Here is a 288,358-nt window from a genome sequence, read left to right on the forward strand (position 1 = left end):
TTTTAAAAACACTCAGGTACTATATCAAAAGTCAACCAAGTGAGTGAATCATTTCATAGAAGAAAGGCAACAAAGAACAAATAAAAATTTGAAAAGAACAGGGCTTTGTCCGGGAAAGAAAAAAATTGCCAGTCTTTCTAGATAATCAGAAGGATTGGTGGTGCCCAGACATAGGTTTTGTGTGGCTATTTAATTTGTCTAATTAAGGTTGCTAGAATTCATTAAACTTCTTCCATGGAAACAGTATCTCAGGCATACAATTGTTTTGAGCTCGTTTTGAGCACAGAACAGGAAGCAAGCTTCAGGATAGAACTGAGAGGCCAAAAGACATCTCTAATGTTTGAAGTAGAGAGCGTTCTTGAATTAAAGTGCATTTGATTTATGCATATTCAACCACTCTGTGGGAGTGGGAGGCTGGGAAATAAAATGTTATCAAATGTTACTTTGTATTTATTATATATTGAATAAACATGTGCACTTACATATTACATATTTTACATAATTATGCAGATTCACAAGTTATATTATATAAACTGTACACTCAAAACCCTGAAATCAGACTTTATGAGCAGCTCAAGGGATTTCCAAGGGTAATTTTAGCATTACTTGCTGTTTATCTTGAGCACAGTTCTAGAAGTCCAACCAGCCTGTGACTCCTCTGTGAATTAAATGGGCCTTAAGAGGATAAGAAGGCCAATGGGATGGATGTCTCTTGGACCCAAGAACTAATCTAAGTCTGATTATTACTAAGGTGGGGTCTCTACCTGTCAAGAGCCTGGAATTCCCCCCGGAATACAAAAGGAAAAGGTTCAAGTGATTCAGGACTGTGTTTGATCAGTCTGTTAGGTTTTATCCAGGTCATGTCCCAAAGTCAATGAGAGCATGTTTTTTGGGCTGCTGTATTAAAAGTGTGTTGTGTTGAGTTAGAAATGGTTTTCTTGCCCATGAGCTTGCTTCCGTAGCTACAAAAGACATTCAGAGAGGACAGTTCACCAAACTTAGCCCAAAAAATCCTCTGCACCTATTTCTATTCTTAGAGGCCGTGTGTGTGATAATTATACAGAGACCAACTCCAGTCTTATGGAAGGGGGTATATGTTTACAAGGACTAAAATAGTAGCACATTAAAATCAGGCAGGTGCTTGACTGGGGAATGTAAAACCATCTTCTCAAAGAGGCTCTGGAAGTTTTTATTTAAATGTTTTCAGCAAAATAAACTGTTACTAGGAAAACATGTTGTTATAAATATAAGAAGGGTCCGCGGGTTTGAAATGTATCTGGCTGATTTCTCCTTCCTTGTAGTTCCACTAAGCCTACATGCTCAGCAGTGAAAGTCAGATCTCTTGATACCCTTGATCACCCCTGGCAGCGGGCAGAAAATGGTCGGCTTTCTGAGCTTACAACAGACAATCTTTCTTGATTGATGACCCCTGACCTTTTAAAGATTATGTATTCAGAGATCTCATTTGACCCAGGGTCTCTCGTATGGTAGAATGGGCCAGTCTACAGATACCTTACATTCTCCATGTGAGGAAAAAAACACAGGAAAATGAGAGTAAACAGCAAAAGAAGAAACAATGCATTAGTTCAGAGAGTTCATAATTTCTGTGGGTACTGAGAGTAAGGGTCACTTTGTGACGGTGATGGTAGCCAAAGGACCAGAGATAGGGGGCTGGAGCAGAGAGTTCAGAGGAATCGTGAGACCTCTGAAACAGGATGGTTCGTACATATTTATTTCCAGGAGAATCATCAAATTGAAATTGTCAGATTCTCAAAGGGTTTTGGGAATTAAAAAGGATTAGAAGCTTGTCATAGGAGATCACTTTAATCAGTCTTACAAGATTCGTGAAGTTACAGAAGGTATAGAGGAGGCCATCTCAGGAAGTGGGGAGAATGCAAGACCTAAGCAAAGAAACACTCTGAGAGACGAAAGTGCAAGGCATACTGGAAATGGTTTTAGATTTGTGTGATTGGGACAGGGAATTCATATGGAACAGCTAGGAAAGTAAACCTGGAGAATAGGTAGGAACTGAAATGGGGGGCAACTTTAAATGAAACCGAAGGAGGGACACCTGGGTGGCTCAGTGATTGAGCATCTGCCTTTGGCTCAGGGCATGATCCCAGGGTTCTGGGATTGAGTCCCACATCAGACTCCCCGCAGGAAGCCTGCTTCTCCCTTTGCCTATGTCTCTGCCTCTCTCTCTGTTATCTCTCATGAATAAATGAATAAAATAATAAATAAATAAATAAATAAATAAATAAATAAATAAATAAATAAATAAAAACCGAACAAGATTGCGTTTCCTTCTATAGACCATGGGGAATCACTGGTTCCACTTCAACTGAAAAAATATTGTGTGTCTGATACCTACAAAGCAATGTGCGGTGTCCTAGCTTGCCGGTGGGGATGGGAGGCTCATGTGTAAGGGAGAAGGGTTAAAATTTGCTCGAAGTATAACAGTAATTAGCAACCATTAACATTTACTCCCGTGCTTACTGTGGGCCAGTCCTTGGACTAAGTGCTTTAAATGGATTATCTGATTTAATCCTCACACCGCTGTTGAGGTGTACCCTATTGGAGTAAAAGGAAATTACATTACTTGTCCTTAGTTATACAGCCAGGAAAGGTGGAGTCATTATTCAAATTCAGGCAGTTGTAATTCCACTGCCTAAGCTCTGGAAGGCTCTTCCATTCACTGTTTCGGAATATCCCGACCTACTGCTGCAGCCAGAGATGGCCATGATCCCATGATTCTCATCAATACCAGGGTATTGACATGTCTAGAGGCTCCCAAAGTTTACTGATTGCTACTGATGTGGCAAAATGAATATTGCATGTTTCTATAAACAATCAACTTTATCTCAAGACTTGAAAAAAAATATATGACAACAGATATGAGAATATTATGCATGTAAAAATCACATTGATTAATTTAATTTTTAATGAACATAGCATACATGCAGAAAAGTAAACAATCACAAGCATACAGCTTGTTATACTTTCACACAGCAGATGCAATCATGCAACCAACACCCAGATGAGGCAATGGAGCTCTTCCAAAGCTCCCATCTGCCCTTTCTCTGACATCATCACCAGCAGTAGCCATCATGTAGTATGTTTTCTTTGCAGCTGGCTTCTTTTCCTAACTTTGCATTTATCAGATTTATCTATATTGCTGCCTGTAGCAGTAGACTATATAAGTGACGTTAGCTTTTAGGATAAAACCTGATGCCACAATGAAGTTATTTGCTTTTAAGGGAATATTTTCCTATTTTTTTGAGAATGAAGTTGAGTCTCCTGTTTGGTCACTTTGATGACCAGGTTTGAGCAATATAGGAGAAAGCACTCAATTTGGCATCAGAAGAAAGGATTCTAGTCTTCCTCCACTACTCATAGCTGTGTGACCTTGGGCAAGTTACTTAAATTCTCTGAACTTCTTACCCTATTAATAAAATAAGGAAGTGGGAGTGGGGGAAGGCGGTGGGGGGGGGGGGCAATGTCTAGGAGACCATTGAGAGAGGAGGGCAGAAGGCGTGAATGTCTCTTGTTCTACCCCTGTATGAGTTGTCTTTGCTTCAATTCTAAGCTGAATGGGCTTAACTTAAAGAAAGTTGATAGAAAAATAAAATTTTTCTAAAATAAAATTGTGTTTTCTATTACAAAAGAAAAGCATATTTGTTGTAATAGTTCAAACAACACCAAGCTGCATAAAAGAAAATTTGATAGTAATTGTTCAATCTTACCTTCCCAGTACACAAAAACAGTTAGTTTGGTGTTTATGCAACTATACATTTTCTATTGGCTCAACTATACTTTCCCTTAATGAGTTTTATTACTGTTATTTTTGAAATGGAATCATACTAATACATTTTCGTCTGTAATTTTCTTTTTGTGGAAATTCTTTCAAGACCGAAGCATATGTTCCTATTCATTTAATGTCTGCAGAATTAATGTCTGCACAATGTGCCATAGCATGCATGCACTTTAATCAATCAACCATTCCTTTACTGATGGATATTTAGGTTGTTTTCCAATTTCTTACTATCACAACATGTTGCAATAAACATCCCTGTACATACCTTATTTAACCCTAACATTCTTATTCTACATGATAGATAGGAACTGTCAGGTTGTTTTCCAAAAAGTTGCTTAATTTGCATCTTGACACTTGAGTTTTGAGCAGATTGGAATGTGAGATTTGAAGCAAGGAAAGAAACAAGATCTTAAACAATTCTCATAATATTTCAAATAGTCCTAGAAAATAAAAAGCTGAAAAATAAAATATTAAGTGCATCTTCAGAGGCTCCCGTTTGAAATTGCTGAAGGCTGAAATCAGAAATGTGAGAAAGGGAAATATTTCCCTAAGGAACACAAAACAGAAATGTGATTTCAGCCCCCAAAATGCAATATGAAGAATTAAAAGACAAAAAAATTCCTGTCTAAAATCACAGAAATGCCATTCGTGTTATTCTGTAGACAGGCAGCTGAGTTGACTGGTAATTTAAAGTGTGTTTTAACACCAACCTGGAAAAACTTCCAGTAACTTTTAAAGCCTAATGATGCATCTTTGTGGACCTGCTGTCCCAGACCCTTAGCAATTCCCCCCTGGAGGACCCTGCTTCCTTCGGGCTGGGATAACCCAGAGGCGAGTCAGGAGAAACGGACAGAGTAAGGCTATTTCACACAGAGGAAGGTTTATTTGTCTCGTCAGGGTTTCACTTTGAGGCTGGTCTGGGAAGGATAATTTTCTTTTATCACAGTAAGATCTGAAACACCAAAATCTCCACTACTCCCTCAAGAGAGAACCAGATGGAAGCTTTTGTCAGGAGCCAAGGGGAAGAAGGGAAAAGGAGGGCAGGGTCTAGGAGACCACTGAGAGAGGAGAGGGGGAATTGGGTGGGAGACCAGAGAGGAGCCAGTCCTTGATACCCATCCTGACTGGAGGGGAAAAAAAGTGAGGAATCTTTTTTGCACCACCTCCGCTCTCTGTGCGCAGGCTTGAGTGTCAAAGTTTTATTTCTGGTGGTGAAGTGTTTCTTCCTGTCCTCCCAAGTTTTAAGGGCATAGCCGAGGGGTGGCATCTACAATGCACATGGCACGATGCTACAACGTGCTCTTCTTTGCCCAAGTAGATTGTGCTACTTATTCATCCTCAGGGTACATGCTGTTTTTTTATTCACAGGGATAGTTTTACACTAATCCTGCCACTCCGTTTCCTTGGACTCTGTGGTGACCAGCTGGTCCCATGCACAGGCAGCTGGTTGAGGCCGTGGCATGGCTAACTGGCCAGCAGTGGCAATACGCCTGCGTGACCTCCACCTCACAGCCCCAGTGCTCAATCACCAACCGAGCGCGGTGGGCTTGAGTCACTCAGACCTGGGCAGTCAGTGCTCTAGCACTGTTAGTTGTGGCAAGGTCACACAGCTACACATCTTCACTAACCTACATTTTTTCTCTATAAAATGGGAATAATCATTGCTCTCTCGTGGTGTTCCTGAGAGGATTAAACAAGCCAGAGCATATATGTACCTCAGTAACTACATACATAACCTCAGTAACAACATAACTAAACACTTTTTGGCACACCCAGCCAAAAAACAAATTAAAATAAAATAAAAAATAATGTGATGACTTCCCTTCAGATGTAATTCTTAGGTGTGCCCACCTGGGCCAGGAGGTGAAACAGCTGGCCACACTCCGTCATTAAGCAGCGTCCAACAGAAAAGCCTCCCTCACATCAGTGTTTGAGGATAAATGTGCAGGTATATTATGGAAACCCTTACACAGAATTCAAAGTAATCAGAAAATCTCTCCCTCTTATTGCAATCCAGAGAAGCGTGAGAATGTCTGTGGTTAGTAAATCTTTTGTCTGACGTCTGGTTCGAGTCCAAGTTTAAACCTATCTCTTTATTTCTGGTCTAGGAGTCTATATCTGCTAAAGTGCTCTTCCTTTTGAATGATATATTTACCTATTGTATTATGCCACTGTCAGAGACCTGGAATATAACCATATCCTTTTTTTCCAAATGGTGGATAGCTTGGCCTTCATTCTCAATTTCTTTAATCATGTTAAAGTTTCTCATACTGTGATACATTTCACAAGACTTTCAGGGAATGCTAAGAACTTTCTCTGCAGAGATAAAAATAATGACACTGAGTCATTTCCTTTGTTGCTCTTTGAAATCCCATATAAAGTTATCTAACAAGTATACCTTGCCTGGTCTAGCAAGTATGCTTGCTTAACACGGGTTAACGCTGGCAATATTAGTCACTGTCAATTGCTCAAGAGTTGAGATCAGATAGGCAATCACTGAGTTCATCTGTAAAAAAAAAAAAAATGACTATAGTCATATTAAGGAATAAAAGGCTCTATGGCTACCAAATGAGTATTTCAAAGTAATATATACTGACAGAGAACTCTGGAAATGCAGGGACAGGCAGGTTGGGGTTCTTAATTGGGTTGACTTTACCTTACAATCGGTTATTGTTTTTCCATTTATGAGTTTCTTTCTTCTTTGTCTCCTTTTTTTTTTTCAATCTTTTAATAGAGTCTGTCCTATTCTGAATTCTCTGCTTGTCTAAATTTTAAATAGAACTCATGATTTGGATTAAACCTTACCTTTTGGAAATTGACTGTATTTGAGAAAGATTTTCTTACAAGTTCTTCCTAATTCATTTAGTTAGAGAAGAGAAAAACTGCTGCGCAGAGAATGTGAAGGTAAGTACCTCTTTTAGGATAACCCTCTCTTTTTGTCTCTTGGGGAGCTTTGGCTAGGGCTGTGCTCTCTGGAGGAAGCAAGACTCTGGAAGCAGGTTTTCATAATTTCAGGCATTAAGCAATTATACTTTAACCTACACCCGGGACATCTGACCTTCCAATTTTGTACTTTGCCAACTGCAAGGAGAAACTGCTGAAATACATCGAGTTATCATGACAGACAGGGCCATATGGAAAGTGCTGGAAAATTCCTCCTTAGGCGCGAATTGCCTTGACGGGCAGAAATGTTGCCTTGTATTCCTCTTTGGAGTGTGTATGGCCCATAGTGCTTGAGGTAGTGCTCTGGATTTACGGTCCAAGGCCTCAAAGCAAGATTAAAACGAGGCATTGAAATTACTTTGCTTGTCTGAAGCAACCAATTATGTTTTATTTCATTTTATTTATAAGGTCATGTTCCTTAATCCCTGAGTATATAATGCATACATATACGTTGATAATATTTTTTAAAAAAAGAGAAAAACAAACCCAGAAACAGTTACATGCTTTGTTTGTGGTCATGTAGATGGAATTGCCTAATGGATGCATTGCTCCCTCCTAATTGTGCATTTGGTGCCACGGAGAGCATTTGGGCAGAGTAGCCAGCAAGCTTCTGCAGCATAATGGTTCAGGTTCAAGCTCTGGAGCCAGACTGCCTGGGTGTGAGTCCTGCTCCGTAATTTCTTAACATCTCTGTGCTTCAGCTTTTCTAACTATAAAAACTCTACCTAACTCGTCAGGTTGTTATAAGGATTAAAGAAATTAATACATACACATCTAAAAGTGCTTCAAATCGTGTCTATTCCCTACACACAGTAAGCACCGTATAACTCTTAGTTGTGATTATTATTTTTAAGTTTTTATTATCATTAAAAATCTAGGATTCTGTGCCATTAAGTCTGGTTCTCCCTAACCCAAAAGCTGGTCGCAAATTTAGCAAATTCTCTCTTTGCTTCTTGTTCTTTCATCCCATTGCTTTCCCTCTATCTGTTTCTTTCTGTTTCCTTTTTGCTTTTACTCTCCACCTAGCGCTCTGGCTTTATACACATACTATGATACTTGATATTTCCAGTCTTTCCTTATGCCATGTTTTTAAAGGCGATGATGCGGGCAGAAGCAAATTGTCATGCGGAGAATGGCAGGCCTGTACTCTCTGTATCTTGAGTAGGGGAAGGTAAACTCTTCAGTCGTTAGGGGCTCCCACTCCATACCTACCCCACGCCTATCCAGAGGAAGGAACATTTTTCTGTGCGGGGGTGGCATTCATGTTGGAAGGGGATGGGTGATGATGTTATTTTTGTTCCCCACAAATGTGGATGTTTAAAATAGTGCTTTATTCAGTCGGCATAAGTGACACATAGACTATGTATAGTGGTGAAACTGGGCCTGGCAGGTGGTGAGGGCCAGATCTCACCAAAACCAAGTGTCGTGGTTCTCCACTGATAGCACCCAAGGACCTGTTCTGAGGGTGGCCAGCACAGAACCCCCATCGTGGGGTGCCTGGCAAGTTCACTTGCGTAACTACTAAATTATCTGAAATGGATGTACCTCGGAGCCAGTGAACTAGGACTTTGGCTTCGTGTCCATGGGGCATGCCAGCGGGTCACATTTCCTCTCTGAACCTCCCTCCAAGCTGCACTGTACTCATGAAGGGTAAGTGTATTCGTTGTTCTTTTGTGCCTTTTGACTCCACGCCCTGCAGGTCTGGAACTCAGCCAGCGAAACCGAATCATGAGGCTGCAGCTCAGGCTATATTTAATTGAAGGTTTATGGTCTTGCCACAGTTTTAGAAGTTTAAGGAACTTTTCTTCTTCTTCTTTTTTTGAGATCGATTGGATACTGTAGGGATTTGAAGTAGTGTTCATTTTGACCCCATGTGCTCCTTTTTAGTGACTCTATGTAAAAGTTTATTTAAAGTGTTACGTCTGAAGTCTTTGAAAATTGCCCCTTCATACTTCCAGTCAATACGGTAAGGATCCTAGAAGGGATTCTATTTTGAGACAGATTACCTTTTATAGAGTGTAACTTTGGAGAAAAGGGGATGGAATATTTTATTCCTCCGAAAAGTTTTATTACCAGATCTCATCTGATTTGAGATGAAGGAAAAAGAAAATGCAGAGATTTTTGAGGCAAGCGTAAAGCCTACCATATGCCCAGGAGAGATTTTGAAATCTTTCTGGATTGTCCTGAATTCGTTTGAAACGCACTGCAGAATTTGGATTTTATTTAAGAACAAGGGGGAGAACCCATTCGATCAGACGTGGCAGTGAATGATGGCAGCGAGTAAAGAAACCTTTCATACCTGCTCGACCTCTCTCTACGAGATTCCGCAGGGCATGTGGTTGATTTGAGTGAGAACCCCCATGCCCCCCTCCACCCTCCACCCTCCACCCTCCACCCTCCACCTTGTCTGTTCAGAGCCTCTTCTCTCTACCCTCAAGTGCGGTTTCAGTATGACTAGGGAATAGACACTAAAAATATTTCTGGAATGACGTGACCCACTCTCGCCCCATCCAGGAAAGGGACGACAGGCTTCACAAGAAACAGCACATGCTTTCCTTTCATTTCTGGAAGTCCCTGGGTCGACCTGCAGATGCTGCTCCTTCCGTGGCCGATGGCATTCAGACTCCTCGCGGCCGCCGACGGTGCCAGGCAGACAACTGCACGGAGCAGCTCAGCCGCGGGAAGCTGGCCACGGTCTCGGCCCGAGCAGCAGCCCCCGGGCCCCCGGCCACCTCTGCCACTGCATCCGGGAGCCTTCCCACCTCCCTCAGGCTCGTCCCGGCCCCGCCACCGCCACCGGGGCTGAAGAGCTGGCAGGTGGTGGCCGCGCGCGCCGCGGTGCCTCCAGCCCTGGGCGCAGTCGGGGCACGTGGGGGCCTGCCTAGGGCCACTCTGCAGCCCCTCGGGCCCGGCCCCGCCGCCTCCCGCTGCCTCTTCCTGTCGCTGCACCTCAGGCGCGGGCCCAGGATGGAAGCCGCCACCCCTGAGCGGGGTCCCCGGGCCCGACTGAGCGAGGGGGGCGGCCGGGTGAGCGCGGCTCGGGACAGCCAGGAGCCGCGGCGGCAGCAGCTGCGGCCACCACCCGGCCGCGGGCCAGCGGCCTCCTCCCAGCCAGAAGCCAAATACGTGGAGATGTGCGCTTCCGCCGCGGCCCGGGGGCACAGTCCCCGCACCCCGAGACCCGCCCCGGAGCACCGCCCCGGGGAGCAGGGCGCCCCGGGGGGTCGCAGGGAGGAAGTCCAGGATGAACCCAGCGGTCAAGAGAGCCGGGCTCCGGCCCCCCCGAAGAAGCCTGCCTCCTCGGAACTCTCCAGATGCCAGCTCCCCGGCACGGCCGGCGGCCGCAACTTCTCCTCGTCCTCCTCCTCCTCCTCTTCCCCAGTGGACAAAGCAGAAGGTGGCCTTTCCAAGACGGATGACACCACCACGTCCACAGGGGGCCTGGCCACCTCGTCTTCGTCTTTAGGCTTTGAGAGTGACAGTGGTGAGAGCGCAGTGAGCTGCCAGCCCAGGGGAGGAGGAGGAGGGGGAGGAGGAGGAGGGGCAGGAAGACGGGGGGGAGGAGGGGGAGATGGCACAGAGTGTAGGGACATTATCGCCAAGTCGCAGGGCAGCAGGGACCCCCCCAGGAATGAGGAGGCTCACTACATCACCACCCACGAGATCCAGCTGAGTGAGGTGGAGCAGGACATGGATTTTGATGTGGGACTGGCCTCCCGCTGGGACTTCGAGGACAACAACGTGATCTACTCATTCGTGGACTACGCTTCCTTTGGTGGCAGCGACGAGACCCCAGGGGACGTCACCACCCCGACGGAGGAGGAGGAGGAGGACGACGACAACAGCTGCTACCTCAGCACCACTCCCAGCACCAATGCCACCCAGACTCCGAGCCCCACCAGCAGTGACCCCGCCCGCCCCGGCGCGGACAGCAGCGGTCGCCACACCAGCAGCACGGAAGTGGGCAGCGGCCCCTCTGACAGTGACCCCACGCCCCCACCCGCTGGGCCTGGCACTGCCAGTCCGAGTGAGCCCTTGCTGGAGCCCCCGGAGGCAGCTTCCCGGGCAGCCGCCGCCACCGCCGCAAGCAGCTGTGGGAGTGCAGCAAGCCAGATCCTCCTATCAATCAAACCGACTTCCCGGGCTATAAATGAGCCTAGCAACGTGCGTGCAAAGCAAAACATTATTTATGCTGCCAAGCATGAAGGCGACATGAGCCTCCGCGTCTCTACAGCTGCTGAACACAATTCAAGTTCACTGAAGCAAGACCCGGCTGCAGCCGTGGCTCAGGACCATGCAAAGAAATTCATCGCTGTCCCTGCTCGCCTGCAAACCCGGTGCGGGGCCATCCGGGCGAAGGAGCTGGTGGACTACTCCAGCGGGGCCTCCAGTGCCGTAAGTGAACTGGACGATGCGGACAAGGAGGTGCGCAACCTGACCTCCCGGGCCTTCCGGAGCCTTGCCTACCCCTACTTTGAGGCCCTGAACATCAGCTCCCGGGAGTCCTCCACACTCTCCGAAGTCGGCTTCGGGCGGTGGTCGACCTTCCTGGACTTGAAATGCGGAGGTGTTGGAGCCCGGGTGGAGCAGAGCCTCCTCCGGAGCAGTGCGGCCTCGGTGGCCGCAGGTCTGAGGAAGGGCGGCGGGGCCAGGACCGCCGCAGACCAGCTCTACATCCAGGCCAAGAAGTCCCAGACCAAAGCCTTGGAGTTCGTGGTCAGCAAAGTCGAGGGGGAGATCAAACACGTGGAGACGCCCCTGTGCTTCCAGAAGCAGGTCCAGACGGGCTCCCGCGTGGTCACCCTCCTCGAGCCCCTGAATTTTCGCAGCGAGAGCAAAGCCAGCTCGGCCACGGGGCCCTGCAGGACCGCCAGAGTCTCCGGCAAGGGCCCCGGCTCGGTGTACACGGACGATGGCTCCGAGGCCTCTGAGAGCAGCAAGCCTGCCTCCCGCGCCGACGGCCCCCAGAAGAAGTCCAAGTTTGCTTCCAGTCTGCTCAAGAATGTCATCTCCAAGAAGATGCAGCGGGAACACGAGTTCAAGATGGAGAGGGGGGAAGTCACGGACACATCCCAGCATAACCTCTCCGGCACCTGCAAGGAGCCGGAGGGCCCGGCGCGGGGGGACAGGCAGCAGCGGGAGCGGGGCCTGCAGAGGCAGAGTTCCCGCCACTCCGAGGCGGGCTCCGAGTACACGGTGGTCAGCGCGTCCGATGCAGGCGCGGAGGGCCCCGCGGCCGAGCCCAAATCGCCCGTGTTCAAAGCCAGCGCTCCGCGGGAGAGCCATGCGGTCTCCTGCCGAAATTTCGCGGACGGACACACCGAAGAAGTCTGTGAGATTAAAAAGAGTGCATCAGAGACGGTCAAAGGCATCTTCCTCCGTAGTCAGAACAGCGCATTCCGGTCCTGGAAGGAGAAGGAGGCCGAGAAGAGGGAAGAGAAAGCCCCCGTCGGGAAGCTGAAGCTTCCCAAAGGGGGCGACTGGAGGGCGGATCTCGGAGAGATCTCTGCCAGCAAGTCCACCATCATGTCGCGCCTCTTCGTCCCCAACATCCAGCAGACCCCCAAGGACAAGCAGCCGGGGAAGCAGGCTACCAAGTACCCCGCTGCCCAAGCCGCCTCCACCGCGGTGATCCGGCCCAAGGCTCCCGAAATCAAGATCCGCCTGGGGAGTGTGCAGCAGCCAAGCTCCGACTTCAACATTGCCAAATTGCTCACGCCCAAGCTGGCCGGTGGCAGCGCCTCTAACCTCTTCAAGACCGTCGAGGACAACAGCAGGGCGCAGCAGCAGAAGCTCTTCCGGGGAGACAACCTGGAAAAAGTGCCCCAGTTCCAGGTGAGAGACGTCAGAGACAAGTCCAAGGCCCAAGGCCCCCTCCACCAGGTGAGAGATGTCAGGAAGCTAATCAAAGGGTCGGGGGACAGCAGCGACAAGGGCAGTGTCACCCCAGAGCAGGGGCTGACCGGGCCCAAACCCAGGCAGCTGGCTGCTGCGGGGGGCGGATCCAGATCCCTTTCCCCCATAGTGATTACGTGCCAGGCGGTGGTGAACCAGAGAGAAGATAGCAAAGATAGCATGGACCGAGAGCCGAGGGAGAACGTGGGCAGAGGTGGCAGCGGCAGGTTCTTGAATTCGTCCTCACCCGAAGGGACAGTCTTGGTTCACAGGGCGTCGGGCAGACTGCCCGTGGCCACCATCGCCCCCAATAAGCCTGAGCAGGGCTCCTACCTGCCTGTGCTCAAGATCGTCTCTAAGGCTTCTGCCCAGAAGACCCCAGAGAAGGCCAAGGAGGAGGAGGTCAAGGAGGAAGGGAAAGCCTCCAAGCCATCTCGGAATGCCCTGGAGAAGCTGACTGCCGCCGTGAGGTCCATGGAAGAGCTGTACAGCTTCAACAGGAATGAGTGGAAGCGCAAAAGTGACCCCTTGCCCATGATGATGGACAGCCATGTCCTGTCGCTCATTGCCAGCGAGGAGAGGGAAGGGGCTTCGGGTGCTGAGGGGGACCCAGACAAGCTGGCCAGACGACTGGGTGAGCCAGAGGAGCGGGGCCCGGGAAACAAGGGCGGTGTGGTGCTGCGCGGGGGCCCCGGGGAACGTCTGCAGCGGAGAAACTCCAACCCGAGCGCGGACAGCGTGTCTGCCCGGGCGGCTGCCTTTGAGAACCTGGCCAGGGAAAGGCCTCGATCCCTCTATATCCCCCCCGTCCACAAGGATGTGGAGAGAACCCAGCCCCTGCAGCCCCTCCCACCACTCCCCAGTAACCGCAGCGTGTTCACAGTGAGTGCCAGCAGCACCCAGAAAACTGGGGGTGTCGCTGGCAAGTTCCCCCAAGGGCCTTCTCCAGAGAGTCCTTCAGCAGCCAAGGGCATCAAATCACAGGGACTCCGGTCCCTCAAGATCTCTCCGGCCACGCGGCCACCTCCCGAGGAGGTGACCAATAGGAAAAACGGCAGCAATTTGGAAAAGAACAATAGTGACTGTGAGAATTACCTGTCCATCCCTCTCAAAGGAAGCTCTGCAGCCGGAGAGCTTCCTGGCAGGCCCGGGGCTGGGAGGGAGGGGCCCCCAGCCTCCTCAGGGGCCACTCTCTGCAGCTTGCCCCCTCTGAGTGCCCGCAGTCAGGTCCCCAGCAGTCCCAAAGGTTCTCAGGTCAGTGGAGCCAGCCGGCCAGCTTGGCGTACCAAACCGGACAACCCCAGGGAGACAGTAGCTGCCCCCGCAGGGCCACAGAGCCCTGAGCATCTGCCCACTGCCATCTACCATCAGCAGCCACTGCCGTTCACCCTGCAGGGAGCTCAGCCCCAGGTCCTCTGCTTCTCCCCACCCAGCATGCCTGCCCCAGCACCGGCAGCCCCAGCCCCCGTCCCTGCAGACCCCTTCCAGCAGCCGCAGCCCCAGCAGACCCAGCGCAAGATGCTCCTGGATGTGACGACCGGCCAGTACTATCTGGTGGACACGCCAGTACAGCCCATGACCCGAAGACTTTTTGACCCTGAGACAGGGCAGTATGTGGACGTGCCCATGACCTCCCAGCAGCAGGCTGTGGCTCCCATGTCCCTCCCTGTGCCTCCCTTGGCCCTGAGTCCTGGGGCCTATGGACCCACCTACATGATCTACCCTGGGTTTCTGCCCACGGTGCTGCCCACCAGTGCCCTGCAGCCCACGCCAATTGCTCACACTCCAGGGGCTGGCGAGCTCTCCTCCATGGCGGCAGAGCCCCCCAGCAAAGAGGCAGCTGCGACATTCACTGAGGCCCCATACTTCATGGCCTCTGGTCAGTCTCCTGCCTCCTCTTCCTCCTCGGCCCCAGCAGCCACATCCCAGCTCGTGGGGGCCAAAGGCTTCGCCCAGCTGCACGGCAAGCCTGTCATCAGCATCACTTCGCAACCCCTGGGGCCAAGGATCATAGCCCCCCCCTCCTTTGACGGCACCACCATGAGCTTTGTGGTAGAACACAGATGATGAGCAGTCACCAGAAAGCAGAATGGAGCAGCTGCTGGTGAGTGAATTTTACTTTGATAATCAGTTTCAAGGGATTAAGAGCAATCCTATTGCTTTGTGTTTGCAGTGGCGGAAGAGACTGTCTGTAGAAAGGGGCATTTTGGAAGAACAGAACAAAACCCCATCCCAATGATTAAGGAGCTAATTTTCTTACCAAGTTTCCTCTTCTTCCCACTCCTCAGCCTTTCCCCCATTGACCTTTTCAAACTGCCTGAGTATTTTTTTCTCACCAGCCAGCAAGTAGGAGGGAAGTGAACCTTGGATTCCTCAGGTTAGCCTTTGGTGAAGGTTGGCAGGGAATGAGCTGAAAACCCGGTCTGGATTTGGTGCAGTGAGCTTCACTCTACTCCTGGCAGCCCCAGTGACAGAAGGCCTGAATATCCCGAGGGATCACTGGGAACACCGTTAATCTAATTCCACCTCACAAGGAGGGAGAATCACGCTGGCATTTTCTTGTTAGGAGGTTTTCTAAAATTTTGTAGAAAGCCTTCTCTCCCTCGGCCACTTCTTCTGTCTTTTGACATTTCTTACACAAAGGGACTATGTTTTTTTAAGTTCTTGTTTTTCTGTTTCTGGATAATTAGAGTACTTTTTCCTAGGGCGAGTTCAATATAGTTTAATATACCTTACACACACACACACATACACACACACTTACACGCACACACACACACACACACTGAAAAGGGGGCGGTCCTCCAGCTGCAATGGCTCCTTGGATGGGCTGCTGAGCAGACCATGTCCACTGTGTTCGGCTGCTGATCCCTGTTTAAGACACTCCTTTTCATATCTGCATTCTCACCCTTTGGAAAATAATCAACCTACACTTGGCCCCTTTGAACGAAATCAAATAAAATAGATTCTTAACACCCTAATTAATCCACATTCACAGACCAGAATCCTTGCTGTAAATACAGTCCATGGAACATGAAAAGAAGTGAGTTTGGCTTGTCTGAACCAGGAAACTTCAGGTCAAATACACAATAAGACAGGGGGGCCTTCAGATAGGATCACAAAGGTGCCCGCAGCGTACGGACAAATTTGCCCTCTCATTTCCCCCCCTGTTCTCTTCAGCTTAGATAGAATATGTTGGCACCATGGACGCTTCTAGGACTTTCACTTTTTGGCAAGATCGTGCTGAACCAAGAAGGGAGATGGAGAGGAAAGAAACCCTTTCTCTGCCTGTATGAAAGGAATAAACCATTTTTCTCTTTTCTGAACTGAAAAGGAACAGAAGAACATCGTTTCTTTGTGCAATGGCAGAGCCTTAAATTAGGGAAGTGGGAGCTTTGAATTAGAAACACAGCCTGCTCTCCTCACCAGCCATGTGTTCTTGGACATGCAAACTCTCTAGCACTCATGACACTCATGTGTCAATAATATCCACTCCTCACAATTTACCTGAATGTCAGATGACATAATAGTATATTGCAAAGTAGAGAACCTTTTTCAATTTCAGGGACTGTTACTATGCACTGTGTTTATTAGACTTCTAGACTTTCGGCCACTGTTCAAAAATCCTTGGGTCTTTCTCTAAAAGTCCAGGTGAGAGCACAAGCCTCATTTTCCTTGCACTCTAGAAATAGATAATTGGAATTCTTCCTTTCTAAGAGATTGCAACAGACAGTGTATGATAATCACAAAGAGGGAGTGTGGGGATTAAAGGCAAATTTATTACATCTTTTATTCAATGTAAAAAATCCAGTATGCATATGGAAGAGGCTCAGAATTAGACACTTAGTTCTGCAGAAAGAAAAGAGTAGCCTCTAAGCAAAAATGTTTTAATCTTCTGGACAGGTGGTATGTTTACCTAAAGCTATTTTGGGGCAGCTAATCCTGTGAGGCCTTTGTGTGAGCCCTGGAGGTGCAGAAGCAAGGGGAAGAGAGGACAGGGCACAGAGGAGGGAGCAACCGGGCACACGCTTGCCTGGTGTCCCTCTAGCAGCTGCGTTTGGCTTTTCTCCCATCTGCTGAGTCTGGAGAGATTAGGCATGGAGTTGTTTCCATCAGACACAGATATAAATCCAAATTTTTAGTGTTCGAGATTTGAACGGTAATTTTTTTTAAGTTTTTCCCTTTTGAAAGTACACTCTTTTATTTTAGTCCACAGCCCTAAAGATAGAAGTGCAGAAGCTGGCTTCTCAAGTGAAGAAGACTAGTTAGGAACTAACAATTAGCATTTTGTATACAGACAAAACTCTAATATCCAAACTCAGATAACTAACTAGAATCCTTCAAAACTTACCTTCCTGAAAGTTCTATGCTGCTTTCCAGAGAAAGTGAGATACATAAAAAAGAAGTGTGCGGTTCTTTGTCCTATATGACAAAAATTGTAAATATTGCACAGATATGTTTTAAAAAATTACACTAAACACACTCATTGATCAATGGATGCTCATATGGATGGTTGGGATGAGAAGTCTTGGAAGCTGGCTTCAGTTCAAGATTTCCTATAAAACCCAAACTGACTTCAAAGATTTTCCTTGAGATAGAGTAGGAGTTTGTGTGCCCTTTTCAACTAAGAAGTCACACCAGTGATTTGATCCAATCACAATATTTCACAGAGAAGAAAACTACGGCTTAGAATGGAATGGCTTTGCCGAGATCCCAGGGAATGAGATAAGCCAGGACCTGCAGAAGGGGCTCTTTGTGCCCCTCACACTGTGCCCTCATAGGTCGGAGGCCTAGAACAAAGGAAGGATGGCAAAGAAACATAATGAGCTTGGTATTGGCAGCCAGGACACCTGGACTCTACTCTGTGCCTCTCCGGACATTTGTATAAAATGAATGTTTGAACAGAACACACTCATTCCCTCATTCATCCAAAGAACATGAATTACCTGTTTACGCTCCACCAGCCACAGTGTACTCTGCCGTGAGGCTGTCAACACCCATGTGACTTGGTATGGTCCCACAGGCCGAGAGCCTGCACTCCAGCTGGAGGACAGACCCGTTCACGCAGAACTGCGAGACCAGGATTCAAGTCCTGTCTTAACCTTTAAGATTCCTTCCAGCTCAAATAATAATTTCATTGTCTATTTTTAGCTACACATTGTAACAGGGAGCTTTGCTTTCTCCCCCTGTGTATATCTGAGCAGAATCAGCTGCCATGATCTCTCTCTGATTATTAGGTTATGAATTTCCCTTTGGTTCTGCTTTCACAGGTGGGTCTTTCTTGCTTCTCGCCTTCCTCTGGTCAATGTGGCAGCATTTCTCACTTTGTCATGTCACAGCCTAGCTAAGAAGATAACTAGCAATATTATTTACTTTATCCTTTCCTAGTAATGATGTCACACATTGTGGTAAATGGAGGAGGCAGTTCACCCAGTGGCCGAGTGGCCAGTGGTCACAAGGGGAGCCTACTCGAGAAACACCACTGTGCCTAGGCACACCAGTTGCAAAACTCCACATATTCTCCTTTTCTGTCACAACTTTTCTATTCTAGGCTTTTGTTGTTTGTTGACTTTTGGTTTGAACGTTACAGAATCTTTGATGCTTTTCCTGATGAGATTATTTTGGGTTCAGTTTTCTATCGTCCGACACACAGAGCTGTTATTTTTCCCTCCCTGACATATTCACGCTCATGCTTTCTCCTGCCTATCCTCTTAGAAAGCCATATTTTTGCTTTAAAACTTCTATTGAGACTTGATCACAAATGCCATTCATGGGGGCATAAAGATAAAAGAAATAGGTAATGAAAATAAAAGAAAACTTTAATTGGCAACCACACTTATGTCACAAAAAGTCATGCAATTGTTTTGTTTCATTGGATGTCTGTTGTTTTTTTTTCCCCTAGAGGACTTGATCCATTTGTCTTTTCATTTCTGAGTGCACTTTACGTGGCTCCTACACTTTGGTCTCTCTTTTCTTCTTGCTTCCACATCCTCCGGCTTCTTTCCACCCCCTCAATGGAGCCACACACAGCAGAAGCTGAAGTGGAGAGAGAGGGGGGTTGGAAACAGGGGCAGCTACTTTTGTAGAGCTCTAAGGAGGCCCTTGAGGGCTCCTCAGATCATCACACCCTGTCCCTTGGGTTAAAATTGCAGGAGGAGGGGCACCTGGGTGGCTCAGTGGTTGAGTGTCTGCCTCTGGCTCAGGTTGTGATCCTGGGGTCCTGGGATCAAGTCCCACACAGGGCTCCCTGCAGAGAGCCTGCTTCTCCCTCAGCCTATGGCTGTGATTCTCAAGAATAAATAAATACAACCTTTAAAAAAAAAATTGGAGGAGGAAATTGGGAATCAGAGAGAGGTTAAGTGATCCTTAAGTGTCACAGTGTCCCTGAGGGCAGAGTTGGGACTAAAAACCAGAATGATCCTAAACTACAATCTCTTCCCCATTGGTTTCTCACCTGCTCTTCCTATCGCCTTCTCTTTTTCTCCCTCAGGCAATTCTTCTTTGGTGGCCCTCCTTCCTGGTGTCTGTCCTACTCACTCATTCCCCACCCCTTTCTTCCCTTACCGTTGGTTTGAGAATTTAATTTTTACCATTTTCTGCATTTTTGGTTTTTGTTTGGTGATTTCATTCCCTTTTAAGGTCTCTCTTTTCCCATTTTCCCATTCGATTTTGGTGGACTTAGTGTGATGCTCCACTTTGCTTCTTCCCCCATCCTCATCTTTTTTTTTTTTTTTTTGTCACCCACTGGTCAGCCTAAAGGACAGGTGCTCCCTCACCTGCACATTCTTTGTACCTTTGTGCAGAGACCTGGTGGCAGGACTTGGGGCTGCAAGTGCCACATTTCATTTGTAGTTCATTCTATAATTACATTCCTGAATCAATTTGCTTATTTCTGTTTTTTTCCCCTAACTCAGTTGTGGCTTCCTCTCTCCATTATTGTCTCTAGCTGCTCTTTTATTTTACTATCTTCCTGATGTCTTTTTCATCTTTCCTTCCTTTTTTTAAAAATGATTTTATTCATTTATTCATGAAAGACACAGAGAGAGAGAGAAAGAGGCAGAGACACAGGCAGAGGGCGAAGCAGGCTCCATGCAGGGAGCCCAACGTGGGACTCAATCCCGGGTCTCCAGGATCACACCCTGGGCTGAAGGCGGCACTAAACTGCTGAGCCACCCGGGCTGCCCCTTTTTCTTGAGACTGTGGCTTCCCTCCAGCTTATTCTTGAGTGCCTTTCTCCATGATTGGATAGCCTTTGTATTTTCTTCTCTACCTTCTACAAACTTAACAATAAATGAAAAATAATAGCTAATGTGTATTCATAATTTATTATATTTCAAGACTTAATACCATGCCATTTGATTCTTAAAGTAAGTAGGTACTGTTTTTCATTCATCTTTGACAAATGGAAAGATCACTTGTCCCAGACAATCAGATCACCTGCAATCCAGGCCCTCAAGCTCTGTGGCCATGCTCTCACAGGAGACCCCTGTACGCATGCTTCTTTTCTTTCTGGCCTCCAAGCCTTGGTTTCCTGTTGCGAATTGTCCCTCTTACCTTACCTAGGCAAAGGGGGAAGAGAATCAGGTGACAAACTAACCCTGAATCTGGCAACATCTAGCATATACTAAGTCTCCATGTGTGTTTTGCTCTTGATTATAAAAGTTAGCTGTCCTTGGTTATTAGAACATCTTATGCCTTGAAGAGAATAAAAGGCAGTTCAGAACTTCTCAGGGTGGCTGTGGCTCTCCATTGGCGGGGGGCGGGGGTGGGAGGGCTGGGGATGGGGTTCATACACTGTAGTTGAAGGACTAAAGGCCAAGTATGTGCACCCTTGCAGTCGGGCAGCCCTGGCTCAAATTCAAATGCTTGTATTACTTTGGACAACCGACGTATCTTCTCTGGGCCTTGGTCTCTTCAACTGTAAAATGGAAATACCTGGTAGGAGTGTTGTGAAGACTGACTTATAAAACCATTACAGGGATGCCTGAGTGACTCAGTGGTTGAGTGTCTGCCTTCAGCTCAGGTTGTGATCCTGGGGTCCTGGGATCGAGTCCCACATCAGGCTCCCCGCAGGGAGCCTGCTTCTCCCTCTGCCTATGTCTCTGCCTTTCTCTGTGTCGTTCATGAATAAATAAATAAAATCTTAAAAAAAAAAAACATTAAAAAAAGACATAACAGCTCATGGCACATAGAGTTCAATCTCCCTTGGAGACTAGAACCTCTTCCTGCATGCCTCAGAACAGGGGCATGAAGGGGCCCCTCCCAGAGCAGAAGAGTGGCCCTTATCTATGCAGATTTCCAGGGCAGCATCAGGGAGTGCTTTATATTTCCCCAAACTGAAGGCAATACCCAGAGCCCTGTGGCCCCTTCAAGCTGGCTTATCTCTTGGGGCAGGCCAGTTGGCCATAGGTCAGGATACTCTAGTACCAAGGCCTTCCAGAATGTCATACAACTCTGGATATAGCTTTCCAGCTGCATGTAGTGATTTTCCTCTCTGTCTGGGCACAGGTCTGTGTGGAGCAAGGGAAAATCTGACCAAGCATCCCTGCTGAACTCTGTCATGTGTTCTGATCCTATAATCATGGGAAGTCATGCAGGCAAACTGCCTGGTGACGTAGTATAGTCATCCCTCTCATCTTTACTGACTTCTTCATGATCCTCTGATAGGCAAAACTGGTGGGTTTTGTTATTTTCTCCTTAATAGGAGTCAGAGCAACTTCATGACTTTCAAAATTTCAAGTCAAATTCCTCTGAAGTTAATGTAAGCAGAACCAGTGTCCTGTGAATGAATGAAAAGGTGATATCCAGTTCATGGATCCCTAAAAATGTTCCCAATAGATTGTATAAATAGATTTCTCCTTCATTTCTCAGACTGTTCTCACTGTCTTATAGTAGGCTTCCCACTGCTCCCCACCACTGTCTGCACCCTCCCCGCCCCCACTACCACCCTGTATCCTTCTCATCTGCTCAGGGCATCTTTGCAAAATCTTGCCTTATAATGGAGTCAGCCTGACTTGTTGTCAGATCCTTGGGTCCCTGAATCTGAAATAACTCTTCTAAGTCTTCTATTTTCTTCTCCTCCCCTTCTAATTCTATTTTCTTTTCCTGTTGATGCTTTATATGTCTTAAGGTTCAAAAACTTAAATTTAGCAAATGAGAAGTCTCCAAACCTACCACAGCCCCTTTCATCTTGAAGGTCATTCCTCAATATAAAATACAAAAGAATAAAACAAACAAACAAACAAAACCATGAGATATATACCTATGAAATCATAATTATTCTTTTTTTTTAAGATTTTATTTATTTATTTGAGAGAAAGAGTGTGCATACCTGAAAGAGAGCATGGTGGGGAGGGGGAGAGGGAGAGGGAGAAGTAGGCTCCCACTGAGCAAGGAGCCCCACATGGGGCTGGAGGCTCAATCCCACTGCCCTGGGATCATGAACTCAACCAAAGGCAGATACTAAATGGACTGAGCCACCCAGGTGTCCCAATAATCATAATTATCCTTACAGACTTTTTTTTCTTACATGTTTAATGCAGGCCAATTTTTAGATGACAGGATTAAAATATCCCTTGCCGAGCTACTCTGATTGCATATAATTGATTAGATAGCTGTTATTTGATACTTCCCAGAGGTTATTTTTCACATGACAGAGTCTTCTTAATCCCTAACAAATTTTACCTGTAGGCCACTCTATTTCTGTCTTCATAATATTGTGTTCAAATATCAACTCCCAAATGTTAAAAAAAAATGTTTTTTTAGGCAAAGTTTTAGTAGATATCCTGTATATATATAGAAAGATTGGCAGAAAGGGCTCATTTTCAGTAGGCTTTTGAATTTGTCAATGCTTGTGATAGAATGGATTTAACTAAGTTAAAGGCTCTAATCAATGTATCTCATTTTAGTCAAAATGCACTGTATGAAATTCTTTGTAACTTAAGTAGTGCTCATTCACTTATAAGAATTCTCAGTATAGAGTTTAGTTCTTCAATGAGATCACTAACTCATGGTAAATTTCAAATATTTCTCTTTAGCTTAAATATCATTTTTGCATGATGTTTTAGGAACATATCTATTACACTTTTATCTCTGCTACGGATGATTTCAATGAACCTAAACATTTAACTCTAAAGTCATTTTTGAGGGGATCCCTGGGTGGCGCAGCGGTTTAGCGCCTGCCTTTGGATAAGGGCGCGATCCTGGAGACCTGAGATCGAGTCCCATGTCGGGCTCCCGGTGCATGGAGCCTGTTTCTCCCTCTGCCTATGTCTCTGCCTCTCTCTCTCTCTCTCTGTGACTATCATAAATTAAAAAAAAAAAAGAAAAAAAAGACAACCAAAAAAAATGTCACATTTTAAAAAAATAAATAAATAAATAAAAAATAAAATCATTTTTGAACAGTTGATTGGATTTAATTCAAGTCTCAAAGAAAGGTTCCACTCTGGGCACTTTCTTGAAGTCAGTATAATGTCTAAGTACGTTTAGAAACACATTTCCCAAACACATTTCGAGATGGGAACTTCCTCATTATCAATGTTGAAATTAGCCAAATAGTCAAATAAAATGTATCTTGACATTTTCCTTGCTTCTTGAAAAGTGAAATTTACTTTTAGAACTAATGATCTTTTCCTTGACTATGTTTGTTTATAGGAGCAAGACAGAAGATGGACTATTCTGTAATCTGAAGGTTGCGTTGTAACAGCACTAAGAATTCAGCTGAAAAACTTCCTCTACATGTGTTATTCTTAGTTTTTGCTTCTTATAAACCAAGTGTGTAAGTTTCTATATTTTCCTGAACAACCCTGTTAAAGACAGTTTGTGTTATTTTAGTGTTACTAAGCTGAGTGAATGGTTGCAGTTTTCCCCTGTAAAGCGGGTTCTTTTTATACTTTAAAACAGAATATAAGCTTTCTCTTCATCTTTCCCTCCTGTCCCTGTGACTAGGCAAGCCATCCCTTAAGGGTTTTCAAAGCTCAATCAAAACATACGGCAGAATGAGGTTGGTTCTGTTGTAAACCACACCGGCAGATCAATAATCTGGATCACAGATCTCCTTGGAGGTTCTCAGAATACGTGAGGATTAGCTTCCAGAGCTGTAACACATGTTCGATTTTAAATATGGTGGGTCTACATTTTGAATTATATACCAGCCAAGCCTGGTCATTCCCTTGGTTCCGTTCTACATGTTTTATTGGGTTTAGCATGATTTCAAATGGGATTGTGAAAGATAGTGGCTTTGACTCTTGGGCTTTGTTTTGATTTTCCCATTTGTACAATGCCGTGACACTATCTGTTGCCTTAAGATAGAATGGCTTGAAATAGCAAAGAGCCAGCGATTGCGTTTAAAGTTAAGTTCTTAGTCTCAGAAAGGTATAACATGCCTATTTTCCTCCAGGAATCTGATCTTTATGATGAGTGGATAGCCTTTTTTTGGTCTTCTTTAGTGATTCCCTTCCTGCATAGTTGCATGCTCCTCTCTCACAGATTGTTTGGAGTTTGAGGAGTGGCCTGTATGGGGCAGTAGAGTGGAATGTAAACTGATTCCGTGGCTCTGATGCTCTCCAGCCCAGCCATACTTGCTCCTTATGGGCTTAAGAGATGTCAAGAATCCAAATCACAGAATGTTTCAGCGACTTTCAATATTGCCTCAGTCGTAACTCAATTCTGAAGGTTATTTTAGTGAGTGTTCACAGTGAATCTTGAAGAGCTGATTGAACAGATAAATATTTAGATTGTCATCATTAATAAGTGTGTTGACATATATCCAACAAACGATACTTTGGAATAGATAGTCCTTACTTTTAAAAGAAAATAACTTGAAGGTTCTCCCAGGCTTTCTTTAAGGAATCTCCTCTTATCTATTGACTTGTTCAAAGATAAGGCATCCTGGTAAATTTTTTTAGATCCTTAATTTAGATTTTGATGATCATTGGTCTTGGTTTCTATTTAAAATTTTTTCTTGAAGCCATAGCATTTTATGCTATTCATAACTGAAGATATGAGTAAAAACCTGAGACTAATTTTTATATGATTTATATAATCTCATTACTTTGTACTTAGGCTTCCTATCTCAGACTCCTTTAGGAAAAATAATTCAATTTCACTTTTAGCATCTTCCTTAAAGGGATCTTGCTCTAAAAAGAAATACTGTTAGGTAGAAGAAAAGGTTTGAGGGAGGAATAGCCAGCCCTGGTCACAATTCAATCAATGCACTGATAAGGGATGAAATGAAGCATAAAATATAAAACAGTCCCTGGCCATAGACACGATGCTCTTGTACCATATTGGGAAAAGCGTAATTCCTTGGCCACAGAGGTCTTCTTACCCAGGTACAGCAGCAGCTCTGCCCTAGAATTGACTTAATTTTTCACCACTGGAGAGCTTCTCTTACAGCACCAGTTGCTCCTCATTATCCAGAGATTGGCTGGGCATGAGGTCATTGAATATTGAAAAAAGAAGGTAAAGTCAATTTCAAAGATCTCAAACCTGTAATACTCAAAGCAGCACCATGAATTCTCAAGTGTTTGAACACATCTGGCAAAACTGATCTAGGATTTGGGTGGAGATAGTACCAGAATCGACAAAGACTATTTTAAAACCATGTGTGACTTTTAGGAAAAGGCTAATCATGCCCATATTGAGTGATCATAATCAGTGATCATATTGAGTAGTCAACTGCTTGCAAGGTCTTTAAAAAGAGAGATATCTCCTTCCCTAGAAAATGTGGTAGAGTTCTTAGCTACCAAGGACCTGGGGACCCCATAAGCTATTTATCACTATTTATCACCAGCAGATCTGAGCCTTAAGTTCTCAAACTTAGGTAAACTAGTACAGAAACTAGGAAAGAAAAGAGAACTTTTCACTTGTTGGTTCCACCAGAGAGGCCACATCCTCTAAGAAGTTATCAAGTACATAGTAAATGTCCAAGGGATTAAAAAAATAACTTTAAAAATAATATTCTATGAATACCAGTGTTTATTGACAATTTTATGGTTCTTTATCTCATCAAACCAAAAAAACCAAACCAATGCTGCTGGCCATTTACTACTTCAAGTGATAGGAACATTTTTAAAGACATGAGGTCAATCTAAATCCTCATTTTCAGTGTTTTATTATTTCTTGAGATTGCCTTGCTATTTGAATGAAGTGGTTATGTCCTTCCTGTTTCAACCAAAGATAGGTGGAATAAAACAAGAATCTATGAAGCCTTCTTATCCATAAAACTATCACCCAACACTGTCCCTTTAGCTACTGAACTACATTTTTATAAAGTTTTATGTACATAAAACTGTTGATAAAGCATGAGGCATTTCCTAAACAGTGCCTCAAGCTGGAATCGAACTAGAATTGTAGAGTCTGGTTTTTGCCATTTCTTTTCAGGGTTACATGTGTGAATCAGTTTTCCAGAGGAACCATGGGGCATTGTCTGTAGAAACCTTGACCCATTTCCTCTTTCTCCGTTGGTTAAATGGTAAGGTTGACATACTCTTTATTTGCATTGTTTCTGAAAAACTGAACACATTTGTAACCAGTATGAAAACTTCAATCTCCCAGAATATATTTTCTTAAAAGCACTCACTGAAATTGCCCTCAGGGTTGAATGAAGCCCAAATATGCAGTTAGTGACTTAATATATGGGCTCTCTGTATGTCTGTATATGTCTTTATACGTTTGCGTGTATGTGGCTCTCTATATACCATTGAGGAAATAAGCTAAACCAAATTACACTTTGACAGCTTTATGACAAATCTCAAATGTTAACACACATTTCAAACTTAGCCTTATAACACTAGGAAATATCTAGTGATATAAATTTCTTAATTTCAGATTTGACTTCATCATTCTTGCCTCTTAAAGAGACTTCATGCATTTTAATTATTTTCATACTTCATAGAAATGAAAGTCTGTGTTTGCTACAAATTGAATGCTCATGCTACCTGAAATAATACTTTGGACTGCAGGACAGTATTGATTCTTAAGTAGATTGACTATAATTTCATAAGTATATATATATGTGCACAAGAAAACGCAGTCAGTAATAGTCTCTGTGTTTAAAAACCATCATGGTATATACATTTTCCTACGTGGTGCTTGAGGAGTTTCATTCTACAGTTTACAAGGTGTCGGTTTGCACCCCAAATTCTCAGGGTATGCTATTTTACCCAAATACTTGAAAGAAAAAGGTGCCCTGTATTTTATCAGTACTGTTGATGGGGAAAAATTTTGTGTAGGCTTGTTTTAGAAAACTACTTATAAAAATCAAATTCATAAACTACGTTAGGCTTTTTCATAATTTCTAAGATATATAGATAGATATGAGATATATTTTCCAGAGACTGTTTCTATATCCTTAACCACTTCTGGGTCCTGAGTAGACCTCACAGGTGCATAAAATCATTAATAAAGCATGAAGCATTTGCTAAACTGTTACCTTGAGCTTGAATCTAATCAGAATTGCAGACTCTGATTCTCTGGAAAGAAAACATATCCATCTGTGGCACGTGTGACTACAAGGCCGAGAGAATGATTCTGAAAATTGAACTCATTTGTATGCCCCATGTCTCAGAAGAGAACTGAACGTTCACAGCAGTGTTTGTAAGCTGTTAACATTCTTGTTTCGTGTTGCAACTAGAGCGTATTATTAGATTTATTCCTATTGAATTCAAAATGGTGCAGAATAACACACACACACACTACACATTTGATTTGATTTTTTTTTAAAGGTTCATAATTGCTTTTTACAAGCTAGTGTTACTGGCAGAGTCCTTGTCGGGGCTCCCTGAAATTACCTATCCTACCCGGATCTGTTTTCTAGCAGGTGGTCCTTTTTCTCCCTCTTTAAGAATGTAGTTTTCTATATTTACGTGTAAGTCATATTATCGTATAGTGAAGACAGTGGTGGTTGAAAAGAATGTGAAGACTGTGGAAGTTATGTCCCAAGCAGAGGAGAGGAAATCGTGTGGTAAATGGAGAAAGACATTGGGTAATGCCGAATTGTACCCCTGACTAGGAAAAAAGCCAGAGGTAAATGGAAGAATGTGAACATTAAAACTGCTCTCAAGACAGAAATCTTGGTGGAAAAGTTCCTACCTGAGGTCTGATTCAATTACAAGACACAGTGAGCTTGGCCAGCGGGACTGTGAAATCAGCTCAGCAGCTCTGAGAATTACGTTATCGATGTATTGCAGATGGAGAAAACCACTTAGACAAGGACTCTGTGAGACTGGCCTACTTACCTTTAACTGCGGCATTCGTAAGTGATTGTGCAATCTTGTGTAATGGTCTTTTATTTTGACTCTTTTGAAAAAAAAAAAAAAGTTTTGTTGTTGTTTTTCCAGTAAAAATAACTGCGAAGAAAACATGCATTGTTTGTCTCTATTTTAACTCAAAAAACAAACTGTGGACATGTTCATTTTCTTCTTTATTCTAATTGAAATCCCTCACTTTACTAAAATCCTCTATCATAATGGTTCATGTCCAGGTTGTATTAATTTCTGATTGCTGCGGTCACCACAAACGTCGTGGCTTACGACAACACAAATTTGTTATCTTTCAGTTCTAGGGATTGAAGGCTGGCCTGGCTCTTTCCCTGTACCAGAGTATTTCCCCTGACAACAAAAGGACTCTAACTGCCTGCATCACTAGGTAGCATTGTGAGGTGCACCTACCAAAGTGTGTGATGCTCCAGTGACACCAAAGAGCAGCCTAGATGAGTATCCCCAAGGGTTCACACGGACTCCTGGGAAAGTAATTGTGCTAATCCCCTTTAAAGCACAAATATGAGAGGTGTACATTTGGGAGATTTAGTGCACGATGAGAATCAATGCTGTAACGTGTCCCTTAAGTCAACCACCAGTCAACTGAAGTCCCTATAATCCTTGAGATCAAAGCCCCAAAAAGATTTGAGCCCACATCCCACAAAGAGAGATACCCAGGATCCCTCACATGTGTCTAGGGGTTAGAGTTATGGGGAGAGAAAGAGTTGAAAACAGATACAAACCTTATATTTCCCCGAGTCATCTCTGGCTTCCAGCTCCTGTTTCCAGTGAATTCTCAAATTGCAGAGTCTCCATTTTGCTTCAAATGTTCATTGTGTTACTCTGTATGGCATAGCTCCACAAACTTTGAGGCAGTACACCCATCAAAACCTGAGTATTCCAGACTCGAAACTATATGTACAGCAGGATTTACGGAGAAGTTTAGGGTGCATGGGATGGAGATCAGCAGGTGCTTCATCACATGGCATCCAGCTGCCTTAGCAGACACCTTAGACTTGAACCCCTGATATCCCTGCTCTAGATCATCTCTGGTATCTCTGGCATCAGGTAATTTCACAGGCTGTTGAGTTCATTTGTGCTTCAGCCACGCCCCGTATTGCCACAACCCTCTCCCTTCCTTCAGCCTTTGCTTCCTCTGTTCCTCAGCTTGCTGGCTTAGAATCCTCCAGTATCCTTATCCTGTTATTTCTTACAGAGAGCCAATTAGCCACCTAATGGAGCCCTGCTAATGCGGTCCCACTATGATATGTGCAGAAGACCTCATCTCATTACCAAGTATGCCCCTTGTTCTAGTTGGGTATTGCTAGGTAACAATCCATCCACAAACAGTGGCTTAAAAGTCATGAACACCTTTTGCTTAGCTCATGCATCTGTCGAGCAGGGCTCAGCATGGAAGGTCTGGGTCTGCTTCACACAACAGCTCAACTAGGGACTGGAGGATCTACTTCCCAGATGGCTTACTCATATGACTGGAAAGCTGATGCTATCAGCTTGGTGTTCAGCTGGGGCCTTGGTTCCTCTTCAGCTGGGCCTCTCCATGGGCTGCTTGGGCTTCCTCAAAACATGGTGGCTGACTTCCAGAAATGAATATGCCAACACACAGTATCAGATGCTTCCAGTTCTCAAGGCCAAAATTTATAAAGTGACATGGCATCACTTTCTCCATACTTTATTTGACAAACACAGAATCCAGATTCAATGGGCTGGAACATAGATCCCACCTTTCTTGACAGAGACATGTTTTAAAGGCAGCATCCTCATTAAAGTGAATTTTTAAACAGATGCTTTCTTTTAAAGAATTCTAAAGTTGGTTCTCAGGTTAGAATAAGCTCAGTTGAAGATTCTAGAAAAAATCTAGAGTGAGGATAGTCTGTACAAAAAGCATGCTTTCTTGTGTGTGTTGGGTAGATGTTGGAGTCTCCTAGGGCAGAAATCACTGTTGCATTTCTAGTGTGGAGGGGATCGATGTCCTTTAGGAATGAATGAATGCCTACTCTATGCCAGGTGCTGTGATTCCTGAAGAGGTTAGGGTTTCAGGAAGCCTTTAAATATGGTGAGAATGCCTGATATGCTGATGAAGCTCTCTATCTAAGCCTTGTCAAAGGCATGGAGAATGAAAGAGGAAACTGGCTAACAGCCACAAAGAAGAGATCCATGTCAACGACCCAGCGTGGGGCAGGCAAGGAGCAGAGGGCTAGGTGTGAAGAAAATCAGGAAAACCAGAGCAGTAGCAGGAGACCAAAAGTGAAGAAAGTGCACAGTTGTGCAGGGGGTATAGCTACACTAGAGGGTAGAGAGAGAAGCAGCCTGGCCAAAGCCCTTCAAGAGGAAGTTTATCCAACAGAAGTGGTGTGACACAGCCAAAACTGATATTTCTTTTTGCCCCTTGAAGTTACAACCTCAATCCACAGATTGTTCCTTGGGTGTATTCCTCTCTGAAGGCTTATGTACTTCAGTGCTACCAGATACAGAATAATAACAGGTTTTATTATACACATATATATATACACATGCAAACACAGCAGAAATACAGTATTGCAGAATAACATTATTGGATTATACATATTATTATAATGTGAGAATTATATAGAGGTAGTATATATCACCTCTAGCCTGAGGTCAGCATTCAAGAAATAATCTACTACAATATGCATCTTCATTGCAGCATTTCTGCTTCTGAAAAATTCAACCTCACCGCTCTACAGGTTGCTTAAAAATTCTCAAACCCTTCACTGGGACATGTACTATTTATAAAAATAAAGCATGTTCTTTGAAGGAAATTTAGAAAATGTTAGAATATTCTAGAAACTGAACAGTTGGGAAAATTTGTAATCACTCAGAGGTACCTGCTACACAAATTGCCCTCTAGAAATAAATACTCGTAAGTATGCTTGGTACTTTGCATGCTATTTTATAGTCTCCTTTTTTGCTTCATAAAATTATAAACCTACCTCCTTATCTTCCCATATTCTTAGAGGGCTAATTTTTTTTAGAGGGCTAATTTTTAACAGCTGTATCTTCCTGTTATGGCTATATCAAAAGTTAATCTCATATTTTAAGTATTTCGTTTTTATAGTTTTAGGCTATAAAAATGATGCTTCAATGAACATCTTTGAACACAAATTTTTCCAAGCATCTCTGATTATTTCCTTGAGATTAAACCCAAGCCCTCTAAGTGGAATTACTGAATAAAAAGGCCAAGAACACTCCTAAAACTTGTGACATGTGCTATTTTATATCCCCCAACTCTGCTACCTCCAAACATGCAAACATGCCATCTAGAAACTTCACATTTTAGTACATGTTTAAAATTATCCTAAAGATGGAGAGGGGAGAGGGGCTTAATGATTTGCTGAAACATATTTCATTGTAGAAACTACAAACTTTTGTACTTTTACAGACACACACACACACATTCACACACGCAGAGTTTATAAACATTAGGAGAGATCAATGTTTTAACTGATTTTAAGTCTCTTCTTCCTTCTCTTGAGTGAGGATCTCAAAGTGTAGCCTCCACATCAACAGTATCGGCAAATGTCACCTCTTTTCAATGCAAATCCTCTGCTTACCTCAGGTCAATCTGAAATGGGCAGGTGTGGGTGGCATGTGTTTTACAAGCCTGCCCAGTGACACTCATGCACACAATTTTGGGAACCACTGCTCTGGACTACAGTTCACTGACAACCACAGTATGACCACTTGGAAAGAAGCAAGAAGGTTGATGTCCCTAAGTAGAGAACTCTACTCTTGAGCCATCAAGTTAGCATACCAGTCCCCAGTAACTTATTCCCTTTGAGATCCTCATTTTCCTCAATGATTATTTTTTCTAACAGAGAAAACCCTTCCATGTCAGGGTTTTTGCAAACATTTAAAAAAGATAGTGCTTAAAAAATATTACTTTTCTTCCTTTGTGGCAAAGTCAATCTAGCCTTTATTTTTTGCCCCTTTATTTTTGTTTTGTTTTGCTTTGGAGGGAAGAATAAAAGCATCGGGCCATGAAGGGGGAGTAAACGGATTTGTTCCTCAGGATCTGACTGAAATCTACTTCAAATGGCTCTTTGGCCATCCTGAAAGCAATTTGAACATCCAGAAAGTTACAAATGCACTGACATCCATAGGGAACAGCTCAGTAGTTACTGAACATCACGCCTGCATGGAGGATACATAGTGCTGAGCTTGAGAAGCTCACACTATTTGGGAAAATAAGATATTTACATAATGAAAGTAATTTTTTAAAATAACATGAGACAATGGAGAAAGGCGGTCCCTTAAGTTGGTATGATTAAATCCCAAGTGGGTGGTATGGTAAAAAGTGTGCTTGGGAAGCAGGTGTCTCAGCAGCTGGCAGCTTCCATACACAGGAAATGTGTTGGGAGCTGGGCTTGCTATGATTCCTTTGGACAGAAGGCAGAGGGAAGAATGAGAGCAGAGGAACTGAAAGAGTTGAATGTTGGTGTGTTCAGAGTGTGCACGCTATAGGAACAGGAAGGGTATTGTTCTGAAGAGTAGTGTATATGAGGCTGCAATGAAATGTTGAACCCGAGTGTGTAGGGGGAATGCATTTCCAGGATTAGAGACTCAGACTGGACCCCAGGTAGCTAGCAGAGTACAGGGTAGGTACACACTTGAACTCTAGAGGGAGACTCCTGGGTTAAATCACAGTTCTGCTCTTTACCAGCTGTGAGGTCTTGGACAAGTAACTGAATCTCTCTGTGCTCCATATGCCAATGGTGTATAATAATAGTTCCTATCTTATAGGGCTGTTATAAGAACAAAATGATTGTATACCTGTGAAGCCTGGAACCATCCCTGGTACCTAACAAGTGCACCTAACCTAAAATGTTTGCTGAGTCATATACGGAGAAGCAAACTTTGGTAGGGTATAAATAATTTTAATTTTTAGAAATTATCTACTCATCCAATAAATACTTTGCATTTATGTTCCCCTTGGATTTCATTAAAGAACTAATGTCTTCTTTCCTGAGAAATGCATTAGAACATCACTGCTAGACACCTCTTCATATCTCAATAATTGGAAAGATTCATCTCTTACTCCATGACTCTGGTTACATGGCTAATCTTCAGGCAAACTGAATGGAAGAAATATAAAAAAAGTGGGGCTAGGTACCCCAAGATGGAATGGAAGTGACTCACTTTCACTAACAAAAGGAATAATTTATTTTTTTAAATTTTCATTAAAATTTCAGTTAGTTAACATACAGTTATGTTAGTTTCAGGTATACGATATAGTGATTCAACACTTCCATGTATCCCGGCGCTCATCACAAGAAGTACACTCTTTAATCTCCATCACTTATTTCCCCCCACTCCCTCCCTTCCAGTAAACATCAAAGGTCTGTTTCTTAGTTTGGTTCTCTTTATCTCTCTTTTTTCCCCGTTGCTCATTTGTTTTGTTTCTTATATTCCACATATGACTAAAATCATATGGTATTTTTGTTTCTCTGACTAACTTATTTTGCTTAGCAGGACACTCTCCAGCTCCATCCACATCATTACAAATGGCAAGATTTCATTCTTTTTTATGGCCGAGTAATGTTCCCCTCTCTCTCTCTCTCTCTCTCTCTCTGCGTGTGTGTGTGTGTACCACTTTTTTTGTCCATTCATCAATCAGTGGACACTTGACTTGGCTATTTCCATAATTTGGCTATTGTAAATAATGCTTCTACTAACATCAGGGTGCACACATCCCTTTGAATAGGTATTTTTGTGTCCTTTGGGTAAATACCTAGTAGGGTGATTGCTGGATGGTAGAGTAGTTCTATTTTTTTTTAAAGATCTTTTTTTTTTTAATTTTTATTTATTTATGATAGTCACACAGAGAGAGAGAGAGAGAGAGAGAGAGAGAGGCAGAGACACAGGCAGAGGGAGAAGCAGGCTCCATGCACCGGGAGCCCAATGTGGGACTCGATCCCGGGTCTCCAGGATCGCGCCCTGGGCCAAAGGCAGGCGCCAAACCGCTGCGCCACCCAGGGATCCCTATTTTTAACTTTTTGAAGAAACTTCATACTGTTTTCCAGAGTGGCTGCACCAGTTTGTGTTCCCACCAACAGTGTAAGAGAGTTCCCCTTTCTCCACATCTTTTCCAACACCTGTTGTTTCTTGTGTTGTTGATTTTAGCCATTTTGACAAGTGTGAGGTAACATGTCACTGTAATTTTGATTTGCATTTCCTTGATGATAAGTTACGTTGAGCATCTTTCCATGTGTCTGTTGGTCATCTGTACGTCTTCTTTGGGAAAATGTCTATGTATGTCTTTTGCCTATTTTTAATTGGATTATTCATTTTTGGAGTGTTGGGTTTTATTAATTTTTTAGTGTATTTTGGATACTAATCCTTTATCAGATACATCATTTGCAAATATTTTCTCTCATTCCATAGGTCGCCCTTAAGTTTTGTTGATTGTTCCCTTCATTGAGAAGAAGCTTTTTTACTTTGAGGTAGTCCTAATATTTATTTTTGCTTTTGTTTTTTGTTTCCCTTGCCTCAGGAGACATATCTAGAAAGAAGTTGCTATGGCTGATGTCAAAGAAGTTACTATCAGGAATCAGGTAATTTCAACCTAAAATCTATTCTGGAGAGAACACATCCAGATTTTTTTTTATTGACGTATAGTTAACATACAGTGTCATATCAATTTCAGGTGTACAATATAGTGATTCAACAATTCTATACGTCACTCAGTGCTCATCACACAGGTGAACTCTCAATCGCCTTCAGCTATTTCACTCATCCCCTCATCCAGCACCCTTATGATAAGGACCAGTTTATTCTCTGTATTTAAAAGTCTCTTTTTTTGGTTGTCTCTTTTTTCCCTTGTTCATTTGTTTTGTCTCTTAAATTCCATATATGGGTGAAATCACATGGTACTTGTCTTTCTCTGACTTATTTCACTTAGCATTATACTCTCTTGGTCCACCCATGTTGTTGCAAATGGCAAGATTCTTTTTTATGGCCAAGTAATATTCCATTTTATGTCTCACATCTCCTTTATCCATTCATCTATCCATCTTTTATAACTTGGCTATTGTAAATAAAGCTACAGTAAACACAGAGGTGCATGTATCTTTTTAAATGTATGCTTTCATTTTCTTTGGGTAGATACCCAGTAGTGGAATTACTGGATTGTGTGGTAGTTCTATTTTTAGTTGTTTGAAGAAGTTCTATTCTGTTTTCCATGGTAGCTGTGCCAATTTGCATTCACACCAACAGTGCTGGAGGGTTCCTTTTTCTTCACATCCTCACCAATACTTCTAACTTCTATTCAAGCCGTTCTGACAGGTATTAAGTGATATCTCAATGTGGTTTTGATTTGCATTTCCCTGATGATTAGTGATGTTAAGTATCTTTTCATTTGCACAGTGAAGGAAACTATCAACAGAATGATAAGGTAACTTGCTGAATTGGAGAAGATATTTGCAAATGACATATCTAATAAGGAGTTAATATCCAAAATATAGAAATAACTTATACAACTCAACACCAAAAAACCCCAAGTAATCCAATTTAAAAATGGGGAGATGACCTAAATAGAGATTTTTCCAATGAAGACAAACACATGGCCAATAGAGAACACACTTTTACATGTAATCCTAGAAGATTATGGCAGGAATCTTTCTAGTAAAAATAGAAGGATGAAAATAGCTTACAGGTTTATGTGATGTTCCAAGTCAACTGTGAATAAATTAAACTTTTATTAATAGGAGGATAGCAAGTGATTACAAATTTATTCTAGATTAACTGTAATCCTGTGATAGGAGGTAAATGACAAATTAATGTACACCAATTATGGACTTTTATTGATCTAAATTTTTATATTCTTCTATAATCTCACCAAATAGATTATGTAATTGCACAATAGACTCTCCGAGAGTGAGAATTGTTTATCTGCACATTCAAGCTGAAGGTACACGGAACACACTTCACTTTGGAGCTTCAGATATCTTGGATAGTAAAGGAATCTGATACACAACCAAAGGAAGAGGCCAATTCAGGTTGACTAGTTGCTGGGAGGCCCTAGCTCAAATTTTACCTCCTTGATCTTTCTTTACCTCCTTTTTCTTCTTTATGCTCTCTTAGGATTTTGAACATATTTTTTTCACATCATTTGTACTATTGTGCTAAAATTATTTGTAACTGTATTAATTCCCTCACCTCACTGGTTTTCTTGAGGTGAGGCAACCTATTTTACTTTTTTTAACCTAGTACATTCTCTGATTCTAATAGACCCACCATGTTGTATAAGATGACAAATTAAATCGATTAGTAAATTATATGGAAGGACTTATCATACAAACTTGGGCTGGATTGTTTCCATTTTCCCTTCCAAACCCCTATTTACTCTTTCCACCTTTAAAGATAGTTTGGATCAATAGGCACTCTTGCTTCTGGCTTCTGGTTGGTTTCAGCCAGTGGGTATCCCAGAGATCGGGGGGAGGAAAGAAAATGAGGTCATAGTGTTGGTTTCCCCGGTTTCCTCTGAGGGGATGTGGTGAGGGATGTTTGTGTCAAAAGCCATAGCTCCATTCAGTTTATGTTCTCTGGGTTCCAGTGATTACTCTCTCCCTTGACCTTTCAGGCTCCCTGTTGTTATGAGTCTCAGTACTGCACCATCTGTTGTGGCTTCCCTTTACCCTTCTCATATCTTTATGATATTTATTGAGCTCTTCCCAAATTACCCAGTTTGGATGTGCCGTCCATTTCACACAGCAACTCTGGGCCTGCAGGGTCCCTGACAGAGAAAGAGAACCTGCCAGTGAGAGGGGTTGGTGAGTAAGAATAGGTGGAAGTTTAAATACAGGTCATTCTGTTCAAGTTCTGAAGGATAAAGTCTGGGCTGAGATGCAGTCTTCTTCCAGTGTCTTCTTCCCTCTCAAAATGCTATCCATTTCATTTATGATGTGGATTCCTCTTACTATTTTCTCTAAGAACTGTACTGGAACTTGCTTTTTTATGGCTAAATTTTAGATTCATTCTATGCTTTCTCATAAAAATACTCTTTCCTCTTGGTAATTATCACAGTCACAGAGAACAAAAGTGAAGTAATTTGGTAAAGAAAGAATCAATGAAATCTGAAGTCAACTTGGGCATGCTGAAAAGTCACGTTGTTACAAAATGTGAAAATGATTTTTATAATGTGAAACTAGTGTTTTCATGATAATCTTCCTAAAATCCATGATGCTCAGGGGTGAAAATACAGAAACTAGATTCGCTTTATGGAGTCAGAATATAAAATGTTATTCAGGAGTTCTATAGGACTACATATTAAAAGTTAATATCAGGGAATATTTACTAAGTGCATTCTATGTCTCAGACACTAGCGCATTACCTTACTTCATTCTTACAACAACCTATATGAGGAGCTGCTCATTTTACACAAAAAGAAGCTGAGAGGCTGGGAGGTTTATATAGCAGGAGTGTGTGGAAAAGGTGAGATGCAGGAGTATCTTAGTCCAAATCACCCTCACTGCTGTACTGTCCTGCTTCTTACCTTTCTGCATGCTGCATACAAGAGGTTTAGATATCCAAGCCATACTGCACTAAGCCCCGAGAGTTAAAGGACTACTGTGCTCTAACTAGTTGCAAGGTAAAGGTAAAATAAAGTGCAAACAAACCCCCTTGCTAATAATAAGATTAAAGCTGATTTTTTAAAAGATTTTATTTATTTATTCATGAGAAACACAGAGTCAGAGGCAGAGACACAGGCAGAGGGAGAAGCAGACTCCCTGCAAGGAGCCTGATGAGGGACTCAGGACCAAGGACCCCAGGATCACAACCTGAGCCAAAGGCAGACACTCAACCACTGAGCCACCCAGACATCCCATTAGTAGAAAACATTTATCAAATGTTCCTGTATGCGTGGCACTATACTTTACATGCATTGTCTCAACTTAAAATAACCCAGTGAAGCAGAAATAATCATACCCATGTTAGAGATGACAATTGAGTCATATGCCCAAGATCATTCAACCAGTAGGTAGTGGAACTAGAATTCCAAACCAGGCCTCCCTCTCTCTCTCTCTCTCTCCCTGCAACCCCCACTGCTTTTTAGTTAACAGCTAAACTGATAAAGAGTAGTGAAGCTTCAGTTGATCTGAATCTGGAAGATTCTTTATGCCAAGATAGATACCTCAAGTTCTGCTTTCCCCCTCCCTGTATTTATGGAGGGTATTTAAACTACTTAAATGTTTTAAGCTTTCAAATAAGATTTTATTAATTTTCAAGCATATCACTTAGTGAAAATAGAACTTGAGCCATTCCCATATAATTTGAGCCTTGCTTTTATGTTCTGTGACCATGACTGTGTCACTGTTATTACTCCCCATCACCATCTTCACCAGCACTGTCATCTTGGCTATGACTTTTCTCACCACTCCTACTCAGCAGTATCCTAGAGATTCTAGCCAGGACAGCCTACCAATAAAATGAAATTAAAGAAATTCAGGTTGGAAAGGTAGAAGTAAAATAATCTCTGTTTACAGATGGCATGATCTTTTACACAGGAAGTCCTTTTTTTTTTTAAATTATTTATTTATTTATTTATTTATTTATTTATTTATTTATTTATTTATGATAGTCACAGAGAGAGAGAGAGAGGCAGAGACACAGGCAGAGGGAGAAGCAGGCTCCATGCACCGGGAGCCCGATGTGGGATTCGATCCTGGGTCTCCAGGATCGCACCCTGGGTCAAAGGCAGGCGCCAAACCGCTGCGCCACCCAGGGATCCCCAGGAAGTCCTAAGTACCTACCAAAACTAATAAGTTCAGCAGGATTCGTGATCAATATATAAAAATCAACTGCATTTATGTACACTTGCAATGAACAATTCAAATTTGAAAGTAATAAAATAGTTTCATTTACAATAGCATCAAAAAGAATAAAACACATGGAATAAGGTTAACAAAGGAGGTGTAAAATTTGTACCCTGTTGAAAGAAATTAAAGAAGATTTAAGTAAGTAGAAAGATGACCCATGTTCATGATTTAAGATTAAAACAGCAATATTCCTAAAACTGATACATAGGTTCAACACAATCCCTATCAGATTCCTCGCTAGCTTTGTAGAAATTGACAAGCTGATCCTAAAATCCATATGGAAACTCAAAGGACTCACAATACCCAAAACAATCTTGAAAAAGAACGAAGTAAGTGAACGCACACTTTTCAAATTCAAAACTTACTACGAAGTAACAGTAATTAAGACAGTGATGTATTGGCATAAAGATAGACATATAGATCAATGGACTAAAACTGACATCCGGAAATGATTGTTTATAGTTAGTTGATTTTAAGCAAGGGTGTTAGAACAATCCAATGGGAAAGAATCATCTTCCAATAAATGCTGCTGGGACAATTGGATATCCATATACAAAGGAATAAATTTGGACCCCCTACTACACACAATAAACACAAATTAACTCAAAACTGATCAAATACCTAAATTTAAAGCTAAAACTTGGAGGGAGCATTACTTGGCATAGAATAGAAATAAAGGTCTCTGAGTGGGTAAGGACTTCTGCTACTATCAGAGAAAGAGACATAAGAGCCCCAGAGAAAGGACACTGGCTCTGGAACTTTGTAATAAGGCTTAAAGCCTGATAGATGCTGTCCCATGTTTGCCATTTTCCTAACTACTGTCTGGATTCTTCTAGCAGCAAATTTTTTTAAACCAAAAGACTCCGGAAAATATAGTATAGTGAATTCAGAGAGCAGGTTCTGGGAAAGGCCACTTATATTTGAATCCTAGTTTCACCATTGTCTAACTGAGAAAATGTCTTCTGTGGGGTAAATTAAATGTCTTCTATGCCCCAGTTTCTCCATCTATAATTGTCCTGTCCAATTCAGTAACCACTAACCACATATGGTTATTGACTACTTGAAACGTGGCTAATCCAAATTGAGATGTGCTATACAGCATATACAAATTATATATCACGTTTCAAAGATCTAAGCCTCCCCCCCAAACTATTTAATACTTTTTATATATATTACATGTTGATATAATACTTTGCACATATTGGATTAAAAATATACTATTAAAATTCATTTCACTTGTTTCTGCTTATTTTTTTAAAGTCACTACTATAAATTTAAAATTACTTATGTGGCTCACATTACAGTTCTTATTGGACAGTGCTGATCTTTAACATGTAAATAATGATGCTATCTTTTAGATGTAGTTATTGTGAGAATTAAATAATTTGATACGTATACAATGCTTAAAATGCCTGCTATATAACAAGTACTGAATAAGGTATTTTTGAAGGTGGTCAGGTTCAGTGAGGCAGGGAGCAACTTGTCATGGGCAGAAATCTAATGAGATACAGGAAATGCCAGGAGCACTTCACAGAAGAAAAGCAGCCAGGCTAAATCTTTAAGGTTTGCAGGAAGGGCAGAGGACTCATGTCTGAGGGCTGAGCACTTCTCCAGCAGACATGTTTTCAGAGGACAAAGCTGTCTGAACACTGATGTTTGATGTTTGAAACAGTGAAGTGGTGAGAATTAGAGATTGAAAGATTATATATATATATATATATAGTTGTATATATATATATACACAACTATATACTAGTACTATATATATATATATATATATATATATACTAGTACATATACTATATGTACTATATATATATATATAGTTGTATTTCTGGCTCCAACACGTCAGAAATAGTGCTTCAAAACATGGACTATCACTCCAGCCCTCTTACATTTCTACCTTGTTCATCCAGAGAGAAGTCCGTGCTTGTCCTATGTTTCAGGTTTCTTGTTTCTTTGGAGGAAGTGAGAGTTGCTAAGTACGATCTATTCTCCAAATGGGTGGCAGTGTTTGACTTGGCCAGGCAGACACGCAGTTGGGAAGTAGCATAACACTCATGTCCAGGACACCACAGTCATCACTCCTGAGTAAATTATTTTGTACTTTCCAGAAGCAGTTGTGATTTGTTAAGCATCACATGGCTGAGCTTCCTTGGCCCATGACATATTTGGCTTAGGCCCTACATCAACTTACTTTCGCTGTAGCATGAGTAACTTTACAGAGTGCTTCTTCCAAGGTCAATGCTACCACCCATGACACACCACCCCCTTCTAGTTTTTGATTCCCGTCTCTCTTCCTGGTAACATAACAATAAAGGCGCCAGTCCAAAGCCTTATGAAAACTGGAATTAGAACTCATTTTCAAGTTTACAGGTCCTGAAGAGGTTCTGACTGCTGGTATTCTGTGGCTCATATTTCCAAGGGCTCTGACCTCTTATTAGAGAATCTGGCTTATTCTATTCTATTCAGATAGAGGATTAGTTGTATATGTATCTGGGCTCCGAAAGTGGCAGAAACAGAGAAATATGGTGTTTGAAGTAATAGAAGACAAAGGCAACTCAATAGGATGTCCATATATTTATTCCATCACACATTATTTAAAATTTACAACCAGTGGTGGGCTAGCTGAACTTCCATTGTTCACCCGTGCACATGTGCGTGTGTGTGTTCAATGGACAAAAGAGTACCTATTATCTGTTTTGAGTTTATCACTGTCAACACATACATCTGGTTTATTAATGAATATTTTAAAATGTTTAACATAGCTCTTTTACTTTGTACAAATAAAGACCATCTTTTCTTGATTTCTTATTTTAGAAGTTCAAATCCATCAGTATGAAATTCTCTTGGCCATTCTGGTTTTTGTACAGACTGTAGTCAAACAGACTAGATCCCCCACCACAAAACACTTGAATGAAAGAAAAAATAATGAATATATGAAGATGTCCCTTATAAAGGACAGTGTTCCACATTATAGTCTCAAAGAGACACAGCACAAGTAAAATCAAATGGAGTTTCTGAAGTTCATATTTCTAACTCTTACATGCTAAGTACAATATTCTTGCAGAGCAGAAGGCAGAGGGCAAAATGGCTTTCTTCTAGCAATCTGACCACATGGTCAACAGAAAGATGATGCTGTTTTAATTCTTCATGCCTTCTACCTCAATGCTTAGTAAAACAAATGAAAAAAGAGATAAATATTCCCTCTTGAAGCTGTGACAAAAGTCTTTAAAAAGTCTTATTCCCTCCCCCCACATCCTCTCAAAATAAAACAGTCTGGGTTTTTTTTCCTGATTGGGCAATATATTTGGTAGAAACAAGCCATGCAGAAAGTCTTCAAACATACTGATTGAAAATCGTTGAAACAAAATTGGGTTCTCCTGAGTGTACATGTATTTTGTATTGTATTTTATAAACAATTGTCTCTTCTAAGAACAATACTCTTCTCACTGTACCAAATGGGATTTGATAGAGGTACCAGAACACCAGGAATGTTTCTGGAAGTGTCACATATGTTGGCTCAAAATGACACTAAAGGTAGTATACTGAATAGGCCCAAATTTAATCATTTGAGGTTTTTTTCAGAGCTTTTTACAAAAATCTTAAATACGGGTAAATATGTAAACACTGTGCTCTCAGAGAGCAAGTACATAGGCATGTCACATCATATCCCTTCTGGGAAGACAGATTCAAGTGAAACCCCACCAATAAGTTTCAAAACCAACCACTAGAAGCACTCTCTGGTTCAGGGGCAAACACCACGTTGCACATCTCAGAGTTCTCTTGGTGGAGCGGGAATTCAGATCCTGCTATGAGACTTTCTTTTCTTCTCCGAGAGATGTAACCTCTGCCTGTGGACAGCCTTTCATACTTGGTCTCAAATTGCCTACATAACAACAGCAACAATAACAAAATTACACACATAATTAAAGTTACCCCACACCCCTTAGAGCCAAGCTACTGAATGTAGTACACTTGAAGCTTCTGTTTCAAAGCAATTTGAGAAAGGATGAGAGTGCCAAATACTACCGGTTTCCATTCCCATGAATGGGCTGATTGTTTTCTTCCCATTTCTTTCTACACCAACAGATATACTTCGAATGCCTGGAATATAGGAGTCCTGCCATACATTTTTCTAGAATGAAGGACCAAATTCCTCTCAGCTTTTTGGAGATGCTGTTAAGCTTTCCAGGCTTTGCTATGTCTCCCACCCCTCATTCCAGGAGCCCCACCTTGGGAGCACTCCCCTCTTGAGTAAGTAGTAGGTCCAACTGGATTTAGGCTGAGAATGCTGACAGGCAAACATTCCTAGAGCTCTGGGCCAAATGGAATGTGGAACCATTCCAGTTAGCCTGGTGAGCCTGGCGAGCCTGGCTTGGTGGTCACTGCATTTTGACCATTGGAAAGTTGATTTTTTTTTAAATTCATTAATCGAGGTTTAATTCTAAACTAAGTTAATATAAATTGAGAATGGCTTAATATTCTGATTATAATCCACTTTTATTCTTTAAAAATATAACATACTCATATTTGTACTTATATCATCATTTATACATTTCTTATATGGATCATGAAATGTCAGTACAATAAAGAAAGTGCTCAACTTTGGTCTACTTATCAAAGGAGATAATGTAAGATATGCTTGCCATTTTAAATATATAAGTCACCTTCATGGTTAATAATGTGTGTCAGGGAGACCCCCTACAACTAATAGAAGAATCAGTGCTAGTTAGCATTCTACTTCCATGTGGTAGTATTGTTATAAATCACCATTATAAGATTCAAAGGACACAGGGTAAATGAGAAGCTGTAAGGTAGAAGAGGTGCTAGGATGCTTACTTGAACATATATTTGGCATTTGAGACACTAAGAATTCTACTGAAAGCGTTTTTTTTTAAATTCTAAATCCCAAACTCTCAAGCTTGAGCCAAAACTTAAACATGAACAAGTTGCCGTTGTAGGATTACCTAAAAATTGTGAATTAATTGGAGCTCTTAAACCATGGTAAATGATTGTCGGGTGTTTTGTTTTGAATGTTCTGTCCAGGAGACAGTTGTGAAGTTAACTGATAGCAAGCACACACCCACTATTTTTGCTGAAACTACATGGCAACTCTAACAGCAAATCAAATCCCTTTGTTACTTTGATAAATTCTTTCTGGACTAGAATATAATATTATCCCCAGAATCAAATGAACTAGTCCTCATATTTTCTTGGTATCCTAAAAACTGACTTTTTTTTTTAGCCTTATCAATTATTCTCCTATTTAAAGGAAATTTACGTTTCACTCTATTCTTACCATTTCTTTTTAAATTTCTGAAACTAAATGCTCAAAACTGAGTGTAAGCTCCTGGAGAACTGGGGACTACCCAGGAACAGGTCATGAGGACTGCTTCTTACCTGAATGGAACTCCATCCTTGTCCATCTGCATGCAAACCAAGAAGGGGTACTGCGAAAACTGTACCGTGGAGATAAACTCCAGACCTGTTTCTGTTTCTGCACTGATTTCCAGGCCAGCTTTCACAAAAGAGGAGTCCACAGTCATGCTGCCAATTATTGCCAGAGCCACCCTAAAGATTTAGGCAAAAAAAAAAACAAAACAAAAAACAAACAAACAAAAAAAACGGTTAATATCACATTTAACTAATCTGGATCAATAGCTATAATTTCACAGGGTCTGAATTCATGAATGGAAAGAAATGTGTAAAAGACTACTATATGACCTAAATGCACATGGAGTTCTGTTGGTCACCAGGGGTTGGTTAGTCCCAGGGATGAGATAGTGAAGGTCTGCCCTTGTCCCGGGCCCTCCCATAGCCTTCAATCTAGATGAGGGAATGTAGAGTCTATCAGGTACTACTGTTTGATAGGGGCATACCAAGAGCTGAGGGGAAAATGTGCCTAGAACCCAATCCTTTCAGGGAGCTGGAAATACATGAGCTAGCTTAAAACAATGTCTAAACTCACAAAGACAGCTAGCTGATATTCATAACAATTTTCTTGGTAAATATCTCTCCGTGGGCTTCTGCATTGCTATTTTAATTCCATTTCATTACTTTCTCCAAAAGGTCTCCAGAGACATAAGTCTATGGTTGCCAAGATATTTGAAAAAATACTGTGCCCACCAAAAGCTATTCCTACAGTGGGGCACGTACCATGCATGCCCAGAAGGGACAAATATGGTGGGTTCTCCAACAGTCGCCTAGAGAAATTAGGCAGATTGGGTTGACTAGAGAACATGGCTTGGATGATTATGAGGAGCATAAACAATCCCAGTAGAAGGCTTACCTCTAGGATCACTCTAATTTAATTGTAGACTTTAAATGAAACTGTGGGAAATTACTCCCCCAATTAAGCCCGAGTTCTATGCCCAGGCTTTTCTGATAAAAGGATACTATCAAAGTTTGCTGTGCAAATTAAAGTCCCTGCTGTTGTTGTCAGTATAAAAGTAGGTCAGAGGTGATATCATGTAGATCCTTGAATCCCTTACATACCTTCTAATATCTTACACTCAACAAAGGCTTAAGAGATATTTTTTAAATGAACAAATGAAAAATTGAAGATAGATTGGCTACAATGTGGATACCAGTAGATTCTTAGGGATACTGTGTCCTTTTTAAAAATCCAGATAATTTTTGATGCGGCTCTAAATGATTTCTTTCTGAAAAGAATTCATTTCCATTTAATTTGAGGAAATGTCTATCTAGAAAATACTTCAGAAAAAGGAAAAAGAAGACCAGTTCACCGGGAAACCCTAAATTATACTCCTGATCTCTCTGATGGCCTATCCTATTTCTCATTCTTTGGTTCCTTTTAGTAACACTGTGAGTCACCTTTCACATTAAAATGATGTGTTTAAATTCTGATTTCTCAATTCCTTTGCCACAGGTTAATAGAAATCAAAACTTTAATTTTATCACTCCAATCTCACTTCTGTCCCACCATAGTTTTAAATATCAAAAGGTAAAAATTCATTGCACTTCCATTTCCTTTTCTTCGATTCCATGACAAACAGAAGAATAATTCTTTTGATTATCACACTGGTTCAGAAACATTGTCTTATGCTCAAAATAAAACACTCCATTTGATTGGACATGAACATTACAAAAACTAAAGGAGAAAATTTTGTTTAGAAAAATGAACGCTAATGAAAAAACTTAAGGACTCCTAATGTTTAAGACTACGATTCTTCACAAAAGTGACCACTTTTTTATTTTTCTCCACTGAAGACAGCAAAGGAGGAAAGATTTAAAATCTCAACAAGAGTGATAAACTAAAAAGTTTACTTTGGAGTCATATTTTCTGACAGTATTGTCAACTACTGAAGTGGAATACCAAGAAAGGATGAATTTCTCTTCCACAGGGCATGCTGGCTGTGGATGTCTTTAAAAGCGTGATAATTCTTAGCTGAGTTGATCAGATAACTGGCCCGCTCAAGAGAAGCTATGGAAAGAATGACTTCCCATGGTTTCTTCCTACTCTGTGATTTAATGATTACAAATAGAAAACATAGGTTTTGAAAAGTCAGAGAGCTAAACAATTCCAGAAGCATCTCTGCAGTTCATTGCATAGAATATTATACACATGCTTACCGATTTTTCACCCGGGTTTTAGACTCACGATACCAGAGGCTAAACTCCATTGCACCTGAAATGTCAATAGCTAGACCACCCTGGACATCCATATTGGCCTTTAGTCCAGATTGCAACTGAAGCTCCTAGAAGCAAAAATACATAACAGTAGTAATAATAAAAATAAATAAATTTAGCCAACTCCTTTCCAAAGGCACATTCAATCTCCTGCTATAGATAATACCATTTGAGTTGTGCTAATGTTGGAGTCTTCCTCTAGGCTTGGAAACACATTGTTCTAACCTTGATTACTGGAAGTAAACTGTTGATTCGCTCAAGTATTTAGTCAATTAAAATACGAGAAAAGCGAAGTGCCAGTTGAGATGGGTGAGATTTTTTTTCCAATCATTGCCTCTCTTTGAGAGAGGCAAAGGTTTTCAGAGTATAGTCCCCTTTGGAACAACATCAACATACTAGGAACTTGTTAGAAATTCAAGTCTCCTACCTACTGCATTACAAACTCAGAGAATGGGGCCCAGCAATCTGTGTTTTAACAAGCCCTCATGTGATTCCGATGTACCTAAATTTGAGAACCACCTGACTGGGGAAAGTGAAGGCATCTTCACCAGAAATCCAGCTGTGGCTCTGGGATGGGGGGGAGGAGTTGGGCTGGATGATCTCTCGTGTCCTTCAGCACTTCTCTGGTTATGTGCTGTGTCAAATATAGACAACTGCATCCTGCTGGCAAATGAAAGGCAGAATAAAAACTGCCGGTGCACTGTACAAGTTCTAGGGATTGCCTAGATAAAACTAGGAAAGGAAGGTACAACAATTTAACTCAGCCTTTACACCTTGCTGTTTGACATTTGGAATGACATCAAATAAACAAACAAGTCCAACATGAACTCAACAGTATTTTCCAGAGGGACTCATTTACAAACATAGTCTATCCTGAGCCATTTTGCAATTATCCAAAACCCATTGTTTTGTGTTGTCTGTCAGCAGTTAGCCTTTAAGTCTTGCATTTTCTGAGTGCATTAGCTGGGGTGATGTTGGCTGAAAAGTTCTTCAGTTGGATTGCAATCAGATTACCTGGGGACAGTGTTGGAAATGATAATGGCTCTGGGAAAAAAAAAAAAAAAAAAAAGGCTTTCTATCCTTAATTTTGATATCCCTCCAAAGATCTTAGGTTCATGATAAGTGGCAGCATGACTAAATCCCTTATATAACTGCCCTACTCAGACCAAACAAGCCATGCTTTCACCAACTATAAATGCCATGATTTTGCTTTCTAGAAAGGATCATATTGATCTCCCTGAATTCTCTCCACTTTCCAAAATATGTGGCAAGAAATCTCAGTCAAAGGCCTTGGTTTATCACCAAGTATACCAAAAAAGTCTCACTGTGGCATAAAGCTACTTTCAGTCAATTTTGTACCATAATTGTGATTTTTCCTAAATGAATCCTACTGTGTACCTTATCGCAGAGGTATTTCCTTCTGGGGCACCTGGGTGGCCCAGTCAGTCAAGCATCCAACTCTGGATTTCAGCTCATGATCTCAGTGTCATGAGCTTGAGCTCTGCACTGAGTGTGGAGCCTGCTTAAGATCCTCTCTCTCCCTCTCCCCCTCTGCCCCCTCAACCTCACACATTCTCACTCACATGTGCATGTGTACACTTGTATCTCTCTCTCTCCCTCCCTCTCTAAAAAAAAAAAAAAATGAAGTATTCCTTTCTTTGGAATTTCTCCTCTCTTCTCAATTTGAAAACTATAACCCCATTAGTCTACCCAACCAAAAAAAGGTCTTTGATGTAAACTTTGGCTTTCCCACTGGCCGTACTAGGTAGAAGTCAAAACACACCAGGTGCCATGAAAAAAAGTTATTTCACAGTTTTTAGATAATGCCTTTTGTGGGGAGAGAGCATTTTCATCGCAGTCTGGGTTTTAAGGAGTGCCTTGGTTTTCTGGGAAGATTCCATTTCTGTCATGCAAAGGGACCATGGAAGAACTCTTATGTATAATCACAGAGGAATTTTCTTGAGCTCCCATAGAAGGACAGAACACTGACCCTTGTAAGAGGACAGACCACTCTTCCTTGTGAAAGGGACTAAGCAAGGGATGCTTGGGTGGCTCAGCAGTTGACCATCTGCCTTCAGCACAGAGCGCGTGATCCTTGGGTTCCAGGTACAAGTCCCACATTGGGCTCCCCTCTAGGAGCCTGCTTCACCCTCTCTCTGTGTGTCCCTCATGAACAAATAAATAAAATCTTAAATAAAAAAAAAAAAACAAGAAAGGGACTAAGCCACATAGTGCAGTGGTTCTAATTTTTAAGGGTATAAAATAAGTGGAACTAAGAGTTTGAGTACCTACTGTGTCTCCAAAGCTTGACATTTGGTATCTCTTTCAATTCCCATACTAAATCTTCCATGGTAAACATTATATCTGAAGATTGAAAAGGAAATCAGGCCTGGTAGCCACACATGGAGACAGAATGAATACCCAGCTGTCTCTAGGGAGGATACTTTTCTATTACCACACATGACTATCACAAATCAGAACTGTCTTTTGTCTCCTGGTGTGCAAGAAAGCATGTTCTGAGAAATATCATAAAAAAGATCATAGGCTTATGTCCTTGTTTGACCCAGATGCATATTTATTTAAACTATTACCTATGACCTACAGGAACAAGATACTAAAGCTTTACATTTGTAGCTAGTGTGACCTCTTGATCTTGTACCTTTGATCCCAAAGGTGTCTCTTATAGTTCAAACACGGATATTTTGACAAATTATCCCATTGCTTCCATTCAGGAGAATATGTTCTTTGCTGGCTAAAGAGGATCTCCCTTTTAAGCTGACTTTATCAAACATCCTTCTCTGAAGAGTAATCCAATTAGCCGAAAAGAGAGAGCGAGAGTAGGCACCGAGTAATTCCATCTGCCTTGGTGGCTGTGACAGGCTATCCACTGCCAAAATTTCCTTCAATGTCAGCACTTGACCTAGAGTGGTATGTGCCTCTGAAGCTGGGATGGCATTACTGGGTTGCTCTGCAGAACCAGGGAGCCTCAAACAGCTTATTTGTATAGTAACCCCTGATCTGCCAAATGTTCCAATAGGAAACACACAAACTTCGGGTTAAATTTTAATAGCCATGGGGTGATCTTTGCCTTAGAATACATCTTAGATGCCCTCTCTTAATGAAAAGAAGAACTTTACAAGATAATCTAGATCAGGGGTTGGCAAACTATGAGCCTTCAGGCTAATCTAACCTGCTTGCTGGACAGAGTAGGAGAGAGCCCTAAGAATAAAATGTTGGAGAACGGCCACATTCATTTGCTAATATACTGCTGAGAGCTGTTTTCACTCTATAGTGGCAGAGTTGAGTAGTTGCAATAGAGACCATATGTCCCACAAAACCTAAAATATTTGCTTTCTGCCCTTTACGTAAAAAGTCTGAAGAGCCTGATCTAGATTACTGTGTTTTCATGAAGTTTTACAGCCCAATTCTGACCATCAGAGATTGCTCATAGGTAGCTGAGCACACACAGGTGGAGTTGAACCATCATTATTCCCATGTCTTAAAATGTAGATCACTTCCTCAGCACTCTATGGCTTCTTCAGAGATGTTTTTCATTAAGAATTCATCTCCCCTTAGGGGTGCCAGAGTGGGCTCAGTCTATTAAGAGCCCAACTCTTGATTTCAGCTCAGGTCATGATCTCAGGGTTGTGGGATTGAGCCCACATCAGCTTCTATGCTGGGCATGGAGCCTGCTTAGGCTTCTTTCTCCCTCTCCCTCTGCGCCAACCCCACACCACATGCACACATGGACTCTCTCTCTCTCAAAAAAAAAATTCATCTCCTTAAAGTTAATACTGCAATGGATATATGCAATGCAAAATTCTTATATAATTTACTATTTTTTCATATGTGACTTTGAGGATTAAGGGATACGACACGTACAACTGGTTGTCCTTGTCTTCATTCATACTAACTGAAACACAGGCTTATTCAGGGTGACACGGCACCCATTGAAAAACTACGTTTACCAGTTTTCCTTGCACCTAGAGATATCCATATGACACAGTTTTGATGAACAACAAAAGGGCTTAGGTTATTGTCTCCATAATTTCTTGTTTCTGTTAGCATTAGTCCTCTTCTCTTCTCTTCTCTTCTCTTCTCTTCTCTTCTCTTCTCTTCTCTTCTCTTCTCTTCTTTCTCTTCTCTTCTCTTCTCTTCTCTTCTCTCTTCTCTCAGTTTTATTGAAATACATATAATCTTATTACTCATATTATATTGACTATTTTCTCTTTTGCCTCAATGTGAGGAGGTGACTTCACCAGCTAACAAAGATGAAAGAAAACTCTGCTTGCCTATAACAAAGGAGAGAAGGAGAAAGGCCAGCAATACCAACTGGGCGAGTGCTTAGAATGTGACCTGTAGATGGGTGGAACCTTGTCCTGTATCCTCCAAGCATTGAGCACATTTCAAATGTGCCTGGAACACGTTAGGGATTCAATAAATACCTGCAGAATGAATAGATTACCTGAGAATGATCTGTCAGCAGAATGAGTCCCTTCACCACACTAACAGGGTCACCAGAGGCTGACAGCATTTTGGACATCAAATCACTGTATCCGTTGAAAAAAGTGACAGGTCTGAGCTGAACATCAAAGAGGATGGCTGACATGCCAGCATAGGAGTCAAGGTTCTCCTCCCCCTCATCAGGAGTAGCTGCAATCAAGCCCTCCAGACCTTGTGCTTCAATGACCACCTGTGAAAAAATGGAGATGACAGTCATGACAGAAGCTCCCTGCCTGTTCTGTCAGTGATGGTGAGGCTTCTGAACTATTGCTAGAACTTTCCTCAGGGTCAAAAAGTCAGATATCTGCAGCAGCTAGGCAAACAAAAACAAAACAAAAATAGGAAACCAACTCTATGCCTGAACAGAAGGTGAATTTATTTTCTTCATTTAATCCTTAAAACCTTTTATCCATTTTGTAGGTGAGGCAAAACCAAAAACCAAAAAACTCAAATGGCCGAGGCAGAACTCAAGCCCCTTCTGTCTGACTACCATGGCCAAGAGCTTTCCATTGTATGATGTCACTCTCGAGACCCTTAATCCCTCTAGGACTGTCACACATAATGAATCAGCTGTCCTTCAGAGCCCCTAAAAGGAGATGGAGAAATATTGGGATAGTGGCCATAAGGCGGCTGCTACAAGAAGGCGTGGAACATGCTAAGCCATGACTCAACACCTTTCCTGTCAAACTTTTCTCTCAAGCTGAAAGAAGAGATGATGGGGGCTCATATCAAGATCTCTCCCATAAATAGGAATCCTATATATTCTCTGTCCTCCATACCCAGCCCTGTAACCACTGGGTGTTTGACATTTCCGAGTGCATATCAGCAAACAGATGGTGATTCCTCAGGCAGAAGGACATAGTATTCTGACTGGAGTCTCATCATAGGGAATAGTAATATGATATTGATAAGAACTCAAGTTTGTGTAGTATTGGATCATTTTTAAAGCTAAATGAGCTTAATGAGAAGGTTATAATTTGAAATGCATAAAAACTAAAAATAAAGTATGTTTTGTAATTAGGAAGTCTTTATAGACTGTAATGAAATTTTGGATAAAAATAAAGAGATGGAATTCAGCCAGTTGTCAAATGCCTCCACTTTATTCTTTTCTCTCCTAGTGGTACTTAAAAATGTAGATGGACTCTTTAGAGAGTCAAAGTTTTTATTATGAGGAATCAACCCCCCTTTCCTAGAAACATCTAGAGAAGGAAAATATATTCCAGGGTTAGGTAAGTGGAGCCTGAAGGAATATATCTATGAATAAAAATAAAATATTTTTTAAAGCATAAGTAAAATATATTAGCACAATTTCAATTTTGTGAATAGGTTTGCCTTTGAAATGACAAATGGATATTTGGCAAGTCCACTAAATCAAGTCACTTAGGTTTCAAGTACATACTTGAAACTCTCTGGGGTTATAAACCATATATAGCACCCTGCAGATGATGGAATCATGAGCAACTTAAAATAGAAGCCACCATTAGCTTACACATTCTATAGTGTTACCATCAGTATGTATTTTATTCTCTTTGGACTAATTTTTTATATACTTCATTAGGCAAAACTAATGGAAAATGAGTTACCTGGCTACTGTGAAGATGAGACTTCCCAATGTACTGAAAGATGTTCAGGTTACTTCTCCTTAGAATGCCAGAACCAGAGTAAAGAATGTCAAGGCTGTAAGTAGATGCCAAATGGGGAGCACCTAATGACAAAGCAAAACAAAATAAAACAAACCCCCCTGTGATTTAGTAACAGTTCTAGCAATACCAACTTGGGGAAGGGCAGAGTCCAGGGAGAACCCCTTTCTGGGTGACATACGTGTTATGTAGCCAGTATAGGCAGAAGAGGATCCACTCTTGGAGAAACGGTCATAATTATGAGCAAGCATATCCTTCAGAACTCGACGGACCATTTTGCTGTAACACAGAAAAGGAAAAAGCTGCACATTCATTGTAATGGCTGCTTCCCATATCAGATTTGGAAAAAAAACAAATCCTCACTGGAAAAAAGAGGGGGCCAAATTTTCCTCATGCCGCTCCAAGACCGGGGAGGTGCCAGCTGGAGTACCAGCATTAGGATTAGGGCTTTCCCTTTCATTCCTCAGATATTTGAAATTCGGGTTGGTATCAAAATGACAGCAAGGCGAGGACACCCAGCTATGAATGGCTTAAACCAACTGATGACACACCTCAGGAGTGGAAAACACATGTTCTATGAATCATCATGGTTCTATTGTTAAATAGTATATACTTTCAAGGAAAACTGTACCAAACTGGGGGGGAGGAGTTGCCCAATGTTTCTTTAAACATTTTCCTATGCCTTCTGATGTTATCATTGGCTGATGATATGTTACAGTTCATTTCCAGGAATTTTTTCTACTTATGGAGTTTTTAATTAAAGAGATATCTCAGTAAAACACATATATGAAAGATTATCTCCTCTAAAGTAAGTCCTCAACCTTACCCCATGCCTCTGTCTTGCCTACCATCTAAGGAGTGTTGTGATCTTTCCAATCTTAACTATTTAACACTAGTCATATCAGTAATAATAACATTATGATAATACCACAAAACATATCAAAATAATCAACTAAAGAAATCTGGATCTAAATCTGAGGTAGAAAATTATTGAGGGGAGGGAATGGTTACCCTATTGGTACCCCCCAACACAATATGACTAAGTTATATTAGCCTGAAGAAAAAAGGATAAGGAGGTCATGATCGCTATCTTCAAATATTCAAAGGGCCTGCATATGGATGAATGATTAGACCTGCTCAGTCTGCTCCAGAGATTGGGGCAAATAGGGCCAAAAGGAAGTTTTCAGTTACACAAAGAAGAACTAAGTGATAGTCTCTGAATAATGATACAAGTTCCCTCAGAAGAGGTGAACCCCCCACCCCTGGACAGGTGGAAGCAAAAATTAGACTCCACCTGCCAGAAGACTAGACCCCCCCCCCCCCCGACACTGAAGAGAGATACCAAGCAAAGTGGCCTGTAATGTCCTTTCCAACTCTAACCATTCTGGCCCTGAGACTCTGACTTGCAGTGTTTGTGACAAACAAAAAGATAGAAGTCAAATCCATTCTACTTGGAATACACATCTACTGGCAGACTTTGCTTCTTCCTCCCTCACTCATCTGTTCCTTCTTCCTTATCTGTCCTGCTCTTTTCTACCTGTCTCAGTCTTCCCACACCCTCTTCTTCTACTGCCTTTAATTTTTTTCCCCTTTCTCTTCATCTATTTTCCAACCTCCCCCATGTCTGTTTTCCTTTTCAACTAGAAACACTCAAATTGGACCTTTCCTGGGGATCCTGCTGTGCAAGGATCAGTAACTTGACTGATAACTCAGAGAGGGGGGGGTAGAAATTTCTTTTCCAGCCCTCTCATTTAGGTGAGAAAGTACAGAGAGCTCTGGGGAAACCTCCCTTTGAAGGGAGACATCAGTGAATTCAGAAGAAGAAACCTGGGGACTGGAAGGAAGATGAATCCAGTAAGAGTTCTGAGAGCGATGAAGTCTGCTGATCCCGCTCTTCATACCTTGCATAGTCCCAAAATGTGAGCCATGCCTGAGGTTTTTAACTTAAATGGTAGATTCATTTGATCTGTGATAGACAAGGCTTCAATGTTAGATCACTAACATTTGAAAAGCTAACAGTGAAGACCATTTGGTGAGAATTTATATCACTTTGTTGTGCTATTGATAAAAATCATCCTATTAAAAATGTAGTTGGGTTCTGGGACACTACAAACTAAATATACATTGGCAATATATATTTATCAGACTAAATAGGAGACCTAAAGTAAAAATCATACCCTGGGTTTCAAATCATAGTGCCAAAATGAAGTATCTGGCCTGCTAAATAGTTCTCATGGGAGATTTGGCAAACTCTGGTTTTATGTAACATAACCTAGCATAATGACCACATCATTATTATTAGCTACATGTGTGCTACACCAATATACAAACAAGCTTGAGCAAATAAAATAAAAAAGCTTGCTTAAATAAACAGAGAGGCAGGTGCACTCTATCATACCTTGCAGGAGTTTCAAAACGTAGGATGTCCTGAACAACAGCGAGCATGTATTTATTCATTTCTTTGGGAAGCTCCCCAATAGAGAGCAGAATGTTTTTGACTTCCATGTAGGACGGATTGTTATTTAAAATGATAGTGGCTGCAGTCGTGCGTACAGTCTTTTCATGAACTTTACGATTCTGGTGGTATATCCTGTTCAAAGTCTTCTTTACCTGTTCAAAAGATGTCCAAAATAGTGCACATCTAGATGTTTTAAATTGGTATTGTGAGGACTAGTTTGTGCTCTAAAAAAATATGTGTGTATTCTTATATTTTCCAAGGTTCTTTACAATTAGTTTGGGGCCAAAATTCTGGCCAATGGGCCATGAACAGAATTGCTGTGGGTAACTTCTTGTGGGACCAAGACACTTAAGAGCTGCTTCTCCCTCTCTTTTTACTGCAACGGTAGTAAACTTAGAGCCACATTTCCCATTACCTACATGAGGCATGGCATGAATGGGAAACAAATTTCTAATAAGCTGAGATTTTTTTTAAGCTCACTTGTTATTGCAGCATATCATGATGTTACCTAACTAATAATGATTTTTAAAGAGAATACTGCCACATGTCAATGGGGCTCTGGGGAGAGTAGGCTATATTAAGTGATATTTCCTTCCATGAAGTCCTTCATGGTCTTCCTTTACCCTTTTTTTTTTTAATTAATAAACCTGATTTTTTTAGAGCACTTTTAGGCTCACAGCAAAACTGAGCTGAAAGTACAGAGAGTTCCTATATGTCCCTTGCTTCCAGACTCCCCCCTGCCCAACACACATGCAACCTCCCCCTCTAGCAACATCCTGCAGCACAGTGGTACATTTGTTACATTTGATAAACCTATACTGACACACCATTGTCACCCAAAGTCCACAGGCTACATTGGGGAATGCTTTTAACAAAATATTGACACCAAAGAAAATCTGCCAAAATAATTTCTGGGGACTGGAAGGACTGGAATTTTGTTGTCTACTAGCCTCGCCTAACAATATGTGGTATGGGGGGTTCTGACCTAGGCATTTATAAGCAGTCATTTCAATTCCACTTCCCTCTTCTCTTTCCTATCTCCCCCAAATGTTGGCCTTGTTCTCAAGTATATAGAAGTTAAATAACTCACCTGAGCACAAACAACTGGGAAAAAAATAGACAGAATTTATATGTAGGTCTGTCTGTCTCAAAAGCCCTGACCCTCGCCATGATGCTTTGCAGCCCACCAACTTTGACACAAAAGTAGTGGGAAGGTGCTCAGCTGCAAACTGGAAATATTCTCAGCAGGCAGCTTATCTTGAGATTTATAAACTTTTCTGCTCTAACAGAAGTTTAACTTAGATGGCTTCCTGAAAATGTGGCTATAGGAAACAACACACATAATACTTAAGCCAGGATATTTCAGTGTTAAAAAATTTAAGAGCATCTTAAAGCTTACGGAAGTAAAGGTATTTCTGGAAAGAATTTGTTTCTTAAAATAAGAGGATGTGCTTCAATATTTTGCTTCGGGATATAGGACATTATCTATTCAAATGTAAGGCTGCTTCAGAATAGCCTTAAATTCAATTTAATAGTTATTTCTAAACAGGAAAGAGATGGTTCATTTGGGGAAGAAAATAGGGTGACTTCAGAGAACTTTGCATTTGACTCAAGTTTAGACATGCTTCTTTTCCTTTTGTGAATGTTGCAAATACTCTTGGGGCACTTACCTCATCAGTTATGAAATGCACATCGTATCTCTGGAGAGTGGTGGTAGCGAGGTGGCTGACAGGCCCTTCTGCCTCTGCATATTTCAGAAGGAGTGGGATGCCTTCCGGAAGCAGAGCATTCTTCAGTGCCAGCAGGTACATCATGGTGTCCTCTTTTTTCTCTGTTCTTTCAAGTCCTCCCAGGATTAACTTCTTGGCTTCTATCACTGCCTAAAAGAATCACACACTACCTCAGACATACATATAATAATACATTAAATAAGGCTTGGACAATACTGGCTTCACTGTTGGGGCCAAGAAAACAACCTAAATTGTTAGAAAGTTTTGCAGTGGTTGACTGAGATATACAATGAAAATGAACAAGTATACTTGATAAAGGTGTGTTTTTTCAAAAATCCATATATAAACATATTCTTAAGGAACAATGAGTGCAATTAATAAGATACATTTTCTTTTGAACACATTCTGAATGTATAAAATTATTTTTAAAATTCTCTTGTAATTGATTACTCATTGAACTGCCCACTCATTGAATTTCTAAAGCAAAAATTAGATGGCACCTTTGTGACACCACACAATTTTTCTTAAGTAACAATTTGATGAAAGTACTTAGACCTTGACCATACGGTCTTGTTCTAAATGTTTAAATTTGGAATCAAGTGCTTGTTTCCGCTTAAATCCAAATTTGATTAATGCTGCCATACAGTTCAGGAAATATTTCTTAAATGCCTTCTATGTGACAGATATTTTGATAGGTACTTTTCAAATATGCTCTTTAATCAAAAAGGCCCCCTTTTCTGGCCTAGAATAAAAAAAGAATTGAGTATAAGTTAACAGTTTAATGGAAAAGCAAATTATAAAATAGGGACACCTGGTTTCTGGTCTTTGCTACTACATTTTTTTAGGGGCTTCAGTTTCATCTTTAAAGATTCCTAAGATCTGATTCATTTATAGGATTTGCAAATTCTGAAATTAGGCAGCAGGTATACACACACACACACATATACACATAGTAGAGGGGAGAGAGAGAGAGAGAGAGGGAGAAAGATAGGGGTGGGGGAAGATATAAAGGTCTCCAATAGAAGGAAAGATACTAAATTTCATGTGTAACCAGAGAAATGCCATTTTACAACTATCAGACTGATTAAAAGATACAGAAGTTTGATAATATACTTTCCCACTGAGGCTATGGGGAAATAGGTATTCTCGTGCATTATTGGTGAAAACATAAAATGGTACAATTCCTAAAGAAGATAATTTGGCAAAAGCTAACATATCTGCATTTTGTTCCAGCAACCCTAGCCCTGAGGCTCCATCTCCAACAATAAGAAAAAATATGCCTAAGATTATTCATCTCAGCATTATTTGTAATTGTAAAATGGCAGAAATCACCTCGTGACCATATGCAAGAGATGCTTGAATACATGGTATATAGTACCAGTATATATATAGTGTATATAGAATGCTGTATTTTTATGAAAGAAAAAAAATATGTGTGTACATCTGCTTACTGTCACAAGAAGAAACACAGGAAGAGAAACCAACAACTAAGGACATCAAGTATGTGGAGGAGGCAGGTGAGAATGGGTAGAAGGGCTAGGAAAGGAAATAGGATCCCTTTGAGAATGCTTTTAAAAGGTAGTTTTGACTTTTGAACCATGTTATTATTTCACATATTCAAGAAATAAAATTAAATCAACAAGGATGGAAGATCGCCAAAATTGAATTCAAACAGAAACAAACATAAGTGTATATCAAACTGCTAACATCATTAAACAGAAGAGAATAACAAAGACTTGATGCAAGAGACTTCTGAATATAGAGCTCTGGCTGTACCCATTTAGTGGATTATATTCTAAGAACAAAAAGAACTGTGATGGTCTTAAACTTTATTTAGTCTGACTTTTGTAGCAATACTGGTATAGCAATTCCCAAACTATTTCATGTGTGTTATAGGAATGAGCAAATGAATCAATATATTGATGTTCTTGAACATCAAGATTCTCGCTGTAGAAGGAAGACAAACACATGGAATGGGAGGAAAGAAGCTTGTCGCATTGGGTTGGAATTAAAGATAGCAGTATGAGCTCGCCACATAATAAATATAGATATATATATTTTGTCCACCATAAGGGCCTAGATGTAATAGCACTCAAGTAATGTGAAGTAAAAGGGATTAAGGGATAAAATGCCAGATGTCTCCAACCCACTCTCACCTGGTTCAGTCAAAATACAAATAAAATGAGATAAATCAGAATGAGATACTAGAAATATGCAAGATGTTAAAAATTGGCAAACCTAGGTGAAGGATACATAGAGTTTCAAGGAATTATGCTATTCTCACCACTTTTCTGTAGGTTTGAATTTTTTCAAATACAAATTTGAGGAGAAATGAAATTAAGGTGGAAGGAGGTCAAAATGTAGGCAAAAAAACTAATAAGAAAAAGAAATAGGAGGCTTTGTATTCAGTGAGTAAACTTGTCTGGCTGTCACAGGGCAGGTGAGAGTTTTCATATTAGTAAATGCTGAAAAACTTCAGCAATCGACAGGATAGCAGATAACTTCAGGGCAGTAAAAGTATTGTATGTCCTGTAGATACCCTAAATTTTTCCTGAGAGGCTAGAGGTAGATAGATATTCCATCACAGAAGGTTGAAAAGCAAACGTCAACATTTACAACAGTCCATCACGTGGCTAATTATCTTCAAAGATACATTTTTTAAAAAGTTGCCCCAAAACATTAACAAATTGAATGACAGTGGTAGTGGATAGTTTTAAGCTACCTATAAGATAACTTTTACGATTTGATGAGAATTTGGCTATCCCATTTTCAGCAAAACTTTACCCTTAATCCTTTGTTTGGTTTCCTTCTCATGCTACATTCTATTCTCTCCCAAGGTTGCAGCCACTCTGTTCCTGGCCCTAACTCCTCTTCTGGGCTGCAGGGCGCTATGGCCATCTGTCTTTTGGACATCTCAACTTGGCAGCCCAGAGGATTTCAAACTTAACATGGCCAAATCCATAGTTCCACCTTCCTCCCACCCCCAAACTAAGTTCTATAAACTGTTTAAGTGGATAACATCACCACACCTAGTATCCTACCCTGGAAGCATATTAGTCACCCAACTTCTTAGCCTCTTTCATACTCCCCCACTCCCTAGCCCATCAGTCACTGTGTAGTATTAACTCTACCTCCTTAATGACGCTTGAATCTGTCTCATTCTCTCAACCCTACTGCTTCTCTGTTAATTCAGACCTTTACTAATTCTTGCCCAGTTGTTGCAAATGTTTCCAATCAGTTCTCACTGGCTCTAATCTGGTCAACTGCCAGTCCATACACTGTTTCTTTACAAATAAAAAAATATCTGAGCATCTCATTCATCTGCCTAAAAACTAACTGTTTTCCCCTCCTTCTACGGAATGAAGGCCAGACTTGCGAGCTTCTCATTAATAAAGATCCAACTTCTTTTCTCTTTTCTCTCTTCCCTTCTTTCTTGCAGCTATACTCTCACCTGACTCACAAATATGAATACATTGTGCTCCAGCTCCACAGAATTTCTCACTGCTTTCAGCATACCAGACCTATTTTGACTTTGGACCTTTTCATGCATTGTTGTATTTCTCCTACAATGTCCTTCATTCCATACTATCATCTCTTTACCTAAAAAATTCTTTTAGACTAAGCTCAAATATCCCTATTTTGGTGAAACCTTCCCCAGTACCTCCAAACAGAATAGTTTGCTATATGTCCTGTATTCTCAGAGCACTTTGCTTATATTTCAATATGATTTTTGCTTGTATTTGATACATGGACTGGGAGTTCTTTGAGGATGGTTTTTTAATGCATCTTTATCTTATGCATTTTATGCATCTTTATATTAAAGGATTAATATCATACCTAGCACAAAGTAGATGCTCATTAAATATTGCTGAATGGATATTTTCATATATGAGTTTTGTCTTTAGCCAAAATATTTGACATATGATTACTGAAATAAATTGGCTACTCAAATAATTATGGAAATTGAAAAATTTGAGAAGTCATATGACTTTGATGTCATAGAAATAGTACAAATTTGATCTCTGCCAGAACTCACTAGGATGATATTCAAACATTTTCATTGCCATTTCTTTTTTTAGTATTCTTTTTCATACTTAGTTTACATTCTAGTTATGGGTTGCCTCTTTCAGCACTATTTCAAGAATGTTCTCCCTGTTATTTTTAAGGGCAAGCACTCAGCAGGAAAAATAATATAGTGGTGTCCTTTTTGAGAGAGAAGAAAAATGCTGACTAGAAGCTGGCTGTGTAATAAATGTGGGCCAGAAAAAAAAGACTTTTTATATATTTAGTATCTTTAACTTATTTGCATTATAGAAAGATAGGCTTTGTTGGATATTAATCCATTTGGGTTTCCTATATCTAGTTAAGCCTACAAAGTGAGTTTTTGGTTTTTTATGAGAAAAAATGTTAAAATTGATAGTCCACTCAAGCAAATGGAGAAGCTTCGAGCAAATGAAATTAAAAACAAAATGTAAAGTTCTGGGTAATCAGAAGTAACTAAATTCCTTCCATCAAAACTCAAAACTGCAAACCACACTTCTTATAAAGTTCTTCTCAGGGCGCCTCAGTTGGTTAAATACCTGACTCTTGGTCTGCTCAGTTCATGATCTCAGGGTTGGGAGATCTAGCCTTGCATAGGAAACTGAGCTCGGTGAAGAGTCTGCTTGGGATTCTCTCTCCTCCCTTTGCACCTCCTGCTCATGCTCTCTTTCTCTCTAAAATAAATAAATAAACCTTAAAAAAATCTTCTCCTCTAGGAGATAGTCCTAGAGTCTAATATTTTTTTTTAAAAAAATGAAATAGAAGGAAAAATGAATAACTGAATTATAAAGTATGTTAGATGACAATAATTACTAGGAAATAGGGAAAGTGGAGTAGGGTAAGAGAGATTAGGAGTGCCAATGATAGGCAGCTCAGTGTGTATGACATAAAATGATCTGGAACTATATAATACATGAGATTGGATTTGCACTTACTTTGAGTTTGCAACCTTCATTCTGACACAGCTTCCTGACGAGGGCCCCAATGATGATCATAACAGTTTCTCTGATGTCATTGCTCCCAAAGGAACCTTTGAACTTACTCTATTAGCCAAACAGAGATAAAATAGATTATCAAAACATTTAAACATTTCCAATGGACATTTTAAGAAATGTTTTTTTAAGAAACAAAATAACCAATGTCTAAGAAAAATGTTTTTATGTTCCTAGATAGCAAATTCAAAATTTTGATTTGGGGACACTTAAAAATTCACTTTCTAACTTTGAATTAAAGAGTTATTAGAATCTCTCCTTTCCAGATCTCCTTAACATAAGTCTATGAACTTCTGAGACGTTTATGGATTGGGCTCACTGTGTCAGTGAACCAAAAAAAAAAAAAAAAAATCCGTAAAATTTTGCATCTGGGTGAAGAGAAGCTTCATTGCTTTTATCAGGTCCTCAAATGGTTTCATTTTCCAAAAATATTATGAGTTATTCCATTAGTTCATAAGGGGATAAGTGCACATTTTGTTTTTTAAATCTTGAACCCAAGAGAAGTCTAGCTTTTATTTCCAATATAATTTTTTTATATTGGAAGATTGTATCTCTTCAATGTATTGTATATTCAATGCCATAAAGACTTTTGAAATCAAAACAAATCCTCAAAAAATCAATTGTTGAGAATAATCAAGATTCATTTCCTCTGAAATTTTGTTCTATGTTATATTGTATGATAGGTGAATATAATCTTCTTAATTTCCTTACAATACAGTTTATGTTATTTTAAATGAATTGCAAAGAAGACACTGTGAAATAGTTTACTACAGTTAAGATTAATGAATAGATAATAATCTAATTACTGCTTAGACTCTTAATGAACTTTTTAGCAGTTGAGAGCCTTTATTTTTCCCAGTGTTCATTTGACTTACAATGAGGGCTCTCAGGAGTTCTTCATCAGGATGGGAGGCAAATCCACAGGCATAGAGAAACCTTTCCTGGAGGACAATGCTACTGTCACTTTTGAAATCCAAAAAGTCCAAAATGGCATCTAATGAGTCTGAAGTCTGAGCAGAGGTGACGGCATCTACCAGTTGAGGTCTAAGAAAAAGGGAGTCATGGATATCAATGTTTAGTGCACTTAGGAATTATTTAAATCTCTACCATTCACAGACTCTCCATTGATTTGAGTTTCCTAAAGAAGTGAAATTTTTTTATATAAACAAAAGAAAAATGAATAACTTCCTCAAAAAGACCCCCCTACTTTATTTTAAACCTCTCCTTTAATGCTTCTCTCTGTAACTCAACATATACTTAGAATATACAAACTAATTTTCCTGTAATAGCCTAAGCCAAACATAACTTGGAAATTTATATGCCAAAATTATACACATAAAATTATAAATTAGGTTCAAATTCTTTTCTGTATGAGTAATACATCAGATTTATGGTCTCAAATGTTGATTTTCTTTCTCTAATTAGCTTTGCAAATGTACACATTTCTCAAATGCCTAATTTAACTCAGGCGGTATTACTTAAAGAAAAGATGGGAAATCCTTTTAACTTTAATTTATATCCAAGAGAGAAGATTTTGTTCATTTTTCTTCTAAAAATAAAAAGTACCATGGTATATAGTTCAATGTTCAACCATAATGACTGTGTGTGGACAGAGTAGCGCTCCTATAGGCAAGTTCATTTCTAATTATATATACCAGTCATTAGGAATCTAGTTGGGTCTGGGATGGTAAAATTTCTGAAACTAGTTGTCGTACTAATGAATATATTATGTATGTAAGTTTATTCCGCATTGTATAAACACACTATACATGTGGTTAGTGCTTTATACTTAAAAAAAGGGATATGCTTGCACTATATCATTTTGTTCCTAGCAAAAACCTAGTGAATGAAGAAACTGAGAGAGAATACTTACTAGGTACCTATTATGCAAGTACTGCACCAGAAATTTTAGGTATGCAACTTCTCTTTTACCTTCATTTCTTTGTCTATAAGACAGGGCTAAAAATAGTGGTTACCTTAGTATTGTTGGGAGGAATAGATTACATAATCTATGTAGAGCACTTAGAACAGTGCTGGACACGTGGTAAACACTCAATAAATATAGTTATTAATACAATTACTTCATTTAATCCACAAAACATCTCTGTCAGTTTAATACTAATATTTCCCCTTATTTATGAGGAAACAGACTCAGATGTTCAAGGCCCCATAGCTGTTAAGTGTATAGCTGGGGTTGGAACTCAGGTTTTTCTGACTCTGGTATCCATGATCTTTTAAATATATTGGTGTTTCCCAAAGTGCTTTTTTTCCGTGTGATTCTAGCTCTATGAAATGCTGTAAGGAAAGGGCTCTTCAAGGTTATTTAAGCCTAGCAAATGTTTAAGGAAACTTGTACATAATAATTTACGACTAAAGATGTTGAAAATTTCTGCAGCCAAGAAAACTATTTGATTTGGTTTCACCCAGCATTTTTCCAACTCAGTTGCTCACAGATTTCTTTCCTCTTGGCATACTGTTAAAATTCTTCAAATTACAGGATACACACAATGGACACTTTGGGAAATATTACATTCCACCATCCTGCCTTTCACTATGCTATAATAATTAGAAGGAATTATTCTCTGTATTTTACAGATGTTGAAAGTGAGGCTTGCAGAGGCTAAATGTAAATAATTTGCCCAAAGGATGAACGCTGTTGGAGGTCAAAATTAAAAACCAGGCCTTCCAGGTGGTTAGGTATTAACTCTTGATTTCAGCTCAGGTCATGATCTCAGAGTCCTGGGAATGAGCCCTGTTTAGGGCTCCCTGCCCAGTGGGGAATGTGCTTGAGATTCTCTCCCTCTGCCCCTCCCCCTGCTCTCTCTCAAATAAATAAATCTTAAAAAAAAAACAAAAACAAAAAAAAAAAACCCAAGTCTTCTGATTTTAGTTCATCCCAGTATCCTTTCTATTACATTATACTACATGTGGGTTGCATATTATATGGTACAATATTACATAAATGCAAGTATCCCCTGCTTTTCTAAAGTTTATGTTAGGCTACTTTGCTTTTACAAAAGACCTACATTAGTACCTGTTTTTGCTAACTAAAAGAGATCTGAAGAAGATTTTCACTTTTACAAAAAAAAAGGAGGTGTAGTTAAAAGTAAAATAGTATTCAATGTGTTTTGCAGCAAGCCTGTTATAGAGGCAGCCATGCACCTTGAGCAGGAAGAGTGGCTCCACCAAGCCTCTTCCCAAGGAACTATACTCAGGATCTCAGCATCAGGCCACCATAGCTTAGAACTGTGTCTATGAGCATCTGGGCTTTATCTCAATGTATTCTGTGTATGCATTTGCAAGATGTGTCCTAAGGTATCAGAAAAACCTGAGAGGTTATTATTATTATTATTATTTTGGTTTGAAACTGCTCCAAAATTCTCCACGTAAATTAATGACAATTCTTTGCTTTAAACTATTTTAGGTTATAAAAGGTTTCATAGGGAGGTTCTACTTTTGGGTAGCAGGAGAAACCTGTAATCTGATTTAGGAAATACATCATGAAATAATCCAAATAATTACTATCTTAAGGCTTTTAGGACACAAATAAGGTTAAAGTTTAATGCAATCTCCATTCTAAACTAATGGCCAATTTTTAAACTTTTCTTGTCGGTACCCTTGCCTTTTCTATAAAGACAAATCTCTCTACAAATATATTTCAAAGTTTTATGATTAAAACAGGAGTCTGAGAATTTCTGACTTGTGTATCTTTCAACTTCTAGTTCAAATATTTATTTCTGAAGAGGCCAACCAACTCTGGTTAGTCATATGGAATTCCTATCAATTTTTTAAAATGTTCTCAAAGCAAGTAAATAACAAATAGAATAAAGAATAAACAGACTTTTTGAAAAAAAGCTAAATTCTTTTCTTTGTAGAATTGAGTCCTTTGAACTCAGTGACTACTGCTACTGCTACTGTGTGTGTGTGTATAAGTTGGCCAATTTCCATTTTTTACTATGGTAATGGCTAGTTTTAGCTGTTAAATTAATTGAACCGTCTTCTGTATCATTGGGGTAATTAGTATCATACAGGTGAATTTATATTTACAAATCTTTATTATAGACAAAAAAACACTTGTATTTACAAAGTAAATTTGAGAATTAAGTCAACTATCTTTACTATGTATGTCAATGAATCACACTTCCACCAAACATTCAAATAATGTTCAGATTTCTTTTTTTCTAGATTCTCTTTGACTATTTACCTTAGTTCTCAATTTTCTGAATAAAAAAAAAATAGCTTCAATGGGTATGATCACTGGATCCTTAATAAAATCATAGTTGGATTAATTGGGTAATGGGCATTAAGGAGGGCACATGAGATGAGGAGCATTGGGCATTATATGCAACTGATAAATTATTGAATATTACAGCTGAAACAAAAGATGTACTATATATTGGTAATTAAATTTAAAATAAAAAAAGAAGTCATACCCCTTTTTTTTTGTTTTTATAATCAACTTCGGAATCTTTTCAAATGTAAATTAATAGGTCCAAACACAGGGGGCAGGACGTGCATCCATGTCAGGATGAAGTCCTACCCCCTCCTTATCTACATGCCAATGTGGACCTGATTTAAACTCATAAACACTCAAAAAATGTTCATTCTGAGTCACTGCTAAAACCTTGTGTTGGCACATTTCTGGGCAAGTAATGGTTAAATTACTGTATTGTGGCATAGCTGTTTGATGAAAATGCAAAACAACACAGAACAATTAATTTGGAAGTTGGCCAGTTGATTAAAAAGGATCTTTCTTGTTTAAAAAGAAACCAATAACCTGGAAATGCTTGTCTACAGACAACCCCACACAAGATTTGGGAACTTACAATACTTCCTTGTTTTCAGCCTTTAGGATTTGGAGAATCTCTTCTCTTTTTGCAGTCCTGAGGTGCTGAATGAAGGCCAGGAAGTTTCTGGCAGCCTCAGCCTTGGAGAGGTTGTCAGGCTGCAGGTGTTTTCTGATGGACTGCCAGTGCTCCGCAAGCTGCAAAGAAACACTGCTGCAGGCTCACATGCCATTTGTGACTCTGGACATCCACATTGAAAAGGGATGTTATCCCCAGAAATAAATGTTTCCTTGTAACTGACAAGCAGAAGCTTTTTTGTATCTTACCTCAATATACCTGATTGTCGCTTGCCCCTCTCACATTTCTGTGACTCTCAGAGACAAATATAGAGGCCTGCTGACCCTGTGTGCAAGTCCTCTGCGGGAGGACCACTTTTGTCTATTAGTACTTAGCTCCAAAGAACTCAGGCTCCTGGGCCAATAAGATCATTACATAGTTACACCAAGGGAATTATATCTAAGGCCAGGCTTTGACTACCATCTTGCAACTATGCAGAATTTTCCTTAACAGCAGGATATGTTGGAGGGGGAAAAAAGTAAAACTGCTAAATTATTGTGCCAGTTTTCTTGTGTACTTGGACCTCACTGAAAATCAGTCTCTGTAATAACTGAACTCCCAAGTCTATCTCTTAATCGTATTGTTTTTATAAAGTTCAATGTTTAATTATGCTGAGGTCTGAACTGTTCATTACTTATATGTTGAGTAGTATCTAGATAAAGGTAATTCTCATACTATTGTTATTCTCTTGTGGTTTTAACGATAGTAAATAATTCTAATTGGTGACATTCTGACTTTGAAATAAGCTAAGTAACTGATTTTTCATAGTTTACCACTTTTCCCCTAGTTGTAAATAATGTGTTTAATCCCATTAGTGACCTCCAGCTCTCTTATTCTGGAATAATCAGCATGCTACCAATATTTAAATTACTCCTTCTAATAAGCAATAGAAATATATTTTCTCTTTTTTAAATCTATCTTGGTTATCTAAACTTAAGAGGATATTCCAAAGCAAAACTCCAGCTATCTTTAGATAAATATCTACTGGGTCATTTCTGAGGACAGAGAGCACACCAGTGTGAATTCAGATTTTCTTTTCTTTAAAGGGTTGCAATGATGACAATGTACTGAAATTGGAAAAGCAATTCCTCAAAGACATCAATCCTTCCTACAATAAGGAAGAAGTAATTATCAAAAATCTAAAATGGCTTACAATATTTAATAACCATAGGGAGAGAAATAAGTGGCTCACAGCATTATAAAAGATGACTGGTTTCATCAGCCACTTTCCTAAATAATTTCCACCTTCATAGCACACATTAGAAAAATTACACTGAAATATAAACTGATATATGGAAGAAAAACAAATAAAAAATAAGATTTAAGAATGATAATTCTTCTTCCTTTTTGTTTTTCCCTTAGTTCAATTTTGATAAATTTGAGAAATTAGCAAGGAACTAATGTCTTATACTTTAAGCAAACTATATATTAGTACTTGATAATTCTACTTCTCTGAACACCAATCATATCCAAGGGAATGGCATCTTCCGGTAGCTACCAACAGAGCATGAAGCCACGGGTTTGCTCTCCTGACAAGAGGTTAAGTATTAGGAAATGTTAGACAGAAAATTTCTATCTGTGGGCATCGTCACAGGTGACTTATGCAATAAATGAAATTTCTCTTTGTTGGATTGAAAATGTTAATGATGATCAATACTTTGCCTTGGAGATGTGCTATCTCATTTCTGGCCACAATTGTAGGGGAGTTTGGGGTGTGGTAAAGAAGTGTTTCCTAATTTAGTAGAGATCTTGGTATCCTTTTTTTGTTCTCACAGCAATACTCGGAACACTGAGCTCAGAGCTCAGTAAAATATTAACCTGAGGACTCACTGCTACTCAGCGGCAGAACTTTCAGGATTCAGATCCCTGTCCATGCTCTTGACACTATATGCTTTCCACTAATTTCATTAAGCTCTCTATCCCCTCCTGCATACTATTCAGAAGCTGCCCTTAAGTCATAACATTTTAAATTTGGGATGAGTGGATGGTAATTATTTGTTAATCATTGTTGGATTACACATCATCTCAGGTGCATATTGTTAAGTGCTGGTGCCATTATAATTCAGTGGTGGTTGGTAGCTCTTTATAAACTTTTTTTTGAAAGAATTGACTGAAGCTTCCATTGGAGATAAAAGGAAAATAGAATTTTAAGGCATGATTATTCCCCTATCGGACCAGTTATTCACACTTACAGAAGGGCATCCTTTACACTCGCTCTGGAAGTTCTGTCCCATAATGGGAAGGGCTCTGTACTCTGAATTAACTGCTTTAATTATAGCTGCAACCTGCTTTCCAGGCATCAGTCTTGGGCCTGCTTCAGTGGTCTTCAGCTCTAATTTCTGCCTGTACAACCGAGGAAAAGAAATATCACATTAACAGCTTTCTTTTGAATGAACAAGCTACTGATTGTCATTCTTCTGGCAAACCAGATACTAATTTATTCATCCTACATAAGTCCGTGTCTTTCAAACTGCAAATCTCAGTAACAGAAACCTCAAGATAATTATTAAATCTTTCTGGAGCAACAAATTTACTCAAAGGTTTGAAAAATTGAGTCTGGATTTAACAGAATACAGTGAAGAAAACTTGCCCAGATGCTGAACAAGATATGTGATGGTACTTCTGAATTTAGCCCTGCTTTCTGAAAATGATGTCATCAATACAACCACACATCACTTATTAACTAAGACAATTAAGAAATCTTATTTACTAAATATTGCTTCAATGATATTTTTGCCTGTTGTGCTCTTTCAGAATCTTGTCTCTTTCCCATCAAGAGGTAGAGTCTGCATCCCTATCCTTGATCCTGGGCAGGACTCTGTGACTTCCCCAACTAAGAGAGGGACAGTGGAAGTGACACTACATGACTTCTAAGGCCAAATCTTAAAAGGAAATTCAGCCTTCATCTGGAATGCCAGAAGTGCATGTCCCTTCAGAGCCTTGAGCTGCTATGTACAAAGTCTGGCTCCTAAAGCCGCCATTTTGAGAGGCCACATGTTGATAAAAAGGCTCATGTTTGTGAGCCTCAGTAGTTTGAGTTTTTCCAGCCCAGATAATAAATAGATGAGGAAATAACCTTTGAACCAGCTCTGGTCGGTGACTACAACTACAGAACAGACCTGACAAGGCATGCCTTGCTGAGCCAAGGCAAGATACAGAATTCTGAGAGAGAATAATAAAATGACTGCTGCTTTTTGCACCACTAAATTGGGAGTGTTTTGCTGTAGGACAATGGAACCTGACAGACCTGGTAAGTAATTTAAAATATTTATTTTATATGAATATATATGAAAACAATATGGTGCAAAGTAAAATGAAAAATTCTATCCAGATGAGACTTCAAGAAATTTCAAGCATTTATGGCTTGAAGCACATCTCCAAAGACTTTGCATCCACTCTCCTCTGATATTAGAGCTACTTCAGAGAAAGTATTTGACAGAAATGGCATATGATAGAATATATTTAATGCTAGGACACTTCTATATTAAAATACAAAAACAACATATACTCTTAGATTTGAAAATTCTAGTTCTTAAGCCCATGAGGACTTCTTAGTGGAGAAATTTTCTCACATTGAAACAACAGGCTTGAATATGGTTAAGTACTACAAATCAAAAATACAAAAATTCTGTCATATGACTTTACTATGGAACTTTTTATGTATTTCTTAACAACAATAACAACAAAAATTTCAAGGAGAGAACATACAAATGCCACCACTTTTTAACCTTACCATTGGAAACATCTAACAGAGAAATTAGAAAATAAACTAGAATAAATCAGGTAGTTAGTCTTTTTTAAATGTAAATTTTATTCAATAAATGACTGGTACAATTTTAAATGAAATTCTATTAAAAAACAGCGAGTGCTTAATATATGCCAGACAGTGGGATCCCTGGGTGGCTCAACAGTTGAGCGCCTTGCCTTCAGCCCAGGGCATGATCCCGGAGTCCCAGGACCAAGTCCCACAACGGGCTCCCTGCATGGAGCCTGCTTTTCCCTCTGCCTTTGTCTCTGCCTCTTTCTCTCTCTCTGTCTCTCATGAATAAATAAATAAAATCTTTAAAAAATGCCATATAGTATTGTAGATGATGTTAAAAATAAAGGTGAACAAGATATAATCACAGTTTTCAAGAAGCTAATAGTCAAAATGAGGAAGCACTATATATCTATATCTATCTATCTATATATATTATATATAATGATATATATTATATATATATAACATACCTACATTTAACATTTGTAACATGTATATTTAGAAACCAAACAACAATATAACAAAGAATAGGAAAGAAAATTTAAATTTCATCATTATCTTACTTTGATACTATATTGCCTGCAATGGTTGGTAGGAAATTCATCCGAAAAGCATGTATCTCTTCAGCAAACACAGCTATAACAAAGCTGTCTTCTATCTTATAGGTAGTAACAGCTGTGCCTTTTGAAGTGACACCCAAGACCTAAATAAATACATACATACATAAATACATATTTGTAGTTGTAACAATCAGCTTTTTATCTTTAAATCAAGTCAAATAGCAAACTCTTTTTTAAATCTTCAAACGAACTTCCCCTTAATACCTTCCCTTCACTGCCCAAACTTACAATATACGAAAAGAAACCTTTTCATTTGATATTGTGTGAAACAATAACCTAAACTAAAAATTATAAACGTTCCCAAATTATACTGTTACCTTATTGTTCTATTATTTTAAATTAACTCTACAAAATGTAATTATTTGGATGCCTTAAAGAGAGTAATATCAACCATACCTGATTTGAGGTTGTAAATCCAGGCCTCTCTATTTTGCATGAATCCAAGGCCTTAATTTTGGTCACTTTGTCTTGATGAGCCTGGTATGTCACCTTACAATCCCCAGAGATATCTACCTAAAAAAAAAAGTAAAAATACAATGTTTAGGATTCTCACATGGACCATTTAAATTCCAGTGGGAAGTGGCCTGAAAATTGAGTTTCCTGATATTGCCATGGGGTGCTGACTTTTGACTCATTTTGCCCAGGCTGACAAGACAGAAAGACAAGTAGAATTCAGTGTTTCCTGAAGCATATGGATTCTTTTCCATCCTCTTTTTTTGAGTCTTCCCACCATCCTTTTATGCCCCAGTAATAATAGAGGATTTCCTACTTCTCTCTAACATCTAGTAAGAATTGGACAAATGGCCTGGTCATAATCAAAACCTCTGGTAAATGGGTAATTATGTGGGAAGACAATTTGACTTTTAATTCTGTATCTAGATGTGAATATGTGTGCGCATGAACATGTGTACACATGCTCTTTGACTAGCTGAATATAATTAGAAACCTTAAAAACCTGTGGGATTAATTCAACTCATTATAAGTCACATTAACAATATGAGTGTGGGCAAATGTATGCCAGTATGGACTGTTTAGCTTCTCTGAGCCTTCCCTCATGTCTCGGCCAGCACCACATCTAGCCTTTATTCTAGCAAACTACCAATATTCCCTTAGCTCAGCCCTGCCGTTAGATTTTCTCACCCACTCGTAGGTTGGCTGAATTCAGAAGAGGAAACTCAGACTCAATTCTGCCTTTGACTCAAAGTGTGATACTGGAGAAGCCACTTAACTTCTCAGTTTCTTTGTCTGTAAGATGAAGGAGGCTGGTATAGACCACTGGTTCCCCAAACTGACAATGTATCCAAACTATCTGAGAAAATTGTTATAATACAGATGCTCAGGTCCTGATCTACTGACAGAATCTCTGTGGTGAATCTAGGGAATCCATATCATAAATAAGGTCCCCATAGGATAGTGACGCACAGTGATGCCACTGAGAGGCTCCCCAATGTTTTCTGTATCTTTCTTGTCATTCATTCTATAAGTATCCTTACTATAATGGATTCTAATTTCTTTCACTCTGTATTTGAGTACAAATTGGGATAAATGGTAATTAGTTTCAAATGTAAATGAGACTTAACCACCCTACTCACTTTTTCTGAGCATTACCACAGTAGTAACTTTTTCACTCAATTTCTACAAATAGAAATCCATATGAGCAATTTTGGTAAGTATTGCAAATAATATTCTGGATCCTTAATCTTAGTAAGTACCTCATTGGTGGTTCCAGAGCTTAACTGCATCTGAAACAGACTAGCCAGGCCTCTCTTGAGATTTTCTATGGCCACTGGCTCATTTGGATATGAGTAGAACTCTTTGACCTAGTGGGGGAAAAAAAGACAAACATAAATGAAGCAAAAAGGCATTATGTATCAATAGCAGTATCTATCAGTCTGGGAGATAGAGACCTGTTACTTCAAAGCTAGGATTTCTTTTTTTGTGAAAAGAAACTATTTAAATTTCTAAGAAGCTAATCTCTGAGAATATGAAATTTTGGGAAATGGATAATTAAGTCTCTGAACATAATGGGCATAGCCTAGGGAAAGAAAGGGTAAACCAATTTAGACTGGGATTTCTATGAAAGCAAGAAGGATTGCTGAAGGAAGACAAATCAGGAATATTTTCTTTGAACATATCAATATGTTCCCTTCCTGTCACTCTGTTTGAAACAAAAATGAACCAGTGTTTAAAATAACAAAGAAATCAGTTAGTTCTTGGAAGAGAATGGCAATTATCACACTTGACACTCATAAGCTAGCACAGTCTCTAAGGATTATGATGAGCACCAAGACATGGCCATTGTGCCCGTGGACAAACTTCCACAGAGGTGACTTTTGCTGGCCTTCCAGAGGATTCATGTTGACCCTGAGTATAAGGAGATAGAGAAGGTTGGAGGATTTGAGGTTGAAATTGCTATCATTGCATGGCCTGTCACAGGCACTGCTTTGACTCCCTTCAGAAGGCAGGAAATGAGGTTGAAATGAAGAGGATGACTGTGATTTGTCTGTAATAGTCAATAGCTTAGCTTTGTTTTACCCTTGATATCTATCTGTAGGCCCAGGGGTGATAACAATTTCTCATACCAATTTGATAATTTAGGTCATGTTTAAGAAACAAGAATAAAAATACAAAGATAATTTTCTGGAAGTTCTGCCACTCTTCACCCTGTATTAACTCCAAACACATCACATAATTTAGAAATAGAGAATGGATATAACTTCCTTGTAAAAATCCCCAAGGTCTCTGGTAATTATAGCTGAGCATTCCTACTGGAAATATCCTGAATGCCTTCCTATTCTCTCTAAAACCAACTATGATTTTTCAAGTAAAATAGAAAGTTCAGAAATTATGCAATGAATTCAGTTAATACCAAGCTCAACAATTCAACCTATATGAAAACCCTCTCACACCTTAGAAGAGAATATTTTGCCTGAATTAGCCAAACCAGTACCTCGAATCTCTATTTTTATTTTCTACATATACTCTGCCTAGTGACAAACTTACTAGGTACTTTATCCAGCAATCAATTTTAGTCATTATACTGAGCAAACCTATAAATGTTGGAATTGTGTTTGTCCAGGTTAAAAAGGAACTGGAATGGTGACCTCAGTGTCTGAAAATCCATGGTATCATGTTCTCAAAGAAATCACTGGCAATTTCTCAGACCCAAGGCTGTTTCTGATGTTCTATTTTGTAAACTGGGTCTTCTTTCCCTCTCAGAATTACAGTGTAACTTCCTTTTCAAATTTCTGGGAGTGTATCTCCAGATATCAGGACTACTAAAGGTTCATAGGTGGATTGCTTAAACCCAGGTGCAGCCAGAAGGACTCTCTTACTGGCAATACGCATATGCCTATGGCCTGTGACTTTTGTGACCTGAGTTTTAAGTACTTCAGAGGCAAAAAAGGAGTTTTTAAGTGGTGAAAATACTTGTACAATCATCAGTATCCTCACTTTCCTTCCAGGCTATAAAATGATGCCTGGAATATTTATATAAAGTTTTACTTGAAATTTCAGGAAACCTAGTTCTTTGATTTAATTTTTGGACTATACAAAAGATTAAACACTCTTTTATCAGTAGCCCATGCCTATGGATCAAGTTTTGCTCTTGACTGCTAGGTCTCTAAGAAAATGGTATTAGTAACTTTATTTCTTTAACAGATGGAACAATGTAAACTGGAAGACAAAAAGAGATTTTTTTTTTCATTCTTCTATTAGTTTTTATTGGCTCCCTAAAACTAGAAAAGTGGACAAATATGTTTTCCTCACTTGTATGACTGCTATCTTTGGGGCCTAAATTCTGTTCTTTTAGTGTAGACCAATGAGATCCAAAGTGAAAACAGCTCTGGTATCCATATTAGCTAAATGTCAAAATGCTTAGAATTAAGCAGGCTCTCATAATTAAAAAAAAAAAAAAAAAAAAAGTCAGAACTTTGCAGTTCAATCCATGTGGCTGTCACAGCAATAATCTTAAATTCATTATTTTGTAACAGGAATCAAATAAGTTTTATTATTCAGGCCATAAAACTGATTTACTTCATTCAGTTCTGAAATGAGCTCTGAATATCTGAAAGCACAGGACTCTTATCTGAATTCACAGTGCCCACAGCTTCCGGAAAGCAACAGTGACACCATTTAGTTATACAAACTAAGTCTTTAAACCAAGGAAACCAAAAACAGAGGAAGATGGGTGAGCTGAGGAGAAGGAGATGCAGTGCCTCTTTTTATCAAATTTTGAGGGCCAATTTTAACTTGGAATCAGTCGGGATTCATTGTATTTTTTCCTTAGGAAAAAAAATGTTTCTATATATCCCCTTAATTAATATATTCTTTAAGAATAAGAGAAACAGCCAAAAGAAGCAAAAAGAATCCTAGCAAACAGACTAATCATTTTATTTAATCTACTTAGCTGGAGCTATGTCTCTAAATATATCTTTGATATATATCTAACTGTATAGTGAGGGAATGACACATTGGAAAGCAGACAAGTAAAGATATATCTGAACAACCGAAGGATTTCAGGGTGTCACATTTCTTATGGAGGTTCAATGTGTATAAAGGAGCCATACTGCCAGATTCAGAGAGCAAATCAATACCTAGAAACAACACAAAATAAAGGGCCAACTAAGCAGCCATGAGGTTATTTTAATCAATGCTGACAGTGAAAACCAAAAATGGAAATCTGGTAATTATCCAGTTAATTGGATTAGCATTTTAGGCCCAAAAAAGAATCCATGCTGTAACTGGAGGCATCTTTTGCTTGTCAGTGTTAATCAACATAACCAGGTAAATGTCATGTTTCCAACTTCACTTATGATTTGTAGACAAAACTAAAGCCATGCCCAAACACGTATGTGGGGAAGGTGAGTGGACATGGAAAAAAGATGATGTACAACAAATAATGCATCTGAATGTTTTAATGAGTTCTCGTTTATAATGTAAATATAAGAGCTTAAAACGGGGGCTCCGGCAGGACAAAAAAATACATGCTGCTGAGCATCCTTGAAGTCACAGAAATTTCAGGAGGTAAAACTTAATTTGAGCCTGAGGTAGAACATATTTTTTAATAAAACTGCCAATCAGCAGCTCAGCCTTTCCTTTCATAATCCTCTCATAGTAGGCTGAAGTGATCCTTTAAATAATGATCTTTCTGACAGTGATGTGGCTGAAAATTCCACATGGCTTCTTAGTCTTCAGGGTCATTTTTTTTTTTTCCAATGAGTACTTTATCATATCATTGATAGATACCACAGTGCACTTTAACCTGAGGCTATCGTAAATCATTGCAATCACAGCTCATGTAGAATTGGCATGTTGGAGTCACTGAAATAATGATGTGGCAGCTTCATCCCAGCCTTTGAACAGTGAGGGCACTGAGTCCTTTTGTGTGTGTAACAAAAGACTTTGTACTCAACTGCTACCCAAGAGGCTATAAAATGGTAGGTTGTTATTAAGATTATAAATGAAACTAATATTTTATGGGTTCAAGTGTCTTTCCACACTGGAAGGCAAGAGAGGAAAAACATGGTATTTCATGTTTGTTGTGTCATATGAAAATCAGGTGAGTTAATAGATACATTGGAGGATAAAACAGGTCAACCAAAGAGGTGGTGCTTCCCAAATCCTTATAGCTGAAGACAATATAATGTGGAGGTTTCCAGTCTAGCCCCTGAAATTAGACCTTCTGTTTCAATCCCATCTGCACTACTTGCCAGTTGTGTGACCCTAGGCAAATTTCTTTACTGCTCTTAACTTTGGTTTCCTCATCTATTACAAGAGGATAATAAAGCAGCACCTGCCTCCCAGAGGTGTTCATGAAGATAAAAAAGATCATTCATGCAATGTCTTTGGCCTCTGGTGCACAGTAAGTGCTCAGTACAATTTAGTTATTATTAAGCAAGCAATAACCAAAGTCTTTCTCAAAGTTCAACTCATTTTAGCCCCATATACCCTTATAGATTCATTCCTTTAGTTTACATTCATTGAGTCCCCACTATGAGCAGGCACTGAATATACAGTTAAAGACACAATTGCTGCCCAATGCTGACTGCAGACAAATAAAGAGAGGATTTCAACATGCTGTGATAAACACTTGAATAGAAATAAGTCTAGGAAAGTATGGAGTTTGGGAGAATATTGGGAAAGTCTCCTGGAACACTAAGTTGGTGCAAGGCACGGTTCTGGGTGCTTTGGGGAGGAAGAGAGTAGAAGGTCATGAAGGAGAGAGGGGGGAGCTGGAATATACATAGAAATGGGAATTTTCTCTACTGAAACTCATAATCTAGCAATGAACACAAATGACCAAAAGAACAGTGATAGGGCCACAAGCGAGCTACAAGGTGTTAAGAGGGTTCTAAAGAGGGGTGGTTATTTCCAACTGGTTAGAAGGACATAAACTTTATAAAAGAAAAGGCCTGTGAGCAAACTGTTAGGCATGGTAAGTATTTTGACAAGGAGAAAAGAAGCAGCCTTGAGATGGGGATTCATATTTGGTTGTAGAAGTAACAATGCAAGAATCCCTTTTCGGTGACTTATATAAAAATGTACATCATGATTAGCAATATATCACATGTCTGAAATTTATAATTTAATGTATTTGTTTTCACCTTTATTTAAATCTATAAAATGTGAATCTAGAGACATTTTAGAGACATGTAGTAGCACTTTAGCTCTGAAGATCCCTTACTGTTTTTCTCCTTTGGCACCTAAAATTGAGCTTTTATCTTTAAAGATACATTTTTATGTATATCAATATAATATCTATACTTTTCAAAAGCCCACATATGTAATGCCTAGTAATTCACTGATCACAATTTTGTCTCAATTTCAAACATTTAATGACCAGTTTAATAGACTACAATCAAATCATAAGTTATGCACATTCTACAGAATTCTCTGAGCAAACTTTCAAATGGATATTATAGTGTTCATTAAGTACTTTAATATATAAAATGCTTTTCAAAGTCATAGTTTTAAAATAAGCTCTAAGTGCTTCTTTGAAAAATCAACTCTACCTTAGGAATGCCATGCCCTTTAAAATGCTATGCCCTTTCAATTTTGTATATTAGCCAGATACTGATATTCTCATGAGCTAATAGCCAGATACTGATATTCTCATCACTAATTCAAGTTAGATCATTTCAATCTCATAATTTGTCTACTTTCCTAAATGATGTACACAATCACCTGTGATGACCTAGTGTTTTAATACCTTTCTAATCCTTCCTAATTTAATAAGTAATATACCTTTTAATAATGCATCTCAATAAACAAATACTTGATTCTACTATAAGGATTTTCATAAAAATAGGAAACAAGTGGCTAAAAACATAAGTGAATTCAATGCCTTGATTTACTTCTGAAGCATTTAATTTGCAATCTCTGCTTATTTGTTCTTGAAAAATTTCCATTTACTATGAAAGTAATGATATTATGATTACCTCAAAATAATTACTACTGAAAGGAAGAAAAATTTAAAGTAGAAGAAAAAAGATGGAACACCCCCAAAATCACTTTTACCTTTCCATGGATTAGATGAAGGAGTACAGGTCTTTGTAAAGCTTCCAGATTTTTCTTTCTTATGATTTTGGGTGGGTTTTTTCCTTTGAAAATGCTCTTCGCTCCTCTCTGCTCATTCACATTTTCAACATTTACATCTTTCATCTGGAATCATGGAAATAAACCTGTTAGAAAAATTTGCTATGTCTATTTCCATCACAGTCTCTTAGAAAATAAAATGGGGTAAAGCAATAAATAGCATTGGCCATAATGTATTCTGTTGTTTTTCAATTCATGATTTATAGGACTTAGCCATTAACTTTAAAAGAATGGAGAAGGCATCCAAAAATTAGGTTTTTGAGTTAGGTAAAAATACTGATACTTAAAGAAATCTGTGAATTCAGGTTTACAATAATTATAACTGGAAAGTGGCTCTTTTTTTTTTTTTTTTTTTGGTCACTATCACTCTCAATCATGTTGACTGTTGCTGTCTTCCGAGTCTCTTCACTTTCTTTACCATTTTTTGAAAGGGATTATAACCCATTATACTTCACTTATATATGCAAAATTAAAGATAAACAGTCTGATTACTGAACAAGGAAGTGCATTATGCACTTGGGTCTGCAAAGTACTTTACCATTCTATTGAGAAATGGCTTACCGAAGTGGATGATGAAGTTTTGATCCAACTTGGAAGCCACAACAGCTATTAGAGTCATCCAAAGAAGCAAAGATCACTTGATATATGTATTACAATGACACCTCATTAGGAAGTTTATCAACAACTACTTATCAGTTACAAAGGAACAAATCTTGGTCCTGTGTACCTGTTTCACACTAACATGTGGAAGAATAACTGACTTTACTAGAGAAATCTATTGCCTTTAGACCCTTGAAAACAAATATGGAATCATTTATATATTAAAACTGAAAGGTCAAGGCCTCAGTGGCCATCTAATTTAAACTCCTTTCTCAACACATAAATCTAAACTATCATAACTGACCAAATACTGCCATGCCAGACAGCACCTGGTTCTTACCTCAGAAAGAATATAGAATAGGTTCATTTCCTCATTGGTAATTCTATCTGTTATATGAAAGAACTCAGCAAAATTGAGAGCTCCCAATTTATCTCTTCTTTCGGTTAGAGTGATCTTAATTGTGTTTCACATGATCTGGATTCTAGACTTCTTCTCACTCCTAGAACTTCTCAAATGGATTCTAATTTAATGCAAATATTAATGTGAAATATAGAACTGGATATCATGCTATAGTTACTCACCAACATATGCCTTCTTTTGCTTATTCAACAACTTGGAAAGACCAGATCACTTTTGATTAGCAAGAACTTCTAAACTGTAGATCTATTTATTTCAGTGATAGATAATAAACTAAATGGATATATAACCAAGAGCACAAAACAAGTGCTGTCCAATGATACACTTCACAAAGACATGTAATCTTTGCATCTCTGATAGAAAATACCTACAGTGATTTGGATCAGTTGGTCATCATCTCCATCAGGATTCCTCCACAGTAAGACGACGTCCACATTAGACGAAATTCGGTAGCCTACACTGTCTTGTTGTTTTCCTTTGCCCCGATCAAGAAAAACTTCAGTGGAATATGTGAGTTTGTACAGCCGGTCATTATTTAATGAGAGACCAGTTGTGTGACCTGCATAAAGATCGTGACACAGTCAAGGCTCAGTTGTAAGGTACCTGTCAGACAAGGGACTGTACTTTCTTGCTATCAATGCATTCCTCATTTAGCAAAGCGGTGCCTATTAGGAGCTTGGTAATATTTGCTAAATGAAAGATGGTTCTATTCTCCAACTGCTGAAATATAGACTTGAACAACAACAAAAAGAACTAATAAACAAATAAGCTTCCATTTTAGAAAACTTTAGTTTGTATTCCTAATTGATAATTAGATAACCTAAATATTGCCCTGGCTGATATTTCCTTTTTTAAAGGAGATATCGTATTGCTTTTAATTATATGGATATGATTTCTCTTCTCCCCCTAGCTTTATTGAGGTATATTGGATATGATTCCAAGTAAAGATTTAGCCAGGAATCGCTTTACAAAATTAATAAAAAAAATTTGTAATTAACATATCATTTCAGTGCAACAGATCAATGTTGAGGTAATTTTAAGGGTTAGAAGGCAGTTCCTTATTGGGTATTTAAAGACTATCCCCTGAAATGTAATTTGCTCTACTAATTATAATAAATATATTACAGTTTATTTAACTATAGTAAACTTTTAGTACAAAGGTACATTTCAAGGCTACACTATGTAAATTTAAATTAGCTGCTCCTGAATAAAGTAATGTTTTACTACATAAAATCTTAGTACAGGTTTTAATATGGCAGAGGCAGTTAAATGTCAAATAGTATAGTGAGCCAAAATAATTGATATATGGAGCAGTTCACACATTCTCTAATTCAGCTTAATTTAACCCAAAGAAATGTGAAGGAGTAGGATCAAATATTTCGAATCTGATGGGGTAGATACCATTATTAGTCTCCTTTTATAGATAAGAAAAATGGAAAGGCAGAGATTATGCATTTTACCCAAGGTTACCCAGTCAGTTAGTGATAGAGTCAGGATTTGAACCCAGGCTGTTTGGCTCTAGAGACAATGCTCTTCCTTTACTACACACATCTAAACCTTTAGGTTGAACTCTTTCATTCCTAGGGAGTGAGTTAGGAATTTGCTCATATATTCAACAAGACGTATTTAACACCTACTGGGTGGTAGGCACTTTCCTAGGTTCTGGAGTTATACCAGTTAATAAGCAGACAAAATGTCTGCCTTTGTGGAGTTTACATTGAATGAGGAGGAGATGGGCAATGAAAAAGATTATGAGGAAATTATAAAGTGTTAGAAATGCTAATAAAGGGAAATGAAAGAGGAAAGAGAATGGGAATGCTGAGGGAAAGACCATCCTGAGAAGGTAATATTCTGGGCAAAGGCTTTTAGGCTAGCCAAGGGATATCTGTGGAAGGAAGAGCCTCCTCCCCACTATCCCCACTCTTTTACCTACTCCTCCACCACCCCTTTCCCACCTCCCTCACACACACATAGAGGTAATAGCAAGTTTAAAGGCCCTGAGAAGAGCTCAGTGCAGGTGTAATGGAGGAGTAGCAGGAAGGCCAAAGAGATTGGGATTAAGTGAAAGACACTACAAGAGATGAGGTCAAATAGATGCCTATGGGTGACAGGGAGATTTGCAGGGACATGAGTTAGAATTGGATTCTGAGTGAGATGGAAAGCCCCTGGAAAGTTTTGGGTGGTGAAATTGTGTTCTGACAAACCTTCAAAGAAAGGAGATAAGGAGACAAGAAATAGGAATCTAAAAAGGCCAGGAGAAGGAAGCATGGGAGGCAGGTATCTAAGAGTATACATACAAAATCAGACTGTGTCCAAGCATCAAATCACTCAGAACCACAGATATAAGATACAGAAGACCAAAAAAGTCAGGAAAAACCTTGAAGGAGACAAAGTCTATGACTACCTCTTGCCTCCTCTACCTCCAACTCTTCTACATTTTAACTGGTGATACTGCTACAAGTTCAAATGTTAGCTTTTTGGCCAGGAAAGACATTTTGACCAGAGAGGCCTTCTTTTTATGATGCCTATCAAATTCCAGAGAGGGCATAAAGGAAATATATGTCTTATCTAATCCTCTCAGCAGTTCTGAAAGGTAAGCATTATATCACAAGCTGAGAAAAGCTGACTCTGCTTTCAATCCAACATAGCAGATAAAATTCAGAATCTGATGTTTAAATTACTGAGATCTAAGTTTTGTGGACTACACAAAGATGTCTGTTTGCTAAAATAACTACAAAAAGTTTGTAAGAAGATAGCCCCTCGTAAATTCCAAAGATTTCCAAAGTATCATGTTGATCTTTTTTCCCTTTTACTTTACCAGTCCAATGAATGTGAAAACAGACAATATATTATAGATCAGTTCTTGACTCTGATTTGTAAGTGATCAAAAAAATAGGCCTCATTTTAAATCTTTTTCCTACTTTGTTTTTTATTTTTATTTTGTTTTATTTATTTATTTATTTATTTATTTATTTATTTATTTATTTATTTATTTTTAGAGAGAGAGAAAGTGTGTGGGTTAGGGCAGAGGGAGAGACAGAATCTTAAGCAGGCTCCACATTCCGCGCAGAGCCCAACATGGAGCTCGATCTCATGACCCTGAGATCATAACCTGAGCTAAAACAAAGAGATGCTTAACTGACTGAGCCACAGTGGTGTCCCTTTCCTTTCTCTTTTAACTGTAGATAAAGCCTAAAAGGATTAAAATAAGTGGACTGTGCTGTAATATTGTCCCTGTTATCCTTTCCTCTTTAATAAGTATTTCTCTGTTTATGTTATTCAGAGATCTGGCAACACTGGACAACAGGAGCATATTTTATTTATTCTGTTCATTTATTTCTTTCTTAGGATGTTGCTCTACAGAGTATGCAAAATGGCACTTCTGTAACTGAGATTAGATAAAACCTCTTCAACGTGCCCCTTCAAATCCATTTTAAAATTTAAATGACTTAAAAGCAACAAAACTCTCAGTTTTAGTCTGTTAAGAAATATCTTAAAATATGCATTTATCAAAACTAGGTAAATTCAAGGTGAGATATAAGACACATGCAATAGTGATAAGGATAGGTAATGGGATTTAGGATTCCAACAGAAAACTATAAGGCAAAAAGTAAGAGTAGGATGAAGGATAAGGGGGAAAAGATTGGAAGATGATTAATGAGAATGAACTGAAAAGTGAAGGTCAGGCTAGGGACTGAGAGAAAGACAGTAAGTGAAGGGACAGTCCGGTTTAGAGGTAAGAAGATTGAATAGAAAGCTCATGCCTGGGTTAGCAAAAGTAAAAGTACTATAAAGGAAACACAAGGAAAGCACTGAAAATAGATCCACCATGACAAAATATGATTGAAAAAAAAAGTAAGGAAACCTTGAGTCTTTAGGACATTCACGAACTCAGCCTATCCTCTTCTAAAGGAACACTAGTCCCTACTAATCCCACCCCTCCTTCTTTTCAGTACAACCTGCACTCAACATTCACCCAGACCTGGGGATTTGCTAAACAGTTGCATTTATAATTAAGTTTGAGATGGAACAATTAAAAAGTAAAAATGAATAATCTTTTTTTAAAGTTTGAGATGGATTGTGAGGTGATACATGAAATCCCAAAACTTACAATGGCCTGATTTAAAAATGGACGATTACAAGTAGTTTGTTTCTTAAGTGTCAATCATTACAAAGGGTAAGGAATCTATAATGAAGTCATGGTAACATAATACAAAAAGTTATTACATCCAGGTAGAGAGAGCTGTCAAGTCCTGTACTTTTTATTTATAATATTTGACATAAGTAGCTTGTAGCAATGAAGCCAATGGTGCTTAAACTTTGGGGCCTTCACTTGGCCAAGCTCCTTCCAAGATCTTGGAAGAGAACTCTTGCCGTATCTTTTTTTTGCAGTAACATTTGCAAAAGTAAGATATTTTTGCAATCTTTTCTCGAAGATGGCCCCTAAATTGCATAAGCTTCAGGTTATAAAACTCCGGAGTTACCATTGAGCTTGTACACAACAAACTAGCTATCTGTCATCTTCTAAACTGTATTTCCTGTATGTCATTGTCATGTATGTGCCTGGATGTGTGTGCGTGTGTCTTAGAGTCTCTATATGTGCATGTGTTGGAAAACATCAAGTTATCCAATTTTCTCCTTTATAGAGTGGGAAAAGATAGAAGTGTACAATAACTACTATAGTTCAATTATTTTTCTCAAAATAATAAGGGTATAAGATTTGCTATTATGGTATATAAATCTTTCATATTTCAAATGCTCAAAAATTTACTTAGCAGATAATACCAAATAAGGACTATATTTTTAAATAATAAACACTTTAGAAACTGATGAAAAATATTGTCTTTAGTTCCAGAGCCTAAAGTATGATTTGCTTAGCTGAAATAATTTAAATTTAGCCCTGCCTTTATTTCTTCAATAACAAAGATTGTCTCTCAAGAGAAATCTTGGGACAAATTTCACTTTATGATCAAGAACTAGTTATCCCAAAAGTGTTTTAGAAGTTTGCAAGTGAATTGTTTTATGTCACTTAGAGTACACAGATATTAAAACTGGATCCTATCATGCTAAGTTATGTGTTAGATTAACTGGTTTTTACAGTGTGTCCTCTTAAGAGACTCTAAAAGTGATTAGTTTACATCAGGGGCCACACTTAGAAATCCAAGGAGTTTGTTTATGTTCTAGCTGATTTAAAACAAGATTCCATATTAATACATTTCCTTCAGCTTGCAGAAACCATCCCTTATAAAATATGTTTGTTCTAAAAAGTATCAATTCATATGTGTTTTTTAAAACCAACTTTATTTTAAAGTAGAAACTATAACTAGTAACACTATTAATCCAAAGATAATAAGTCTTATTTCTTAAATCTACACCATGTAGCTTTATTTTCTTTAATTCACTAAGTATGATAATTCTCACTTTTGAAAGGTAATGTAATTAAATGCATGCTTTACCATTTCATTCATAATTCTTTGGCAAATCAAACGCCTTTTTCATTGGGTCTAATTCTTCTTGATGTCACATTGCTAAGCAACTACAAGGAAATTTAAAACTGGATTTTCAAAATCCTCTTTTACAATTCAAATGAAGGAGCTGCATTCACTGAGTGACCAACAGCAGCAGGTAACAATAGTTGGCATTTCTTTTCTCACTTTTAAAAATAGACCATGAATGAGAAATTGAAGCAAGGGGCACATTAGTCTATGGAACTGAAACTAAAAGGAACCTCTGTTTTCTTAATGTATGTAGGAATTTGCATTTGTTTTTCATTCCAACCCAGGCATGCCTTCACGAGTATTCCAAAGTTATGTAGTTTTGAAGAGGGTTTAGTTAGGAACTCTTTCACTATTTCTCTCTCTCTCTTTCATGCACACACTGATTAAAATTAAAGTTTAGCAAAAGGCAACACAAACTTACCTTTAACAGATGCTGAATATGAAGAAATGAAGCAGAGAAAAAGCACAGCGAGGAGAATCATATTGACTAGCTACCCTCTAATGCATCCAGTTCCCAGCCAGGAGTCACTGAGAAGTGGACTCTTCTGATGGCAGCCAGGAAGTGACCCTCCTCAGAACCCGCAACAAGCATGTTTATCTTTGGGGAAAGGTCAGATTCCAAACTCCAAAATGAGGACCTAAGTTCACCAAAGAACTCACTATTAATGATTAAACTTAGGTGGGCTGTAGGTCTTGGTGTCTCATTCCATTTAATTTTTTTTAACTCAAGAAGGAAAATCAAGAAAAATTTCACTTTTGAGATCTAAACCAGTCTGCCTTCCTATAAATTCAGAAGTGCTGAAGGACATTTGAGAAAAACTGGTGGCAATACTTCTCTATTCAATACACAGTATCATTGTCCTATATTAGGTGCTTATTCGTATATTTTGCCACTTTATGTGGGAGGGTGGTGAGGATTCTCAACTAAGCTAAATCTTAATTGAATTTTATTATGTCTTTTTGGCCAACTTGGAATTTTTTTTAATACTGTGTGGGTGCTATTATTTAAGAATCACTCTGAATTTTAGGATTTATTTTTAAATTTTTAGATTGTACTACCACCAACTACTTCAAAATAATGTTATAGCAGATAGAGGTTTTCACTTTGAAAATTAGATGGTTCTCTTTATGTGTGAAACTAATAGGGTTGTAGCAAATCAGCATTATCTATCATTAATATGCTAGCAGGCCAATATTATAGTAGACCTCTAGCTCTTTCTATGACAGGAAACACTTGTCTGAGTCCTCGGGCTGGCTAGTTGGAGTCCCCTATGCTTTCTGAATCCCATTTCTAGGAAAAGATTCAGAGGTAGAATTATAGCCCTTAGCACTTTTGCTACAGAAAATTAATCAGGAAATTCTCTAGAATTAAAGTGAATATACTAGTATAGCTAAGACTATGCTAACCGAAACAACACTTGTCCTTGAAAACTCCTGCAGGAAAAAAAAAAAAAAAAGAAAACTCCTGCAAGGGAAACCTGCTCTGAACAAAACCTACTAAAATGAGATGGTTTGGGGAGAAGGTGGGGATGTTTTCGCAGGGAATAAAGTACTGGTAAAGGGCTATTTGAATGAACTTGAAAATACAGCCATGTTCAAGTATAAAATGAGTTCTTAAATCTTCCTTCCTCTTTCTCAAAACCTTTTCTAGAATCCTAACCTTAAGCTTATATCTTTTAGACAACCCAAGTAAAAGAAAGCCAATAGGGTCACGAAGTGAAGTATAAAATTTTAAAATCTCTAGAGTTAAGCCTATTACCTCTTGAAATATGTTTTTGTATAAAGAACTGAAAGATGAAAATTGTTTGTCTTTATCATCTACTGAGATTAGAACTTTATTTGCTATCCTAAGTTTCATATACAATCATGGTTGAAGTACCTATACAAAAATAAAATGTCTGGCTGTGAGTACCACTGTAAAAGTATAAATAATACGCTTTTCTGGGGTAAACAGAAAAGGCCATTCTTAAAAAAATGTTTGTTGAGGAAATGTAACTTTTTATGAATAACAGGAATTACAAATACAAGGTAATGTGAAAGTGCTTTGCTGCTTTACATTTGAATGGATTTCTACATGTTTCATGATATCTGCATTACACACATTGTGATATGAAGCCATTAGAGGCACCTAAACTTTACGTGCTTATTTATTTAAATTAAAGACTGGTTTGAGTCATATGTGATTCTATGAAAACTGTCTTTTGTATTTCCATTTGAGGCTCATAGTCACATAGACCTTTAATGTTTGTGGTTAGATTATGCGATTCATGATACGTGTCTCTTTGGGTAAAGTACCATTTGTTGTCAAGTGTCTACCAGAGTCCAACCAATAAAAACCACATCAGTATTGCCTAATAAAATAAGTTCTTTCATTGAGCATTTGCTTTGGACTAGAAAGCTTCTGTGAATCACAGTATTAAACAGTCATTTCAGCCTGGGATGTTTAAAGAAGCCTGTTTCTGTTAGTAATAAATAACATCATCCTTTTATATTTTGCTTATAACTTTTACTTCGTACAAGGATATTTGAAAGACTTAAGATTGTTTCATCAGAAATGAAATAAGAATGCCAAATTCTTTCCATATTCAGTGAATTCTGTGTACCATAGAAGAGGCATTCTCCTCTGTTGCTCAGCTGATCAACTAGAGCAAATGTGGTATAACATATTTGGAAGATATCTCCCCAAATTCATAACCTATTTCACATGGCATGTGAAACAGAACAGAAGCACAGCACAGTATAAAAATAACAAGAGCTATCATCTATGAAGTGATTACTATGTATAATACACTATGCTAATAAGCACTTTAGATTTTTTATAATATATTCTAACAATTTACGTATTAGAAAAATGAAGCTTGGATTAATTTAGTAAAAATGACTACGAAATATAGAAAAGCAAACCTTAAAATCTAATCACTCTTCTCCTTTACTTGAAAAATATTAGAGATAGAAAGTGGAAAAATTGATTTATTAACGATGACAGAGGAATATTAACTGGGACTGTCACTAACTTTAATAAGTCTTTCACAATTTGTACAGAAGCTAACAGAGCACTTACTGTTGTGTTTAGATGTTCATACAGGCTGAACATACAGGGGGGAAAATTGATCCGTGCTAACCAGGTCAAAATCAAATAATAGATTTTAAAACAATTCTATTGAAATGAAATTCTATTGGTAGTACATGACACTGTGGAGTATCTGCTATACAATTATTTGGCAGTGATAAATAAGAAAACTATGACATAAAGATGAGTGACTAATTCCAAAGTGCAGGTGTGTTTCTGTTAAGTATCAGAGGTTATTAGAAGTTAGCTCATTTTCCAAGATTGGAAGACAAATGAACTTCACCCATGAGGAGCTGGAAGGAAATGCATTACCTTACCAGATATCGATATAGTAAGTCAGACTATATGATTGAGAAAAAAAAGTCTTTATATCATAGGAACACTTTACTGTGTTCTTAGGGGGGGAAATGACATTAATAGGGGAAAAAATTAGAAAGGCACTTCAAGTTACCCTTAAGTGGTCATAATAAAGTCTAATAGCATTTTCAATTGAATGAAGGAGTTAGAATTTTCAAGAGGTCTTGCAAAAATCATTCTGTTAGGTTGAGAATATTCTTATGATGTAATGATCTCTTTTACACCAAGGCAAAATTATAGGAGAATATATAAACTATTTTAGAAAGTATATTTTAAGAATTCTCTTTGAAAAAATAAAAATCTAAGTGCCTAACACTAAATGCCTTTCCTTAACAAGAATAAACTTGAGACTTAGGTTTGAAACATTTGAAATCTAAGGCTCTCCAAAAAGGATAGTAGTTTTTCCAAAATGAAGTTAATAAACAAACTGTATCTTCACCCCCATTTCCACAGACACATATTTGACAACAACAACAAAAAACCCTTATGGTTCAATAATAACCCAACAGCTCCCTAAGAGGAGTCCAACTTTACATTATCTTTGACCACAAAATAACTGATTTTTCAGCATTTAAAGGAGAGAAATGATGACTGTCTTTCAGTAAACTACTGTAAAGAAAATAAAATTTAGATTTAGATCAGATTGATTTTAATTACTAAGATAGCCTAGAGATTTCCTATATAGCCTGCATCTAGTTATTCCTCTTAGTATCTTACATTATTTGTGAGATTTATTTTTGTTTTTTTAAATTAACAAACCAATATTGGTACATTATTATTAACTAAGATACAAGCATATGTTATTTTTTTGTACTTTATTGTGCTTTGCAGATCAAATTGTGCCATTTTTTCAACAACATTTGCCCATTTTATGACTGTCACATTTTGGTAATTCTTACAATATTTCAAAATTTTTTCTCATTATTATATTTGTTATATTGATCTGTGATCAATGACCTTTGATGTTACTATTGTAATTGTTTTAGGGCACCACAAACCACATCCATATAAGATGGAGAATTTAATAAATAAATGTGTGTGTTCTGAGTGCTCCACTAGCCAGCTGTTCCCCCATCTCTCTCCATCGCCATAGGTCTCCTATCCCCTGAGACACAATATTGAAATTAGGCTAACTGATAACCCTACAATGGCATCTATATGTTTAAGTGGAAGGAATAATCACATGTCTCTTACTTTAAATAAAAAGCTAGAAATGATTAAATTTAGTGAGAAAGGCATATCAAAAGCCATGATAGGCCAAAAGCTAGGCCTTTGGTACTAAACAATTAGCCAACTTGTGAATGCAAAGTTCTTAAAGGAAATGTTAGTTCACTGAACACATGAATGGTAAGATGAAACAGCCTTCTTGCATATATGAAGAAAGTTTGAGTGGTCTGGAAAGAAGATCAAACCAGCCACAACGTTCCCTCAAGCTAAAGCTTAATCCCTGGCAATGCCCTAACTCTCAATTCTCTGAAGGGTGAGAGAGGTGAGGAAGCTGTAGAGTTTGAGGCTAACAGAAAATTTTGAAGCTATCAGGGGTTGGTTCATGAGGTTTAAAGAAAGGAGTCATCTCCATAACATAAAAGTGCAAGGTGAAGCAGCATGTGCTGATGTAGAAGATGAAGCAAGTTATCCCAAAGATCTAGCTAAGATTCATGAAGGTGGCTACACTAAATAATAGATTTTCGATATAGAAGAAACAGAAAAAGATGCCACTTAGGACTTTTATAGCTAGAGAGAAGTCAATGCCTGGCTTCAAATCATCAGAGCCAAGCCGACTTGTGACTTTAGGTTGAAACCAATGCTCATTTGCCATTCAGAAAATTCTAGGGCCCTAAGAATCACACTCAATCTACTCTGCCTGTGTCCTATCAATGAAACAATAAAGCCTGGATGATAACACATCTATTTATAAACAGTTTACTAATACTGTAAGCCTACTGCTGAGACCTACTGCTCAGAAAAGACTTCCTTTCAAAATATTATTGCTTACAGACAGTGCACCTGATCACCCAAGAGCTTTCATGGGTGTGTGCAATGAGATTTATGTTGTTTTCATGCCCATTAACACAATATCCATTCTGCAGCCTACGGATCAAGGAGTAATTTTGACTTTAAAGTCTTATTATTTAAGAAATACATTTCATAAGGCTATAGCTGCCATAGATAATCACCTCCTATGATAAATCTGAGGAAAGTCAATTAAAAACCTTCTGGAAAAAAAAAAACCTTCTGGAAAGAATTCACCAATCTAGATGCCAACAAGAACATTTGTGATTCATCGGAAAAGATCAATACATCAACTTTAACAGGAGTTCAGAAGAAGTCAATTCCAACCCTTATGAAGTACTCTAAGGGGCTTAAGACTTCAGTGGAGGAAGCAACTAGAGATATGATGGAAATAGAAAGAAAACTAGAATTAGAAGAGGAGCCTAAAGATGAGACTGGATTGTTGCAATCTCATGAAAAAACTTTAACAGGTGAAAAGCTGCATCTTGTGGATGACCAAAGAAAGTGGTTTCTTGAGATGGAATCTAATACTGGTGAAGATTCTGTGAAGATTGTTGAAATGACAACAAAGGATTTATAATATTACATAAGCTTAGCTGGTGAAGCAGCAACAGCAGCAGCAGCAACAGCAGGGTTTGAGAGGATTGAGTCCAATTTTGAAAGAAGTACTAGCTAAGGTAAAAATGCTATCAAACAGCACTTTTGCGTATGAGGTGTAAAGTAACAATCCATTTGTTTGGATTTTCCTTTTCCTGATTAGTGATGTTGAGCATCTTCTCATGTGTCTGCTGGCCATCTGAATGTTTTCTTGGGAAAAAATGTCTACACATGTCCTCTGCCCATTTATTAAAAGATTTTACTTATTTATTCATGAGAGACACACAGAGAGGCAGAAGACATAGGCAGAAGGAGAAGCAGGCTCCCCTCGAGAAGTCCAATGTGGGACTCCATTCCAGGACTCCGGAATAACACCCTGAGCTGAAGGCAGATGCTCAAACACTGAGCCACCCAGGTATACATCTCTGCTCATTTTTTAATCAGGTTGTTTTTTTTAAATATGAATTTGTCTATGTACTTTACATATTTTGGATATTTACCCCTTATTGGATATATGACTTGCAAATACCTTCTCCCATTCAGTAGGTTGGGATGGTTGTTTTTTTGTTGTTGTTGTTTTATTTTGTTGATGGTTTCCTTCACTGTGCAAAAGATTTTTAGTTCACTATAATCCCATTTGAGATTTTTTTTAATTAATTAATTTATTTATTTATGATAGTCACAGAGAGAGAGAGAGAGAGAGAGAGAGAGAGGCAGAGACATAGGCAGAGGGAGAAGCAGGCTCCATGCACCGGGAGCCCGACGTGGGATTCGATCCCGGGTCTCCAGGATCGCGCCCTGGGCCAAAGGCAGGCGCTAAACTGCTGCGCCACCCAGGGATCCCCTTGGGATTTATTTTTTAATTGTTTTTTTCTTTTGTTGCCCTTGGACCAGGACACTGATTCCAAAAAAACATTGCTAAGACTGATGTACAAAAGCTTACTGCCTATGTATTCTTTTAGGAGTTTTATGGTTCCGGGGCTTATATTCAACCCTTTAACCTACTTTGAATTTATTTTGTATATGGTGTAAGACAGTGTCCAGTTTCATTCTTTTGCATATAGCTGTCCAGTTTTCCCAACACCATTTATGCAAGAGACTGTCTTTTCCCCCATCAAATATTTGTTATAAATTAATTGACTATAAAACAAAAATAAAATAAATTAATTGACTCTAAATGCATGAGTTTATCTCTGGACTATATATTCAGTTCCACTGATTTATGTGTCTGTTTTCATGCCACTACCATACTGTTTTGAATACTGTAGGTTCGTAGTAAGTATCAGGTAGTGTGATACCTCTGGCTTTGTTCTCCTTCTCAAGATTGCTTTGGCTATTCAGAATCTTTTGCGGTTCCATACAAATGTAAGGATTATTTGTTCTAGTTCTATGCAAAATGCCTGTTGGGATTACAATGAATCTGTAAGTTGCTTTGGGTAGCAAGGGAATTTTCAGGATATTAATTCTTCCAATCCATAAGCATGGTACATATATTTATCTGCATCATCTTCAATTCCTTTCATCAATGTCTTACAGGGCTCAGAATACAGGTCTTTCACCTCCTTGGTTAAATTTATTCCTAGATATCTTATTTTTTGATGCAATAATGCATGGGATTGTCTTAATTTCTCAGATAGTTATTGGTGTACAAAATGCAACAGGTTTCTATAAATTATCCTGCAAATTACTGAAGTCACTTATTAGTTCTAATAGATTTTTCAGTAAATAAAGCCTTTAGGGTTTCTATGCAAAGTATCATGATATCTGCAAGTCGTGACAGTTTTACTTTTTCAAGATGCCTTTTATTTCTTTTTGTCTGATTGCCATGGCTAGGACTTCCAGTACAATGTTGAGTAAAAGTCTTGAGAGTGGTCATCCTTATCTTGTTCCTGATCATAGAGGGAAAATTTTCAGTTGTTTGGGTTTTTTTTACATTAAGTATGATGTTAGCTGTGAGTTTGTCATATGTGGCCATTTTTACATTGAGGCATTTCCTTCTATTCCTGCTTTGGTAGTTTTTATCGTAAATTAATGTTGAATTTTGTCAATCTCTGCATCTATTATGATGATTATATGATTTTATCTTTTGTTTTGTTAATGTGGTGTATCACATTAATTTATTTGTAGATGTTGAATTATCCTTGCATCCCTAGAATATATCCCACTTGATCCTGACTTATGATCCTTTAAATGTATTGTTGAATTCATTTTACTAATAATTTGTTGAGAATTTTTGCATCTGCACTCATGAGGAATATTGATGGGTCTTTGATTTTGGTACCAAAGCAATGCTGACCTCATAGGATGAGTTTGTAAGTGTTCCTTCCTCTTCAATATTTTTGGAATAATTTAGGTTAGGTACTAACTCTTCTTTAAATGTTTGATGGAATTCACCTGTGAAGTTGTCTGGTCCTGGACTTTTGTTTTTTGAAGAGCTTTTAAAATTACTGATTCAATTTCATTACTTGTAATTGGTCTATTCAGATTTTCTATTTTCATGATTCAGTCTTAGAAGGCTGTTTCTATGAATTTATCAATTTAATCTAGGTCTTTCAACTTGATGGCATATATTGTTCTAGTAGTCTCTAAGAAAACTATTTCCTTTTCCTGTCTTATTGCACTAGCTAAGACTCCCAGTAAGATAATCAAATATATATGTGTACTTTTTATATTTTGCATTCTTTTCTGAGTTCTGTTGCTCTTCTTCAAATTTTCTTTTTGCCAATCGCTTTATTCCTGAGGGGTTTTTGCTTATTTTATGTTGTTCTGTCTTCTATCATTAAAAATTTTCTCTTGGTTTAAAATACCGGATTATAGTTTTTATACGCTTTTTTCTATTTCATATTTTCTTATAACAACTTAAGAAATATTCAACAATAATCCTTTTTGTGGTAAAGTTTTAAGCTAAATAAGTCATTGTTAACTTCCAAGAGGGAAGGGTGGGTACAATAGCTTTTTAGCCTCATAGTTCTAGAGCTTCCTTTTCTCATATTTTCTTAAAATGACACCTATGTATCCTTATCATTTCTGAGCTCTGTCTCCTCTCCCACTTTTATTTGACCTTCATTTTCTTTGCCTCTCTTGTTCCTGTCCTGTTCAATTTGGATTCTACTTCCAGAAATTTCTCCTTAATGATGGGCTTTGTCCAAGAAGGGAGCTCAGAATTATTAAATTTTATGAGTTCATAATCTCCATATCTCTCCAGCACTTTCAGACCTTCTTGCAATTCCCTTTGTACTTACCCTGAAATTACAATCATCCAGTTTTGCTCCTGATCTCATATTGGTCTTGCTTTTCAGGGAACACCTGTTGGCAGTTTGGGGTCCTCTCATTCTCATGGCCTTCAGATGCTCTCTCATCTTCTTGCTATTTCCTCCTACACAGATACTGATACTAAGTTGAGTTTGTTCTCATCTGCTTGTATTTTGAGCTTTATGTGGATTCTTTTTCGCTTAGTTATGTTATAGTCATGATCTGTATTTGTTGTTGTTATTATTATTGCTTTGCTATCCAAGATGTTCTACCTGTTTTTATGAGGAGATTCAGACTACAATGCCTCCATAGTCATCTTCATAGAGCTTCAATATTCATGTCTTACTTAGGGGCCAGGGGTAAGTTATGGTTTTTCAAGTTTTAAATGTTTCCTATATTTTTTAAATCAATCAAAATGCAAGTTGAAATAGTCATAATAGGTTGCTTTTGCCTTGTAGTACTTTACTTTAAAGTAATTTAAAATAAAAATTAATTTGTTTGCTTTCTTAGCCTGAAATTAACGTACACACAGTGTTACTCCATTCCCACACCCTCCCACTCCCAAGTTGCTGAAGGATACTTTTAGACTTAATGAAATAACAGAACTAGGCTTAAAATAATGGTATTTGTGATGACTACCCAATGTTTTCAAGCCAAACATTTGGAGGATCTCATAACTGTATTACTATTTTGTTGTTGCTGCAAAATTCTGCTTCTATCTGAGCCCCTTTCTCACTCTACAAATGACAGTCCAACTTAACAAACTGGCTGCCAATTATCTAATTGTGGTCCATGTGTTTTGTTTAGCCTGCTCACTACTTTAAAAACAAACAAAATAGTTGTCAACACTTAAAAACAAGATTTCATAAAAATCCAGTTTCCTGGCTGCTCTTTTTTTTTTTTTTTTCTGGCTGCTCTTTAAAAATTGAGATCTAGTATAATGAAACTCATATTCCTACTTGGTATTTGTGCTTGACTAAACAGAGAATACTCTCTCTCAGGTTTGTGGCACTTTTCTCCCAGATAGTTTCTCACATTTCTTACCTCCTAGTCCTCATAGGCTTATAGGTTTGCAACCCTAGAACTAGTATGTCTTTGATTTCAAACTCTTATTTTGGCTTAAACCACCATATAAGTGCTGATGATTTCTAAATCTCTATTTCTACTTAAATATCCTGCATACTCCCTAGGACCCATGTATTCAGTATCAAATTATTATTTTTTAATAAACCTAATTTTCTTCCACTATTCTTTAAATGACCCAGTTTAACATAATTACATTCCTACAGTTGTCCAAATTTTTAAATACCCTTAGGGTTCTTCTTTCTTCCTTTTTTTCTCATCCTACCCACAGCTTTTCAATCATGTGTCAAATTATGACATGTCTTTGCTTTTACAGCTCTCAATATTTTGAATACCTTTCTCTTCTTGATATCTCGAAAACCACTTGCTTTCCGAGATGAAGCAAAATTAATTTCTAAAACTAAATCTCCTGTCTCCAAGAGCAGTTAGTGTCTCCTTTCCATGTATAGGCATCTCAAGCACACTGTACATTGTAAGGGTATTTATTTACAGCTGGCTCTCTCACCAGTTGATGGATTCTTACAAGGACAGAGATTATGATTTAGTTATCTTTGCATCAACAGTACTAAGACAAAAACATGAACTCAATGAATGTGTCTCATGAACAAATACATGAAGTTATACAATTCAATGAAAATAAGATTATTTCCTATCATGAATTTACTTTCAAGTACAGTCTATATTATACTTCAATTTCTGATTAAATCTCCCCCCTCTTCTTGCTGGCACTTTTCTTGGTGCTTGCTTTGTACTGATAGTAGAACCACTTAAATATTTGTACCTGTAAAAGTTAGACTGTAAAGTTAAAGTGGCTGTATCAAAAGAAAACTTATTGGCTCCACGATGACAATATGAATTTTTAAGGTAACTTCAAAAATTCTGCTTTAAATATATAAGGATGCCAAATATTAACACTGAAAAATATGTAATTACTCATAATCAGAATCCTGAGAGGCACTGAACAGCTGCTGAAAAATATGGCATGTCACTATGCCAGCTTGAGTTTAATGACCTACATGTGAAGGGCTACATATCCAATTACTAATCCTCCCTCAGCTACTCTTTAGCCTGATATAGAGGCAGCTGAAAAAAAGATGCCCTACTAACATCAGAAATGGATCCAGACTTTGTTGTCAATGTTCAGCCAGGAGATCTTTTAGATTTAAGACGAGGAAGAAATAGGGAGTGACCCACAACAATGTTATAGCTGACACAGCTTTTCAAGTAAAATTTGAGGGTTTAAAGCAAAAATGATTTCAGTTTTCTGACTAGAGAACTCAAATCCTGCATTTAATTTTGTTTATTAAAACCTTTAAACAGGCTCAAATATGTTTTCAAATATCAAGAGTAATTTACTTCACAATTCTTCCCGTACCAATGTGGCAGTCTTCTAATTCATCCACTCAAATCTCATTCTTATCTTCAAATTCCGTAGTAATTACCTATTAGAAGTAGGCCAAAACAAAAGCTAAATAGAAAACGACAGTCTACTAGATTATGTTTCAGTTGTCCCTCAGTTGACTTGCTCTATATATAGCAAAAAAGATCATATAAGGTCATGTATTAGGAACAATGAAATGTCACATGATGTTTTGCAAAACAGCATAGGAAAAACAGTTCAAGGAATGAATGGCGAATAAGATTTAGGACTATAGTTTTAATAAAAACGTTTAAGCAGTCTAGATTTAAGTGCATCTTACTGCGAGTTTGACTCCTTCTTAAAATTCGATTTTTCATTTGAGTCGCGTGCAACCGTGTGATACCGACAACTTTCTTCTGCACACATTATAGTTTAGGCACAGCTATGCTTTCCTTTCATCTCATCATCATAGAGAATTAAAGAGCCCTCCACCGTGGACTCGAATTAAACATTTTTAAGAGTAAGTGTGTCTTAACACCGCCCTCGTCCCCAAAGGAAGATATAAATGAACACGTGCCTGCAAATACACACTTGCTTGGAGGTGGAAAAACAGACATCACCGTAACTACCCCTCACCCCCACTCCAAAAACTCCAACTCCGCCCAACATGAACTCCCTCCCCTTTCTTCCACTGCGGGTCCAAACGTGGCGCAGTTCGATGACGTAAAGGCGTAAGCGTCGCCGTCTCCTACGCGTAGCTACCGTCCCTGCCTCTGGGAGTTGAAGTTCCCTAGGGAAGATTCGTGAGCCGTAGCAAGACCACTAGGAGAAGGCTCTGTGTTGGTGCTCTCGGTTCCCTGACAACTCCTCAGCTCGGTAAGTCACCTGGCACTGCCGCTGGCGTTTGCCTACTCTCTGGTCTTCTCTGGGCGCAAAAGAGGCTCTTGCAAGTGCCAGCCTCCACTAGCCACACGGCTTCCGGGGGACAGGGGAGTGGGGCTGTGGAAGCGGCGCGACCCAGTTCGCAGAGGAAGTGATGTCAGATAGAGCGCGTCCCCGGCGCCAAGCAGCTCCCTGATTGGCTGGCTGCGGTTTAATCCCTCCTCCAGTGCGTCCGTAGGCGGGTGCCTGGAGGCGAGAGGGAGGCGAGGCCCTACCCACGCGCTGTGGGGGCGCCTCCGGTCGGCGTTTGTTTGGGGGTCGGGATCCGGTCCCTAGTGTATGAAGAGTGTGAGTTTCCAAATAATGAAGGGAGAGGGAAATCTAGACTCTGAGAGGCTGGAGGACGAGCTGTGGTTCTGCCACTTGGTGGCGAGAGACCGTGAGCAGCCGCTTTAGGTTTTGCCATCGGCCTCCTCTCCTTTCTCCGACGAGGGAGGGGCTGGCTGGGCGCCGTGTGCCCTAGAGGCCCGCCGAAAGGTGCTGCAGGTGCTGTAGGCCCCATGGTGGTGAGCCCAGGATAGTTTTTAAGGAGGACCGAGGCGTTGATTTCAGTGAAATGTTTAAAGTGTTAAAATTCGGCAGTTTTTCTGGAGCTATACAGAGGATAGCAGCAGACGACTTTCTCCCTTTTCGTTTTGGTTGTTTTTCATTCTTCCCCATCTCCCCGGGTCCCAGCCTGATCCTCCCACGGGGCCTGACGGCTGAATCAGGCGCTTCCGATACTGCGGGGACGGGGCCGGCGCCTTTCAAAAAGGTTTTTGTTTTTTGTTTTTGTTTTTTTTTTGTTGTTGTTGTTTTCTTTCTTTCCCTTAATTAAGTCAGGTCACTTAATGCCATTTTGCAGTTATTCCAACATTCGTTTGCATCTTTCAGGAAGGGAGGCTCTGTCATAAATTATGAAGACTGTTTATTTAGCCCAACCCAAATCATAAAAGTTGAGTTTTTTTGTTTTGTCTTGTTTTGTTTTGGCTATTCACTGATGTTTGTGTGTGTTCCCTGCTGGAAGCTGTGCTGAGAACTGCAAATACAGGGAAGATTGAGATGCCTCTTTTTTTTTTTTTTTTTTTTAAACTTGTCTCACACCAAATGACCTTAGTCGCCTTTATCCAGTATTGGTTTTATCAGGACCACCTGATAGCCTGTTTCTGTGACTAAATTGACCAACCTTGCAAAAAATTCTGTGTTAAATTTCATAACAAATATTTCTATAATTGCTACAAAATATTGTTCTTAAGTATTTGTTGAACATGGTTGAATAAGTGAGAATGGACCGTGTCACTGCATGTGAGGGAGGAACACAAAACCGTAGCGGAGTTTACACCGTGGCAGAAACTTTAAAAAGCAAGGTATACCTAGTAAAAGAGAATGCCACGTTTTGCTTCAGGTAGTCTGAACAAGCTAGTGAAATGCTTGTCGAATGGTATAGCAAGTGGGAGTTGGTACATATCTTTTGTATGTAAAGTGCGATGTAAGCAGTACTATATTGGCTCTCAAGCTAGTATCTAGCTTATCAGAGCTTAAAAAATTCACTTGCTGCAGGGCATTTTCTTAATTGGAAATAGCTTTTAAAATAATGAAAATGTCAGCTAGCTCATGACCTTTCCTTGTATTTGATAGGCTGTTTAAAAACATTATGCAGTGATAAGCCAAGTTAAATTTGACTTAGACTTTTTAGATAGGAAAGGCCAAAGCTCCCCCTGGTGTACACGAGTTGTAAAACATTTCTATATTGCTTTTTTTTTTTTTTTTTTTTTTTTTTAATTTTCGCATTATAGAGCCAATCAACACTGGAAGTTTTTTTTAACAGAATAAAGAACTAGCAAAATACGATGCCACTGATGAACGGAAGTGTTCCCTTTTGGAATATTAGGCATTGTTTTATGAAGACATCAGTTTTTTGTTTCCTGTGAATTTTAATTGTGCTTTTAAGTTTACACACTTAGCGTGGTAAATAGGCTTAACTTGTTTTCTCTCCCATGTACTGTTTTGCATATATGCATTGCTGACTTCTATTTAATGTTCTATGTATGTAAAGGAAGTAAAATAAAAGTGATTTTTTTTTTTTTTTAAGATTTTATTCGGGAGAGACAGAGAGGCAGAGACAGAGGCAGAGGGAGAAGTAGGCTCCATGCAGGGAGCCCGATGTGGGACTCGATCCCGGGACTCCAGGATCACACCCTGGGCTGAAGGCAGGCGCAAAACCGCTAAGCCATCCAAGTGTCCCTATTGTTTTCAGTTTGTGTAGAGTGAACTTATCTCCTGATTGTTGATTTTGTTGGGTTTTTCTCATTTCTGTCTTTTTTGTAACTTTGCATGGTCCTCTGATGGAATTATCACTTCCTCTCTCCAAACCATCTCTCTATCTGCTGCTGATTTTGTAAATGCTCCTACCCATGGCCCTGTTACATGCTTCATTCCACAACACAGCTTACATAGATGATTCAGAATTCTAATCCTGTAGTGTTCTAAGTTCATATGTCATCTTCTGGTTTGGCCCTTGTAACTGAGAAGCTGTGTCTGCTTCCTTCAGGTTTCCCCAGGTGACCAGTGTGGTATAAGCCACTAGTCTCAATTTCACCTGTTTTCAGACTTTCTTCATGGAAAGGGGAGCCTCCCCCCCAACATTAGTTTAAGGGTTCACCTTAAACCCTCTGCTAAGGGCACCTGGAATGGGAGGGGCTCAGTCTGTTCAGTATCCGACGCTTGATTTTGGCTCAGGTCATGATCTCAAGGTTGTGAGATTGAGCTGTGCATAAAGCTCCACGCTTAGCCAGGAACTTACTTCTCTCCCTTTCCCTCTGTCCCTCTCCCTGCCCTGCCCCCCCACCCCCCCACCCTGTCCCCCATGTAGCTTCTCTCTCTCCCTCTCTCTCAAATAAACCTTTAAAGAAATATATTTTAAAAAAATAATAAAATAAAGAAATATATTTTTTAACCTGTCTGCTATCTTCCATCCTCTTTTTTTTTTTTTTTTTAAGCTTTTATTTATTTATTCATGAGAGATACAGAGAGAGAGAGGCAGAGACACAGGCAGAGGGTGAAGCAGGCTCCATGCAGGGAGCCCAACATGGGACTCGATCCCGGGTCTCCAGGCCCCAGGCCGAATGCGGCGCTAAACCACTGAGCCACCTGGGCTACAGCCCTCTTCCATCCTCTTTAAAGCTAGGAGGAAACTACCCCCCCACCCCCACCCCCACCCCGCTGCCTTTACATGGCCGACTCAGCAGGAATAGTACCTATTTTAGTTCTTGTTTTTGGTTTTGAGAGAGGCTATACCTTTTTTGTTGCCTTTTGTATTTTATCTACTGTTGTCATGTATTTTACAATTGAGAGGATGCCTCAACACATGAACTTTTGGCAACTATCTCTAGGAAGTCTGTCCCATTTTTGTATTCAGTAGCATAGGAATAGAACCGGAGCTATTTTTTCTTCTCTTTGAGTGACACAGTGTTCTCTGAATCCTCCAACATCAGGGGTAAAGCAACACAGCTCTTTTACATTCTTTGGAAACCCTCATATTCTAAATAAGATTTTGGATGTCTAGGGGAGAGTAGAGTTGAATCTGGGTTTGAATCTTAGCTCCATCACTTCATTTGTCTTTTCACGCAGCAAGTATTTTGAGGACCTCCTTTGTCCGAGATTTGTTCTAGGTGCCTGTTTTTAGGGATTAATTAGTACTTTTGTAATTTGGGGCAAGTTCTTTTATCTCACAGTGCCTTCTTTCTTTGTAAAGTAGACATGATGCTGTCTACCTCATAGGATTATTTTAAGGATTTAATTAGATAATACTTTTTAGCCCAGTAAGAATTAATAAAAGTTTGCTATAACCACTTTCATTACTTTCTAAAATCTGTTGTAATCACTCATTTATTCCACAAATATATAATAAGCATCTACTAAGCGCCAGGTACTATGTTAGTAATGTAATGTGGCAATATAATGTTAGGCAAAAGCAGACATCATCTGTGCCCATAGGCAGTTTCCAGTGTAAAATCAAATTGTCATTTCTAGGAGATATTTTCCCCAAACTAAGAATACTGTTTGGTTAATGATATAAGGAAAACTTGTGAACTCTTAGATTGCTGGATGGTTCTTTCCCCCTCAGTAATATGTGACCTAGCAAAATGCCAGGACTTTTGTGTAGCTACCAAAATACACACCGTAAGATTCATCTTTCAGTTAAATTTGGTAAACTTTGTGTTTGCTTAGTTATCCTTCTGTATCCTGCCTGTTACATTACACTTTTAAAGAAAGCAAGAATCATATAATAAAACTACTGCTTAAATTATGTTCTGCAAGGTTTTGTCCTTTCCATTATCTGAATTGTTGAGATTTTTTTCTCTTAGATGTTAGCTTCTCTGCACAGACTTGTTAGCTATCTCTTTAAGAAAGGAGAATCATAGAATTTTCTTTAAAACCAATAGAATATTGGCAAGCTTCATGCTTAGACTTTGCTAGGGATAAATCCGTAAATTTTTAAGTTGTAGTGTTATTAATCTATTCAAGACAAAAGAAATCAGTATTTTTAGCCCTTTCCTAATCCAAAGGTAAGTTTAGTTCTAGACAATAAAGTTGTGGGTAGTTAATCCAATTAAATATGTTTGAGATGGTCCTACACATTTCATGACTAATTTTAAGATCAGCTTATGTATTTTATTTTCTAGCCATCATAATGTAGATATTTATAATTACATATTACAGTGAAATATACTGAGAGGAAACCAAATTTGTTGTTTTTTTCATTGTCCAAAATATATAAATCTGTAGCATATCTTTTGTCAAAAATCATTTCTGAGTATACACTCAGATAATAAAAGTAACATTTCTCTTGTACTGTAGCATTAATGACAGCTTAAAAAAAAAGATGCTTCCAAAAAAAAAAGATGCTTCCTATCACTTTTTTAAAAGTATTTTTTCTTTTACAAAACAATATATTTTAATTATATAAAATACAGAAAGTTCAAGAAGAGTCATGAGTAAGAATTACATATGCTTATGCATACATATTCTTTTTAAAACAAAGTTGGACATAATATATATTGTTTTCTGTTTTTATTTTTTTTAGTTAGCATAACCATTTCCCTTTATCACTAAATAATTTTAGGAAATATGATTTTTACTGGATGCTTAGTATTCCCAGCCCATGTTACAGATGAAGTGTAATTTATTTACACCTACCTTCTGCTGACATTCAAGTAGTCTAATTTTTCATTGTTAAAAATTATACTGCAGTACATATATCTTTTCGCATTAATTTTGTATATATTTCTGATTCATTTACAGGGATTTATTGTGAGGAAATAAGTTATTGGGTCAAAGGGTATCATGACATTTTAAAGCTCTGTGTAACCTGGAAAAATTGTGCCATGACTGCTAATAGTATATGCAAAAACACCCTATTTAGTCAAATGATTTTTTTTCCAGTAAATGACATTAAATTATCTAAATTTATATTTTTATTTGTTATTGATAGGATTTAATTTTAATCTTAATCACATCTATTGGTCTTTTTTTTTTTTTACTTTTTGCATGCGTGTGTATGTGTGTGTATGTGTGTGTGTGTGTGTGTGTGTAACTTACCTGTTCATGTTAAAAGTTGCTTTTCAATTTTTTCAGAGGCATCAAATAATGTCCTCTGAAATGTTGCCAGCATTTATTGAGTCTTCTAATGTTGAAAGAAAGCAAAGTTTAAGTGAAGATCAAGAGAAGAGCCAGAAGCCAAGATTAGGTGAACAGTTAGAACCAATATCTAAACGACAGATGAAGAAGCTAATTAAACAGAAACAGTGGGAAGAACAACGAGAACTCCGCAAGTATGTTTCAAAACACGTATATGCTACCCCATTCAGGAGTGTTGAACTTTGTATAGCCACATCAGAAGTAATTGTGTTAATTAAAATTTGGGCTATGTATGTTGTTAGCTAGCACTGTCAATTGGATGTTAAAACTGTATTTATTCAGTCTAGGTGGATTTACACTACACTTTTTCTCACCCAGAACCTATTGTGAGTAGCAGCACAGTTTCTGAAATAACTGACTTAGATAAGGGATATAGTTAGCATCCATGTCCTAGATATAGAACAAAAATAACCACCTCAGATCAAATTCGAGCCTAACATTGATTTTGCTAGAAAAACCATTGTTTTGGTGAGAGCAGTTAAACTGAAGGTGTTATTGTATAATGCCAACATATTGAAGAGAAATAAACTATAGTTGATGTAGATTATAGAAAATGTATGTTTTTTTTAAAAAACACTTTTACTTTGCTTTTTTTATATTCTAATGTGATTTGAAAATCATATAGGAGAAGAATGATAAAAATAAAAATTCTTTAAGTCTAAAATTCAGTATTTCATAAAGTCTTAGTATAGGGTAATAGCAATAATAAATGAAATTAATAGTCATAAGGGTTTGTGTAGAAAATACTATGTTTTTGCAAAATCATTTTCTTTCTACCTAAAGCTTTTAGATGGACCATATAAAATTACTGATATTTGACCCACAAAAGTGGTAGTTTGATGTGGTTCAGCCTGCTAATTTAAAAAAATATATATTTTTTGTCTATTTAGAAGAGTTGTAAATATCTGAATATGTAAATAACAACAAAAAGTTTCAATTCCTGATTTTAGACAAAAGCGAAAGGAAAAACGCAAAAGAAAACAATTAGAGCGACAGTGTCAACTGGAATCAAACTTAGATGGAAATGACAGAAAACGTATCCGAAGAGATGTTGTTCACAGCACACTCCGCCTTATCATTGACTGCAGTTTTGACAGCCTAATGGTATTAAAGGTATCATGAATCATTGTCAGGAAAATCCTGTAGGCAAAGTAGGGTGACTAATTCTTGCTTTAAGAGGTAATATCACTTTGATGTAAATTTATATACTAAAATGCATCTTAAAATTTTTCAAGATCATGCTCCCTAAGTTAAACTAGCTAATAAATTGCTCTATTTTTATGTATAGAAGAGAGAGACAGATACCATAATTAGATTATATGACTCAGTAACAGCATATTAATCATAAAGATCCAGGAGTGTTTTTGCTATTTGTCCTAACCAGAAGAAGAAAGTAAGAAATGTAATTAGTTTAATAGAATTATTTCTTATTTTAGTAGTTTGAGAAAACTGGTTGTCTGAACAATTTTAGTGAAAGGAGTATGCTTCACTTACTTTACAAACCATTAGTAAATTATGAAAATAGCAATAGTATGGCTCTAAGAGTTTTTCTTCTTTTTTCTCTTAAGAGAGTATTTTCATGAATTAGCCTTTTCAGTGGATACAAAATTGAAATTATTGATCAGTTACAGAGTATTGACTTTACTTAAAGTAATTATTGTTAGTACTTACAGAAATTGAATGGAAAATATCAGAAAGAACCTGTTATTGCCAGAGGAAAAAAAAAAGTACCTGTCTAGTCCCTCTCTTCTGCTTATTCTATTCTACTAAGACTATGACATGGCCATAGATGATTTTCAAAATGCTGCTTTAAAAATTACACTCTTTTATAGGACATTAAGAAACTTCATAAGCAGATTCAGCGATGTTATGCAGAAAATCGACGGGCACTGCATCCTGTGCAGGTATGTTTGGGGAATTTAAAACAGTTTCCAGGGGATCCCTGGGTAGCGCAGCGGTTTAGCGCCTGCCTTTGGCCGGGGGCGCGATCCTGGAGACCCGGGATCGAATCCCACATCGGGCTCCCGGTGCATGGAGCCTGCTTCTCCCTCTGCCTGTGTCTCTGCCTCTCTCTCTCTCTCTATTATAAAAAAAAAAAAATAATAAAAAAAAAAAAATAAATAAAACAGTTTCCAGTTTCCTTTTAAAACGTCCTGGGGAAAATGCACAGATAATTCCAGTTGTCTATACCAGAATTTTACAGATGCTTTTCCTTAGAGAACAAAATGCCTAATTGAAAAGTATTTTAATTTGCTACAAAAAGAAAATATTTTCAACATTTTTTCCCAAGTCATTCTTAGTCACATGCTGCACACTCATTGTGTTTTGTTACACACTGACCTCATTCCTGTGTAGTTGAACATCTTCATTTAAGGATATATATGTATTTTTATACCAGTTTCGCAGCTGTCAATTCCTTCCCTCCCAGGAAATGAGGGAACTGCCCCCAGCTTGATGCATGCCATTGTACCTGTTGGTTAGTTACTTCTACCTAAAGGATTTTGAGTCTGTGATCATTTTGAAAGGTACTTCTTTAGACTGATTGGCTGCTGTTAAGAGTAGATAGGGTCTTTTTTCTTATTGAATTTGTTTGAATTCTAAGTGACCTAAAAATTAACACTGGCTCCCTGATGTTAAAAACCAGAAACTCGGGCAGCCCGGGTGGCTCAGCGGTTTAGCGCCGCCTTCAGCTCAGGGTGTGATCCTGGAGACCCGGGATCGAGTCCCACGTCGGGCTCCCAGCCTGGGGTCTGCTTCTCCCTCTGCCTGTGTCTCTGCCTCCCTCTCTCTCTGTGTGTGTCTCTCATGAATAAATAAAATCTTTAAAAAAAAAAAAAAAAAAACCAGAAACTCTTAATATATTCTGGGTAGATATTTATATTCATTATATCAAGTGGTAGTATTTTTTTTTTAAGTGGTAGTATTTTTATATTTTTACATTTTATATTCTTCTCAACCTCGATTAGGCTTGAAATAGGTGTCAGGGTTTAGAATGAAAGGAAAATTATGAAGACTTTGGACTACGGGGATCCCTGTAGTGGTTTAGTGCCTGCCTTTGGCCCAGGGCGTGATTCTGGAGTCCCGGGATCGAGTTCCACGTCAGGCTCCCTGCATGGAGCCTGCTTCTCCCTCTGCCTGTGTCTCTGCCTCTCTCTCTCTCTCTCATGAATAAATAAATAAAATCTTTAAAAAAAAAAAAAAAAAGAAGAAGAGGACTTTGGACTTATAAAAAACAGTGATGGCAAAAGTAGGGAGTTTGTAGAAAAGTGGTATTAAGGGAAAGTCAAATTGTAGCTGCTTGTAAACTGGGAAAAAAATGATGGAATACTTGAGGTATTGTATTATGAGATACACCAAACATGTCACTTCTACCACACATTTATTTTTGTATGTTTAAAGCATGTCTCAAATTTTTTTTCTAGAATGAATATATTTTATGTTTCATTGATGATCAGATGAGTATAGAAGAGAAATAAAATGTTGGATTTTTAATAGTCATTTGCTCTCTCTTTCCATGTCCACCAATCTCTTTATCAGTTTTACTTGACAAGTCATGGAGGCCAGTTGAAAAAGAACATGGATGAAAATGACAAAGGATGGGTCAACTGGAAGGTAATTAAAATAGATTAATTCTCACATAATTCCAAATATTTTTATGCTTAAATTTTTTACCTAAGTTCTACATACTGCCAATAAATATAAGAGTCAACAGCCTTTAAACCCTGTATATCACTGTACTGAGTCTAATGTTACTAGCAGAAGAAGCCAAATAAAGTGAAATGCCTGTTCATAGCTGCTCTCATTAAATCTCACTTATTTTTCACCAACTTTATCTTTTTATTTAAATTTTTCATTTAAATTCTAGTTAGATAACATGGTAAAATTGGTTTCAGGTGTAGAATTCAGTAATTTTTATTGATTCATCACTAAATATAGCACCTAGTGCTCATCACCACAAGTACTCTTCTTAATGCCCATCACCCATCTAGCCCATCCCCTACCCACCTCCTCTCCAGCAACTCTTAGTTTGTTCTTTACCACCAACTTTAAAACAATTTTTTAAAACAGGAAAAATTTTAAAGGTCTGTATATCATCTTTATCTAGCAAACTGATGATACATTATTTATAAGAGTGAAATCACTTTAAAATTTGGAAATTCTATTTTTTCTAAATCTGTGCCATCCCATATGGTGTCCACTATCCACATGTGAATATTGAACTCTTGAAATGTGACTGGTCTGAATTGAGATCTGCTATAAATGTGAAATATACATTGGATTTCAAAGAGAGAGAATGTAAATGTAAAATGCCTGCTTGAAATTTTTTTTAAAAATTAATTATATGTTATAATAATAACATAAACCCCAGTAAGGTATATTGTGTTGGGTACAATGTATTAAAATCAATTTCACCTATTTTCACTTTTTAATGTGTCTACTGGAGGATTTAAAATTACATACGTGGCTCACATTTTTTTTTCTGTTGGACTTAAACTATTCTCATTTGGAAAGATGACTAATAGATTGGCTTTAGAACTAATCCCTGAAGAACCTTACCCTATTCAGAGATGTACTGGGTTAGTCCTATTTTTTTTTCCTTTCTCAAAGCCGATTCTTACTGTGACAAACTTACCCTCTTACATTCACTAATCCCATAATAACTGCATCTATTTTTTTGTTTTGTTTTTTGTTTTAGAGAGGCAGAGGGAGAGAGAGGATCCTAAGTGGCTCCATGCCCAGCATGGAGTCTGATGCGGGCCTTGATCTCATGACCCTGAGATCATGACTGATTTGAAATCAAGAGTCAGACGCCTAACTGACTGAGCCACCCAGGCGCCCCTGCTTTTCTTTTAATAATAGCCTATAGTGTGAAACATTTTCAAAAGCTTTCCTAAGTTTTAAAGTACAATATATTTACCAAGTTTTATATTCATGCCTGTTTTCCTAAGAAATGAATGTAATTAGTTAGTATAGGCATACTTTGAGTTATTTTGTGTCTGGTTGAATTTGTTATTTATACCACCAGTTTTCCAGAGAATCATGAGTTCACTAGTCTCTACCCAGGTCCCTGTTAGGGCTCTGATTAAGTATTGATCAAATTAATACCATTAATACTATTTTCCAGGAAAGTGGCTATTTATTACCTAGTAAGTTATGCGTTTTAGGTGAGGTGTCTCCTTCATTTTTTATTCTTTACAAATTATTAGGCAAATGCATTCTGAGTCTGGCGATGCATCATCCTTTATTCTGTCAATGTAGTTTGCAAAATTTTGACTGCCAACTGTTATTCAGTCTTGTACCTCTGACCTGATAATTTTGGTGGAGTAGATTTCAAATGTGTATCTTTGTAGAAACAGATGCATGGAATTTATTAAATCTATAAGTCTTTTCCTTTTGATGATTCATGCAAATGGAGAGGAAGTAATTGGAAAAGGCATTCTTTAGTCGGAGAATAGTATGAGCAGATATGTGGACAAAAAATGTATCTGTTTTGTTGGAACAAAGATAAAGTTAGAAAACTAGGTTAGTGCCATATTCAGGAAAGAGTTGCTAAGTAAAGGGGTTTAAGTTTTATCCTACAGGTAAAGATAAAACATTGAAAGTTTTTAGAAAGTGAGTCTGCCATCGGTGTCTAGAGGCAAATTGGAGGGATCTGAGCCTTGAGACGGAAATAACAGTAGGAGGCCACTTAAGTAATTGGGGTGTGAGCTGATGAGGAGTTGAAGTAGTAGGTTCTCAATAATACATTGTAAAATATTCCCCCATACTTCCTTTCATACGCGTTGGGTGGCTTTGTCTATGGAAAAGAAAATAATCATGTTTAGCCAATTTTCACAAAATCCTATTAATAACATCTTTCTCCTTGTGTCTTTAAGGATATCCACATCAAACCAGAGCATTATAGTGAATTCATAAAGAAAGAAGACCTGATTTATCTAACATCAGACTCACCTAATGTACTGAAGGAATTAGATGAATCAAAGGCCTATGTGATCGGAGGATTAGTGGATCACAACCATCACAAGGTACTCTTAAGTTTTTATTTTTGCTTTTGCTCAATCTTAAAATGGACTTGCCAATTTTCTTGACAGTAATAATAGTATTAACGATAGTCGATCTTTATCGAGTGCCTACTGTATTTCAGTCCAGCTTTCTGGCTAAGGAAGCATTTCACATATATTACTAATTTGCTTGTCCTCCCTACAACACAGTGAGGTCAGTGCTGTTATTTTCTATGTTTTACAGATGAACTGGAGGCACAGAGAAACTAAGTCTAAAATAAATAGTAGGTGAGAAAGCAGATATTTGAAACTAGCAGATTGTTCCAGAGCCTACATGCCTAAATGATATATTGAGGGTAGATGCTGCTGCTGATCAATTTCTAGGTCATTGGTAAAATTTATACCAAAACTGATACCAAAATGATAAATTTATACAAGATTTTAAATATGCAATTTTCATGGGGTGTGTTTTCTTTTCTCTTATATTATGTATTTTTGTCTCTTCCCACCACCTCCTTACTCTCATTTGAATGAAAAATTGCAGAAATAAACTTTCTAAAAGAAAATGTTATTTCGTACTTTGCAGCTACTTTGGAGCCTGCTAAATTCAACCCAATTCAAGTAAAAACATGTTTACCAATTGTCTGAGGAAATACTGTCAGCAGAATATCAAGTAATCCATTATTCTTAAATAACATCACTCTAAATTAGATTGTCTGTAACGGTGGAATAATTTATATTCATTATATTCATCTTGTCCATTATAGTAGTCATGTGGCTGCTGGGCAGTTCAAACTTAAGTAGTCACACCTGTGGCCATAACTGGTCAGTGCAGCTCTGTAGCATCATAGGGAGTTTTTATCAGAATGATCTGTAGCTTTTTAAATTTTTTTTCTTAGTGGAACAATTCTATTTTGTTATTTGCATGGAATCAGATTTTTTTCTCTGATGTATGTTTTTCTGAACTACATTAATTTTGTTTTCAAAAGCACCTGTCTCAGTCTATTATTTGTCCCTAAAATATGCAAACTATTGGTTAAGAAATCTAGCTCTTCTTTCTCCTGTACTTTGTCTTTTGGCTACTTTAGTTCTGTTTAGAATAGGCTTTAAGGATTTTAATTTTGAGGAGAAAATTTATATTCAGTATTTTAATTGATAGGAAAAATAAAATTTGTCAGCAATTTAAAATTTTTTTCAATTCAGGTTTTCATTTATTTGTCTTTGTCATTTGTGCCTCTTAATGTTATGTGATTAAACATAGTTTTATCTTTATGTCTTTTACATTCATGGGAAGGGTAATGTTGCTTCTCTAGGAATTCAGTTTGAGTATTTTAAACTGAGAGAAAGGCAGTGTGGTATGGTGAAAAGTTATCTGACTCAAAAGGCATGAGTTGGATTTTTCCGATGGTTCTTCCACTGAGGAGCTTTGTGATGGGACAGGAAACATGTCTTTTGTTTCCTCCTTTGTAAACTTGTTAAAGCAAATGCCCTAAACATTCTGATGATACTTATTGTCAAAAGAACGCTTCCAAATTAGCAGGTAAATACACACATACTTCACTTTGTCAGACAATGTTCTCTGAATTAAGTCGTTTCTACAAAGTAATTATTCTGTTATAGACTTTAAGTTAAAATAAACCAATGTTCTAGTCCAAGTTATAGTATCTTTGTTTTAGGGACTCACATATAAACAAGCATCAGATCATGGAATTGATCATGCACAGCTCCCCCTTGGAAATTTTGTGAAGATGAATAGTAGAAAAGTTTTGGCAATTAATCATGGTAAGCTATAAGGGGATTATGAAAATATACTGGAGTGAACAATGTGAAAAATAACATTACTTTTGGATAAGTAGAAAATATGCATCTTGCTGGAGACAAAATTATAAAATGTAATCATTTATCATTTGTTTGAATATAGAAATAATACATGCATATTTTAGAAATATTGGAAATGTAGAAAAATATAAAGAAAAATAAGCTATAATTTTACTACTTAGAGATACTTGGTAGAAACTTTTTGACATGTTTCCTTCCAGTTCTTTTCTTATGCCTATATAATATTATTTGTTATATAATTGGATTTTTACTCTGTTGCATAAAATGTTATAAATGTGGGTGTTTCCTCCCCATTTATAATTATATTTTTCTATCATTGAATCATTATTAATGACTACATAATACTCCATCATCTGAATATACAATAATGTAACCATTCTTCTGTCATTGAATTTTTTCCTTTTTTACTACTTTAGATAACATTGTAGTAGATATTCTTGGACCTGAGTCTTTGCCTGGAGTTTTGCTTTTTAAGATTTTTTTTTAGTAGAGATTTTTGTTAGTATACAACTATTTATTGGGCTTTTTTTATGTGCTAACCACTTTCTTTACAGCAGGCTCTAGGGAATTATATAAATCAACTTATTCATTCAAGGAATGAACTTCTTCGAAGACTTTTGATAGATAATAGAAATTACTTTCCCATAAAGTAATACAAATTAGGCCCTTGAGCAATATATTAAACTGAGAATACCTTGAAGACAGCATTTATATTCTTTACCTCTAATGTAAGAAAAAAAAAAAGCAGGCAAGGTGTGCTCCCCAAAGTGAGTGCCTCTTTGTAGGAAAGATAGAAGAAATAGAGATAAATGCTAACTTTTTTGGTTTGTTTCTTTTTTCTTTTTTTTTTTTTTTTTTTTTTAAGATTTTGTCTATTTATTCACGAGAGAGAGAGAGGTAGAAACATAGGCAGAAGGAGAAGCAGGCTCCCTTCAGGGAGCCCAATGCTGGACTTGATCCAGGATCCTGGGATCATGCCCTGAGCCAAAGGCAGATGCTCAACCACTGAGCCACCCAGGGATCCCTGTTTGTTTCTAGTTTATGTTAGCATGTAAAGGATAAAGAAGTGAAAGGGATAAAGAAGAATAGGAAGAACATGAAAAAGGTCATCCCTCCCTGCCTGTTGATTCTAATTGACAAAAGATAATGGTAAATCTTTGAGTGCTCTTGAACTGAATTGAGGAAAAGCTAGAGAAGGGATAGCAGGCCTAGAAGGCCTTGGGGCAGATTGACTCTGACAATGGCACAGGAGAAGGAAGTGACATGAACAGAGTAGTTATTAGGACATATTAGCACTTTAAATGCAAAAGCAATGTATTTTAAAATACAGAATGCAGCATGGTAATGAACCATGGCTACGAAATGCATGGAATTTGTCTTTGTTGCAGTGTTTGAGATTATTCTGGAATATCTGGAAACCAGAGACTGGCAAGAAGCATTTTTTACTATCTTACCCCAACGGAAAGGAGCTGTACCCACAGACAGAGCCTGTGAAAGTTCTTCGCATGATCTGAAATCTGCCAGGATTGAAGATGGGTTGGACAGTGATTCCAGTGAGGAGGACAATAGCAGAAATGAACTAGAGTCACCCCACGAAGAAGAAAAGCAGGATAAAGAAAATAGCAGTGAATCTACAGTGAACTCAATACCACACTAATGTCATCTGTTGTTTTTTGTTTTGTATTTTAGTTTTTGTTTTTTTAGTTTAAGGAAAACTTAGGAGAAAATGAGGTGCTTCATAGAATATTCTAATTGGAAGAAAATTTTATTTCCTCTCATTTCTGTTAGTGAATTTTTAAAACTTTTTTTACAGCTAAGTGATAAAAAGCCCTTATAAGAAGTATTTTTTGTTTTTGCATAAAATTTAAATGTTTAATTTTTAAAGTAGCTTTCTAAGTCTCAGTGGTTTCTTGAGAATTTTACTTTATTGGTAAACTTTCATTCTCTTTTATTTACTTGATTATATTCTTTAGAATGTGCCTTCTGACCTTTCAGGGTTTTTTTTTTTATGTTTATATCAAATATCTTTCTGATTTATTGCCTACTTAGTTGTGGAGATAGATGTTCATAAATCTCCTGTAAGTCTACCAAAATGTTCTGTATGGGAGGTTACCTCCTATTTGCAGCTTTTTTTTTTTTAATTCAACTCAGTTACTTCAAAGGAATATAGTTAATTTTAGAAAGTATTAGATTGATAAACTCAACAAATTATTTCTTTTGGACTATGGAGCCCATCTCTGTTCCTCCTCTATGATGCCTTTCATGGTTCTAAAGCAGTCACTGGAGAGTAAAGAATCTCCTTAATGTATTTTAATTTCAGTAATGATGGTAAATTATTTAAATTACAGAATTTAATTTTTCAGGATAGATTATTTTAAAAGGCTGTTGAGAACCAATTTTGTCTTAAATTTAAAAGGAAATAGCTCTTAGCTATCATTTTCTTCTATATGTACTTTTATTAAAAAATATTTGTTCTTAAAGTGAATAAAGTTAACTTCATTATATGTGCATCTGTCTACTAGCATATAATATGCAAGCTAATATAACTTTCTGTAAATAAGCATGTATGAAAAAATATATATAATTGTGTGTGTGTATATATATATCTATATATCTGTATCTGTCCACAATCATGTATGATTCTCAGTTATCAATAACAGGACTGAGTTGCCAAATATCTGTGTTATCTGCATAAATGGTTGTGTCGAACAACCCTAAGAATTTGATTTTCAGAAAGTGCGAAAATCCATAACTAAGCATTCGTATGAGGACATTGGCAAAGGAAGATGGGGCTAAAAGGAGATGTTTTCATTTTCTACTGGTAAATGTAGAGCAGTTTACATTTAAAGTAGTGATTGTTCTTTGTCACAGCTAAAGTAGGATTTCAGAAGCCTTCACTGAGTTTGTATAAAGTTTTTGTTCTTTTCATTCATTGGCATCTCAGATAATGTACACATTTGGTAGAAAGTTCATTAGATTTAGTATTGATGTTCACTGTCTCTTACTTTTGGTTGCTTTATTCTTAGTAATCTATTATAGCTATTCATTTAAAATAAGGTCTTAGAGCATGGTATATAAATAAAGAAAAGCCCCTACAATTCTAGAAGATCAAAGTTTATGTATTAAGTTGTATTTTTCAAAGGTTCAGGTTTTCCTGAGTAAATATGGTTCAGTAGTATGAAATCCAGTTGACCCTTGAAAAGTGTGGGGGTTAGGGGTACCGACCCCCCACATAGTTGAAAATACATGTGAAACTTTGTCCCCAAACTTAATAGCCTACTATTGACCAGAAATCTTACTGATAATATAAACAGTGTATTAACACATATTTGTATGTTATATGTACTATATACTATATTTTTAAAATAAACTAGAGGAAATGTTAAGAAAATTGTAAGAAAATAAATTTACAGTACTGCACTATGTTGAAAAAATTTCCCATGTAAGTGGACTCTGCATTTCAAACCTTTCTTTTTCAGAGGTCAACTATATTATGCCTTTTACTTAAATTATTTGATATGGAATGAGGCACAAGTTAATTTTGAAATGTGGGGGAAAAGTCATTACAGGCACTGTGTAGTTTAATTGTCACTAATTTTGAAAGCCCTGTATTAGTTTCCTAAGGCTGTCATAACTAATTACCACAAGCCAGGTGGCTGAAAACAATAGACATTATTTCTCTTATAGTTCTGGAGGTGAAAAGCTTAAAATCAAAGTGGATCATATTCACTCTGAAGGCTACAGAGAAGAATCCTTTGTAGCCTCTTGGCTTTTGGTGGTTCCCAGCAATCCTTGCTCTTCCTTGGCATTCAGCTGCATCACTCCAGTATCTGCTTTGTAATCACATGGCTTCTGCCCTCAGTCTTCCTTGCCTATGTTTGTGTCCCTCTTATAAGCATACAGATCTTTGGATTAGTATCCATCATAATCCAGCATGACCTCATCTTAACCTGATTACCTTTGCAAAGATCCTATTTCTAAATAAGGTCACATCTAAAGGTATGAGATTAGGACTTGAACATATCTTTTGAGTAGGCACAATTCCATCCATTACAAGTCTGTATCTTAGGCTGTTGCTGACAAGAAGGAGTCACAACCTCACAACCCTCTCAGAAAGGGCAAAATCACAATTGTAAGTATTGCTGAGGTATTTAAAAATATTTTTTAAATAATAGTAATCCTGGAGACCCAGGATCAAGTCCCACGTCGGGCTCCCTGCATGGAGCCTGCTTCTCCCTCTGCCTGTGTCTCTGCTTCTCCCTCTCTCTCTCTCTGTCTCTCATGAATAAAATCCTTAAAAATAATAATAATAGTAATCTTTTGTAATATTTTAATGTATTATTTCCTCTCATCATTGTTTTGGCTTACTGAGTGAGATGCCTTATTTTAAAAACTACTGTATTGGGCAGCCTGGGTGGCTCAGCGGTTAGTGTTGCCTTCAGCCCAGGGTGTGGTCCTGGGGTTCCGGGATCGAGTTCCGTGTCGGGCGCCCTGCATGGAGCCTGCTTCTCCCTCTGCCTGTGTCTCTGCCTCTTTTTCTCTCTGTGTCTCTCATGAACAAATAAATAAAATCTTAAAAAAAAAAAAAAAAAACAACACTGTATTGGAACATAACAAAGGTAGGGAATTCCGCTCGTATTTAAATAAATGCATCAAAAGGCGATATGCCTCCTGAAATAAAATTTTCTCGGTTCATTTCTTCAAAAACCTATATCCTAACAAATCAAGCTCATTCATAAAGGAAGGAGCATTCTTTGGATTGATTCTCCAGAAATCAATGTGTTGTCATCTTGGAGCATTTGAAAATAATTGAGATTGGAAAAGCAAAAAAGAAAAAAGGGAAGCTATTCTGAAGGATGTCAAGGTGAATGAACAATTATGAAAGCCATCAATTATTGTCATTACAAAGTAAAGTGATAGGTCATTTCACTTTATAGATAGAGAGGCTCACAGACGATATAGGTAAAAGGTAAGAATTGTCCATAGAGTACCGAGAACATGTACAGACTACAGTAGTAAAAAGAAAAAAAGAGAAAAGAGACTGGCAGAGATCAGAATTAATGACAGTAGTGGCCTATGGTGCTCATTAAACTTTGATCTCAATTGGCATAGAGATGTTTAATGTGTTTTTCTAGCTCCTAGCCAGACACATAGAGTAGGAATCTCAAAAATGTGAAGGAGAAAAGCAGTGTCAGAATGAAGAGACAATAAAGTTAGTAGGAAGGCTAATATTGGCACTGCCACCTGCTGTTAGGACTTTGGGGAACTTAATGAACCTCTGTCAGTCTTCATGTCTCACTTGTGAAATAGGAATGTTAGCCCATTTATCCTCTCGCTTAGGGCTGAGCAATCAATCTATTTGAAACCAATCAGCAGCTAATTTCACAGCACTTGACATTTCTTCACTTCTTGTTTCCCTTGTTTCTCATTCTTTTTTGACTATGTCTGCCCCCTCCCCCAAAATATATAAGCCTTTGTTTCAGACTCTGCTTTCTGAGGAATCCAGACTAGATAAGATTTTTTAAATGTGACCTTTGTAGATTACCAAAATGAACAGTCATTAAACAAAATATGGATATCACAGATCATTTAATGAAATATTTTAAAAGGCAACGAAAACAGAATGCTAATATAAAACACAAAACCAAATCTCTCCTATAAATGTCTAAAATCACCCAAATTGGATTTTAAAAACCCCAGAACCTAAATATATGTTCTATTTAAATGATGTTATTCAGCAGTGTTGAAAATAAAGGAAGAGTGAAAGCATATTGGGCTAAAAATAAAAAAGTCACAATTTTAACATTGGGTAAAGATCAACACATTACTTAAACAAGGAACAGAAGGTCATGTTGTAACGTTCAAAAATGCAATCGATAGTGAAGATTTGACAGTTGTAAATATCTAAATATCAAATAGCATAGTATTTGAATTCATTGAGAAAAAACTTTGGGAATTACATGAAATACTAAGAAATGCATTAGTATAAGGAAACTTTAACTCATGTTTCCTAACCCATGATAGTTCAAATGGACAAAAGATAAATATATAGAAGATGTAAATGCTATAATTAATAATTGATATATGCCAAGTTCTATCAGCTGAAAGCAGTTTTCCAGTGTCCATGCAATGTTCATAAAAGTATCTGTATATTAGGCCACAAAAAATGTTTCAAACATCATAAATAGACAACTTCTTTAATGATATGTTAACATAGCAAATAAAGTTGTGAAGGGAGGAATACTTTACCCTTCTTTAGCGTTAGATGTAAAAACTAGTGTAAGAGATAAAGTTGGTCATGACTTCATTAAACAATTCTAAACTGTGTTTACACATCACTTCAAAATGTATGAAAATGGACAAAATTACAAAAACCACAGAACTACAACAGATACCCTAATAGTTGGAAATTTTTATTGTACGTCTTTGTAATTGATAAATCAAGCACAAAGAAAAAATAGGATATATGAAATTGAACAGCACAAATAACACATTTGTTCTAATGGATAGATCTGCAACTTTGTGTCCAACAATTTTAAAATTCTCAATCTTTTCAAGTCTATGGGACATTTATAAAATTAACCATATACAAAACATCAAAACTACCCTCAAGAAAATTAAATGATTGGTCATTTTTACAGATCACATTATCTGACCATAATGCAATTAAATCGTTTAAAAATTAAAGTTTGAAAAACACTGTGTTTGGGAATTTAAAAAAAAATTCGAAATAACTTGGTCACAGAAGAAAGTGAAAATTAGAAAATATTTGAAAGTAAATTTAATTAAACCATGGATTAAAACTTGTGGAATATAGCTAATGCAACATTTAAAGGAAAAATTTATAGCCTAAATTGCTTCAGTTAGAGAAAGACTATCATTATTGAGCTATGCATTTAACAAATTAAAAGAAAGACTGCAGAATAAATTCAAAGTTGAAAGAGGGAAATAATAATGATAGCAGTAATAACTAAACATAGTAAAGAGGCTCAAGGCAAACACCGACTTTTTTTTTTTTTTTCTCATTAAACTTGTTTTAGTGGGTCTCAGAATTCTGTGACAGATTTTTGGTCAAGTTGTTTCCATTAAAAAGTACTGATTTTAAAAATCAATAACTTAAAAGTGCCACACACGCACAAAAAAAAAAAAAATGGCCCACAAAACATTCTCCTTTCCTTCTGAAGATTTTATGATGCATTGTTATCATTAACCAGTCTTTTACTATTAAACTTAAATAGCCAATTGACACAAATAGTTCTGAGACCATTCCTCTGACTCTTTGAAAATACAAATAGATTAACCTCTGGCAAAATTTAAAAAATTTAAGAGTGAGAGTGAAGACACATAAATATAGAAATTAATAATGGAGATATTGGAAACATGGATACTATAAACAGTTCATTTGAAAGTTTATATGAAATAACTAATTTATAAATTAAAATTACCAAAGAAGAAAATTTAAAAACCCAAAGACTTTTTTAACTTGGGTAAACTGGTATAGTGTTTTAATATCTGTTTAATTATGTTTTATGGGCATATCTGTGAGACATAATAAAAGTAAATGTCATCTTACACAGATTCTTTGTAGATAATTGAGAATGAGGGAACACTCATTTTATGAAGCTTATTAACTGTGCTCTTCAAGTCTTACATATTTTCCTATTTATATACTTTTTAATCGTGGGAAAACACATTAAATTTACCATCTCAACAATTTTTAAGTGTACAGTTTAGTAAAGTATATTCACATTGCGGGATCCCTGGGTGGCGCAGCGGTTTAGCGCCTGCCTTTGGCCCAGGGCGCGATCCTGGAGACCCAGGATCGAATCCCACGTCAGGCTCCCTGCATGGAGCCTGCTTCTCCCTCTGCCTATGTCTCTGCCTCTCTCTCTCTGTGATGACTATCATAAATAAATAAAATTAAAAAAAAAAGTATATTCACATTGCTGTGCAACAGATCTGTAGAAAATTCATCATGAAGCACTGAAATTCTATATCCACTAAACACCAGTTCCACCTGCCTCCTCCCACCAACCCTTGGTAACCACCTTTCGTCTTTGTGATTTTGACTACTTTAGATACTTCGTATGGTAGAATCATACAGTATTTTGTCCTTTTGTGACTAAAGTCCTTTTTCTTAGCATAATGTCCTCAAGGTTCATCTATGCTGTAATATGTGACAGGATTTCCTCTTTAAGGCTGCATAATATTCCACTGTGTGTATGTACCATATTTTCTTTATCCATTCATCTGCTTCCACATCTTGGCTATTTTGAATAATGTTATGAATGTGGTATGAAAATACCTCTTTGAGATCCTGCTTTCAATTCTTTTCCATATATAAACCGATGTGGGATTGCTGAGTCATATGGTAATTCTATTTCTAATTTTTTGAGTAGTCTCTAGTGTTTTCCATAATGGCTGTACTATTTTACACTCCCACTAACAATGCATAAGAGTCCAACTTCTTCACATCCTTGCCAACGTTTATTATCTGTTCTCTTGATAGTGGCCATCCTGATGACTGTGAGGTGACATCTCATTATGGATTTGATTGCATTCCCTAATGATTAATGATGTTGAGTGTGTTTTCATGTGCTTCTTGGCAATTGGCATATCTTTTTTTAGAGAAATATCTATTCAAGTCCTTTGCCCATTTTTAAATAGTGATGTCTTCTGTCATTGTGTTATAGAAGTTCCTTATATAGTCTAGCTATTAAGCCCTTACCAAGTATATGATTTATAAATATTTTCCCCATTCCATAGGTTGTCTTTTCACTATATTGATTGTTTCTTTTGACACAAAATTTAACGATTTAATGGAGTCCCATTTATTTTTTTTGCTTGTTTTTTTTTTTGGTGTCATATCCAAGTTTTATGTCTTATATTTATGTCTTTAATCAAATTTAATTTTGTATATGGCATATGGTAACTTCATTCTTTTGCATGTGGAATCCAGTTTTCCTAACACCATTTGTTGAAGATAGTCGTTTCCCCACTGTGAAGTCTTGACACCTGTATTCGAAATCACTTGACCATAATGCAGGGGTTTATTTCTGAGCTCTCTATTCTGTTTCCTTGGCCTAGATTTCTGTCTTTACACCAGTACCACACTATCTTAATTACTGTTGCTTTGTAGTATGTTTTGAAATCAGGGAGTGTAAGGCTTCCAACTTTGTTCTTTTTCAAGATTTTTTTTTTGGTTATTGGGGGTCCCTTGAGATTCCATATGAATTTTAGGATTTTTTTTTTCTATTTCTGCAAAAATTGTCACTGAGATTTTGATAGAGATTGCATTGAATCTGTAGATCTTCTTGGATAGTGTGGATATTTTAGCAATATTGTTTTTCAATCCATATAGGATATCTTTCCATTTCTTTGTTTCTTCTTTGATTTCAGTTAGCAGTGTTTTGTAGTTTTTAGTGTAAAAGTCTTTTATCTCCTTGGGTAAGTGTATTCCTAAGTATTTTATCCTTTATGATACAGTATATATATAGTAAATGGGATTTTTTTCTTAATTTCCTTTTTGAATTGGCCATTGTTAGTGTATAGGAATGAAATTGATTTTTTTTTAATTTATTTATGATAGTCACAGAGAGAGAGAGAGAGAGGCAGAGACACAGGCAGAGGGAGAAGCAGGCTCCATGCACCGGGAGCCCGACGTGGGATTCGATCCGGGTCTCCAGGATCAAGCCCTGGGCCAAAGGCAGGCGCCAAACCGCTGCGCCACCCAGGGATTCCTGAAATTGATTTTTGTATCATCAACTTTGTTGAATTTTATTAATTCTAACAGGTTTGTGTGTGGGATATGTATGTATATATTTGAGTTTTCTATAAATAATAGCATGTCATATGCAAACAGACATAATTTTGATTTTCTTCTTTTTAAAAATTTTTTTTTGCCTTTTATTTCTTGTTCTTGTCTGATTGCTCTGGCTAGAAGTTCCAGTACTGTATTCACTAGAAACATGGTGAGAGTGGGCATCCTTGCCTTGTTCCTGATCATGAAGAAAAATCTTTCAGTGGTTCCCCTTTCAAATACAGTGTTAGCTGTGAGTTTTTATATATATAGCTTTTATTATGTTGAGTATTTGTTGAGTATTTTAATCATGAAGGGTTTTGAATTTTTGTCATCTTAAAAACTTATGCTAATATATGAGAATGAATGAATATAACTGTATTACTACATCTAACTTAAGACATTCGAATACTAATGAACCTAAAAAACTAAAATAAATAATGAAAGGAGATATTAATGAAGTAAAGTATAGGAACATTGTGGAACATAGCATTAAATCCATATGACTTTTTTGAAAGTGAAAATAAAATGTCAAAAGCCATTAGTTACCTGAATCAAAAAAATTACAAATACATAAAAATGAGACTGCAGAATAAAGATAGCAAGGAATTTAGAATTATGACAAACCTGTCTCAATTTTATGTTTAGAAACATGGGTGAAATGCTTAATTTTCTAAGAAAACTAAATTTTCCAAAATCAGTCCTCCAAAATACAGAAAATATAAACAGGCCAGCTATCATAGAAGGAGTAAAACTGTCAAAGGGCTACCACCACCCCCCAAAACACCAAAACTACATGGTTTAATAGGTGAATTTTACTAAGTTTTCAAGGAAAAGGAATATGCAGCGTTATTGTAACCTCTCTGTAACAGAAAAAAGAGGAAAAGAGAAAAAGCTTTGACATTAATTTTATGAAGTCAGCATGGTTTTGATACATATCACTGGTGCTTAGTGGTTAAGCACATAGGTTTCAGCCACACTTTGAGTCAGTCACTAACCCTTTGTGTCAGAGAGAACTAACTGTCCACCAAAACTCAATTTTTCTTTCCATAGAATACAATTATAACTGGAATATGGTTTCTATTTAAGAATTTTATCAGGGATCCCTGGGTGGCGCAGCGGTTTAGCGCCTGCCTTTGGCCCAGGGCGTGATCCTGGAGACCCGGGATCGAATCCCACGTCGGGCTCCCAGTGCATGGAGCCTGCTTCTCCCTCTGCCTTGTGTCTCTGCCTCCCTCTCTCTCTCTCTCTGTGTGACTATCATAAATAAATAAAAATTAAAAAAAAAGACCTACTGTAGAGGTTGCATTTATAAAAAAAGAAAAAAAAAAAAAAAAGAATTTTATCAGCCTCCTCTCAGCTAGACCATTTTTCAACCATGGAATGTGATTAGTAGTGATGCTTGTCATTTCAAGGCCAAGAGTTTAAGCAGATGTGCCCCCTTGTGGAGGGCAGAGTAATGTCCCATCAAGATCCTAGTCACTGAAACCTGTTTCACAGTAAGGGGAAATTAAATTGATAATCATGTGACCTTAAGATTATCTTGAATAAGCTGGATACTAGGCAGGCCCAGTGTAATCATAGGGTCCTTAACAGTAGAAGAAGAGAGCAGATGAGTCAATGTCAGAGGGATGTGTTGTGAGAAAGACTCAACTGGCCATTGCCGGTTCTAAAGACAGAAGAGAGCCATGAGTCAAGGAGTGTGGGCAACTCCTAAAAGTTGGAAAACGCGGAGAAGAGTTCGCGCATCTATCAAGGTAGGAAGACGGGGAAAAAGAAATAAAGGAACAAAGGCCTCCAAGGGGGAGGGGCCCCGCGAGGAGCCGGGCTGAGGCCGGGGCGAGTGTCCCCAGGACAGGAGAGCCCCGTCCCGGAGGAGCAGGAGCTGCACCGACCTTCCCGGGCGGAAAGGGGCTCGTGGGGAGGTGGAGCAGGACCAGGAGGGCGAGGAGGCCCTCGGGCTCCCGGGGACAGTAACAGAGCAACTGCGCGCCCAGGAGAGTGCGCCGAGCTCCCTAAGGGCTGCAGCGCGCACGGCGGGACCCGGCGGGACCCGGAGCAGCTGAAGGGGCTCGGGCGGCGGCTCCGCGGAGGGGGCTGCGCGGAGGGGGCTGCGCGGCCCCGGGAGCAGCTCGGAGGGGCTCGGGCAGAAGAAGAGGCTCCGTGCGGAGGGGCCTGCGCGGTTCCAGGAGCAGCTCGGAGGGGCTCGGGCGGCAGCTCCGCGGAGGGGGCTGCGCGGCCGGGGAGCGCGAATCCACCAGCGCAGGCTCCGGAGCACAGGGCGCCGGGACACAGCCCAGGATCCGGCCTCCCCCGGGACAGGCAGAGGCCGGGAGGGCCCAGGACAGCGAGGACGCTCCTGCCCCAGCTGAGCACATCAGCGGCCCCGCCCCGGAGCCTCCAGGCCCTGCAGAAGGAGTTCCTGCCGGAGCTGACTCCAGGTTTCCAGAGCTGCCCCGCCACTGGGGCTGTTCCTCCTGCGGCCTCACGGGGTAAACAACCCCCACCGAGCCCTGCACCAGGCAGGGGCAGAGCAGCTCCCCCAACTGCTCACACCTGAAAATCAGCACAACAGGCCCCTCCCCCAGAACACCAGCTAGACTGACAACTTCCAGGAGAAGCCAAGGGACTTAAAGAACACAGAATCAGAAGATACTCCCCGGTGGTTCTTTTTTTGTTTGTTTGTTTTTGTTTTTGTTTTTGTTTTTGTTTTTGTTTTTGTTTTGTTTTGCTTTTTGATTTGTTTCCTTCCCCCACCCCCTTTTTTTCTCCTTTCTTTTTCTTTCTCTTTTTCTTCTTTTTTTTTTCTTTTTTTTTCGTTTTTTTTTCTTTTTCCTCCCCCTTTTTTTTTCTCTTTCTCTTTTCTTTCCTTCTTTCTCTCCTCTCTTTTTCTCTTTTTCCCAATACAACTTGCTTTTGGCCACTCTGCACTGAGCAAAATGACTAGAAGGAAAACCTCACCTCAAAAGAAAGAATCAGAAACAGTCCTCTCTCCCACAGAGTTACAAAATCTGGATTACAATTCAATGTCAGAAAGCCAATTCAGAAGCACTATTATACAGCTACTGGTGGCTCTAGAAAAAAGTATAAAGGACTCAAGAGACTTCATGACTGCAGAATTTAGAGCTAATCAGGCAGAAATTAAAAACCAATTGAATGAGATGCAATCCAAACTAGAAGTCCTAACGACGAGGGTTAACGAGGTGGAAGAACGAGTGAGTGACCTAGAAGACAAGTTGACAGCAAAGAGGGAAACTGAGGAAAAAAGAGACAAACAATTAAAAGACCATGAAGATAGATTAAGGGAAATAAACGACAGCCTGAGGAAGAAAAACCTACGTTTAATTGGGGTTCCCGAGGGCGCCGAAAGGGACAGAGGGCCAGAATATGTATTTGAACAAATTCTAGCTGAAAACTTTCCTAATCTGGGAAGGGAAACAGGCATTCAGATCCAGGAAATAGAGAGATCCCCCCCTAAAATCAATAAAAACCGTTCAACACCTCGACATTTAATTGTGAAGCTTGCAAATTCCAAAGATAAGGAGAAGATCCTTAAAGCAGCAAGAGACAAGAAATCCCTGACTTTTATGGGGAGGAGTATTAGGGTAACAGCAGACCTCTCCACAGAGACCTGGCAGGCCAGAAAGGGCTGGCAGGATATATTCAGGGTCCTAAATGAAAAGAACATGCAACCAAGAATACTTTATCCAGCAAGGCTCTCATTCAAAATGGAAGGAGAGATAAAGAGCTTCCAAGACAGGCAGCAACTAAAAGAATATGTGACCTCCAAACCAGCTCTGCAAGAAATTTTAAGGGGGCCTCTTAAAATTCCCCTTTAAGAAGAAGTTCAGTGGAACAGTCCACAAAAACAAAGACTGAATAGATATCATGATGACACTAAACTCATATCTCTCAATAGTAACTCTGAATGTGAACGGGCTTAATGACCCCATCAAAAGGCGCAGGGTTTCAGACTGGATAAAAAAGCAGGACCCATCTATTTGCTGTCTACAAGAGACTCATTTTAGACAGAAGGACACCTACAGCCTGAAAATAAAAGGTTGGAGAACCATTTACCATTCGAATGGTCCTCAAAAGAAAGCAGGGGTAGCCATCCTTATATCAGATAAACTAAAATTTACCCCAAAGACTGTAGTGAGAGATGAAGAGGGACACTATATCATACTTAAAGGATCTATTCAACAAGAGGACTTAACAATCCTCAATATATATGCTCCAAATGTGGGAGCTGCCAAATATATAAATCAATTATTAACCAAAGTGAAGAAATACTTAGATAATAATACACTTATACTTGGTGACTTCAATCTAGCTCTTTCTATACTCGATAGGTCTTCTAAGCAAAACATCTCCAAAGAAACGAGAGCTTTAAATGATACACTGGACCAGATGGATTTCACAGATATCTACAGAACTTTACATCCAAACTCAACTGAATACACATTCTTCTCAAGCGCACATGGAACTTTCTCCAGAATAGACCACATATTGGGTCACAAATCGGGTCTGAACCGATACCAAAAGATTGGGATTGTCCCCTGCATATTCTCGGACCATAATGCCTTGAAATTAGAACTAAATCACAACAAGAAGTTTGGAAGGACCTCAAACACATGGAGGTTAAGGACCATCCTGCTAAAAGATAAAAGGGTCAACCAGGAAATTAAGGAAGAATTAAAAAGATTCATGGAAACTAATGAGAATGAAGATACAACCGTTCAAAATCTTTGGGATGCAGCAAAAGCAGTCCTAAGGGGGAAATACATCGCAATACAAGCATCCATTCAAAAACTGGAAAGAACTCAAATACAAAAGCTAACCTTACACATAAAGGAGCTAGAGAAAAAACAGCAAATAGATCCTACACCCAAGAGAAGAAGGGAGCTAATAAAGATTCGAGCAGAACTCAACGAAATTGAGACCAGAAGAACTGTGGAACAGATCAACAGAACCAGGAGTTGGTTCTTTGAAAGAATTAATAAGATAGATAAACCATTAGCCAGCCTTATTAAAAAGAAGAGAGAGAAGACTCAAATTAATAAAATCATGAATGAGAAAGGAGAGATCACTACCAACACCAAGGAAATACAAACGATTTTAAAAACCTATTATGAACAGCTATACGCCAATAAATTAGGCAATCTAGAAGAAATGGACGCATTCCTGGAAAGCCACAAACTACCAAAACTGGAACAGGAAGAAATAGAAAACCTGAACAGGCCAATAACCAGGGAGGAAATTGAAGCAGTCATCAAAAACCTCCCAAGACACAAGAGTCCAGGGCCAGATGGCTTCCCAGGAGAATTTTATCAAACGTTTAAAGAAGAAACCATACCTATTCTCCTAAAGCTGTTTGGAAAGATAGAAAGAGATGGAGTACTTCCAAATTCGTTCTATGAAGCCAGCATCACCTTAATTCCAAAGCCAGACAAAGACCCCGCCAAAAAGGAGAATTACAGACCAATATCCCTGATGAACATGGATGCAAAAATTCTCAACAAGATACTGGCCAATAGGATCCAACAGTACATTAAGAAAATTATTCACCCTGACCAAGTAGGATTTATCCCTGGGACACAAGGCTGGTTCAACACCCGTAAAACAATCAATGTGATTCATCATATCAGCAAGAGAAAAACCAAGAACCATATGATCCTCTCATTGGATGCAGAGAAAGCATTTGACAAAATACAGCATCCATTCCTGATCAAAACTCTTCAGAGTGTAGGGATAGAGGGAACATTCCTCGACATCTTAAAAGCCATCTATGAAAAGCCCACAGCAAATATCATTCTCAATGGGGAAGCACTGGGAGCCTTTCCCCTAAGATCAGGAACAAGACAGGGATGTCCACTCTCACCACTGCTATTCAACATAGTACTGGAAGTCCTAGCCTCAGCAATCAGACAACAAAAAGACATTAAAGGCATTCAAATTGGCAAAGAAGAAGTCAAACTCTCCCTCTTCGCCGATGACATGATACTCTACATAGAAAACCCAAAAGTCTCCACCCCAAGATTGCTAGAACTCATACAGCAATTCGGTAGCGTGGCAGGATACAAAATCAATGCCCAGAAGTCAGTGGCATTTCTATACACTAACAATGAGACTGAAGAAAGAGAAATTAAGGAGTCAATCCCATTTACAATTGCACCCAAAAGCATAAGATACCTAGGAATAAACCTCACCAAAGATGTAAAGGATCTATACCCTCAAAACTATAGAACACTTCTGAAAGAAATTGAGGAAGACACAAAGAGATGGAAAAATATTCCATGCTCATGGATTGGCAGAATTAATATTGTGAAAATGTCAATGTTACCCAGGGCAATATACACGTTTAATGCAATCCCTATCAAAATACCATGGACTTTCTTCAGAGAGTTAGAACAAATTATTTTAAGATTTGTGTGGAATCAGAAAAGACCCCGAATAGCCAGGGGAATTTTAAAAAAGAAAACCATATCTGGGGGCATCACAATGCCAGATTTCAGGTTGTACTACAAAGCTGTGGTCATCAAGACAGTGTGGTACTGGCACAAAAACAGACACATAGATCAGTGGAACAGAATAGAGAATCCAGAAGTGGACCCTGAACTTTATGGGCAACTAATATTCGATAAAGGAGGAAAGACTATCCATTGGAAGAAAGACAGTCTCTTCAATAAATGGTGCTGGGAAAATTGGACATCCACATGCAGAAGAATGAAACTAGACCACTCTCTTTCACCATACACAAAGATAAACTCAAAATGGATGAAAGATCTAAATGTGAGACAAGATTCCATCAAAATCCTAGAGAAGAACACAGGCAACACCCTTTTTGAACTCGGCCATAGTAACTTCTTGCAAGATACATCCACGAAGGCAAAAGAAACAAAAGCAAAAATGAACTATTGGGACTTCATCAAGATAAGAAGCTTTTGCACAGCAAAGGATACAGTCAACAAAACTCAAAGACAACCTACAGAATGGGAGAAGATATTTGCAAATGACATATCAGATAAAGGGCTAGTTTCCAAGATCTATAAAGAACTTATTAAACTCAACACCAAAGAAACAAACAATCCAATCATGAAATGGGCAAAAGACATGAACAGAAATCTCACAGAAGAAGACATAGACATGGCCAACATGCACATGAGAAAATGCTCTGCATCACTTGCCATCAGGGAAATACAAATCAAAACCACAATGAGATACCACCTCACACCAGTGAGAATGGGAAAAATTAACAAGGCAGGAAACAACAAATGTTGGAGAGGATGTGGAGAAAAGGGAACCCTCTTACACTGTTGGTGGGAATGTGAACTGGTGCAGCCACTGTGGAAAACTGTGTGGAGGTTCCTCAAACAGTTAAAAATATACCTGCCCTACGACCCAGCAATTGCACTGTTGGGGATTTACCCCAAAGATACAAATGCAATGAAACGCTGGGACACCTGCACCCCGATGTTTCTAGCAGCAATGGCCACGATAGCCAAACTGTGGAAGGAGCCTCGGTGTCCAACGAAAGATGAATGGATAAAGAAGATGTGGTTTATGTATACAATGGAATATTACTCAGCTATTAGAAATGACAAATACCCACCATTTGCTTCAACGTGGATGGAACTGGAGGGTATTATGCTGAGTGAAGTAAGTCAGTCGGAGAAGGACAAACATTATATGTTCTCATTCATTTGGGGAATATAAATAATAGTGAAAGGGAAAATAAGGGAAGGGAGAAGAAATGTGTGGGAAATATCAGAAAGGGAGACAGAACATAAAGACTGCTAACTCTGGGAAACGAACTAGGGGTGGTAGAAGGGGAGGAGGGCGGGGGGTGGGAGTGAATGGGTGACGGGCACTGGGTGTTATTCTGTATGTTAGTAAATTGAACACCAATAAAAAAAAAAAAAAAAAGAGGAAAAAAAAAAAAAAAAAAAAAAAATAAAAGTTGGAAAACGCAAAGAAACAGATTCTCAATTAAAGTCTCCAAAAGGAATATAGCCCCGCCAACACCTTGATTTTAGCCCAGTGAGACCCATTTCAGACCCCTGATGCCCTGACGCCAGATTTGTAAGAGATTAAATTTGTGTTGATTAAAGCCACTAAGTTTATGGTAATTTATTACAGCAGCCAAATGAAATTAAGACTTTCCTCCACTTTCCTTTCCCTCTTCTGCCAGCAGGATCTAGCTGACAGTGAAACCCTGGGTGATGGTTAAGCCACAAGATGGAAGGATCCTGGGCTCCTGAATCACGAAGTAAAGCAAAGTCACCTGCTGACTAAAAACACACATTTTGAACTTATATATGAGAAATAATCCTCTACTGTGTTTGAAAGATGACATTTATTACAACTGTTTATATTATCCCAATGAGTACAACATTCGGCACCTCAGCTTGCTTATCAAAAAGAGAATAGCAATAGTAGCTATCTCGAATAGTTATTGTAAAAATTAAATGTTACTATATTTAAAGTGTTTAGAATTATTACTGACACACAATAAATATGATACTAATGTTGTCATTAAAACTGCACAGATACAGGGTGCCCTGGGGGGCATAGTTGGTTAAGCATCCAACTCTTGATTTTGCCTCAGGTCATGACCGCAGGGTGGTGAGATTGAACCCTGTGGCTCCATGCTCAGCAGAGAGTCTACTTAAATATTTTCTCTCTTGGGATGCCCAGGTGGCTCAGCGGTTGAGCATCTCCCTTTGGCTCAGGGCGTGATCCTGGAGTCTGGGAATTGAGTCCCACATCAGGCTCCCTGTATGGAGCCTGCTTCTCCTTCTACTTGTGTCTCTGCCTCTCTGTGTGTGTTTCTCATGAATAAATGAATAAAATCTTAAAAAAAAAAAAAAGATTCTCTCTTTCTCCTCTGCCCTTCCCCCCACTCCCTATCTAAAAAGAATTGTACATACGCATGCACACATACACAAAATTTATAGTATCTCTTGAATATTGTCTCAAACATTCTAAAAGATTGGCTAGTTGGTAGATAGAATCCAGCAATACACTGAAAGAATAATAGCCATGGCCTAAGAGTGGTTTATTTTAAAATACAAAAAAGTTAAATATTAAGAAATTTGTTGATATCATCCACAATTAGCAATGAGTAGAGACTAGTCCCTTTCTGGCTCATAAATTAGTGATAATTTTTATATCTTTTTTGGGAGGAGGCTAGTATTTTTCCATAATCACTATGGAATCCATTCAGTGTTCCCACAGCACTGAAACACTATAGATTGTGGAAAAATAGCTCAGATGTTAAAATTCTGTGTTTGTTTTTGTTTTTTCTCTATCTAGAGTTTGGGGGATGTGTCAAATTGCAGCTGCCTTTTTCTGTTATGGATGACTTCCCTGGTATCAGGACCCTATGCTTATATACATATACAGTCAGTGCAAGACTAGAAATGTAGCATACAAATAAACATACTCCTTTTATACATGGTGCTAAAATTAACTACAAATAGAAATACTGTCTCCATTAATATTTATTTAGTAGCATATACAGGTGCTTTGAGATTTACATGTGCCACCATAAAGAGGAGCTATTGATTCTCTGATACCAAAATATTTTTTAAAAAATAATTTGATACTCTTATGGAGTGAAGCTCATGTTTGTGAAAGAAATAGCTCAGTCTATAATTTCTACCTTTGGAATGTTTAAGGATAAAATGCTCTCTGGGGAGAGGGATTGTATCCTTGTTGCATACTCCTTGCTGACATTGGTTTTGTTGATATGCTTTCCTGAGTTTTAGGCCTGAGAGGAGACTTTGGTTTGCTGAAATAGTCTGCAACAGGTATTTTCATCTTATTTCTTCTGATAAACAATGGAGGCCTGTTCTCAGCCTCTGAAATAGAAAAAACCTAAATAAGACCAAAACTGAGACATCAAATATAGTTTCTGCCATGTTGTAGTAGCAAATGACATACAAAGCAAAACAACTATACGAAGTTTAGGTGAATCAAATATACCCCAAATTCATAAAAGAATCTATTCTTATCTTTCTTACCACCTGCTCATTTTTTTCTTTTTTTTCCCCACCTGCTCATTTTTAATGAGTTATTTGTTCTATGGCATGCAGGATATGTCATATTCTTTTAAAGTCAAACATTATTTTGGAAGGAATGAATTAGAACTGGTGATCTCTAAAGGTGATAGAGAAGGATGGGACCAGTGAGAAAAAGGAAAAGGATCTATGGTCCTGATAGACAAAAAGAAAATAGACAAGCAGATTAAAACAAGTTAATTGTACTCATAAGAGCTTCCTAAGACCTATTTGGTCAGATCCAAGCAGGAATAAGGATTTGGAGAGGCGCCAAATATTACCACTGGAGACGAAGAAGTATGACTGGGGGTTCTTAAACAAAACTTCTTCAGGAGCCAACAGGTAAGACATAAAGTTGAGTAATAGAAACCATCACTGTCATTATTTTGTAGTCCTAGGGTGAGGAGTTTGGTAGAAGTCAGGTACGATAGACTATCCTGGGTGTGTCAGAGTAAGGGAGTATTTTCTAACTTCTAAACTATACTTCTTACTGCCTGTTAGCGCATATAGCCTGTTTTGGGTTTAGTTAATACCAACAAAAACTGCTGGAGTTCAGAGTGGCCTCAAAGAATTCTGATTACCATATTATTCCTGGTATAAGAGACACTTGTAGAAATAAGAGAATAGACTTTTGTTTGAGGCTTATGGATGTACTTCATAACTGCTGCTCTGTAGTCATTGTTGCTACACTTGTTTTAAAATTAGGAGCTGCCAAACCCACAGGGATGTTTCAGTTGATCCATTCTGGACCAAAGTAGGACATTCTATAGTTCTTGATTCTTCTTGGTCTAAACTGTAGGATGTGGCTGGGCTTCTGGTAGGGACACAAAACTGCTCCTCTTTCTTGTGTTCCACCTGTCTCAAAGAGCGTCTGCTTATGGCTGCTGGCCATTTTAATATTTTCTATGGTTGACTTAGTTTCTAGTTAAAATAATTTAGCTTGACAGTTAAGCTATGAAGAACCAAACTCTGAGGTCATCGTCCTTTTATTAGGTCAGTGCAGGGCTTCTCCTGTTGCTGGACTGGCATGACCAAACCTACAATTCCTACTATCCTGCTATCTATCTTACTTCTTAAAGAGTATCTGTCTCTGATGAGGCACTTTGCCTTTCAAAACAAAGTTAAGTTTATGTCAAACTTATCTCAATGGTAAATTCAGCAGACACTGTCCCTTAAGAATAAATAGAAATCATTATTGTATTTTACTGCCTTTAAAACCACAGTCTGTATCCCTAAAAAGTTAAATATTTGTCGGTTTCCCTATACCAACTCAGTAATGATCACAAACTGTACTTAACCTTTTGGTACTTCCTTATTTCCTTCAGATCCTTGACTTGACACTCTAAATAATTGGAGAAAGAGAAAATGAAATTCACAGATACAAACAAGTATTTTCTATAGACTGCACTATCATCAACAAGCTAAGTATATATGTATCCTAAATATTCTATCCCAATTCTTTGTTTTTCAATGCAGATAGTATTAAGTGTACTTTCCAACGAAAAATTCTTCTTTGAGTAAATAGCTGAACAGTGCCTCATATATTATTCACTAACATAGAAAGACTGACCCTATTTCCCAGTGTCCAATTTTATGGAAACTTTAAGATGGAGACAAATTGCAATCTAAAATCTCTGTCTCACTGATTTTTAAAGTGACTTGGGTTTTGAATAGCCATTTTTCTCTCAACTTAAGCTTTACCCAACTTTTAATTTTAAAGCAAAAAGATTTTCTCCCCTGACATAAATAACATCACATTCTTTCACCATATTATACATACATACATACATATATATGTATATATTCTTCTGTCACTGAAATGATAAGGTTTAAGAAAAATTTCTACTAAAATAATTTCCAATTCCTGTAATAGTTATTTTTTTCCTCTAGCAGCCTCCAGGAGCATGCCAGTGAAAATTAAGTGAAGCCATTTATTTTAATCTAGCATTGTTCTACTCACAAAAAAAGGTGATACTTGTGTGATATGCATTTGACAAAATATACAATAATAATACAATTTTGGTTTCCTTTATTGCTTCCATTTTTAGGTCAAATAAAAAAAACTTCATTTTCTTAGATGTCTGGGTGGCTACAATAGGATTTAGAATGATTCTCATATTACATTTATGAAAATGAAAGAAAACAAATACACACTCTGGTCATTTACTGAATAAAGAAGAGACTGAAAACATCAGCATGTTTAGTGTTTTGTAAGCTAACAAAAAGAAACTTGAAAGTCTTTCCCTACCATATGCCCTCAAGGTGGCCATTATATCTAATTACCTGGTTGGCTGATGTCCTTCCCTCGATTTGGTCAGCACTTTCAATTTTGCAGGTGAATATGGGGGAGATTTAACTTTGGGTGGCTTATTATCCTCTGCTGCTAGTTCTGCTGAGATGCTTCTTCGTTGAGCCAACAAGTTTATTTCAGCCAGTTCAGCATGAATCAAAGCTGAGATCCACTCTTTTTCTGATTTAAAACAAGGGGGGGCGGGGGGGTTGGGGGGGGCATGAAGGTTATCATTATCATGTTGGCTAGAAACATGGGATTAGTTCTTTTATCCATCAGTTTAGTGTGAAAGGCTGGTAATCTATTTTCTGAGTAGGCGTTTATTTGTGAGTCAAAGTTTCTGCAGAAAAGTTGGTTCACATAACCCTGATTTCTGTTGGCCTGTAACTGTAAAGTGCCCCGTGTTCTTAACTCGTTGAGGGACTTGTCCCTGAATGACCGTGGAAATAATTTTTAAATATTGAGAACAAAACTCAGCCTTTCAGGCTGCTGCCAAATAAGAAAAGAAAGTATACCTGAACAAAATAAGAAGTACCATATGATCTCATTAAAATACAGACTAATAATAGAAGCATATCTGTAAAGATATATACTGAAGTCACTGAAATGATTTCTGCAATGTTTTGATTATTGATTTTTCTTGTATTTTTTTCTGGTTCACCTAGGATTCCCCCCTCAACAATAAGCATTTATTATTTGTGTATATATATATATATATATATATATTTTTTTTTTTTTTTTTATGATAGTCACAGAGAGAGAGAGAGAGAGAGAGGCAGAGACACAGGCAGAGGGAGAAGCAGGCTCCATGCCAGGAGCCCAACGTGGGATTCGATCCCGGGTCTCCAGGATCGCGCCCCGGGCCAAAGGCAGGCGCCAAACCGCTGCGCCACCCAGGGATCCCTTGTGTATATTTCTAAAAGCTACATCCTCGGGGATCCCTGGGTGGCTCAGCGGTTTAGCGCCTGCCTTTAGCCCAGGGCGCGATCCTGGAGTTCCGGGATCGGGTCCCGCGTCAGGCTCTCTGCATGGAGCCTGCTTCTCCCTCTGCCTAAGTCTCTGCCTCTCTCTCTCTCTCTCTGTTTATCATGAATAAATAAATAAATCTTTAAAGAAACACTTTATAAATAAATAAAAATAAAATAAAAGCTACGTCCTCAAAAAGGAAAAAAAAAAAAAAAGAACTAAAGGCTCCTTAACCCCAAATACTTCTTTTTTAAAAAAAAAAATTTATTTATTTATTCACAATAGACACAGAGAGAGAGAGAGGCAGACACACAGGCAGAGGGAGAAGCAGGCTCCACGCAGGGAGCCCAACGCAGGACTCAATCCTGGGACTTCAGGATCACACCCTGGGCCAAAGGCAGGCGCTAAACTGCTGAGCCACCCAGGGATCCCCACCCCCAAATACTTCTTGATTGCTTGCCAAGTAGTCTTGAATTCCTGGGTAAAGTACTATTTCCAAAATGTTCCCTATTTAAAAATGTTAGTCTATCCCTAACACACTGGTATTTCCTAACCTTTACTAGTGCAGATTCTCAAAGACCCAGATCAGCATTATGAGCATCATCTGGGAGCTTGTTAGAACTACAAACCCTCAGAAGCTTTGCTGCAGTCTGATGCCCAGCTGGGTTTCAGCACAGCTACTCTCTGCTGTTTATGGCTGTCCCACCTGAGACTGGCATGTTTTCATGGAACAGAACACAAAGGCCCCAAAGGAGGCTGGGAGATGACTGAAGCTGATGGTCTTGATGGGGCACGGGCAGAGCTATTAGAATCCAGAACTTGGATGGCTGTGCTCTGCTGTCTGTACCAGAGAAAGGAAATGGGCTCTGTGCTCAGGTTCAGAGCAGGCCAGAAGATATGCCACACCTGGGGGTGGTACCTGCAGAAGAAGCACAAACCAGCCCTGGACACAAGTGCTTCCCATCACGTGAAGAAGTTTAATTTGGGGCATACCAAACTTCGGGTCATCGAGTGACTGGGTACACGCAGGCAGTTCTAGAGGACTGCAGAGACCTGGATACTGACATACCAAGGAGGGAATAGTGCAGTAGTATCTTTGCAAATCTAAGGTAGAAAACTTCAGATATTGGCGCATTCCTACTTTCCGACAATAACCCAAGCTCAGTGTTTGCAAATGCTTATTTTAATCTCACCTTTTGAGCTTGCATGAAGCAGCCACTGGAGAACTTCTGCCAGGGAATCCGTCCGTAAAATGTTACAGAGCTTTGCCAGAATCTGACAGAGAATATTAGAGTTACATAGTGAGCAAATAAATGGTTCAAGTATTATGAGATTTCCTTTACTTTCTCCACTATCTCACCTTCCCTAATGTCACCCTGTACATGAAGCTCAGTTAAGTTAATTGGGATTTCAGCCTGGGAACAGGATTTCAAATAGTATAGAGTGGAATCTTCAAAACAAAACAAAACGTGGCTAATACAAGTAACAGTTTGGGTTAGGCATTATAGGGCTTTTCTTGTTTTGTCTGCTCAGTACCCACATTTTCCAGAAGAGAGATTAGCTTTTCTTCTTTTGGGGGATGAATCCTTCCCCCTCTGTACCATGGGGTTCTAACTGAGCTTTTCCAGTCACAGAACTGTCCCAGTCTGCACTGCTCCTCTCTATGGTGGATAAATCTAGCTGGAGTCAATTTTAGCTCAGTTCCCTGAACACAGTGGTTGGCCCAATGGGTCAGGAATAATATAATTCCCTTTTGTCAAACAGAATCCTTCCTTGGCTTTTTTTTTATTTGGAGCTAAGGATGTAAGTGTGGATGATAAAGGAGATAAATATATAAAATAATTGTAAAACAATTGGACCATAATAAATATTAAAGTACAAAACATTAAGCACAAGTAATGATGTTTCCAGTTTGACTGTAAATTGTATCTAATCTTAGAATTTAAACGTTTCTGAAATTCGGCCATATATATGCATCTGCCTACCAAATGTATCCACTCAGATATACTATAGGTACTCTGAACCCAGATTACCTAAAACTAAACCCATCTTTCTCTTCCTAGAGCCTGCTCCAAACTTGGCTCCTCCTCATTCCCCTTACTCGGTGGACAGCATTAGCATACACTGAATAGATGTCCAAGCCAGACCCTGAGATTCATCTTGGACAACTCCCTTGCATCTACAATATGCTGCCAGACAAGTTTGGTAAATTATTTCTTGTATTTCTAAAATCTCTTCATTTTTTTTATCCCCACAGCCTTGACCCAGTCTAAATTATCAGCAATTCTTGCTTGAGCTACTCTGCAAAATCCTTTTCCCTAGTCTGCCTGAAATTTTTTCTGTTTTTTAAAAAATTCTTATTGAAGTCTAGCTGAATACAAGGTGACATTAGTTTCAGGTGTACGGCACAGTGGTTTGCCAATTCTATACTTTACTTGACGCTCCACGCAGTAAGTGTAGTTACTATGCAGCATTATTACAATATTATTGACTATATTCCCTATGCTGTACTTTTTATCTCCATGTCTTATTTTTTATAATGGGGAGTTTGTATTTCTTAATCTCTTTCATCTGTTTTACTCATCTCCTCACCCACCTACCCACCTACCCTCTGGCAGCCATCAGTTCTCTGTATTTAAGAGTCTGTTTGTTTTGTGTTTTATATTCCACATGTAAGTGAAATCATATGGTATTTATCTTTGTCTGATTTATTTCACTTAGTATAATACCTTCTAGGTCCACCCATGTTGTCCCAAATGGCACAATCTCATCCTTTTTTATGATAAAGTAATAGCCCAGTGTGTATGTGTGTATGTGTGTGTGTATCATATCTTCTTCATCCATTTATCTATCAACGGACACTTGAGATCCTTCCGTATCTTGGCTATTGTGAATAATGCTGCAATAAACATGGGGGTGCCATATATCTTTTTGAGTTACTGTTTTCATTTCCTCTGGATAGTGGGATTACTAGATCATATGGTATTTCTAATTTTTAATTTTTTGAGGAAACTCCATACTGGTTTTCACAGAGGCTGTACCAATTTGCATTCCCATCAACAGTGCAGAAAGGCTCCCTGTTTTCCACTCCTCACCAACTTTTTACTGCCTTTTTTTATACCAGCCATTCTGACAGGTATGAGGTGATATCTCATTGTGGTTTTGATTTACATTTCCCTGATGATGAGTGATGTCGAACATATTTTCATGTGTTGTCATAGATTAATTGGCCACATAAGCATGGGTTTATTTCTGGGCTCTCTATCCTGAACCATTGACCTATGTGTCCTTTTTTGTGCCAGTACCATACTGCTTTATTATAGCTTTGTAGTACATCCTGAAATCTGGGATTGTGATACCTCCAGATTTGTTGTTCTTTCTCAAGATTGCCTTGGTTATGCATTGGGGTATGTCAAAATTTTTTCTGAATCTATTGAGATGATCATATGGTTTTTATCCTTTCTCTTGTTTTGTTTTATTTTGTTTTGTTTTGTTTTTTAGAGAGGTGGGGGGAGAGTGAGAGAGAGAGAAAGAGAGACAAGGAGAGAGAGAATCTCAAGCAGACTCCACGCCCAGCATGGAAGCCAAAGCAGGGCTCAGTCTCATGACCCTGAGATCATGACCTGAGCCAAAATTAAGAGTACGCTCAACCAACTGAGCCACTCAGGCACCCCATCCTTCCTCTTGTTTTTTTTTTTTTTAAGAAAGATTTTATTCTTTTTTTTTTTTTTTTTTAATTTATGATAGTCACAGAGAGAGAGAGGTAGAGACACAGGCAGAGGGAGAAGCAGGCTCCATGCACCGGGAGCCCGATGTGGGACTCGATCCCAGGTCTCCAGGATCGCGCCCTGGGCCAAAGGCAGGCGCCAAACCGCTGCGCCACCCAGGGATCCCTCTTCCTCTTGTTAATGTGATATATCGCATTGTTTGATTTACAAATATTGAGCTACATTTGCATCCCTAGAATAAATCCCACTTGATCATAGTGAATGGTCCTTTTAATGTATTGCTGAATTTGGTTCGCTAGTATTTTGTTAAGGAATTTTACATTTTTGCTCATTAAGGATATTGGCCTATACTGTTCTTTTTTTGTAGTGCCCTTGTCTGGTTTTGGAATCAGGGTAATACTGGCCTTGTAAAATTAATTTGGAAAGCTTTTTTCCTGTTTTATTTTTCAGAATAGTTTAAGAAGAATAGGTATTAACTCTTTTTTAAATGTTTGGTCAAGTTCACTTGTGAAGCCATCTGGTCTTGGGCTTTTGTTTATGGGGAATTTTTTTTATTACTGATTTAATTTTGTTACTAGTAACTAGTCTATTCAAACTTTCTATTTCTTCCTGGCTCAGTTTTGAAAGATTGTATGTTTCTAGGAACTTCTCCATTTCTTCCATGCTATTCAATTTGTTGCCATATAAAGTTTCATATAATTCTTTGTATTTCTGTGGTGTTGGTTGTTATTTGTCCTCTTCGATTTCCGATTTTATTTATTTGAATCCCCTCTCTGTTTTCTTGATGAATCTGGCTAAAGGTTTATCTACTTAAATATTTCCTTAAAATATTATTAGTTCAATAAATATTTGTGTTTGTCATTGATCTAGAAGCTAGAGATATAGAATTGAAATTAAAGGACAGAAAAATCTACTGCCTTATATTGAGCTTTGTTATATTATTGAGATTTCTGTCCTCAATAATGCCATATCCTAGAAGACAGTAAATTGAATTTTCTCCTAATTTCACAATAAATCAATAGCCATAGCAAAAATAGAAAAAGAGTCTTATGGTATTCCCTAGGCCCCTTCTGACTCTAGTGGTTTTCTCATCAATATGGTGATTATACCTTGCTCCTAGCTTCTTCTAATTTACAGATCACTCAGTGGTCAACTCTAAGAGAATATAATTATTCCTTTAGTGAGAGGAAGTACAATATGCCCTTTAAGGAACTCTTCTACTCTCTTTTCATTGAGTTTTTTTCTGGAAGGTACTTAGTATATTGGCAAGTGAATTTGATCTATTAAAACTTGATTTTAGGATTTGAGATTATGGATCTAGTGTAGCCCCTACGGTAGGTAGAGCACCCCCTATTCTCTCTCTAGGGTTTCAGTAGAATTCCTGGTGAATTCAGCAAGGCCTCTCCAGTCTGGCACATCAGAACACCAGCATCTCTAAGCAATGTGCTACCTCCCATTAGTTCTCTTCTGCCAGGTGTCAGAATCTCATCCTGTGCGTGTGCAACTGATGCTGAACTAAAGACTCACAGAACCCTCTCCAGATGGCTGGACTTCATTCTCTCTGCAGATTCCTCTCTTTCAGTATCTTATTTGTAAATCCCAGCCACTTCAGAATCCCCAACTCTAGACTCCGTTTTTTCTACCGAGTGAAGCTGTGCATCTCTATTTGGGCTCCACTTCTCTGACCCATGATTAGTACTGTGCCCCAGGCTGAAGTCTAGGTTGAATGTGGAAATCATCCCAACTTGTTTGCCTTCTCTCAACTGTCATAAATCTATATTGTCTGTTGCCTAATGCCTTAAAACAGTCTTTTCATGTGTTTTCCCCAGTTACATAGCTGTTTATGGCAGGAAGCTAAGTCTTGGACCTAATCTAACATGTGGAAGCAGAGTACCTTCCCTGCAACTTTGCCTCCACCTTCCAAATTAATTCTGCATATTGTATCTAGAGTGATATTTCCAAAGTACAAATCTATATAATTCTTATACTTACAAAATAATTTCAGTATAACTTGGTGTTTAAAAGTCTTTAGTAGCTTCCCACAGCACTTTAGAGGAAGCTGAACACTTCAGTATGGCTTATAAAGTCCTTTATTTCTGGTTTCTGTGTAAGTCTCCAGCCTCATCCCTTGCAGCCTTCTCCCTGCACTCTCTGCATCAGTCGTATTGTTTTTGAATACGAATAAACACTTGAATAAACAGTGCTCTCACCAATTAGCCTTTACATATGAAGGTCTCTTGTCTGGGAATGATCTCTTCCATGCTTCTCTTCACCTTTTAATTTTATCTTAAACCTTCTTTGCCCTTGAAGACTCTCAGCTCCAAAATCTCCTCATACATGTTCTTGTGATGCCTGTACAATCCCTCTCATAAACTATGTGAATGAAGTAATGAACTGTATTCCCAAACTCTAGAATGTTGTCACTGATATTAGATATTTATAAAATGAAGTGTTTGGCAGACTTCTCATGTCAAGAGTAAAGAGACTATTATTTCTATAAATTCAAGATTTGGGGGAGGAAGTCTAAAGACAAGATACTAAGAGACACAGAATTCTGTTTTTCTTTTCCTCTAAAGTAATACTTGTGAAGCTGTATACTCTTTTATACACACCCCTGCACAAATATTTTTTTACTTCATAGCCATTCAGGGTTACCTGCCTGGAGAGCAGGAAACTGGAAGATATTTCAGATTTTTTTTTTGTAGAAGGCATGGAAGGTTGGAATACCACTAAAATGAGATCTATTTTTAGGACTCATTTATATAAGCCAGAAATTTTTGGTATGACCTATTTTCTCACTTTACCCTCTCTGCTTTCATTTATTTCACAAATAGCCACCAACTATTTGATAAAATGCCATGCTATGTGTGTCAGTTAATAGTTTTCAAGCAAAGTGATGAGTGCTGACTAATGAGTTGTAAACAAGATAAATAGGATCTTTTCCTTCAAAGAGTTTACATTTTGGGGGGATCGCTAGGTGGTTCAGCAGTTTAGCATCTGCCTTTGGCCCAGGGCGTGATCCTGGAGTCCCAGGATCAAGTCCTGCATTGGGCTCTCTGCATGGAGCCTGCTTCTCCCTCTGCCTGTGTCTCTGCCTCTCTCTTTCTCTCTCTCTCTCTGTCTCTGTCTCTGTCTCTGTCTCCTCTGTGTCTCTCATGAATAAATAAATAAAATCTTAAAAAAAACAAATTTACTTTTTTTGTGAATTCTGTATTAATGTCCAGTTAAGTCAATTATCTGTGAGGTAGAAGATGCTTTTGAGAGGAGGGCCATTCAATAGATGCCCAAAGGTCCAGTTCTATAGGATTATGTTTCTTGTCTATTATTGATGTGCTTAAGGAAGTAAGACAGCCTTACTAAAACTGCACTTTTATGGTTTGGTTGAGTTGAGGGCCTATATAGTTAGCTGATTTTGTACAGTTCCACTTTAATCTTGGTAAAACTTTTAAATTTTTGTAATCAACATTCAGTAAATACTTATTTAATAATTACTAGATGCCTAGCATTTGTCTAGGCATGGGAGGGAAAGCAGTAACCAAGACAGAAGAGTGTGAGATCCTATAAGACTTACATTTTAGTGTGAGTGGGGTGAAAGAGGCAGAGACTATTGAAACAAGTAAACATGAACATATGAGATAGGGATGTGAAGCTGCATACTTTAGATTGGGTGCTCAGGGAAAGTATATCTGAGTGACATTTAAATTGAGACCTTAATGGGAAGAAGGTGACCACCTGAGAGAATCAAAGAGATTTCTTAGTTGGAAAGTTTCTAAAGGTGGGTAATGAGCAAATTATAGAGAAACGGTGGTGCCGGAGTATATTAGGTAAGATGGACAGTGATTCTGAAGACTCTTGTACTATAGGTAGTCTTTTGCCAGAATCGTAAGGAAATCATGTATAACCACAACTCTTGTCTGCAGATATTGTCCTTTCTTCTCCTTTCATTTTCCTTCCCAATTTTAATTATCAGCATAATTATACCCACTGCCACTGTAATGCTTTACCTTTTTTTTTTTTAAAGGTTTTATCTATTCATGAGAGACATAGAGAGAGAGGCAGAGACATAGGCAGAAGGAGAAGCAGGCTCCCTGTGGAGAACCTGATGCAGGACTTGATCCCAGGACCCTGGATCACACCCTGAGCTGAAGGCAGATGCTCAACCACTGAGCTAACCAGCTGCCCCTATTTACCTTTAAAATAGTTCCTTATCAGGACTATTCAGTAACAATCCTTATAATATGCTCTGCTGTTTGTAATTGCTACTACAGATAATTTAAAACTGCTATCAAAGTCATCATTACAATATTTTCACCCTTAATTCATTGCAGTGGGTCTTACAGTGAGGCAATGTGGAGGTTACCAAAAGGATCTAAAGAAGGAAAACAAAGGGAGATAACAAACATTGGCTGATTGATTTATTCTTCATTGTATGTCATTCTCAGATATAACTGTGGCTGGAGAGGACCTTCCAGTAGCCTGATATGACATATTACTATAAATATAACTAAGTTTATAATCCCAGACAGAGTAGGTTTGAAGAAATGGTATTCCACAGATAAGAGGGAAAGGTGAATCTCTGCCTTAATATATGTGAAGGAAATGCATAGGTAGCAGCATGAAGTAGTGCCTCTCAAGCATTAGGAAGATGATAAAGAAAAACATGGGGGGAAAAGGGCTGAGTTTGTTTGGCAAATGCCACGTTCTTCACTATGTCTAAACCAAAGGTTGTGTTTCCACAGCAGGGACAGGGTTCCAAGGAGAAGACTGGAAATAATAGAAGTAGGCCTTGGATTTCAGGGTAAGTGGTTTTAAATCAATTCACTTGTTAAAGCAGCACCAATAAAGAGTTTTAATGATGTTAGTAATGTGATTTTTGTACGTTCAGTTGTTCCCAAATTATGGATTTAGTAAACCTGCCTCTTACTTTGATTTCCTGATCCAGATAGTTTGGTATGCAAACAGTGTTGTCTTTGACGTCAGTCTTGGTACTTGTCACCTCTGAAGAACAAGAGCCAGCAGTAGAGCATGCTTTGGGAGGTGATGGTGACTTTCTTATCTTAATTTCTTCCTAAATCAAAGGTATAATATAATCAATATGCATTTGCATCCACTTATAACTTCTTTGAAAATTGAATATAAGATGAAGAGAAATATTGTAGCTAAATAAGAGATACACATAAAAAAAAAAAGAGATACACATAAAAGTGAAGAGAGGTTAGTTTTAAAGTTCCCTTAAAATCTAATTATCAAATATTTGTGTTTGGAGACAGAACACATAGTGAGATATTTACTTTTTTGTGAAGCCATTTTAAACCCTTGGTTAAACACCAAGATAATAATCTTTTAATATTTATTGTGTAACCTTTACTTATCTTTCTGCTCCAGATAACAACCAACTTATAACACATGAGATTTTCTGTTAAGTTAGGAAGATTTATGACAGGAAGAAGACAGTCAAAAGTTATTTTATGCAATGTCTGTGAAGACACTACATGGTGTGAACTGCTGCTTCCTTGCTCTGCTGAATGGCAGCTAAGAGCTGGGTAATTAGGTCACTAAATTACTTGCCTTGATTAACTAGAAGAGGAAAGAGAAAGGCTATTTTCTTGTTCCAAGAGGTGAATATACTCTTTGTAATTTAAAATTTAAAAAGGTTATAAGAGCTTTCAGTTCAAGAAGAGTTATAGAAGCCTTAGATCTATGTGCTTATTTCAAGAAAGTATTTTAACCTTCAGAAGTGAGTGATATTTAAGACACACGGAAGCCTGAATATGTCAACTGAATTTGTCAACAAATGGGGACTGTGATGATTGGAGTTATTGGAACAATATGGAACTACTGACATTTAGTGAAAAAAAAGCTATATTATATATAGATGCATTCTTCTGTTAAAGTTTATTATATAATGAGATGTCTTGTTTTAGGGAATAGCAATATATATTTTTTGGTTCAACCCTTCCACTGGACACAACTGAAAAGGCAGATTAAAATAAAAAAATTAAAACTGTCAAGGAGTGACTAAAGTAGGAATAAATAGGGCAAAGTAAAAGAGAAGTGAGAAGCCTCACTAGTAGGGAATATAGTAGTCATTTTTGCCTAAAGTCATTGTAAGATTCTGTGCCACTGGAGTGCCACTTTTCTTGTGGCAGCTTAAAAGGTCCTAAAAGAGGGATCCCTGGGTGGCGCAGCGGTTTGGCGCCTGCCTTTGGCCCAGGGCGTGATCCTGGAGACCCGGGATCGAATCCCACGTCGGGCTCCCAGTGCATGGAGCCTGCTTCTCCCTCTGCCTGTGTCTCTGCCTCTCTCTCTCTCTCTGTGACTATCATAAATAAATAAAAATTAAAAAAAAAAAAAAGGTCCTAAAAGATAGGACTCACAGCACAGGACCCAAATAAGGGCCAACAAAGGGCTACTCTCTGAATACGAAGGTGACCTAGAAGTGCAATGATCCTTGAAGAAATGTACCTTGAGATCAAGGTTTCAACTTGGTTTAAGTCAGTCTAAGCTGGTAGGGTCTCTGGGTTCCTACAGAAGCAAGCACAAAGTTCTCTTTGGAAAAAAGTACTTTTATCATGAGTTTCAGATTTCTACAAATAACTTTTCATACACAATGTCCAGCAACTAAGTCATGAGGCAAAAAGAAATTATAGTGCAAATTAGAAAAAGTTTTAACTTAATGCTGATAATAAAAGTTATGAAAGCACCTAAGGCAACCCTCAAAGAGAAATTTATAGCTAAATATATATATTAGAAATATAAAAGGAGTCAAGTAAAGAGCAATAAAGTCTGTGCATGAAAAGAGGGAAAAGACAACATAGAGAATAAAAAACCCCACAAAATTTAGTTTTTTGATATACTAATCGATAACCTTCTGTGGAAACTGATCAAGAAAGACAAAGACATAAATTAACAAAACTGATGGGTAAAAAGGTGCATCTTACAGATACTGCATATATTTAAGAAATAATATGATGTTATTATATATAACATTATCAATACATTTGAATGTTTAGATTAAATGAATAATTTCATACTGAAAATAAATTCAAGAAGAATTAGAAAACCTGAAGAGTTCTATAATGAAACAGATTTCAAATCAAAGAATGCTATCAGGATTGAAGAGAATAATGTTATAATGATAAAAGAGTAATTTCATCAAAAGGACATAACAAACCTAAATAGTTATACTCCTAATAAGAGAGCTTCAAAATATATGATTAAAAATTGACAAAAGTACCATGTACTAACCAACTGTGCTACTGGAGTCCTTGAAAAACTGATACAAATTAAAAGAGAAATATAGAAAACTACAACAATAGTCAGGGATTTTAACACCTAATAACGGATAGAATAAGTAGAGAGCAAAATCAATAAGGCTACAGAAGACCTGAATGACAGTAGCAACCAATTTAAATGGTATTTATATTATATTCTACCCAACAATAGCAGAGTGAGCATTCTTTTTGTGAGCACAAAGTTTTATCAAGGTTGACCATATTCTGGGCCATATAACAAGTTTCAATAAATTTACAAAGTTTCAAAGTATACAAAGTATCTTCTCTGACCACAATGGAATTAAATTGGAAATCAACCTCATAAAGTATCTTTAAAGTCTCCAAATATTTGAGAATTAAATTACATAATTTTAAGTATCCCATGGAGAAGAAATTAAAGAATAAATTAGGAAGTATTTTGAACAGAATGAAAATGAAACTCATCATTATAAAATTTGGGGCATGCAGCCAAAGTAGTGTTTATAAAAATATTATAATAATATATGCTCATATTAGAAAGGAAAAATGTCTCAAATCAATGACCTAAGCTTTCATCTTATATAAAAATATGAGCCAAAATCAATAAAGTAGAAAGAGAAAATCAGAAAAATAGATATCACCAATGAAATGAAAAGCTTAGGGAATCCCTGGGTGGCGCAGCGGTTTGGCGCCTGCCTTTGGCCCAGGGCGCGATCCTGGAGACCCGGGATCGAATCCCACATCAGGCTCCCGGTGCATGGAGCCTGCTTCTCCCTCGGCCTATGTCTCTGCCTCTCTCTCTCTCTCTCTCTCTGTGACTATCATAAATAAATAAAAATAAAAAAAAAAAGAAATGAAAAGCTTATTCTTTAAGAAGATCAATAAAATTAACAAACCTCTAGCTAGATTCATCGGGGGGAAAAAAAGAAGATACAAATTCCCATTGTCAGGAATGAGAAGCAGAGCATCTCTATAGACCATATAATCATATAATAGAAGTGATGAGAGCACCTAAGCAGGAATGTCTGCTTTCATTACTTCTATTAACCATTGTACTTGAGGGTTAGCCTTTATAATAGGGCACAGTAGATGTGTGGATTTGAAACTATGATAGAAAAATTTTAAATTTGAGCTTCATGAAAGTTATAAATTTTGGTTCCTCAAAAGTCATTGTTATAAAAACAAAAGGTAAGCCTCAAACTGGAAGAAAATATTTGCAAAATGTACACGTGACAAAATAATTTTTATCTAGATTATATATTTGTCAAAATTCATCAAACTGCATAATTTCAATATGTGCCTTCTATATCATGTTAATTTTACCTGAATTAAACTGTAATGTTCACAATAGTCAAAATATGGAAAGAGCTCAGATGTCCATTGACAAATGAATGGATAAAGATGTAGTATGGGCACACAAACATACACAGAATAGTACTCAGCTATCAAAAAGAATGAAATCTTGCCATTTGGAATAATGTGGGTGGAAGTAGAGGGTAATAAGCTAAGCAAAATAAGTCAGAGAAAGAGAAATATCATATGATTTCACTCATATGTGGAATTTAAGAAACAAAACAGTTGAACATAGGGGAAGGGAAGGAAAAATAAAATAAGGTGAAAGAGAGGGAGGCAAACCATAAGAGACTCTTGGCTCTAGGAAACAAGCTGAGTGTTTTTGGACGGAAAGTGGGTGGGGAATCAGGTAACTGGGTGATGGGCATAAAAGAGGGCACTTGATATAATGAGCACTGGGTGTGACATGCAACTGATGAATCACTGAAATCTACCCCTGGAATTAATATGTTATATATTAACTATCTAAATTGAATATAAATTTAAAATTTCATTTAAAAGCTGTAAAAAATATTGTGAAGTGTGCCTTTTCAGAAAGGTATGTGAAGAAAAGGAGAAGAAACAACAGAAGTTGAACTAAATAGGTAACTGTAAATAGTTGTTTCTTTACCTTTTGAATTGCTAAGGGATTCTCACTGGAAGTTTTGAAGCACTCCTTGATTTTTCTACAGGGCTCTGAAATGATATTGCAGAAAAATATATTTAGATCAAACTGAAAAAATTTCTACCACATGACACATATGTCAGTTGCTAAAATAAATGAAAGTATATCTGTATTTCAAATAAAGTCAACTCAGGGATCTGTTTACAAATATTGGAAATTTTGCAGGTAGATTTATACTACAATAACATAATAAAAATATATTTACATTTATAAAACGAATTCAATGCCCAGGAAGATGATATAAAGAAAGACTGGAAGAGCTTTCCTGATCTGAATAAACTAATTTTTTAAAGTACATTTTTCAGTATAAGACATATTTTTCTCTGTTTCCTGTCCATATAACTGTCACTTTCCCTAATTAAAGAGATTATATGTGTGCTGTTTTCCCTGTGGCCAGAAAGAGATGCATGTTGAGTTATAATTACATTTTTTATTTTATTTATTTCATCAGTCTCTCAACTCTACATATTTCATAAACTCATCTAACAAAATCACCCTAAAACAATTTAAATATTTGCTTAATTCCCCTTTGCATTAATTTAAAGATATATTCTCTATAAGCAGTGCAATCTTTTTTTTTTTTTTTACTGAAGCCACAGTTAACACAATTTCTTAAAAGATAAAAAGAGTTTGTGCATTTCCCAATAGTAACTGAATTCATTAGTTCTAGATGAAAAAAGAAAAATATTGTAAAGTTATCTCTCTCCAGAAGAGAGCAGGAAGGAAATAGGGAAAACAAAATTATGGATGGTGAGTCTTTTAAGCTAGTGTTCAGTTGTGGGAAACAGAAGCCACTCGATTTTAAGCAAAACTGTAAATTAGACAGGGAAGTGAGTGTTTGCAGTATCACTCCAAGGGCCGGAGCAGTGAGCTCTGGTGCTGACCCTCACAAATCACTTCAAGAACAGCACCTTGCACCCCACCTATCCAGGGGAGCACAGACTTTATCACAATCAGGGGGGAGGAGAGGCAGGATGCTACTGACACCTCAGTTGCTGTCATAACCATCTGTGAGGCTAAACATGAGGCACTGGGTTACTGCTGCAATCTGAAAGCCAGCATATCTGCTGAATTTGCCATCTGACTCCCATAAAACTGCAGAACACTGGGATATTGTAGCAGGAAAACCCCATGTCTTCAGTCATGCTTGAGATCAGACAGCAACCAAAAAGATGACCTTAGCCCCCCTTCTGAAATATAAACCTTACTAGATGGCAGCACCTAACTCCCATCAGGTGGCTCTTGCAAATATAATCATTAAGTTTCTGGGGTTTATGGTGTAAGAAGGAACACCAGAAAGAAGGTGGAAAATGTGGGCTTTGATTCTTTATTGCTACTGGGTAAGGAGGAAGAAGTCTTGAATGGATGAAATGAGTTAACAAGCGTGAGGACCTTAGAATGTAATCACATAGTAAGTTCTCTCTACTAATGATCCCTCTTGTTATCTTTTGAAAGAGAATATATCTTACCACACTGTACCAAAACAATTTTCATGTGCCCTGAAACTTTCAGTGATGGGACAAGAGAAAGAGAACAAGATACAGTTTCCGCCATCCAGAATTCCTTCTATTTTACCAAGCCCTTTAGATGTGGCCATACTACGCTTTTTAAGATATATTAATGTAAGATATACAACATAATGATTTGATATATGCATATATTACAAAATGATTATCACAGTTAAGCGTAGTTAACCAGCCCCTCAACAAAATCACCAATTTTTTTCTTGTGATGAAAAATTTTAAATCTACTTTAGTAACTTCCAAATATACAATACTGTTAACTATAGTCATCATGCTTTGCTGCTGAATAATCCTTTTTTGAGTCAATTCAATAAACATTAGTTAATAGTTAACTAAAGACCAAACACTGTGCTGGGACCTGGGGAGACGCCAAGAATACCAGAGACACAGAAGGCAGTAACACTGGGCCATGACCTTCAGGACCTGGCCGGCCAGTGGGAGAAGGGGGAAGCATACAAGTCCATCCCTACTGCATTTCCCTGACTCACATTTTGTCACAGTAGTTTCCCTCTCAATGTTGACTAAACATTCATTTTTAGTACCTCTCAGATACTTTTGTCAGGATTAGAGACTGACACGCCAAATATGTCTTGGACATAATAAAGACAATAATAATGTTCAGTAACATTATTGAACTACTGAAATGAGATTAAATGAGTGAAAAATTTTTATCATGAATAACCTGTTTCATAGTGAGAACATTTCCTGATTTTTAAATAAAATCACTGCAGCTGTATTAACAATCATAGAGACTATCCTCCTCTCCCCCGTCACCCCTGATAGTTCGCAGGAAGCCTCAGGAAAGATGTCATTAGTTGCAAGGGACTCACCAGAATGAGGCCGTGGGGGCACCTTGACATTGTTTAGGGCTGCTGAGACTCCTCTGGCAGGGCTCTCCGGGGCTGCAGTGCTGGGTGGGTTACTGCATTTGGCAAATGGTGTCTCATCCTTCTCTAAGTGGTTGAACTGGCCAACACCCCACAATGTTCCCAGTGCATTCTCATCATCATTCACGGTACAGATGGGAATGTTATTCAAACCTAGGTAAGGATAACAGAACAACCACATTAGGTTTTCGGCAGATTTTCTTTGAATGATCAGCCAGTTCCCAACCAGATATCATTAAGTGTCCCTAAGATGTCAGACTACAAATTGTATGGACCAGTGCTGGGTGGATATTCTTTGAAGGTCAGTGTAGCAAGTTATTTTTGGCCCCGCAATACATGTTCCCTCAAAATGTTCTGCCATCTGGTTGGCCTTGAGAACCAGGCTCACATCTTTGATCTTGGTGTGAGAGTCAAGTGCAATAGATCTGTCTCTATCCCAGATGGACTTCTCATTTCCCAAGTCTTGATGGTCAAGGAATTGTTAGCCCTCCCCACGAATATCACATTCAGGTGTTTGAAAACATCCAAAGTGTCTCAGTACAACAAGGCTTCTGAAAAGACATACCCTGGCTCTGTTTTTGTCCTGGCAGAAGTTATAAACAGCCACAGGAGCTAGGAATGGGAGGCAGGATGAAGTAGAATGTGAGGAAGGAAAGGAAGGAAAATACGGTACAAAGGAACCACCTTCCTCATGTCCAAGCCTTCTAGGTCCTTCACTCTCCTGTAACGGTTATTTGCTTTTGGCTCATATATTGAATTATAGGCAGATCCTCTTTTTTTTGTTTGTTTGTTTGTTTTTGGTTTTTTTGTTTGTTTGTTTTTTAGATCCTCTTTTTGGTGTCAATGCCATGTCATGACATATTGGACAGCTTAGGAAATGAAGGTGTAAGGGGCTTTGCTCAATGTTAAACAATAAATTATGAGAGAGAGGAATAAGTGGTTGCTTTGTTTCCAAGAAATTGCATAGGAAGCTTCCGAATAGCATTTTTCATGCTTGCCCATTCTTCTAAATTTCCTTCTAGGCCCATCAGTCTACCCCTTCTTATCTATCTGCTCAAATTATACCAAAAAGGTCTTTGCTTAAAACCCTGTCTGAAATGTATCCCATCACACTCTGTCCCTTTATGTTTTTTTAATTCTTCCAGTAGCATTTATCACCTATTATATCTGTTTGCACATGGCTGGGCTGAGCTGCCCTAGAATGTAATCTTCATGAAAGCATGTATTTCATCTGTTTTGTTTGCCAGTCTATCGCCAGAGTCTAGAATAGTGCCTAGACACAAAGTAGATGTTCTACGATTATTTATCAAATGAATGAATGACACAGCCAAATATAAAGCTTTTATTTAGTCTGATACTTAGAACTTTACTGATAGTAACTGATTCCCAATAGAATGAGAATAAAATTTTTGAAGGTAGCATCACGTCTTACCATTTTATCTTAAACACTTGAGATAATGAATGACCCAGGTGCATAGTGAAAAATTGCCTACCAAATGAAATAAAATATTAACATAGAAACAAATCAATAGAGAAATTCCTATTTTCTCTACCTTCTTTAATTAAAAATGGTAATAAGTAATATGAAAGAATTTAGATTCTAGAACTCCATAAGAAATGTATAAAGTGCAATGGCATTAAAGTGGCTTCAGAGTCAAATGGGACAATATTAAATGATTTAAAGCTAGTCAGGGAAATGTAAAAACCAGCCCAGCAGTGAAGGAGATTGAGGACAATATCAGTAGGAATTTCATCAACTTCCTTGAATATACAGGAAAATTAGGTAATGGTGTCTTGGGCTCAGGAAGGACTGGCTCCTCTTATGGGGCATGACCATCTGTTGAGGTTATGATTTGGAAGGACTCACCTTTCAGAGAGTGCCAGGTGAAGGTTCAAATCTCACATTCCTGCCTAATATTCTGATTGATATACAAACCCAGTTTAATGAGAAAGTAACGACTTTTTTCCTGAGATGATTGTTTTGTTGATGGTGTGCTTTAACATCGGGAAGGTTCCAAATAAAAGATAGACATGACAAAATAATAAAAAGGGACACCTGGATGGCTCAGTGGTTTAGTGCCTGCCTTTGGCCCAGGGTGTGATCCTGGAGTCCCGGGATCGAGTCCCACATTGGGCTCCCCGTGTGGAACCTGCTTCTCCCTCTGCCTGTGTCTCTGCCTCTGTGTGTGTGTGTGTGTCTCTCTCATGAATAAATAAATAAAATCTTTAAAAAAATAAAAAGAAAAGAAGAAAAATACACACTATTCTTATTCATGAGTTAAGTTTAGTAAAAACCATTGCATATGTGTATATTATATTTAAGCAGGAAAATATAAGAATATAATTAAGTTGGTAAACAGTAAAGAAATGTTTTAAATAATGTATTTTTCTATATTTATAAGTTTAACTTATTTAATTTACAGGAGTTATTTGTACCTTGATGAGAATTCACGTGATAAGGATGTGAAATATTTTAAAAGAACCAAGTCTAGGGATCCCTGGGTGGCGCAGCGGTTTAGCGGCTGCCTTTGGCCCAGGGCGCGATCCTGGAGACCCGGGATCAAATCCCACGTCGGGCTCCCGGTGCATGGAGCCTGCTTCTCCCTCTGCCTGTGTCTCTGCCTCTCTCTCTCTCTGTGTGTGTGTGTGACTATCATAAATAAAAATTTAAAAAAATAAAAAAAAATAAAAGAACCAAGTCTATTTAATGAGTAATTTACATTTAAACTTTTAAAGGTATTTTTTAATAAGTGTGTAAATGGGACTAAATATTAATCAAAGACCTCCTTGAAGTGATTGTTAAAATTTTCTAATTTATAAGTAAAATAATAAAATGTATAAGTTGAATTTTATTTTATTTTATTTTATTTTTTTTTAATTTTTTTTAATTTTTTTTTTTTTTTTATAAGTTGAATTTTAAATGTTAAAACAAAAACGTTTGGGATGGTTATTTTAAAATTGACTTTAAAAATAACAAGTAACTGCAATAATTTTGATTGTGCACAAAACTTCCCATCAAGAATACCGGATTTTTACTGTCAGGATAGCTAGTGTTATTAAAGTATTAGTATTCCATTTCACACTCTCCTCTACAGGCCAAGGATGATCCAGCCTCTGCAGACCAAAGGGGAGTGGAGGTGTAGTCTGTTTTTCCACTACCTTGCTCTTCCACTCTTCCTTCGCCATTCACTGCTTTCAGCTCCTCTGGATTTGGGGTGGAGGATAAAGAAATGCTGAAAGGGATACATACAATCTTACTTGCGTTAATGGTTTTAATTAACCATTGAGGGATCTGTGAAAGCAGATCTGTTAGGCAGAGAAGAAATGCTGGCTCTTTCTCTCATGAAGTATTTTTGTGGGTTCTTTGGAGACTCCTGGCTGAGGAGAACTCTGACACTGTTCACTGTCGTGGAAAAGGTACCTACCAGATAATTACTAACATCTCTTCCATCCCACCTTCACCCCAGGCAAAATGTCCCCAGCCTTTTGCCTGGAGTTGTCCTATTATAGCAGTTAGTCCTCTTGGGCTGGGTCCTTGCAAGACAGTTCTCAACCTGCTTGCTCCTGAGTTTCCACTCTAACCCCCAGGGAACAAGATCCTTTGCCTGGTCATCCATGTGAGAGCAGCTCAATCCCGGTCTGTGCTGCTGACCCAGCAAGCTTTAGCCAGCTCTAGTCAGCTCTTGTCCTGAGATTTTATTTCATTTCATTTTTAAAAGATTTTATTTATTTATTCATGAGAGGCAGAGACACAGGCAGAGGGAGAAGCAGGCTCCATGTAGGGAGCCCAATATGGGACTCGATCCCAGGACTGCGGGATCACGCCCTGAGCCACCCAGGCATCCCCTGTCTTGATATTTTAGAAGACAATCAGACACCATTCTCTGTGTCCTCCATAAACATAGAAAATATAGAACAAGTTCACTCCAGGAATAGTCTCCCCATAATCCACTGCAGAAAGAGTGTGGGGCAGACCACGAACAGCACAGGCACGGAGCTAGCTATTTAGTGAGATCTGTCTCCTCTCTAGGACATTCTCCACAAAGGATTCCCAGCAAAGCTCTGCAGGTACAGGTGAAGGCTGTACTGCCCCTCATGGAGGAGAGGGAAGGACACAGCACCCCAATGACTCTTCAAAGAAATCTTCACTCTGTTTCCTTTCTATGAACTTTTTTACTCCTCTCTAAAGCAAAAGAGCCTAGAGATAGGCTAACATTGCAAGACTAGTTTTTAAGTTTCCTCTTAGCAAGTCATGTGTAGATGATCTCAAAATTTGGCTTTAGCTAAAGTTCTGAAAAGCCTTAGTTAATCCCATGACAAAATATAATCTTTTTGCCATGCAGTAGTGATATTCAACTTTCTTTGGCTACTGTGCCCTTTGTTCAAACACATTTTACTCTATCTTTACCTCTTGCCCAGATCTCTAGGACCCCTCAGAATACAGCCTAAAAACTTCTGCCAAGCAAATGTAAGATTTTATGTCTATAAATTTAAACTTTCCCTATTCTATGTAATAGAAGAGGTTGTAGAGATCACTAGTTTGTGAATTAAATGGTGGGCAGCCTGGGGGGCTCAACGGTTTAGCACCGCCTTCATCCCAGGGCCTGATCCTGGAGACCGGGGATCAAGTCCCATGTCAGGCTCCCTGCATGGAGCCTGCTTGTGTCTCTGCCTCTGTCTCTCTCTCTCTCTCTCTCTCTCTCTGTCTCTCATGAATAAATAGATAAAATCCTTAAAAAAAAGAATTAAATGGAAAATTTTTATCTTCTATATATGCACTATTCCTTCTTTTTAAAAAATCATCTTTCTCCATTTTCAGAGATGATGTTTTCTATCCCAACATCTCTACTCTTTCTTTTCAGACCGTGTCAGAGTTAATCCCTGTGTTTTTCAGAGTTCTGTTGGGATTTCTTTGCTTTCTTGGGCAATAACATTACTGTTTTAACGAATATGCTCTTACTTTTCAAATCTACTTTACAGCCTCAATCAGTCCTTAGGCTCCAAGTCCTTATAGCCATTTCTCTACTTGGTCAGTTACTCCTGAATGTTCCATTGGCACATCAATGTTTGATGTGTTTGTCTGAAATGAAGGTTTTAGTCTTACCTCCTACAAATGCTCTTCTGCTGATATGCTCAAGACTAATAGTTGGTCGACTATCCACCCAGTCAACGAACCAAACCAACAAAAAAATTAGTAGCAATTCTAGACTTCTTATTCCATCCTTAAGTCCAATAAATCCTCAAGTCCTGCTAATTGTTTCTTCTTAATGTTTATCATGTATCTCTCTGTCAAAACCTCTGTGAAATGCATTCTTGACATTCCTCCAGTGGCTTCCCTAGCTCTGTATTGCATCTGAACTTTCAGCATACTTCTATCATTGCACATAACACAGTGCATCATAATTTTTTTCTGGTATTACTATCTCCTTCAACTACATTGTGAGCAGAAACTGGCTTATGTTGTATTGCTGGCAAAGTGCACATATGTATCACAAACAGATTTTTGACATTTCTTAGACTGAATAAACTTACTGATGACTTAATTTTTTAAGGATTTATCTATGAAAATAACATTATGTCTCACAGACTAAAACATTTGATGTTGGTAAAATGGACCGTAAGAATTATCTCTGGGGTAAAACTAAGGAAACTAGTTGTAGTGTCCTTGTGCTGAGTGTGGGTTCAAAGCACATAGCTGTTAACTCAAAGCAGTTTGCTGCTCTTCTCTTCCTCCTATAATTCCAGTTACTAGGCTTTCTAGAATTAGCAGGGATAACCTTGAAAGATTTCTAAAGAAAATTTTCTATTTAATTGAACATATATTTATATGTGGACACATTACTATAAGCAAGACTTTGTGGTAGGCATTATAGGGGATTTGAAGACATAACAGTCCCTTGCCTGCCAATAGTTTTATTGTATTATAGGTACAAGATAATTCAAGGCAGAATGTGAATTAACATATACAAGAGTTATATATCAAGTACTTCCAAGTATTTGAAAGTCAGAAAAATTACACTCATTTTGGTAGTATTTGCCTTCATAGAGAAAAACGTTCTAATTAAATGCAATGTTTTTCTCATGTGGATTTTGAAAAATCCCGTCATCAGATTTTGCCAAGACAATAGGTTCTAAGTCATCTATGACTTCTTTGTTGTAATATCTATTTGCTTTCTCTTGGCCTTTTTTTTTTTTTTTTCCTGATCTTCTTTAGAAATTTGTCTTTGATAGCCACCCAGCCATTCTCACCGAATCTTGTTTTATCTCATAACGCTCTGATGGCTTTCTCTGTGCTGCTCATCTGGGCTTTTCTCTTGCTCTAAACCCCAAAGTTTAATCTTCACTTCTCTGCTCTGCTGTCTTCCCTGGCCCATCCTTCATCCCTCTCACATGGATGACTGATTCAGCCTTTTAACTTATCTCCCAAGCTCTACTTAGGTCCCTGTTTCTCTTCCACTTTCTACAATATAGCTAGAATGAATTTTTTTTAAATGAAATCACTTACTCAAGGACTCACAACTAGATAGCTGAAGTAGAATATGAACTCTCTTTAAAATCTATCAGAAGATCTAAATTTTATCGGGATGTAATTTAAGCTTCCTTCTTTCCTTCCACAAGAATTATCTAGTACCTCCCATGTGGCAGCCACTCGAGGAAACAGAAGTAAGTGGTGAGCAAAACAGACACATGTGTTTTCTTTCTTTCTTTTTTTTTTCACATGTGTTTTCAAGGAGTTCACAAATTAGTGGAAGATATTTGATAATAATCAAATAAAAATATTTGGTCATAAACTGCAATAACTGCTGTAGTAGATGTGGAGATGCATCTACCCAAGCCATGCCTTCAGGCCCAACACGTTCCATCTGCCCACTTGACAGCTCTGTCAGCTACTGACAGCTCATGCTGAGTCCTTCTCTCTCTAGGAACTGCTCTCAGCTGAAGACAGCTCTCATACACGATGGAAACTTGACCAATGAGTGATTGATGGGGATTATAAAGGCCTGACCCCCTTGCTTCAAGCTGAGACCCTTCTACAGAGCTGTCCATGGCCCTTTATAGGGCTGATTGAGACCTCTTTTGTCTGTATCACAGTTTAACCTCTACCCAATCCTGCTTCCCTGGCTTCCTATACATGTTGTTCCTAAGAGCATTCTCCAGTAAACATCTTTCACACAAAACTCCAATCCAGAGTCTATTTACAGAGAACCTGATCTAAGACAATTCCTCTGATAAAGTACTATGAGAATATGCCATAAGGAAATTTAATTTAGATTGACCATGTGGAGCCTAGAATGTCTCTTTTAAGTTACACTTAACCAAAACCTGAAAAATGAGAAACAGCAAATAATGAGGGAGTTTTGTAGCAAGAGGAAATAGTATGAGTGAAAATCCAGAGCTGGAAAAGGTCTTATTATGTGTTCAAAGAACTTAGGCAAGTCCAGTGTGGCATATGTATAATGAAGATGGGTAGGTGGGTGGGTAATGATAGTAGATGAATCATAGGAAGCAGAGGCCACATCATAGGGAGCATTTTAGTCTGGTCAAGATAGATGTTATCCTAAGTGCATGGGAAGGTTTTGAAGGGTTTTGAGTATGACATTTAAGCAGTTAATTTGCATTTTAATATAATCTTTCTTGTTCTGTGGAGAGTGGATTGGATGAGGGCAGGGGTGGAAATAGAGCAGTTAGGAGGCTACAAATTGCAAACGTAGTAGTCAGACCAAGAGATAATAATGGCCTAGAATGGAGCTGTAATGGTGGCCATGGAGAGAAGTGACTTAATTTGAAAAATATTTAGGAGAAAAGGTGACAAGATCAAGGGAAGTATTGCAAGAGGAAAGCAAGGAAAGGAAGGAGCTCAAGAAGGGCCCAAAATGTATAATAATTAAGGTAGACTAGTTGGAGAAACACACTTTTGAAGAAAGATCAAGAGTTCAGTTTCAAAGAGCAACATTCAAGGTGCCCATGAAGCATCCAACACCTCACATATAGGTCAAGTAGGCAGTTGATTATGGAGGTCTCAATCTTAGAAGAGAAGTCTGAGTCTAAGATACACATTTGAAAGTACTTGGCCTATAGACAGTATTTGAAACATGTGAATGAGCCAATTGGACTAGGGTCATGGGATAAATTAAAGAGAAAATGGCCAAGGACTGGGCTTGAGGGACTCCAACATTTACTACAGAGTATTCAGGAAAAAAAAAATGTCTGGGAAGAAGTCAGAGAAAGAGGGGGGGAATTAGGAGTATATGATGCTACAGAAACTAAATTTTAAAATGTGAAAGAATGAAAGGGAGGGAAGACATGAGGGAAACATGGAGGAAAGGAGAGATGGAGGGAGGGAGGAAGGGAAAGAAGGAAAAAGGAAAGGGAGAAAGAAGAGAAAGAAAGGGGGGGAAGGGGAAAAAAAGGCTAGAGGGTAAAATACATGCTTCTCCAGGGCTAATATTTAGCGGCCATGCAATTTGTTAAAATATTGAAATATTTTTATACCAATTGGTCAGTTGCTGTGAGCTCTCTGGCACCTCTCCAGGCCCGTTTTCTAACAGTCAAGAAATCTCAGGGTTAATGCCTGGCATAGAGGATGCCTGCAGGCTCTGCTCTAATTCCAAGGCTGGTATCAGGTCTCAATGGTCAATACCTATGCTTCACCATTAGTTACATATTTTGAACAGCATCCCTGTCTTTACTCACCAGAATTATCAAGTAGCCCAAATGTAGGGAAAGAGAGACATTCTAGGACCTTAAGTCACCTTACCTTTTATGTGGCAGACCCTCCTGGGATGAGGGGTGTGCCGGACTAGAAAACAGCCTCCATTTCTAGCCATAATATGGCTGCCTTTGCTCTCAAATGGGACAGCAGACATGGGGGATTTGAGGCTCATGTTCCTGGGGTGCTGGTTTGCCCCTCTCCACTGTTGCTGCAAAAGGTCTTCAGGTTCTACCCTGTTAACCTCACTTCCAGAGGTGCTTAGACCCTGAAATCACAGAGCAACAATCATTCTTGACATTTCCTTATATGTCAAACATTTCTTCTTCTTTGTTTGCTCTAAATTGTTTCTCCTGTCAAAGCAATATAAGGCTATTTTACTTTCAGACCAAATTTTTGTAACCATTGAAATAAATACAGGCATACGTGGAACAGAAGAATTTTTCCCCAGAAAGTTCAAAACATTAAAATATCTAAGGTCACTTTCTTAACTTACCAACATAAAAATGCATAACATGGTAAAAAAAATACATAACATGGTTATTAATTTTGATACAGTAAATGAAGATGAGAGCTTTAAAATATAATACCCACAAATATGATTTACATTAATGCACCTTTCATATTATGATATGATACATAAACATATTGAAAGTCTGATTTAAACTTAGGCTTTTGGAAATAAGATAAATGAATAACTCAGGACAAAGTTGTACAGAATAACTAGGAACACCTTGATTGCTTCCATTTTTCAGCAATTATGAATAAACACTCATGTGTAGGTTTCTGTGCAGACATGATTTCAACTCCTTTGGGTAAACACCTAGGAGTGCAATTGCTGGATCATATGATAAAAGTATACAAAGTGTAGCTTTATAAGAAACTTCCAACCTGCATTCAAAAGTGGCTGTACTGTTTTGCCACCATTTCCCACTGGTAATGAAAAAACATGGAGGAACATTAAGTGTATATTGCTAAGTAGCCAATATGAAAAGCCTACATCCTGTATGATTCCAACTATATGACATTTTGGAAGAAGCAAAACTATGAAGATAGTAAAAACATCAGTGGTTGCCAGGAGTTCCAGAGGGGAAATAGGGGAGTCATGGATAGGTGGAGCACAGGGGATTTTCAGGGCAGTGACTCTAGCCTATAGTATACTGCTCTAAACTAATTGCAGATACATGACATTATGCATTTGTTGATACAGAACTGTACAACACACAGTGGATGCTGATGTAAACTATGGACTTCAGTTGATAGTAATGTATAATATTGGTGTATCAATCATAACAAGTAACCACACTAATGCAAGATGTGAATAATATGGGAGACTGGGTAGGTAGGATATAAGGAACTCCCTATGCTTTCTGCTCAATTTCTCTGTAAACTTAAGAACTATGCTAAAATATAAAGCCTATTAATTGAAAAAGAAGGAACTACCTCAAATCTAAAGAAAAGTAAAACTATTTTAGTTACTATTAATAATGGCCCACATCTTTCTCTTACACCTAGTGCCTATATTGATTTTAACATTCTTTGACTGATAATTCATTTCTCATTTATTTTAATGGATATCATTCCACAGTTCATGAATTAGCTTAGAATAATATTTTTCTATTAAGATTTCTCTTTATTATAAGTATTGATTTTGGATTATGACTTTTTAAGACTTATAAACTCAAAAGAAATGAATCATTCTTATGAAAGATTTGTTTCCCCATAGACAATAAAAATATGAAGAGAACATATTATTTAAATAAGGAATTCACAGGAGGCCAGAAAAGAATTTGTTTAAACAAATATTATCTTTATTAGATAATCAGAAATCTCATTTACTTTATAATGAAATGACTAAAGATTTTCTTAAACCAATATTAGAGAAACCCATCAATGCAAAACTGGCCAATGTATATCACAGATGGATTCTGTAAACTAAATCAGTTATAATAACTTCTACAAATGTGCTGTGGTTATTTACTAGAGCCCAGATACAGTTTTGTAAAATAATATGTATATTTAAAAAAAAAAACCAAACAAACAAAAGATACGAAAGAAAACAAAATACACACACACTTGTTTTCACTATTTTAGCTTACTAGGTATTTGCTGGAGCAGTATAATATGGAGCAGTAGTTCTCAACCTATTTTCCCCACCATGGTGCACATGACAGGCGATGTTCACAAGAAAAGACATGTCCCCAATGCACATTCAGATTTTAAAGAATGCATTCCACACTTGTGGAGAAGCAAAGTTCTAAATACATTTTCAATCACTGCAACTATGGTGTGTCAATAACTGATGCTCAGAAGAGCTTTATAAACAGGTTTTAACTCCAATCTTTCCAAAGATGCCAGGCAGGCACATGGCATTGCAGCTAATGCCTAGAGACAGTATTAGAAAACCTACCATTCTTTATATTTAATTCCTTTTAAAAGCTAAACAACTTGCAAACATGAATATTTTGGCTATTATTAGTAAATATGTTTGGTCTTGCCTCACTGCCTGTATTTCAAAAATCTTGGTGGAGCCCTCCTGACTTAGAAGTTATGCCCAAAAGATCTGCTGAAAGTAGCCAAGTGAAAGTAGCCAGGTTCTATTTATAATTCTATTTTGCTTGTGATGCCAGCATTCTACTTTCGCTATGAAGAAGAGAAAAGCCTGTATAGTGGTAACTGAGGGAAAATCTAATTAAAATTACCATTGCCATCCAGAGAATTGTGAAAGTGCTTCTGAGGGCAGTATTTCCTTTCCTACAGCCCACTGAATTGAACTATATATTAGCAAATCACTAAATTCTATTTAGACTGCATGACACAAAATCCTCAAAATCTGTGTTTTAGAAGCATTATTAATCATCTAGTCCTGACTCTGGTCATTATTACTTTTGAAATATGCAAATCTGTATTAAATATTAATAATCTTAGTCCAAAACAACACTTAATGTTTAAAACAGGAGAACACAGTATCTGATCAACAAACAGCTGAAAGTTACTATGAATTACTAGAGATGTAAAGATTACCACTTAGGTGATGAATGCTGAACCATTTTACATTTGAAGATCACCTAACCTAAAATGCATCCCACTCAGATTGTCATTCATGGCTCTGCCTAATTGAGGCTTTCTCCAAAAGGCTTCCTTACCCTTCTCGAAAGTAGCTCCTAACCATCCTCCCAGGCTCCATCACTCTCTATCCCTTACCCTCCGTACACTGTCTCCATAGCATGTGTCATTCCCCGTCATTTTTTTTACATTTCTGTGTTTATTTTGTGTTCTCCATAGGATATCATAATCAAGCAAACAATGGTCTGGTTCCCTCTGTATTCCCAGTACCTGTCCCATAGTGTATGCTCAGTATTTGTTACGTGAAGTTAAATGTTTTTGACAGAATAAACGTCTTTATTCCACTAATTAGCTTACTTTATTTGTATGATCTCCTCAAAGATAGGTAGTTTACTTTAAAAGATAATACAAAAAAAATAAAATAAAAGATAATACACCATCACCTCAAAACAGATTTATTTGGCCTTCACATAATCACATCTTGAAAAGAAGATGAACCGTGGTCCATTAACTAAATCATATCTAAACTTATTGAAAATTATTTTATTGATGCATTTAAAATTATACCTGAGGACAGTTTTCAAAGAAGGTAATCTGGTTGACAGGAACTCAAAGTTGCTGATACCCTCCAAGCCTCATATTGGGGCTATACTGATGTGTCATTGATTTCCTTAATTCTTTGCACTGGAGCTGGGAATTTTCAATTGGCAGAGACAGCCTAATGTCTAATGCTTCCAATAGAATATCACTACCTCCCTCTAATTTCTCCCACTGTTGCTCCAAGGAGCCCACGGGGCTCCCTGGTTGTTAAGCTACACTACATAGCTTAGCAACGTGGTAACATTCCTTAGGGAAATCTGAGTTCCAGAACCTCTCCACCTGCCATTCTTCTCAGAACTTCACTTAACTCCCAGCTTGACAAAACTTCATGGCAGCAGTGACTCCTCTCAGTGTCAGACATATAAAAGTGTTGAACCAAATGTGAGAGAAAGAGGAGAAAGAGAAAAGAAAGAACAATTTTAGTCATACTGATACTTTTCCCCATAATTCTGTTTGAAGAACACATACCATGCAGATGTAATCAAGTGTAATCAAACTGAGCTCACTCGAAGCCTATGGGAAGAAAGTGTGGATGATTTTATTTTATTTTATTTTATTTTATTTTATTTATGTATTTTTTTTATTGGAGTTCGATTTGGTGACAGGCACCGAGGGGGGCACTTGATGGGATGACCACTGAGTGTGGATGATTTTAGAGATAACCCAGTCATCCTGCTCAGTAGTCAGGATGTCCATGGTGATGCGTATTCAATAGCCTTGAAAAAAAATTGAAATGTTAATTAAAAGCCATAAAAAGACATTAGGTAATACAGTTAAAGTCATAAAATTTCCTGTGAAAAGGGAAGGTGGAATCATACATAGCAATTCCATATATGTTCATGTACACACACACACATACACATTACATACATGTTGCTTCCAACTATCAGGATTAGATATCCTGGGACTTCCTAATATTTTTCTTTTAAGACCACATGTGATTTTTAATTTCTGAATCACAGTCTCTGAAATCAATGTAGACGGTTTCTAAAGGGCAAATACTAATTTGAAGCAATGCAAGGATAGAGATTAATTTAGTCTGTTTTCTTGATTGGCTCCAAAAATTAAAAGCTAAACATCTCCTCATGCCTATAACACGTTCAGGACTTATGCCATGCTATTTTACTGTATTTTATGGAGGATTTAAAGGATTTTCTAAGGCAATTTTGACATTCTGAGATTTTCATTCTACACTTTGTATCAGTTAGGCATTTGCTTTACACAACTAGTCACAGAGACTTATTTCTCCCTCACATGAGAGTCCAATAGTCGAAGGTTGGTATGGAAGCTCTATGGTATCATTATGGGCCTAGGCTTGTTCCACATTTTAGATTCATCTTCCTTAACATGTGGCTTCTCCTCCTTGATGTTATCTCTTATCCAAGATGGTTCCTGAAGTTCCAGTCACCCAAATGGCTGCTGTATTTCCAGACATCAAATGCATAATTCAGGCCAAAACAAAAAGAAAGGGGGGTAAGAGCAGACAAGGACACATGATAGCGATGTACTTCCTCCATAAAAGCCTTTAATGAGTCTCAGACAATAATCTAGATGCACTGATCACTTCTAGCTATAAGGGGGAAATAGAAAATGTAGCTTCTTCACAGGACACATTGCCACTGATTTCTAAGATAGGAACTCAGTTCCTAACAAAAGAAGGAGACAAAGTATATTGGGTTGTAATCTCTACCAGATCCTGACATTCATACCTAACCCCTTTCATTCATGTAGGTGTCTACATTTTGTGTGGTGGCACCTTTCATTAGAGAGGTTCAAGGATCCATCAGAGGGAGACATACCCCTGGCTACGTAACTATAGGCCTGTTATATTCCCTTTATGAAGAACTGGGACCTTTCTTGTCTCATTACTGGAAAAAATGATACAACTGGTTTGTTTGGGCACAATTTGCAGTAATTCTGTCAGAACGAAGGGACAAGAGGTTGCTCTGCTGCCCTGCTCAGGGCACACATATATCTTTGTTGCCTTGGTAACAGACAGACTACCAGTCTAAGATACTCTATTATTTTCAGCAAAGATAGAAAATAGATGGAGAGATTTCTTGGAATATGTGCATGAATTTTTGAATGGTGATTAGTTATTTTAAAAACACTGTTTGGGGTGCCTGGGTGACTCAGTGTGTTAAGTGTCCAACTCTTGATTTGGGCTCAAGTCCTGATCTCAGGGTCATCGGATTGAGCCCCATGTTGGGTTCCACACTCAGTACAGAGTCTGCTTGTCCCTCTCCCTCTGCCCCTCCCCTCAGCAAATGAATAAATAAAACAAAATCTTCAAAACAAAACAAAACACTCTCTGTGGTAATCATAAGCAGGCAACTCCCAGGTTGTTCATTGTCCACAGACATTTTGAATATTGCTATGGACTGAATTGTGTACCCCTAAATTCATATGCTGAAGCCCTAACCCCAATGTGACTATATTTGGAGATAGGACCTTTAAGGAAGTAAGTAAGGCTAAATGAGGACATAAGTGTGAGTCCAAATCTGATAGGACTGATGTCTTTATAACAAGAGGAAGAGACACCAGAATTCTCTTTCTCTCCATACACACATAGAAGAAAGGCCATGTTAGGACACAGCAAGGAGGTGTCTGTCTACTAGCCAGGAAGAGAGGCTTTACCAGAAACCAACTTTGCTAGAAACTTGACCTTGGACTTCTAGCCTCCAGAATTGTGAAAAAAAAATGAATTTCTGTTGTTTAAGCCACCCTATCTGTAGTATTCTGTTACGGCAGCCCTAGCAGATTAATACAAGTATGAATATGCAGAACACTCTGTTAGGTCCATTTTCTCCATATATAAGCAATGTAGCCACATCTTGGAGCTGTGAAATTCTTGGACCTTTTCATTTTTATCTTCATTTTGCATTTTCTATAAAAATGCCACCAGTGTCTGCTTAACACATAAGATAGTAATGTAAATAATTTATGAAAAACAAAAATGCTAATTTAAAATAATACAAGAATAAAAACTGATCTCATCTGGTGTCTTGCCTACCCTATACTTTGTTCTGTCAATTTAGGAAACACATGAGTCAGCCCTAAATTTGCAACAAGTATCTGCAATCACAGAAAATAGTACTTTGTGATTACCAGAGCATAACAAAAGTACTGATGGTAAGTGTAGTAGAAAGATTCTAAATTAGCCTCCATATTTCCTCCCCACTAGTGTACATACCCTGTATAATCCCCTTCCCTTGATTGTGGGCACAACTGTGAATATGATGAATGTCACTCCTGTGATTAGGTTACATTCTATGGCAAAGATGAAGAGATTTTGCAGATATAATTAAAATCCCTCATCAGAATTGCTATAAGCTCATCAAAAGGAGATTGTTTAGGGGTGGGTCTGACCTAATCTTTAAAAGAAGATTTAGGCCTTCCCTAAGATCAGACAAGCTTCCCAGCTAACCTTAAACAAGCAAGCCATCATGAGTTCTACAGCTAGAAGGAAATGAATCTGCCAACAACTCCGAGAACCTGGGAGAGGACCCTAAGCTGCAGAGAAGATCCCAGACTCAGCTGGTGCATTGACTGCTGCCTTTTGAGACCCTGTTCTGAAGACCCAGCTAAAGATAAGCCGTAGCTATACTCCTGACACATGGAAACTGTGAGGTAACAACCTTGTGTTGTTTAAAGTTTCTGGGTTCGTGGTAATTTACTAGGCAGCAGTAGAAAATTAATACAATAAAACTAATTTATGAAGACTATTCATGGTCATACTCAAATATAAAAACAATATCTGTTTCAAGTAGCGGGTTGTGATCTCTTCAAGTGAGGCAGATTGTGAAGATGGTTCACAGGATCCAATCATAAAATATATCCATGTCTTCACAGGAATGTGTTATAGTTATGGGCTGCATGTGTGTCCTAGGGAAGCAAGCCCAGCAGGTTGAAATTCAGTTGGCCTACCCTGACTGGGTGTACTGATTGTTATGAGCTATGTCCCTTCCAATTGGTTGGTATCCATGCCACCCTAGTTGTTTGATATTTTGGATAGCATCTCTCATTATAGGACAATCTCTGTCTTCTCAATTTTGACAGATTGTCTAAAATTGCCCAAGCAAACCTGTTTCATGGGAGAAGTGATTATTGCCTAAACTTGACATTTAAAATGCCTCAGGTGGGAGCTCATCAGGAGAGCTCTGATGGCATAGTGAGAAGACGAGTTAGGCCAGTGCAGCACTTCCAAGTGCTTTCCAAGGTTCATAACAATTCCAAGACCTATGACAATATCTGTCACAATTCCAGGACTTTTCAGTTTCAACACACTACTAATAATATTAGTAATGCCAGCAGGAAGGCTCATTTTCTTAAGTCTTGTCTGATAGAAAAGAACCTTTAGCAGAAAGCTCCTCCTTCTCAGTATTAGCTCAGCTCATTGCTGTCCCTCCATCACTCTCAACTTTTATTCTCACTGTAGCGGAGGCCTCTGTGTTGCTGCATTTTACTTTTGCTCTTACTTTTCAGCTAAGAATGTTTTTATTTTAATAAATGTCCCACTCCACATGCTGCATATCATTCATTCTTTCCAGACTCTTCTCTGAAAATCTGTGTGCCAGACATTGTGCAAGATGCTGGGTGCACAGTTGTGAAAAACAACAAAAAAATCCCTGATGGCTCCTTTCTTCATAAAGCTCAAACACAGACTCAAACACATAAACCTATATAGTCTCCCAGCTTGTCCATCAAATACTAACTGTCCTAAATGCGTGTCCATAGAGGAATTTTTCCATCCAGGTCAGTTCTGGGGAAGATGGTAGAGGAGGAGCATCCTAAGTTCTCCTTGTCACATAGATAACTCCTAGATAATACCCACATAAAGGTGAACAACCCAGAAAACAACCTGAAGGGTGAAGAGATTTTCCACAGCTTAAATGTAGAAAAGAGGCCACAATGAAGAGGGTGGAAAGGGCAGGGACATGGTCAGCAGCCAAACTGACCATCAAGACTGTCCATGGGAGGGAGGGACACCATGGGTGAGGAGAAGGGAGAGAAGCAGGCCCTACAGTAGGCACCCCAGGCATGGGGGACCCACACAGGGAAGATAAATCCTCATAATATTTGGTTTTGAAAACCACAAGGGTTTAATTTCCCAAGTTTTTATAATCAGTGGAGCTTCACATCTGGAACTTTAAAATTCAGCAGGCTTAGCCAGAGGTCTATAGGAAACTGAGCCCCTATCCTTAAAGAGACAGCACAACAAACATCCCTGCTGAGATACAGCATTGAAGCAACAGTTTGAAAGACAACTGGGGTATAAGGGAGGGAGATTTGTTTACTAATCTCAAAAAGTGTTCTGGAAGGGTAGGGATCTTTGGGAGACTTCTCCAAGAACAAAAGAACTGGTAAACACCATTTCCCTCTGCCCCACCTACCAGTCCAGATACAAAGACACCTGCAGGAATCAGTGCAGGGCAAACACTCTCCACCTAATGTACTAATAGTGTGTCCCCTCCACCCCCACTCCCAAATTATCCTGCAGACCCAATGATCCAACCTGGTCTGGGTAGGAGTTCTCCAAAGCAGCTACAAGTCCCCTCCAACATCAGACCAGCACAATCCTTGCTAACACCATGCACCCCACCTCTGGTTCTCCTATGGACTCCCCAGCATGTACCCACTTTGGGTCTACCCAAAGTGGTACCACAAGCATGGCACTGTGCAAAGCAGCCCTGATGAGGCCCAACACTACTCCAAAATGACTTGCTCTGGAGAAAGGGGGAAGATAACCATACACATCAGTCTGACTGTGGTCCCAGCAGTGGGCTGGGGGCAGACATCTGGTCTGACTCCAAGCTTCTCAGGGGACAACACAAGGAAAAGTACCCTGCATTTTTTGTTACTGCATCTCTAGTAAACACCTTGTCTGACCCAACTCAAGCATAAGATGGCCCCAGATTGGCCCATTAATAGAACCAAACCCTGCCAACAATAGGCAAAGAAAGTCATTGCAGGCAACTGGTCTAAAGGCAAATGTGGGTCAGCCACAATAGTAGGGTGCACACAATACACACAGGAAACACCCTTGAAAAGCTGAGTTCTAATAACTTAAGAGCACATTGCATTGAAAGGCACTACAGGATTTCTTCATAAGGCTACTATTTAGTAGGAGATATTGCCGACTTTCCTAAAATATAGAAATAGACACACAGAGTTTGACAAAATTAGGAGAGGACTATGTTCCAGGTGAAAGAACAGGACAAAAAATCACAGCAAAAAAGCTAAATGAAATGGAGATAAGTGATATGTCTGATAAAGAATTTAAAGTAAATAATAAAGATGCTCACTGGACTTGAGAAAAGAGTGGAGGACCTCAGTGAGACCCTTAGCAAAGAGATAGAAAGCAAAAAAGAACCATTCAGGGATGAAGAGCTCAATAACTGATATTAAAAATACATTAGAGGAAGGGGTATCTATGTGGCTCAGTTGGTTAAGCGTCTGACACTTTTGGCTCAAGTCATGATATCGAGGTTGTGAAATTAAGCCCTGTGCCAGGCTCCATGCTCTGTACTCAGTGAAGAGTCTGCTTGAGTTTCTCTCTCCCTCTTCCTGCGCTCTCTCTAAAAATAATAAATAAATAATAAATAATAAATAAATCTTTTTTAAAAAAATACACTAGAGGAAATAAATAGACTATAAGAAGTAAAATGGATTAGTGACCTAGAGGACAGAGCACCCAAATACATAAAGCTGCTAATAACAAACACAAAGGAGGGGCACCTGGGTGGCTCAGATGGTTGAGCATCTGACTCCTGGTTTCAGCTCAAATCATAATCTCAGGGTTGTGAGATGGAGACCTGCATCCAGTTCTGCACTCAACAGGGAGTCTGCTTGGAATTCTCTCCCCATTTGTCCCTTCCCCTGCTTGCATGCTCTCTCTCACTTTCTCTCTCTCAAATTAATTAATTTAAAAAAATTTTAAAAACATAAAAGAAGTAATCAATAGTAATATAATAACAGTAGGGGCCTTTAACATCCCACTTACATCAATAGATAGATCATCCAAACAGAAATCAACAAGGAAATAGTGGCTCTGAATGACACATTGTACCATGGATTTAGCAGATATATTCAGAAAACTCCATCCTAAAACAGCAGAATACATATTCTTCTCAAGTGCATATGGAACATTCTCCAGATTAGATCACATGTTAGGCCACAAACCAAGTCTCAAAAAATTCAAAAAGACTGAAGTCATGCTATATGCATCTCTTCCAACCACAACAGTTTAAAACTAGAAATCAGCCATAAGAAAAAATCTGGAAGGAACACAAATATATGGAGGTTAAAAAACATGCTACTAAATAATGAATGGGTCAACCAAAAAATTAAAGAGGAAGCAAAAAATACACAAACGAAAATGAAAACCCAACAGTCCAAAATGAGATGCAGCAAAGGCTGTTCTAAGAGGGAAGTTTACAGTAACATAGGCTTACTTCAAGAAGCAAGAAAATTTTCAAATAAACAACTTGACCCTACGTCTAAAGAAGCTAGAAAAATAAGAACAAAAAAACCGCAAAACCAGTAGAAGGGGGGAAATGATAAAGATTAGAGCAGAAATAAATGAAATAGAAACTAAAAAACAAAAAACAAAAAAAACACTAGAACAGATCAGTGAAACTAGGAGTTGGTTCCTTCATAAGATCACCAAAATTGATAAAACTTTAGAAAAACATTAAGAAAAGAGAGAAGGGAGAAGAGAGGACTCAAATAATGAGAAATGAAAGATGACAAATAACAACTGACACCACAGAAATACAAAGGCTTATAAGAGGATTTTATAAAATATTTTATGCCAACAAATGGAACCAACTAAAAGAAATGAATAAATTTCTAGAAACATATAAACTATCAAAACTGAATCAGGAAGGGCAGCCCAGGTGGCTCAGCGGTTTAGTGCTGCCTTCAGCCCAGGGCATGATCCTGGAGACCTGGGATCGAGTCCCATGTCGGGCTCCCTGAATGGATCCTGCTTCTCTGTCTGCCTGTGTCTCTGCCTCTCTTTCTCTCTGTGTCTCTCATGAATGAATAAATAAATAAAATCTTTAAAAAAAAGACTGAATCAGGAAGAAAAAGAAAATTTGAACAGACTAATTGCTAACAATGAAATTGAATCAGTAATCAAAAAGTTCCCAACAAACAAAAGTCTAGGATCAGATGGCTTCACAAGTAAATTCTACCAAGCATTTAAAAAAGAGTTAATGTCTACTATTTTCAAACTCTCCCAAAAAAATACAAGAATAAGGATAAACAAAACTGGAGTAATCAAAATTCCAGATTTCAACATATACTACAAAGCTATAGTAATCAAAACAGTATGGTACTGGCACAAAAACAGACACATTAATCAACAGAACAGAATAGAAACCCAGAAAGGAACTCATGAATAATCTTTGATGAAGGAGAACAGAATATCCAATGGGAAAAAACAGTCTCTTAAAAAAATAGTGTTGGGAAAACCAGGTAGCAATATAAAAAAAGAATGAAACTGGACCACTGTCTTAGACCATACATAAAAATAAATTCAAAATGGATTTAGGACCTAAATGTAAGACCTGAAAACCATGAAAATCCTAAAAGGGAGAACAGGTGGTAATTTCGCTAACACTGGCCATGATAACATTTTTCTAGATATGTCTCCCGAGACAAGGGAAATAAAAGCAGAAATAAACTATTGGGACTACATCAAGATAAAAAAGATTCTGCACAGCAAAAAACACCATCAAAACTAAAGTACATCCTACTGAATGTGAGAATATATTTGCAAGTTACATATCTGATAAAGGGTTAGAATCCAAAATATATAAAGAACTTATACAACTCAACTCATAAAAACCCAAATAATCCAATTTAAAAATGAGCAGAAGACATGAGCAGACATTTCTCTAAAGAGGACATACAGGTGGCCAACATGAAAAGATGCTCAGCATCACTTATCATCAGGGAAATGCAAATCAAAACCACAATGATATATCATCTCACACCTGTGAGAATGGCTAAAGTAAAAAACACAAGAAACAAGTGTTGGTAAGGATGCAGAAAAAAAGGAACCCTCATACACTGCTGGTAGGAATGCAAACTAGTATGGCCCCTCTGGAAGACAGTGTGGAGGCCCCTCAAAAAGTTAAAAATTGAATTACCACGTGATCCAGTAAATCCCCTACCTAAAGAATACAAAAACACTAATTCTAAAAGATAGATGCACCTCTATGTTTATTGCAGCATTGTTTACAATAGTCAAGTTATGAAAACATTGAAAACAATGAACCTTGGTTCATTGATAGATGAATGGATAAAGAAGTGATATATATACCACATGTATGTTGTACATGGATAAATGTAGAGACTATAATCCTAAGTGAATGAACAACAACATGGATGAATGTAGAGGCTATAATCCTAAGTGAAATAAGTCAGAGAAAGTCAAATACCATATGATTTCACTATGTGTGGAATTCAAGAAACAAAACAAATGAAGAAAGCAAAAAAGAGAAAGAAATAGATTCTTAACTATAGAGAACACCAGAGGTCACCTCTCTGGTGGTCACCAGAGGGCAGGTGGATGGGGGGTAGGGGTGGGGGGGAGATGGGTAAAATAGGTGAAGGGGATTAAGAGTATCATTATCATGATGAGCACTGTGTAATATACAGAATTGTTGAATCACTATATTGTACACCTGAAACTAATATAGCACTGTATAATAACTATAATGGAGTTAAAGCTCACAAAAAGACTGTCCATCAAATATTAATTGTCCAAAATGCAGCGTGGTTTCTTACATTGTTGGATTCTTGAGCACAATAAAAGGCCTAGAATGTATCCTCTTTGGGGATTACCCCACTCTTGGTTTTTCCCTCATATGCTTCACTGTCTCCTAGATACTTCCACTTTGATGTCTCAAAGGCACCAGAAAAGATAGCTCCTATTCAGTCAAATAATAACATAGTAATAACAGGTATGACATGCTTGTTTTCAAATCAGACTCAGTGTTGTATTGAGTACTTTATATGGATTATCTCACTTAATTTTTACAACTCTTTGAAGTAGATATTATTCTTATTAGATCTTGTTATTCTCATTTCATATAGAATATAAACTGAGACTTGGAGATATTAAATAATGTTCTCAGGACCATATGGTCATGCTATCAGGGTCTAACCCAACTGTTTGAGGCAAGACTTGTGTGTAATCATACCTGCCTAACACAGTTAATGATTACCTCTAAACTATTTAAAGCCCTGTGCACTATGATTAACTGTGAAATGTGATACAGACACTTAGAAATGCATCCTAACATTCTAATTCTATTCTAAAGGTTTTCACATATAATATCTTTAAAGAAGCTCTTTGCACCAGGCTTAAACACTTGACATGTGGCTAGTCCACAATGAGATATGCTCTAAGTATAAAATATACATATGGAATCATGAAGGTTTGTCATTATAAATAAAATAATTAATAATTTTTAGCATTCATTATACTTTTAAATGATAACATTTCGAATAGATCAGCTTCAATAAAATGTTATTAATTTCACTCATTTCTATTTTTTTTAATGTGGCTACCAGAAAATTTAAAATTACATGCGTAGTTCACACTATAGTTCTATTGGACGGTATTGTCTAGAAGACCAGGTATTGTGCCTTTTTTACCTTACCTCAGTTCCAAAAACATTCTGCTTCTTACATGAATTCTCTTTGGCAGGTACTGACCCTTAATATTTCAAAATTGAACACGAACAGATAGTTCTCTTTACTGATATCAGACTTCAAGCTGATCTTAGGAGTATAAAGAGATGATTTGGTAACTGTTACCATAGGCCTTTATGATGCTGCAGGCTTGCTAATGGCTTTCTCAATTTTCTAGGAAAAAAAGCTAAGGATCAAGGAGGAATACCACCAAGTGTTCAATTCAATATTACCTAAATAACTAGGTTTCTGCATTGTATAAAGGAGAGCTGGAAAGTAACAACACACCTCCGGATTGGCTGATATCTAGTGATTTGGGGACAGCCAGGACATTGCAGAAGTAAATTTTTACTTAGTTTTCTTTATCTTTCTAAAGATAATTACAACAAGTGCTCTTGTTTATTGGACAAATTAGGGAGCCACTTATGTTCACTTCTTTTTTGGTTGGCAAAGGAGGGATGGTAGATTACTATTCTGCTATGAGCTTACATACCTGTAATTCTCATATCTTTACCATAGTTTTCATTTGAGAGTAAGGAAATGGTGAAAGTTAAATTTTAAAGTTTTGAATATTTAAATAATTCATATTAAATTTTATTTTGCAATAATTATAGATATGCAGGAAGTTACAAAGATAGCACGTAATGTTTCTGTATACCCTCCATCCAGTTTCTCCTAATCTTCCATTACTATTGGCACACTTGTTAAAACTAAGAAAGTGGGATCCCTGGGTGGCGCAGCGGTTTGGTGCCTGCCTTTGGCCCAGGGCGCGATCCTGGAGACCCGGGATTGAATCCCACATCAGGCTCCCAGTGCATGGAGCCTGCTTCTCCCTCTGCCTGTGTCTCTGCCTCTCTCTCTCTCTCTCTCTCTCTCTGTGACTATCATAAATAAATAAAAATTTAAAAACAAAACAAAACAAAAAACTAAGAAAGCAACATTAGTACATTACTATTACCTGAACTTCAGACTTCATTCCAATTTCAACAGTTTTCCCACTAACGTCCTCTTATTCTGTTTCAATATTCAATCCAAGATGCCACATTACATTTAAGACAAGCTGGGATACGACTTGTCCAAGGTAGGGATTTTTAACACAGCTTTACTGAAGTATGATCAGTATACCAAAAAACTACAAGTATTTAATGTGTATAATCTGATAAATTTGGACATATGCATAAAACTACCAACACAGTCAAAGTAATAGACATATCCATGACCTCCAAAAATTTCCTCATTCCATTTTTACTGTTGTTGTTGTTGTTATGGTAAGAACATTTAACATGAGATCTATATACTTTTCACAGATTTTTATGCACAATATAGTAGTATTGTTAACTATAGGCACCATGTTGTATAGAAGTTATCTATTTAATTTACTCATCTTTCACAATTGAAATTTTATACTCATTAACAACTCTCCATTTATTCCTTTCTGCAGCCCCTGGCAAACACCATTCTATTCTGCTTCTGTGAGCTTGATTTTTTTAAGAAACGTCATATAGTAGAATTATGCAGTATTTGTCCTTCTGTGATTGGCTAATTTCACTTAGCATGATGTCCTCCAGCTTCATCCACATTATTCCATACAGTAGGATATCCTTTCTTAGAGCTGAATAATATTCCATTATATGTAAATGCCACATCACATTTTATTTTTCCATTTATCCATCAATGAACATAGAGGTTGTTTCCACGTCTTGACTATTGTGAATAAAGCTGTTTTCAAATACACAATCCTGGGGGCACCTGGGTGGCTCAGTTTGTTAAGCATCTGGCTCTTGGTTTTGGCTTAGGTCATGATCTCAGGGTCCTAGGATAGAGCTCTGCATCAGGCTCCCCACTCAGCAGAGAGTCTGCTTGTCTCTCTCTCTGCCCTCTCCCTACTCTCTCTCATTCTCTTTATCTCTCTAAAATAAATGGATAAATCTTAAAAACAAACAAACAAACAAACAAACAAACAAACAAAAAACAATCCCTACCTTGGACAGGTGGGAAGATTCCAGAGAAGCTGGTTCCTCTCATCTCACCCGGTCTCTGAAGGACACTACAGAAAATTAGCTCATTAGATTAGCTAGTCAAGATCTTGGAAAGGATAAAATGTTGGTGTGATATAGGACAGGTGTGTTTTGAATAGTCATGTGACAAAAAGGGATGAGACTGAGTAAAATGGCATATACCTTGACCCCGCAGTGAAGGGGGTTGCCTGAGGAGGGCAGTAGGACCCAGGATGAGTGGGTGGGGCTAGTATTATATTGGTAAAATTCACCCATGTTGTTGGGAATGGTGGTAATTGAATTTTATTTCCATATGGTATTCCATTATAGAATATGCCATAATTTATTCATCTGTTTTTATTTTGATGGACATGGGTTATATATATATATATTTGGCTTCTTTGAACATTTTTGTACATGCATTTCTCTTGAACACATATTTATAAATGGATTGCCTAGGCACACGTTGTATAACTTTAATTTAGTAGATAAGGCCAAAAGTTTCTCAATGTGATAGTTTCAATTTATGTTGCCATTAGTGGTATGAGACTTCTGGTTGCTTCATAACCTTACAACACTTAGGATTATAGTTCTTTCTAAATTTTGAAAGTTTGGGTAGTAATTAATGGTATCTAATTGTGGATTTAAATATTTGTTAATCTATCAAGCTGAGGTAGAATTTGAATGCAATCAAATTCATCTTTCTACAGGTATACAGTTCAATGAGTTTTGACAAATATGTACAGTAATATAAATACCACCACAATCAAGATATAGAATATATCCATCATTCTCACGTCCTTTGGCAGGAATTCCCTTCCTCTATCCCAATAGCCATGCAGACACTAATCTATTCTGCATCTGTATAGTTTTACCTTTTGGGGAATATTATGCAAATGGCATGTAGCTTTTGGATCTGGCTTCCTTTATTTAGTAAGTATTTCAAAGATTCATCTTGTTGATTATATTGTAGTTCTCTCCTTTTTTTGTTGGAATATGTTACAATTTTTTTTTAAGATTTTATTTATTTATTCATGAGAGACAGAGAGAGAGAGACAGAGACAGAGACAGAGAGAGAGAGGGTCAGAGACACAGGCAGAAGGAGAAGCAGGCTCCATGCAGAGAGCCCGACATGGGACTCCATCCCAGATCTCCAGGATCATGCCCCGGCTGAAGGCGGCGCTAAACCGCTGAGCCACCCAGGCTGCCCCTGTTACAATTTATTTATCCATTTACCATCTCATGGATATGTGAATAGCTTCCAATTTTTTATCATTATTAATAAAACTTCCGTGAGCACTTGTGTCCTAGTCTTTATATGGAACTATGTTTTCATTTTCCTTGGCTAGATACTTAGAATTGACACGGTCAACTTATGTTATCTGTCCTTTGGTATATAAATGACCAAAAAAAAAAAAAAAGTGTATCTGGGCACTTAAGTATTTCCTGAGTATTTACTATTGTCAGTAACTGAACTAAGTCTATAACATATATACATTATTTAATACACTTACTTACATATAAGACATCTGTGACCCAGACAAATCCAGAGTTAAACAAAGTCACACAGACCTTGTCAGAGTTGGCATTCTAATTCAGACTTACTGAACTAACACTCATATTCACAGGTTCTGGTCCATGAGGAAGTAAATGTTACTGAGATTCTTGCAGATTGATTCACAGTATCAGCCAAAATCAATGATGAACATGAAAGGGCTCCACAAATGGTAAAGCAATATGCAAAATTAGGTGTTACTATGATGTGCTTAATTTGATTAAAGGCCAGAGATAGTGCAACCATTCAACAGACTTAGCTTTGGCCCAGAAGGAGAGCTCTGAGAAAGAAGCACATTCAGTGACTAAGAACATAGATTTTTGTAGTCAGAAAATTTTGATTTTAATCTTGGCTCTGCCTTGTACTAGATGTTTAGTTTTATAAAATTATATAACCTCTTTGGGTTAGACCTTCATTGGATAAAGAATAATAAAACCCACTGGATAAGGTTTCCTTGAAGACTGGAAGAAACAACGTTCAAGAAATAGGAAAAAAAAGATCTTAAAATTTATATGGAACCACAAAACACCCCAAATAGCCAAAGCAATCCTGAGGAAAAATGACAAACCCAGAGGTATCTATCACACTACCTGGCTTCAAACTATACTACAAAGCTACAGTAATAAAGACAGTATGGTATTGGCATAAAAATAGACAAATAGATGAATGGAACAGAATAGAGTGCTCAGAATTAAAATACTACTGTATATAGTCATCTAATATTTGACAAGGGAGCCAAGAACATCCAATGGGGGAACAGAAAGTCTCTTCAACAAATGGTGCTGGGAAAACTGGACAAACACATGCACCACAATTAAATTGGACCCCTATCTTAGACCACTCACAAAAATTAACTCCAAATGGATCAAAGACTTAAACATAAGACCAGATATCACAAAACTATGGGAAGATAATACAGGAAAGAAACCCTTTAATTGATGTCGGTAATGATTTTCTGGATATGACATCAAAAACAAAGGCCACTAAAGCAAAACTAGACAAATGAGACTACTTCAAACTAAAAATCTTCTGCACAGTAAAGGAAACCATCAAAAAATTAAAAGAAAAAAGTAAAACATACAGAATGGGAGAACATATTTGCAACTCATATTCTAATAATGGTCCATATCCAAAATACGTAAAGAAACCCAAGAGCGAAAAAACAAATAATTAAAAAATGAGTAGAGGATCTGAGTAGACAGTTTTCCAAAGAAGGCACACACAGCCATAGGTACATGAGGAACTGTTCAATATCAGTAATTATCAGGGATATGCAAATCAAAACTATGTTGAGATTTGCTATCACCTCAAATCTGTTAGCATGGCTATTATAAAAAAGGCAAGAGATAACAAGTGTTGGCAAGGATATGGAGAAAAGAAAACCCTTGTGCATCACTGGCAATCAAAATAATAATCACTGCAATTTCTGTTCCATTATATAGTCAAGAAGTCTAGACTTTTTTTACCAGTTTCCCTTCCATCTGGAGGGCGGTCACCAGGTAATTCTAAAACTATTTCACAAATGATTCCTGATTTTTCCTTGTCACTTTAGCCAGCCCTTCCTCTCACTCCAGGCTGCTGCTCTGGGCTCCTCTCCAGATCACTTCCTGCCACTAGCTATGGCAGGGAATGGTCCCAGGACTCTTTGACCCCAAGCATAATACAGACACTCCTAGTGCTAATTAAAAAGTGATCATTATCACACTTTCTATAGAGCAGCTTCTATTCCAAGTAATTTCTACTTATTCTTCACAAAGCCTAGGAGGATGGTATTGTTATTTACATTGTTTTACAGATGCGAACACTAAAGCAGCAAAAGTTTATGTAACTTTGTCATTCAATTAGAAAATATCTACATCAGAATTCACACCCCGGTATTCTGGCTCAAAGGCTCTGTTCTTATGTAAGAAGCTAGCATATCTTCACTCATTCCCTCGTGCGCAAGAACTAGGTGGGATATTCAACAAAATAAGACTGAAGGGTGTTGAAGAACAGAAGAGAGTTAAATTGAGGAAAACATAAAACTGAATTTGGCATTTCATAGTTCCTTGATGACCGCATAATCCTTACCCTATGGCCTCATGATATGTCTCAACGTCTCACCCACATCTATACACACACACACACACACACACACTATACATCACACACCAGAGGACATTGTGCTGTTTCCAGGATCCTCAATCCAGGTCCTACCCACCTTCTGTGGGGCCAGATAGACAGTGGCTTTCCTACTGATACTTCAGATTTACACATTCTCAGCATCAGAATTATCTGGAAGATTCATCTTTCTTTGCCTCTTTCAGCTTTTAGTGGTTCCAGGTATTCCTTAGCTTGTAATTATGAGACTATTCGTCATTGGATTTAGGACCTACCTGAACGATCCAGGATTAAATGATCACGAGACCCTTAATGTAATTATACCTAGAGACCCTTTTCCCAAAAAAAGGTCACATTTACCAGTTCCCAGGGATTAGGATAAGGACACATCTTTTGGGAGGGGGGGGGCAGTTACCACTTAACCTAGTACAAGGTGATTATAGGGTCATGGATCTTTTGAACAAGATACTATGGCAAGGGAATAAGTGCTTGTGTGTGCATGTACACATGTATATCTGTGTGTGTGTGTGTGCGCGTACGCGTGTGTAAAGTAGAAGCAATCTAGGCATCTAATTTCAAGGGTTTTCAACAGAAACCCAGCAAATGTGAGCAAGTCCCCCAGATCACACACAGAACTAGCTAGTGGCAGGATTGGTCCCATGTGTAGAAGAACTAAAAGAAATGTTGTGTCTTCAGCTTGAAAATGCTGACAGTTTTGCAAAATTCAAACTTCTATGGATGAGCTATTTGCTTCTCACACTTCTGTCCACTCATTTGAATAAAAGGGAAAGATGGTGGAAATGTTTATTGAGTTTCTTGGGAAATTCAGGATAGACAACCTTACTTCAGCTCATCAATCAAAACAGAAAAAGAGACATGATCAATTTATTTTTTTTCCAGCTCGTGGATCTAATCACTGTCAACTCCTTTCAAGTGATCTCTCTACAGGTGAGATGTTAGAACTCAAAACGGAGGTCTGACATCTGAATTCTTCTGAACTGTTCTTCTGGCTCTGAGAAGAGAGATTGCATTCACTGGGAGAAGGGCTCTACGTGAGATGTTTAGGTCTTCATAAAAAAGGATGAAAGAACATTCTCTGTCTTTTGCATATCCGCATTAGATATTTCACAAATATTGAGAGGTTAAGGCGATAGTTTTTTATTTTTTTCTTCAAAGGAAAAAGTATAGGATATGAATAGAGGAAATAGGGAAAAGAAGCATCGGTGCGCCAATTTTTAAAAAATGCCTAATTATATATCTAAACTTGTCGGAAAGGTATACCAGGGTGTTTTTTGGAGGGCCAGAGAGGAATTCAAGATTATTATCAAACTGACCTTGAGAATTCTACTCTACTTATTGCCCCTTCTCTGCGAGATTTTTATTCCAGTCACAAGGGTTAAAAGCCATCTTCACCACTAGGTGGCGGCAACATGCTACACTGTGCACAGATTTGGCTGCGCTCAGGTCAGCGAGGGTAGGGGTCCCAGAGGCAGGACCTGCTATGGCCATTCAGTTCCCTAAAGTAACCCCTTGAAGGTAAAAAAAAAAAAAAGAAAAAGAAAGAAAAAAAGAAAAAATCAACGAAGGCTTATGCACAGCTCCTTCAATAAGATCTTCTTAATAAATTAGAACATCTGCACTAGATTGCTTCCACGAGAACTGATATTTTATATCTTGGCATAAGCCATTGGCCAGCAAATGATCTTCAGTTTTCTCTTCATCCAAGATGAGCTATAAATACTTACAATACTACATCTCAGGATAAGCAGAGTGAACAATTAGCATAAATGTCACAAAAATGCCTTATAAACTCAAAAGTGCTAGAGAAATATGGGCTATCATTGACTATTAAGTGATTATTCCGGGATGAAAAGTAGCTGAAGAGCCAGGCCTCCAGCAGAGACTTGCTTTACAGCTGCAGGACACTGATTGTTCCTCCAGTACTCAGTTGTCCTGTCCCCCTTTCACCCTGGGTTCACACAATGCCTGATTTGTCAGTACCCTCATGTGGCCTGAAATGTTACAGTATTGAAGGCACACTTGACAGTTCAGCTGCTCATTTATGATGGGCCAGGCATCCTTTTCTTCTTCTGGCATATTAACAGCTAACATTAATTGTACTATTTTTCTCAATCTGGTTCTGAATCAACCTACCAGGGAAGGCTTCTTAAAACACAAATTGTAGGCCCTATTACAGAGCTCCAGAATTTTTGCCAGGCTCCTCAGATGCTTCTGACATGAGTATTGTCTTTGCAGTTTAGGAAGATTATCACCTTTGACTACATTCTTAAAAGGATTGATGAGTTAGTGTTGCCTTGGATGTGCCAGCCCTTGAATCTGTCTGGAAAGTCACCCTTGAGTATTTGTGCAGCTCAATCTCTGCATATCAATGTGGTTATACTTCCTTGCCCTTTCATATCCTGCCACCCACTTCTAATGGTGCAGAACCACCCTCAGTTGCCCAATGGGCCATTTTTGTAAGAGAACACTCACTCACCTGCCCTTGCTGTGTCTTCTAGGACCCATTTTCTGAGGTCCTATGTTTGTCTGGTTGTGATCAGGCCCCCCATGTGTACACCTTCTGCATTACTTTTTGCCGACTTTGCCTGGAGAGAAGAGATGCTGTAACATACTCGCCTTTTGGCTAGAGGTCCCTCATGTATTAGTTTCCTAGGGCTGCCCTAATGAATCATACAAACTTGATAGTGTCTGGAAGCCAGAAGTTAAAAATAAAAATGTTGGCTGAGTTGGATCTTTCTGTAGTCTCTCAAGCAGAATCTGTCCTCTGCCTCTCTTGTAGCTTCTGGAGGTTGCTAGAAATCCCTGCTGTTCCCTGTAAAAGCACTACTCCAATCTGTCTCTGTGGCCACATGACCTTCTTATACAGACACTGGTCATCTGATTTAGGGCCCACCATAATCCAATACAGTCTCATATTAACTACTGACATCACATCTGCAAAGACCCTATTTTCAGATAAGGTCACATATGGAGGTTCTGGTGGACACGAATTCTGAAGGGACAAGAGTCAACCCACTTCTTTCTTCCTAGCTAGATCTTACAAGAGTCTGAAGCACCATTCAGGCTTGCTTGAGATTTTACCGACACGATGAGTCTATATCTCTACATGGAGGTTCATTTACCCAGAGAGAAAAGAACTAAAAAACCAGCTTTTCACCATTGAATACACACTTAAAAGTGGCAGTTCAGAGAAAATCATGTGAACTACAAATTTTTCAATGCTCACCACATGTACCCTAGTAAGGCTAGTTAGCATGATCAGGGAGCTACAGTGTGCCAGGCTTACCACTGATCTTCAGTAATAACAATAAAAGCTAATACTTGTTCATTAACTGTGTGTCAAGTGTTTCATATACAGTATCTCATTCAATTCTTTCAACAATTCTGTGACACAAGTGCTCTCAGTCTTATCTTCATTTTACAGACAAAGAAATGAAGACTTGCTGAAATTTGGTGATTTATTGAAGATAAAAATATTGTCAAATGGATGTCAGAGTCCAGTGATTGAATTTTTTAACACTGTTCAATGTACTATCCCCATAAGAAAGACATTATCTTCTCCATTTGGCAGATAAGAAAGATATGAATACAAGATGTTAAGTCATCTGCCTGAGGTCTAGCCAGTAAATCTGAAATGCAAATCCTAGTATACTTTACCTTCCATCTAAATTCTGTTTATAACACCTGACTGACATTTTGGGCTCTACAGGGGGCCCAAGTGATGATGGCAATGGAGAATAGAGGGTAGTTCGGATCTTTAAGGATTCAGCTGATCAAAAGAAAAAAGAAAAAAAAAGAGGCAGTAGAATTATGGATAATGACCTAGATATGTTTGATCAAAAGTTTGCTAAATCCATGCTGGTCTGACTGTGTCTGGAATTTTGTATTCAAGAGACCTTTCTTCCTTCTTGAGGCTGATTCTATGTATGAGTGAGCAAGACAATAAAAGTTTCACACTACTCTCTGCTGCTTGAATTTAGGGCCATGGAAGCTATCATAATGCTTCAAGCTAAAAATGATAGCTCATTAAAGAGCTTGGATCTAAGACTCAGATCCCATGTCTGTTTCCAGCTCTTTTCCTCTCTAGCTCCTTCCTCATCTTTCTCTTCTTTATTCAGCTATTTTGTAAACACTTCTACCACCCACCCTGAAACCATAAAAACCTTAGAGAACACAAACAGCAACCTCTTTGACAATGCTGTAGCAACTTCTTTCTAGATATGTCTCAAAGCAAGGGAAACAAAATAAAAAATAAACTATTGGGACTTCATCAAAATAAAAAGCTTCTGCACAGCTGTGCCTGAATGGCTTAGGTCTGAGCATCCAACTCTTAATTTCAGCTTAGGTCTTGAATTCAGGGTCATGAGTTCAAGTCCTGTGTTGGCTCCATGCTGGGTATGGAGCCTATTTAAAAAAAAAAAAGTTTCTTCACAGGGAAGGAAACAATCACTAAAACTAAAAGGCAACCTACTGAATGGAAGAAGATATTTGCAAATGATATATCTGATAAAGGGTTAGTATCTAAAATATATAAAGAACTCATAAAACTCAACATCCAAAACACAAATAACTCAATTAAAAAATGGCCAGAAGATATGAATAAACATTTTTTCCAAAGAAGGCATACAGATGGCCAACATGAAAAGATGCTCAACATCACTTATCATCAGAGAAATGCAAATCAAAATGATTATCACCTCACACCTGTCAGAATGGCTAAAATCAACAACATAGGAAACAAGAGGTGTTGGTGAGGATGTGGAGAAAGGGGAACCCTCCTGCACTATTGTTAGGAATGCAAACTGGTGTAGCCACTCAGGAAAATGGTATGGAGGTTCTTCAAAAAGCTAAAAACAGAATTACCCCATGATCCAGTAATGCATTACTAGGTATTTACCCAAAGAATATAAAAACACTAATTCAGAGGGATACATGACTTGGTATTTATAGCAGCATTATCTATAATAGCCAAATTATGAAACAGACAAATGAAGGATAAAGAAACTGGGGTATGCATATACAATAGAATATTACTCAACCATAAAAAAGAGTGAAATCTTGCCATTTGCAATGGATGGATAGACTAGAGAATATTATGCTCACCAAAATAAGTCAATCAGAGAAAAGCAAATACCATATGATTTCACTCATACGTGGAATTTAAGAAACAGAACAAACGAGCAAAGGGAAAAAAGAAAAATAGAGAGGGAAGCAAGCCAAGAAATAGACTCTCAACTACAGAGAACAAACTGATGGCTACCAGAAGGGAGGTGAGGGGGCTGGGAGAAATAGGTGATGGAGATTAAGGAGTGTATTTACTGTGAGAAGCACTGGGTGATGTATGGAAGTGTTAATTGGTATATTGTACACCTGAAACTAATATTACACTGTATGTTAACTGAAATTTAAATGAAAAATAAGTAAGTAAATAAATAAATAAAATGGACTTACTATCATGTGCTTTGTAGGGGTTTCATGAACATTAAATCGGACAATGATTAACTAACAAACATTAGCTATATCAACTGAAGGAAAAAAACCACTTACAAAGAGAAAGATACAGAGCATAATTTAACCAAGGTAATTTCTAACAAATTACAGACTATAATTCCAGATAGAAAAAGGTCATCTGCTCTCCTTTTTTCACACTGGCAGAAATTTGGCCATATTTCCAGCTAAGCATATTCTGATATAAAATATTCTGTTCCATTTTTTTCCATAAAGCATTGAAATGTTTCAGAAAATTCCCATTTATCATAAGTAAGTAAGTAAATAAATAAATACTTTTTTAAAAAAATTAGAAGTTCTTTGTTTTGAAATAATCCAGAACAAGTCACAGACTTGTCAGTTTAGTGCTCTCCTTTGGATTGTTGCTCAGACCTCAATTTAGCCACTAGCTTTTCCATGATTATGCAATCCTGGGTCTTGTCTTCAATGAGAACTGCCATATGGTTCCATCCTGTCACATAACTTCACTTAAGGCCAGGGAAAAAAAGCAGAGCTATGAATCTACCTGACCACAGTTCTTTAAAAAGGCTCAGGGCTCTTCCCTCCAAGAATGAATTTGGCTAAGAAGCCTCATATTTGCTAGAAGACAGGCACCTACTGCTTCATCTCAAAGTGCTATTGAGGTCTTCCTTTTGCTTTTATCACCGAGAGGTAATTTACATTTTATACTCATATATTTCCTTTTTTTTCTCCAGGCACACTATAAAAGGCATGAGAGAGTGCTACATCTATGTCCTTCGACAGAAACCAGCAAAGATAAGCCAATTCTTAAAGATGCTATAGTTGACCCTGCTAATGAAACAAAAAATGGTAAAGGATCCTACTCCATGTTTTCCTGAGACAGGCCCTCAGGGGAATTCTGGAAATAGATGAAAAGAGAGAACAAATCACCAGCTTGACTTAATGAAGTACAGTGCCTGCCAGAGTCATGGCTGCCTTTTCCCAAGGCCACACCTCCTGCCTTCCGGTTCTAGGCATGCCCCCTTTCCAGTTGCTATGATGATTTGTGGCCTGCTCTTCTAAGAACCAAGCTCTAGGCTCATATCTATAAAGAACTGCCAGGCTTGGGAGTTATTTTCAACTTGTTCTCAGCCCGATACCTAGCAAAACCTATTTCTGTGTTTTTTTTAAAAGGGGGAGAAAGTGTGGGTGGTATACAAAACAAATTGGATTATCTTTTTACTTGATTCCTGACCTTCTCAAATGGAAGTTCTCATAATTTTTTTAAGATTTTATTTATTTATTCATGAGAGAGAGAGAGACAGAGAGAGAGAGAGAGAGAGAGAGAGAGGCAGAAGGAAAAGCAGGCTCGATGTGGGACTCGATTCGGGACTCGATCTGGTACTCCAGGATCACATCCTGGGCTGAAGGCAGGCTCTGTACCACTGAGCCACCCAGGGATCCCCTCAAATGAAAATTTTCATCAGCAGCACACTCAGCGGGTGAGTTGAGCACAATGGAGAACTCAGGCTTTAGCAAATGTGAAGCTCTTGCCTTCTTATGAAAAATTTGCTTTGGATTCTTTTCTTGGGCAGGGTGTACGTGCAGAAGAAAATTTCCTGACGCTGCCAAGCACAATCTCACGCAGCAGTTCTGAAAGCTGCCACACTGTGCCTGAGAAAAGGATTAGCAGAATCTTCCCCTAGCAGTTTAGAGCTGCAGAAACCCCATCCAGCCTGGCTCTCCAGCACGGCTCCAGCCCCACATGGCTTGGCACAGTGGAAAGATGAAAGGATGAGTTGCAGCTTTCATCTGGCCATCTGACCACCTGAGTTTGCGGTGCTGGGGAGAGAAAACTTTAGGAACAAAAGCCAGAAACAAATCCCATTCTGAAGGTCTGGCGTTTGCTAGAGCCAGGCAGAAGTCAGCAGTGTTCATTGTGCTTCCCGGTGACTAGCAGCTGTGTGCCACTCAGCATTACAATAGCACAAGTCTTTCTGCCAAGAAGGATGATTCAGCAACAGGCTGAGGTCCACTTCTCTGTACACAAGGGTCCTTTTTCCCCCTCTCTTAATTAACCTTATCACTTATAGTAATTTTCTTTTATTGTCTATTCAACAGTTTAATAAGCATGTCTGCATGTTACTTCAAAGCTCTGAAGTCAGTATAATCTCCTCTCACTTCAAAGGTCACAGCGTTTAGCATCTTGCCACAAGCACTTGCCAGTCACCACTAGAGCTGATACTTGAAGCCAGTTCTCCTGACCCTGGGGACTATTTTCACTTCCCTGCTGTCATTTTGAGACTCAGGTGATCAGAGTCCTGTTTGAGGTCTGAATGGGGAAGGATCAGGGCTTGTGAGAAGAGAGCTGACAACTGAAGCTACCACGATCCTGCACACCACACACTCTCATGGACCTGTAGTGATTTAAAGTGAGCATAGGATGGCCAGTATGTCTCCATTGGCCTGGGACCCCACGGGCTTTAGCACTTAAAATCCCATGTTCTGGGAACAACCTCAATCCTAGGCAAACCAGAATGGTTGGTCAACCCATGTGTGGATTATATTTTGCCTCTGGCTCCACTTGAATTTCTGGTAGTACCTCTGGGTTCAGAAGATTCTTAGCCTCAAACTCAGGAAATTCTGGAGGTTTTTGAAACTCCACAATTGACCCTGCAAAACAATTTTTACTGAACCTGGACTCCTGGTCATTTAGTCCGAAGGGTCCCAGTATTTTAAATATTTTAAAGATCCAGGCCCTTGGTTACTAACAAGAAGCAAGGTGATTATGATGATTTTTGCTACTGAGTATGAACCATGTAGGAAGTGCTTTATGATCCTCATCACTAATCCACAGCATTGTAGTTATTACTATTCCCATTTTACAAATGTGGCAGTTGAGTTCATACACATTTAAGCAAGGCTCCAGACCCTGAACCAGGTGTATAGGACTCCAAAGCCCTTATTCCTTCCCACAGAACACTTCCCCAAGTTGCTTCCAGGTCCCCCACATCTTATTCTGAGCAAACTAGAGTTGCCTGAGTATTTTGGGATTAGCACCTTTCTTTAAAGGCTTCTATAAACTTCTGAAGTAGAACCAGGTTCACAGCAGTTAGGAGATTCAGTACCCTGAGAAATTTGGCCCCAAAATTTCACAGAAACACTGTAAAGAGGTTTATAAGAGAGATCTAGCTGGCAACTTCTCCAAACCTAAATTTAGGACAAATGTGCTGTATTATCCAACAAGACGATAAACTTTTTTCACTGAACTTTTTTTTTTTTTAATAGGTCATCTTCTGCAGTTTGGCTTTGGACATCCAATCAATTCTCCTAGAAAAGGGATTAGGACCATAAAGATTTATACAGATACCAAACCTCACTCAATGCACTATTTCCTTTTTGCTTCGGAAAATTTTGTTTTATAGATTAATGTGCTATAAGATTTTGCCAAGGCCTTAAGAGAGCTTACAATTGAGCATTTTTATGTCTATACTGGCACCTCCCATGTTAGTGCCGTTTTGCCTTTGTTCATAAGTAAACAACTTTTCATTGCTGAGATAAAGTTTGTTTTCTTTGGTTTAAAGACTCAGAAGGGCTGTTTGTCTCTACCTGCTTAACTTTGCCTGATAATGCCTGCAAGATAGGTCAGTTTTCTTCAGCATTTTTCCTGCTAGAACAATGGTACTCAACTCAAGCCTGATCAACCAGTAGTGTGCTTTTATCTGGTAGATTTAATTTGGCTAATGACATTATATATTACATATCACAGGAAGAGAGATATTTGTGGGAAAGCTCATACCAGTTTTTCCAAGGAAAGTGTTGTTTATATCTGTTATCTGAAACATATTTCATTGTGTTAACAGCTTTGTCCGAAGACTTAGAAAGTCTGCCTCACTGATTCACTCTTCTAGGGTAAAATCTCACTTTTTTGGGATGAATTTACTTGGAGGAATGTGTGCCAGTGCAGCCACTAAAGACTTTAAAAAATAAAATCTATTTTGGGCACCCTTCTATTGATAGAGTCAGAAGATCCAGAAGATCATAGCATCATTACATCTTAAATTAAGAAATAGAGGCCTGAAGTGGTCAAGTATCTACTTCAGAAAAGCTAAGTATTTGCCCAAGTAAATGAAAGCCCTTTGACATTTGAATGCCAGTATGTAGGCTGGATTTCAGTTTCCCTTCTGCTCTGCACTTGCACCTTTATGCACACTGTTAGAACACCTCCAACACCACCACCACCACCTCCATTATACAGTATATAATTTAAGATACATCATAAGAGCCACAAAATTTTGATATAAAGGTATCATATATATATACACAAATATATATATACACAAATTACACAAATTAACTATATATATATATGTATATATATCCCAAGTTGCTCTAGTGTTTCAGGAGAGCTCATGAAAGGAAGCATTCTCTTTACATTGAGGATTTTTTTTTTCTCTTTTTTAAAATAAACATGTTTTAAAATTAAAAAAGTGAGGGGTGCTTGGGTGGCTCAGTTGGTTAAGCAGTTAAATGTCTGCCTTTGGCTCAGGTCATGATTGCAGGGTCCTGGGATTGAGTCCCATGTTGGGCTCCCTGCTCAGTGGGGGGTCTGCTTCTCCCTTTTACTCTGCTCCTTATCCCAGCTTGCATGCACTCTCTCTCTCTGTCAAATAAATAAATAAAATCTTTAAAATAAAGTGAATGATGATTCTGCAGCTTGCTACGGCTGCCATATCAAAGCACACAGAATGGATGTTTAAACAACAGAAATGGGATTTTTCCAAGGTAGAAGTCTGTGATCAAGGTGTTGGCAAGGTTGGTTTCTTCTGAAGCCCCTCTCTTTGGCTTGTAAATGGTATCTTTTCCCTGTTTTCACATGGGGACATGTCTGTGTCCCAACTCCTCTGTTTATTTTTATTAAAAATTTTATTTTTTATTTTTTGAGAGAGGAGAGAGTGTGCATGAGCTGGGGTGGGGGGACAGCAGACCCCTGCTGAGCAGAGAGCCCCATGCGGGACTCATTCCCAGGACCCTGGGATCATGACCTGAAGAAGGCAGATGCTTAACCAACTGAACCACCCAGGCACCCCTCAAGTTATATTTCTTTTTTTTTTTTAATATTTTTATTTATTTATTCATGAGAGACAGAGAGAGAGAGAGAGAGGCAGAGACATAGGCAGAGAGAAGCAGGCTCCATGCGGGGAGCCTGATGTGGGACTTAATCCTGGGACTCCAGGATCATACCCTAGGCTGAAGGCAGGCACTCGACCGCTGAGCCACTCAGGTATCCCTCAAGTTATATTTCTTTTTTTTTTTAAGATTTTATTTATTTATTCATGAGACACAGAGAGAAAGAGAGGCAGAAACATAGGCAGAGGAAGAAGCAGGCTCCATGCAGGGAGCCTGAGGTGGGACTCGATCCAAGGTCTCCAGGATCATGACCCAGGCTGAAGGTAGGCGCTAAACTGCTGAGCCACCCGGGCTGCATATATTTCTTAAACATGTATAAATTTTATATGGCAAAGATATCTTTGTAAAGTTGCCAAAAGAAGTAAAATGTGACTATTTACAAAAAATAAAACATTCTTAAGTATCCTGATGTATATACTGCAAGTTATTTTCCAGAGGTGTTTGTATAAATAACATTGCCCATTTCAGCACCCCTTTGACAATACTGTGTTTTCTCATAGAATAAAAAGTCATTGTCCATATTACTGGAAGCAATATACAGGCTCAAAGCAATCCTTATGAAAATACCAACAGCATTTTTCACAGAACTAGAAAATATAATCCTAAAATTTGGATAGAACCGCGGAAGCCGGGGGATGCCTGGGTGGCTCAGCGGTTTAGCACCTTCCTTCGGCCCAGGGCGTGATCCTGGAGTCCTGGGATCGAGTCCCACATCAGGCTCCCTGCATGGAGCCTGCTTCTCCTTCTGCCTGTGTCTCTGCCTCTCTCTCTCTCTCTCTCTCTCTCATAAATAAATAAATAAATAAATAAATAAATAAATAAATAAAATCTTAAAAAAAAGAACCATGGAAGTCCTCAAGTAGCCAAAGCAATTTTGAGAACAAAGCTGGAAGCATCACAATATCAGATTTCAAGATATATGACAAAGCTGTAGTAATCAAAACAGTATGCCCCTGGCACAAAAAATACACACACAGGTCAGTGGAATAGAATAAAGACTCCACAAATAAAACCATGATTATATGGCCAATTCAGCTATGACAAAGGAAGCAAGAATATGCAATGGGAAAAAGACAGTCTCTTCAACAAATGATGTTAGGACAACTGGACAGTAATGTGCAAAAGAATGAAACTGGATCACTTTCTAACACCATACACAACAATAAACACAAGATATATGAAAGACCTAAATATGAAGCGTGAAACCATGAAAATCCTAGAAGATAGCACAGGCCATAATTTCTCTGATATTAGCCATAGTAACATTTTTCTAGATATGTCTCCTGGGGCAAGGGAAACAAAAGCAAAAATAAACTACTGGGACTTCATCAACATTAAAAGCTTCTGCACAGCAAAGGAAACCATCAGTAAAACAAAAAGACAACCTATGGAATAGAAGATATTTGCAAATAATACATTCAATAAAGGATTTTTGAAAATATATAAATAACTTATAGAACTCAAAACCAATAAAGCAAACAATCTGATTTAAAAATGTACAGAATAGACATTTTCCCAAAGAAGACATACAGATAGATAGTCAACAGACATATGAAAAGATCCCCAACATCACTAGTCTCAGGGAAATTCAAATCAAAACCACAATGAAGGACACCTGGGTGGCTCAGCAGTTGAGCATCTGCCTTTGGCTCAGGGCGTTATCCCAGGATCTGGGATTGAGTGCCACGTTGGACTCCTTACGGGTAGCCTGCTTCTCCTTCTGCCTATGTCTCTGCCTCTTTCTCTCTGTGTTTCTCTCATGAATAAATAAATAAAATATTAAAAACACAATGAGATATCACCTCACACCAGTTAGAATGGCTAAAATCAAAATGATAAAAAATAACAAGTGTTGACAAGAAAGCAGAGAAAAAGGAACACTGTTGGTGGAAATCTGAATTTGTGCAGCCACTCTAGAAAACAGTATGAAGTTTCTCAAAAAATAAAAATAAAAGACATTCTATATGATCCAATAATTTCACTATTGGGTATTTACTCAAAGAAAATGAAGACAGTAATTCAAAAAGGTATATGCACCCCTGTGTTTACAGCATTATTTACAATAGCTAAGATACGGAGTAACCCAACTGTCTATCAATAGATGACTAGGTAAGAAAGATGTGGTACACTAACACACAAATATTACGTAGCCATAACAAAGGATAATATCATGCCAGTTGAGACAAGAAGGATAGACTCAGGGGGTATTATGCCAAGTAAAATAAATCAGACTGAGAAAGACAAATACCACATTCCACTCATAAGTGGAATCTTAAAAAAAATGAACACACAAAAAAACAGAATCAGATCTATAAGTATAGAGAACAAACTAATGGTTGCTGTAGCGGGGGGAGTGGAGGATTCCGTAAAATGGTGAAGGAGAGTAGGAGATATGGAATGAGTATCTCCAGTTATAGAATGAATAGGTCATAGGAATAAAAGATACAGAATAAGGAATATAGTCAGTGATACTGTAAGCAACATAATGGGACAGATGGTGGGACACTGGTGATGAACATAGCATAATGTATAAACTTGTCAAATCACTAAGTTGTATATGCATAACTAATGTAATACTCTAACAGCTATATTCAAAAAAGTTATTGTTGACTTAAAAGAGAATTAGATCTCATTACTTATATTTAGGGGAAAAGACACTTCCCTACATATTTATTAACTGGTATTTTCCTCCTTACATCTTATACATGTGTCTCCAGGTGTATGATATGTGGGAGGGCAGGAGTAATAGGAGTAGAACTCTTGATGTTTTTCTTATAAATTTGATTAAGCATTATGTATATCAAAAATGTTAACTTTTGTCAGTTTTGCTTTAATCATTTTTTTCTCAGACTACTTGCTTAAATTATTGAAATTTGGAAGATTTATTTACTATTCTCAACACAAATTTTTCATTCTTAGAAGTTTCCCTTAAGACTTTTTAATCATCCTTTTCTTTTTTTTTTAAGTGGCTCCATACCCAGCAGAGTGCCCAATAAGGGGTTGGAACTCAGGACCATAAGATTGAGACCTCAGCTGAGATCAAGAATCAAATGTTTAACTGACTGAGCCACCCAAGTGCCCTCCCCCCCCCTTTTTTTAATCATTCCTAAGCATAAAATTTCCTCTATTCTCCAAATATTTGATATTTATAGATAGATAGATAGATAGATAGATAGATGATAGATAGATAGATAGATAGATAGATAGATAGATAGATAGATAGATAGATGATAGATAAAATAGTTTGATTTTAAAAATAAAGGTCAACTATTAATCCAGCAGGAATTTGTGTGGGATTGTGGTATGAGATTTCTAACTTCCACACTGAGCCACATTACAGTATGACCCATAAAATTTTTCTTAGAGAGGCAGAGGGTGAATATTAATTTGAGTCACTAATGGCTTTCAGCCACCCATCTATTTCCAGCATTTAACTCTTTGCAAAAGAGCCATGTAACCATCTAAAATAGCTCTCTAGGAGTGTTACATTAGTTGACAAGTAAGACAGGGAATAATTCATTTTCCATCTGAACAAATTAATTAAAATATTTTACAGGATTCTTAAACAGATTTTGGGGGAAATCAGGAAGAGTTTCCTTTTCTTTCTCTCTTTGTCTCTCTTTTTCTCCCCCACCTTACACCTTCCCTCCTCCACCCCTCAGATTTCAATAATCTCAGAAAAACAACTTAATTGAAAACTACAGCAAAATCAGTTGGACAGATGGAGGCTAGTCATGGAGTATCTCCACACCTTAATTTTCACATCTTATAAAATGAGAAACTTTAATTAACTAGCCTGTCAGGATCCACAAGATGCAAAAATTAGGTTAGGAGCAAAAAAAGAAATATAGACACAAAGTCACAGATTGAGTCATTCAGGAATCCTATATGCATCATAGGTTCATAGTGCCCTTCAGCTCTAACCATGCTAATTTTCTAATTTCTTCACCATCACTACATGGTTATATAGCATGTAAGTAATGGCTTCATTCTTGCAGACAAGTCCACAGCATTTTCTGCTTTATAAATTTATCCCTGTAGATAAGTAATATACAGATGCCAGCTTTGTTAACTGGAAATTATAGTATAAGAACCTAGTTTAGTGAAATATTATGTGACCACAAGCAAAAACAGCTGAGGGCTAGATCTAGTCCAGCCCTGCTTCTCATGTGTTATGTGACCACGGTCAATCATTTAGTCTCTGTAGGCTTGTTTTTCCATATGTCAAACATGAGCATACACAGATGATCTCTAAAGGTTGCAATTCTAATTCTCGATGAAAATCATCCTAGGCAAATTAGAATATTATATGAAATCTTCTGTCAATATTCATATTATTTGGGGAATCTGTATTTGTAAAGACATAATTAGGACAATGGTAACTCTCACCAATTTCCTGTTATTAAATGCAAAGCAGCTGTGTTAGGGGAACAGAACAGAAGAAACACTTTTTCATTAAGGAAATAGAAGTCGTCCCATTAATGTCTGAAGAAGTTCATATTAAGGAGCTTTGAAGTATGCATGCTTAAAATGTTATCACACCTACATTGAGTATACCATTGTTAAAAGGTTAGATTCTGAAATGAGAAGATGTTTCTCAAATTTCAGATATTAATTTTATTTTTTTTAAGATTTTATTTATTTATTTATTTATTTTTAAGGTATTTATTTATTTATTTATGATAGTCACAGAGAGAGAGAGAGAGGCAGAGACACAGGCAGAGGGAGAAGCAGGCTCCATGCACTGGGAGCCCGACGTGGGACTCGATCCCGGGTCTCCAGGATCGCGCCCTGGGCCAAAGGCAGGTGCCAAACCGCTGCGCCACCCAGGGATCCCCTAGATTTTATTTATTTATTCATGAGAGACAGAGGGAGAAAGAGGCAGAGATGTAGGCAGAGGGAGAATCAGGCTCCCCTTGGAGAGCCCGTGCAGGACTTGATCCCAGGACCCCAGGATACAACCTGCGCTGAAGACAGACACTCAACTACTGAGCCATCCAGGCATTAATTTTCTTACTAGTTCTTCTTTAATGTTAAATATCTTGTCATACTGGATATGAAATTACTGACTTATCCTTTTTTAAAAGTTTTTTAAAAAGATTATTTCTCTATTTTAGAGAGAGAGAGATCAGGGGATAGGGGCACAGCAAGAGGGAGAAAGAGTCCCAAGAAGACTCTGCACTAGCATGGTGTCCTATGTCGGTCTCAATCCCAGGACCCTGAGATCATGACCTGAACTGAAACCAAGAGTCAGCTGCTCAACTGACTGTACCACCCAGGTGCTCCTAATGACTTATCCTTTAAAAAACAACACTACTAATCTGCTTTATTAAACCTTTTATTTGTTGAACTTTTATTGACACAGCATCTGATAAAAAGAAATGGTTAGTAATCATGACTAATGACTTCATTTTAAATTTTCTGAAAATCAGATTGTATTGAGATTATTTTTCACAAGCAGTGAGGAATTCATTTGTGCCTGGAAAAATGACAACCTCCCGGAGTGTTCCGCACCCCTCATTCCTTTGGGCAGAGCCTAACCATTGGTTTCAGCATCAGATTGTTGAGTAGGTGTTCCTGTTGATCTTTCTTTAATGTTCTCCTGAACATTATAGTAACCTGAGCATTGTAGTAACAGTACAATTTTGCTCCTCACTTACCTTCTTACACACCTTCCCTCTACCTTACATTAAGAGAGTCCTAAGAGGGCCTTACTGTAAAAATCTACTTTATGGTGGCCACATGGTAATATCTGCATCTTGGTTCCCTCACAAGAACACCAATTTACTACAGAAAGGCACTGAAATTCAAAGTAGGGCCAGAGGCAGCAATAACGTGAACCCCTTGAGGAGAGGGATCATGTTTAATAGTTCTATATTAGGCTCAGAATCTTCTAAGAGTCAACAGTATTATATTAGGCAATCATATTTAGTAAACAATTATTATATTTTCAGGAGCAAATTAAATATCCTTCCAACTTCAAAATTCCCAGTTTGCCAGTTTGTACAATGTTCTTATCTTGGAACACAGAATTTAGTCAAAGGACTCTGTCACAGAGATGACCACATGCTAAAAGGACCAATGGTGTCTAAGTTTCCAGTGACTGTGGGCCATGAAGCAACTGGAGAGAACTAAAGAAGGGTAAACTGGGTATGCAGATCTCAAATCACAAATTTGAAGAAAATAGGATTTGATTATCCCATCAAAGGAAATAGTACAATCAGACATTATTAAAAAGAGCCTTACCACAATCAAAGAGGATAAAAGGACCCAAGGAGAATAGATTATACCGGAGTGAAGTTTAATTTGGCAAAATCTCAACCTTTAGCAGGGCGAATCCTATGGTGCTTACAAACTTTAGAATAGTATAAGAACTTCTTGCATGTGGCTTAGGTACAATTCACATGTTTATTCCATATTTTTTATTTCATATTTTAACATTAATGACCAAGAACTTATAGCATGATGCTCTCCCTCAAGCTGACAAAGTCACCCTCCCTTTCGGCCTCCATGAACAGAATGCAATGCATTCTCAACCTGAATGCCAACTTTGACATTATGAAGGAGCAGGGTTCAGTCAAGTTTACTCTAATGCCATTTAATTTGTTCCTGTGCTCATTTTTTTTTTTTTTTGGAATTGATACAAAGTTTACTAGGTCATACAACGTTCATTTTTTTAACTGAATAAACTAATATGTATATTTGATGCATTAGATAGCATTGCTGGTTGTGGAGTACTGCTGATGGTTTTTTTTTTTTTTTTTTGCTTTTAAAAAATGTGTTTATTTTAATTTTTTTTCCATTTTTACTTTATTTTTAATTTTTTTTTTATTGGAGTTCAATTTGCCAAACTATAGCATAACACCCAGTGCTCATCCCACCAAGTGCCCCCCTCAGTGTCCATCACCCAGTCAACCCAACGCCCTGCCCACCTCCCTTTCCACTACCCCTTGTTCGTTTCCCAGAGTTAGGGTCTCTCATGTTTTGTAATCTTCACTGATATTTTCACTCATTTTCTCTCCTTTCCCTTTATTCCCCTTCACTAATTCTTATATTCCCCAAATGAATGAGAACATATAATGTTTGTCCTCCGATTGACTTACTTCACTCAGCATAATACCCTCCAGTTCCATCCACGTTGAAGCAAATGGTGGGTATTTGTCATTTCTAATGGTTGAGGAATATTACATTTTATACATAGATCACATCTTCTTTATCCATTCATCTTTCGATGGACACCGAGGCTCCTTCCACAGTTTGGCTATTGTGGACGTTGCTGCTATAAACATCGGGGTGCAGGTGTCGTGCCATTTCACTGCATCTGTATCTTTGGGGTAAATCCCCAGCAGTGCAATTGCTGGGTCGTAAGGCAGGTCTATTTTTAACTCTTTGAGGAACCTCCACACAGTTTTCCAGAGTGGCTGCACCAGTTCACATTCCCACCAACAGTGCAAGAGGGTTCCCTTTTCTCCGCATCCTCTCCAACATTTGTGGTTTCCTGCCTTGTTAATTTTCCCCATTCTCACTGGTGTGAGGTGGTATCTCATTGTGGGTTTGATTTGTATTTCCCTGATGGCAAGTGGTGCGGAGCATTTTCTCATGTGCTTGTTGGCCATGTCTATGTCTTCCTCTGTGACATTTCTGTTCATGTCTTTTGCACATTTCGTGATTGGATTGTTTGTTTCTTTGCTGTTGGGTTTAATAAGTTCTTTATAGATCTTAGATACTAGCCCTTTATCTGATCTGTCATTTGTAAATATCTTCTCCCATTCTGTAGGGTGTCTTTTAGCTTTGTTGACGGTTTCTTTTGTTGTGCAGAAGACTTTTATCTTGATTAAGTCCCAATAATTCACTTTTGCTTTTGCTTCCCTTGCCTTCATAGATGTATCTTGCAAGAAGTTACTGTGGCCAAGTTCAAAAAGGGTGTTGCCTGTGTTCTTCTCTAGGATTTTGATGGAATCTTGTCTCACATTTAGATCTTTCATCCATTTTGAGTTTATCTTTGTGTATGGTGTAAGAGAATGGTCCAGTTTCATTCTTCTGCACGTGGCTATCCAATTTTCCCAGCACCATTTGTTAAAAAAAACTGTCCTTTTTCCAGTGGATAGTCTTTTCTGCTTTGTGGAATATTAGTTGACCATAAAGTTGAGGGTCCACTTCTGGATTCTCTGTTCTGTTCCATTGATCTATGTGTCTGTTTCTGTGCCAGTACCACACTGTCTTGATGATCACAGCTTTGTAGTACAACCTGTAATCTGGCATTGTGATGTCCCCAGCTTTGATTTTCTTTTTCAATATTCCCCTGGCTATTCGAGGTCTTTTCTGATTCCACACAAATCTTAAGATGATTTGTTCCAACTCTCTGAAGAAAGTCCATGGTATATTGATAGGGATTGCATTAGATGTGTAAATTGCCCTGGGTAACATTGACATTTTCACAATATTAATTCTGCCAATCCATGAGAATGGAATATTTTTCCATCTCTTTGTGTCTTCCTCAATTTCTTCAGAAGTGTTCTGTAGTTTTTAGGGTATAGATCCTTTACCTCTTTGGTTAGGTTTATTCCTAGGTATTTTATGGTTTTCAGTGCAATTGTAAATGGGATTGACTCCTTAATTTCTCTTTCTTCAGTCTCATTGTTAGTGTACAGAAATTCCACTGACTTCTGGGCATTGATTTTGTATCCTGCCACGCTACCAAATTGCTGTATGAGTTCTAGCAATCTTGGGGTGGAGGCTTTTGGGTTTTCTATGTATAGTATCTTGTCATCTGTGAAGAGGGAGAGTTTGACTTCTTCTTTGCCAATTTGAATGCCTTTTATTTCTTTTTGTTGCCTGATTGCAGAGGCTAGGACTTCTAGTATTATGTTGAATAGCAGTGGTGAGAGTGAACATCCCTGTCGTGTTCCTGATCTTAGGGGAAAGGTTCCCAGTTTTTCCAAATTGAGAATGATATTTTCTGTGGGTTTTTCGTAGATGGTTTTAAGATGCTGAGGAATGTTCCCTCTATCCCTACACTCTGAAGAGTTTTGATCAGGAATGGATGCTGTATTTTGTCAAATGCTTTCTCTGCATCTATTGAGAGGATCATATGGTTCTTGTTTTTTCTCTTGTTGATATGATCTATCACATTGATTGTTTTATGAGTGTTGAACCAGCCTTGCATCCCCAGGATAAATCCCACTTGGTCATGGTGGATAATCTTCATAATGTACTGTTTGATCCTACTGGCTAGTATCTTGTTGAGAATTTTTGCATCTCTATTCATCAGGAAGGTTGGTCTACAATTCTCCTTTTTGGTGGGGTCTTTGTCTGGTTTTGGAATTAAGGTGATGCTGGCCTCATAGAACGAGTTTGGAAGTATTCCATCTCTTTCTATCTATCAGAACAGCTTTAGTACAATAGGTATGGTTTCTTCTATAAACGTTTGATAGAATTCCCCTGGGAAGGCATCTGGCCCTGGACTTTTGTGTCTTGGGAGGTTATTACTGATTACTTCAATTTCCTCCCTGGATATTGACCTGTTCAGGTTTTCTATTTCTTCCTGTTTCAGTTTTGGTAGTTTGTGGTTTTCCAGAAATGCATCCATTTCTTCTAGATTGCCTAATTTATTGGTGTATAGCTGCTCATAATAAGTTTTTAAAATCGTTTGTATTTCCTTGGTATTGGTGGTGATCTCTCCTTTTTCATTCGTGATTTTATTAATTTGAGTCTTTTCTTTTTTGTTTTTAAAAAGGCTGGCTGATGGTTCATCAATCTTGTTAATTCTTTCAAAGAACCAACTCCTGATTTTGTTGATCTGTTCCACAGTTCTTCTGGTCTCTATTTCATGGAGTTCTGTTCGAATCTTTATTAACTGTCTTCTGCTGGGTGTCGGTTTTATTTGCTGTTTTTTCTCCAGCTCCTTTAGGTGCAAGGTGAGCTTTTGTATTTGAGTTCTTTCCAGTTTTTTGAGGGATGCTTGTATTGCAATGTATTTCACCCAGGACCGCTTTTGCTGTATCCCAAAGATTTTTTGAATGGTTGTATCTTCATTCTCATTAGTTTCCATGAATCTTTTTAATTCTTCCTTAATTTCCTGGTTGACCTTTTCATCTTTTAGCAGGATGGTCTTTTAACCTCCACATGTTTGAAATCCTTCCAAACTTCCTCTTGTGGTTTAGTTCTAGTTTCACAGCATTATGGTCTGAAAATATGCAAGGGACGATCCCAATCTTTTGGTATCAGTTAAGACCTGATTTGTGATCCAGTATGTGGTGTATTCTGGAGAAGGTTCCATGTGCACTTGAGAAGAATGTGTATTCAGTTACGTTTGGATGTAAAGTTCTCTAAATATCTGTGAAATCCATCTGGTCCAGTGTATCATTTAAAGCTCTTGTTTTTTTGGATATGTTGTGCTTAGAAGATCTATTGATTGTAGAAACCACCATGTTCAAGTCTCCAAGTATAAGTGTATTATTACTAAGTATGTCTTAACTTTGGTTATCAATTGATTGATATACTTGGCAGCTCCCACATTAGGGGCACAAATATTCATGATTGTTAGGTCCTGTTGTTGGATAGATTCTTTAAGTATGATATAGAGTCCTTATTCATCTCTTACTACAGTCTTTGGGATAATCTTTAATTTATCTGATATGAGGATGGCTACCCCTGCTTTCTTTTGAGGACCATTTGAATGGTAAATTGTTCTCCAAACTTTCATTTTCAGGCTGGAGGTATCCTTAGGTCTAAAATGAGTCTCTTGTAGACAGCAAATAGATGGGTCTTGCTTTTTTTATCCAGTCTGAAACCCCGCGCCTTTTGATGGGATCATTAAACTCATTCATGTTCAGAGTTACTATTGAAAGATATGAATTTAGTGTCATCATAATACCTATTCAGTCCCTGTTTTTGTGGATTGTTTCCTTGGACTTCCTCTTTCTTTTACAGAGTCCCCCTTAATATTTCTTGCAGAGCTGGTTTGGTGGTCACATATTCTTTCAGTTTCTGCCTATCTTGGAAGCTCTTTATCTCTCCTTCTATTCTGAATGAGAGCCTTGCTGGATAGAGTATTCTTGGCTGCAGGTTTTTCTCATTTAGGACCCTGACTATATCCTGCCAGCCCTTTCTGGCCTGCCAGGTCCCTGTGGAGAGGTCTGCTGTTAATCTAATACTTCTCCCCATAAAGGGTAGGGATCTCTTGTCTCTTGCTGCTTTAAGGATCTTCTCTTTATCTTTGGAATTTGCAAGTTTCATTATTAAATGTCGGGGTGTTGAATGGTTTTTATTTATTTTAGGGGGATCTCTCTATGTCCTCGATCTGAATGCCTGTTTCCCTCCCCAAGTTAGGGAAGTTCCCAGTTATGATTTATTCAAATACACTTTCTGGACCTCTGTCCCCTTCGACGCCCTCTGGAACCCCAATTAAACGTAGATTTTTCTTTCTGAGGCTGTCATTTATTTCCCTTAACCTTTCCTCAGGATCTTTTCATTGTTTTTCTCTTTTTTCCTCAGCTTCCTTCCTTGCCATCAACTTGTCTTCTATGTCACTCACTTGTTCTTCTACCTCGTTAACCCTCATCGTTAGGACCTCCTGTTTGGATTGCATCTCATTTAATCGATTTTTAATTTCAGCCTGATTAGATCTAAATTCTGCAGTCATGAAGCCTCTTGAATCCTTTATGCTTTTTTCCAGATCCACCATAGGTTTATAATTGTGCTTCTGAATTGGCTTTCTGACATTGAATTGTAATCTAAATTCTGTAACTCTGTGGGAGAGAGTACTGTTTCTGATTCTTTTGTGGTGAGTTCTTCCTTCTAGTCATTTTGCTCATTGCGGAGTGGCTAAAAACACCTTGTACTGGAAAAAGGAGAAAAAGAGAAAAAAAAAGGGGGTGGTGGGTTAGGGAAACAAACAAAACCAAAAAACAAGGAGGGTTATTCTCTGATTCTATATACCGTAAATCCCTCGACCTCCCTTGGAAATTTCCAGCGCTGCTGGGTCAAGAACTTGCCCTTCCCTGTCCTTCCAGCTGGTCTTCTGGGGGAGGGGCCTGCTGTGCTGATTCTCAGGTGTGTGCACCTGGGGGAGCTCCCCAGACCCCTGCCAGGTGCACGGCTCTGTGGGAGCTGTTTATCCTGTGAGGCCCCTGTTCCCTGGCGGCTGCTCTGTCCCAGGCACAGGCTGACACCAGGAGGCACAACAGTGGCGGCGGCCAGCTCTCCAGCCCAGGAGTCAGCTCCCGCAGTAACTACCGCAGCTCACAGTCCACAGGGGCCTGGATGCTCCCGGGGTGGGGGCGCTGACCTGCACAGCTGGGGGCCGCCCAGCGGCAGGAGCGTCCTCGCTGTCCTGTGTCCTCCCGGCCTCTGCCTTTCCGGGGGAGAGCCGGATCCTGGGCTGTGTCCCCCATGCCCTGGGCTCCGGGGCCTCGGCTGCTGGAATCATGCTCCCGGGCCGCGCAGCCCCCTCTGCCCAGAGCCACAGCCTGAGCTGCCTCCAAGCTGCTCCTGGGCCCTGCCGGGTGGGCGCTGCAGCCCTTTAGGGACCTCCGCCGTGGAGTGTGGGGTGCTCTCCCTGGGGCGCAGGTCCTCTGTTAGTGCCCCTGGGAGCCTGAGGGCATCCCCTCCCTCCTGGGGTCCTGCCCGAGCTCCCTGCCAGTGCCTTTCCTTCCGGGAAGGTTGGTAAAGCTCCTGCTTCTCCGGGCCTGGGCTTTCCTGTCCTGGGGGCTCCGGGCACGCGATCTTAGCCCTGCTCCTCGTGGGGCCCCTCCTCCTTGGATGCTTTTTTATTTTTTTCATCTTCCTACCTTGATAGAAGCGCAAACTTCTCACTGTAGCATTCCAGCTGTTGTCTCTTTAAATCTCAGGCCAAATTCGTAGGTTTTCAGGATGATTTGAAAGTTATCTAGTTAGTTGGTGGGGACAGGTGACTTGGGGACCCTACTCCTCCGCCAGCTTGCCCAGCCTCCACTGCTGATGGTTCTATAGGATAGAGATGCAAGGGCAAACCAGTCTGTCACTACATGAACACCAGTGTGTTTGCTGAATACAAATACACTGGTGGATGAATCTTTCATCACTGATGGAACCAGACTGATGATGCAACCCCTGAGAGTCTATTTAATTGGATGTGGATTTTTCACTGGATATGGAATTGCAAGGTAAGAAGCAAGATGGGCTAGTTTCTTCCTTTTTTAAAAAATTATTTTTAAATGATTTTCTTGGAATCCTGGACATTTTTGAATTTAAAAAAAAAAAGCTTTGAAAACATACTTCACAGTCAGGTTGTTTCTACACACTGCCAAATCAACCAGAAAAAAAAAAAAAAAACGAAAAATTCAGGTCAGAAATTTTGTTTCTAAATTAGTGGAAATGAAATTTCTAGATTTAATTTTATTCCCTCAACATTTCCGTTGGGTCCATTTCTAAATTTTAGGTTCTATAATTTTGATCTAAAATTCATCTTTCTTTTTCACAAAATAAATATCAATGCTGGTGTGTTAGTTGGCTAGGGCTGTCATAGCAAAGTACCACAGACTGGGTGGCTTAAACAGAAATGTATTGTCTCACATTCTGGAGAGTAGAAGCCCCACAGCCCCACATCAGGGTGTCGGCAACACTGGTCCCTTCTGGGCCCTGTGAAGGAAGGACCATTCCCAGGGCTCTCCATAGCTATCTTCTGCTTACATCTCTTCTACACTATCTTCTCTCTATGCCAGTCTTTGCATCTCCGTTTCCCCTTTGTGTAAGGCATCAGTCATATTGGAACAGGGCCTACCCTAATAACCTCATTTTAACCTGATTACCTCTGCAAAGACCCTGTCTCCAAATAAGATCATGTTCTGAGATCCTGGGGGTTAGGACTTTAGTATGTGAACTTGGAAGGGGGACACAATTGCCCTAGACTAACAGGTATATAACATGAAAACATGAATGAGTTTTTTAAGAATGATTGTTTGGACTCAATTTATGTTACTCTTACTGAGTCAAAGAAGTAAGTGGAATAACACAGAATTCATAAATGATAAAGCCATTCCCACAAGCAATCCCCATATTGTAGTGGTCTCATCCAACTGCAAAGTCTTTTAAAAAAATCTGTGTTAGTTGATTTCGAATTTATAACTCAAACTCTCCAAATTCTTTTTTTTTTTTTTAAGATTGTATTTATTCATGAGAGACACAGAGAGAGAGAGAGGCAGAGACACAGGCAGAAGGATAAGCAGGCTCCATGCAGGGAGCCCGACGTGGGACTCGATCCCGGGTCTCCAGGATCACGCCCCGGGCTGAAGGCGCTAAACCGCTGAGCCACCCGGCTTGCCCTCCAAATTCTTTTATCCAGCTCCTTACCTGACATCTCTAGTTGGATATCTCATAAGTATCTCAAACTGAATACACATAAAACTGAATTCTTAATCTTCTTCCTCACTGCCCCTCAACCATATTTTTGCCCACTTCAATTATCTTTACCCTTGATCTTCCCTTTACATCACCTTACATGTAATCCAGCCACAAGTCCTGTTAACTTTGCCTATGGGCTGTATTTCAAATCTGATTCTTCAAATCACCATCATCATCACATCTTGACTGGAATGATGAGTGGCCTCTCTTCTGTTGTCCCCATTACTCTTCTTGACCATCTCCAATAATTCTCCATTTATCAGCCAGAGTAATTTTCTAACACATAAGTTAAACTAATTACTTTTTAAACCAAAAATCTTTCAATAGCTTCTATATTTGGAACCATCTCATCTCTCCCATGACAAAACAGCCACACTTGTCTCTCTTGAGATCTTCAAGCCTGCTGAGCTGTTCCTGCATGAAGACATTTACATGTGCTATTCAGATTATCTGTGGTTGGTTCTTTAACATCATTTTCAGTTCACAGATCAACTGCAAGGTCAGAGAACTTCTTGTTTTTTTGCCTACTATACCTATGGAGAAATCTCCTCCCATTATTCAAAGGAACATGACTGCTTCATTAAAGTTCATGTCCCAAGTCTCAAACTCTCATTACAGCTTAGTCTTCTTCATTCAACTATAAGCTCCAGGAAGGTATGGACTAAGCCTTCTTTATTTACTGCAGTGCTTAGCAAGGAGACTGGACACAGAAATGGCCTAATAAATAGCAGTTGGAAAAAAAGGAATGTATGAATGAATAAAAAAAGGGATGTTCAAATATGTGGAAGCGGTGTAGAAAAAGGTGACGGGCTTGTGGAAAATATACATGCAGGTGTGGAGGTAGCTTTATCTTAGACATGGGCGCATGACAAGTCTGAGGTGTATGAGTCTATAACATTTAGCATGCATGCATATATCAGTGGCACATATTAGTCACCACTTGTTTATAGATTTCTTTGGAAAATCCTAGAGATGGAATATTCCTTCCCAAGGGTCTCTTGAGGCTCTCCTTAAGAATTTTCTACCAAGATAGAGGTAAAAAAAAAGAGACATTGGGTATATTTTTACAAGACATTTATAATTTTCTTATTGTATAAGATGTATTAGTACTTGGCTAGTGTACTATTAATCAAGACAATCTCCACCCTGGGGTATAATTTTTTTCCTGGAAGCTATATCTTAAGGCAAATCGCTTTAATGAACATGCATTCTTGCCTTTGCCTATTTGAAAATAGGTCACACTTACAACAAAAGTATGTGGAGCGGAGAGTCTCCAAATTCCCCTTTGTTTCAATGATTCACTGGAAGGATTTAGAAACTCAGAAAAGTTATTATACTCATGTTTACAGAGTCTCCAAATTCCCCTTTGTTTCAATGATTCACTGGAAGGATTTAGAAACTCAGAAAAGTTATTATACTCATGTTTACAGATCATTACAGCAAAAGGATACAGATTAAAAGTGACAAAAGAAAAAGGCACATAAGGGAAAGTTCAGGATAGACCAGGTACAAACTTCTGGTTGTCCTCTTCTAATGATAAAAACATAAAAACAGAGCTTAATTTTCTCAGCAACAATGTGTGCCAACCGAGGAAGTTCACCTGTCTTGAGGGTCTACAGTTTCTACTGGGGAATACTGCATGCAGCACTACTGTGACTGACCTCAGCTACTCAGACCCCAGTACCACCAGAAGTTAAGTTGATGGCTGAAAGCCCCAGGTATACAAAACTAGGCATTCACCATATGTTGTTATTAGCGTAAACCATCTAGCATTCCCTAAGGTGTCAGTTATACAAAGACACTTACATCAGGCAGGATAACTTAAGGACTCAAAAGTTATCTTCCAGGAGCCAATCAAGGGTCAGTCTGAAGATTTCTGGAATAGTCAAACACAGATTTTTATTAAAGAACACTAAGGGAATGGGAACAGTGAAGAAAGACAATGGTAAAACGTGGAACCTGATTATATTTCAAAATGACCTATATTTGGTATTTTTATTTTAGACAATGGCATTTTGCAATAATTATATGGATAATTTACTATAGATATTAATCCCCAATTCCCATTCCTTTGAACAGGAAGGTTCGGAAACAGAGAGGATTGTTGGGTTACTGATTGTGGTTAGAAAATTCCCAGTTCTCTCCAGTGCCAGCATACTTGTCATGACTGCCATGGAACACAGACAGACCTATGGGAACATGGGAATCTCTCTTGGAAAACCTGACTAGCAAGTATGACTTGGATCTTTTCCAAAGAGCACAAGCCCAGGCTTCAGAGAATTCGGCTAAATGTGTGTGGAAACACCCACCTGGCTATGAGATCTATCACAAAGTCTCCATCTCCGTGTTTGAAGTGGATGGCAAGAAAAAACAGATCTACTGCCAAAACCTGTGCCCGTTGGTCAAGCTTTTTCTAGACCACAAGACCTTATGATGTGGAACCCTTTCTTTTTTTTATTTTTTTAATAATAAATTTATTTTTTATTGGTGTTCAATTTGCCAACATACAGAATAACACCCAGTGCTCAATCCGTCAAGTGCCCCCCTCAGTGCCCATCACCCATTCACCCCCACCCCCCGCCCTTCTCTCCTTCCACCACCCCTAGTTCATTTCCCAGAGTTAGGAACTTCATGTTCTGTCTCCCTTTCTGATATTTCCTACCCATTTCTTCTCCCTTCCCTTCTATTCCCTTTCACTATTATTTATATTCCCCAAATGAATGAGAACATATAAGGTTTGTCCTTCTCCGATTGACTTATTTCTCTCAGCAAAATACCCTCCAGTTCCATTCACGTCGAAGCAAATGGTGGGTATTTGTCATTTCTAATGGCTGAGTAATATTCCATTGTATACATAAACCACATCTTCTTTATCCATTCATCTTTCGATGGACACCGAGGCTCCTTCCACAGTTTGGCTATTGTGGCCATTGCTGCTATAAACATCGGGGTGCAGGTGTCCCGGCATTTCATTGCATCTGTATCTTCGGGGTAAATCCCCAACAGTGCAATTGCTGGGTTGTAGGGCAGGTCTATTTTTAACTCTTCGAGGAACCTCCAGACAGTTTTCCAGAGTGGCTGCACCAGTTCACATTCCCACCAACAGTGCAAGAGGGTTCCCTTTTCTCCGCATCCTCTCCAACATTTGTGGTTTCCTGCCTTGTTAATTTTCCCCATTCTCACTGGTGTGAGGTGGTATCTCATTGTGGTTTTGATTTGTATTTCCCTGATGGCAAGTGATGCAGAGCATTTTCTCATGTGCGTGTTGGCCATGTCTATGTCTTCCTCTGTGAGATTTCTGTTCATGTCTTTTGCCCACTTCATGATTGGATTGTTTCTTTCTTTGCTGTTGAGTTTAATAAGTTCTTTATAGACCTTGGAAACTAGCCCTTTATCTGATATGTCATTTGCAAATATCTTCTCGCATTCTGTAGGTTGTCTTTGAGTTTTGTTGACTGTATCCTTTGCTGTGCAAAAGCTTCTTATCTTGATGAAGTCCCAATAGTGCATTTTTGCTTTTGTTTCTTTTGCCTTCGTGGATGTATCTTGCAAGAAGTTATTGTGGCCAAGTTCAAAAAGGGTGTTGCCTGTGTTCTCCTCTAGGATTTTGTTGGAATCTTGTCTCACATTTAGATCTTTCATCCATTTTGAGTTTATCTTTGTGTATGGTGAAAGAGAGTGGTCTAGTTTCATTCTTCTGCATGTGGATGCCCAAATTTCCCAGCACCATTTATTGAAGAGATTGTCTTTCTTCCAATGGATAGTCTTTCCTCCTTTATCGAATATCAGTTGACCATAAAGTTCAGGGTCCACTTCTGGGTTCTCTATTCTGTTCCATTGATCTACGTGTCTGTTTTTGTGCCAGTACCACACTGTCTTGATGATCACAGCTTTGTAGTACAACCTGAAATCTGGCATTGTGATGCCCCCAGCTATGGTTTTCTTTTTTAAAACTCCCCTGGATATTCGGGGTCTTTTCTGATTCCACACAAATCTTAAAGTAATTTGTTCTAACTCTCTGAAGAAAGTCCATGGTATTTTGATAGGGATTTCATTAACCGTGTAAATTGCCCTGGGTAACATTGACATTTTCACAATATTAATTCTGCCAATCCATGAGCTTGGAATATTTTTCCATCTCTTTGTGTCTTCCTCAATTTCTTTCAGAAGTGTTCTGTAGTTTTTAGGGTATAGATCCTTTACCTCTTTGGTTAGGTTTATTCCTAGGTATCTTATGCTTTTGGGTGCAATTGTAAATGGGATTGACTCCTTAATTACTCTTTCTTCAGTCTCATTGTTAGTGTATAGAAATGCCACTGATTTCTGGGCATTGATTTTGTATCCTGCCATGCTTCCAAATTGCTGTATGAGTTCTAGCAATCTTGGGGTGGAGGCTTTTGGGTGTTCTATGTAGAGTATCATGTCATCGGCAAAGAGGGAGAGTTTGACTTCTTCTTTGCCAATTTGAATGCCTTTAATGTCTTTTGTTGTCTGATTGCTGAGGCTAGGACTGTGGAACCCTTTCTGTTTTATGTTATGACAGAAGCGGACAATACTGGTTGTCACTTGACTGGATATTTTTCCAAGGAAAAGAATTCATTCCTCAAGTGCAATGTGTCGTGTATCCTCACCATGCCTCAGTACATGAGACAGGGCTATGGCAAGATGCTCATCGATTTCAGTTACTTGCTTTCCAAAGTGGAAGAAAGTTGGCTCCCTGGAGCGTCCCCTCTCTGACCTGGGGCTCATAAGCTATCGCAGTCTGGAAAGAAGTGCTTCTCCGTTACCTGCATAATTTCTAAGGCAAAGAGATTTCTATCAAAGAAATTAGCCAGGAGACTAATGAATCCTGTGGACATTGTCAGTAGTCGGCAAGCCCTTCAGATGCTCAAGTTCTGGAAAGGAAAACATCTAGTTCTAAAGAGACAGGACCTGGTTGATGAGGGGATAGCCAAAGAGGCCAAAAGATCTAACTCCAATAAAACAATGGATCCAAGCTGTTTAAAATGGACCCCTCCCAAGGGCACCTAATGTAACCTGTTACTCTGAGCCAGCGAACCCCAGCAGTAGGAATCCGTACCCTAGAGATCTGTCATTTCTGTCGCTCTTGTGATTGGCAAGTACAGTATCCTTTGGGAAGGCCATCCCCCTCAGGACTGTCCTGGCTCTGACCCTCGTGTACACTGCAGATGCTGGTTCTGAGGAACTGTTGTTTCGGCCTCAGTGAGTTTGCCTGGATGGGATCACTGTTAGACTTGAGTGCAGATCCCTCGTAGCACTGACCCAAGGTGTTCTGTTTGGTACTGTCCCTGTCCAGTCACTGGTTCTCCTCATGTCCTCTAGCCCCATGAGGTCATGTTGTATCTTCTAAACTTTGTACTAGTGCTTCTTGCTGCCCAGATACCAGACTTCAAACCATGGTTGCCACCACCAGGACCTTTCCAGTTACTCCTTACATGTGGTTTTTTTTGGAAGAGCAGGGAAGAGGTAACATTTCTGAGTGTGTGTACTAGGAGGGGTCCATCCCCTTTGGATTTTACCTCACTTGAAATTTTTTCTGCCATTTTTATTGAAAGGTTGGTTTTTGATCAGTATCAAGCTGACAAGAGACCAGTATTTTTTAAAACTCTCCCAGGGATTCGTCTTGGTAACTGCACATAATTTATCAGAATGAAATGGAGAGAATTGACAGGTGGTGATTCTGTAATTTGATTTGAGTTCACCTGTGGGCATCGTGTGTCAGTGGAAGGAAATCAGTCCTTTCTGCCTCAGCAGAAAGTGCCCAGCCCTAAATGTTTTCCTCTCTCCTAACCCCTTGCTCCTTTTCACACTGGCAGGGGCTAAACAGTGTCCAGTTCTCCCTTTCATGCTGCATGCTAACCAGTTCATCAGACTGCAGAAACCTTCCCCCCCACCCCCACCCCCGTACCTGCCAGTCTGATCTAGCACACCTGTACTTTTGCATTGATTTTTGCCTGAACCTCCTTGGAGAAGTAGGAAATGACTGCACATGACTTCCAGATCTCCTCTCAGCCCATGACTCCGCAAGGCAGAGTGCCACCTGTCCCTGCTCCCTGCCAGTGTTTGCTTCTCTGACAGTGCCTTGACCTTCCGCTTGAACTGAAGTGCTGCTGCCCTTCCAAGAATTCCTCCATTTCCTTTTTGGGATTTGTCACCATTCCCTCTGTTCCCTGCTCTCCTATTTTTGGTTTCAAGCAAAGGAAGAAATGCTCCCTCTAATTTCTCTCCAGCCCATTATAACCTATCTTGGGGCAGCTTTTTTTTTTTTTTTTTAAGATTTTATTTATTCATGAGAGACAGAGAGAGACAGAGAGAGACAGAGAGAGACAGAGAGAGGCAGAGACATAGGCAGAGAGAGAAGCAGGCCCCAAGAAGCAGGCCCCATGCAGGGAGCCTGATGTGGGACTCGATCCCGGGACTCCAGGATCACGCCCTGGGCTGAAGGCAGGTGCTTAACTGCTGAGCCACCCAGGGATCCCTTGGGGCAGCTTTTGATGTATGACATGCCACCCTTCCCAACTTGGTCTCCTCCAGCACTGCTGTCTTTGTGTGGAGCCTTTCCACAATCCCGACTCTGGTCATTTGTGCCTTTCTCTTGTCATCTCTGTACCCTACTTAATACTCACTGTGGGTTGGGGGGAGCTAATTTTTAGCATGTTCAGCTCCCTGCCAGTTTCAGTGTCACCGTTAAAGTTTATCCAAAAGCAACTTCACTGGAGGTTTTCTTAAGGGATAAAGGTCTTTTACCGAAGCTAACCCTTCTCCACATGTGATAGAATGTGCTGTTCTATATCTATTCCTCAATAAAGCATGTTCTCTGCTCAAAAGAAAAAGAAAAAGAAAGAGAAAAAGAAAAAAAAGAAAGTTCCCAGTTCAGGGCCACCATAGTAAGTTGAATACTTATTAGAGATAAAACTGAATGAAGTTCCAGAAGACTGAGCTAGACTCATAAGCTTCTGTACATAAGTCTAGAACCTGAAATGCAACTACCAACAAAAGTTTCCATCTTAAATCTAGACAATAAAGCTAGTACATAAACTGCAAGGAAAGAAAGGCAGAGAATACCCAGTTTAGTTTTTGGTGCAAAATGGTTACCATTAAGGAATCCATCAATAAATTTTATTGAATGAATGAATGAATGAATAATACTTAAGAGAATGACTTCACTGATACCAAAGCTTCAAATTCAGAACTGAACTGAGGGATTCGGTGGCAATAACTGAAATTTAAATTCATGGACAGTGGGTGTACTATATCTGCAGTTCTCTGTAAATCTGTGCTTATAGGTGCAGACATTTCAAAATACATGCACACATATATACACGCAAGGTATTCTTTCAGGTAATTCCTTCAAGGAAAGACAAAACCAGTGAATCAAGAGGTCTTAAAATAGGCCCTGCCCACCCATAAGCCTTTGCATTAAGGGAAGGGAGGGGGGCGGGAGGGAAGGAAGGAAGGAAGGAAGGAAGGAAGGAAGGAAGGAAGGAAGGAAGGAGCCAGAAACTATTACATTCTGTGGATTTCCCTGTGTTCAGGTATCCCTGCTACCTGATGTGAAATAAGATTAGGACTCACCTAGCAGGAAAATTACTTTTGGCTAGAATCTTCTTTAATATAGCACAGAGGAAAAATCTCAAAGTGATTTAACTACATTTCCTTCCTAGAGCTACATATACATATACATTTTTTTTAAATTTAAAATTTTTTTTAATTTTTTATATTACTTCTAGCAATATCACTTAATTGTAATATGGAGGTTTAACTTTGATGAAAAACCTATTTATTTACAAATGATTCAGAATCATGGTTATTAAGAAAAAACGAACTAGGGGTGGTGGAAGGGGAGGAGGGCAGGGGGTGGGGGTGAATGGGTGACGGGCACTGAGGGGGGCACTTGACGGGATGAGCACTGGGTGTTATTATGTATGTTGGCAAATTGAACACCAATAAAAAATAAATTTATTATAAAAAAAGGAATTGATTATGATGTATACGGCAATGTTTGATGTGAGGACAATAGTATAGAACTTGATTCCTTAAGTTTCTTTGTAAAATAAGGCAGATTGATTGTAACTCTTTTTGAGTGTATTTTTACTGAAGAGAGGTATTGAAGTACATGACTTCTAGTAGATTTTTATTTTAATAATGGATTTTATTTAAACATTCTAAAATGAATATAGGAACATTTCACATAACCGATGTATTTATATTGTCTTCAAATCAACTCGACATATTTCTCTCACAAATAGAGCAAGAATATTAAATATCAGGAATATCAAAAAAAAAAAAAGGAAAGAAAGAAAATGCGAACCTAAAACAGATTTAGAATAGCCCTGTGGAGAAGAGATAATAGAGATCTTACCACTTACCTCATCCCGCTATGGGGTTGTGGGTGGTGGCCAAGAAGGCTACAGAAGCCCCCACAACAAAAGCCTGGATAATGTAACCTTTTATAAAGGGTTGCCAAATACTGTTTTTGTTCCTTTTCTGTTCTCAGACCTTCTACAGTTTCGAATCCTCTTTGCGTATTATTATCAGAACAAATCATCCAACCCTGATATCATACAGATCCTCTGAATTTTGTGTTCTTGATACTGGAGACATTTTGTGGGTCTAGCTTTTTTATACTACTTCTAGCATTAACAGAAACTTTTCTCTCCACAAGTTACCACTGTTTTAACTTGTGCTGCCTTTGGCCTGAGAAGGATGATCTTTCAGTCATCATGGGGTGTAAGCTGGCTGGTGCACCCAGGTTTCTTGGGATTGATCTGAACAAAGACAAATTTGAGAAGGCCATGGCTATGAGAGTCACCAAGTGCATCAACCCCCAGGACTCTATGAAGCCCATCAGTGCAGTGCTGTCAGAAATGACAGGCAACACTGTGGCCTACAGTTTTGAAGTCATTGGGCATCTTGAAAGGATGGTATGAGGCAAGATAGGGGAGCCACACCACACCCCTGTTTGATTACACAAAGTGAAACTCACTTTCTACAGCTTTGTTAACAACCGACTATGGAAATACCTGCTATGTAAAAACTAGTAACCATTAAGAAATTTTGTTTAAAAAGTCAAAAGCTTATGAGCCGGTGTCCTGACCATAAGTATCACATTATACCACACTCATGTGACCAGAGTGCAAGGCAGTCAAACACCTAGACAAATTTTTGTGTTATCTTTCTTGTATATGTGGATTTCTTGGCAATGGTGATTCTATCTCTTATACTTTAGCAAGTCAAATATCACAAATATCTCTGAGGAGAGATAAGGAGATCCAAGGGGAAAGGAGACTATTCCAAATTTGGTAGTCTCTTCCTCAAAATCTGTGATGTATCCAACCTCACTCTTTACCCCTGAGTTTTATTTTCCCTTATGTGAATTTCTTTAGAACAGAAGCCTTCAACCTTCTAATATATGTCTCCATTGCAGCAGACAGCAGCACCAGATCTCCATTTAGATATGAGAAGCAGGTCCAGGGCTCCTTGGGTAGGGTAAAGGGACTTGGATATATGGAACAAGGTCAATCTTGCTCATGACTAAGTAGTATATTTAATTCACTTTAATACTTATGGCAATGTATGAATATTTAGCCTTTAATTTACCATTGTTGTCATATCCCTTTTGCACTCAGAATTATTCCATAACAACAAATAGCATTCTACATTGTGTGTTTACAGAGCCAATATGCAATGTTGGGTATATTGTTAGGGCCTGTTGATTTCTAGTGATACTTTGATGAGCCCTGGTCTCTGAAAAATGCCCACATCCACTGCCACAATCTAGCAACTATTAAAAAAATTATTAATAGAAAACCAGATGGGCATATGGCCCCAAAATGTGGAGTTAGTCTCCAAGATGTGCCCCCAAAAGAAACTCCTTTCTCACATCTTAGTTTATTTAATTTTCATACTAAACTTTTTTTTTAAAAGTCTAGGTTAATTGATTTACTATAGTTAATTCAATTTAGTTGAATTTGAATGACTTTTCAGGGCTTATCTGAAGTGCTGATATTGGTCTGAAAATAGCACAGGACTTTTCTGTTGTGTTTTGATCCATGGTACGCTGAAATGCTGTGAACACTGATCACAATAATTTCTGCTTTCTGCCTTGAAGAGCAAATGTATGAAAAAGTTAACCTGGGCAGCCCGGGTGGCTCAGCTGTTTAGCGCCACCTTCAGCTCATGGCGGGATCCTGGAGACCGAAATCGAGTCCCACCTCAGGCTCCCTGCATGGAGCCTGCTTCTCCCTCTGCCTGTGTCTCTGCCTCTGTCTCTCTCTCTGTCTCTCATGAATAAATAAATAAAATCTAAAAAAAAAGTTAACAAGACTAGAGTTATAATATAATGAGAATATTTTTTTAAGCAAGAAGAAAACAAAATGCACGTGGACCTAATTTAGCATCATGACTTGGAAACTGAACTGTCTGCTGGAACCACAACAATACCAGCATGGTGGAAGGTGCTTCTCCATGAGCCAGTATACTCATCTATGACCTTATGCTGCTCTTCGCTGGACACAAATGGCTGGGATTTTTTTAGGGGTAAGGACAACAGAGTCTCTGACCTGAGAGTAGTGTCATTAACTCTGGGGCTTCAACAAGTAAGAGATGCCTATTACCTCATCATATCTCCCTTACAGGACTTGCAAGAATGGGTATAAAATGAGACCATGACCACGATGATGCAAAAGGTAATTACCCACCCCTCCCCTTGACTTAGGGCTATTAGTGGGCACATGTGTAATATTAGCATCTGTAACTCAAGTTCCTCAAAGGCCTGATAAGAAGCACCAGCACTGTCTCCACTAGGATGATCTTACGGGACAAGAAGTTCTAATTGATTGTTCTCAACATACATAAGAACATGTATGAAAAATAGAATGTAATCAATTCACAGCAGCGTCAGAAAAAATTCTGGACTCTGAGCCAAAAGATGCAAAAGGGGCTTGTTACATTTTAGAAGGACAATTGAGATTCACACTGAAATGACTGACATAGACAATGGCCAATTCTTAGTCCTGGTCTTATATGAACTATCAGCAGGATCTGATCTAACTGGTGGTTCCATTTTTCTCAAACATTCAGTTCACTTGGCTTCTAGATATTACTTTGTTCTTCTTCTTCTCTCTTTTTTTTTAATTCTCCTATCTCACTGGTCAGTCCTTCCAGGAATCTATGCTGGATCCTCTACATCCCTCAGACATCTAACTTTGGGGTATCCTAGGGCTCGGTCCTCAGACTTTCTCCTCTTTACTTCCATCTACTTCCAAGGTGATCTCCTCTGGTCTCATGGCTTTAAATACATTGTTTACAACACTTACGGTTCTATCTTCAGCCTAGACCTCCACCTGAGCTACAGACTCATATATCTAATTAGCTATCTGACACCTCCACCTGGATGTTTGATAGGCATGCAAACTTAACTTGCCCCAGACCACGACTGATTCCACCGCTTCTACTCTAGCCCTCAACCTGTTCCTCCCAGTCTTCCCACTTCAGCAAACGATACCTCCGTCATTCCTGTTGCTCAGGCCCCAAACCTTGGATTATGCACTTTCTCTCAAATAATGAATATTTCAGCAAGTCCTATTGGCTCTATCTTCAAAGTATACCCAGGGTCTGATCATTTCTTACCAGCACCATCACTCGTCCAAGCTTCTATCCTCTCCTTCCTGCATTACAGTAACTTCTTAAATGGTCTCCATGCTTTTGCCCTTTGCCCTCATATAGAATATTCACCTCAAGCAGACAGAGTGTGATTGTTAAAAATGGAAGTCAGATCAGGTCACACCTCTCTCAAAACCCTCTAATGGCTTCCTTTTTTCACTCAGAATAAAATCCCAAGATACACAACAGCCAGAAGCCCCCCCGCCCCATATGATCTGGTTCTCTGACCCCAGGAGCTACTATTCTTCTGTTCTCATGCTCCTCTAGCTGCACTAATCCCCTCACCTTCTCATAGGCCAAGACTTGACCTTGTTGGCCTTTGCATTTACTCTGCCCTCTCCTTGAAATATTCTTTCCCAAGATGTCTGGCTAACTAATTTCCTTTATGTTTTTGCTCAAATGTCACTTTGTCAGGCAGCCCTTCCCTGAGCTTTATGAAGAAGTATTCCTTCCCTACCTCCCTACTGTCATTCCCTACTGCCCTTACTCTATATTTCTCCTTTGTGCTTGTCATGGATTACTCATTTATTGTTAGTATCTCTGCGCTAAAAACAAAAGGATTCTCTTGCTTCCTGAGATCAGGGACTTGGTATATTTTGCCTCTGCTATATTCTCAGCCCTGAATTGGTGCCTGATACTCAGTATATACTCAAGAGATATTTACTAATAACTGAATTTTACTTTTTAATACTCTTGAATTGTCCATAGTCTCCCCACATGACACAAATAGTCAAAGTGAAGAGGCTCAACTTAGAACTCGTATTGTTTGTTCCATAATTCAAGTTTTATTTCCTCTAAAGAATCTTCTCTAAAGAACCCCATCCATACCAACAAGCCCCTCATTCTCAGAACTCAGTTACTGTGGAAAGAAAACAAGCTTTGGCCTCACATTGACCATGGTGTCATGGGTGACCCTGACAAAAGCTGTAACATCAGACTGCTCAGTAGGCTCCAGAGAGAATGGGAAGAAAGGAAGTGAAACCAAAAACAATGAACTAGAGACAATTCTTTCTGTAAAGACAGTTCTATGTAAAAGGAACACATACAGGGCAACAAAAAGAACATGCAGGCATCAAGAAAGGTTTTTTTTGGTATATTTTTTTTTACTTTGTTTCTTAAGAGAAGTGAGATACAGTCTGTGTGCTCTTGAGAATATGGGGAAAGATAATACTGGAGAGAGAAGGGATAAATATAACAAAATGTAAAGATCATTTAGTAAAATCTAAAGAGAAAATGTGAGCTTATTTATAGGTTGGAAAAGCAGAGAGAATCTTCCAAAACCAGTGACTGATTTCCTGGCAAAGAAATTTGACCTGGACCAGCTGATTACGTATGTTTTACCTTTTAAAATAAAATCAGTAAAGAATTTGAACTGCTCTTATTCAGGGCAACGGCCTCTTTTTGTATGGTGATCTTAATTCCTCCCCACAGGCTACTTTTAAAATTTAATATTTTATAAATGTACCCATTTCCTTCATATTTTATTTCTGATTATTTAATCTAGCAAGATTGATATCACTGATTACTTCTTCATAGACTTAGTATATCACTCTCCTCTATTCTCTATTAACCTTTTTTTTTTCTGTTTAAGTCATTGTTTATTACAGAAAAAAATGAGCTCACAACAAGCAAGAGGGTTCAACAGATTCGCTGGACTGATCTGGTGTGAAATAATTGCACTGATGACTTTCTTCAAATTGTGATCACCAGATAGTGCCTGGCAATTATTTTGAACAGCTGGTTGCTATTGTGCGTCTATTTATAAAGCCATCCTCTTCAACAAAACTGGGATCTTTTTTTATTTTCTTTTTGCGTTGATTTCATCTTGGCTATTTTTATCTCATGTAAAGATGTTCATTTCTTCAAGTATGCCACAAAAACATACTTTATAGTTTTCAAAGTACTTTTTCAGATGTACTTTCTTCTAATACTTTTATTATTGTTGTTCTTGTTACCATTTCCAGTTGAAGAAACTAAGATTGTGAGTGGCAAGTAAATAACTTGCCAGACCTTGCAGGTGCAGCACCAGGATACAAACTCAGTGCAAAGCCTGCACTCTTTCCACCACTACCAAGCTCCTTGGACAGAGCTGGCAAGTTCTGGGCAAACATGAGTCTTCTTGTCACTCTGTGTTGCTTCAGAGGGTTGGATAAGGGTAGAAGTAGGATATGAAGAATTCACATAAATGTCAATTGGGACATCTATCTCATGGATGTCTGAAACAGCCTTCAGAGAGCCTGTCTACAAGATGAAATAGATTTCGTTCACTGAGTCTATAAATATTTACTGAACATCCGCTATGTGCCAGGGATATGGGTTTCATTAGCAAAAGGAACTATACCTTTATCTGAGATCCATATTCTCACTAATTATTCCCCTGCATGCTTTTTCAGTGTTGTCTCTAAATCTAGTCTAGATTACTAGATCATTACATCATGAACATTCAAACTGTTTGTAATAAAAAAAAAAAAACAATAGGTCCAACTGTCAGAATCACCCAAATACCTCCACTCAGTTAAGCAAAAGTAATAGCTTAATATGGCCAGTTTGAAAAATCATTATTAATTCTTGTCCAAAGAAACAAATGCTGCTTTCAGGCAAATATCCTACCTTATGCAGTAACTTCCAAATGTTTATTTATAAACCAAAGATCTTCAATTTCCACCTACTTCCTGTATACCTCCACTTTAATGTCTCACTCATATCAGCTTTGTCCCAAACAAAAGGTACATTTCACCGGTACATCTTATCTCAGCAAATAATGCCACTTTTTCTGCTTTTACAGACTAGAAGCCACAGCCTCATATTTGACTTTTTTTTCACTCTTCCCTAGCACATGCAAAACTGATGCTAAGACCCAGTGGTGCCCCCTTCAATATGCTCCCCTCTCATTGCTCATGATCATGACCTTAGCTCAGTCTAATCATCTGTCATCTGGACATGTTAACATAGCAGTGGGATACCAGGTCTCCTGCCTACTGCATTTTAACATAATAGGCCTTCACTAAACTGCTAAAACTCAAGTTGTCCCAAAATGCCAATGCCTTAGCATAGTTTTGAAAATCTTTACTATTGTACCACAACCTATTTTATTTACTAATGTATCCAGTCTTTCAACAACTAAGAATTTACCACCCACTCCAGAGCTGTGTCTGTGCTAGGCTCTGGGGATACAGTGAAGGAGGAGATCTCATCTACTTTTACAAGTCTGCTAGGCATCTCGGAGTTTAAGGGTGCTGCATTACCCTTCCTTCCACGCTCACCCTGCTTCCTCGTGGGTGACCTTTTTCTTAACTGATCCACATTTTTATTTTTTACAACCGGACCTCCACCCCCAACTTCTCCCAGCCCAGCTGGGCTTCCTTTGTTGGAGCTGACTGACGATCTTCCTCACTACCCTTAAGTATTGAAAGCACTTTGTATAATTTTAGTGGAATTATTGTTATTAAAGAGAAAAATTTTACAATCCTAACTGGCTTTTTCCAAGTAAAGAGCTGCAGACCCTGAAAGGAGCTTGTACCCATGTGTCATTGCCTGCACTTTCTTCGGCTCTGTTCTTTATACTGTGACTGTGTTCTATTTGTCATACTCAGGGTAATAAAGGAGTTTCAGATAAAAAAAAAGAAAAAAAGAGGCTTTTACTAGCCTTAAACATGTTTTCTCTTCAGCCAGAAAAAATCATTTCCCCTTGCTAGCCTGTTGCAAATATACTGATGCTTTGAGAATTGACTCAGGTATTCTTATCAAAGACCCATGAAAAAGAAATTAATTGGTGAGGACCTCAGGCCCAGAGGATTTCCAATAGCAGAATTTACCTGAAGATTCCTATAACAGATAGGAAGGACAATTGCTTAAACTGTCATTTGGAAGGCATGGAATCAAATTACTAAAAATGATCATTTTACCTCTCAACTTCTGAACTGTCAAGATGTTTTGAGTCTAAGCGCCTGGAAGTCTTCATTGTGTGATGGTGACCTGGAGCTCCCCTTTCACATTTCCCTCTATTGTGATGATGGATCTGTTTCAAAAATATAAGCAGAAGTAGATTTGGTGAAGATATATAATCTTTATAAAACAAATATTTAGAGTCTTGTTAGCCCCTGGGAATTAGCCCGGGACTTAGGTCAACAGTATTAAAATTTTAATTTTACATTTTCTAAGGCTGTAGTTATGATGGAATTTTTATGCCTGGATTGAAATAGTTTTTTGTTTGTTTGTTTGTTTTTTGTTTTTTAAAAGAGATTTAACCAGCTGCCACCTCCTAAAGCAGATTGGAAATACATAAATTGTATTTCCTAAGGTAATGGTCATTTTATGGATGGTCTTTAACACATTGTAACCATATTTTTTTGGATTCAAATAGAAATTGTTTTTAAAAACACTTATTGTAAATTCACTTGAATTAGGTTTCCAGATCTGCTCATTGGATGGTACAAGTTCCTTGTTTAGATTAGGAGAGAAATAGGGTCATTTAATGGCAGAGCACATTTTTTAATGATTAACTTTAAGAATAATCATTATGTAACTAGGTGAAACTGAAGAACATAACAAAGTGCATGAAACTTTACCAGCATATGTTAATATTTTCAGAAAACATGCCTTTTTATACTATTACTTACATATAAAAGTACAGCTAGAATTACATTGTAATAAATATCCTACTGTTGGGCTCAGTAAAATAGAATTGTAAGTCCCCAAGTCCCTGTTTACTTAGTAATGACTCTGATTTAACAACAACAACAAAAAAATGTTTTCAATTTGGTGCAACTACATTGGTATATCTATCTAATGTACAACTAAATTTCTTAAAAATTAAATATTTTACAAAATATTTTGTGGTGTTATATTTTGTTGGAAGAGGTCAGTTTTATTTTGTTATTGAGCTTTTACTAGCTGTGGATAAAATATTAAAACACCTGAAAAACATATGAGATGCTTTATAAGAAAAATAAGTAAGGTGGGTATAGCAGAAATTGGGGGTTTTACTACAAAGACATAATATAGCTTAGACAAATCTGCCTTGGCAGATTGCAAAATCTCCAAATAATTTTGAGCCACTTTTATACAATGAGCATTTCCTATAAGTGGCTTGAACCCAAGGAGTAAAGTTCTCTTTCCTTCTCCTATTTGTTGATCTAGTTTAATCTAGGTTTAAAAAAAAAAAAACACCAAATAGTTGAATATCTAAAAAGTACATGGGGTTCCTTTTTGAAGTAACTTCATCATCAGCTAAGTTTGGCAATAGCAATTTTCAAGGCATTTGTCAGAGTCACAGTTTATGAATAATATACATAATACATATATAACTATGTATATTTATATACATACTATATATACAATCTGTACCTAAGAATCATTGAGAGACATTTCCCTCAGCTATTAGCAATGTTTACAGGTAGAACCCTATGACCTAATGAATTAAAAGAGCCCCCAGAGAAGAATTTTTTTTAATTGGAGTTCAATTTGCCAACAAGTAGCGTAACACCTCAGTGCTCATCCCGTCAAATGCCCCCCTCGGTGCCTGTCACCCAGTCACCCCAACTCCCTGCCCACCTCCCTTTCCACTACCCCTTGTTGTTTACCAGAGTTAGGAGTTTTCATGTTCTGACACCCTCACTGATATTTTCACTCATTTTCTCTCCTTTCCCTTTATTCCCTTTTGCTATTTTTTTATATTCTCCAAATGAATGAGACCATATAATGTTTGTCCTTCTCCGATTGACTTACTTCACTCAGCATAATACCCTCCAGTTCCATCCACGTCGAAGCAAATGGTGGGTTTGTCATTTCTAACCACTGAGTAATATTCTATTGTGTATATAGACCACATCTTCTTTATCCATTCATCTTTTGATGGACACCGAGGCTCCTTCCACAGTTTGGCTATTGTGGACATTGCTGCTATAAACATTGGGGTGCAGGTGTCCTGCCATTTCACTGCATCTGTATCTTTGGGGTAAATCCCCAGCAGTGCAATTGCTGGGTCATAGGACAGGTCTATTTTTAACTCTTTGAGGAACCTCCACACAGTTTTCCAAGTGGCTGCACCAGTTCACATTCCCACCAACAGTGCAGGAGGGTTCCCCTTTCTCCACATCCTCTCCAACATTTGTGGTTTCCTGCCTTGTTAATTTTCACTATTTTCACTGGTGTGAGGTGGTATCTCATTGTGGTTTTGATTTGTATTTCCCTGATGGTAGGTGATGCGGAGCATTTTCTCATGTGCTTGCTTGGCCATGTCTACGTCTTCCTCTGTGAGATTTCTGTTCATGTCTTTTGCCCATTTCATGATTGGATTGTTTGTTTCCTTGCTATTGAGTTTAATAAGTTCTTTATAGATCTTGGATACTAGCCCTTTATCTGATATGTCATTTGCAAATATCTTCTCCCATTCTGTAGGTTGTCTTTTAGTTTTGTTGACTGTTTCTTTTGCTGTGCAGAAGCCTTTTATCTTGATTAAGTCCCAATAGTGCATTTTTGCTTTTGTTTCCCTTGCCTTCATAGGTGTATCTTGCAAGGAGTTGCTGTGGCCACGTTCAAAAAGGGTGTTGCCTGTGTTCTCCTCTAGGATTTTGATGGATTCTTGTCTCACACTTAGATCTTTCATCCATTTTGAGTTTATTTTTGTGTATGAAGTAAGAGAATGGTCCAGTTTCATTCTTCTACATGTGGCTGTCCAATTTTCCCAGCACCATTTATTGAAGAGACTGTCTTTTTTCCAGTGGATAGTCTTTCCTGCTTTGTCGAATATTAGTTGACCATAGAGTTGAGGGGCAATTTCTGGATTCCCTATTCTGTTCCATTGATCTGTGTGTCTCTTTTTGTGCCAGTACCACACTGTCTTGATGATCACAGCTTTGTAGTACAACCTGAATCCAGCTTTGTGATGCCCCTGGCTTTGATTTTCTTTTTCAATATTCCCCTGGCTATTCGGGGTCCTTTCTGATTCCACACAAATCTTTTTTTTTTTTTAATTTTTATTTATTTATGATAGTCACAGAGAGAGAGAGAGGTAGAGACATAGGCAGAGGGAGAAGCAGGCTCCATGCACCGGGAGCCAGACGTGGGACTCGATCCCGGGTCTCCAGGATCGTGCCCTGGGCCAAAGGCAGGCGCCAAACCGCTGCGCCACCCAGGGATCCCCATGATTCCACACAAATCTTAAGATGATTTGTTCCAACTCTCTGGAGAAAGTCCATGGTATGTTGATAGAGATTGCATTGAACGTGTAAATTGCCCTGGGTAACATTGACATTTTCACAATATTAATTCTTCCAATCCATGAGCATAGAATATTTTTCCATCTCTTTGTGTCTTCCTCAATTTCTTTCAGAAGTGTTCTGTAGTTTTTAGGGTATAGATCCTTTACCTCTTTGGTTAGGTTTATTCCTAGGTATCTTATGGTTTTCAGTGCAATTGTAAATGGAATTGGCTCCTTAATTTCTCAGTCTCATTGTTAGCGTATACAAATGCCACTGATTTCTGGGCATTCATTTTGTATCCTGCCACATTGCTGAATTGCTGTATGAGTTCTAGCAATCTTGGGGTGCAGCCTTTGGGTTTTCTATGTACAGTATCATGTCATCAGTGAAGAGGGAGAGTTTGACTTCTTCTTTGTCAATTTGAATGCCTTTTATTTCTTTTTGTTGCCTGATTGCAGAGGCTAGGACTTCTAGTTCTATGTTGAATAGCAGTGGTGAGAGTGGACATCCCTGTCGTGTTCCTGATCTTAGGGGAAAGGCTCCCAGTGCTTTCCCATTGAGAATGATATTTGCTGTGGGCTTTTCGTAGATGGATTTTAAGATGCTGAGGAATGTTCCCTCTGTCCCTACACTCTGAAGAGTTTTGATCAGGAATGGATGCTGTACTTTGTCAAATGCTTTCTCTGCATCTATTGAGAGGATCATATGGTTCTTGTTTTTTTCTCTTGTTGATATGATCTATCACATTGATTGTTTTATGAGTGTTGAACCAGCCTTGCATCCCCGGGATAAATCCCACTTGGTCATGGTGGATAATCTTCATAATGTACTGTTGGATCCTATTGGCTAGTATCTTGTTGAGAATTTTTGCATCTCTATTCATCAGGAAGGTTGGTCTATAATTCTCCTTTTTGGTGGGGTGTTTGTCTGGCTTTGGAATTAAGGTGATGGTGGCCTCATAGAATGAGTTTGGAAGAATTCCATCTCTATCTTTCAGAACAGCTTTAGTAGAATAGGTATGGTTTCTTCTATAAACATTTGATAGAATTCCCCTGGGAAGCCACCTGGCCCTGGACTTTTGTGTCTTGGGAGGTTTTTGGTGACTGGTTCAGTTTCCTCCCTGATTATCGGCCTGTTCAGGTTTTCTATTTCTTCCTGTTTCAGTTTTGGTAGTTTGTGGTTTTCCAGAAATGTTTCCATTTCTTCTAGATTGCCTAATTTATTGGTGTATAGCTGCTCATAATAAGTTTTAAAATCGTTTGTATTTCCTTGGTATTGGTGGTGATCTCTCCTTTTTCATTCATGATTTTATTAATTTGAGTCTTTTCTCTTTTGTTTTTAATAAGGCTGGCTAATGATTTATCTATCTTGTTAATTCTTTGAAAGAACCAACTCCTGGTCTTGTTGATCTGTTCCACAGTTCTTGTGGTCTCTATTTCATTGAGTTCTGCTTGAATCTTTATTAACTCTCTTCTTCCACTGGGTGTATGTTTTATTTGCTGTTTTTTCTCCAGCTCCTTTAGGTGCAAGGTGAGTTTTTGTATTTGAGTTCTTTCCAGTTTTTTGAGGGATGCTTGTATTGTGATGTATTTTGCTCTCAGGACTGGTTTTGCTGTATCCCAAAGATTTTGAACTGTTGTATCTTCATTCTCATTAGTTTCCACGAAACTTTTTAATTCTTCTCTAATTTCCTGGTTGACTCTTTCATCTTTTAGCACGATGGTCTTTAACCTTCACATGTTTGAATTTCTTCCAAATTTCTTCTTGTGATTTAGTTCTATTTTCAAAGCATTAATGGTCTGAAAATATACACGGGATGATCCCAATCTTTTGGTATCAGTTAAGACCTGATTTGTGACCCAGTATGTGGTCTATTCTGGAGAAAGTTTCATATGCACTTGAGAAGAATGTGTATTCAGTTGTGTTTGTATGTAAAGTTCTGTAAACATCTGTGAAATCCATCTGGTCCAGTGTATCATTTAAAGCTCTTGTTTCTTTGCATATGTTGTGATTAGAATTTCTGTCATTTACAGAAAGTGCTGTGTTAAAGTCTCCCAGTATTAGTGTATTATTATCTAAGTATGTCTTATTTTTGGTTATTAATTGATTGATATACTTGGCAGCTCCCGCATTCGGGGCATAAATATTCATGATTGCTTGGCCCTCTTGTTGGATAGATTCTTTAAGTATGATATAGTGTCCCTCTTCATCTCTTACTACAGTCTTTGGGATAAACTTTAATTTATCTGATATGAGGATTGCTACCCTAGCTTTTTTTTGAGGACCATTTGAATGGTAAATGGTTCTCCAACCTTTCATTTTCAGGCTGGAGGTATCCTTAGGTCTAAAATGAATCTCTTGTAGACAGCAAATAGATGGGTCTTGCTTTTTTTATCCAGTCGAAACCCTGCACCTTTTGTTGGGATCATTAAGCCCATTCACATTCAGAGTTACTATTGAAAGATATGAATTTAGTGTCATCATTATACCTATTCAGTCCCTGTTTTTTCGGATTGTTTCCTTGGACTTCCTCTTTCTTTTACAGAGTCCACCTTAATATTTCTTGCAGAGCTGGTTTGGGGGTCACATATTCTTTCAGTTCCTGCCTGTCTTGTAAGCTCTTTATCTCTCCTTCTATTCTGAATGAGAGCCTTGCTGGATAGAGTATTCTTGGCTGCAGGTTTTTCTCATTTAGGACCCTGACTATATCCTGCCAGCCCTTTCTGGCCTGCCAGGTCCTTGTGGAGAGGTCTGCTGTTAACCTAATATGTCTCCCCATAAAGGTTAGGGACTGCTTGTATCTTGCTGCTTTAAGGATCTTCTCTTTATCTTTGGAATTTGCAAGTTTCACTATTAAATGTCAGGGTGTTAAATGGTTTTTATTGATTTTAGGGGGGAGATCTCTCTATCTCCTTGGTCTGAATACCTGTTTCCCTCCCCAAGTTATGGAAGTTCTCAGCTATGATTTGTTCAAATACACTTTCTGGTCCTCTGTCCCTTTCGGCACCCTCTGGAACCCCAATTAAACTAGATTTTTTTCCTTCTGAGGCTGTCATTTATTTCCCTTAACCTTTCCTCAGGATCTTTTCATTGTTTTTCTTTTTTTCCTCAGCTTCCTTCCTTGCCATCAACTTGTCTTCTATGTCACTCAGTCGTGTTCTACCTCATTAACCCTTGTTAGGTTCTCCAATTTGGATTGCATCTCATTTAATTGATTTTTAATTTCAGCCTGATTAGATCTAAATACTGCAGTCATGAAACCTCTTGAATCCTTTATGCTTTTCTCCAGATCTACCATAGGTTTGTAATTATGCTTCTGAATTGGCTTTCTGACTTCGAATTGTAATCCAAATTCTGTAATTCTGTGGGAGAGAGTACTGTTTCTGATTCTTTCCTTTGTGGTGAGTTCTTCCTTCTAGTCATTTTGCTCAGTGCAGAGTGGCTAAAAACAAGTTGTACTGGAAAAAGGAATGAAAAAAAAAGGGAAAAAACGGGGAAAACAAAGAAAGAAGAACAAAAAGCAAAAACAAAAACAAAACAAAAGCAAAACAAAGAAAATCGAACAAACAAAAACCAAGGAGGGGTATCCTCTGATTCTATATACTGTAAGTCCTTCGACTTCCCCTGGAGCTTTCCAGTGCTGCTCGGTCAAGAACTTGCTCTTCCCCTGTCCTTCCAGCTGGCCTTCTGGGGGAGGGGCCTGCTGTGCTGATTCTCAGGTGTGTGCACCTGGGGGAGCTGCCCCACCCCCTGCCAGATGCACGGCTCAGTGGGAGCTGCTTATCCTGTGAGGCCCCTGTTCCCTGATGGCCCTGCTCTGTCCCAGGCACAGGGTGACACCAGGTGGAACATGGCAGTGGCCAGCTCTCCAGCCCTAGAGTCAGCTCCTGCAGTAACTACCACAGCTCCCAGTCTACATGGGCCTGGATGCTGGGGTGGGGTGGGGGCATTGATCTGCACAGCTGGGGGGTGCCCGGTGGCACGAGCATCCTCGCTGTCCTGTGTTCTCCTGGCCTCCACCTGTCCTAGGGGGAGCACCGGATCCTGGGCTGTGTCCCCCAGCCCCCTGGGATCCAGGGTCTGCGCCACTGGAATCGCACTCCCAGGGCCGTGCAGCCCCTCCACGTGGAGCAAGAAGAATTTTTAATCAGAAAAATACGTGAAATGAATTGTCTCCTATCTCAAACTTAAAAACATTAAGTAAAGACAACTGAAGTTATTTTCAAGTATAGTTATAACAAAGGAAATAAATCCAAGAAGGAATTAGGTCAGTTTTTGAAATAAACTCCACTTGATTGGACTAGAACTTCCTATCAATTATTTTTTTACAAATGTTGCATATGCCATGATTTCATATATTTAATATTTATTATGAAACTTTTTGAAATAATTTTCCATTTCTGAACTTGTCATAGCCAAATACTAAAGAGAAAGACTTTCTATCATCTTACCAGGGAAACCTGCCTGTGAATGGTTTTTTGAAACATTAGAAAACACTGGCTGTAAGGTGAGATCAGCAAACTGATACTTTTTGTATATTTTTCGATTTAGTCAGTGAAGCCATGAAGCAGTGTGAAAGTGGATGTTATATCAAGGGCAAAGGAGCAAGAAATACCTAGCGGAATATTAGAAGAAATATCCTTCTTATTTAAGCTTCTTGTTTAAATAAATTTTAATCACTAAAATTTTAATCACTTAAATAATGTGTGAGAGGTATTCATTCATATGGCAATTTTTCCCCCCACTTCAACCATGTACCAAGTACTGAGTTAGGTAAATACCTAGCTCACAGTGGCAAATAAAACAGACACAGTGTCTGCCCTTATAGATCATATAGTATAGTAAAAGATCATTTAGTAAGAAAAGTAATAAACATATATTACATAAATTTGTGCTAAGTGCTAAATAGGGGAATAACCAAGTTACTTTGTTAGAGAAAAAAAGGGGGGGTGCAGAAGGAATTTTCAGCTTTCTATAAGAAATTTTGGACAGCCAACTGACAGGATCACTTTAAGTTCACATATGAAGTTTGAGCTGGAACCGGCACTCCAGAGAGACAGGCAAAATTCTCCCATTGAAGGAACCACATGGCCAAAGGCCTGTAATTTGGAAAGATTGACAGCCTCCTACTGAGAGAAAAAGGCCAGCACAGCTAGTATTTGCCTCAAAATGTTAATAATATTGTTTGGGTTCATGAACATGAAAAAATGCTAATTCCTTAAGGACATTTTTTTAAATCTATTTATCTCAATAGTCTGCTCCCTTATACACTTGTCCAGAAAAGAACATGATTTAGTTTTCACCAAGATTGATATAAAATGATTTTAACTTAGAGGAAGGAAAAGACTATATATAGCTTTCCCCTATGGCTTCAACTCCAATCTGCAAAATTCCTTCCTCCAGCATTTTTTATTCTCATTACTTTTATATCTAAAATATTTTATAATCCTCTGTAATAATTAGCTGAGGTCTCAAAAACTAGTCTTTATCTTTCTCATGCATATACATTTATCCATCTTTTTGTTCCTCACTTCTTCAGAGTCAGATTCCACGACAGAAAAAGTATGACAGAAAAAGTAAAAACCCCTGTTATTCCAGGCAATCAGCCTCAGGTTCCACTAGTTCTTTCCACTACCTACTGACATTGCCAGTCACCCTATGACCTATAGAGAAATAACTGATGCCCTCCTTGAGAGTTTAAACCATTACACATGTAGTTTCAGAAAACAGGGACTATACTCCAATCCCTTTCTTTAAATATTACCTAGTAGAGCATCCTGTGCCCAATGGACACTATGCACTCTTGACTGATTCAACAATCCAACTGAGAGGATTATATATTTCTGGCAGTACCAAGAATCCAACACACTAAATACATCATCATGTGAGCCAAAGAATTGAATGAAGTAGCAAAGTATATTCTTGGCCACTGCTTGTTCCAGCAGTCATATATTTAATTTCAAATTTGGATTTATTTTTCTCTATTGTGAATGAACAAGACTCTCACTTAAAAATCAAGTCAACATTTTAATTAAAAATAATGTTTCCTTGAACCTGCAGTTGTACATTTGGGGACGGGGGGAACCATTGTTTTAACTTCGCTGGCATTTGATAGATTTTGAGGCAAATTTTGGCAAAGAACCATATACTTACATAACTATTTGGCATACCTCAAATGTAGCACTATTCATTCAGGAAAGCATATTGTGAAACAAACTTGGATTAAGAAAAAAACATCACGTGCAAATATCATAATGTGATTGTGGATTAGAGCTTTAGTCAAAAGTATGAGTGGTCAGTTGATTCAGAGGCCTGAGTTCCAACTCTCAACATTTGAAGTTCCATCTTGTTCTAACTTTCATAGGCCTTAACTAGAATGAGGGCTCCTGATTTCTCTGTATCTTGGAAAGGAATTACTGAGGAGCGTCTACATATGAATTAAAGGTGGTAAAGCACTACTACTTAACTTTTGCAAAATAGGGGGCCCATGCTAGTGCTTTAGTTCTGACAAATGAGAATCATAGTATGGGGTCTTGCCAAGAAGCCACCAAAGGTCCTGGAAAGCACTTGGCTGAATTCCAAAGAAACTCGAGTGAGTCAGCTTGTTAAAGGTGTAATACCTCCAAAAGAGAGAGGACTGGGTTCTAGGACCTCAACCCTAGCACTATTAGAGACCCTATTTCACTCCTATTTGTTTATAGAATGCTTGGTATGATAAATCACACCGAGTTTGGATGTTATCACTTTGAAACTTAAATTACTATAGCATCGGTCATTTTTTAAAAGCCAGTTTCCTCATATTCTGAGGTTTCTCTTTTTTGAATAATATTGTTTCATCCTTTCCCCCAGTTGCTTCATGAGTGATTAAGCCATGGAGAATGTGTTGTTCTCCAAAGTCTTTCCTCTAATCACAGTAAGAGTAAAATGAAGAAAGTGAGCTACTTCCCTACCCTGGATGTTTATTTCCAGACTTTCCTAGAGGAGGTCAGGCATGTTCCTTTGGTGTTGGTGCATTAGGCAATGTTTGCAGGAATAGTAAGAGTCCCTGAAAGGAGAAACACCTAATCATTCCCTGAAGTCTCCCCACCTCACTTAGGAGACTTGCTAATATGAGGTCTCTCTCTACCTTTTCAAGAATATTCTTCTTCTTTTCAAAACTTACACAATGGGATTATACCTGATAGTCCATGCCCAGTACTTTCCCCTAAGAATAGCTTGGCATTTTGACCTTGAGATCTGGATGATCTCTCCAACTACTGGGGGATAATCATTGGGGTAACTCAAACTCATCTCATCAAATAAAACCCTTTATTCCCCCCAAAGGGATCTATCTCCTGGATTTTCCATTTTAGTTTGTGGTCCCACCATCCACTCAAACTGGAAAGCTGGGCATCATGCTGGATTCCTCCTCTGCACCAGTCTTCACATCTAATGACTCATCAAGGCTCCTTGGCTTTACCTCCTATATATGAATCAATTCCCTCTCATTCCCTGCTAGCTCTTGTCCTGCTTTGTTTCCTCATCTCTTGCCCAAATGCCTGTAATAACCATCAAATACATGTCCCTGTCTGTTGCAGAATGGCTCTGGAGTAGCCCATCCAAGGCCTCCAAGCCCACCAAGCCTCCAAGCCCACCCATGGCAGTACCCAAACTGAGCATTCTCCCTTTCCATTCTTTAATATACAAACAGGCTTTCTGAGTGTAAAGGAGAAAGCATCACCAACCTCCTCATACCACATTAACTCCCGTCAGGCCCCAGAGCAGGATCCCTCACAGTCCCAGTGTAGACAGGATGTGTAAAGTAGAGAGGGCATGCCCAGTCCATTGTGGACCAGCTCTGCTTGGGCCCCACTTTGTTCCTATTCAGGTGGGAGAGAGAACGAGGCTTCCACCTGAAAAGGATGGATAGAATGCCAAGTGCAGGTGCACCCTGTGGTCACAGCTCAGACCACACTGATGTCTTCTCCTTTCCATCACAGCGGGGACTCATTGTTCCTTTTCCCTTAGGGAAGAGCTTTCTCTTTCCCTGGCTTATTTCCCCTGAAACACAACAGAGAATTCAGGGTCTAGGTACCATAGACTTAACTGCTTTCTTTCATTGGAAATAAACTCAGTAATGCTTTGGGAATCATGACATTCTTCTAGTTAGATTTACTGAGTTTTTAAATTTAATTTTACTAGTAATCACCAAAAACATAGCCTGTATGACCTTCTTAATTGTCCCTAATCTTTGGAAATTTTCAATACTTAATGAGCAATATTGCTATTCTATTACCTTTCTCCAAGGTAATTACAAGGAGAACTTTAGGAAATCCCATTTACCTTATTTCTTGTACTTTCCATGCTTTTCCCCACAGTCCCCAGGTGAGGCATCTTAAAGGCAAATCTGATTACATCATTTCTTTACTTAAAATCCTTCATAAACTAAACTTTGTTCCATATGAGAATGAATTAAAGATTCTGTGTGATGGGCCGGCTGACCTCCCACCATCCCCTGTACTACCTGACAGGTTCAGGCAGCACTAAAATGCCTGAGTTCTCTCCTGCACACATCATGCTTGGGTTTCTTCTTCCCGGTTTTCTCTCTTGCTATTCCTCCTCCTAGAATATTCTCCCATCCTGCCCCCTTGGCTTAGCAAATTCCTGCTTAGTCATCAGGATTCAGGTTAGTCTTCACTCCTCCAGAATGTCTCCTCTGACCTCAGTGCTTGTCCACTCACTCATTAACCTGGGTATGATTCTGTCATTGAGCACGCGATGGTACATGGTAGTATTCTGTTTATGGGCCTGTTCCTTCATGACTATTCGTCTCTCTCCAGCCGCCAGCAGAGAGGCTAACAAGATTAGATGCCCAGTAGTGTTTCTTAAGTAACAAATGCAATGGAAGGTTTGGAAGGTTCTCATTCCAATGAGGACTGGTCTCCTCTGCAGGTCTTAGAAAGGAATTGAGGGCGGCAGTATCTAGTGAGGCCAAAAGTTAAAACTGAGTCTACTATCAGATTAGGAAGACAGATAAGACATAACTGCTCCTTTTTGCAGGTACTTTGGGACACTCTTCCAGCTGCCTTGTTGTTTCTCTTTTATAGTAGAGTTGGAGACAATGAAGTCATAGCCAAAAACTTTGTCCTTTTTTTTTTTATTTTTTTATTTATTTATGATAGTCACACAGAGAGAGAGAGAGAGTCAGAGACACAGGCAGAGGGAGAAGCAGGCTCCATGCACCGGGAGCCCGACGTGGGATTCGATCCCGGGTCTCCAGGATCGCGCCCTGGGCCAAAGGCAGGCGCTAAACCGCTGCGCCACTCAGGGATCCCCAAAAACTTTGTCCTTGATGGAGACACCCAACCCTAAAATGTTGGACCAGCTGTGCAACTTACACAAAGCACATCCTTACACAAAGCACACATATGTCCTGCACAGTCTAGAAACTGCTTTAGGAATAAAAGCAAATGTACAGAAAATGGTCTGTTAATATGTAATTGTATGTAAATCACATTCGAGCTTACAAATGACATCAGAGGCTGAGAACTTTGAGCCAGTATGCTTATATGCCCACTATGCCTTCAAGTCTTTCTTTTTCTACTGTATTTACATTTATTAGTAATAAATTAATCTCATTTAATCTCACTGAATTTATCCCATTAGTCCATTTTAAATCCAATTCCCCCACATAATTCCTTACCCAATAATAAGTTACAAACAAATAAATGTAGGTTGAAAGAATGGTTTAGTTCAGTCATCTCCAGGTGTTTACTTTGATGGTTGCTGTACTTGCCATTTTACATTCTTCTCTTTGTTACTTACATTGGTGAGCTTCTAACTAGTAAGCCAGAAACTAGAATTTTCATCACAATTGCGCTCATGCTGAATAGTCACTGTTTATTGACTTGTCTGGTGAACAACTCAAGGGCAGGAGCTCTATCAGTCAGGATCCTAGCAGGAAATAGTATACACAGTCTAATTAGAGTTTCACTGAAGAAAGTTTAATAACATTTTTTTCAGAGGTGCAGCTAGAATTAGCCACTCCAACAAGGAGTGATGAAGCATCTAATGTCTCATTACAGTACGAAACTGCTATTGCTTCTAAGCCTGAAGGGCAAGAACAAGTAAGAGTGACCAGAATGTAGCAAGAGCTGGAACTACAGGCAGAGCAGCAGCCACAGGCAAAGGAAACAGTCACTTCCAAACCAGGATGGGCAATGAGGAAGATAGGGAACGAACATCCAACCTCTCTTTTCTCCTGCCCTCCGATCTTGTGCTGGTAACCTCCTTAACTCAACCTAGCCAGAATGCAGAGGCCAAGTGGGCCTAGTGTTCCTGCTGTAGGGATCAGTCTCCTGGGGGCATAGACCAAGTCACAGCACAGATCTGCAGGGGCCAGCAGAATAGCACAATCAAGGACATAGGCCCCATTCCTCATTTTCTCCCTGATACTTAGCACTGTACTTTTCATCCGGGTCCCAATAAATATTTAGTAAATAAATTATTCTCTTTAAGTATTTACCAATAAACTAGGCTAATCCAAAAGTGACGGAATTGCTGGTGAAACTATTCAACAACCAAAAATTGGTTGACCTGACCCAAGGCCTGTTTTCCATCACTGGTTTCATTAAAGATTCACCACCCATCTGCCTTTCATTATTATTACCCCCTCATAGACTTCAAGTTTTAAGACAATTTGTCTGTCAAACATAATTTTAAAGCAACTATTATTAATCAAATCCACACATTGTCACCCAGCTTCTAATTAGCATAAAACACCTAAGATTACCACACTGAGTTTATATAGCCCAACCAAAAGAAAAGCGATTTGACCTTTTAAGCTCTGTAATTTTACCAAGAAAAAGACACATGTTTTTTAATATCTGAAATAGGTCTTTACTCCTGTTACTTCCTTCTCAAAGTTTCAAGACCCTCTAAGATCAAGAAATGAAATTTGATAAACTGGTGTCCTGTAGAATTAAAGCCAGCATGAAACTTATAACTGGCTTTGTGATGACCACTTCACCCTTTATATGAATGTACTATATATTTATATATGAACTTATTTAGCTATAGGGTAATTCGCTGCTTAAAGGAAAAGATTTGTGTCATGAAGAAACAAAGTATCCATTTTCCCCACCATGATGACCCACCAATCTATGAAATACATGTGGATCTCTAAACAGGGCATCTGGTTCCACAGTTTCTCAAATTACCCTCATCACTCCTGTAGCTGGATCCATCTTATTTCACACAGTTTCTTTCTCTATAAGATGGGAATAAAAAAAAATTACTCTTTGGGAACAAGGTTGTAATTTTATGTATTTTTTATGGCACTATGAGTTAAGCTTCAAGATAACTTTTATATTACACTTTTCAGATTCTAGAAAGATACAAAACCATATTCAGTTTTCAGAGTTTTATAGGTATTATAAGCGCATGTTAGGTAACATATTAAGTTTGCACTGTGTTTCAGATCTAGTATTGATAGGGCTCTCTCTTGAACTTTGTATCCACAATTCACTTTTAGGGAGAACCAAGAACATAAGTATTTTCGTCATTAACCATAAATTTCAATGGTTAATCCCGTGTATGATTAGCTTAGCTTCTATTTATCCAAAGTTCAGAAATATGGTAGATATCATCAGAACAAACTTTGTTTAGTTTTAACAAGTATTTTCAAATGTTCAGCTTATACCAGCAGACTCCAAAGCCTACGGTGGGTGATGGTCCAGTGAGGCCAAAGAAAAGACCTGGGTATAGTGACAGAGATAGATTAGGGAAACTTAGATACAGCGAGTCTCAGAGTAGCCAAATGGATAAAGCATCCACTGCTGGGATCTATGTGCAACTAGTTTTTATATCATAACAACGTAACCAAGCAACTGTCAGTGGCCCTTCCCCTCCCTGCACTGCCAGCATTTCCAAGAAGATCAAGGCCTGACACTTGGACATTCTTCATTGCAAGCTAGACAGTGCCACTCCCAGAGCCCTTGACCCTGTACACTGAATAATATGCTTTGCTGCACATTCTGCTTGATGGGAACATAGAGGGAGGACAGGATCTCTATGTTTTTCAAGATTGTGATTAACAGAAGCATTTAGGGTGTGCTTGCACAAACCAGCTATCTAGCATGTACCATACACCAAAGTGAGGCTCAAAGTACAATCAGAGATCCAGAGGAGGAGGGTCCCTTTACTTTGGTCACAGTGAAAGAATGACACATGTTCATTGCATGTGGATATGGTGTCTTTGATCTTTTTGGTTTCAGCTGCTTACCACATGGCAAAAATGACTGTGACAGAAAACTAAACTGACTTTTTTTGAGGGGAGGGGGGATGACTGTGTATAGCAAAATTGCTGGCCTTGTTCTCCTCTGAGAACATGAGTTTGGCTAAGTAAAGAAGAGTTTCACAGGGCTGGTGAGGTTGGGAGTCGGGGAAGCAATGCCCTTCTGAGGAAATAAGGATATGCAGGTGATATGCACATAATTCTCCATCAAGGTGAAGGACCATTTCTATTGGCCTTTGATCTTTTGGGTGCTTATGACTTTGAAGCCCCTGTGTAACACTGGGGACAGAGAGGAAGACTGCTTAATGTCCAGTCACTGCACAGGCCATAAGCGTGGGTCACGCGACTGTCTTGGCTATTTATGTGTTTGGGATATAGCCCATGGCCTACTCAGCCCTAAAGAGACTCTTTGAGTGAACAAATATTTCAAAGAGTCCTTACCCCAGTTCTACCTGTAAGACATTCTGAGTCCCTATTCCACATATCTTAAACTTCATGGGCTTGAGAATATATATGGACAGGGAAAGGCCTTTAATTAGGACAAGCTTCTCTTTCCATACCCTCACCTCTTTTCCTCAGAGTCCATCATGAGTAGAGGGATTTAGACCCTTCCAAAGCAGAGAAATTCACACTAGGAAATGTCATAATCCTCCATCTGCAGCTGCCAGTCCCATGGAGTAACCCAGTGTCTCCTCACTTAGAGATCTTAGAGGCTCCCTGACAAAAGATAGGGGAAGACCAGAGTTGGGGGCTCCTGCTACAACTCAGTGCAGCCCCCAACTTCACCTGCCAGTAAGAGCCCCCAGGACTTGCCCGGACCTCCTAGGATCTCTTCATAGGTAATGGTCTGGATTGTTCATCTCTACTTAACCCCATCAACTCAGAATTGAGCTTCTGTGATTAGTGACTCTGAGGCTTCTGTGCACACAGAATGTATGAGATGGGTAGGAAAGGGCAGTAGATGCATTCAGAGGTCCCAGGAAAAAAAGAGGAAAGGTCTGAGTGATTGTCTTCCTTAAAGATCACACTTAGTTTCCTATTTGTAAGATGGGCATGACCCCATGCCTCATCTCCCTGCTGGATAATGGTAGGATACAGTAAAGTTGCATCAGTGAACTCTCAGAGTCTCTAAGCCCTATGGTCACAGTCAGACAGTAGTTCCACTGAGAAGCTAAAGGAGACCTGCAAAGACATCAATAGGAGGCTATGAGGAGCAGGAGTTTAGGATGAAGGGTGCTTCCTCCTTTACCTTCTCACGTACAGAGCCTTGTGGCTTTCATAACATCTCCATTAAAACTAGCCTCAGTGGGATAACAGACTCAACTTTAGGTTAATTGCTAAATGGTGAATTCGTTCTCATACACATTTTAAAACTCAGCTAAAGCCTCCACAGGTGCTGTGTGAGGAGAGGGAAAAAGGAAACTAATGCTGCTGAAGTGAATGCTTGTTTTCATTGAGTCTACCCTCATTGTGGGTTTATATGTGACACCTCTCTGTAGACTCCATTTATGTTGGAGGAAAATCTCTGACTTTGATCATCTCATCATTACATCCCCTGACACTCACAAATCACATTCTACTAGGCTTGAGCCCCCTCAGTGGCACCTTTTACATGCAAAATATTTAGCCATCCAACTTTTAGATGACTAAGAGAGTACCCAAATTCACAATCTGAAAGTAAACCAAACCCAGCAAAATTGTAATGCACCGATTTTTATGGGAGGGAAAACTGAACTGATAATACATAGTGAGCAAAAACGCAGATACTGTTGAAGAAGCATAGGCTGTGAGAGCTGGAAAAGCCCTTAAATTTCCTCAAATTCTACCCCCTTATTTTATAGGTGAGGAAAGTGGAGAATAAAGTCACATTCTTTGTGATTTTGATTGGTTCAAAGATGGGAACAGAGATAGGAACTCATGATCTTAAGTGTGGTTTCTTCCATTCCTTTCAGTGGGACACTCTACATTCCAGCAGCTGGTGTGGTTTTAATGATTAAGCTTTAGCACAGGACAAAAACTGTTCTCTGTTGCTTGCATTAAAAAGGCCAGGGAATGATGTGTATCCAACAGCCTGAAGATTCTAACCTCGAGTTTAGAAGAACTTTATAAGTTGTCTACTGGGACCATCCCTCCCATTTGGTGTTCAGCTTCTCCACACTGTGATCAAAGGGTTTGGATAATCTGCTAGGACATCTCTAAGCCTTCCTGTTCTACTGCTCAACAAATAGCCTAGGGAAGTTGTTTGTCAGCCTGATCTGCCTCTAACTCCAAACTTTGCCCTAGACCTGCTCCATAGATCTAAGAAAGCAGATTTGATCTTTTTTCCCCACATACCAGCCCCTCTCCAGATGGTTGAAGATGGCTGTCAACCTTTGTCCCAAGCTCCTTCCTCTACAGAGCAAATGTCTCAGATCCATCAATGACTGGGCCAAGCAGCATGCAAAGATGGCAAAACCTCTCAGCAAAGACTATTTCCTGTGAGGCCTCCTGCTGCCTCGAATGGAAAATATATTTAGAAATAAAAAGAATATTAAGAATTTGAATTTATGAGATTTATTAAAATTAAAAGTTTTACTATCAAGCATTGTCATGCTTTTCTACCTATAAGGAAAATGCAAAGGTCCTTGCATTTTCTACTTTTTTCAATAACTACTTACCCTTACTGAGTCTGAATTCCCTCATTTATAAATTGGCAATAATAAAGTTGTGGGGCTATTAGAGATTATGTCAGCCCAGCAGAGTGCCTGCCACTGAGTGGACACTCCATATATGGTAGAAATGATCACAGCCTATGCTCCCCTTCACCTCTCCTAGCTCTTCACACCTCCTCCCTGTGCTCTTTGCAGGGTCAGAGTCCACTGCTCCCTCAACAGCCCCTCCAGTCTCCTCTCCAAGGTGTCTAGTAAACATTTGTCTCTCCTTTCTCTGAGTTTCTGTCACAAAACTGGCATCAGAGTTGCCGTAGTCTCCAGCTCATTGGTATGTTTTAAGCTGTCTAATTCATCCCTTGCACCATTCTTGCATCCTTTGCTTCCTGCCCTCCTCCCTCTCCAAACAAACACACAGTCTATTTTCAACCAAAGGACAAAAGAATGCTATTAAAATAGCTGTCAGATCAGGAAATGCCTCTGCTTAAAACCTTCCTGTGGCTTTCCATCTCAATTGGAATAAAAGCTGAAATCCCCTCAAAATGACCTCGATACTCCCATGATTTTGCTCTCCACCACATTGCTTCTCTGGCAGCCTCCCTTTCACTCCCAGTCCTGCTCACTGTGCCCCATCCTCATGGCTTCCTTACTACTCCTCAAGCCTTCCAGGCAGACTCCCACCTCTGCATCCTTTTGTCTGGAATGATCTTCCCTGTGCCTCCTTCAACTCTGTCAAGTCTATGCTAAAATGGAATATTCTAAGGGAGACCTTCCCTAACCATCCTATTTGAAGTTTATGCACATCTCTCCCAGGACATTCTTGGTCACTTTCCAGTTTTATTTTCTTCTCAGCATGTATCACTAACTTATGTGACTGATATATCGTCTCTCTTCTCTGTAAGTCCTCACAAGAATTTGAGTCACATGGGGACAGATGTTTTTCTTAGAACAGTACCCAATATGCATCATATATTCTATCTGTTCACCCAAAATGAACTTGTGGGAAGGTACTATGATGGGACAACTGTGGGTTTTGGATTTCCCCATTCCCGTTCTGCCACTGACTGTCCTTTGGAACAGTTACTTAAACTTATAGCTTCAGGTCCCTCATGTGTGAAAGAGAAGCATAATAGTAATTATCTTGTAGCATTTTGATGATGATCTCTCAAGATGGTCAAGGTCTTTCCAGTTGTAAGAGAAACTCACTCCCAGTGTCTATTTACTAATGCTTTATCTATGGTTGTCATTTCCTCCATTACAGGCATGCTTTCTCCATGCAATGGGTGGTTGGGATACAGACAGCTCAGGACTCATGCCATTCCAGGATGGCAGTCCCAAAAGAAAGAAAACTTCTCTAAGAATCTTTGCCTTAAAATCCCAAAGACGAGCTCAAACAAGGGTGTCTGGGATCATGTGCCACTCCCAGAGCCAATATCTTTGGCCAGAAGGATGTGAGGGTGTAATTGACCAGGTCTGGGTCTTGTGCTCACCCTATGGCCAGGGTGCTGTAGAGGCAGCTCCACTGGGAAAATGTGGTCAGGGAAGAGTAATTCCCAAATGAAGGCGATTAAATTTAAAAAGAAGGAATAATATAGTGTTCCAAATTAAATAAAACAGATGTCCCTGACAAAGTGAGACTGTATTAATTCATGGAATTCAAAGAATGATAAATAATCAAACAATGACTAGGATGGAAAGCACCTGGACCTCAACAACAGTGATCAACAGAACTTGATTTCAGTGCAAACTTCACCTTTAGCATTTTATCTGCTTTATATGAGTTAACTTCTCTTTCCTTCACTGAAGTCTGGATTTCTGGATACATAGTGAGAGTTAGTAACATTTCCACCACAAATTCATGCCCTCTTCATAGATGGGTTGATATGGGAACAGAGGACTTAGGCAATTCTGAGAAGCAGAAGACTTGGGCATGTGTGTTCCCTTTATGCTCCTTCTGCCTCTTTTCTCTCTCTCCTGAATCTTAGCCAGCCTTGCTGGGTGCACAAAATTTATTATCCAAACAAGTATAATTTTAAGAGTGATTGGCTATCTTACTAATTATGCTGAGACAAACCAACAGCACCCCAGAAAAACTAAGACATGGTTTTTCATTCTCACTCTCACTCTCTGTCTCCCTTAAGACCTGTTCAAGAGGTTTTGTAACAGTTACTTACATCTCTATATGAATCAAAATACTTTCTCTCCCAGGGAAATTTTAAGTTACATCAAAAAATAAATAATTTTATTTCTTTTGTGAAGGAACTAGAAGGGATTGACTTTTTTACATTTAATTTTATAGGAGTTTTAAAAGATACTTTATGATTCCATGTCTTTAATCAAAGACATTCCTGCTGCCAGATAAAGGTGTGTGTGTGTGTGTGTGTGTGTGTGTGTGTGTGTGTGTGTTGGTTTTGGTTTTGACTTTTTTTCTCCATTATGGGACCCTGATCACAGCTGAATAAAGGAAGATAAAGCCAACTCAATGACTGTTAGAGCAATAATAAATATTTCACTGATCAACCTCATAATGCATATATAGGCTTTTAAAAAACTTTTTTGAATATAACTGACATACAGTAAATTACACAGATATAGAATATGTAATTTGATAAGTTTTTATGCATAGTCACAACAAAGATAATAAACATATCCATAACCCCTACAACACCCTTGTGCCTCTTGATAATTCCATAGTCCTCCCTCCCTGCCCTCTCCCAACCAATGTAACAAGTGATCTTATTTCTGTCACTTTAGATTTTCCTTCTGCTTAAAGGATTTTCTTTAATACTTCTTATATCATGAGTCTTATGGTGAATTCTCTGAGTTTTTTATGTGCTGAAAATAGTCTTTACTTCCCCTTCAATTTGGAAAGATTTTCAGTGGTACAGAAAACTGGATTGAAGGGTTTGGTTTTGTTTTTTTTTTTTTTGTTTTTTTCATTCAGTGCTCTGAAGATATTGTTGTACTTTTTTCTTTCTTGTGTTGTTTCCAACAGGAAATCTGCTTTGCTTTTTTTGTTCTTCTGAACATGACCAATCTTTATTTTCTGGCTATTTTAAAGATCTTCTTTTTATCATTTGAGCAATGTGATTATGATATGCCTTGGCATAATTTTCTCCCTGTTTCTTGTTCTTGGTGTTTATTGAACTTTTTAGACCTGTGGGTTTATAGTTCTCAGCAAATATGGAGAATTGCCAACCATTTTGTCTTCAAATATGATAATCTCCCCCACTTTTTTTTTCCTGGGACTACAATTACACATACATTAGGCCTCTTGAAGTTAACTCACTTCTCACTAATGCTTTCTTCATTTTTTCCCCTGTACTTAATTCTGGATAGTTTCTCTCTCTCTCTCTCTCTCTCTCTCTCTTTCTTCAAATTGACTAATCTTTTCTTCTGCAACATCTAATCTGCTTTTAGTCCCGTCTAGTGTATTTTTCATGCCAGACATCTAAAAGTTCAATTTGTATCTTTTTTTATTGGTAAAAAACATAAAATTTACCATCTTAATCATTTTTAAATGTATAGCTCTGTAGTATAAACTATATTTACATTGCTGTACAACAGATCTCCAGAACTTTTTCATTTTGCAAATCTAAAACTCTATGCCCATTAAACAACTCCTTTTTTCCCCCATGGTAAGTAACATTATAGTTTCTATTTCACTGTATTTGGCTACTTTAGAAACCTCATGTAAGTGTAATCTTACAGTTATTGTCCTTTTGTGACTGGCTGATGTCACGTAGCATAACATCTTCAAAGTTCATCCATGTTGTAGTATGTGACAGGATTTCCTTCCTTTTTAAGGCTGCATAGCATTCCACTGTATATGTACTACATCTGTTTACCCATTCATCTGTCAATGGACACTTAGGTTACATCCATCTCTTGGCTATTGCGAATAGTGCTGCCATGAACATAAGCATCCAAATATTTGAGACCTTGCTTGCAATTCTTTGGATATATGCCCAGAAGTGAGATTGCTGGATCATATGGTATTCTATATTTAAGTTCTTTAGGAATTGTCAGTTTTTCATAGCATTTGTGCCATTTAATAATACCACTAATAGTGCACAAGATTTTCAGCTTCTTCACATCACTGCCAACACTTGTTATTCTGTTTTAATAGTAACCATCCTAATTGATATGAGTGATATCTCTTTGTGGTTTTTATTTTTAATCCTGATGATTAATCATGTCTCCTCCAGAGAATAAAAAAAGGGAACATTTTCCAAATCATAAAGCTAGCATAACAATAATAATACCAAAATCTATTAGAGCATCACAGAAAACAGGAAAATTGCAGATGAATCTTACAAAAAATGGATGGAAATATTCCAAACAAAATAAATTCAGCATAATATAAAAAGGATAATAAGGCTAAGTAGATTTATTCAAGGATGAGAAATTGGTTTAGCATTGAAAGTCAATGTATCCCAGCACATTAACAAGAAAAGAGAAAGTTATATGATGATCTTGATAGATGCAGAAAAGCATATGATAAAATTCAAATTCCAATTATGATAAAAACTCCTAGCAAAATATGAATTAAAGAAAATTTTCTTATTCTGATAAAGAACACCTACCCTACAGTAAGCATTATACTTAATAATGAATTATTGAGACTGACAATGAGGCAAGAATACTTATATAAACACAATTTCTATTCAACTTTTAGTGGAACCCCTACTCATTGCAAGGATGTGAAAAAAGAAATACAGTGGTTAAGAATCAGAAAGGAAGAAATAAAGCTTTCATTATTCCTAGATAGCATATGTGTAGAAAATCTAAAAGAATCTTCAAATTATTAAAAGAGGGGAATTTAGAAAGATCACTGATGCAAAGTCAATATATTTCTGTATACCAGTGACAGACAAAATGAAATTAAAAATAAATCTACATATCACAGTTATGGAAAGACAATCCAGTAGAACTAATTTAGGAAATCCATAAATAGACTTAAAAATGCCTAACAATTTAGTATATAATAATCAAAATTTTAATAAATGCTAAAAGGACAGATAACTCCATAATTTATATCTAGATAATACTCCTACTTGATCATATTCCTACTCATTCTATATATCTAAATAAGTACCAGAGAGATTAAGATTAAGATTTATACGTATATACCCCAATTAATATTAGAAAACACATGCTAAAGCTAAAAAAAGGGCCCTAGAAAAATTTTAACTGCTAATGACAAGTTGGAAAAATTTTCAAATTAAACATAAATGGTTAATATATTTTCTAGGATGTTTTCTTGCATATCAGTAAGGAAAAGACAAATCCCTCAAAGAAAAATAGGCCAAGGAAATAAATTAATAATCTATGGAAGAAAAACAAATGGTCAATTAGTACAAAAAAAATTAAACCTCAGTACTTAAGAAAATTAAAACTAAACCAATCAAAGAAAGAAAGATTTCAAAAACTGAAAAGACTAATTTGGGTTTGAATGTAGGAATCAGAGATTCTAACATATAGCTCAAAAATTATGGCATATCTATACAATAAAATACTCTTTAGCAACTCAAAAAATCATAGATGGACATTTGCCAACATGAAAATATTTTCAAAAAAAAAAAGGAAAATATTTTCACAACTATTGTGACATGAATTTAAAAAGTCCCAGAGTATAAGTCATATAAAATTATGTGTACAAAGATTCTGGAAGCAAATAGATCCAGATGTTATTCACTGTTATCTCTGGCATTGAATTTTATTCTTTTTATTATCAGCATTTTATATTTCTATAATAAGCGTGTACTATTTCCCAATAAATTTAATGTCAATAATAAAGGAAACTTTATGCTTTGTTTGCAATGTCTATTAAGGATAAACATTTCTGAGGAAATTATCTGCTGCAAATATTACTGATATCTGCAACAGTTCCTTAACATTAACAGAAAACATTGTCACTGGCACTGATTCCACTGGAAATCATGTGTAGTGCACACATTTACTTTGGATGTTTAGTTTCATTGGAATTCTTTGTGATAAGGCAATTCTCACAAATTTGATAATATTGTGGGTTTTATTAGGTGTGATTTTCTCTTAAGTGCTCTTATAAGAGAAGACATGGAGAACTCACTCTAACATGTGAGGGCACAAGGAGAAAAGTAGTCATCTATGGGCCAGGAAGGCGGCTTCACAAGGAACCAAATTAGCACCTTGACCTTGGACTTCTCAGCCTCCAGAACTATGAGAGATAAATGTCTGTTGTGTAAACCACTCCATCTGTGTAATTTGGTTATGGCAGCCCAAGCTAAGCGGTGAAGTATTTGCTTAGGTAAGTGTTTGGCTGGTTCTGCAGCCTCTATCACAAGAAATAGGATATTACAAAAGTCCGTTTGATAAATACTATCTATGGTGAAAAAACTAACACTGTACCTGATCACTGAAGAGGAAATTGGCATTGCCTATAAACTAACATCCACAGGAAACTACTATAAACATCAAATTAATTATGCTTGCATCTTGGTGTTGTTTTTGGTCATCTCCTACAACTGCTGCTAAAAACAAAATTCCCCTTTGGAAGAGAACTTCATTATTTTTAGAATTATAATAATAACCTTTCAGACAGGCAGGTTTAGGTTTGACTCAGCATTGCTACTTTTCCAGCTATGTGACTTCACAAGAGTTATTTAATCTATCTGAACCCCAATTTATATGTAGTATAGAGAAAATCGTAACTACTTTAGTTTTTTTTTGTTTTTCTTAATGCATCTTTTTTCAGACTTTTATTTTAAAAATCATAGCTATTTTAAAGTGATGTTATAAGCAGTCAATGAGATGGTATTTGTTAAATGTGACTGGCACATGGTAAATTCTCAACAAGGTCTATTCCCTTTCATGGCCACCCATTTCTTCCACCTAACCAGAACATGCTCCAACCTGTACCTCAATAATAAAAGCATTGGTGGTAATTAGGGGTTTGAGCATGGACTCTTCTTTTCCATTTTAATTCTGCTTCTCTAATTATGAATATTTATAGCTTCTTAAGAAAAGCAGTATTTCTACTGTAGGAACTTCTACACCATATACACACCTCACAATACTTTTGTACAAGGCTAGGGGATTTTTATAAGCCACAATTTTGATCCTTTCACTTTAATACTGAGAACTTTCAATGGCCTCCCTCTTTTGAAAAAAATAAATGCTATCTCTTTAAAATAGTGTTTAAAATACAGTTGACCTTTGAACAACACAGGTTTGAATTGTGCGGGCCCATTTATATGTGGGGTTTTTTTTGAACAAATACAAGACAGTACTGTATTTAATTTTCTTTTTTTTTTTAATTTTTTATTTATTTATGATAGTCACAGAGAGAGAGAGAGAGAGAGAGAGAGAGGCAGAGACACAGGCAGAGGGAGAAGCAGGCTCCATGCACCGGGAGCCTGATGTGGGATTCGATCCCGGGTCTCCAGGATCGCGCCCTGGGCCAAAGGCAGGCGCCAAACCGCTGCGCCACCCAGGGATCCCTGTATTTAATTTTCTTTATGATTTTCTTACCATTTTCTTTCCTGTAAATTATTTTATTATAAGAATATGGTATACAATACATATGCATTAGACAGCTGTTTGTTATCAGTAAGGCCTCGGATCAGTAGCTAAGTTTTGGAGAGTCACAAGTTATATGTGGAAGAGTGGCAGGGGATCTGGAGAGACTGCTGCCATCACTACTGCTCTTCGCAGCCCAGTGTTATAGTATTGCTGCTGGACTCTTCCCTCCCTCCTCACCCCGCCCCCCACCACCATCAGGATGATATGAGACTTGAAAGAAGACGATGCATACAAAATCATCTAGGGTGGAATTTACTTAGGTCATGATTGATATTGTTGACTCAGCCCGCTCATACAGCCACTCTGCACTGAACAAAATGATTAGAAGGAAGAACTCACTGCAAAAGAAAGACTCAGAAACAGTACTGTCTCCCACAGAGTTACACAATTTGGATTATAATTCAGTGTCAGAAAGCCAATTCAGAAGCACAATTATAAAGCTACTGGTGGCTCTGGAAAAAAACATAAAGGATTCTAGAGACTTCATGACTGCAAGATTTAGATCTAATCAGGCCGAAATTAAAAATAAGTGAGATGCAATCCAAACTAGATGCTCTAACTGATAGGGTTAATGAGGTGGAAGAGAGAATGAGTGACATAGAAGACAAGTTGATGATAAGGAAGGAAGCTGAGGAAAAAAGAAAAAACAATTAAGAGACCACGAGGAAAGGCTTAGGGAAATAAGCAATAACCTGAGAAGGGAGAATTTACATATAATTGGGGTTCCAGAAGATGCCAAGAGGGAGAGAGGGCCACAAAGTATATTTGAACAAATCATAGCTGAGAACATCCCTAATTTGGGAAGGGAAACAGGCATTCGGATCCAGGAGATAGAGAGGTCCCCCCAAAAAATAAAAAAAACTGTTCAACATCTCGACATTTAATAGTGAAGCTTGCAAATTCCAAGGATAAAGAGAAAATCCTTAAAGCAGCAAGAGAAAAGAGATTCTTAACTTATGTGGAGAGAAATATCAGATTAACAGCAGACCTCTCCACAGAGACCTGGCAGGCCAGAAAGGGCTGGCAGGATATAGTCAAGGTCCTAAATGAGAAGAACATGCAGTCAAGAATACTTTATCCAGCAAGGCTCTCATTCAGAATAGGAGAGATAAAGAACTTCCAAGATAGGCAGAAACTGAAAGAATATGTGACCACCAAACCAGCTCGGCAAGAAATATTAAGGGGGACCCTGTGAAAGAAAGAGGAAGCCCAAAGAAATAATCCACAAAAACAGGGACTGAATAGGTATTACAATGACACTAAATCCATATCTTTCAATAGTAACTCTGAACCTGAATGGGCTAAATGATCCCATCAAAAGACAGGGTTTCAGACTGGATAAAGAAGCAAGACCCATCTGTATGCTGTCTACAAGAGACTCATTTTAGACCTAAGGACACCTTCAGCCTGAAAATGAAAAATTGGAGAACCATTTACCATTCAAATGGTCCTCAAAAGAAAGCAAGGGAGGGCAGCCTGGGTGCATCAGTGGTTTAGCACTGCCTTCAGCCCAGGGTGTGGTCCTGGAGATCTGGAACTGAGTCCCACATCAGGCTCCCTGCATGGAACGGAACCTGCTTCTCCCTCTGCCTGTGTCTGTCTGTCTGTTTGTCTGTCTCTCTCTCTCATGAATAAATAAATTAAATCTTTTTTTTTTTTTAAAGAAAGCAGGAGCAGCAATCCTCATCTTTAAATATAAGTTTATCCCAAAGATTATAGTAAGAGATGAAGAGGGACACTATATCATACTTAAAGGATCTAGCCAACAAGAGGACCTAAAAATCATGAATATTTATGCCCCAAATGTGGGAGCTGCCAAGTATATCAATTAATAACTGAAGTAAAGACATACTTAGATAATACACTAATAGTAGGAGACTTCAACATGGCACTTTCAGCAAATGACAGATTTTCTAAGCAGAACATAACCAAAGAAATGAGGGCCTTAAATGATACACTGGACCAGATGTATTTCACAGATATATACAGAATTTTCTGAACACAACTGAATATACATTCTTCTCAAGTGCACATGGAATTTGATCCAGAATAGGCCACATACCAGGTCACAAATCAGGTCGCAAGCTGATATCAAAAGATTGGGATTGTCCCCTGCATATATTCAGACTACAATGCTTTGAAACTAGAACTCAATTACAAGAAGATATTTGGAAGAAACTCAAACACATAGAAGTTAAAGAGTATCCTACTAAAAGATGAATGGGTCAACCAGAACCAGGTCAACTAGAAAAGAATTAAAAAGATTCATGGAAACTGATGAAAATGAAGAAACAGCCATTAAAAATCTTTGGGATAGAGCAAAAGCAGTCCTAAGAGGGAAATACATCGCATTACCAGCTTCCTTCAAAAAATTGGGAAAAACTCAAATACACAAGCTAATCTTGCACCTAAAGGAACTGGAGGAAGAACAGCAAATAAAACCTATACCAGGCAGAAGAAGGGAGATAATAAAAATTCAAGCAGAAGTCAATGCAATAGAAACCAGAAGAACTTTAGAACAGATCAAAAAAAACAGGAGTTGGTTCTTTGAAAGAATTAATAAGATAGATAAGCCCAACCAGCCCTATTAAAAAGAAAAAGACTCAAATTGATGAAATCATGAAGAGGAGAGATCACAACCAATACCAAGGAAATACAAATGATTTTAAAAACATATTATGAGCAGCTATATGCCAACAAATTACATAATCTAGAAGAAATGGATGCATTTCTGGAAAACCACAAGTTATCCAAACTGGAACAGGAAGAAACAGAAAACGTGAACAGGCCAATAACCAGGGAGGAAATTGAGGCAATCATCAAAAACCTCCCAAGACACAAAAGTCCAGGGCCCAATGGCTTCCCAGGGGAATCCTATCAAACGTTTAAAGAAGAAATAATACATAATCTACTAAAGCTTTTCGGAAGGATAGAAAGGTATCGAATACTTCCAAACTCATTCTATGAAGCCAGCATCACTTTAATTCCAAAGCCAGACAAAGATCCCACCAAAAAGGAGAATTATAGACCAATATCCCTGATGAGCACATGGATGCAAAAATTCTCCTCAAGATACTAGCCAATAGGATCCAATAGTACATTAAGAAGATTATTCACCATGACCAAGTGGGATTTATCCCGGGGATGCAAGGCTGGTTCAACACTCATAAAACAATCAACATGATAGATCATATCAACAAGAGAAAAAACAAGAACCATATGATCCTCTCAATAGATGCAGAGAAAGCACTTGACTTTCTCTGCTGAAGAGTTTTGATCAGGAATGGATCCTGTATTTTGTCAAATCACTCTTATTGACAAAGTCCTAAGTCCTGTTTTGGCATTGCTTATGAAAATCCCCTAAATGGAGGCCAAGGCTTCCTGGCACAAGTATATAATGGTTATTTTTTTCCCTTTGTGGGGACAGATGTGATTAATAGCTTTTGTTTTCTATTTTTCTCAAGCAAAATATGGCAAGGGCTGGACTCTATTCTGACATACATTGAATATCTAGAGTAAAAGGGGTACACATTTGTGTACATAATATAAACATAATATAAACTAATATAAACATAAAATAAACATAATATAAACTTTCTATGTAATATGCTTTCTATGTAATGTGCAGCTATCATTTCAACATTCTCTTTGTTTAGAAAATCAAATATATTTATCTCTTATTTGTCTGTAAAAATTAGCAAGAAGCTTGTCCTTTGTATCCTAAATCAGAGCAGAAAAATGTTGTGATTAAATGCCACTATGTATATATATGATTTGCCCTGAAGAAGTAATAAAAGGAAACAGAACACTCTCCTCCTCTATCCTTCCTGGGAAGGTGATCAGCTTCTCCCAACAGGCACTCAGCTGTAAGTGGCAAGTAAAACTCTTCTGTGGTCTTCTCACTAACAAGTGAGCTATACTTGCTCTGGGTGTCAGTTTGTAAGGCAGTTAAAAACTTCCACTTTCAAGGACAGGGTTGGGCACAGCACAGTACTAGCGGAGTAATAACTGGCTTCTCCACCAGTGTAGAGAACAATGACAAAGCTACAGGTGGGTGAAGAATATGATTTATAATCTATATAAGAAAAAGATCAATTGAATCACTTTTGCCACCAGACATATATGTCTTGGCCTGTACTTCCCACAAAGTTGTGGGAAGTATTTTCTCTACTTCCTTAACTTAAATATCTAGGTTATAATCTTTCTTATTAAAGAATTAAAGCTTTTGCCTATGAATACAGTTGAGAGCATCTTACAAACTTTGGTATATAGCCTTCTAAAAAGTCCATTTTATTTTTAATGTCTTCTTTGAAACAATAGCTGGTAGTTTTTGTTTGTTGATTTTTGTTTGAATCTGTGCAATTAAATTTTAATCTAATTTTTCAACTATATGACTTGTACAATTCTGCTCTTCAGAGTTAATAGGAGTTTTGTTATAGCTCAGTGATGCATTTCTTAAGTCTTCCATAAATGTTCAAAAAAGAGGATAGTCTCTATATGTAGAGTTTATATCATATATAATTTTACCTTATTATTTTATTATTCAAAATCTTCTTTATATATCAAGTATGTGAGTGTGCATGAGAATAATGTACATTTGAATCACCTGGGCCTTTTGTTAGAATGCAGATTCTGATTCAGTAGGTGTGGGCTGGGCCTGAGATTCTGCATCTCTAGCCAGCTCCAGATGAATCCCATGCTGCTGGTCTGCGGACCTCACTTTGAGCAGCAAATGTTTAAGTCATTGTTCATTAAGGTTTTATAACTTAGAGGCTAGGCATCCTCACATATTGAGTAGCCCACCTGTATGCATTCTTCTTCCTTACATTAGATCTGCACTTCCAAGTTCTCATTAAGTGTTTGTGTCTCTCATTTTTCCCATAATTCTAACTTGTAAAATATCACATTATTGAATACTAAGATACTTCTTCACAATGCACTTTCCTTTGATCAATACAGAATTGATACCTCTTTGTCAGGTCTCATGCTACTTTGCCTTGCATGCTACTCTATATGATGTTTATGAAACCATCTTGATTTCTTTTTCATTTGAATTTGCCCAGTATATGCCTAAAACATAATAGATATTCAATAAAATTAAATAAATAAGTAAAGCTATTGTCATCTTTTATTTTTAACCTTTATCACTTTAAGAAGTGTCTTTTTTTTTAAAAAAAAAAGTGTCTTTTTTTTTTAAACTCACTCTAGAGTTTCTTGATGACTCTCAAGTTCTCCTCCAGATTATTGATTTGATGTCAGAAGTGTTCATTCTATTTACTACTACTTCCACTGTGAGAGGATTTTTAAACTAATATATACCTATAGGTATTGTATAAGTTTCCCATTCACTTAGGTAGTACATGGATCTAGCCTTTGCTCTAGCCTAATGGTCAAAGCACCTACTTTATGGAGGCCACCCCATTCATACACTTGAAGACCAATGAAGCAATTGCTTTCTAAAATTATGATATATTTCTTATATAGATTTATTTTCCTTTATATTTAAGGGTGTGGTCCCCTTTTCTTAAGCTATAGTATCCTGTTATAAGCCTTACTGTAGATTTTTCTTGTTTACTTTTTCTTAAATGACATCTATCTAGACACTGCATTTTTCAAAAGACAGGATGAGAAGTCTTTGGTTTCCATTTTATGCTCTTGAGAGCTCATTTTGTAGCTAAAGCTAAAGACCTGATTTATGCACACAGTTCCTAGGTCATTTTACGTTCACTAGCAATGCAACTGCTATGCAGTGTACACTTCTTACTTGAACAAAATAACACATAAGACTAGACTTCCTCATAAACTGTTCCTACGCTCTAACTCCATCCACATTTACAATATTTTTCCTTAGGTTACTAAGCATTTCAGGATGCCATGTCCTTTCTCCAGGCACCTTTCATATAATACAATAGATTCATAGAAAAGCCTGGAATGAGAAGGGAGGTGTGATATTGCAGGATCTGGTAAGGAAGAGTAGAATAATTCTGATGGGCAAAGATAATACCTCATAGTTCAGGAATGGTCAAATTTCCCAATGGTCGCTTTAGGACTCTTTCATTCTTAAAAAGGGGGGGGGTGGTTGGGGCGTGGGGGACACATAGAAAAGAGATAAAATAAAATACTTTTCTATTTTCCTTGTAATTGAGTTTCTATCTGGCTCAAAGGCTGAATGAAGTATGTGGTATGCTTCAAAGAATATGCTTCTCAATACAAATGGGAAATCTATTCTGACTGTAGCCATCTGAATTTCTACTGTGGACACCATTTTTTGTAGTCATTTTTTGTTTTATTGAGTGATAGTATAGCAGGCAGGCCACTCTCCTATCAGGCTGAAGCCAAGGATGCCATAACCTTGGAGTACTAATACACCTCTGGTCAGACCCCTATATTAGTGAAGTATACAAGAAAATACATGAAATTCCCATTTTTCATCAATTTTGTGTGACCTGAATAAATTGAATAATCTCAGAGGACCCTTGGTTTTATCATGGATAAAATAACTTAGATTTTACTATCCCATCCAACCACAGAATGTTTTGAACAAAATCTCAAAGTGCATTAGGAGTGTTTTTATTTTTCCTAGAGTTTTAGTGTCAGAAAGGCCTTATGGAGCAGAAGCTCTCCACTTTTCAAAAGCAGAAAACTCAGAATTTACAATGGTCTTATTGGAATATCATGTAATGTTAACATTAAATTCAGAGTAATTACACAATCCTGAGATATTAGAATAAACATGTAGAAGCAGGTGTCAAAAGTTTAAGTTTACAGTAGAAAGAGAAAACATATACTTTTGCTTGTTTCTACTTTTTAACATTATTTTCAAGTTCTATGTGATAAATTATATGCATGCTCCTTTCAATTATCTATTGTTTTTATTTTTTTTTAAGATTTTATTTATTTATTTTAGAGAGAGAGCATGGGGGGAGGACCAAAGGGAGAGATAGAGAATCAAGCAGAGTCCACACTGAGGAAGGAAACTGACACAGGGCTCAATCCCAGGACCTGAGATCATGACCTGAGCCAAAACCAAGAGTCAGACACTCAACTGCACCACCCAGATGCCCCTCTATAGTTTTTAGAAGAGTTTTACAAACTTAAGATTAACTTTTACTGGACTTCTGTCTTTCGGACTCTTGAAGATGTTATTTTATTGGAGGTAGCAGAACACGGCTTGCTTTTATTTTTACTTATTTTTATTTTTTTACTTTTTAAAGACTTTTTTTATTTGACAGAGTGAGAGCATAAGCAGGGGGAGTGGCAGGCAGAGGGAGAGGGAGAAGCAGGCTCCCCTCAGAGCAGGAAGCCCAATGTAAAGCTTAATTCCAGGACCCTGGGATCATGACCTAAACCAAAGGCAGAGGCTTACCCAACTGAGCCACCCAGGCACCCGCACACCCTGCTTTTAAATTTAGTTAAAAATGTTAGTTAACTAATTATTCCAATCATGTGATAACATAAATAGGAAGAAACCAGCCAACTCTGACTCAAGGGCTCAGGCACTTTGTTGAAAGAGGTACTGCTCCTCCTCCCCAGTCACTGTGTGGTGTTCCAAACAGATTTTAATCCCATGAGAGCAAGATTATACATTTCCTTCTTTCTTTTTTCTTTTCAGGGCAGAAGCTTTGAAACAAAATTAAAATGTGCAGTGTCATTCTACCTGGAACTTGGCCACATGGAATAAGAAATACTTTGTTCTTTTATTTCTTCAGCTGTGCAACCATGGTAAACAGAAAGGGAAGCTACAGATGGTTGTGTTTTTATTAGTGTATATGCATGTCTGGGAGGGCTTGTCTCTTAAAGACCAGGAGATTTTGATTTATTTTTTATATGGTAACCCCAAAGTAATTGCAAATCACTGCAAAGCATTGCAAAGTATTGAGTGAGGACATGATAATGTTCAGATAGCAAGATGCCTTCTACAGTGAAAGAAAATATCTTCCTAGAAAAAGGATAAATAGATGTTTCTACTCAACAACCATGCTCTGTAGCCTTGGCCAGAAAAGGGAAATTGAGAAGATACTGGAATTTTCCACCCAGTTCCAAACAGCTGTAGAAAGGAATTACAGCTGTTTGCTTCTCTATAATACCATCTCCTTTTAAGAGCTTCTTCTCAATTGACCAGAAATATCCATTTGACTTGTGGCTACAGAAATATGGATAAGGATTATTGCTATTCAATTCCTGACAATTAAAATAGGACTTTGAAGTAAGACAATAAACTTAAAAGCCAAGCTTTGTAGGGAAGATAATTTTCTTTTTTAAATTTAAACTCAATTAGCCAACATATAGTACATCATAAGTTTCAGATGTAGTGCTCAATAATTTATTGGTTGTTATAACACCCAGTGCTCATCACATCGTGTGCCCTCCTTAATGTCCATCACTCAGTTACCCCACCACCCCATTCCCCTCCAGCAACCCTCAGTTTGTTTCTCAAAGTTAAGAGTCTCTCATAGTTTATCTCCCTCTCTGATTTATTCCCAGTTTTTTAACATATATATTTTTTATTGAAGTTCGATTTGCCAACATATAGTATAACACCCAGTGCTCAGCCCATTAAGTGTCCCCCTCAGTGCCCATCACCCAGTCACAGCCCACCTGCTCTCCCACTCAGTTTTTAGGAAAGAGAATTTTCTAAATTTCTTTCTTTCATTTGTTCAAACCTGGAGAGTACTCAGATTTTTTACACAATGGCAACACCTATATTCCTTCTGCTCATGATAGTTAGGCCTTGTTGCATGGAGATAAGAGGAGAATATGATGCAGAAGAAGGGAGGGAAGTCAATCCCTGTTATTAGAAGGCTGTAGGAAGGAAAAGGGAAAGAGAGAAGACATGGAAAATAGTCAGATCTGGGTGTCCCAACTTCTCTCAGCTTCAGCCAGGACTGGGTGTTAGAAAAGAAAGAAATGCCATGAGAGAAAGGGAGTTATTGGTTTGGGTCTCTGCAAAGAGCCCAACCACTGATCACACTGCTTGAGTGTTGACAAAGCCACATCAGAGTTTAATTTGGCAACAAAAAGTGGTTAGGCAGAGATTAGCCTTCAAGTTTGCTTTTCAAGGCAGCTTTCTGTTGCTACAGGGCAGAAACAAAAACAAAATGTTCCTTTATTCCTTGCATAGGGTAGAGCAAGAGTGAGGAGGAAGGATTGAGCAATCAGGTGACTAAACAGGCAGGTGAAGGCCTGCACTTTAGGGCCTGGACTGGTGAGGTGTAAAGAGATCCCTGGTCTTGGGTTGGGATGGACCACCATAACAGGAGGGCACATGCAGGACAAAGAGTTTGTTATGGATCTTGGATACTAGCCCTTTATCTGATACACCATTTACAAATATCTTCTCCCATTCTGTAGGTTGTCTTTGAGTTTTGTTGACTGTTTCTTTTGCTGTGCAAAAGCTTCTTATCTTGATGAAGTCCCAATAATTCATTTTTGCTTTTGTTTCTCTTGCTTCATGGATGAATCTTGGAAGAAGTTACTGTGGCCAAGTTCAAAAAGGGTGTTGCCTGTGTTCTCCTCTAGGATTTTGATGGAATCTTGTCTCACATTAAGATCTTTCATCCATTTTGAGTTTATCTTTGTGTATGGTGCAAGACGGTGGTCTAGTTTCATTCTTCTGCATGTGGTTGTCCAATTTTCCCAGCACCATTATTTGAAGAGACTGTCTTTTTCCAGTGGATAGTCTTATTAAACTCAACAGCAAAGAAACAAACAATCCAATCATGAAATGGGCAAAAGACATGAACAGAAATCTCACAGACAAAGACATAGACATGGCCAACAAGCACATGAGGAAATGCTCTGCATCACTTGCCATCAGGGAAATACAAATCAAAACCACAATGAGATACCACCTCACACCAGTGAGAATGGGGAAAATTAACAAGGCAGGAAACCACAAATGTTGGAGAGGATGTGGAGAAAGGGGAACCCTCCTGCACTGTTTGTGGGAATGTGAACTGGTGCAGCCACTCCAGAAAACTGTGTGGAGTTTCCTCAAAGAGTTAAAAATAGATCTGCCCTATGACCCAGCAATTGCACTGCTGGGGATTTACCCCAAAGACACAGATGTAATGAAACACCAGGACACCTGCACCCCGATGTTTATAGCAGCAATGTCCACAATAGCCAAACTGTGGAAGGAGCCTCGATGTCCATCGAAAGATGAATGGATAAAGAAGATGTGGTCTATGTATACAATGGAATATTACTCAGCCATTAGAAACGACAAATACCCACCATTTGCTTCAATGTGAATGGAACTGGAGGGTATTATGCTGAGTGAAATAAGTCAATCGGAGAAGGACAAACATTATATGGTCTCATTCATTTGGGGAATATAAAAAATAGTGAAAGGGAATAAAGGGGAAAGGAGAAAAAATGAGTGGGAAATATCAGACAGGGAGATAGAACATGAAGACTCCTAACTCTGGGAAATGAACTAGGGGTGGTAGAAGGGGAGATGGGAGGGGGGTGGGGGTGACTGGGTGACGGGCACTGAGGTGGGCACTTTATGGGATGAGCACTGGGTGTTATTCTATATGTTGGCAAATTGAACACCAATAAAAAATAAATTATATAAAAAAAGAAGGAAAAAGAAAAAAGCTGGGGAAATAAAGAAGGCTTTTCTTAGATTGTAAAAAAAAAAAAAAAAAAAGAGTTTGTTATGCCACTGTAACCTAAGGTGAGCTGAGAAAACTCTAGTCAACCGAGATAAACCAGACTATGGATTCCACCAGGTGGAGGACCTTAGCTACAGATGCAGTAGGCAAGCAGACAGGGTGCCCAAGCAGACAGGGCATCCTCATGAAGACTGGCAGAATGGAATGGAAAGCATCACAAGTGCTGGGAGCCCGTTTTCCCCAAGCCAGGAAGTCATGAAGTCCTGGCTTCATAGAATAACCTGGGATCTTTCCTTCTCTAATGATCTGGTGTGGTGGTGCAGCTCAAACAATATAGAATTATCCCTTCCTTGAAGGTTTGATAAAAATTAAAAGCTGATCATTTATTTTAAAATAATCTTAACACCCAGATTTAAAGAAGAAAATTATCAAATTAAATTTAAATGCAACACCCAACTATATGCTGCTCCCGTGAGTCCCCTTACATTATAAAGACATATGTAGGTTGAAAATAGAAAGATAGAGGGAAAAAGCAGATCATCTAAACATTAACCAGCAGAAAGTTGGTATAGTTCTACTTATTTCAGGCAAAGTGCATTTCAGAAAAATACCTATTATAAGTAATAATGAAGAACACTGCACAATGATGGAGGTAATTCATCAAAAATGCATAGCAATCCGAAACATGTATGGACTCAATCACACTTCAAAGTACATGAACAATACTACTACAACTGAAAGAAGAAACAGGCAAATCTAATCATTAAAGCTAAAGAAGTCAGCACTAGCATATACATACTTGATAGAAAAAAGTAGAAAGAAAATCCATTCTGAACAACACAATACTACCAACCAATTTGAGCTAATTGACATTAGTTGACATTCAACAATAAAATAGTATGCATTTTTTTAAATGACTTGTAACATTCATCAGGATGGACATTATCCTGGACCATATACTAATTCTCAAAAACTTTGAAATGACCAAAATCATACAGGCTATGTTCTCTGACTACCTGAAATTAAGTTAGAAACCAGTAACAATATATCTATAAAACTCCCAATGTAGAACATTATGAGTCAAAAAAGTAGGGAAATTATTTCCAAGGGAAATAATAAGATATTTTGAACTGAATGATAATCACAATACAGCATATCAAAAGTTGTGAGATGCAGCTAAATGAAAACTTACATGGAAACCGTATAGTTTTAAATAATGATGATAGAAAATAATGAAGGCTTAAAATTGCCAGTTCAGGGGTTCTTATTAAACTAAAAAACTGAGAAACAAACCCAAAGTAAGTAGAAAAAATAGAGAGATAAAACTGAGGAACCATAAAATAATAAATGAACAAAATGGAAAGAAACCAATGAAATCAAAAGCAACTCAGAAAGGAACAATATGATTGATAAACCTCTAAATAGATCAATTAATTTCAAAAAGGCACAAGTACAAAATTTAGGAATAAAACAGAAGATGGTAGTACATATACTATAGACATTAAAGGAATATGAATGGAATACTATAAATAATTTTATTTCACTAAATTAGATAATTTTGATGAAATGGACAAATTCCTTGACAGACACAGACAAAAGTTACCAATTAACCAAGGAAAAAGGGAAAATATGAAGAGCCCTATGACTATTTTTAGAAATTACATTCTTAATTAAAAATATTCCCACAAAGTAACCCAATTTCTAAGTGACACTACTGATAAATTCTATAAATCACTTAAGGCAGAAAGAAAAACAAATTTACTCAAATAACTTTAGAAAATAGAGGAAAAAGGACACATCCCAACTAAGTTTACTGTTAGTATTACCTTTATAACTAAGCTAGACAAATATTTTACAAGAAAACTATAGATTTCACGAATATATGCACAAAAAAAATCTTAGCCAAATATTAGCAGATCAAACTCAACAGTATACAAAAATGATACTACATTATGATCAAGTGGGATTTATTTCAGGAATGCAAAGTTGGCCTAACATTCAAATATTAATATAATTCATCACTGAGTAAGAGTAATTCATAACAGAATAAAAGAGAAAAGTCATATGATCATCTCAATAGATACAAGAAAAATTTTGACAAAATCTAATATTTATGCATGACCAAAAATCTCTTTGCAAACTATGAAAAACCTAAATCTAGCAGCACACTTCCTATTAATCCCACATGCTTATATTTGGGACCAAAGCAAGAAATTCCACCTTTACCAATTCATCATTTACTAGAGGTCCAAACTAGTGGTTAAGGCCAGAAAAATAAATAAAAGTCCTAATATCAGAGAGGAAGCATTAAAATTGCCTTTATTAACTAATGGCATGACTATACATATAAAACATGCTAAGAAGTCCTTAAAAAATCTCCTAGGATTAGAAGTGAATTTAGCAAAGTTATTTAGTTCAATAGACAAAAATTAATTATAGTAGCAATGAAAAATCAGAAAATAAAATAATTATCATTAACAGTATCATTCAGTATATGAAATGCTTAGGAATAAAATGAACAAAATATGAACAAGTATCAAACATTGAAGTCATAAACATTGTTATATATTATGACATATATGTCAATATTCATATATTATGAATGATATTAAGTGAACAGATATACCATGTTTACAGGTTAGATGACTCAATATTGTTAAGATATCAATTCATCCAAAATTGATTTATAGATTTAACACAATTCCAATATTTGCAGGTTAGTTTTGTTCTTTGGGTTTTTTGTTTTTGTTTTGTAGACAAGCTGGTTCCAAAACTTGTATGAAATTTCAAAAGAACAATCACCAAAACAGTTTTGAAAAATAAGAATGAAGTTGAATGAGGGGCACCTGGGTGGCTCAGTGGTTGAGTGTCTGCCTTTGGCTCAGGTCATGATCCTGGGATCCTGGGATCATGTCCCACATCAGACTCCTCACAGGGAGCCTGCTTCTCCCTCTCCCTATGTCTCTGCCTCTCTCTGTCTGTCTCTCATGAATAAATGAACAAATATTTTTTAAAAAGAATGAAGTTGAATGACACAAGGATTACTATAGAGCTATAGTAATTAAAATAGTACAGAATTAGACAGAGAGAGTGCATACATGCAGGGAGAGAAAGAGAGAGAGGGAGGGTGAGAGAGAGAGAATCTTGAGCAGACTCCCCACTGAGCAGAGAGCCTGGCTCAAGACTTGATCCCATGACCCTGAGATCATGACCTGAACCAAAACCAAGAGTTGGACACTTAACCAACTGAGCCACCCAGGTGGCCCTGAAGTAAGTACAAATTTAAACCACACTGAAATTAACACTATATCCAATACATTGGCTAAAATTTAAAAGACTGTCAGTATCAAGTGTTGGTGAGGATGTAGAACAACTGGAATTTACATACTTTGGCTGTGGGAGTGTAAAATGGTACAACTACTTTGGCAAATGGCATGGCCATTTTTCATAAAGCTCAACATCCACCTGCCACATGATGAACAAATGTACTCCTCAATATTTATCCAGAAGAAATGAAAACATAGGTGCACAAAAGAACTTGTCCACAAGTGTTTACAATGGCTGTTTTCATAGTGGTCCAAACTGCAACAACTGAAATGTCCATCCTCTGGTAAATGGATACACAAATTATGGTAAATCCATGTCATGGATCACTGTCTAACAATAAAAGGAATGAGCTACTGATAACCACAAGCTAAACACAAAAGAGGGTATACTGGCATGATTTTATTTATATGGAATTATAGGATAGGCAATCTGTATCAACAGAAAGCACAACAGTGGTTGGCTGGGGCTGAGCATATGTAGGTAGATTGACTGTAAAGGGGCATTGGAGGAACTTTTGGGGATGATAGAAATGTCCCCTATCTTGTTTGTGGTAGATTTAGAGGCCTATCAATAAATAGGTCAAGACTCATTGAGTCTATACTTAGAATGGATGCATTTTTCTGTATGTAAAGCTGACATCAATAAAGTTAATTTTAAAATAAATAAGTAAAACTTGCTCAAAAGGTCCCAGAACCCTCAGACTTGGAAATCACCCACTGCTTGAGTGCTGTAATCTTTGAAATGTCCCTATAAGAGAAGAAGGAACTATGTGTCACATAAATAGCTCATGAACTCTAAACCCTTTCTGCTATTTTTATTTGAGCGTGTAGGGTGGGGGTGGGGGTGCCTTTGAACTCTTTCATAGAGAAAAGAATATACTGCACACCAGCCTTCCCTTTAGGTTCTATTTTCCCAAGATGTGAATTTAGACTTAGGAGAAATACGTATTCCTGAAGTTGTTTTTTAACATTCTTCCCCTACCTCTCCCTGCAACTTAGATTCCAGACAAGGCATTCCAGGAAGATACTTACTTTTAACATTAAAGTACACGAATGTTAATTCTGTTTTGAGACTACAGTGATCTACCTTGACACTAGATTCTGCCAAGATTACCACAATTCCTGGATTTCCAGGTGAGTAGTAAATCAGAAACACCACACTCCCACAAGAATGATCTTGCTTTTTCTCTCATTTGCCTTCGTTGAAAAGAAAATTTCTTATATTTGCTGACAAGGTAAATGCCTTAAAAAGCTTACCTGGGCAATCTTTTGCACAGTTGTACAAACAAAGATTTTCTAAAATTTCCATTTAGCATGCAGTTTAATAAAAAAGTCATGTCTTTGTTGTTGATGCTAGCAGCACACAGAATATCTTCTGGATTTTAAGTCAGAAAAAAAGAGAAAGAGAAAAGAAAAAAAACCACCCAAGTCCATCTTTATGAGCATTGATCTCTTCAAATACCAATTTTATTAAAGATATAGCATAACCATTGCACTTTTCACTTTCCCATTCCAGTAATTCTATTTGTTCTTATGCAATGGCCCATTTCCAGGTTATTACAAGTTTTATACAAACAAAATTTGGCGACATCAACATAATCACCACCTTCAAATCTTTCAGGTACTACTCAAGTTTTTGTAATAATCATTTTCTAACAAAATTAAACATTTAAATATTATGTAGTTATTGAATATAGACTTTGATTCATTCTAATTCAGCTTCTGAGAGTAATTTTCTCACAAGCCTCTCAAATTTAAAAACTCACATTAGCCTCTGCTCTTCCTAATCTTAGACCAGTTTATATTATTCACAAAATGGTAAATTAGCTAAGTGATATTCTGTGCCACTCTTTACAACGAATTATTACAATATTACTGACACAGGTCACAACCATCAGAACTACTGGTTAAACAATTAACAAGTTCTAACTCTTGAAACTCTGAAGTTTGCTTTATTCCAAGGAAGCCTTTTGAAGCTGACTAAATCCAGGTCTTATCCAAGGTATCCATCAGCCACTACTATGGCTCACAAGCAAATATAAATAGGGTGATCCCATAACTAACCATCGGATCTAGCACACTTTTTTTTTTCTAGCACACTTTTTAAAGCAAGTGGTAAGCTATTAATAATCACTCTGGGACAATAGTCATTGTCTCTGGCAAACTGAGATGTGTTATTATCTGCTATAACTGTGGCACAGGTCTGAACTGGACCATGAACTTATCAATTATCATATAAATATCATTCACAATTTCTCAGGAGACTAATAAGCATGGTAGGCAAAAAATCAGGGTTCCCATTTCCATGAATATAAGATGTGTAACTTCACAGGTGACAATTTGGGGAAAACTAGCAAAAGTAGAAGCTCTTATTCTTAGAAATCAAATTTTTTATCACTGGGAGCCAGCAGGGCACTCTGAGCTGGGGCACTATTGCTCACCACTGCAGGCTTCGATTCCAGTGCATCTCTTGCCCCACCCCTGGAACAAAAGATGAAGTGCCAGTTCTCAATGGGCAGGTTGAGCACTTAGTACTCCCAATCCCTAGTGGGGCTGTGTAATGCTCTGCAAACCCGTGACTATGCCACCTGTGCCTTCATGTTCAGAGGAGATTTGGAAACTGGACAGAGCACAAACACAGAGATGGAAAAGAGGAAAAGGAGGCTGAGCAAGAAAATGAGAGTGGAATATCAAAACATTCAGTATCTGAGTAGTAAGAGTTCCAGAATAAGTGAAAGAACAGAGAAGGCAGAATGGGATGGGTAAGGAAGGAAGAGTATTAATAAAACAGTTTAAGTAAATTTGCTAGAACTGAAAAGTTAATCTTCATTTTTTTTAAAGTCACTGCCAGTAAAATGGATAAAAATACACCCACTCAAAACAGATCAGTGTAAAATTTCAGACCACTGGGGAGACAGGACAGGCTACAAGTTCCCCAAGACAGTGTGGGGGAAGAGGAAGAAAGGAGCAGGAAAGGAAAACATTGGAGTTTGGGGCCACAAGCCAGGGAATGTGGCAGCCATCAGAAACTGGAAAAAGCAAGGACTGGACTCTTCTCTTAGACCTTCTTCTGATCCTTGACTGCAGCCCAGTGATACTGACTTTGGATTTTTAGCCTCCAGAACTGGGGGAAAATAAACCTCCATAGTTTGAAGCCACCCAGTTTGTGATAATTTGTTACAGCAGCCACAGGAGTCCAATACAGCAGATTGCCCCAGATACAGAGCACACCTAGGCCGTTCTGGAGCAAGCTGAAGACTCCAGGAGAGATTTCTCTAAAAGACAAAATTGGTGGGAGACTTAATGCATCTATTTGCCTTAAGCAGAGAATTAGACCACTACTTTGGGCATTGAATTAGTTGTAGGTAGAAAGACAAAACCAAGCTAGTTTTAAAAAAAAAAAAAAGAAAGAAAAAGAAAAAAAACAATATTTAATCCTCGGGAAAAACAGAATTATTTAAGTAAAGGGGAAAAAAAATGCAAACTACGTGGCTCACCTCTAAGTAGCATTTATATAGTCCTAATAATATAAATTTTTCTGTTACTCTTTTAGGAAGCAGAAGAGAATTTTTGTGGCAATGACTGCCCCAAATTTTCATTGTACAAAATGAGAAATTAATAGAAATGTCTAAAGAAAAACCAAGTTAAGGGGCAGCCCGGGTGGCTCAGCGGTTTAGCGCCGCCTTCCTCCCAGGGCGTGATCTTGGAGTCCTGGGATGAGTCCCACATCAGCCTCCCTGCATGGAGCCTGCTCCTCCCTCTGCCTGTGTCTCTGCCTCTCTCTCTCTCTCATTCTCAAAAATAAATAAAATCTTAAAAAGAAAAACCAAGTTAGGAATATAGACATACTTAGAAATGTAGAAAGAAAAGAACGAAATAGTAAGTTTCAAAAGTCAAAAGCAGTGGCTTCTAGGGAGGAGTAAATGTAGGAAGATGTAGGAAAGTCAATACTGCTGCTTCTCCTGAGGCTCTGTAGAAAACATTTTATGTATGTATAGACACATATAATTTTGGTAAAAATGAAAATGAAAAATCAAAAACCAGAAAAATGATGAAGACGAAAGAGTTGGTCATATCCTAGGACTCATAGAATGCAAAATAGATGAAAATTCTAAAACAAATTTCATAGCCTCGTGCAAATAGGAATATGTGGCTGAGCATAACATTTTCAGTGACTGTATCATATAGGATTTAAAAGGTACTGAATTTTGAACATCTTGCAAGTGCTCTGGAAAACTACTTGAAGGCACATGGATAGTGCACAAAACATTGCAGATCAGGCCTCCATTCAACTATAATAGAAAAGAGCAACTGGGCCCCATTAGTCATCTATTGACTTCTCCTCTGTTGATGATTCTGGATCTTTTGCTTTCTTCTCAATCCCCTTAAACATAATCGTTCCAGTGCTTTCTATGTCAGCAAGTTGTAACCACTAAAAAACCATCAACTCAGTCTGTGTATATATTTTTGTTTACTTGCGAGTATGCTTCCAGGACCACTCTTGGTGCCAGGAATTGTATTGGTGTCTAGTTAGGGAAATATAAAACTGAATTTCAAACAAAGTGGATTTAATTCAGAAAACTGGTTGCACAATTGTTGGAAAGCTGAAAGATCACAAAAGGTATGTTGAGGACATGCGGAATATTAAGAACAGTCAACCCTGAGGGTGCTTGGAGAACAAAAAGAAAGTTGTAAGGTTCTCAGCACTGAAACCTTAGCAAGTAGCTAATATTCAAGGAAGGTTCTCTTATTTCAGGCTCCCTGTTAATCCCTGAACACGATTATCTCAGTTTTCCTCAGACAACTGCTTGCAGAGGTTAGTCATCATCCTCATTTTACAGATAAGAAAACTAAGGCCAAAGACAGTTAAAAACTAAATCCAAGTGCACACGGGTGGTTAGGATAGGGTCTACCTGAATCCATGCCATGGCCACCCACCACGCCCAGCTGAGTGCCTGGGATGGGGAGGTACGAGGTCAATGCTGACTTCTATTATACAGAGCAGAAATGCCAGAGACATAAGCACCTTTGCTGTGACTTCCCTGCTGTGAAAAGAGTGCTAAATCAAACATGTTCTCTGGCTTGAGAACACTCTCTGTCCTACATTATTTGTGCTATTTCCTTGCTTCTCTGTTCTCACTGTAATCTGTGGATTAGAAGTTGGAGATCAGTGCACACAATGGGAAAACAGAGCTCTGAACACCCTGTGTGAGATTGAGAGAGAAGAAATACAGAATCCAAGAAAAAGAGATTAAAATTTGTTTGTAGGGTAATATTTAACCTCACGGAATCAAGATATTAATTGAAACTGACATATGCAAACAAAGTCAAGGTTTGAAAGCTGGCTCACTGCTCTTTTCTTTCTGATTTGATTTGGTTTAAGAATAAGCTGATGGGTGTGGCTTAAAGACCCCAGATGCTCTGAGAGGAACAGGTTGTTGCTCAAGCAAAGTACCTGTGTAAGATATCAGCTTTATGTACTCAAGCAGAAAACAGTCTATAGAAGTCACCAGTCTCCTGGCCTGAAAAGAAAACGGAACCATGAGTACAGCAGGAAAAGTAAGCAAATTCTTTTTTTTTTTTTACTTTGGAAATACATTCTTAAATAATACAAAAAGAGGTATAGGATTAATGGATAATTTAAAATTCACATCTAAGTTAGAAACAATATCTACTGAAATACAACACAGATTATGTGCTTCAATATGCAATTATACTAAACTACAATGAAAAATAGGCTATTCCTCTGTTAAGAATATTTTATAGACTGTGACAGCACTGGGATATATTTCTGATAGATTATTTTGAAGTATAAATTATAATACATTTATACTTGATGAGTTCCACAATACTTTTTCTTAAAAAATTTAGCTCTTCATCCAGCTGAGTTTCCTGTCTAGATTTAACATTAGAGGTTAAGCAATGGCAATTTAATGTTTACTATAATATATGATGTAACTTGAGAGGTCATGCAAGAAACTAGAAGTGCCTTCATGAAATAATACAAAACACCTGTTTGTGCACTCTCAGCATGTTCATTTAAAAGGAAAAAATAATTTTCAAATTGTCTTGTTAATAATTGGTTTATGCAAAGCTTCTGTAAAAAACAAAGGAGTTTTTTCCTGTTGAATTGGGTGATCTTTAAATTTAATTTCTATTTCTTAAAAAAAGGCTATTCCTAAATATCTTTATCAAGAATGAATAGCACCTGTATCTAATAGTCTTTACTTCCTATATTAATGTGCAGTAGTTATGATCAATCATGAATAATTTGCAAACATAAAATTCTATGTTTTTAATCAAGAAGTTATCTTTTTTTAATATTTTTTTAATTTATATATATATATATGATAGTCACACAGAGAGAGAGAGAGAGGCAGAGACATAGGCAGAGGGAGAAGCAGGCTCCATGCACCGGGAGCCCGACGTGGGATTCGATCCCGGGTCTCCAGGATCGCGCCCTGGGCCAAAGGCAGGCACCAAACCGCTGCACCACCCAGGGATCCCAAGAAGTTATCTTTATATTAAGAAATCATAATTTAAATGTGTTATCTTTTTGGAACATGGGAAAGTTATGTCTGACAAAAGTTCTATAAGAGGAATTTGATTCAGAGGGCTTTATCCTTTGAAGCCTACTATGAAATCTCTTACAAAAGGCATATTGATTTCAAAGCATTAGAATCATCCAAGGTTAAGCAAACCAACATCAACATGCAAATTCTGAATTTAAAGGGTCTTATTGTGCCATAATCCATAGAAATCCTATGGAATAATATCTTTTCCATTTTAAAAAAAATAATAATAACAGTGATACAGTCAGAATCCCTTATTAGCAATGGAAACGTCGATAACTGACTCTAAGTCTTCCATGGATTCATGTTTATTTGTTTAATATGCTCTCAGGGGCAAAGAAATGCATGTGGTCCTTCAATATAAGCAATTCATGTTGTTTAACTGCTCAATTATAAAAGCCTGTGCAACTGTTTCTAGTACATGTATTAGGTTAGGAGTGGATCACACAATATACTATCTTGCTATAACTTAACGATTCTGAGGTTTCTGCACACACTGTGACACAACACTACTAATCAGCAGGATTGCTTGGAAATTGCACGGGTTGCCAACTACCAGTTTTCTCATTCCAATTCTCTTTATTTTCACTCATTACTAGTTAGCCTTTACAATGGCATTACATTTCAATGTAATGAAGAACAGTTAGGAAATGAAGAACAGTTAGGAAAAAGGAAAATTAAAAATGCCAAAACTCAGCTTAAAAGAAGAAGGTCTGAAAGTGTAAGCCAAATATATTTAAGAAAACAGTCCACCCCCTTCGATGCAACATCAATCACTTTTTGCTTTGTGATAACACCATTTATGTTTGCCCTCCTGCATTATATTCCCTCAGAAGCTAAGTGGCAATAATGATATCTATTTTATAAGGTGGTGGTGAGAATTTAATAAATTAATGCTGTTAAGCACTTAGAATAGTGCCTGGATATACAGAAATAATTCAATAAATCTTAGTCACTGCCATTATTGTTGATGTTATTATTATTTAATCTTTGTTAATCTTTCATTACCATAAGGTAGTAAAAAAAATTAAGTTGGACAATTTTTTTCTTAAATTGGATTGATCTTATTCTCTGGACAGTCAGCTTTGTGACTTTGAGAAAATTACTCAGTCAATTACAATCAAGCCTCAGTCTTCTTCTGTAAAATAAAACCAGTAATTCAATAATACTGACCTGGTAGCATCATTCTGAGGTTTAAAGATCAAGCATGTAATTTGCCGAAGAATAGAACCCTATAATTAGGACCTATCTACCATTAGTGTATTATTTCCAAGAATTTTCACATTTTTGTGGGATTGACCATAGCAAAAACCTTGCAAAGTAGGAGGATTTGACATAAATAATGAAAATAAACTGTCAAAAGGCTAAATCTCTATTGGAAAATTTTTATCATATTTGCAATTATGTTAACTCTTTCTAGGAAAAACCTCCCTTAACTGTACAAGCTTTGCAACAAGGAAGACAAGTTTTATTATTGCATTCGTGAGCACTAAAAACGTTTTCAACTTTTATTTTTAAGAACCTCCGGGGGTAAGCTAGCCAGAAATTCAAGCACATCTTTCTCGCATTTTTCAATATATACATGGATCTGTGGGTGTGTGTGAGCAGGTGTATACGGCTGTAACCTCTGCAGTTTGTGTTGCAAATCTAATCTAGAAGGAATTTCTGCACATAAATTAGATGACAAAACAGCGCTACCACAGCTGTCAAGTGAGTGATGCAAACAAGTAGCACACGTAAGCAGTAGGCAAGACAAAGTCAAAGGAAGAGAACAGGCAACTAGAGAAAGAGAAGGCAGCCTAAGCAAATGTGCAAAGGTAATCATAAAGTCAGATAGTTTGGGCTTCAGCAGAGACTTGAGCAAAAGGGCAACAGATTTGGCGAAGAGCACTACATCTGTCGGCAATCGGCGAAATCACATCGATTTCGAACTTCATGCACCAGCCAACAGTTGTGGGTTAACAACCCATTTAAGGAGAAGATTAAGAAATATGGGGCAGCCCCAGTGGCTCAGCGGTTTAGCGCCACCTTCAGCCCAGGGTGTGATCCTGGAGACCTGGGATCGAGTCCCACGTCGGGCTCCCTGCATGGAGCCTGCTTCTCCCTCTGTGCCCCCCAACCCTCTCTCATGAATAGTAAAATCTTAAAAAAAAAAGAAAGAAAAGAAATATCAGGAAGGGTCACGTGGGTGCTCAGTGGTTGAGCATCTACCTTTGGCTGAGGGTATGATCTCAGGGGTCTGGGATTGAGTCCCGCAGAGTACCACATTGGGCTCTCCGCGGGGAGCTTCTCCCTCTGCCTATGTCTCTGTGTCTCACATGAATAAATAAATAAAACCTTTAAATATATATATCAGGAAGAAACAACGCTTGGAGTAAAAAATCATAAAGGTGGCCTCAAAGAATATATTCCATTTTATCTCAATGTCTCATTATAGTTAATTCTGTTTCTCTTACGTTATTGCTTTGCCTGTTTTTTTAAAAAGGTATTTTTATTCTCTTTGTAAGTCAGAGGTTCTTCATTTCTATAGAACCCTGTTAGGTTCCAGACATGGGGCTAGATGTTGCACATAAAAAAATAAAAGTCACCATCCCTGACTTTAAAACTGGTATCATCTTTCTCTTCAATTTCCAGGTAATCAAATGCAAAGCAGCTGTGCTATGGGAGTTAAAGAAACCCTTTTCCATTGAAGAGGTGGAGGTCGCACCCCCTAAGGCCCATGAAGTTCGTATTAAGGTGAAACATTTTTCCATTTCTATTTAGTTTTAGGTTTAAAAAATTCAGAAAATAGTAGAAATGAAAATAAGCAAAAATCCATTTAAGAGGAACTTTTTATATGGTGATCCAAATAGTGGGATTATATTCATTGTCAAGGAGAGATATAAATACAAATCATTACATTTTTAAAAAGGAACCAGAGTATATATGGTATAATCCTAATAAAATAAAAAAGAACTTAAGTGTTTGTACAGGGAAAAAATTCAAAGGGATATTCATCAAGATCTGAAAATCAACTAGCATTAGATGATAGAACGTGTGATAATTTTCTTAGTTCTGATCTGAATTTCTACTTCTATAAAAAAAAGGACACAATAAGACTTAAGTATTTCAGAAACAGTTATTTCACAGACTATTCCAAATTGTTTGATGAGGAACAGGAAAGGTTCCTAATCTTTTTCTAAATCTAATCATCCTCGCTTTACTGTGTAGATGGTGGCCTCAGGAATCTGTCGCTCTGATGATCACGTGGTTACTGGAGCGCTTGTTGTGCCTCTCCCCATAATCTTAGGCCATGAGGCCGCCGGCATTGTGGAAAGCATTGGAGAAGGAGTGACTACAGTAAAACCAGGTACAGAATTGATACTTAGGGAATCTGCCTCAGTTCAGAACCCCAAGATCTTCTAGCCTGGAAAGACCTTGCAGAAGGTCTTCCTCCTTTCTTCCCTCCCTGCTGGACTCAGACATGTATGCATTCATGCAGTCATAAATTCTCTCCTTTAGCAAGTGCCTACTGATTATCTACCAGACGCCAGGCACCAGGTTAGATCCTGGAGACATGTAAGGATTGAGAAATGCAGAGCCTGCCAAAGTTCATAAACAAATAATTTCTATTTCCAATTTCCTGAGTACTATCTTCATCAGGTCCAAGGAGACAAAATAAGAAAAATTAAGTTTATGTCCTGAGCCTCCAAATCGGGGTATGGAAACTGTTCTGTGCTGATTTAAGAATTTGTTTTATACCCTCCAGGTGACAAAGTCATTCCACTCTTTACTCCCCAGTGTGGAAAATGCAATGTTTGTAAACACCCGCAAGGCAACCTCTGTGTGAAAAATGAGTAAGTTTCTGATACTCTCCTCATACAGCCAATGGTTTTGCACATGATCTATGTTCCTGTCTCATGCCCTGTGTGTCTCTCTGTGTTATACTGGTCAGTCTGAGCAAACCTCGGGGGACCTTGCAAGATGGTACTATCAGGTTCACCTGCAGAGGGAAGCCCATCTACCATTTCCTTGGCATCAGCACCTTCTCCCAGTATACGGTGGTGGATGAGTTTTCAGTGGCCAAGATCGATGCAGCCTCACCACTGGAGAAAGTCTGTCTCATTGGCTGTGGTTTTTCTACTGGTTATGGGTCTGCAGTCAACGTTGCCAAGGTAGGAATGGCGATGAATGACAAAACTGGTTACCTTCGGACTGTCAGGAACTGAAAGGAGAGCAATTTCTCACAATAATCAGAGATCATTCTTCATAGATTTATTGGTAGCTTTCCCCCATTACCACAATAACACTGAAAAGCTCTACAAAATTTAGAGTATCAGTTATGAGTGGAAAATGGCCTCAGAAGGGATTTAAGAGCATATCCTAGAAAATTTATCTGTTTATCGTGGATGAAAAAGTGACTAATGCTTAGTTAAGAAAAAGTAAAGATATAATTTTCAACAATTATTTTCTATATTTGTTCTTTATGTGACTACTAAATTTTAGAGCTAGGAGTTCATTTAGTAATTGTACTGTTAGCACCAACATGCATCAGGTATCGTAGGTTCAGCTAGCTTTTGAGGCAACAAAAGTAACTGAAATGAAGGGACCACCTCTGAGGAGCACCTAGTCATGGATCCTCTACTCCCAAAACTAGGATCAAAAGTAGATTCAAAGCCATATCTGATACACCTCCAAACCAAAAGTCACCAACCCACCCACTCTGTGGATCCCATTAAGAGAAGTAATTACGCTTCAATGATGCATTTTGCATCTATTCCAATCATTAGGGGATTTCACTGATACATCTCATCTCCTGCCATGAACACACACACACACACACACACACATACACACGAGGCAGTAGATTTTTAAAGAGAAGTTCTTTAAAGGCCTCTCTTCCCAAAATACTGGAAATCTAGCAATATCCATTCATTTTATGAAATGGAGTCCAAGAGACATAAAGCTACTGCCCAAAATCTCACAGCTGGTTCGTATGGGAGCTACAACTAGCCTATTTCTCAAACTCCTGCTGAATCTTAAACCATGATACATAATTATCTTCACCTTTAAATCACAATCACAGGTCTCAAATTTTTCTAAGTAAGGTCAAAAGTGTTATTATATCCCATAGAATGATCACTTGGGACAGGAGAAATATTTTTCCCACACTGACTGCAGACTATAGCAGTCTAGTTTACTAAACCCTCCCTAGCCAGTTTAAGCAATTGAGAGCACGTGTTTCCAAATTTTCTGTGGCTCTAGCACTAAGTTCCTTGTGAAATTACACCATCTGTTTGAGAAGATGGTCTAATTCAGTCTACATAGAGCAGAAGCTGAGGATACTCATAATAATTAATCTCAACCATTTTGAAATACAGACGCAATTTTTCATTGCACTATTGTTTATTAGTATATTCTTAAAAGCAAGGGTAACAACACACTAAGATCACAGAGGTCTCAAGCTGTATTATCTTAATTATCTGTTAAATTTCCCCTGTTCTTAGACTCTCCTCTAAGCTAAGGATAACTTTTCTATTTCACAGCTAATTTCTGGTCTCGTGATACCAGTCATGATACTGAAAGTAATGAATGAAAGAGTTAATTGTTGAGGGTTTGGATTATTTTTCAGTATCCCAGAATCATCTTTTCCACTTATTATTTCATTTCCCAAAACTTGCATTTCTGTGTGTGAAATACTAAAACTGACTGTCAATGGATTTGAGCTACTAGATTTTTTTGCAAGATGGGAGTTACTAGAATTTAGAGCTTAAAGATCACCTAATCCACTGGCTTCCAGCCTGGGCTTCCCATTGGAGTCACCTGGGAACTAGATCGCACCTGCAGAGATTCTGATGGAATTGGCTATGAGCTGTGACCTGGACATTGAGATGTTTTAAAGCTCCTCAGGTGAGTCTAATGTTCAGCAGAGTTTGAGAACCCCTCATCTAGTTCATCCCCTTAGTTTAAACAACTAAAGCCAAAAGAGATTTGACAGAAGGTTGGACGTAAGAGTATGAATAGCTCCTCATAACGGACAAGGCATGGCACTTTATGCAACTTAGGCACTTCTAGTAATCATTATTTAACCCCTTTTTGCATTTTCTGAAAACACAGGTCACCCCAGGCTCCACCTGTGCCGTGTTTGGCCTTGGAGGAGTCGGCCTGTCTGTTATCATGGGCTGTAAAGCAGCCGGAGCAGCCAGGATTATTGGGGTGGACATCAACAAAGACAAGTTTGCAAAGGCCAAAGAGGTGGGTGCCACTGAGTGCATTAGCCCTCAGGACTACAAGGAACCAATCCAGGAGGTGCTGAAGGAAATAAGTGGTGGCAGTGTGGATTTTTCATTTGAAGTCATTGGGCGGCTTGACACTATGGTATGTAATATGAAATGCCCTGAGATATATGCTTCTACATTCCAGAGTGTACTTTTAGGCAGCAGAATATAAATATTGTATATAAATAATATTTTTAAAACTATGAATGGTGATTTTCCATCTCTTGTTGGTTACCTAGGATATTCAGTTTATTACTATAAGAAATCTTTAATTCTACCAGCTAAGCAAATCTGCCTCAAGTAATATTTCCCCTTTAGAGAAGAGGGTCTTTTTTTAATTAAGCCATTATAAATTTACTTTGTTAATTTTTAGTAAGAGAATTCAAGCTCAAATAAATATAGACAATACAAATTCTGTTTTCAAATTAGCAAGTTTGATATTTTCCCCCACACTCTTAATAAAGTGGTTTGAAAATTTTTTATATTTTAATAAATTTGGGTTTTTTTTAATATATCATACTTTGGCCAGAAGGAATAATGGCCAATTTTAGACCAGCATCATTTTATTAACAAAAATATTGTATTTTACCATTTACCACACTGCCTCATTTTGCCACAACATACAGCACAGTGCCTGGCACATAGTAAGCACCCAATATCTATGTGTTGGGCTGAATACTTTAGAAAGTCAACAAACTTTTCCACCAAAAAAATTTTAAGAGATACATATCTCATAGGACTGTTTATAAATTATGAGCTAATGTATATAAATGTATACTTAGCACGAGCCACCTGTCAGATAGTAAACTCAATAGATATTAACTAGAGTTATTGATATGCAGTACTAGTTCTGATATCTTTCAGTATTTACATCATCTTTGGAACATATATAACATTACTTTCAAATAATTATTAGTATCATCAACTGCAATGAGGAACACATCTCCAGTTATATTCTACCTAATCAGGATTTTCTAGAATCCTACTGAAAAAGTCCCCACAAACCAACCTTTTGAGGTTCTCCAGTAAGTCTCAGCAGTATTGGTAATAGGGAGCACCACCCTACAAGTAAAGCTCTTTGTGGCCTTGACTTGGGACAATATGCCAACTTCAGATGGTTCCAAGAGAATTCAACTTTATCCAAGTGGTAGCATTTCTGCTATGCCCTTTTTCTCCTGTTTTCCCTTGATTTTCTTCTGTGAAATTGGATTGTTACTTCACCTGAAGATACCAAATATCCAACAGCCACATGTTCTAAGGTTACCTGGTCTTCTATACATCATACTCCAAAATCAAACGATTAATCATTATATATTGCGGGGGTGGGGGGCAGGTCCTCAATAATTCTCTTACTATGGAACATGTTTAAAAACTTGACTGGAAGGGGAAGCCTTTCTTTTGAAGTTCCAGGAGACCATCAAGTGGACAAGAGACCAATTTTGATGATATAAATGACCTTATCATCTTGTCTGCCAACAAAACACATGGCTCAAAGTACTGGGTTCAAAATAGGTACTTGATAAATAAAGGAAAAATGACTTAATCAAACTCACTGACTGCCTAAGAGCCATGTGATGACAAAACACTACTTTTATTTGAGGAATCAGACTTTATATAGATATGTTTGTAATGATGTTCACCTCTATTATTTTATAAGGAAAAATTAAACATATACAATTTATTCATCTGTTTTTACTGAAAAAAGTATTTTCTAGGTATTTCCTAAAATCACCTACACACAATGCGGAATGAAGAAGCAAAAAACGTAATCTCTTCCCACACATTCATGATCTAGCTAAATCAGTATTACGTGATACTGTGCATCATTGACGAGACTATCAGAAAATTCACTTTAATAATGCTATTAATCTTATTCTAGGTGGCTGCCTTGTCCTGCTGTCAAGAGTCATATGGTGTAAGCGTTATTGTAGGAGTACCTCCTAATTCACAAAGTCTCTCTATGAACCCCATGTTGCTATTGACTGGACGTAGCTGGAAAGGAGCAATTTTTGGTGGTAGGTAGTTAGGCTTGATGACTGAATTCTTATTATTAACCTCAGGAGTTCTCTCCTTTTATAAGTGACAAAGTCAGGTTTTAAAAAGCAACCAAGTTAAAAGGAAATTAAAAAATCCCTTTGTAGTTATAGGCTCCAAATAAACTAAATATGGATCTGGCACACAGAAGCTCCCAAAACACACTTTTTGATTTTCCCAAAAACTAACTAGAATATTTCAGTACCCTTCTTTTATATCCATGACTGCACAAGGCACTAAAATACCTCACAGGACCCAGGAAATCTATAGCAGTCATTTATGTGTGCTTTCATCACCTAAATTTAGGCAATTGCTAAGTTTTCTCCTTGGCTTTGGGAATAACCACCCATAGTATAACTTCTCTGAGAGCTAATAATTAAGGACCCTGGTTTATATAGGTGAATTTTTAAAAAGTCTAACCAAAGGCAAAAGGATATTGCAACACTATCTCTTATTAACCTCAGTAGTAGTAGTCTGTGGGATGTAGTACTTTCTATAAACTCATTTTAATTCTGCTTGGAAAGTCTCCTCTCCAATTCCCCCCTTACCCATGGCTGAATCTTACAATGATGTCACTTTCTTTTCAGGCTTTAAGAGTAAAGATTCTGTCCCCAAACTTGTGGCTGATTTTATGGCTAAGAAGTTTCCGCTGGAGTCATTAATAACCCACGTTTTACCTTTTGAAAAAATAAATGAAGGATTTGACCTGCTTCGCTCTGGAAAGAGGTAGATATTAATTTTTTATGGTAAGGATTGGCCAATAGAGAAAAATGGTGGAAGAATGAAAACAAAATAAAAACACCAGAGTGCCTTCTTTCTCCATTATTAGTTCAGTCTTTGGATGTAGAACATTAAGATCACGTTGTGACAAACTAAAACAGTAGTTTTGCTTTGCACTTCCTGTTCTACTGAAGCCAAATTATCTTGGTTGCAATGAATCTGAATAATCAGAGCCACTTAGCTTTATTTACAAGAGAACAGTCACCATTGCAAGGAAAAAGAATCAGAGCCACACAGTCTTAATTAGAACCTGGAGTCACTGCAGCCCTGCCTGGCCACCTAAAAAGGTTGACTATTAATGGCTGTGAATTTAAATTATATAAGAACTTACTCATTATGGAAGAAGGTGGAGCTACCTTGAGATTTTTTTTTTCTATACAGATAACATTAATTTTTTAAAATTTATTTATTTGTGAAAGAGAGAGTGCAAGCACATGAGTGGGGGGAGGGGCAGAGAGACCTGTTCAAGCAGAATCCCACTGAGTGCAGAGCCCCACGTGGGGCTCCATCTTACCACCCATGAGATAATGACCTAAGTCCAAACCAACAGTTGGACACTTAAACCTGAGCCACCCAGGCACCCCCAAATATCACTAATTTTCTAATTAAAAATGCTATTGTTATTTATTTTTCCCATTTACAAAGACTTTTCACAAATAAAAATTATAGGCATACCTTAGAGATATTGTAGGTTCAGTTCCAGACCACTGCAATAAAGCAAATATTGCAGTAAAGGGAGTCAAAGGAAGTTTTGCTTTCCTAGTGGATATAAGAGTTATTTTTATACTATATTGTAATCTAGTAAGTGTACAATTGTGTTATATCTAAAAACATATACATACCTTAATGAAAAAATATTGTGTTGCTAAAAAATGTTAACCCATCATCTGCATTTTCATTCATCAGAAATCTTTTTGCTGGTGGAGAGTCTTGCCTCAGCGTTGCTGGCTGCTGACTGATCAGGGTGGAGGTTGCTGAAGTTTGGGGTGACTGGGGCAATTTCTTAAAATAAGGCAGTAATGAAGTCTGTGACATCAATTGATTCTTCCTTTCACTAGAACACTTTAGAGACCACTGTAGTGTTATTAATTGACCTAATTTCAATATTGGTGTGTCTCAAGCAACAGAGAGGCCCAGGAAAGACAGAGAGAGACAGAGGAATGGCTGGTGGCAATCAGAATACATGGATTATTTATGGATTAAGTTCATTGTCTTGTATGAGTGCATTCGTGGTAGCCCCAAACCAATTATATAATAACATCAAAGATCACTGATCACAGACCACCGTAACAAATATAACAACAATGAAAAGGTTTGAAATGTAAGAATTACCAAAATGTGACACAGAGACAGGAACTGAGCAAAAGCTGTTGGAAAAATAGTACCGGCAGACTTGCTCAGCACAGGGTTGCCACAGACTTTCAATCTGTAAAAAACGCAGTGTCTGCAAGGAGCAACAGAATGAGGTATGCCTGTATGGTAAAGGGGAATGCTCTTTTAAACACTGAAGTCTTACATTTTCTTTGAAGATTAGGAAAATAAGCCAATTCTATTTCCTACCTGTAACATTTAAGTATAATCAGCACCTAAAAAAGAGAATTTTGTCATCCACATTTACACATGAGGCACAAGTTGTAATAGGCAGTTTGAGCTAACTCCCACCGTCTAGTTGCATCGCCCATGCTTTTTCTACTATCTCACACCTCTCATGAGACTTTCAACTGTAAACAGAATTTCTTAACCACTCTCACACATTACATATTATACTGGGCAGCCTGACAAATCTTATTGAGAAAGGAGAGCACCAGATTACACCCTTTCTGGAAAGCAATTTGGGTCAGAAACCTTTAAAAGGGGTGCCTGGGTGGCTCAGTGGTTTGGCGCCTGCCTTTGGCCCGGGGCGTGATCCTGGAGACCCGGGATCGAGTCCCACGTCGGGCTCCTTGAGGTGAGCCTGCTTCTCCCTCTGCCTGTGTCTCTGCCTCTCTCTCTCTCTATGTCTCTCATGAATAAGTAAATAAAATCTTAAAAAAAAAAAAAAAAAACCTTTAAAAAAGCTTAGCTCCTTTGTCCCAGCAATTCCATTTCTAGGAAGCTATTCTACAGAAATAATCAGAGATGCAAATACACATTTATTTAAGCACCTCATCTGTTGTCTATGATATCAAAACTTGGAAACACACTAAAAGTCCAACATTAAAGGGGTGGTTACATAAATTCCAACCATGTACTAGAAAGTAATAAAGCCATTAAAAAGAAGTTACTTCATTAAATTAAGAAATTCTCAAATTGTAATTTGAGGCCACAGGATTAGGAATACAAATTTATAAATATAATATGACCACAAGTTTTCAATATAAGCAGTAAAAAACTGACATATGTCTAGAAAAAAATGATCAAAATTCAAGAAAATATTAACACTATTTCTAGGCATGATATTACAAGTGATTTTTACTTTCTTCTTCACCTACTATCTTTCAGTTTCCAAAATTATATATATTTCCCCTATTAACTATAAGAATATATATATATATATAATTTTTTAAGGCACAAAGACCATCTTTTTCTAAAAGTATATATCCATCAGAAGATAGTTTTTAGGAAGGACAGTAGTTCCAATGTAAATATTATATTTCTGATCTCCACAAGAATGAAATATCTGAATACAAATCAGTTTTATTATCTATTTCGAAGAATCCTTCAACATTTCTTTATCAAAGCTCTAGTAAACCTTCAAGATGGTCTTTATTACATTATGGTGCCTTCAGGCAAGTTTCTATCATTTTGTCATTTGTGCAACTTTATATTTAGGTTTATATCTCAACATCCCACACAAGATATGTGACTTAGAAAAGTTATAAATCTCTCTCTCAGTATTTTTAATCTCTAAAATGGAAATATTAGGACCTGCTTCATAGCATGGTTGTTTTAGGTGAGGTTTAAATGATAAAATGTACAAAAAGCATCTACAAAGTATGTGACAAATAGCAAGAATTTATTACATGTCATTACCCACTGTTGTTTTGTATTATTATGCCAGATATACCTGCTCTCAAAAGTGATTTTTTTTAGGATGTTAATATACAATGAAGCCTAAATGACAGTCATATTCAGGATGTTATTGAGCTTAACACTGAAGAAAACCCAAGAAAGAACCAGCAATAAAGGACCCACCCTACTACCTTACTTGTATGTGTAGGGATCGGAATGAAGTATTAGGAACCACAGACAGCTTTTCACTGAGACACATTCGAATGCTCCTTGGACTCTCAACATGGAAGAGTGTGGGTTATCTGAACATTAAAACAATTAATAATCTTTTATTTCCTTTTACAGCATTCGTACCGTCCTAACCTTCTGAGACCTTACAAATGCCTTCACTAGCAGTAGTCTTTTGGCTCCAGCACCTCCTGGAAAAGTGAACCAAACATCATTAATTCTGTTCTTCAGAAATGCAATCAATTAATCATACATGGGTGCTTTCCAAAAGAAACAAAAACTGATGTGAAATCCTTTTTTTAAGCCAATGTTGAAAATTCAAGTGAGAGCTAAATGCACCGTTAGCTGCAGAGTTGAGTCCAGAAAACTTTCTTTCTTAATCATTCTTCTCATGTTGATTTATGGCATCTTTCTCATTGAGGGAAAAGTCTGTATTTCCTTGACTTCTTGCACTTTTTGTACCCTTGCCACCCTTAGTCACTGAAACCCAGGGGAGGAGGTCCCCATTATACTTGCCCGCCAACATACACATGATGAGCTACTGCACTTGAACTCTACTATGTCTATTTCCACTGTCTGTATTTTTCTTTATATGAAATGTACCAAAGCCCAAGGGGAAGCTATTGTCTGAGAAAGGATACACTTAGATTTACAAGTAGAGAAGATCTAGAACTTCTATATACAGGGAATTTCATTTTTAAAAAAAATTGAAGTGTAGCTGACACACAATCTTATATTAGTTTCAGATGTACGACATAGTGATTCAACATTTATGGAATTATGAAGTGATAATCACGATAAATCTACCATCTGTCACCATTCACAGTTATTACCATATTATTAACTATATTTTTAAGTGCAAGAAATTTTTTAGGGAAATGTCACATCTTTATATGACAGAGGGAAGTACACTTACTGCTTTTTTTCATACTGTTTGCAGTGAATATATTCTTTTAAACAGAAGTAGTTTCATGCTACATGTGATAAATATGAGATTCAGATATTAAGTGTGAAAACTGAACTATTCCTGGAACCATATTCAAAAATCTGTAATTTTTTGTGCTTTATTGGCTAAATATTTAGTTAATTATTATAATTAATTGAAAATTAATTATTATAATTAATGAAAACTAAATATTTAGTTAATTATTATAATTAATTGAAAATTGAGTCATAAAATAATTAAAAAATAATATGGTGACTTGAAGTGTAGGGATTGTACTAAAGTAACTGTGCACACAATATGTAAATGGGTAACTAAGAAATGGACAAACATCCAAAACAATATATTTTCTGAGGAAACATATATGCATATACAGATGTGCATTTTTAATCTAGAACTTCTCTATTAACTACCATGTCTTAAATCTATAATCCTGAAATTAATTTAATTTTTTGAATAAATAAGAGCATATGGTACTCATTTGCTCATGCTTTCCCACTCTCAAGGGAAGATTTGCATTTTAAGCTTCATCTCTAAATGTACATAAAAGGCTTATTTCTTTAAGGGATTTTGTCTCTCTCCAAAAGTGTTGTTTCTGTGTCTACAATTTGTTGATATTGTGGAAAGGACTTTGGACTTAGAGCAAGTGGCTAATGATCTATCACTTAATGGTGACCTTCAGGAAGAGTTACTCAACTTCTCTGAGCCCACTTCATCCTTTGTTTTAAAGAATTACTCTAAACACAGGACCACAAAAACTTTTTGTTGTTGTTTTAAAATGTAAAAGATTAATTTAGTGCCTTGGGCACACTTTTGATTGTAGAGGATATATGGCGTCAGCACTGACAGATCATACAGATACAAAGAATTCTAGCTATGACATATTAAAGGTTCGTGCCAGTTCTGCAGAACAGCCTTTTGAAAGATACTGCAGGGGCCTCAGAGCAGCATGCTTCAGAAGGAGGTTCTCCATAGGTTGAAATGCCAAAAACCTAAAACCTATATGCTGACTCACATAATTTGGTCCATCGTAACTGAGCCTTTACTATTAAAACCAATGATTCAGTATTACACATGTACTTTGCCCAGCAGTGCCACACTCTCACCAGGTGATTCTGGGTTACCTGCAGACCAAGGCAGAGAAGACAATACCTGTCAACACCCCTATCTGACAGATGGTTCACAGTCTCAGACCAACCCTACAGTCACAATGATAGTGAAAGGAGAAAAGGGGGATTGCCTTTTCACCAATGTAGAAATGGGGAGGGGAAAGTAGATGGCAACCAAAATGTGAATCAGTGTGATACAATGATGCCTGTGTCAGCTGGGCTTTTGCTGAACAAACCAGCAACTCTTAACAATCAGCACCACTTCGCCTGGACACCCCTGAGGTCTTAGTCCTGTCCAGTAGTCAGCCTGTCCATTGTACTTCTGTGTGCCTGCCCCCTACTGTCTGTGTGAGGTACATCTGATATATTCATTCCCATGAAATAAATTGCTAGCAAACTAACTTTTTAACTACTGAAAAAGAGATTAAAAACTTTTACTTAAGCCATGCTCAAATTATGGACTGTATTTCTTATTTTTAGAAATCAATCTTTACCTTTAAAATTTTAAAAGAAAAAAACAGATACTGATAAAGTTTCCATGTACATGTGTTCTCTTCTCTTCATGCTGCCAGCAAGCCACATCAAAAGCCATAAAAAAAAGTGCTCAGGTATATGTGTAAATCAGAAAGTGATTTATTTACAGATCAAAGTCTTTGTTTCATGGAGCTACCAAACTTTTTCATTCTACACCTGAAACTAATATTACACTGTATGATAACTAACTGAAATTTAAATAAAAACTTGGGGGAAAAATTCAGCCTTTTTTTTCTTTGTTATGGAGTTCAGAAATTGTAAAAAGAAAAAACAAAGGTTTTGTTGCATTTTTTGATGCTGGCATGAGGGCTTTTTGTCTACTTTTTTCCATATATTTGTGTACAAAAAAATTCTGTCCATTGTTTACAATGAGATGAGTATTACATTTTGAAGTAAACAAAAGAATTTATATTACTTGACAAACTATTGTAAATTTTAAAAGGTTTCTTTACCTCAGTTAAAGTAATGGACCAATAAATCTTTAAAAAAATTACTAGGCATATACAGCTTCACAAAGATTAGACAATATGATGTTAGTAATAGGGCTCTATCAACTGTGGAGTGACATGGCAAATAGGGCATAGTTTAATTGTTTTGTCAAAGAGGCGGAAGAAGATATTTAGGGTCAAGGCAATGTTCAGAATGGCCCTAAGAAAACACCCTGAAATGCTATGGGGCCCATGTTACTCAGTGCACCAATGTTTTATGCCTGTGCTGCTAATGAAAGATCCAGAGAAAGAAGGTATGATTCTAAATGCACACATCACAAAAGTAAGCATAAAATCCTACTGGTTGCCCAGAGGCCTGTATTCACCTCCAATCTCTCCTTCCTCTCAGGTTACAGATAGCAAGGGAGGAGTGGGAGAGAAGTGGGCATGTCAGTATACTCCGAATGACACAGTCCTCCATGGGGTGTCTGTGGGGAAGCTGAGGGTAGGTATATTCTGTAGCCAGCACCGGGCTGGCACTGGTGGGAAAGGAGGCAGGTTGAAATCAAAGTATAAAAATGGAGTGGCTGGTATCCTGATAAGCCTATAATGGTGTACCCTAGTCATGGTGTCCTGCTGGTCTCCAGCAATGAAAATTTTGACTCTAAAACCAAAAATGTCCATATTTACTGGTCTACTTTAAAATATATATATAACTGTGAATGTCTGTTCCTTGCATTCACTTTTAGCCAGCCGCAAAAACCTTAGTCAAGATGAAGGAAATTTTCAATGTTTGCAGAGCAATAATGTCATGTTGATGGTTTAACTAACAGCTCTGATACAGTGACACAGCTCCTCCCAAAATAGTAAATAAAAAGGAGCAATGTGATTGATCTCTTAATTAACCCTTGCCATTTTACAAATCATATAAGCTGGTTTAGGATCGGAAAGAAAGTCATTTTGACAGAACCATTAGAAAAATCACACAGGGGACGCCTGGGTGGCTCAGCAGTTGAGCATCTGCCTTAGGCTTAGGTTGTGATACTAGGATCTAGGGATGGAATCCCACATCAGGCTCCCTGCGGGGAACCTGCTTCTCCCTCTGCCTATGTCTCTGCCTCTCTCTGTGTGTCTCTCATGAATAAATAAATAAAATCTTTTTTAAAAAAATCACACAGAAGTTGAAGCAGAGTAAGAACAAGTTTGTATTTGAAAATTATATTTCTTAGACATTTGACTACTTAATTCTGTTAGTAAATGATTATTGCACAAATAACCTCTACTAAGTAGTCCCTGAAAATGTTAAAGTAACAATTTTATTGAAGTACATTAAGTTCTATTTGTCAAATACCTAGTAATAATCAGGAAATGGGTCACTGAATAAAAAGAGAAACCAAAATTAGTGAGGCAAGAATAAAAACAGAAGACTTGGGGCAGCCCGAGTGGCTCAGCGGTTTAGCACCGCCTTCAGCCCAGGGCCTCCCGGGGTCTGGGATCAAGTCCCACATCGGGCTCTCCTCAGGGAATCTGACTCTGTGCCTGTGTCTCTCATGAATAAATAAAATCTTTAAAAAGAAAAATAAGATGAATTTTTAAAAAGAAAATTTGCAGATTCAACGGACCATCACTTTCATTTTGTTATCTTTAGAAGGTGATATGTTTATTCCAGTCATGTTACCATTGTTCAAAATATGTTTTTAAGCCTTGACATAAAAGTCTACAAGACTTGATTTTTAAGTCAGCAGTAATAGCACAGTAAGAGCATAAATGCTGCATTTTTTTAAAGAAAGAGTTTGAATTTCAACAAGTAGTGTGGATCCCTGCAACTATCTAGTTTGAATCCTAGTAACTGACTAGTTAGTACAAATTAGCTAATCTCAGTTTCCTCATCTTTGTAAAATGGGGATAATAAAAACACCCATCTACAGCATCATTGTGATAACTAAATGGGACCATTAATGTAAAACATATTCCCACCTCTAGTAGTCTTTTGTTCCATGACAAATAACACCCACTGCTTAAAACCAGTACACCTCAAACCACTCCTACCTTGCTGCCTCTACCACAGGGCTTAGGAAAGCTATATATTTGTTTTCCCAGCCTTTCTTGCATCTAGGAGTGGTCATATGACATTCTTTTACCAACAGAGATATAACAAAATTGTGATGAAGCCTTCTAGAATGAAGTTGCCCATTTTTTGATGAAGGAAGCAAGTGTGATTAGCACTATTCTTTTTTTCCTCCTCCCCCCCATTGCTTATTTAAAGATAGTTGTGAAATCTGTAACTGGGACATCCATCTTGGACCCAATGATAGCAATCGTGGGGAAGGGTGGGGCAATGGGTGACTCAGATAGTTAAGCATCCGCTTTGGGCTCAGGTCATGATCTCCAGGTCCTGGGATCCATCCCCACATTGGACTCCTAGCTCAGCAGGGAGTCTGCTTCTCCCTCTCCCCCTTTTCCCCCACCGCTTATGCTCCTTCTGTCTCTCTCTCTCTTTCAAATGAATAAATATTTTTAAAAATCTAAAATAAAAAAAAATCATGGGAAAAGGTAAGGTACTTTCAGAAACACTGGCCTTGATGTCATCATGCTGCTGAACACAGGCAGGAAAATGTCTACCTCCAAATTCCGATTATCTGGGAAGAAAATAACCCGTAGGTGTCTAGTTCACTCTGAGTCAGGTTTTCAATTACTTGCCCTTGAATCCATTTCAAACTAATATACTTCTTAGAGCTGCTTTAGACTTCTTAATCCCCACACTGAAAGTTGAACTTAAGGCCCCCAACCTAGTGTACATCTCCTCCCTCACATAAGCCAGCCAAACATCAAAGGCCATCATGTCAATGAGAGAAATAAGAAAGTGAAAAAACAAAATGAGCTATTAAAATATTTATTTTTTTTATAAATTTATTTTTTATTGGTGTTCAATTTACCAACATACAGAGTAACACCCAGTGCTCATCCCGTCAAGTGCCCCCCTCAGTGCCTGTCACCCATTCACCCCCACCCCCTGCCCTCCTCCCCTTCCACCACCCCTAGTTCGTTTCCCAGAGTTAGGAGTCTTCATGTTCTGTCTCCCTTTCTGATATTTCCCACACATTTCTTCTCCCTTCCCTTATATTCCTTTTCACTATTATTTATATTCCCCAAATGAATGAGAACATATAATGTTTGTCCTTCTCCGATTGACTTACTTCACTCAGCATAATACCCTCCAGTTCCATCCACGTCGAAGCAAATGGTGGGTATTTGTCATTTCTAATGGCTAATATTCCATTGTATACATAGACCACATCTTCTTATCCATTCATCTTTCGATGGACACCGAGGCTCCTTCCACAGTTTGGCTATTGTGGACATTGCTGCTAGAAACATCGGGGTGCAGGTGCCCAGCGTTTCATTGCATCTGAATCTTTGGGGTAAATCCCCAACAGTGCAATTGCTGGATCATAGGGCAGGTCTATTTTTAACTCTTCGAGGAACCTCCACACAGTTTTCCAGAGTAGCTGCACCAGTTCACATTCCCACCAACAGTGTAAGAGGGTTCCCTTTTCTCCGCATCCTCTCCAACATTTGTGGTTTCCTGCCTTGTTAATTTTCCCCATTCTCACTGGTGTGAGGTGGTATCTCATTGTGGTTTTGATTTGTATTTCCCTGATGGCAAGTGATGCAGAGCATTTTCTCATGTGCATGTTGGCCATGTCTATGTCTTCCTCTGTGAGATTTCTGTTCATGTCTTTTGCCCATTTCATGATTGGATTGTTTGTTTCTTTGGTGTTGAGTTTAAGAAGTTCTTTATAGATCTTGGAAACTAGCCCTTTATCTGATACGTCATTTGCAAATATCTTCTCCCATTCTGTAGCTTGTCTTTTAGTTTTGTTGACTGTATCCTTTGCTGTGCAAAAGCTTCTTATCTTGATGAAGTCCCAACAGTTCATTTTTGCTTTTGTTTCTTTTGCCTTCGTGGATGTATCTTGCAAGAAGTTACTGTGGCCAAGTTCAAAAAGGGTGTTGCCTGTGTTCTCCTCTAGGATTTTGATGGAAACTTGTCTCACATTTGCTACTAAAATATTTCTGTGAAAGACACCAAAGCTCCTTTATTTTGACAAAGCATACCCAACAATGAAACATGGACATCTCAAGACATGGCAGCAAGAGAGAATTTTTTCTCCCCTGACTCCTGAGCAAATAGTTCTATAGCTCAGGAGCTGTGTTACACGTACCCTTTAGTATTCTGTTTAACTTAATAGTTTTGTTGACCTTTAGTATGCTTATTATGCTTAACATTATATAGAATCATGTTGAACCTTCACTTCAATCTTTCATTACAAGGGCTGTGTCTTATGGTGCCAAGACCTCATTTTATTTATATCTAATCTCCCAAGTACCTAAAATACTGCAATATACATGGCAGGGAAGCCATAAATGTTGTTTTGCAACTTAATCATTTGTAATTTAGACATTTGCAATCAGCAGTAAAGCACATTTGTGTGAAGTAATCAAATTTCATGATGTCTATTACACTGAGGGTAAAGTTTATGCTCACAAAGGAGTCTTGTTGCCTCTCTGGGTCTACATGCCCATTCAATTCTGTGGTTCTCCATAGCTCATTAAAGATAGAATAATTCTTGTGAAATAACCAAAAAATTGTTGTTTCCTCTGAACCAGTTCCTAAAAGGAATTAATTACATTTATTTCAAGTTTGTTAAGTGAAGAAAAAGTGAGGAATTCTAATTGAATTATAGATAGTTCATATATGAAAAATTAGTATTACATAAAGAAGAAATCATAACTTTGAAAGTGATTTCCTTCTGTTTTCTTTTTTTTTTAATAATACATTTATTTTTTATTGGTGTTCAATTTGCCAACATACAGAATAACACCCAGTGCTCATCCCGTCAAGTGCCCCCCTCAGTGCCCACCACCCAGTCACTCCCACCCCCTGCCCTCCTCCCCTTCCACCACCCCTAGTTCATTTCCCAGAGTTAGGAGTCTTCCATGTTCTGTCTCCCTTTCTGATTCTTTTTATTTTTTTTTAAGATTTTACTTATTTATTCATGAGATACACAGAGAGAGAGGCAGAGACACAGGCAAAGGGAGAAGCAGGCTCCATGCAAGGAGCCTGACATGGGACTCCATCCTAGGTCTCCAGGATCAGGCCCTGGGCTGAAGGCGGCACTAAACCGCTGAGCCACCCGGGCTGCCCCTCTTTTCTTCTTGATATAAACTAGTTCACCATCTGGGCAATTGCAAACTGGAAAACTAGAAAAAAAAAAAAAAAAACAACTGATGAAACAGAGTGTTCTAGCCAGTGCCAAAATGAAACATTAAATGAGAGAAGTAAATCATTAAGAGTTTGAAAGAAGCCCCAGTATATTCAATTTTCTCCCTTCATTTGGGGAAGGGGAGATTTATATAATACACTTTCAAAATTTGAAAAAAAAATTTTAAGATTCTATTTATTCATGAGAGCCTGAGACATAGGCAGAGGGAGAAGCAGGCTTCCTGTGGGGAGCCTGATGTGGGACTCAATCCCGGGGTCCTGGGATCACGACCTGAGCCAAAGGCAGATGCTAACCATTGTGCCACCCAGATCCCCACCCCATCCCCAAATTTGAAGATTGGGACCTAGCTGTTATGATTACATAAAAAATGCATTGCTTCAGAAGTAAAAATCTCTGCAACTGTCTGGGAGAGCAAATGTCTTACACTTCTTCCCACAAGCTGAGAAAGAAACAGGAAGCGAGGAAAGAGCTACCGTGTTTCCCACTGGGACAAAAATCTCATGACTGACAACTTCCTCTTCCCTTGCCCAATCTCCTAGATCTACTGGGGGAATTGGGAGGGACAGTATTGTAGGGCCAATCGTTAATAATCTATGGGAAGCAGAACCACCAACCCAAATTGCTAATGGAGTACTTGGAGTCTCTTTGTTATACTTTCAGAACTATAAAAACTGTTGATTAAATACTTCACTTAAAACTCCTTTATACAGGGATGCCTGGCTGGTTCAGTCAGAAGAGCATGTGACTCTTGATCTCAGGATCATGAGTTTGAGAGCCCCGTGTTGGGTGTAGAGATTACATAAATAAATAAAACTTTAAAAAAAAAACCTCCTTTATATAAATATCAAAAGTAGAAATTAATAATGTTAACATTTAGCCAGTACATGGGACTTTTTAAATTATGTTAGACCTTATTTCTATTCTTGTATCATACTCTTTATTACATTAAACTAACTTTTCCATTTTCAAAAATTTCTTAGCAAGTAGTATTCTATTATCAGTTTCCTCTATGATTCCCCTCTTCACAAGTCAAAATCTTACCCCAAGTGACTTACCCATCTCTGCCCACCTGCCTCCTTCACCTTTCACATCCCTTAAAAAGTTCCAAAATTTCCTCTCCTCCTTAAAGTCTGTCTTTATCACCTGAAAGTGATCCCTTTCTAAACATTTCTGTGAATTACATATAAAGGTTTACTCTAAATCTGAGAAAATGTATTTGACAAATAGACACAATTGTGGATGATTCATAATTACATGTTTCTCCATATATGCATCAGTTTTCTACTACTATGTAACAAATTACACAAAATTAGAGGCTTGAAAAAATATCCATTTGCTATCTCATGGTTTCTTTAGAGTAGAAGGCCAAGCACAGCTAAAGTAGTCTCTCTGCTCAGGGCCTCTCAAGTTGAGATCAAAGTGTCAGCCAGGCTGAATTCCTTTCTGGAGCTTGGGGTCCAGTTGTTGGCCAAAATCAGTTCCCTGTGGTCAGAGGACTAAGGCTTCTATGCTTTTGCTGGTGGTAGGCCAGGAACAATCTTAGCCTGGCCCCTTCCATGTGTTCTTTCATGCTTAACAATCTCCTGGTTTCCAATCCTCCTCCCGTCATATTTAATGTAACATGATCATGGCAGGAATGATACCATCACCATAACCTAATCAAGTAAGTAACTGGCCTATCATATTCAAAGATGCCATCTACACTTATGTGTATGGGATTATACAAAGGGTGTACACCAGGGTAAGGAATTCTTGGGAATCATCTTAGAATTCTGTCTACTACAATATGACTAGAAACCTCAATATCAAGTTCTTATAAATTATTAAAGAATGTGCTTAATAAAAATTGACTACCACTCTTCTCTTTAAGACTTTTAAGAATATGGGATCCCTGGGTGGCGCAGCGGTTTGGCGCCTGCCTTTGGCCCAGGGCGCGATCCTGGAGACTCGGGATCGAATCCCACATCAGGCTCCTGGTGCATGGAGCCTGCTTCTCCCTCTGCCTATGTCTCTGCCTCTCTCTCTCTCTCTCTCTCTCTCTGTGACTATCATAAATAAATAAAAATTTTAAAAAAAAGACTTTTAAGAATATTAGATCAGGGTGCCTGGGTGGCTCAGTCTATTAAGTATCTAACTCTTGGTTTCTTTCTTTTTTTTTTTAAGATTTTATTTATTTATTCATGGGAGACACACAGAGAGAGC

The 288,358-nt window shown here is 38.2% G+C and overlaps 6 protein-coding genes and 3 long non-coding RNA genes across 20 annotated transcripts in view; 5 read left to right on the plus strand and 4 right to left on the minus strand.

Annotated features, from left to right (window-relative positions):
- The first annotated feature begins 8,131 nt into the window (after positions 1–8,131).
- Positions 8,132–28,014, plus strand: C32H4orf54 (chromosome 32 C4orf54 homolog). 2 transcript variants are annotated; one of them, XR_005382785.1, is made up of 4 exons: positions 8,132–8,407; positions 9,272–14,756; positions 23,306–23,429; positions 27,666–28,014. XR_005382785.1 is itself a non-coding variant. In XM_038582041.1 (3 exons), the coding sequence occupies exon 2, from the start codon at positions 9,305–9,307 to the stop codon at positions 14,717–14,719; it is 5,415 nt and encodes a 1,804-aa protein (XP_038437969.1). In that variant the 5' UTR covers positions 8,132–8,407; positions 9,272–9,304; the 3' UTR covers positions 14,720–14,756; positions 23,306–28,014. The 2 variants fall into 2 exon arrangements, 1 of the variants encoding a protein (XP_038437969.1); XM_038582041.1 differs by having other exon boundaries at positions 23,306–28,014.
- On the minus strand, positions 23,057–28,948 carry LOC119867191. Its single transcript, XR_005382787.1, has 3 exons — positions 28,656–28,948; positions 27,892–27,952; positions 23,057–25,079 (listed from the first exon to the last, which is right to left on the minus strand). It is a non-coding gene; the product is annotated as an uncharacterized LOC119867191 (long non-coding RNA).
- A 12,385-nt stretch (positions 28,949–41,333) lies between these two features.
- On the minus strand, positions 41,334–97,925 carry MTTP (microsomal triglyceride transfer protein). Of its 2 annotated transcripts, none has more exons than XM_038582043.1 (18): positions 97,799–97,925; positions 80,055–80,242; positions 78,588–78,731; positions 72,782–72,889; positions 71,466–71,582; positions 71,013–71,152; positions 68,882–69,032; positions 66,612–66,769; positions 62,661–62,829; positions 61,729–61,836; positions 56,693–56,902; positions 54,963–55,174; positions 52,746–52,843; positions 52,508–52,629; positions 50,887–51,114; positions 46,365–46,489; positions 44,172–44,342; positions 41,334–42,657 (listed from the first exon to the last, which is right to left on the minus strand). In XM_038582043.1, the coding sequence occupies exons 3-18, from the start codon at positions 78,729–78,731 to the stop codon at positions 42,486–42,488; spliced, it is 2,433 nt and encodes an 810-aa protein (XP_038437971.1). In that variant the 5' UTR covers positions 80,055–80,242; positions 97,799–97,925; the 3' UTR covers positions 41,334–42,485. The 2 variants fall into 2 exon arrangements, with proteins under 2 accessions (XP_038437971.1, XP_038437970.1); XM_038582042.1 differs by lacking the exon at positions 97,799–97,925 and adding an exon at positions 85,603–85,766.
- TRMT10A (tRNA methyltransferase 10A) lies at positions 97,197–114,761 on the plus strand. Of its 6 annotated transcripts, none has more exons than XM_038582052.1 (9): positions 98,026–98,143; positions 98,729–98,789; positions 103,472–103,668; positions 104,485–104,647; positions 105,367–105,438; positions 107,072–107,146; positions 109,411–109,560; positions 111,213–111,318; positions 112,764–114,761. In XM_038582052.1, exons 3-9 carry the CDS (start codon positions 103,484–103,486, stop codon positions 113,030–113,032), a joined length of 1,020 nt encoding a protein of 339 aa, XP_038437980.1. In that variant the 5' UTR covers positions 98,026–98,143; positions 98,729–98,789; positions 103,472–103,483; the 3' UTR covers positions 113,033–114,761. The 6 variants fall into 6 exon arrangements, with proteins under 6 accessions (XP_038437979.1, XP_038437977.1, XP_038437978.1 ...); XM_038582053.1 differs by lacking the exon at positions 98,729–98,789 and adding an exon at positions 98,531–98,609 and having other exon boundaries at positions 98,126–98,143; XM_038582051.1 differs by lacking the exons at positions 98,026–98,143; positions 98,729–98,789 and adding an exon at positions 97,197–97,789.
- C32H4orf17 (chromosome 32 C4orf17 homolog) lies at positions 106,975–162,512 on the minus strand. 5 transcript variants are annotated; one of them, XM_038582047.1, is made up of 10 exons: positions 162,243–162,512; positions 158,658–158,877; positions 149,843–150,052; positions 147,436–147,500; positions 143,144–143,287; positions 135,685–135,766; positions 133,519–133,705; positions 132,534–132,577; positions 130,839–131,037; positions 106,975–107,139 (listed from the first exon to the last, which is right to left on the minus strand). In XM_038582047.1, exons 2-9 carry the CDS (start codon positions 158,782–158,784, stop codon positions 130,850–130,852), a joined length of 1,047 nt encoding a protein of 348 aa, XP_038437975.1. In that variant the 5' UTR covers positions 158,785–158,877; positions 162,243–162,512; the 3' UTR covers positions 106,975–107,139; positions 130,839–130,849. The 5 variants fall into 5 exon arrangements, with proteins under 5 accessions (XP_038437975.1, XP_038437973.1, XP_038437974.1 ...); XM_038582045.1 differs by lacking the exon at positions 106,975–107,139 and adding an exon at positions 129,332–129,465; XM_038582046.1 differs by lacking the exon at positions 106,975–107,139 and adding an exon at positions 129,362–129,431.
- A 26,295-nt stretch (positions 162,513–188,807) lies between these two features.
- On the plus strand, positions 188,808–230,217 carry LOC119867230 (all-trans-retinol dehydrogenase [NAD(+)] ADH7-like). Its single transcript, XM_038582458.1, is given in 12 exon segments — positions 188,808–188,918; positions 193,665–193,718; positions 193,721–193,808; positions 195,331–195,425; positions 202,271–202,327; positions 202,329–202,438; positions 205,905–206,076; positions 212,402–212,620; positions 216,069–216,124; positions 216,589–216,709; positions 216,712–216,747; positions 230,140–230,217. Coding segments are annotated over 12 exon segments (1,197 nt in total).
- Positions 230,218–243,596: 13,379 nt separating this feature from the next.
- Positions 243,597–254,574, plus strand: LOC119867157. Its single transcript, XR_005382540.1, has 3 exons — positions 243,597–243,773; positions 252,660–252,769; positions 254,517–254,574. It is a non-coding gene; the product is annotated as an uncharacterized LOC119867157 (long non-coding RNA).
- Positions 254,575–260,450: 5,876 nt separating this feature from the next.
- Positions 260,451–288,358, minus strand: part of LOC119867190 — a 33,932-nt gene continuing 6,024 nt past the window's right edge. Inside the window, exons 2-4 of the long non-coding RNA XR_005382788.1 lie at positions 269,547–269,768; positions 264,448–264,514; positions 260,451–262,267 (exon numbers count right to left, since the gene is read on the minus strand). This is a non-coding gene — a long non-coding RNA (uncharacterized LOC119867190). The remainder of the gene's footprint in view (positions 262,268–264,447; positions 264,515–269,546; positions 269,769–288,358) is intronic.
- LOC100856533 (alcohol dehydrogenase E chain) lies at positions 264,297–280,663 on the plus strand. Its single transcript, XM_038582055.1, has 9 exons — positions 264,297–264,551; positions 268,199–268,300; positions 268,775–268,913; positions 269,313–269,400; positions 269,499–269,718; positions 271,661–271,921; positions 273,701–273,836; positions 274,443–274,581; positions 277,972–280,663. The coding sequence occupies exons 1-9, from the start codon at positions 264,534–264,536 to the stop codon at positions 277,994–277,996; spliced, it is 1,128 nt and encodes a 375-aa protein (XP_038437983.1). The 5' UTR covers positions 264,297–264,533; the 3' UTR covers positions 277,997–280,663.

This window comes from Canis lupus, chromosome 32 (assembly GCF_011100685.1).
Source record: "Canis lupus familiaris isolate Mischka breed German Shepherd chromosome 32, alternate assembly UU_Cfam_GSD_1.0, whole genome shotgun sequence".
NCBI classification, from domain to species: domain Eukaryota; kingdom Metazoa; phylum Chordata; class Mammalia; order Carnivora; family Canidae; genus Canis; species Canis lupus.

Bases quoted from the DNA above. Each gene is read 5' to 3' on its own strand.
- C32H4orf54 (XM_038582041.1), top strand. From the start codon at position 9,305: ATGCTTTCCTTTCATTTCTGGAAGTCCCTGGGTCGACCTGCAGATGCT.
- MTTP (XM_038582042.1), bottom strand. From the start codon at position 85,663: ATGATTCTCCTCGCTGTGCTTTTTCTCTGCTTCATTTCTTCATATTCA. The intron at 61,837-62,660 runs GTAAGTCAAATG...TTTGGCTAATAG, and splicing joins AACTCCTGAGAGCCCTCATT to AGTAAGTTCAAAGGTTCCTT. The intron at 56,903-61,728 runs GTAAGTGCAAAT...TGATTCTTTTAG, and splicing joins ATGAAGGTTGCAAACTCAAA to GCAGTGATAGAAGCCAAGAA.
- TRMT10A (XM_038582049.1), top strand. The intron at 103,669-104,484 runs GTATGTTTCAAA...TCCTGATTTTAG, and splicing joins GAACAACGAGAACTCCGCAA to ACAAAAGCGAAAGGAAAAAC. The intron at 109,561-111,212 runs GTACTCTTAAGT...TCTTTGTTTTAG, and splicing joins TGGATCACAACCATCACAAG to GGACTCACATATAAACAAGC.
- C32H4orf17 (XM_038582047.1), bottom strand. From the start codon at position 158,784: ATGAGCCTCAAATCCCCCATGTCTGCTGTCCCATTTGAGAGCAAAGGC. The intron at 135,767-143,143 runs GTAAGAGGCAGG...ATTCTCTGTCAG, and splicing joins ATCTGGATCAGGAAATCAAA to ATTCTGGCAAAGCTCTGTAA. The intron at 133,706-135,684 runs GTGAGATTAAAA...GTTTTAAATCAG, and splicing joins GCTTCATGCAAGCTCAAAAG to AAAAAGAGTGGATCTCAGCT.
- LOC100856533 (XM_038582055.1), top strand. The intron at 268,914-269,312 runs GTACAGAATTGA...TATACCCTCCAG, and splicing joins AGTGACTACAGTAAAACCAG to GTGACAAAGTCATTCCACTC. The intron at 269,401-269,498 runs GTAAGTTTCTGA...TATACTGGTCAG, and splicing joins AACCTCTGTGTGAAAAATGA to TCTGAGCAAACCTCGGGGGA.